This window comes from Panthera tigris, chromosome E3 (genome assembly GCF_018350195.1).
Source record: "Panthera tigris isolate Pti1 chromosome E3, P.tigris_Pti1_mat1.1, whole genome shotgun sequence".
In the NCBI taxonomy this organism is placed as follows: domain Eukaryota; kingdom Metazoa; phylum Chordata; class Mammalia; order Carnivora; family Felidae; genus Panthera; species Panthera tigris.
In genome coordinates, this window is record NC_056675.1 from 37164637 (window position 1) to 37406311 (window position 241675).

General features: G+C 49.9%; 9 protein-coding genes and 1 non-coding gene across 28 annotated transcripts in view; 7 read left to right on the forward strand and 3 right to left on the reverse strand.

Moving 5' to 3' along the window:
- The window catches only part of CE3H16orf89 (chromosome E3 C16orf89 homolog), a 14484-nt gene extending 9141 nt beyond the window's left edge, over window positions 1-5343 (forward strand). For 2 of the 3 annotated variants that reach the window (XM_042971645.1, XM_042971646.1), the window contains exons 5-8: window positions 98-350; window positions 866-970; window positions 2289-2375; window positions 4973-5343. In XM_042971645.1, coding sequence (XP_042827579.1) covers window positions 98-350; window positions 866-970; window positions 2289-2375; window positions 4973-5136 — 609 coding nt within the window. In that variant the 3' untranslated portion in view covers window positions 5137-5343. The remainder of the gene's footprint in view (window positions 1-97; window positions 351-865; window positions 971-2288; window positions 2376-4972) is intronic. The other variant, XM_007073380.3, reaches the window with a different exon arrangement.
- Window positions 5344-14316: 8973 nt separating this feature from the next.
- Window positions 14317-22524, forward strand: NAGPA (N-acetylglucosamine-1-phosphodiester alpha-N-acetylglucosaminidase). Of its 2 annotated transcripts, none has more exons than XM_042971826.1 (11): window positions 14317-14414; window positions 14501-14956; window positions 15358-15497; window positions 16449-16557; window positions 17634-17762; window positions 18261-18466; window positions 18571-18618; window positions 19633-19761; window positions 19934-20065; window positions 20162-20225; window positions 21731-22524. In XM_042971826.1, the coding sequence occupies exons 1-11, from the start codon at window positions 14329-14331 to the stop codon at window positions 21939-21941; spliced, it is 1710 nt and encodes a 569-aa protein (XP_042827760.1). In that variant the 5' UTR covers window positions 14317-14328; the 3' UTR covers window positions 21942-22524. The 2 variants fall into 2 exon arrangements, with proteins under 2 accessions (XP_042827760.1, XP_042827761.1); XM_042971827.1 differs by having other exon boundaries at window positions 20162-20237; window positions 21731-21807.
- A 6005-nt stretch (window positions 22525-28529) lies between these two features.
- On the reverse strand, window positions 28530-73219 carry SEC14L5 (SEC14 like lipid binding 5). Its single transcript, XM_007073378.3, has 16 exons — window positions 73117-73219; window positions 72244-72357; window positions 56948-57097; window positions 56415-56546; window positions 53658-53786; window positions 52809-53001; window positions 48726-48838; window positions 46719-46908; window positions 44078-44166; window positions 43916-43986; window positions 42281-42452; window positions 37658-37792; window positions 36450-36584; window positions 35861-36088; window positions 34778-34956; window positions 28530-32235 (listed from the first exon to the last, which is right to left on the reverse strand). The coding sequence occupies exons 2-16, from the start codon at window positions 72304-72306 to the stop codon at window positions 32127-32129; spliced, it is 2088 nt and encodes a 695-aa protein (XP_007073440.2). The 5' UTR covers window positions 72307-72357; window positions 73117-73219; the 3' UTR covers window positions 28530-32126.
- Window positions 73220-89290: 16071 nt separating this feature from the next.
- Window positions 89291-136048, forward strand: PPL (periplakin). Its single transcript, XM_042971570.1, has 22 exons — window positions 89291-89396; window positions 110834-110933; window positions 116458-116612; window positions 117345-117465; window positions 118008-118133; window positions 118228-118266; window positions 119774-119935; window positions 120043-120150; window positions 121672-121767; window positions 123654-123776; window positions 123877-124023; window positions 124565-124716; window positions 125621-125718; window positions 125911-126068; window positions 126759-126937; window positions 127021-127159; window positions 127965-128158; window positions 129344-129494; window positions 130250-130333; window positions 130994-131110; window positions 131595-131687; window positions 132555-136048. The coding sequence occupies exons 1-22, from the start codon at window positions 89335-89337 to the stop codon at window positions 135216-135218; spliced, it is 5268 nt and encodes a 1755-aa protein (XP_042827504.1). The 5' UTR covers window positions 89291-89334; the 3' UTR covers window positions 135219-136048.
- A 150-nt stretch (window positions 136049-136198) lies between these two features.
- Window positions 136199-175026, reverse strand: UBN1 (ubinuclein 1). 7 transcript variants are annotated; one of them, XM_007073377.2, is made up of 18 exons: window positions 174385-175026; window positions 169801-170088; window positions 166017-166103; window positions 165363-165458; window positions 164870-165004; window positions 164053-164156; window positions 162901-163339; window positions 156482-156552; window positions 154882-155011; window positions 154596-154714; window positions 154198-154326; window positions 153866-154012; window positions 145383-145433; window positions 145246-145288; window positions 142863-144086; window positions 141100-141343; window positions 140728-140817; window positions 136199-138431 (listed from the first exon to the last, which is right to left on the reverse strand). In XM_007073377.2, exons 2-18 carry the CDS (start codon window positions 170047-170049, stop codon window positions 138382-138384), a joined length of 3408 nt encoding a protein of 1135 aa, XP_007073439.1. In that variant the 5' UTR covers window positions 170050-170088; window positions 174385-175026; the 3' UTR covers window positions 136199-138381. The 7 variants fall into 7 exon arrangements, with proteins under 7 accessions (XP_007073439.1, XP_007073438.1, XP_042827505.1 ...); XM_007073376.2 differs by having other exon boundaries at window positions 142764-144086; XM_042971571.1 differs by lacking the exon at window positions 174385-175026 and adding an exon at window positions 174143-174362 and having other exon boundaries at window positions 142764-144086.
- A 152-nt stretch (window positions 175027-175178) lies between these two features.
- Window positions 175179-209088, forward strand: GLYR1 (glyoxylate reductase 1 homolog). 4 transcript variants are annotated; one of them, XM_042971576.1, is made up of 16 exons: window positions 175179-175318; window positions 176358-176394; window positions 177628-177707; window positions 186239-186377; window positions 186912-187154; window positions 191869-191955; window positions 192857-192913; window positions 193668-193718; window positions 193811-193884; window positions 196422-196521; window positions 200222-200332; window positions 200970-201071; window positions 201698-201860; window positions 202178-202357; window positions 202673-202797; window positions 206917-209088. In XM_042971576.1, exons 1-16 carry the CDS (start codon window positions 175281-175283, stop codon window positions 206989-206991), a joined length of 1662 nt encoding a protein of 553 aa, XP_042827510.1. In that variant the 5' UTR covers window positions 175179-175280; the 3' UTR covers window positions 206992-209088. The 4 variants fall into 4 exon arrangements, with proteins under 4 accessions (XP_042827510.1, XP_042827511.1, XP_042827512.1 ...); XM_042971577.1 differs by having other exon boundaries at window positions 200973-201071; XM_042971578.1 differs by having other exon boundaries at window positions 200240-200332.
- Window positions 195326-195432, forward strand: LOC122234784. Its single transcript, XR_006212736.1, has one exon. It is a non-coding gene; the product is annotated as a U6 spliceosomal RNA (small nuclear RNA).
- A 380-nt stretch (window positions 209089-209468) lies between the features above and the next one.
- Window positions 209469-216100, forward strand: ROGDI (rogdi atypical leucine zipper). Its single transcript, XM_042971582.1, has 11 exons — window positions 209469-209753; window positions 209830-209901; window positions 210961-211049; window positions 211241-211295; window positions 211991-212071; window positions 212912-213007; window positions 214263-214361; window positions 214714-214827; window positions 214922-214971; window positions 215087-215213; window positions 215535-216100. The coding sequence occupies exons 1-11, from the start codon at window positions 209709-209711 to the stop codon at window positions 215574-215576; spliced, it is 870 nt and encodes a 289-aa protein (XP_042827516.1). The 5' UTR covers window positions 209469-209708; the 3' UTR covers window positions 215577-216100.
- Window positions 216083-222751, reverse strand: SMIM22 (small integral membrane protein 22). Of its 5 annotated transcripts, none has more exons than XM_042971585.1 (5): window positions 221236-221467; window positions 221052-221105; window positions 216930-217077; window positions 216730-216815; window positions 216083-216565 (listed from the first exon to the last, which is right to left on the reverse strand). In XM_042971585.1, exons 1-5 carry the CDS (start codon window positions 221281-221283, stop codon window positions 216524-216526), a joined length of 378 nt encoding a protein of 125 aa, XP_042827519.1. In that variant the 5' UTR covers window positions 221284-221467; the 3' UTR covers window positions 216083-216523. The 5 variants fall into 5 exon arrangements, with proteins under 5 accessions (XP_042827519.1, XP_042827517.1, XP_042827518.1 ...); XM_042971583.1 differs by having other exon boundaries at window positions 216715-216815; window positions 221236-221466; XM_042971584.1 differs by lacking the exons at window positions 221052-221105; window positions 221236-221467 and adding an exon at window positions 221491-222751 and having other exon boundaries at window positions 216715-216815.
- An 86-nt stretch (window positions 222752-222837) lies between these two features.
- On the forward strand, window positions 222838-232997 carry SEPTIN12 (septin 12). 3 transcript variants are annotated; one of them, XM_042971581.1, is made up of 11 exons: window positions 222839-222943; window positions 223310-223501; window positions 226216-226341; window positions 226427-226508; window positions 228177-228314; window positions 228456-228573; window positions 228662-228757; window positions 231580-231676; window positions 231771-231850; window positions 232582-232633; window positions 232708-232800. In XM_042971581.1, the coding sequence occupies exons 2-10, from the start codon at window positions 223339-223341 to the stop codon at window positions 232615-232617; spliced, it is 936 nt and encodes a 311-aa protein (XP_042827515.1). In that variant the 5' UTR covers window positions 222839-222943; window positions 223310-223338; the 3' UTR covers window positions 232618-232633; window positions 232708-232800. The 3 variants fall into 3 exon arrangements, with proteins under 3 accessions (XP_042827514.1, XP_042827515.1, XP_007073435.2); XM_042971580.1 differs by lacking the exon at window positions 232582-232633 and having other exon boundaries at window positions 222838-222943; window positions 232708-232997; XM_007073373.2 differs by lacking the exon at window positions 231771-231850 and having other exon boundaries at window positions 222840-222943; window positions 232708-232980.
- Window positions 232998-241675: the final 8678 nt, after the last annotated feature.

Here is a 241675-nt window from a genome sequence, read left to right on the forward strand (position 1 = left end):
CCTGCCAGACCATCTCAGAATTGCAAGTCTTCTGTAACAGTGCCAGTCTGTCACCCATGCCACTGACTTCCTTATTTCCGGGTGTTTGTCTCCCCAGAAGGGATGCACGGAGGGGCTGTTCCGCCACAGCCAGCACTACATGAACCTCTTTTGTGCCAACATGATGGACCTGAACCAGAGAGCTGAGGCTATCGGATATGCGTACCCCACCCGGGACATCTTCATGGAGAACAGTGAGCCTTGGCGTTGCACTCTAGGGACAAAGCAGTTGGGTGTCCCTGATTCACAGGGCGCACACACACACACACACGAGCTGCCAGATAGAGCAAATAAAAATACAGGGTGCCCAGGTAAATTCAAACTTCAGATAAACTAAATACATTTTTAGTATGAGTATATCCCAAACGTTTCATGGGCTATACATATACTTTAAAATTTGTAATTGTATTTATTGGACACTCAAATTTAACTTGTCATCCCATATTTTATCTGTCACTATGTGACTGCTTCCTGCCCCCAAAGGCTGACTCAGTGATGGAGCTCTGGACTGAGTAGCTGATGGGCAAACAGACGTTGAAGCCTCAGAGATGAGGCAGAAAAGGGGTCTCTGGGTAGCTGCTCCTTAGCTTGGGTGTCTAGATCCCTCTACTGACCCCAACTCTTGAGTGACTGTAATGAAGGGTCTAAATGGGAGGCAGGACCTAGCCTGGGAGCTGCCTTCTTCCAGCCACTGCATTGAGCGCCCACTTCCTGGCGCTGCTTCACCTTGGCGGGAGGAGGCAGGTGGTGCTGTGCAGCTTTGAGCAGTGGAAGCAGGTGGGCTTGGGGGACAGGCCTGTAGGAGGTCCTCTGTCTTTGCTTCCAGTCATGTTCTGTGGAATCAGTGGCTTCTCAGACTTCTACAAGCTCTGGTGGCTGGAGGCCATTCTCAACTGGCAGAAGCCAGAGGAAGGATGCTTCGGGAGGCCTGGTGAGCTGCACTTGTACCCTGGCTGGGAGCAGGCGGGTGGTTGGGGGCTGGATTTCTAGGCCAAATGAGGAGAGGTGATGCGGTGGTGTTAAGGGCTCAGAGAGAGATTTGCAACATGTATGTGCGTGCAAACACACACATGAACACTCACACATACACGGAAATGGGGTCAGACCTTTTAAAAAGCCAAAACTCTGCAGGAGGGGAGACAGTCTTATTGGAAGATGTTGGCCCCGTGACCTACATTAACAAATCCATTCCTTCAATGAGTATTCCCTGAGCACCTGCTCTGTGCCAGACACTGTTCTAGGCTCCAGGGGAAACTAGGGTCCGAAGAAAAGAGGCAGAAACTACCTAAATTAACCAATAAGTGAAATAATGGTGAGTTCTGATAAGGGCTGTGAAGGAGACAACAGGCTGAGAAAGAAAAGACTATGGAAGACAGTTCTTTGGGCAGGAGTGGTCAGGGGAGATGTCTGGGAGAGGGTGACACAGAAGCAGAGATAGGGAGACAAGAGATGCAGCCCCTTTCCAGCCGTGTGACCCTGGGCAGCTGATCCTCTTGGGAGTAAGTCCCTTCACCTCTCTGAGCCTTGATTTCTTCATCTGTAAATAAATGACTATAATAATCTCCTTCCTGAGCTGTGAGGAGTAGACTTAAAACATAGGAAACCTCCTGTCCTGTGCATGGTACAGAGGAGGTTCCGAATAAATACAGAAGCCTGGGATGTTTTGCAAGGAGGCAAAGGGTTGGTTGGTTGGTTGGTTTTTTAATGTTTATTTATTTATTTTTGAGAGAGAGAGAGAAAGAAAGAAAACACGCACACATGAGTGGGGGCGGGGCAGAGAGCGAGGGAGAGTGAATGCCAAGCAGGATCCACACCTCATCAGCACAGAGCCTGATTCAGGGCTCAATCTCATGAACCCAACCGTAAGGTCATGACCTGAGCCGAAATCAAGAGTGGGAAGCTCAACCGGCTGAGCCACCCAGCCGCCCCAAGGCAAAGCTTCTGAAATAAAGATAGTCTGCTTTTAAAACAGCAGGTACAAGGTAGGCCTGTGGAACGTGCATTTTTAACAAGATCCTCCAGCCATTCTGATGTAGATGGTTGGGGGACCACGACTGGAGAAACATCAGTAGATGACAAATTTAGACAGTGGGTAAGGATCTGCAGATGGGTGCTCAAGGAACCTTCTGGAAGAACCTCCAGATTCAGGAGAAGATCTGAGTTGTTTGAGGTGTTGTGAGGGGGAGGAGGTTTGGTGAGTAATGTGTGAAAATCTATCATGAGAAGGTCACGTTTCACCCTTCTCCCAGCTGCTGAAGATGAAGAATTATTGACAGCCATTCAACACCAACAGCACGTTTTAAGAAGAGTGAAGAGGCGAGAAAAACAATTTACAGGTAATGAAAATACCCAGGGACCTTCTGGGCGTGAAACCAGGACACCCTGGAAAGAGTGCACACAGGTTGACCTCAGTGGAAAAGTCCCCTGGCATCCCTGAAGGGCCAGGTCTGGGAGGTAGAGGGCAGGGTAGGAAGTGGAAATCCAGAGGTCTTGTCTCCAGTGAAAGGAGCATGAAGGAATTTTCAGTGTGTTACTGAAAATCACAGAGATAACCCTTCTCAGACAAGGTCACGTTGGGAAAACAGAACCTGCACCAGGAACTTGAGGCAGAGGGAATTTAATATAGGGAACTCTTCTCAGAGGTGTTGCAAGAGTTGAACACAGAAAAGTGAGAAAACCCAGAGATAAATCATTGCAGTAAGCCACTACCCTCCCTCGAGGCAGAGCTGGAGAGACTGTGGAGCAAAGTGGGGTTAGCAGAGCCTGCAGGGGCTGGACACAGAGGAGGCAGAGATGGGGAGGAAATACCCCGGCTTCTCCACTCTTTCAGCCTGTGGATGTTGTTGCTCAAACCTGACCAGATGATGAGCGAAGTATCCTGGGAAATGTAGTTTGGAAGGGTCAGTGCACTGTGGTTTGAAGCAAGAAAGGACAGGAGGGAATCCTCAAGCCAGCAGGCAAGTGACCAGTATAATCCCGGTGACCACATGTCCAGATGTCCCCAGCTTCCATCTCTTCCTGGAGCCATTATAAATAGTGCCCCCTTTCCTCCCCAAAGTGTCCTGATTGAGATAATAAATTATTTGGTCCGTCCACCAGTGTAGAGAAAATGAGAATAAGATATAATTGTATTGAGAAGGGAAAAAAAGAAAAGGTTTAATATGGGAGGGAGGGAGGGGGAAAGAGAAGGAGGGAGAGAGAAAGAAGGAAGAGAAAACTTGATTTCATGTTTTAAACTATTTATTTATTTTGAGACAGTGTGTGTGCACAAGCTGGGGAGGGGCAGAGAGAGAGATGGAGAGAGAGAATCCGAAGCAGGCTCCACACTGTCAGTGCAGAGCCTGACGCAGGGCTCGAACTCAAGAACTGTGAGATCATGACCTGAGCCGACACCAAGAGTCAGACGTTTAACCAACTGAGCCACTCAGGCACGCCCATTTTTTTATTCAGAAAAAATAAATAACTGCAAGACAGACGCAGAAGGAGGTGGAACAGCCAGCTCACAGAGTAGATGCCCAACATATGTTGGTGAATGATCCCAATAACTAAATGCCTCCCCATGAGCTCCCCTGCAGCCGCATCATCTGCCTGCAGGTAAACAAGAGAGGGAAGCATAACTCCAATGGGTTGTTTTGTAGCTGTCACCAAAGGCTGGGCTGGGGAAAGGAGAGAAGTTCTCTGGAGATTCCAGAGGCCCCTGCCCAGACTAGGCCTGCCTGACACAGGGGGCTGGGGCTACCTATGACCAGGTGGTAGGGGGTATGCTGTGCACACCCTGGAGAGCTGGCTGCTCCCTAGAGGCACACAGCTGAACCCCAGGACCGTCCTGAGGGCTGGAGAGGAAGCTGCAGAATTTCTGAAGGCCGAGGTCCTTCCTAGGCCCCTGCAGATTGACAGCAGTCTAGGAAGCTGCCCAGGTGGGAGTGGTGTTTTCTCCTTCCTTCTGCTCCACACCTGTGGAGCAAGGGGGCAGCTGGCATGGAGATTTAGAGTACAGGGTTTGAAATGACGCTGTCAGGGTTTGAATCTGCTTCTGCTCCTTCCTCACTGTGGCAGTCACTCAACCTCTCTGAGCCCCAGTTTCTTAATCTGTAAAATAGGGACCTAGCAGTGCCTCCTTCATAGAGCTGTTGGGGGTTAATATCAGTTCACTGTGCAAATCACTCCCCACGGAACTTGGCACATGTTAATGTGGACTGCTAGAGTTGGTAATTAGGCTCCTTGAAACCTACATTCTCCCTCCCCCGCCAAAGGACCTGGCTGGGGTCTGTCCCTTCTCCAAGACTGAGGGGAGAGGAAAGTCCTGGCTCCTGCTCAGGAGTGAAAGGTGGGCATCCCACTTTGAGTTCAGAGAACTAAGTAACATCTAAGGAGTTTTTGTCTCAGGCAGGTGCTCAGGGTCACCTGGGAATGGGCAAGACTGAAGCAGCAATGCAGGAGGCTGTCAGGGTCAAGAAATGAGCTGTGGAGTCGCCAGAGCTGGGGAGCTCGGCTGTGCTACCTGAGCCTCAGTTTCCCTATATGCAAAACAGGCATGGGGGGCTGTCCTAGAAGGTCTCATGCAGGGCCTGAGAGCAAGGGAAGGTAGGAAGGAGCTGGACAACGATGTGGCTCTTGGTCAGATCCCAGGGGAAGGAGGCTCTGGAGTGGGAATCAGACCTGAGTCACCCCCCTGAGATGGAGGGCTAGGCTTTTGTGTCCTGTATAAGTGAGTCATTGGAAGGAGGCATGACGTCCCCAGTGAGGAGGCTCCAACTGGCTGAAGTCATTTCTCTGGAGAAGGGAGCCATTAGTGAACAGCACTCATAGCAGCTGGGGGATGGGTGGCCAGCCAGCAAAGGGGATCTGGCTGGCTGAGAAAGTATCTGAAAAGCACTCATAACGGAACTGTGGCCACCACACAGTACTCACAAAGAGGACTCTCTCTCCCCAGATGGCTGCTCCTCCCACAACACAGCCATGGCTGTCGCAGCCCTGGGTGGCTTCCTCTACATCCTGGCAGAATACCCCCAGCAAATGGAGAGCTGTGGCAGTCCACACTGGCACGACCCAGCGGCCACTGAGACAAATGGTTCCACTCCTGCCACTGGAAGATAAGACAGATGCCTTTAGTCCTTCCTCCCTTAAATCCTGGGTGCCTGGGTCATACCTTGACCAGGAGGTAGCTGAAGACGCAGACTAGCCAAGCAACCCAGCTTCTCCGCACAGAGCAGAGCCATGGAAGGTGAGGCTGGGATGGATCCAGGCGTAGAAGCAGAGAAATAAATTCAGAGTGCAGTCGAGTGGGGAGTCGAGTGTTGTTTCTCAGTCGTGTGGACAGCTTCTCTTTCAACACAAATTCCAAGGAGACCCATAAACTTGAGTCTTAAAGGCAATTTATTCAGATGTCAACTGTTGTGTCTTTCCCAGTGGGAGAAATGAGGGTCTCCGAACCTGACAGTTGGAGTCATGACCGAACTTGAGATCTAACCACGAAAAGCAACACATAACTCTTTGTACCCATGCAAGGAACTCTACGCTATCATGTCACAGCCTGTCACAGCCTTGTCATTTTACAGAAGGCAGTGTGACATAATGGTTAAAGATGAGGTTCTGTGTCCGGGCTGCCTTGAGTCCACATCCCAGCTGCCCCCCCCCCCAAGTAGCTCTGTGTCCTTGGGCGAAGTCATTTAGCAGCTCTGTGACTCTGTTTCCTCATCAGGACAGTTGGGATCATTACAGCACCTACCTCCGGATTACTTGCAGTGCTGTGAGAATCATGTTCGTAAGTGTCCTAAGAACAATTCCTGTAACATAATAAGTGCCAGGGGAGTGTTCCCTGCTTGTACTTCTTCCCTCGTGTTCTGCTTCATTGTGAGTATATCTAAACATGTCAGCTAGAATTCCTTTTTGTTTTCAATTAATTTATTTATTTTGTTGAAGTACAGCTGCCATACAATCTGCTGAAGCTCTGACACTAATCTAGTATTCAAGGAAAGGCCTTTGGAACGTTACCACAGGTCCAGGTGGTGCTGTCTATGCTGCAGATTTCAGGCTACGTGCAGACGCATGTCAAAATCAGACTCTGGGGTAGAAAAATCAGCTAAAAACCCTGTCCTTGGGCTGGAAGTGTCTTTAAGTCCATCATCTTGTTTTGCCTCAAAGTGAAAAGTAGCTACTGATTGTCCTGATGTGATTATTTAGTTGTATTTGAGAACCTGAATTAAAACACCCAGGCTCCTTCTGTGCTCAGCTGAATAACCTGGTGGGGGCAGTGGTTCTTCTAAATCTTTTTCTTGGGAGTTAGTCTCCTCTGTCTAATCCTCTTTGCTTGTGCCCCTGGATGCTTTCCTGAAAGTGCTCTTAAATTGTCAGGCACGCCGAAACGGTCCTGGATTTCGCTGACAAGTTTGACTTGCTTTCGAGTTGCTAGCTTTCTTGGGGAACCAAGGGGCAGAATTTAATACCCACCTGGCGCTCCATATGCTTCAAGGATTTCTCCCACACTATCCCACAAACCAAAGTTTACCAAGACAGGCACACGGCCTAGAGAGAGGTGGGGGGCACACAACCAGATTAGGGGGGATTATGCCCCAGCCCCATCCTTCCTGAATTGGGGCTGGATTAGTCACTGGGGCCTGACGCTGATACACGTTTAGAAGATTTAAATTACCAAACTAGGGCGGGGGGGGGCGGGGGGGGGCGGAAAGGAGGAGAACTCTAGCAGACATCTGGGTCTGTAAGTCACTTTCAGGAAAAGAGAATCCTAATGCAGAATGGAGACATGGGAAGAAAAATTTGCAAGATGAACCCCCTCTGAATTGTGACTTCCTTGCATCACGGTTGCTGCAGGGCACCAAGAAGAGGTAAAAACACCAAAGGATGAATCTCTTTATCACTCCCGCACCCCAGACCTCAGCTTCTTATTGAAGATAAATTACATGAGCACGTAACATGATGTGGAGGTGGGCCTTCATTTCCCATTCTTTGTTTTTTTCATGTTTATTTATTTTGAGAGAGAGCACGCAAGAAGGGAAGGGGCAGAGGTGGGGGGAGAGGGAGAATCCCAAGCAGGCTCCGCACTGCCAGCTCAGAGCCCAACGCAGGGCTCGAACCCACAAATCGTCAGATTATGACATGAGCCGAAACCAAGAGTCAGACAGTCAAGCGACTGAGTCACCCAGGTGCCCCTCCCATATTCTGAACACTGTTGTTCTATCCAGTACCAGGGCACTGCCTTGCCAGAGGAGTTTCTCAATGTGTGGCCTGTGCAGCTGGCATCAGAACCTGCTGGGGAGCCTTGTTAAACATGCAGATTCCCCACCCTGCCTCTAGAGATTCTCATTCAGCCACCGGGAGGGGGCCTGGGAACGTGCCTCTCTGACAAGCTCCTAAGGGACACTGATGCTCGCCAAGGCTGAGAACAGTGGGGTCTCCAAGGCCTGGACCTGTATGACATCAAGGGATATCTACAGTTAGATAAGGGGCACATCTAGGGTGGTGGCCTTGACCGTGTACATCCAGAGGCATAAGTAATGTCTCTTCCATCACATGCTCCTCTACCCTGCAAGATTCTTTCGGCTGGTCTAGAAATTAAGTTGACATTAATAGAAGAAAAAAAAGTTCAATAACATGCATACTGCCTGTATACGTGAGAGAGACCCACTCCCTACAATGATCTAAGGTATCACTTTAAATACCATCTCCAGCTAAAGACAAAAGAAGGTGTTGGGGATGAGCCTCTCATTTATGAGAGGCTCCTGGGGAAAGCACAGGAAGCAAGAGTAGATTTAAGTCCATGCTGTCTCTATTGATAACAGTTTCTGGAGATTTATTTATCCATCCCCCTCTTTCTGCTTTTGACAGAGAGAGACATCCCTACAAAAGGGTGTTTCCCTTATATGTATGAATATCTCTTACAAAAGGGTAAATTCTCAGTTTTCAGAGCATCTCTCATGTCTGCAGCTTCTTAAAAATAACCAGCTGAAAATAATCAGTGCGCCAAAGAGGCATATCTTGGGGTGGCAAGATTTGCTCCCCTATACCTTCCTCAGTGTTCACACTCATCCACTGTGATTTTAGGTGCTCCAGCAATATTCCTGTCAAAAGTGTGTTCCATATAGGCCCCCTGTTCAAGATAAACAATTTCACTATAAAAGACTAATTCTGGTTAAATAAATCATTGTGTTTTTTAAGCTTTTCCCTTTAATATGTAAATATGTACAGGAAAAGTTGTGAACTCAAGCTTCAGAACCATCTTCCCCCTCTGCTTACAGCTGTGTGACCGTGGGTCACTAGCTTGCCCTTTCTGTGCCTCCATTTCCTTTTCCGTAAAATGGGTATCATAATAACACCCACCTTTAGGACTCAGGAGGAGATCTGATAAAATGGTGCAGGTTGGCCCCTCACACGCTGCCTGAGACTTAAATGAGCTCAGTGACTATTAGCAGTGAGTGAGTTTTCTCAGAAAACCCAGGATCCACACCACCTCCACCTCTGGGGTTTACTGGCAAATGATGTCATTCCCAGTGAAATACCACATCCATTCATTCAATAAATAGTAGCTGAGAACCTACTGTGTGCTAAGCTGTCCTCTGGACAAGGGAGATGCAGCTGAGAACAAACAAGGACCCTGTTCCCATCATTTGTTTAAGAAATATCCATGGAGGGGCGCCTGGGTGGCGCAGTCGGTTAAGCGTCCGACTTCAGCCAGGTCACGATCTCGCGGTCCGTGAGTTCGAGCCCCGCGTCAGGCTCTGGGCTGATGGCTCGGAGCCTGGAGCCTGTTTCCGATTCTGTGTCTCCCTCTCTCTCTGCCCCTCCCCCGTTCATGCTCTGTCTCTCTCTGTCCCAAAAATAAATAAAAAACGTTGAAAAAAAAAATTTAAAAAAAGAAATATCCATGGAGTACCTACTTTGCTCCAAGGACTGTGCCAAGTGCCAGGGGAAAGCAGTGAAAAGCAGACATAGTCTCTGTCCTGAGAGATGAAAGTCAAGGTAGGAGAGACATTAAGAAATCGGGGGCGCCTGTTTGGCTCAGTAGGAACATGCAACTTTTTTTTTTTTTAATTTACATTCAAATTAGTTTGCATATAGTGCAGCAACGATTTCAGGAGTAGATTCCTTAATGCCCCTTACCCATTTAGCCCATCCCCCCTCCCACAGCCCCTCCAGTAACCCTCTGTTTGTTCTCTATATTTATGAGTCTCTAGTGTATTGTCCCCCTCCCTGTTTTGATATTATTTTTGTTTCCCTTTCCTTATGTTCATTTGTTTTGACTTTTAAAGTCCTCATATGAGTGAAGTCATGTATTTGTCTTTCTCTGACTAATTTCACTTAGCATAATAGCCTCCAGTTCCATCCACATGGTTGCAAATGGCAAGATTTCATTCTTTTTGATTGCTGAGTAATACTCCATTGTATATATATACCACATCTTCTTTATCCATTTATCCATCAGTGGGCATTTGGGCTCTTTCCGTACTTTGGCTATTGTTGATAGTGCTGCTGTAAACATTGGGGTGCATGTGTCCCTTCGATACAGCACACCTGTATCCCTTGGATAACTACCTAATAGTGCAATTGCTGGGTCGTAGGGTAGTTCTATTTTTAGTTTTTTGAGGAACCTCCACACTGTTTTCCAGAGTGGCTGCACCAGCTTGCATTCCTACCAGCAGTGCAAAAGAGATCCTCTTTCTGTGCATCCTCGCCAACATCTGTTGTTGCCTGAGTTGTTAATGTGAGCCATTCTGACAGGTGTGAGGTGGTATCTCATTGTGGTTTTGATTTGTATTTCCCTGATGATGAGTGATGTGGAGCATTTTTTCATGTGTCGGTTGGCCATCTGGATGTCTTTGGAGAAGTGTCTATTCATGTCTTATGCACATTTCTTCACTGGATTATTTGTTTTTGGGTGTTGCTTTTGATAAGTTCTTTATAGATTTTGGATACTAACCCTTTATGTGATATGTCATTTGCAAATATCTTCTCCCATTCTGTCGGTTGCCTTTTAGTTTTGCTGATTGTTTCCTTTGCGGAGCATGCAACTCTTGATCTCAGGGTTTTGAGTTTGAGCTCCATGTTAGTTGCAGAGATTACTTAAAAATAAAACTTGGAAAAAAAGAAAGAAAAGAAACAGTTATAATCAATCAGATTGCACTTGTGGTAGGAAAGACAGGGTGCACTGCTTAGACATGGTATTCTTTCCTTCAATCGATAAGCTGACAGTAATGCATAAGCATTGTTCATGCTCTGGATGAAAGAAACACAAGATACTTGCTATATTCCATGTCCTGCCAGAGCTTAGAGCTCTCAGTCAGAGACTGCTGAATGCATGAAAAAAATAAGCAGCAACAGAAGAGGCATCTTCGGGAAATGTGTGCTCAAAAGCTGAAAGAAGTGGATAAACTCACAGGCAGCATGTGGACGGAGGACAGAGGAAGAGGTCCAATCCCCAACCCCCATTCATTCAGCGTCTAGCTTCAAACCCTCTCATGCTATTTGCAGTCACTCCCTGCTCCCAGCCACAACTACAGGCAACCACTAATCTGCTTTCTGTCCTTCCAGATTCGCCTTTTCCAGACACTGAAAACAAGTGGAACCACACAACAGAACTTTTGGGGGTGATGAAAACGTCCTAAAATTGGACTAAGATATGCTATCTCTGCAACATCTACTGAAAATCATTGACACGTACACTTTAAAACAGTTAAATTTTATGGTATGTAAATTATACCTCAATAAAACCATTATATAAAAAAAACAAAAAACAAAAACACACAAAAAACCCCCTAGATCTTCCAGTAGCTTCCTGTTTCCACTTAGGCTGAAATCCAAATGAATTTCCCTGGAGCCCTGCAGGATCTGGCGTTGGCCTGACCCTTCCTCCTCTACCCTCCCCGACCAAGCTCCAGCCCATCTCCGGGCTCTATAGTGCCCTCTGCCTGTGAGGCTCTGGCCCTGCATCTCCCACAGTTGTCCCTTTTTTCTGGTCCCTTATTACTCAGTCTACAATGGGTTTTGAGAGGCCTTCCCTGCCACCTCCCCCTAAGACATGGTTCTTTCTCCATCCTGCTTCTTCCCACCACACTTGGGTTGTTTACTGTGTGTCTCCACGAGGGCAGGGCCAAGCTGTCTGTTTCATCAGCCTCTAGCACAGAGGAGGCCCTCAATCTGTTGAATACACAAGTGACTATACAGCCAGATGAGGATGTTGAGAAGAGACGAAGGTATTCCTAAGGAAGGATAAATATGAGCAGAGGAGACAGCCCTGAGTTAGTTAGCTGGTGTGGCTGGAACTGTGGGTTCGGGCTTGTTGAAAGATAAACTGAGGTATATTAAAAATGTTAAGGGTTTATTTGAGCAAAAATCAATTCAAATCCAGCAGTACCAAATTGAAGTGGAGAGGAGCCAGGGGAAAGACCTCAACAAAGAAGGCGAGAAAATAAAGACAGGAAATTGGTTGCCTATAGTTTAATGCCTAGTTGACTGTTAGTTAAAGCTGTTTGTAAATGGCCATTCTTAGCATTTTGGTTTCATAACCTTGAGGCATTTACAGTCTTGGGTTCTCGTTTGCTTCTGTAAGCAGTGTTAAAGAAAAAGAGGTGCACCTGGCTGGCTCAGTCGTGTAGCACGCAACTCTTGATCTCAGAATCCTCAGTTCGAGGCTCACGGGCCCCAAATAGAGTCACATATGCCAAGCCCCACATCAGCAAACCAAGACTTAATACGTAACTTAACTGCAGTTTCAGCCTCTTCCAGGAATGAAAGTTTTAACTCCAGTCTGGAGTAACCTGGTCAGCACTAGTGAAATCATCTACAAGATAGGCCCCTGCCCTTCCCCCAAAGGAAGGTGAAGTTGCCAGAAACAATCTTTCTTTGTCTCACTCCCTGTCTGCTTATAAACCCCTTTCATTTTGTACGGCTCTTTGGAGCTCCTTTCTATTTGCTAGATGGAATGCTGCTTAGTTCATGAGTCGTTGAATAAAGTCAATTTGATCTTTAAATTTACTCAGTTGAATTTTGTTTTTTAACAGCAGCCTTTGCATAAAGCCACATCAATCCGATGGCCTCCTTGTTTAATTAATGTCATAGGCTTCTCAGCAAATGGAGAATTTCAATAGCACATATGTCCTTAGATATTATGTGCATATTATGTGTTTGTTAAAGGAGTGACAAAGCTGGGAGGAGACCAAAGGTCAGAACTCACTAGAGACTGCCTGCACCCACATCGCCCAGTTGACCTAGAGAAAAGAAGACTTCCTGGGGCAAGGAAGCTGGTGGCAGGTCTGGGTTTGTTTGCTAATGATTTTTGACTCCTGCATGTAAAGATAAGAAAGACATAATCCCTTCCCATCAATATATTTGCATCAAGCTGGATCGTTTAACCCCAGAAAGGAAATCATTTTGAATGTGGTTAACTGACTTGAACTAACTTGTTCCCCCACAAGCCTCAGAGCCACTCTTGGGGGTTCATGTAAGGGCTTTGACTGTATCAGTTCCAAAATTAAAGTGTCAGCAGGGCTATTCTCCCTCTGACTTCTTGACGGAAGAATCTGTTTCTCCCTCCTAGCTTCTGGTAGTTACCAGAAATCTTTGGTGCTCTTTGGCTTGTCGTTATACTGGCAGTCTCTGCCTCTTTCTTCACATGGCTTTCTTTCCTCTGTGCATGCCTCTCTCTGTGTGTCTTCTCACAAGGACACCAGTCAGGCTGGATCTAGGACCCACCCAATTCCACTATGACTTCATCTTCATGAATTACATCTGCAAAGATCCTATTTCCAAAGGTCACATTCTGAAGTTCTGGGAAAGATGTCAATTTGGGGGAACACTATCGAATCCAGTACACTGACCCTAACTGGCCTTAGGGGGCAGTGGTTCAAAGAGGGGTCTGAGTTCAGGCACTAACAACGCTGACTGAACCAAAACAGGCTGGTGGCTGGTGGCTGGTATGGGCCTGAATACCTGTGCACCAAAGGCTAACTCAACTCGTACTGTCTCCAAGGTGGCCTATACGTTGCACTGGCACCAAAAGGCAACCTACCTCTGGCCACTGCCCTGGACCAGAAGCCCAAACAGAAGTATTCCCTCAAAGGAAGTTTGAAGTAAAGTAACTGGCCAGCTTCGTGGACTTCTGACCTGTGCAGGTACAGAGGGCCTGCACAAGGATGGGTCCCATGCTTGCGTTCACACTCTGCTGTCTCCATCTTAAAGTTCTTAATTTTTAGGGGCACCTGGATGGCTCAGTCGGTTGAATGTCTGCCTCTTGGTTTCGGTTCAGGTCATGATCTCACAGTCGTGAGGCTGAACCCCTCATCAGGCTCAGCTCAGAGCCTGCTTGGGATTCTCTCTCTCTCTCCCTCTCTGCCCTTCCCCTGCTCGTGCTCGCTCTCTCTTTTTAAGTAAATAAATAAAAAAAAGAAATTCCTTAAAAAAATTTTTTTTAATGTTTGTTTATTCTTGAGAGGGGGGAGGGACAGAGAGAGGGACACAGAATCTGAAGTACACTCCAGGCTCTGAGCTGTCAGCACAGAGCTCTAAGCTGGCAGAACTCACCAGCTGAGCTCTGAGATCATCACCTGAAGTCGGAGGCTTAACCGACTCAGCCACCAGGCGCCCCCGAAAAAAAAAAAAATTCTTAATTTTTAAATAAAGATCCCTGCTGATTACGTTCTCAATGCAACTTGTCTGTCCTCTTCCAAAATGTGAAGGTCATAGAACACCAAGGCTGAGAAACTGTTCCAGAATCAGGGAGACTAAACAGACATGACAACTAAATGCAACTCCTGTATTAGACCCTGGATGTGGGGGAAATAAGGACATCATACAGAAAATTGGAAAAACTTGAATGTGAACTGTGGATTGGTTCACAAACTATCAGTATGTAATGTCTTAATTTTACTCGGCCTGTGATTACGTGAGATGTCCTTGTTAGTAAAAGATGTCTGCAACTTGGTTGCAAATGTTCGGGGGCGGGGGCGGTAAGTATACGAATAAAGTTGAAATGATAAACCAAATGAGACGAAAGTTAACAATTGGTAAAGATAAGTAGAAGGCATATGGGAGTTCCTTACATTACTCTTACAACCTCCGGTATCTTTGAAATTACATAAACACGAATTTTCCCACCACCACGAGTGCCACGCCTCTTCTGAAAAAAACCAAACCAAAACAAAAAAACACAGTAAGTGATAGGACCGGATCTCGCGATATCCAAAGGACCCTAAATTATTCTGTCCCGCCTGAAAGCTGCCACCAAAAGTCTTGAGTCACGTGGGGTGGTCCCACGTGATTGGAGGCCCCGGGTCCAACATGGCGGCCTCCATGGGTCGCTGGCTTGTCTTCCTCTTTGCGCTGCTCGGCTTCCTCCGGGAGGCCACCAGCAGCCTCGACTCGGGGTGAGTACAGCTCCCGAGGGTTGAGCCTGGTTCGGGAGTACTCCGCCCCTGAGCCCTCCGAGCTCACGGCCGCCGTGTCCCCACAGGGCCTCCCGCGACGATGACTTGCTGCTGCCCTACTCCCACGCGCGCGCGCGCTTCGCCCGGGACTGCACGAGGGTGCGCGCCGGCAGCCGCGAGCACGAGAGCTGGCCACCTACCCCGGCGACCCCCAGCCCCCGCGGTCCGGCGGTGCGCACCTTCGTTTCACACTTCTCGGACCGCGCGGTGGCTGGCCATCTGACGCGGGCAGCGGAGCCCCTGCGTACCTTCTCGGTGCTGGAGCCCGGTGGGTCTGGCGGCTGCGCTTCGAGGCGCCGCGCCACCGTGGAGGAGACGGCGAGGGCGGCTGGCTGCAGCGTCGCCCAGAACGGCGGTTTCTTCCGCATGGACACGGGCGAGTGCCTGGGGAACGTGGTGAGCGACGGGCGCCCGGTGAGCAGCGCCGGGGGGCTGCAGAACGCGCAGTTCGGGATCCGGCGCGACGGGACCCTGGTCACCGGGTGAGAAACCAGGGGACCTGAGATTTGGGTTGTGGCCACGGTAGTGTGTTCAGGTCATTTACCAAAGTTGAGCCTCCATGTCCATTCTGCAGAATGGGAATAGGCACTTTAATTGCAGGGTTCGTCAGTAGGCATCGGGTGGTATTTTGGCCAGAGTGATGGCCTAGGAAATTAAGGACTATAGGATGAACTTGAGATCTGCTGAGAATGGTTGTTTATATTAGATGAAGTGTTAACTGGGATGGGTAGACTATTTACAAGGGGTGCACTAAGGACCAGGATGGTTCCTGGGAAACCAGGAAGAATCAACCAGCCAAGCCGAGGAGGGAAGGGTAGTGGGACCCCTACTAACCGTAGCTGTCCCTGCTGGTGAGTGAATCTCTTGCCTTCTCTGTGTCCAGGTACCTGTCTGAAGAGGAGGTGCTGGACACTAAGAACCCATTTGTGCAACTGCTGAGTGGGGTCGTGTGGCTGATCCGCAATGGAAGTGTCTACATCAACGAGAGCCAGGCGGCCGAGTGTGATGAGACACAGGAGACAGGTTTGGGGTCAGACAGGTTGTGGCACAGCCCTGTTGAGAACCAGGACCACTGAGCTGGAGCAGGAGTCTGTTCTTAAGTCTTTGAGCAAGTACTATTCTAGGTACAGGGAATCCGTGGTGATTATGACAAAATAAGGTCTCTGCTCTTGGGCATACTTAAGAAAGGAAATAGATACTTTTCTATTGAAAGGAAGTGGTAAGTGCTTCTCTTTTACAGAAATTAAGATGAAAGGAAGTGGTAAGTGCTTTCTTTCTATTGAAAGGAAGATGAAAGGAAGTGGTAAGTGCTGAGGAAGAAAAGTAAAGTTGGGGGAAAGGGGACAGGTAGAGGAAAGGAGCTCTGAATCAGAATCCTGATTTCCTGCGCATGAGGCCCAAATGTGTGTTTTAACAAGCCCCCTGGGTGATTCTGATGGGGTCTCCAATTTGAGAAGCACCAAGGTGTGGAATAATGGGGTGTGAAAGGATGCTATGGCCCTGATGTGGAGATGAGCTGTTTTAGACTGAGCAGTCAGGGCAGGCTTCACTGAGGAGATGCCCTAGATTGGAAATAGCAAACCATGGGAAGAGCTGAGGGGAAGCACAGTCCAGCCAGAGGGAACAGAAGGTGCAGAAGCCCTAAAGTAGAAAGTGGCTGCAGGGTGGTGAGAAGGGAGCCCCCAGAGATGAGGTGGAACAAGTAGGCCAGGGCCTTGGATTTTTGTGCTGGGGACAGTGGAAACCATTAGAGGGTTTTCCACTGGAAGCTGGAAGCTGATGTCACTTAATTTTCACCTGAGAAGAGCCCTCTGGCTACTATGTGGAGACTGAGTGGGATGGGGCAGATGGGAGGCAGGAAGCTGCGATCTAAGTGAAATGTTGGAGAGTGGCATTAGACTGGCAGAAACTACAGGCAGAGTCCCGGAGGCTTCCCACAGGGTGAGGTCATCAGCCAGGCTTCTTCTCTTGTAGGTTCTTTTAGCAAATTTGTGAATGTGATGTCAGCCAGAACGGCAGTGGGACATGACCGGAAGGGGCAGTTGGTGTTCTTCCACGCAGATGGGCAGACGGAACAGCGGGGGTGAGTGCCGGAAACTGGGAATGCCAGGCCTGGGCTGAGTCCGGCTTTGAGGGACTTCAGCCCACCAACAACTCCCCTTCTGACTCCCAGCTGTTCCCTGGGGATGTTCACATCCATCTGTCCCCTGCCTTCCCACACGAAAAGAGTCCCTACGTCTGCCCCAGTTCTGAGAACTCCTCATCCTCCACACTCTTCCTCTCCATCCCCCCAACTTAGGCCTCCTCTCTCCTGCGCTCCAGATGGGGTAATAGGAAGTAATTACAAAGTTAGCAGAGAGAAGACATCTGTTCCAGTCTCAGCTCTGCTGTCCACTAGCTCTGTGGCCACAGACAAGTCGCTCAGCCTCTCTGAGCCACAGTTTCTTTCTCTGTGAAGAGAGTGTATTAGTTTGTTATTTGCTGAGTAACACACAAACACAAACAGCCCCCATTTGTTAGATCACAGTTCTGTAGGTCAGAAGTCTGGAGGGCTCACCTGGGTTCTGTGTTTGAGGTATCCCATGGACAAAATCAAGCTGTTTTCCAGGCAGGGCTCTCATCTGGAGCTTCAGGGAAAGAATCCTCTTCCCAGCTCATTTGGGGGTTGGAAGAATGCACTTCCTTGTGGTTGTAGGACAGAAGTCTGTATTTCTTCACTGGTTGTTGGCCAGGGGACCTTCAGCTCCTTCAGGCTGCCCACATTCCTTCCCATGCAGGTACCCTCCCCGTCTTCACGCCAGCAAAGATGTGTCCCGTCCCTTTGCCCCCTTTGTATTTCCAAAACCTCTCACTTCACCTTCTGCCACCAGCCGGGGAAAGGTGTGCTTTTAAGACTCTTGTGATCCCATTGGGCCCACCCATAATCCAGGGCAGTGTCCCTGCTTGCAGACAGCTGAGCCGTATAAGATAACACAGTCATGGCAGTGATTTCCCATTATATTCACAGCTCCCAGGGATTAAGACAGGCCATTATTGGGGGGAGCCCACTTAGAAATTTGTCTGCCATAGCAAGTGTGATAGTGTTCACCATGGAAAGTAAGACCAGTTAAACTGGAAACGCTGGTGTACATGGTCAGCATTAATGCTCTTATGCTGCAGCATTAACCTGTGGGAGATGGCAGAGTTTTTGCTGAAACAGGATGTGGTCAACGCCATCAACCTCGATGGAGGGGGCTCCGCTACCTTCGTGCTCAATGGGACCTTGGCCAGTTACCCATCAGATCACTGGTAAGCATGCCAGGGCCCCCTTCTTGAGGTTTTAAGTCCAAGCCTGTCCCCAGCTGTCTCATTCAGCAAATATTGAGCACCTACTATGTGCCAGGCCCTGAGAATTCAGCAGTGAGCAGGAAGAGCCAAGATCCCCGCTTCTCGCTGCTTACAAGAAGAGTGTTGAATCATACATAGTGTATGAGTACTATCCACACCAGTGAAAGGGGGTTGATAGATCAGGAAAGATCTCTCTGAGCCTAATGGAACTTGCGTTGAGATCTGAAGGTTGGGGAGGTGGCAAGGCTGGGCTGGGAGATCCTTCTGGACAGAGAGAACAGCATGTGTAAAGGCCCTGGGGTTGGAAGAGATTGTCAGGGTGGGATGAACCTATAAGCAGCTGGAGAAGGAGCAGTGGAGAGAGAGAGGCATCCCCCAGGGGCTACAGTAGGGGGTAGAGGGGTTAGCTGGGGCTCACCAGCACCATGGCCTCTCTTCACACACGATGTCCCCCTGCAGCCAGGACAACATGTGGCGCTGTCCGCGCCGTGTGTCTACTGTGGTGTGTTTGCACGAGCCCCGCTGCCAGCCGCCTGACTGCAGCGGCCATGGGACCTGTGTGGAGGGGCGCTGCCAGTGCACGGGGCACTTCTGGCAGGGCGCTGCCTGCAACAAGCTGGACTGTGGCCCCTCCAACTGCAGCCAGCACGGGCTTTGCACAGAGAGTGAGTGGGGTCTCTGGGGAGGCAGCTGTGACCGGGGCTCCCAGCTCTCACTGCCTTGGCCCTGCCTGATCCCTCACCTGGCCTTCTTGGTCTTGTCTTGGCAGCTGGCTGCCGCTGTGAAGCTGGATGGACGGGGTCCAACTGCAGTGAAGGTAAAAGCCAGCAGGCCAGCTGCCTCCCCGGCCCTGGACACATGGGGAGAGGGCAAGCGTGGCAGCTGCTTTTATCCCGCTCCCTATGTCTTCCTCTCACCTGACTAAATCATTGCGTTGATGTTCTGCAGCAGCCACAACAAATTCCACAAACTGCATGGCCGAGAACAACAGAAATTCATTCTCTCACAGTTCAGGAGGCCACAACTGCAAAACTCATGGTGTCTGCAGGGCCGGCACTCCCTCCAAAAGGTCTAGGGGAGGCTCCTTCCTGCCCCTTCCAGCTCCTGGTGGCTCCAGGCGTTCTTTGGCTTGAGGCCACGTTACTCCAGTCTCTGCCTCTTCACACGGCCTTCTCCCTGTGTCTGTCCATTTCCTTACGTGGATCCCAGGTCATTGGATTTAGGGCCCGCCCTAAATCCAGGATGCTGTCATCTCTTAAAGATTATAACTTAATTACATCTGCAAACACTCTGGTTCCAAATAAGGTCATATTCACAGGTTCTGAGAATTAGGACATATCTTTTGGGGGACACAGTTCAACCCACTGCAACCATCCACAGTTTGAAATCTTTCAGGGCTTCCTTTTGAGTAAGTGGAAGAAATGAGCTCCTCAGCCTGACCTGCCAGGGTGCTCCAGAGCCTCTTCTACTCACTGACCCAGCTCTGCTCTGCGAACCCCCAGCTTAAGTGCCCTGCCCTCGGGGGCTTGCCCATCCCACCCCCTCCCAGGGTCTGCTGCTGCGCTTGGTCCCGTCCCTCCTGCACTTGTCCTCACTTGTACTTCCATATCTGCTTTGCGGCTCACTGGCCACCTGCGCATCTAGACGAGAGTCTCCATGAGTGCATAGCCTCAGGGCCTGCCTGGAAGTAGAACTGTCCGTAACTTTCTGTTGGAAGAATACGTGAGCCTACGGGGCCCTGGGTGTGACGGAGATCTGTCTACGGTCTTGGCCCCCAGCCTAGCAAAGGCAGGGCTGGACTTTGAAAAGACTCCCCCCTTCCCCCCTCCAGCCTGCAGCAATGGCTCCTTCGGGGAGGACTGCGCCATGAGGTGCCAGTGTCAGAATGGAGCTGCCTGTGACCCAGTTGGGGGGACATGCACCTGCCCTCCTGGCTTCACTGGACATACCTGTGAGCAGGGTAAGCTAGATGGGCCCCATGCCACCCAGGGGTACCTCCAGGGCCTAGCCTGGGGGGGCCTGGGGAGCACTTGTGCTTCAGCCCAGTTCTGCGCACACCTGGGGCCCATCCTGTCAGTGCAGAGAGAGGCCTTGCCACCGAGGCGTCCTCCACTTGTACCTCCTCTCCGCAGAGTGTCCCCTCGGCTGGCACGGGCCAGGCTGCCAGAGGCGTTGCGAATGTGAGCACCAGTGTCCGTGTGACCCCCAGACCGGCAGCTGTAGCCTGGCCCAGGCGCCAGCCCTTAACAGCATCCTCTCCCAAGGTGCGGCTCCTCCCAGATCCCCGGGGGTGGGGGGGGAGCAGGAGGGGGCATACCCCTCCCCTTCCAGCCTCTCAGCCTCTCCCTGGTGTCTTACAGTGAAGCAGTGTTTCCGGGCATCCGAGGCCACCCTGAGGACAGGAGAACTCTCCCTTCTCACCGGGTAGGAGATTAGGTGGGACTTGGGGCAGGGATGGAAGAAATCCCCCCTCCCTCCACCTGTGAGGTATGGCCTTTGCTCAGGGACGAGGCAGGGCTAGGAGGTGGCCGCTGGGCACCCAGATGACATTTCTCCACTGTGAGCACAGAGGGCGTCACAGCTGATGCTCACAGCCACTGAAGTGGTCCTCAGAAATGGTGAGAAGGACCCCAGTCATCATCCCAGTTGGAGTTGAGTGGGGCAGGGCATGGGGTTCCTTTCCCTGGCGGTGAGACTCATGACCTATTTTCTCAGCTCCTGGTACACAAGTGCCAAGCCTGAAGAATTCACATACTTCCTCAGGCACTTCCGGGTGCTCCTTGTGGCGGGCTTTATGTCTGTTTTCTAGTGAGGTGGGTCTCAAACTTGACCTCTGGGAGGGTGCGTTAAAAGAGATTGCTGGATTCTATCTCTGGAGTTTCTGCTTCAGTAAGCCTAGGGAGCCTGAGAATCTGCATTCCCGGTGCTATCCCAGGTGATGCTATGCTGCTGGTATGGGGACCCTGCTTTGAGAACTTCCCAAAGGTAGTTCTCACCTCATGGTCCAACCCTGGGTGCCGGCCCAGCCCCACCCGCGTTGGAGGTGGGAATCAAGTGTGGGTATGAATGAAAATCTCCTGGCATTGTCCTTTGGGTCAGTCTCATCAATAATGCAGGTCCCAGGTCCCTCCTGGAGGTTCTGACCTGGTGAGTCTGGGGTGAGGCTCTGAAAGGCCAGAGCCACACCTGAAAAAAAACAAAAAACAAAAAACATAGAAATGTGCTTTGAAAATGCACCCAGAGCAGGGACAGGGGCCCCGGGAGCACCCTGGCCTCAGTCTTAAGTTCGGGCTCCTCAGTTGTGAGACTGAGCTCTTCCTCCCCAGTGCAGACATAGAACTCATTGGCAGCTGTCGGGGAAGGAAAGGGAGCCATGGGGGGCTAACGACCATGCCCCCCAGCAATCTGCGTGTGTCTCTTTTTGTGTTGAGGGCTTTGGCCACAGATTCACGTGAAGGGATGCAAGGATCATTGGAAGCCCTCGCCAGCTCCACAGGAGGGAGGCAGGGGTGCTGTTCTCCACACTCTGTCTGCTTTGAGGTGTCTGGAACGGAGACCCGCCTTTGTGGTCCACATCATCATTAGATCCCCAACTGTATTTTATTTGGCCTGCATAATTTTAAAAAATTTAAGATTTATTACAATATCTGAAAATCAGTAACATTGATATTAAAAAATTATTTTCATGGTTTCTCTTGAAATACCAGGGGATGTGGCAGTGCTGGCCTGCATCCCACATGGTGACTGTCACTGCTGTTCCTGGAGCATGGGTTTGGAATGTGCCCCTGGCCCTACCAGGCCCATTTTGCTCCTGGACAGTCCCCTGGAGGTCCCTGACTTTGTTCCTCCCTTCTGGTGGAGGAGAGGGAGGGAAACCCCTGCAGCACTCCTCAACAACTGCCTGTTCTGGCTTTCTCTTCTGCACCCAGGACCACCTGGCTGGCCCTCACCTTGGTCCTAGTTTTCCTTCTGCTGATCAGCACGGTGGTGAACGTGTCCTTGCTCCTTGGTTCAAGAGCAGAGCGGAGCCGGCATCTGGATGGGGCCTATGTTTACCACCCACTGCAGGAGATGAATGGGGAGCTCCTGGCCGGGGAGAAGGAACAGCAGGGTGATGCCCACAACCCCTTCAAGGACTGAAGCCTCCAGCTTCCCGTCACAGCCTGCTCTGAAGGCTCATTTTGTTACAGTCTGACTTCCACAAGGGACGTTTCAGGACCGCTGACCATCTGGGTGATCTCAGCCCTGGTGCCAAGCCAAGCTTCTGATAGCACCTGTGCCTCAGCCCCTCATCTGGCCCTGGGCTCTCACCTGGTCACCTGCTGTGACCCATGCAACCCTAGAAATACAGTGCTCCCTGGAGAGAGACTGCTCCTTCCCTGCCTGCCTGTGTCTGCTGCCTGTGAGGGCTGCTCTGCTGCCCAAGAGCCTCCGGCCTCCTGAAGCAGGAGCTGTTAGCGATGGAACTCGCCGTGACCACACCATGTCTGAGTGGCAGGGTCCAGCCAGCCCCCCTGGGCAGGGGTGGATTAAAGAGACGATGGCTACGTCACGGGATCTTTTTCCACAGACCTCATCATGGAATTTGCCAATTAGAATTCTGTTTCCTATCATAGGAAGCTCCTTGGAGGGGACAGGGGATGAAATCATGTTTACAAGCTTTCTATTTTGGCGTCCAGCTGCCAAGACAGTTTTTCTACCACTTGAATAAATTGATGTAATTAAAGGATCCCCGGGGTGGCGTCTGAATCCTGAATTGTAGACTTCTGGTTGTTCCTAGGTCTTAACATGTAGGGTTACCTCACTTGATTCATGGGTCATAAAAAGGCAGCCCAAGGTACTTCGAGCTCCCTGATCTATTTGTTTAATTCAGGGCTTCTCACTTTATGGTGCACACAAGTCACCTGGAGATACTGTTCAAGTGCCAATTCTGTCCCAGGGTGGGATATGGGAGTCTAAATCTCTAACGAGCTCCCAGGTGAAGACGAGGTCTTGGGTGTCTGGACTACACTTTGAAAGGAAAAGGTTTAGTCCACTGTGATTTAATAGTTACCAGCATTTAAAAATCAAGAGATTAACAACTTAAGATTTCTGATTTCTTTTTATTTTTAATATGTTTATTTAGTTTTGAGAGAGAGAGCATGCAAGCAAGTGAGGGGCAGACAGAGGAAGACACAGAATCCGAAACAGCCTCCAGGCTGTCAGCACATAGCCCAACACAGGGCTGGAACCCACGAACCTCAAGCTCATGACCTGAGTCAAAGTTGGGTGCTTAACCGACTGACCCACCCAGGTGTTCCTGGATTCTTTTTAAAAGAGGGCAAGGCAGCAGCCCCTGCTGAAGCCTTTCCAGGGCAACATCTTGCCAGAGCTGAGAATCCACAGTCCCCATCTGGGCCTGCCTTCTCCGGCTCACCACCACCTTAGCGGCCTGTGACCTGCCAGCACTGTGAGTATCTGAGTTTGTAACCTGTGGCCCCAGAGGGTTTCCAGGAAGTGCCTGGCACCCCCCCCGACCCCCTCCCCCCAGATATACATTACACTGTGTTTAGTAGATATTTTGGGGGTGGGGGATGTGCTCTCTCAGCAGATCCTCAAGTAGACTCATGCACATTAGGAACTGAATATGTCTCCCCAAGAATCCTGTATTGAAGCCCTAACATGCCCCCGCCCCCGCCACCCATGTGATGGTATTAGGAGGTGGCCTTTGGTTTAATTAGGTTTCGATGAGGTCGTGCGCATGGTCCCCTCGTGACGGGATTAGCGCCCTTACAAGGGAAAGAGAAGAGCACCCTCTCCACACACGCACACGAAGAGGAGGCTGTGTAGACACACAGAAAGCTGGCAGCTGTCTACAAGCCAAGAAGTGGGACCTCACCGAGAATTGAATTTGCCGGCACCCTGCTCTTGGACTTCCAGCCTCCAGAGCTGTGAGAAATAGATGTCTGTTGTGTTCAAGCCGCACAGTGTATGGTATTCGTTATAGCAACTTGAGCAGACTGAGACATGGTATAACTTACTAGTTACTTCTTGCTGCATCACCAGTCCAAAATTTGGCAGCTTAAAACAACAACCAGTTATTGTTTCTTGTGGAAGAATAATTATTTTTCATGATTCTAGGGCCAGCTAGGGGATTCTCTTGATCAGTGGTTTCAGCTGGGCTCATTGGTTCGTCTGCAGTCAGCTAATGGGCCTACTGGGGGCTGGTCTGGGGTGGCCACAGCTGATGACATAGTGCCCCCCGGTGCCTCATCCTCCAGGAAGCTGGCTCAGCCTTGGGATCCAGGTGGGGACTGGGATCCTGGAAGAGGATCCTGCAAGGCCTTTTGAAGCTTCAGCTCGGAACTGGTGTGACCTCACTTTCACCACATTCTGTCAGTCCCCAGATTCAAGGTGAAAGGAGACAGACTCCACCCCTTAGAGGAGATACCAAGGGACATGAGTCCAGGAGGCTAATCGAGCCCATCCTGCAGTCCATCTACTGTACTGCTGGTTTAGTTTCACTTTAGAAAGGAAGAATTTGGTTCAGAGAAGTGAAGTATCACAGGCCAGTTCCCAGACTCCCAAGTTCCTGCAGGGATGTGTCTGTGGGTCTGTGTGTTTCTGTCTCTCCCCCAAAGATGGAGGGATGGACGAGTTGAGAGCCACTGTGCCAGCCTGTGATACTCCTTCCAAGATGCTACATTTGGGTTCTATGGTGGGAGCCACAGACCAAGTTGTTGGTATTCTTGGGCATAGCTGAACCCACACCTAGTGAACCATCACCCAAAGGCCATGGTACCCCTGACCAGGCTGCTGTAATTTCTCCCTCTTAGCTCAGCCCCTCTTCTGGGTTTGTGACCCAGGTTGGAGGGAAGGGAGGGGTGGCATTCACAGCATGTGCAGGAATTCGAGGGTAGCTGCTTATCCAGGGAAGCAGGCAAATTGAAGGAAGCTTCAAGTTTTAACTCCTCCTTCCAGAAATGTAAACAACCAACTTGACATGTTCCTCCAGGGACCGTGTTTCAACTCCACCTGGAAGTCTCATTGTGTATTTTACCTTCTTTCAGTGAACAGCTGGCCCCTGGGCCACTTGGATGTTTGGCTCCCAGTGTTCGAGGGTAGGAAGTAGTGACAGGATGGAGGACTTCCCAGACACCTTTGCATCACAGTGGCATATTCCTAAGACCGTTCCCAAGCGTGGATGCAGGTCAGAGGGTAGTCCCCAGGAATGTTCTAGGATTGCAGATCCTGTCCCAGACCCACCGAATCAAAATCTTGGGGGCAGAGGGTCTGGGAATCTATTGGGAGCACCTCCAGGGGTTCTGAGGCAACAGGCTATAGAAACCCTAGTCCGGAAAGCTCTGGCCTCTTCAGAGGGCATCTCCATCTGTCCTTGGCTTTGCTGGCAGCTGAGTTGGGAAGGTACAGTACTGTGCATGGGCTTGGTGGATTTCAGGCCAGAGGGAGCTGAAGAGGGTCCGTCGTGGTGAGCCAGAGGGGTCCCTGGCTCAGTGACTAGGATACATTCACCCTCCCTGTTTGTATAGGGGTATCTATCATGCCTGTCCAACATCTAGGCCTGTCCTTTTAGTAAATGCCCTGTCTTGGGCTGGATCCCTCCCAGCAACAGAACCTGAGACAAAGATGTGAGGGGAAGTAGTCTATTTGGGAGGTGACTCCAAGAAGCCCTGATAGGGGACAGGGAAGTGAGGTGGGGAAGGAAAGGCAGTCAGCGCATTAATGAGCAGTGCCCCACTGTGGACAGGCTTGATTCCCAGAGACTCGGGGAGCATGCAGGGGCATCTTGGAGTTGGGCTTCCTGTGGGGTGTTTGTCAGCCGACACTCATCTTGGGTCCGGGGCTCCTTCTGGGGGGTAACTCTCTGGCACTTCCAGCCTGCCCGACACAGGGGCTGAGTATGCTTCAACCAGAGGTAGCCATCAGAAACTTGCAGCTTCTTGCATCCAGATGCCTCCCAGTGGTAATGAGAATGCCCTGGGAAGGTGGGCAGGACACAGAAAGCCATGGCTGTGAGCCTCCCTCTCATTGCCTGTAGAGTACTACCTCTCCCCCATTCTCTATCCTTGTGGTTTGGCAAGTACCATCCCCTCTCTTCAAGTCCCAGATGGCATCAGTGGGTCAGAGATAGACATCTATCCCAGTCAACTCATGACAGCCCACCCTGGAACTAATGCTAGAATTTGGGGAAAGACACTTCTGCTGAGATTGCCCACCTGCCATGGTGTGGGCCACATGGAGAAAGAGAGTGAAGCCAACATGGACAAGAACCGAACCGAGTCGAGAGAGAGGACATCATTTAAGCCCCTGGATCCAGCTATACCTGATGCCAGTATCCTTTTGGGGCCAATTACATGGACCAGTAAGGCACTGTTGTGTTTTTTGTTTTTGTTTTTTGTTTTGTTTTGCTTGAAGCAATTTGTGTTAGATTTGGGGGGTCTCTGGCAACCCATAATGTACTGTTCCAGGAGAGGCACATTTTGGACTCTGGCATTTGTGGAGCTTAGATGGGACATGGACCAGAGGCAGAAAAGTGTTTGAGGTTCTGATGCCTTCCTCTGGCAGTGGGTAGGGACATGTGTTGACACAAATATACAAGAGCTCTAGTCATCTAGCTTCGGGATTGCTGGTTGGGGATTAACATGGACTAGTTATGGCAGTGCAAGGATCTCCTCCCCATATGCCTCCATGGTAGTGATGGAAGGCCCCTGGGCACAGAATGTGGACCAGATATCTTGGTGGCCTGACTTGGAACCCCCAGAGTCCTGTGTGCTGGGCAAGTTGCCATGGTGACATGTGGCTGCTGGGATGCTCTGTATAAAACTTTAGCATCGGGAAAGACTCCAGAAAAAGGTTCCAATCCTGGGTTCAGTGGGTAGGCTTTCAAGGGCTCTTAGGAGCCCTGAAATGGAAACCATTCAAGTGTGCCCACAGCTTTAATTGTGTTTGCAAATGGGATTTGTGTCCCAGAAAACTTTGGGCTCCAGGGAATTCTTAAGTCAGAGGTTTCAAGTTATGCTTTTTGGTTACCCACGTTCCTCAGGAATGCCTTGGGGGTGAGCACTGAGAGGAGGAGGGGAAAATGGGCTGGAGAGAAGTTTAAAAGCCTCAGCCACCTCTGGTGTCCCTGAGAGTAACCTGGTGCTTTTCCTCCAGCTCTTTCCAGGCCCTGCCCAAACTCCCAACTCTGGTGCCCTGAGACCTGCCTCTATGGAGACCCCAGAGGTCTGCTTTGGACCTGGCCCCTGGCCTCAGAGAAAGAATGGGTCCCAGAGGCAGCTTCTGAGCCACAAGGAAGCCCTGGTGTGTTTTGCCCTCTCTGGGTGTCACCCAAACCCCAGGGGGCTTCCTGGGAGGCGATTCAGCCCAGGACCGACGTCAGCAGTGATTCAGGGCTCAGATCTGATCCCAGTTGGCTTGCCCCAGGGACCTCTGTCTTTCTCAACACCCAATGCATGCAGGAGTCAGCTGGCTGGTCCTCTGAGAGCTCTCGCCCATGGAAAGAGAAATCATGGAAAAGTCCCAGAGAATGAATGCATTCACTGTACCAAAGCAGGCAAAGGCTGCTTCCTCTCCCTCAACTGGATGTGTTGGCAGGGCTGGGTAACTGAAGCCGGTGTAGACAGGTGGGCCCTGTTCAGTCACACAAAAGAGCCACACCTCCTCTACTCTCCCAAGTGAGTCTTTGGTCTCCTGCTCCAAAACAAGAGAGCCTTTTCAGAATCCCATGATGTATGTGGGAGCCAGCACCCCAGCTCTGTGTCTCAAGGAAGCTCACAGGAAAGACAGGTGGTGCCCTGGTCAGGGCTCCAAACCCATGCCCAACTTCAGGACTGTGGATGTTTTTGGAAATAACGCTAGTACTTGGTTCTCTGCCCAGAGAACAGGGCAGAGTGGCCCAGAAAGATGGACAGCAGGGCCTTCAACTTCACCTGGATAGCTGGCAGGTAGAATCCAGCAACCCATCCTAGAGATTGCAAGTTGGCAGTGATTAGTGGGCCCAGGGATCTGCATTTCATACCACTGATGAACCGCACATTTATCTGTTTATATATCCTATGCATATGCATTGGTTTGGATAGTGTCCCCCCAGCATTAATATCCACGCAGAACCTTAGAAGGTGACTTTGACAGTAGTCTTTGCGAATATAATCAGTTAAGGATCTCAAGGTGAAATCATACTGGATTTAGAGTGAACCCTAAATCCAGTGACTGGTGTCCTTATAAGAAAGGAGACACAGGGAAGAAGCCATGTGAAGACAGAGGCAGGGATGGGAACAATACAGCCACAAGCCATTGGGTTCTGGGAGCCCCCAGAGGCTCAAAGAGACAGGAAGGATCCTCCCTTAGTGTCAGGAGGGAACACCTGTCAACATCTTGATATCAGACTTCTGGCCTCCAGAGCTGTGAGGGAATTAATTTCCGCTGTTTTAAGCTACCAAGTTTGTGGCAATTTCTTACAGCAGCCTTAGAAAACTACTGTATATCTGTGCTTTATATATAAAAATGTGATATTATGTGTGCACCCTCCCCCACCGCCAAGAACCGACTTGCAACACTTTGAAGGTGATATCACCCGTGTTGAAAATGCTTTTGTGTCTTACAAACAACAGCGGAGTAATTCTTGAACAAGCCCAGGGAGACCTCTAGGGTTTCAGGAAGTAGACGATTGAGGTATACCCAAATCTAAAACGTTTAATGCTTTTGGTTAGAGCAAATGATCAGGCGAACAAGGAACATCAGGTTTTACTGACTAAAATAGAGTGTGTAGAACAGAATTAAAAATATTCTCATCAAACAATTCGTTTTACAGGAGAAGCAATTCCAGAGTGCAGGGTAGGGGGGGAGAAAATGTCTCAGAATCCCCTTCTTTCAGCCTGTAGAGAGAACGTTCTCCAGCTAGTTGGGGGAAATAGCCAAATGACACTCTTCCATTTTAGTGGATTTGCCCCGAAAACGCAAGCAGTTTCTAAATGGGAAATAAGAGGGAAATAATATCCTGACACCCGCTTTCCTCCGGATGCACATGGTGCTGAGCCTTCTGTCCCGTGAAAAACAGTGACAGGCGGGCATCCTCAGGAAGGAGTCTGGAGTGTTTGGGCGAGAAGCCTGAAGTCATCAGGATAACCTCTGACACTTACCGTGTGCTTTCTGTGTGCTGGGCACTGGGTTGTGGACTCCACAGCTGGTATTTTTTGTTCCACTACAGCCCAGTGAATGAGGTAGGCATGCCCCCATTTTACAGATGAGGAAACTGAGGCACAGGGGAGTTAAGTCACCTGCTGGAGGTTACACAGCTACTGAAAAGAAGGCTGGGGCTTGAACCTCACCATGTCTAAATTTTAAGACCCAGGCTTCTAAACACAGTGCATGGGCAGGGTCCTATTGCTAGTGGGTTGTTTCTGTCCTGCTCACCCCAGGTTAATGAACAAGATAAAGAAGCCAAGCCAAGGAGCTTCTAGCCCTGGGGTCTAGGGAAATACAGAAGTCAGGAATTCAGCAGCCCTTCCTTAGACTTTTAATTTCAAGCCTCCCAAAGGTAGGAGAAACCTGTTGATTAATGATGCTCCAGCATGGACCCCAGAGACCTCCAGCAAGTGAGGGGCACTGCAGAAGATGCCACCATGGCCGTCTGCTGCTTCTTTGGCCCAGCTCCCCTTGTCCTGGGGTGACCTGTATCCCACTGTTGCTTCTGGAGGAAATGTCAATCACAGGACCCCTAGCCCCGTGGCTGGTACATCCGTAGGAGCAAGCACTCGACTGGAACAGGGCCAGTCAGAGCCTTCTGTGGGATGAGATGGAAAGAGAATGTCTCTCTCAGCCTTAGAGATTATGAGCCCTGTAGTTGTAGGCTGGGGCTTCTGGCAGCCACCTTTCCCACCAGGTGGAAGAGAGGATGAGGCCAGTGTGAGAAGAGATACAGAGCCAGGTGGCCTGGGTGAGGTTGAGAGGATGAACACGTGGGCCTGGGGACACTGGGCTCCTGGAGCCAGCAATACCTTCAGCAAGCACACCCTTAGCCATCCCAGTTACAGGACCCAGGGAAAATTCCCTTTGTTGCTTAAGAAGTTTGAGCTGCAGCTTTCCCAAGGGAGAAAGAAGGAGCTCTCAAGGGGAGAAGTGAGAGGGTCTGAGTCCCATCCCTTTTGTCAAGGCTGGACTGCTCACAGCAGATCCAGGTAACAGCTGTCAAGCCACATATAACCCCACGTCGAGGAAAGGCTTCTCCATCCTTCCCCGGTGCCATTCCTAGACAATTAATGTGTGGGGAATGCCAGGGAAGCCTACTCAAAAATGCTTCTAGGGCACACCTGGGTTTTAGAGGCAAGCTAGAAATTCATCTCAAGACAGGTGAAGATATCACAGATGCTCAGTGATAAATGTCTGATGACATGGGAGCTATGAGACTGTCTCCAATCTCCCCCTACCTCTCTCCCTCATGTGCACACACACCTGGATACAGGATGCAGTTTTGGGTGTTGTTCCTACACCTGAGGAGCAAACAGAAGTGGATGAGCCTCCCTCCCTGCAGGGAGAAGGATGTCTCTAGAAAGTGACTCCTTCCCTCTGCTCCAGGTTTGGGGTTGAGGGTGGTATGCAAGGAAGTCCTTGCTCTTTGCCCTGTCACGCTGAGACTGCATGGAGGCGTGGACCCCCTGGTTGTACACCCACTCCTTAGGCAAGGCCCAGTGACTGCAGGTGTTGGCCAGAGATGACCCCCCCCCCAGCTATAAGCAAGGCTATGAGATAAGAGTAACACTGAGTCATTCAGCCCCACATTGGCCCCCCAGGAGCCCTATCAGTGAGGTCCCTCCTAGGCTGATGTGAGTGAGTGATGTGGACTAGGTTGATAGACGGGTGAGGACTGGGGTGGCCCCATCCAGGAGATACAGTTGTCTTGCCTTTACATGGCAACAGTGGCCCCATTTTGCCAATAGTCCCAAATGCCTGAGGGAAGCTAGACATCCTGATCTCTGTGTGAAATGCTCTAATTTTTCAATCTCTCTATAGGCAAAAACAAAAGCCAGATCAGACTGCAGTCGGCCAGTTGGTAACCTGTGACTTGTTACCTTTTTGGGAGCCCAGGAAAGGAAAGGAGAAATGTCCTCAAGCCCCAAGCATACCCAAAACTCTCCCACGCAGAACTCAGGGAACGTCTATCAGTAGCAGGTTCCAGGGGTCGGGTTTGCCATAGGGCAGACACAACAAAGTCACAGCCTCCTCCTCCCCATAAGGGGAGTCCTGATGCCATGTTGAGGTCCTGGATCCAGCCTTACCTGAAGCAAGGGATCCTGGACTGGCCAATTACATGTGCTCATGACTGGTTACCCTTTTGTATGGGTCTCTGTGACTCACAACCAAAAAACTCATAATTAAACTGCTCCAAAGAAGGAAAAGAACCTCCAGAGGAGTTTAAAGACAGCTAGAGCCACTTCATCACTGCCTGGGCCTCTCCACCCTCCTCAAGTCAATGGTGGTCAGGTTTCCTTCCTAGCCAAGCTCTGGGAAAATGGATTTCAGATCCAGGGTGGGCTGCTCCCCACAGACAGTGGAGCCTGTAACTCATATAACTGTTCACCACGCACGTCTGGGACACAGGGCATTGCTAGGGAATCAGATGTGAACGCCAATCATTTCTTCCTACCCAGCATTCTTTCCCTCTTCTTCCTGTCGGGTACCCCAGTATTCCTAGAGGCAACCCCCTCATAATATTCAAACCAGGTGGTTGGCTTCGGGAATAGGCATGTGGTCCAGGTAGGCCAATCACTGAAACCCCATCCCTGTATGGTGATTGGTCCAGATCGTAGACAGAAACCTACTGGCCAGTCTGTGTTCTTTGTTCCCCTGGCAACTGTGATTGGTTCAAGGACTAGTGTGGGACCCAGACGGACTGATTAGACTCAGTTCTGGGAGGTTGGATCGAACTTTGGGGGAGAGAGGTTCTCTTCCACAGCTGAGCTGGGAGGAGAGAGGGAGCCTAATGGTGATGGGGCCCTCTGCGTGGGGAAGGCACCTGAGAAGGAGGCTGCCCCAGGGAAAGAGCCAGAGGTGGAGAGGGGGTGCTGAGCCTGATGACATCCCTGAGCTCCCAGACCAGGCAGGCCCAAAGGTGGCCCAACCATTCCTTGGCTTTTCCTCACATGAAGCCCAAAGGAGATGGTTCTGTCTTGCATCCTGAAGAGTGCATGAGCTGGATCATTGCCATCGGCTCCAGATGCCCCCACTTAGTGTCCAGACCCAGGGCTGAAGCCCACGTGGTCCCAGACCTCATGGACACTTGAAACGTGGGAGGTGAGCGGGCTTCCCCACAGGGCTCAGTCCCAGCTATCTGGAGACCAGGGGGCTGCTGTGGGATTGGCCAGAAGAGGAGGAAGTGGTGGCACTGAGCTGGGAGAAGCCGCTGGTGCAGGATTCCAGGCTGGACATGGAGCCCCTGGGGAGGAAGGGCATTGTGTTCACATTACCTTCTGGGGTGACACGGCCCTGGGGCCCACGCACAGCAGTGGAAAAGCTGGTGATGCTGCAAATGAGGCCCCAGGGTTCTTTCTACCAGGCTGGTAACCACCCCAGGCGCACAGGGCAAGTGTAGAGCAAAACGCAAGCAGAGTTATGGTGAGAAACGAGGCTCCACCCGTTTTCCAGTCCCACCCCCAACCAACCCCCACACACAGAGCCCAGCCTGCTACACACCATTCAGGGGCTTCCCTGACCTGGGGATCTAGCATAGCCTGGGCAGTTTCTGACCCTATCTCTAGCCTCACCTCACCCCACCCCACCCCTGCAGCCTCCTTTCAGCATCTCTGACACTCGCCTCCCCTGTCTGGGAACCTGTGAAGGTCTCCACCTGCTGCCAGAAGCACTTTCTCTGCCCCCTGCTTCCTCTAGTTAACTTCTACTCCAGACTTCAGAGCAGCGCTCTCCAGGAGAACCTTGTGTGATGACAGTTGTGTCCTACAGCTGTGCTGTCCACTGCAGCAGCCATCAGCCTCATGGGGCTACTGGGCACTCAGAATGTGGCTCGTGCAGCTGAGGAACTGATTTTTTTATTTTTGTTGAACTGTAACAGCTACATTTAAATTGCTACCTGTGGCTGGTAGCTACGTGGTTGGCCAGTGAAGCCTTAGGATCTGGCTATTCCAAGTGTGGTGTGGGGACCAGCACCACCAGCCCCTCCTGGAGCCTGTTAGAGCTGCAGACTCTCTGCGCCCCAGAGCTGCAGAATCTGCATTGTGACAACCCCCCCCCCCCACTCCCCAGATGATGTATGTGCACGCCACCTAGGTCTCAACTCCAGTGTCTCTTCCCAGGTACCTCCCCCACATCCCATGCCCACCCTGTGCCAGGCCCCTTGTCCAGGCTCTGTGCCAGGCCTGTGCCAGGCTCTGACAACACCCTGTGTTGAGGCTTCTGACACCTCCTAGCTATCTGACCTTGGGCAAGGACCCCAGGCTGGAATGCCTTCATGGCATCCACCGCTGCTCCTGTTAGGCACAGGTGTGATCATGTGGTCTCCTGCTCCACGATGGCAGGCCCTGTCTGGTCCCTCGGGGCCCAGCCCAATGCCTGCCTACTGAGGACACCCAGGAAATAGCCCTTGAACTGGTTTTCTTGCGAGGCTGTTGAAGGGCAGGGCAGCAAGGCTACCCCAAGCTGACCAGACAGGCTGGCAAGCAGCATCTGCTCTGCCCCCCTCTAGGCCTCCACCTGCCCTCCTGGAGGCCAGCAGCCCCCAATGCTTGTGTCTGCATGTCTCTCCCCTGCACTGGTGCCCAGCGGCCAAAGCAGGCCACTTCCCAAAGAGGAAATCACCAGCCCTCCCAGGCTGTGGGGCTCTCTTGGAGTAAAGACAGTAGCCCAGTATTTCTCACAGGGGGCTGTATGTGCCCCTACAATACTTGGAGCTCCACCCAGGATATGGATACAGATGTGACACCCTCCTGGAGCCTCAATTTGACTCCATGGTATAGAATATAAAGCATTATTTTTAGAAGGACACAAGCAGAGATAGGTCATGAAGCAGGATGCAAAATCACATTCGTTTTTAAAAGATAAAATGTAAGGCCTTGAAGAAACTCTCCATGTCCTCACCCTCAGTTTCATTTTTGCTATCAAGGGCTTACTGTATGCCTCGGTGAAGGGCAGGCTTCCCCCAGCTATTTCATCTTCATGACAACCCCATGACCTAGGATTTCAGTAGTCCCCATGTAACAGATGGGAAGCCTGAGGCTCAGACAGCTTGAGTTGCCTGAGGTCACAGAGCAATCAGGAAGTGTTGGAGGCCTTAACCACTACACTTCCTGCCTCTCTGAAAGCAACACTTGGAGAGAGATGTCTGTGCGACACTATTCTAGAATGTTCTAGAACATTCCAAATCCTTTTTTTATGGGTTTCTAGGAATACAGGGAGGTCCAAATAGGAAGGCCTTGGGCTCCCCTTCCCCCACCAATCAATCTGGTATGTTTGGCTTCTGTCCAGGATTTCATTTAAAAGGGAGATCCATGGGGCGCCTGGGTGGCTCAGTCGGTTGAGCGTCCGACTTCGGCTCAGGTCATGATCTCATAGTCCATGAGTTCGAGCTCCGCATCGGGCTCTATGCTGATGGCTCAGAGCCTGAAGCCTGCTTCGGATTCTGTGTCTCCCTTTCTCTGCCCCTCCCCTGCTCGTGTTCTGTCTCTTTCTGTCTCAAAAATAAATAAAAACATTAAAAAAAATTTTTTTTTAAGGGAGATCCTGCAGCTGAGGCAGAGTTTGGACACAGTGTTCAATCTGGTTGCTCACACACGTGCTGAACCACTGGAGAATTTTAACAATACCAATGCTGGGGACCTGCCCCTGGATAAGCTCAAAGACAAGTGAGGGAGGTGAATCTAGTGCCCCCAGCCCAGAAGGAAGGGGCCTCAGGAGTGCTGTGGGCCTCGCCTAGAGGGGAGTCAGGACCCTTCCTGCCCAGGCTCCCCCTCCCCAGCCCCTCCTACCTGAAGTCCTCAGACGCCAGCACCTCGTAGTAGTAGAGGAGTTTGCACTTGGGGCCAGGGCTGTGCAGGGCCGTCAGGACATCCTCCACACCCGGGATGCTGCAGGCCACATTGCCAGGGGGGCTGTGCATTTGCCACTGGAGCAAGTAGGTGCCAGGCCACCGGGTCACGTGGGAGCCCTGAAACACAGCAGCCGGGCCTGAGGCTCTGGTCCTCCTGGGGACAGGAGCCCCTTACTAAACGGATCCACCAGCCAGTCTTCCTCTCAGGGCCTCCCGAAGTCATCCTTGGCCCCTCTGCTGTTACCCCCATATCCCTGGGGGCTGAGAGCCTCCCTCTAAATCTGGTGGGAGTGGAGGCCTGGAGAGGAGGGCTGTAGTGGTGCGGTTTAATTAAATGCCTGGACTTTGTTGGGCTTTTGTTCTGCTGAGCGTGATTTGCAGATGAGGTCCAGGCAGGGATTCAGGCAGGGAGCTGGCAGGTTGGTTAGAGCTAGTTGAGGGCCTGGACGCTGAGAATGAGGGCTAGGGGTGTTGGTGTGTGAGGTGCAAGACAGTGTGCTGCTCAGGGAACCTTCAGAGAGATCTGCAGTGCTCATCAGAGCTTGTGTGTCCAGTACGGGTGAGAGAGCAAGGGAGGCCAGCGATGTGAGACTTACAAGCACTGGAGAGTGGAGAAAGCAGGGGGCCTCGTGTTCATGTTCCACAACGCATCTGAGTTCCGTTCCCAGACTTAGTATGTCTCTGCTGCATAGCTTCTGAAGCTCACACGTCAGAAATCACTGGGAGAGGGTGAGGGATGCAGGGTCCAGGCCTCACACCCAGAGGGTCTGAGTTACCTCTCCCTGGCATGGGCCCTGGCAATCTGCATCTCTGACAAGAGTCCCAGGGATTCTGAGGCTGGGGTCCTGGGAGGTCCCCAGAGTCCTGGATCTGTCTGATTCTGTCTTTCTCCCCACCCATCCCACAGGGGCTCCAAGGCCAAAGTCCATATGCAGTTCATCTACTTGGGTGCTCCCACAACCCTGGCACACAGTGGACACTCAATCCTGAGTGACGAATGAATGAACAAAGGAATTCGAACCTGGATGCTCTCCCCTTCCCGGCAGACAAGGGGGGCTTCCACACGGCTGTAATCCACACCTAGGACCCAGCCCTTGTCTGTCAGCTGCCCGCCGGCTCTGGCCCCAGGCTCCTGGGGTCCAGGCTTGGGCACCTGCTTGCTGTGGTACAGGCTGAACACCACGTCCCCTCTCAGGATGTCAAAGTCCCAGGTGATGACTGACTCGCCCTCCAGAATTTCCACGGCAACCTGCATGGGGAGGGCACGGTCTGAGGGTCCGACCTGGAATCCCACCAGGAGTGGGGAGCCGGGATGGGGAGGTCAGCTGCAGTAGGTGCTGTGGGTGCCCACCTGGGTCTTCATCTGCCCATCTGCCATGCTCTGCACAGCCCAGTGCTCCCCTGGGATCAGGGGACTTGGCTGCACCACCCCTTTGCTTGCATCCTTCCCCGTACCCATCCTGTCCCACCTCTCCTTACAGGTTTCTCCTCAGAGCTCACCCTCAACAAATCGCTAGCACAAGAACTCTTGTCTCAGGGTCTGCTTCGGGGGACCCTGACCTAAGACCCCACCCCAACCCGGCGGGCCCTCCGGGGCCAGGTCCCAGCACCTCATGGGGGGCCCCTCGGAGCACGCTGGCCGACTGGTAAGTCTCTCTCCACTGCCGCAGCTGGTCTGTGTGCTCCTGCTCCTCTTCTGTCAGATAGAGGGACTTGGGGACCAGCCCTCCTTCGGGGACATTACACTGGGGGATAAAGACGAAAGTAGCAGGTCAGGACCCAGCCGGCCTGGCTGACCCACAGAAGGGTACTTTGTGACCCCTGAAACTGCACTTACAACAGCAACCCCAAAGTGAGAACAGTACAGGGGCTCTCCCATGACCTCATCTCCAAAACCACAATGCAGTAGGAACTCTTACTATTTCCATTTCACAGAGGAGGAAAATGGAAGCCCAGAGAGGTCAAGCCACTTGCCTGAGATCACACAGCAGAAAGTGTCTGAGCCTGGGCACAAACCCATGTTTATCAGGGCCCCCAGGCTCAAGTCTCTTATTACCATGCTGGTTCTTACAGGCCCATTTGTTAAACATAAATCACATGTATGTACCTCAACAAGTGGAGAGATTCAAATTGGCAGAATTCCTAGGAAATGCCTTTTTTTACTCAGAAATCATGTATGCTTGGAGTTTGGTATTCTATTAGACAAGGAAGAGGGGCCTGCCCTCATCCCATGGCCAGATGAGATAAGACAGTTGTGACCCAGGGTCACCCCTGCCTGTGTCATCTCAGCCCCAAGGGGAGGCAGTAAAAGGGGTCTGTGGCTGCCTCTCCTTGAAGTAGTTGGCCCATCTAACCATTCCGTAAGGTTGTGGGTTGGGAATAAATCCCTTTGGATACACAGGCTCCGGGGTTCAGGCCACTGGGATGTTTGAGTCACCTCTCTCAGCAGCAGAGGGCGCAAAGTCAGCAGGTAAACTCTGACTGCTGCCTAGCGACGAAGTGCATAGGGAATACCGGGGTAAACTTTTGACTGGCCTGGTCTCTGGTCTTCTAGCAACTTCCATCTGGATCACTATGTTTGAAAAACCAAGCTAAGGCCCCTCCTTTGGACAGGACTCACTTCTCTTTGGGGAAGCGTCTAAAACAAGCCTTGCCCCCCAAAAGAGAAAGCATGGCCTCTCCAGGTACCAGCACCCACACACATGACAGAGTGCCCCACTCCAGCCTCCGTGGCCCTCTGCAGCCCTGCCCCAGCAATCCCTGGCTCCCCCACCCCCACCCCCAGGCCACAGCCCAGGGCCTGCAGCCACACACTCACCACACACTCTCCCCCAAGGAAGTCGGGGATCACTTCTTTATCTAGGTAGTCCACGAGGCCTCCGGGGCCCTGGTAATTGCTGCCACTGTAGATGAGGAACTTCTGCCTGGTGTTTTCATTGATGAAGGGGCTGATCTGAAGTGGGGGAGATGAGACAAGATGGAAAGGTATTTTTGGTTTTTTGTTTGTTATTGAGATGTAATTCACACGACAAGGAACTAACCATTTTTTCTTTTCTTTTCTTTTCTTTTCAAGTTTTTATTTAACTAATCCCTACACCCAGCATGGATGGGGCTCGAACTCACAACCCCGAGATCAAACGTCGCATGCTCTTCCAACCGAGAATTAGCCCTTTTAAAGTGAATTAACCCTTTTAAAGTGAACAATTCAGTGGCTTTAGTTCATTCACTATGTTATATAACTACCACTTTCCTGTAATTCCAAGACTTTTCTTCACCCCAAAAGGAAACCCCATTCCTTTTACACATTAATACACATTAGCAGTCACGCCCCACTCCCCTCCCCCCAGCTCCTGGAACCACCAGTCAGCTTTCTGTCTCTGTGGATTTGCTTGTCTGGACATTTCATAGAAATGGAATCCTCCAGTATGTGGCCTTTTGTGCCTGGCTTCTCTCCCTCAGCATGATGTTTTTTCTAGGTTCATCCACCTGGCAGCACAGATCATTACTCCATCCCTTTTTATGGCTGAATAATATTCTACTCTTTGGATGATCCTATTTTGTTTGCCCCAGATGGAAAATACTTTAACACCGAACTCGAAACTGCATGTCAATCCTTTTTTTTTTTTTTTCATGGCAACCCCTACCCCCCCACCCACGATGCTGGTGTGGTGTCTGACTCAACACACACGTTGGGGAAGGAAGGAAGGACTTAGCATTGGCAAAAGGTACAAGCCAATTGAGCAAGGAATGCTACAGGAACTGGGAATCCCACCTGTGTGGTCACTCTCCTTCAGCCTCCACCCGGGGAAGCAGTCACCTGCCGTCCTCGGCAACCTGGCTCCGTGCCACTGGCTTCCATCTGGTGTGGCCACTGGGCAGAGGAGGGGGTACAGCAGCAGGAGGTGGGAACAAAGAGAGAGGCCAGGGTACTTCTTCCCCCACTCCCTGCCGCCTCACTGCCCCTGGGCCCCCCCACCCCCTGCCACATTCCGGCTCTCATGAAGCTTGGTAACAATGCCATCTCCTCCCGTGGCACCACCAACCCCCCACCCCCACCCCCGGGTGTCAGGGATCACTGCAGGGTCTAGTCCCTGGGGCCTCTCCATCCTGCCCATACCTCTGCAAGGAGTTCTTTTATGTTATGTCCCCATTAAGCCATTGGGGTGAATCCCACTTCTGGCCAGCACCCTGAATGACTGGCTCCCACCCCTACCCAATACACATCTTCTTAGAAGTCTCCCAACAGCAAGAATTTAATTTTCACAAAGTTCAGGATATTTCAAGATAAAAAGCTTCAGTGGCAGGTCCTGCCTGTCCCTCCTGCAGCTCCTGCTCTCCAGCCCAGCCCCAGCAAGGCCCTGACGTAGCCACAGTGGCCAAAGAACGTTCTGTCCCAGAAGTCTGCTCACATCTTCTCCTGCTGACAACCCTCCATGGCTCCCTACTGCCCCAGGATGAAGTCCCACCTTTGCCACAGCCTGGATTCAGCAGCCACTGGTCCCTGAGCACTTTCCCAGCTTCTGCCAGGGCCACCGGCCTTTTTGCTCCTTTTTGTTCCAGCCACCCTGCACTGGTTTTTCAGTTTCTCAAAAGCATCACGTACAGTCCTGCCTCCAGGCCTTTGTGCTTACTGTGTGGGTTGCCTGACCCACCTGTCCTCCCCACCCTTCCCTGAAGGACTCCTGCTCCTTCCTTTGGTCTCAGCCACTTGTTACCTCCTCCGAGGGACCTTCCTCAGTTTCCCAGTCTAAATTACCCACCTGCATTACCCCCTGCCTGATTCAGCCTCTCCACGAACCCTGTAGGCCTCACGCCCTAGTCACAGGGAACCATGAAGCATTTCCTTGTGTGACGTTATCTGCTTTCTCTCTCCCCGCCCCGTCACAGTTGGGGAGGGATACAGTGTCTGGCACACAGTAGGTGCTTAGTGAAACACTGAATCCACTTAACTCTCAAATCTCGATCCTGATTGAACCTCAACTTATAGCAGCTCTTTCCAGGCTTTCTTGGGCACTGAATCCTCGGGGCACCGGGTATGTTCAGGGTGTGCAGGACTAGGGGTGGGGGGCTGGCACTCTGCACTGGCCTGTGGACCAGTAGCAAAGCCCCCAGGCAGTGGTTTTCAACTGTCAGTGACAACCCGATAGTGGCTGTGAGATCAATTTAGCACATGTGGCTAGCCAATTTTTTTAAATCTGAGAAAAAAAAATTTAATAGAGAGTATGTGCAAGCAGCAGAAAGGGGTGGTGGGGGGGAGAGAGAGAATCTTAAGCAAGCACAACATTCATTGCAAAGCCTGATGTAGGGCTTGATCCCACAACACTGGGATCATGACCTGAGCCAAAATCAAGAGTTGGACACTCAACCAACTGAGCCACCCAAGCACCTCCATGATTAGCTTATTTTTAATGGAATGGAATAAAAGAGCAAAAAGAGAGGAGCCTGGGTGGCTCAGTGGGTTAAGCATCAGACTTCAGCTCAGGTCATGATCTCACAGTCCATGAGTTCGAGCCCCGCGTCGGGCTCTGTGCTGACAGCTCAGAGCCTGGAGCCTGCTTTGGACTCTGTGTCTCCCTCTCTCTCTGCCCCTCCCCGCCTCATGCTCTGTCTGTCTCTCTCTCAAAAATAAAACGTTAAAAAAGAGAGAGAGAGAGAAAAGAGGATATTGCACATAGTTAATGTAACCATCGCTTGCGGATCTATTTCAGGTGTGTGTGTGTTTGCGTTGGGTGGTAATATAACATGTATTTCTTACTGTGGGTCTTGGGCAAAAAGGTTTCAAATCCCTGCAGCACAGGATCCCAACACTCCTCAGAGTCAGCTCACAGGAGCCCCAGGAACACTATACAATTCTGAGTGTGACCCAGCGTCCACAAAGCAGGACAAGAGATACATAAATCATGGTCTGTCCATATGGTGGAATAGTATTCGGCCATAAAAAGGAATGAAGTACTGATATGCTACACCACGATGCACCTGAAATCATTATGCTCAGTGAGAGAAATCAGATGCAAAATGCCTCGTATGATTCCGCTTCTGTGAAATATTTATAACAGGCCAATCCATAGAGACAGGAAGCAGACTGATGGCTGCCAGGAGCTGGGAAGCCGGGAGAGGAAGGAATGCTGATGGTACAGGGTTTCCCTTGGGGGTGCTGAGAATGTTCTGGAATTAGAAGGTGGGATGGTTGCACAGCTCTGGGAATATACTAAAAACCACTGAATTCTATACTTGGAAAGAGTGAACCTGATGAGTTACATCTCAGCAAAGCTATTATTTAGAAGATATGCCACCAGGAGCGCCTGGGTGGCTCAGTCGGTGGGGCGGCTGACTTCGGCTTGGGTCATGATCTCACGGTTCATGGGTTTGAGCCCCGTGCCGGACTCTGTGCTGACAGCACAGAGCCTGGAGCCTGCTTTGGATTCTGTCTCCCTCTCTCTCTGCCCCTCCCTGCCTTGTGCTCTGTCTCTCTCTGTCTCTGAGAAATAAATAAATGTTGAAGAAAAGAAGAAGAAGGAAGAAGAAGGAGGAGGAGGGAGGAGGAGGAGGGAGGAGGAGGAGGGAGGAGGAGAGAGGAGGAGGGAGGAGAGGAGGAGGAAGAAGAAGAAGGAGGAAGAAAAGGAGGAAGAAGGAGGGAGAAGGAGGGAGGAGAGGAGGAGGAGGAAGGAGGAGGAGGGAGGCAGGGGAAGGAAGGAGGAGGAGGGAAGAGGGGGGAGGAAAGGGGAGGAGAGGGGAGGAGGGGGGAGGAGGGGGGAGGAGAGGGGAGGAGGGGGGAGGAGGGGGAGGAGGGGGGAGCAAGGAGGAGGAAGGAGGAGGAAGAAGGAGGAGGGAGGAGGAGGGAGGAGGAGGGAGGAGGAGGAAGAAGAAGGAGGAGGGGGGAGGAAGGAGGAGGAGGAAGGAGGAGGAAGGAGGAGGGAGGAGGAGGAGGGAGGAGGAGGGAGGAGAGGAGGAGAAAGGAGGAGGAAGGATGGGGGAGAAAAAAGGAGGGGGAGAAGGGGGGAGGAGGAAGGAGGGGGGAGGAGGGGGGAGGAAGGAGGAAGAAGAAGGAAAGAGGAAGAAGAAGAAAGAAGGAGGAGGAGGGAGGAGGGAGGAGGAGGTGGGAGAAGAAGGAGGGGGGATGAGGAAGGAGGGGAGAAGAGAAAGGAGGAGGAAGGATGGGGGAGAAAGGAGGAGGGGGAGAAGGGGGGAGGGGGATGAGGAAGGAGGGGGGAGGAGGGAGGAGAAGGAAGGAGGAAGATGGGGGGAGGAGGGAGGGGGAGGGAGAAGGGAGGAGTGGGGGAGGTAGGAGGAGGGGGAGGGAGGAGGGAGGGGAGGGAGGAGGAAGGAGGAGGGAGGAGGAAGGAGGAAGGAGAAATGACACTGAACCAGCAGGCAGAGGGAACTCCCCCACCCCATCTCAGCCTGCACGGGGGAGGGGTCTGGCCCAGGCCCCTGCTCTCACCAGTGTCCAGAGCACCGGGAAGACGCGGGGGGCTCTCACGATGAGCAGCCGGCCCAGGGTCTCAGGGTAGTTGTCCTCGACCACCTCAATCATCCGCAGCAGGGCCTTCACCCCCGGCCGCCACAGATGCCGCATGTTGAGACCCTCCAGGTCCACCAGGCAGGTCCAGGAGCTGCGGCAGAGATGACCCCCTCACTGCAGCTTGCTCTGCCACATCCCAGGGCCCCCCGACAGCCTTGGTTGGTGGGGGGCCTCGGGAGCTGGCAGACAGGACAGAGAGGCTCAGGAAGCCAGGGCTGGGAGTAGAGGGGCGGAGGCCGTAGGACACTCTTGTGGATCCTACTCCCCACCCCAACCCTAGGCTGGGGAGGCCATGTGGTGAGGAGGCTCAGTGCATGGCCTCTAAGGCTAGTCACCCAAATTCAAGTGTCACCTCCATCCCCCGAGAGCTGTGTGACACAGGCAGCTTCCTCATCAGGACAGTGGCAGTGGCAGTAACATCTCGAGCAATTGTTAGGATTAAATGAGATAGTATATGTGAAGTTCTCTGCAAGGACAGGCCATAGAGTGCACTCCTTCAAAGCAAGTCATTGCTATCAATCGTTGAAAAGGCTCCGACTGCTAAATAGAGTGTAAGCGCCAAGAGCACTCACTCGCTCCAGAGCCAGACGGCCTGGATTCAAATCTCAGCGCTGCCGCTTGCTGTGTGGCCTTGGCCAAGTTACTTAACTTCTCTGTGCCTCCATTTCCTCAGGACTAATTCATTAGGAAAATGAGTGTTCTACTGCAGCAGCTAATCCCTGGGAGCCCCTCCATCCTGCCTTTGATCCTTCCATCCACACCGCTGCAAGGAGTCCCTCCTGACACCCTGTCATCTGAGCCATCTCAGGTGAATTCCACTTTGGATCAGGACCCTGATTTATTGATCGATTTCCCAGCCCAGCCAATGTACATCCCCTTAGGAAAGGCTCCAAACAGCAAAGGGACTCGATTTTCACAAAGATCAGGCCATGTGGGGATAAAAAGTGGCAGGTCCCACTGGCCCCTCCCTCCCAGACTGTAATAAGGAGGATGTGAGGCAGGTACTTCAACGAGCACTTGCTGCACAGCAAGTGTTACACACACATTTGTGTTCTCTCTCAACAGACGTGGCTTTTGATAATCCATGAAGACGCCTTGGGACTCATGATGTTATTCCCACATTACAGACGAGCAAGCTATAGTTCAGAAGGTTCGTGCCACCCTAAGTACTCATGCGGGAAACTGAGGAGTCTGGGGCAGTCGGACGAGGGTTACCGGATTGCCATGACACCTGTTGAGTCCGCCTGCCTGGGAGGCAGAGTCAAGGGACCTGGGATGGCAGAGTTGGCCTCAAAAAGCAAGGCCCAGGGCGTAACATCCTTGAGACCGAGGCAGACAGTAACTTACCCACTTAGCAACAACCTGGGATGAGCACAGCCACTCTGAGCCTCAGTTTCCCCCTCCATAAAGAACAGGGACAATAACAGGTCCTGCCTCACAGGATCACTGAACAAATTAAATGAGGACATTCCTGTAAAGTGCTGAGTCCATGCCCAGTGAAGCTTGGCTGTTTTTACTCTTTCAGGGGCATTTGCTCCTGGCGGGGGTTCTTACCTGATGGGACGGCCAAACTGCTTTGTGTTCCCTTCACATCTCTTCTGTCCTTCCTCGTTGACGGAAAGAACCTGGAAAGTAGAGAATGTGCTGGCAAACATTCACTTGGCTGCTCCCCCCACAGGCAGCCCTGGGGTCCGGGGAGAGAGGACCCCTACTCACATGCTTCAGCAGTGCCTCCTCCCCCACGGCCTTCATCAAGCCTTTGGTGTCCATGTGGCCCAGGCGCAGAATATAGAGGGGGCGGCCGTCTTTGCAGGGGAGGCCCCATAAAGAGAAGGGACATTATTTCAGGAGTGCTGGTGAGAGGGCAGGTCCAAACTTCCCTTCGGAGAAGGAGGTGCCAGGCTGTGGCTCAGCCTGCCCCTCCTGTCCATTTATTTGCGAATGCTCTACCCACTCCCAAGAGGGATTGATGCCAGTTACGGTGACAGAAGCAACGTGTTCAAGAGTCAAGGAGACAGACTGACATCACAGGGGAAACTGGGTGAGGGGCATGTGGGAACTCTGTATGGCCTTAGCAACATCTCTGAAAACCTGTCCTAACATTACACGTTTATCTGGAAGCTTTTTATTTTTTTTTTATTCTTTTTAATGTTTATTTATTTGAGAGAGAGGGACAGAGACGTGCTCACGTGCAAGTTGGGGAGGGGCAGGGAGACAGACAGGGTGAGAGAGAATCCCAAGCAGGCTCCACATTGTCGGCACAGAGCTCAACGCTGGGCTCGATCCCATGAACCGTGAGATCATGACCTGAGCTGAAATTAAGAGTCAGATGCTTAGGGTGCCTAGATGGCTCAGTTGGTTAAGTAACCGACTCTTGGTTTCAGCTCAGGCCATGATCTCACAGTTCATGGGATTGAGCCCCACATCAGGCTGTGCGCCGACAGTGCAAAGCCTGCTTGGAATTCTCTCTTTCCCTCTCTCTCTGCCCCTTCTTCACTTAGGCTCTCTTGCTCTCAAAATAAATAAATGAACATTAAAAAAAAAAGAATCAGACACTGGATGAACTGAGCCACCGAGGCACCCCTAAAGCTTTTTAAAAAAGAAAATATGAACCATGTTATGAAGGAGTATGGAGAGAGTGGATGACGTTGGTTCTTAGCTTTCTATCAGCCAAAGCAAATAGGAAAAATAAGGAATTACATACTAATACAATCGATTCTTGTTATTCATGGTAGTGATGTTTTCCAGAGTCACCTTGAACACTGAATCAGGAAGTACTAAAGCATCGCTTCCAGGAAAAATATGGGGTAAGGTCCTTGCGAGCCTCTAGACACAACATTTTTGTCAACTGATCAATACATAACCTTGTTCTCTGTGTGTTTCTATTTAAGGACACCTTATTGAGTATATATTGTTGATTCATTAACATTGAACTCATTGCCAGCAGCATCACACTAAGCCTGAAGGAAGCTTATCTAACATTTTCTCCATGAGTCACAGCCTTCTTGTGCTTTGAAACACTAGCCAGCACTCCTGTATTATGCCTGGGGGCCATTTTAAGCACCAAAATCACCCCCAAAATGCAAAAAAAAAAAATGTAGCACTAAGTAGACTTTAAAAAGGACTCTTGTTAACAGTGTAAGAACTGAAAAAAAGAAGGACATCTCGTTCAACCTCAGCAGGGGACACACAGGCCAGATGACTCTGACTTTTCGCCACTCTACACGTGTTCATAATTGACCACAAAAGCACCCTGAGTATTGACTTGGGGGTTACAAATACATTGTGGTGAGGAGGCAAATTCACAATATGGAATCCATGAGTAATGAGAATTGACTATATATTGAAGTGTCCCAACCGGTCCTTTAGGTGAGTCAAACACTCACCCTAATCAATATATACAAATTTTTACATCAAGGGCAGTTTAATAAAAAACTAAGAGGGGCGCCTGGGTGGCTCAGTCGGTTGAGCATCCGACTTCAGCTCAGGTCATGATCTCACGGTTCGTGAGTTCGAGCCCTGCGTCAGGCTCTGTGCTGACAGCTCAGGGCCTGGAGCCTGCTTCAGATTCTATGTCTCCCTCTCTCTCTGCTCCTCCCCTGCTCACACTCTGTCTCTCTCTCAAAAATAAATAAAGATTAAAAAAAAAAAAAACTACAGAGAAGACCTATCTTTAAAAAAAAAAAAAAAACTGAGAGAGAACTTATTTGTAGCAGGTTGAATAGTGTCCTCCAAAAATTCACGTCCACCCAGAACCTCTGTATGTGATCTTATTTGGAAACAGTCTGCAGATCAGATTGTTTAGGACCTCAAGATGAAATCCTACTGGATCAGTGTGGGTCCTAAATTCAGTGACCTGAGGTCTTTATAAGAAGAGAGGACACACAGGCACCCAGAAGGAATCCACGTGAAGACAGGCAGAGTGTGGGTATACAGCCACAAGCCAAGGAACGCCTGGGGCCACGAGGAGCTGGAGGAGGCAGAGAGAGATTCACCGCAGGGAGCACAGCCCTGCCCACACCTTGATTTGGGGTTTCTGCCTCCGGAACTGTTGGCAGATACCTCTCTAAGGCACCCGGCTTGTTGTAATTTGCTACGGCATCCCCAGGGCGCTGATGCATGCCCATGCAGCCATTATGTGTGGGGGTCCCCATGATCAGAAGTAAGGGTGGGCTAACGCTGCCTCTGCATGGAGAAATGTTGCCTCAAGCCCACATGTCTCTTCCAGCCCTACTTTCCTCATGGCTGGGTGAACCCCAAGGGCATCTCCAGATGCCCAGAAGAGTCAAAAGGAAAAATAATAAGATCCCAATGTGAAAAGTGGCCCCCTATGCGTTCTGTAGGTAAAGGGACGCACCTATGTCCTGGTAGTGCCAGCCCCCCGCATAGAATTCCTCCAGGAGAGCAGGGGGTCGCCAGGTCTGAAGGAGGAAATCCACCTGGTGCTGCTTTCGCCAGCTCAGGGACAGGCGCAGCATCTCCCGGGCCTTGTCCAGGTGGAAGTCACGAGCCCGCAGGAACCGAAGGATGTGTTCATCTTTGGGAATCTGAGACAAGAAGGGTAAAGCCTGTAGAACGGTAGTCCCTCACCCAGTAGAGAAGACTGTGGAAAATTAGTTCTCCTGTCTTCTCTGCAAAATATATAGCTCGGAAAAGGACCGCACACTCCACCGCGAACGACACAGCCAAGGGGCGGGCTGTAGTGAAAATCTGTGAGTTTGGGCTGCCAGACATTTCTCCCTCTTCAGGCATCTCTTTGCTTCTGGGGAGCTACGTGTCCTCCCCACGCCCCAGCACCAGTGCCGGTTTTAGCTGGTGTTGCCAGTCAGCATTCCACTCCCATGGCCTCAGCGGTGGCACAATCCAATCAGAGCATTTAGACAATTTAAATCAGAAGAACGGGACGTGAAGCCCTTTCTCTGCGGTGGTAAAGGTGAGCCTGCAGGTTATGGGGAGCCCCAGCTCCAAGCTCAACGAGGAAGGAAGTCTGGCGGGGATGAAGCAGAAGTAAACAGATACAAGAGCTCAGCGGCCCCGACCGCATGGGAGTCCTGATTCGGGATATCCCTGAGACAGGCTACATGGCCCCCTGGGCTGAATGATGTCCCTTCCAAATTCATGTCTACCCAGAACCTCAGAATGGGACCTTATATGGAAATGAGTCTATCCGGATATAATTAGATAAAGTGAGGTCATATTGGAGTAGGTGGGCCTTCCTGTGTTTGGACACAGACACAGGACACATGGAGGAAAAAAGACCACGTGATGGTGAAGGCAGACACTGGAATGACGTATCTACAAGCCAAGGACTGTGGCAGCCACCAGAAGCCAGGAAGGGGGAGGCATGATACAGACTGTCTCTCAGAGCCTCCAGAAGGCTGGAGAAAAGGCAGGCTCCAGAACCCTGACCACACCTTGATTTCAGGCTTCGGGCCTCCAGCACTGTGAGGATAAGTTTCTGTTGTTTGTAGCATTTTCTTTCAGCAGCCTTAAGAAATTAATACATCCCTCTCAACAGTTTGTTATATGAGCCAATAAATAGCCCCCTCCTCCTTTTTTTTTTTTTTTTTTTTGCCTTGACTCAAGCTGTGTTCCTACCACATATAACCCAGAGTCTAATTCATAGGCCGAGGTGACAAGTTAAGTCCCTGCCAGCTCGCCTTCCTTCCCTCGGGCAAATATTGACAGGCAAGAGAAATCCAGCCCCAGTAAAGGCTCCCCTGCCCTGAGTGCTCATCCGAGCCAGACATGACTGTAGGCATTTTATGTGGATCGTCCCTTGTAATTCAGTCTAGGTGATGTATGCTAGCATTATCCCCCTTTCACAGATGAGAAAACGAGCAGACAGGTTAAATCACAGCCCAACATGAAAGCAACATCCTTGTCTGCACCCCACACACACGCAGCATGGGGAGGGGATAGGGAGGAAGGGCAAGCTCAAATTTCTCATTCAACAGAGCTGAAGGTCAAGTCCATGCTTGGGACCTACATGCATGGTGGACATTCCTGTTATGGGGCTTAGAGTCTGGAGCCATTTTGGGTTGTCACAACTGGGGAAGAAGAGCTCCCGGCATCTAGTGGTGGAGGCCAGGATGCTGCGACACCCAACAGGGCACACCCCACCCCATAAAGAACTGTCGGGCCTCAAATGTCAACAGTGCAAAGGATGAGAAACCCTGCAGTCAACGGTATGCACAACATGCATTACAGATACATGAGACGATACAGGATAAAAAGAAGGCAAAATACAAGTTTTCAGAACTGCTGATTACATCAGCCTATTTACCTGGCCCTTCCTCCCCCAGTGCCTGGGGTGAGTGGCTGTCATTGAACATGGTCTGGTAGGCCCCAGCTCTGCACCCACCTTGCCTTTGTGGGTCTCCTGCAGCCAGTGTCGCAGCTGGATGAGGCAGCTCTCCTGCATGGGTGTGAGATGACCCAGGCAGCGCTCAATGTAGTCTGCATCTAGCTTGTCCCCTGCAGGAGAAGGTGGAGGCATTCAGGACCAGAGGGCGATGCCACTGTCTTTACCACATGGTCTACCCTTTCTGGAACCCTCGCCTCATTGGCCGCCTCAGATCTGAAATGCAGTTCCAAGCCGTACGGTGGCCCTTTCACCCAAGAACAGCCACATGGGCTCCACATCTTCTGGTCTTGCTGGCCCTTTCCAAGGGGTTTCTGAAAACTCATGGTGGGGCCAGCTTGGATCTCACAGTGGCAAGTGATTTGTCTCCTCTGACTTCGGACATCAAGCTAATTCCCACCCCCTGGAGCTACCCAATCTCTGAAGATAATTAACAATACGCACTCATATTTCTAGACATGCACCATCTCAGTGAGTTGTCTCGACGCCCCAGTGAGGCAGGCACACTACTGTCCCCACTTCACAGAAGACAAAACTGAGGCCAAGACAGGTTAAGTAGCGAGTGGATGCATGTGGTGCACCGAGCATACAAGAGATGGTCAGTAAATACAGTTCCTTTTGCCTTCCCACCTCCCAGCCCCTCTGTGGGCTAGAGGCCTTTTGTAGACGGAGCCCTGACCCCAAAATACAGCCCGGGAGCTGCACGGATCATTCCAAACACTGTTCAGTCCTGTCCTGCACAATGGGACTGTTTGGGGGTCAGCATGTGCGGGCATTTAGAGGCTGGGCTCAACCTGAGGTCCCACTGCCCACTCTTTAAAATTTGTTTTTCAACATTTATTACTTTTGAGAGACAGACAGAGTGTGAGCAGGGGAGGGGCAGAGAGAGAGGGAGACAAAGAATCTGAAGCAGGCTCTAGGCTGCAGCTGTCAGCACAGAACCGGACACAGGGCTCGAACTCACAAACCATGAGATCGTGACCTGAGTCGAAATCAGACGCTTAACCGACTGAGCCATCCAGGCGCCCCACCCATTGCCCACTCTTAACTGTTGAGGTGGCAGATGCTGGCATGGTGAGGCACACCAGCATGTTAGCATCTCCGCAGTGGGTAGACGGTCCACAAAGAGCAGCCCCCATGAGTGTAGCCTGTTCTTTGTGTTCAGGTGGCACAATACGAAAACAAATGGAATGTGTGTACCTCCAGCAGCAGGACCCAATGGTTCCCTCTAAAACAAGAAAAGTCCAGGGCTGGAGGTCAGCAGGCATCTGGGTAAACAGAAGCAGGAGGGATGCTGGTGGTGTATGGGGACAGGTGGCGTCCAGACCCCCCAAACAGAGTGGTCAGAAGGGGAGATGCTGGAGACGGTAAGGAGGGGTGGACAGGATGAGAGAGAGAACACAAGGGAGACAGGAGATACCAGCATCCTTCCGGCCTCTATGCGGCTGTGAAGGCCCCTTTCTCCTGAGCACAAAGGCTCAGTGATTCAGAGCAGGGTGGAAGGGGGGTGACTCTGCCTCTCGCCAGCCATCCTGAGCACAGTGCAGAGGGCGAAGGAAGGAAAAGCCTGGCGTAAAATTAGGGTAAAAGTCATGACCACCAGACAATGTGTGCAAGAAGAGGCAGAAGATTTAATTTTTCTAATATTTAAAAAAATTTTTAACGTTTATTCACTTTTGAGAGACAGAGACAGAGCACAAGCAGGGGAGGGGCAGAGAGAGAGGGAGACACAGAATCCAAAGCAGGCTCCAGGCTCCGAGCTGTCGGCACAGAGCCCCATGTGGAGCTCAAACCCACGAACTGTGACATCATGATCTGAGCCGAAGTCAGTCGCTTAACGGACTGAGCCACCCAAGCGCCCCTAATTTTTTAAATATTTTAAAAGTTCACATACAACAGCAGCCAGCTAGCACAGAGTTGGTACAGAATAAATATTTGTGAATGAATGAATTTTGTTCTCCCTACATAATGCCCCAGATGTAATTTACTGGTTATGTGGCATATCTCTAAGAAAGCCAAGCCTGACATTTCAGTGACCCCAAAAGAATGAATCGTCATGAGCACAAATGCACAGAGCTAAAACTGAACTCAGGGAGTATGTGTAGTTTTGTGTCCTAGGGTTTTTTTTTTAATTTATTTAAAATTATATTGTAAATATTTCCCATTATCAATAAAAGTCGAAAATATGACAAAAGGCTAATTGCCTTACATATGAAGAGTTCTTACAAAGCAATGAGAAATCAATGGTCAGGGATGCCTGTGTGGCCCAGTTGGTTAAGCCTCCAACTTTGGCTCAGGTCATGATCTCACGGTTTGTGAGTTTGAGCTCCACATTGGGCTGTGTGCTGACGGCTTGGAGCCTGCTTCAGATTTTGTGTCTCCCTCTCTCTCTGCCCCTCCCCCACTCGTGCTCTGTCTCGTTCTCTCTCAAAAATAAATAAATAAAAATTTTTTTTAATTAAAAAAAGAAAGAAATCCATGGGCAAACAGGAAAATAGACAAAGTACAAGAACAGAGAGATTCACAAAAAAGCCATATGGAGTCACTAAGCATGAGAAAATAATATTTGGCCTCATTCATGAGGAAAGACCTAATCACTAATTTACTAGAGGTCACTTTTTGCTTTCAGAAGTTTAAAACATTTAATAATAGTCTCGTGGGGAGCCAGAGTGAAGTCAGGAATAGACATAGCTACACACTTTTGGGGGAACATTGATTAGTACAACCAATCTTTGAAGGTCTAACTGGTAAATCTGCCAAAATTTTACCTGCATATAACCTTTGACCCAGCAATTCAACTGTAAAAATTTTATGCTATAGGGGTGCTTGGCTGACTCTGTGGGTGGAACATGTGACTCTTAATCTCAGGGTTGTGAGGTCAAGCCCCACGTTGGGGGTAGAGATTATTTAAAAATAAAATCTTAATGGGGCACCTGGGTGGTTCAGTCAGTTAAGTGTCTGACTTCAGTTCAGGTCATGATCTCATGGTTCATGAGTTCAAGCCCCACATCAGGCTCTACACTCACGTGCAGAGCCTATTTGGGATTCTCTGTTTCCCTCTCTCTCTGTGCCTCCCCAGCTGGGGCTTTCCCTCTCTCAAAACAAGTAAGTAAACTTAAGTACAAAGATACACTACATTATTTCTATGTTTTAAAAACTGGAAACCTCACGTCCATAAAGAGAAGACTAGATAAATAAACTAACAAAAATAATAATAAATGTTTATTTTTTAAGTTTATTTATTTATTTTGAGAGAGAAATAGAGAGAGAGAGCAAGCAGGGGAGGGGCAGAGAGAGAATCCTAAGCAGGCTCCATGCTGTCAGTGCAGAGCCCAACATGGGTCTTGAACCTGCAAACCATGAGATCATGACCTGAGCCGAAATCAAGAGTCAGATGTTTAATTGACTGAGCCATCCAGGTGCCCCAATAATAAATGTTTATTAATAAATGAGTTATGGTGCAGCCACACCATGAAATACCGCAAAGTGCTGAAAAAGATGCACTGACATAGAAAGCTGTTCAAGCAACATTAGTAAATGAAAAAAAGCAAAACATCAAGCAGAATGTGTAATGTTGGCTCAGCATAAATTATACAGGTATGCATGCCTGTATATACACATGTGTGTATACGTATGTACATATATATGGCTAGGTAGTTTCACGAAATACGACCACAAAATTAGTATTGCCTCCAGAGAGAAGAAAAGAGTCTTACTTCCTCATTTACATCTTCCAAGAAGTTTGAATATTTCTTTCTACCATCTCCATACATTACTCATATAATTAAAAATAGTAATAAAACCAGAGAAAAGGGCAGCCCTGAGGCACCAGATCAGGTCAATTCCTGATTTAGAAATAAACCAGTTCTGGCTCTTGGGCCGGAAGGAAGGAAGAGAGGGTAAAGCAGCGGGAAAGGGCGGAAGCTGAGTCTTTCCAGTTCGTAGACCCATTCCCAAGGGGACCCGCAGCAACTCTTCCCGCGCGGAGTGAGCAAACACAAAGCAGGTTTCCAGGGACTGGGGCAGTTGTGGGGGGCACAAGGGTACAGGCCTGGCCCGCTGGCTTCAGCCACAGGGACCTACCGTCTGTAACCACCACCTCAGGCGCAGGGCCTGGAGCACCAATGGGCCCGTCAACCTCCAGGGAGCCCGGATCCCTCGGCCCAGCCTGGGAGCGGGCGTCCTCCTCTCGGACGGGGGCAGGCGTCCATCGGGGAATGTGAGAGGTGCCCTGGGAGATAAGCTCGTTCAGGTAATGTTCAATCACCTCCTTCCCCTGGAAGCCAGAGAGACCAGAGGCATATGAGCCGCAGGGCAGGAGAGCAGGGATAACCTCATCAGCCTGGGAGTCACCCCCACCTGGCTGCAGCCCCACCCCTGACACGTAGCTATGGAGAACTTGAAATGTGGCTGGTCCAAATGGAGATGTGCTGTGAGCGTCAGATATGAACCGGATTTCCAAGACTTAGGACGGAAAAAAGAATGTAAAATAGCTCATTGGTAGGTTTTCTATAGGTAACATGTGGGTTAAAATACATCGTTGAAATGAATTTCACCCGTTTCATTATGCGAAAAGGCCTCTCAGGGACAGGTCTGAGAGCCTTACACAGCAACCAGTTTTAACCAGGAAAAAGCACCACAGAATGCCCCTTCTCTGTCCAGAGTTCACTACACAAGCCCCAAACATCAGGGAGCATCTGGATAATGATTATGGTGCCCCCATTTCAGGCCAGGTGGTTTCCACTCATTATCTTGTGTGTTATGGTCATTGTTAGGATACTCACTCTATGGATGAAAAGACTGAGGCCAAGGAAGGTTAAGGATCGATCTTGCCCGATGTCACTTGGGTTGTCAGGTGTCAGAGCAGGTTTTGAACCAGGCTCTGAGGTCTGTGTACCTTCCTCCCTGTGACTGATGGAGCCCACCCCTTACCCTCTTGACGTTAGCTGTGTACTGCTTCATGGCGATCTTCTCCAAGGCACTTTCGAAGCCAAAGAAGGACCGGATGTCGAGCGAGGCGGATTGCTCAAAGCAAGTCCACTCTTCATTCTCGGGGTGGACCTGAAAGCCAGGCAGCCACAGTGACAAGTCTCATTGTGGGGGATGCAGTGCCCCCCCTCAGGGCTCTCTTGGTGATCTGGGCCCAACCAGAGCAGCTGTGGACAGCATGGCAATACCGGAGTGGGGGGGCAGCAACCCCACCCGGAGAACAATGCCAAGTGTTAGAGAACAAAGAGCCTTCTCATGAGGGGCTGGAAGGAAGTGGGTCTGGCATCTGCAAGCCTGTCCCTTAAAAACTGTTCTATAATGATATATTTAAATGAGTAATATATTTAGGGGCACCTGGGTGGCACAGTCGGTTGGGTGACTGGCTCCTGGTTTCGGCTCAGGCCATGATCTGATGGTTTGTGAGTTTGAGCCTCACGTCAGTCTCTGCGCTGACAGTGTGGAGCCTGCTTGGGAATCTCTCTCTCCCTCTGTCTGCCCCTCCCCAACTATCTCTCACTCTATCTCTCTCCCTCAAAATAAACTTTATAAATGAGTTAATGTACTTAATATATAATTATATGTAAGTTATATATAACTATTACATATTTTAAATATATATTTTAAAGTATTTATTATGTTACATATTTATTGTAAACAAATACACACACACACACACACACACACGGACAAACTTTGTTGACAGAGCTTCTATGCAGACCCAGACTTAGTCCCTCTCAAACTTTCCTGGGCAGAAGTATTACCAGGGAGTCTGTGAAACATGCAGATGCTGGGCACCTGGATGGCTCAGTCGGTTAAACATCCGACTTCAACTCAGATCATGATTTCACAGTTTGTGAGTTCAAGCCCCGTATTGGGCTCTGTGCTGACAGCTCAGAGCCTGGAACCTGCTTCAGATTCTGTGTCTCCCTCTCTCTGCCCCTCCACGGCTCATTCTTTCTCTCTCTCTCAAAAATAAATACACATTTAAAAAAAATTTAAATATGCAGATGCCTGGGCCAAATAGGTCCAGGGCAGGGCCTGAAAACCTGCATTTCCCAAGCAGCCTCAGTGACGCTAATTCAGCGGTTGGTAGAACTCATGCTGAGAAATATGCACTAAATACATATTATAAATGCACTAAAAGTGATTTATAAAAAGCTGCCACCCACACAACTCCCTAGAGGTAAGCATTGGAATATTCTGGGTCCAATTCCCAGAGGAGCTGGAGGTGTGGAAAGAAAAAGCAATGGGCATTTACTGGACACCTGCTGTATACTAGGCACCATGCCAAATGCTAGAGATGGGACAGATACACAAGGCAATGCCCCCCCCCATAGGGAAGGCTCTAATGAACCATAGTTACAACACTGGAGTTATCATCATGAAAACTAGCATTCGGGATCTAGCACAGGCTAAAGGAGCTTTACCTACATTGTCTTATAGGCTCTAGCCAGCACCGGATGAGGCGGGCTCTGCTGACAGGTATGCAAGGGGTGGCCTGGGGAGGGGAAGCAACTTGCCCAACATCATTCAGCAAGGAGGTGGCAGAGCTGGGCTCCATCCCAGCAAACGCCTCCAGGCTCCTCCCTCACTCCAACCCGGGGGCAGCAGGACCCTGCCCCTGCAGCCCCCATTCTCAGACTTCACTCATCCACCTATGGGTCTTCACACATGCTGTTCCCACCCCAGAACTCTCTTCCCAGCCCTCTCATCCACCAGCTCTCAGCTTGGTGGCTTCAGTGGGACACTGTTACCTAACAGAGTGCCTCTCCTCTTATTTTCCCTAATCCTGTCTTCTGGATCCCTTCTTAGTATTTGTGAAGTTGTAAGATTACGTTGACCTTTTTTCTTGTCTGTATCTGCCACTGGAATGGAGGTCCTTGTGAGAACAAAGGTCAGGGGGACTAGTCCGTGCTCTGGCCGGATGCCCAGCACATAGTAGGTGCTCAGTCAGTGTGTACTGGAGAATAATAATAATTACTATTAATGATCTGAAAAGGTAACACACATACAGGGCTTGGTACGTGCCAGGCCCTCTTCTAAGGGGTTTCGGATACTTTTCTTCCCCTACTTCTCACCACAACCCATGTGGGAGGTGTCATCATTAACCCCATTTTACAGATGAAGAAACTATAGGGGCCGCTGGATGGCTCAGTCGTTTAAGGGTCTGACTTTGGCCTAGGTCATGATCTCATGGTTCGTGGGTTCGAGCCCCGCGTTGGGCTCTGTACTGACAGCTCAGAGCCTGGAGCCTGCTTCGGACACAGAGCCTGTGTCTCCCTCTCTCTCTGCCTGTCCCCTACTCATGATCTGTCTCTCTGTCTGTCAAAAATAAATAAACATTAAAAATTTAAAAAAAAAACGTAAATGAGCCTCCCTTTCAAGGAGGAAGAAAAGGACAGAGAGAAGAGGGAGGTGGAGGCAGGTTGCCAGCTTTCCCCAATAAAATACAGGATGCCATATTTGAATTTCAGATAAACAACGAATAATATTTTGGTAAGTATGTCCCAAGCGGTATTTGAGGCTATTTAAACAAACAGAAAAGTATCAGCTGTGTATCTAAATTGCAGATGTAAGTGAGTGTCCTGCAATTTATCCGACAAGGCCCTGGGAGCAGGGGAGAGGCAGCCAGGCTGATGCGTGGACTGCAGGACACAGGAAGAGGGCGGGACGCAGGAAGGGGGCGGGACGCAGGCTTACAGTGTAGCTGCAGTTCTCGTTGACCACCACGCGGTTGGCGAAGGTCTCATTGTGGGCTTCAATGAGGAGGGTCCTCTCCCTCCAGTTCAACACGTTTCTCTGCACAAAGACCACGTGCTCTACGCCGGCAATCTGCAAGGGAAGGAGCAGCGAAGGGGGTGGGGGCTGCTGGATACCAAGACTCACCAAGACCCCAAGACCCCGCGCCTGCCCACCAGCCGGCAGTATCCCGTACCCAGCCCAACACCCGCAAACCCCAAGACCCCCTGTGCCCCACCCGGAGCCTGCCCATAAGCCCCAGCCCCAGTCCCTAGCTCCTAGGGCTTTGTCCTTCCCAGACCGGCCCTCCGACCTAGAACGACCGCCCCCTTTCCGCAGGCCCCAACCCCAACCCCAGGACGTGTACCACCAGCACCTACACTCATATGCATACTCACTGGCTTCACCACCTGAGCCCGCCCCCAGATCCCCCCCTTTCCAGTCCCCTCCTCCGTGGGGCCCCCCGGCACTTCTGGGAACCCCTCCCCACCCACCTTGCGCAGCAGCCGCGGGGCCTCCACGCGCAACCTGCAGCTCCGCTCCACCACGTGCACCGCCCCGTCTGCGCTGCGGGACTCGCGCAGGACCTCGCTGCCCAGGAAGACGGGGATCTGCGGGCAGGTGGGGAAGCGCTTCTCATAGGCCTACGGGCAGAGGGGGAGTGAGTGTCAAGGGGGCTGGGGGCCCTAGCCTCCTCCCTCCTGCTGGGCTGGGGGCTCTAGCCTCCTCCCTCCTGCTGGGCTGTGGTCTCCTTTACAAGAGCAGACACCTGTTTAAGAGCTGTGACACACCAGTGCCTGAGCAATGATTTGCAACTCACTCTTTGGATTTGCATTTGAGACTTCACCCTCAGAAGAAAAAGTGAGCTTGCCTGGAACATTTTAAAAGAAGGCATCTTTCAGAAAAACACTCTGGACGTAATCTAACACCTCTTCATGATAAAAACACTCCACAAATGAAGAATAGAAAGGAACATCTTCAACCTGATAAATCACAGTTTAACATCATACTCCATGCCAAAAGATGGAATGCTTTCCCCGTAAGATCAGGAACAAGGCAAGGATGTCCACTCTGGCCACGTCTGTTCAACATTGTCCTGGAGGTTCCAGCCCTGGCAGTTAGGAAAGCAAAAGAAATACAAGGCATCCAGTTTGGAGGGCGAGAGTCTGTGCCCCGTTCCAGAAGTGCCAGGGTAGGAGCCTCCGGGGTAAGCCGGCATCCATAGCTGACTGTATGCAAATGGGGTCTGCTCCAAGAGCCTGTCACAGTCCACGTGCCCCGGAATCAGGATCAAAGCAGCTCCAAAAATAGTGCAGGCATCTGAGGACACGCACCTCCTCCCCCATCCCTCCCGGCTCCTCCCAGCTCAGAAGGGCAGAGGCGAGGGAGGGGCAAGGAAGAGATGGAACTGTGCCTGGTGCCCTTAGTGTCACCCCAGGCCCCACAAGGCCAGCCCAGTGCATCTTCCTGCCATATGTTGAAGCTGCTTGCCTTGTACAGACACAGCAGACACACCAGGGTTAGAATAAGGAGCCCCTGTTCCCCAGGGGAGAGTGCGCAGTAGGCAGGCACTTATCAGAAGCCTGCATAGCCTGCGGACAAAGCCAAGTGGGCAAATTCTGTGCTGGTGGCCACAGTTCTACTTCCTCCCGACAGAGGCACATCCTTTCTTTCTCTAAGCCTCTTTTACCACCTGGAAAATGGGTATATCCCAAGCTTGCCTCCCAGAGTATGAAACCCAAGTTCAAGCTCGCCGGGCGGTTCACTGAAGGCAACCAGAATTTTCATTCCCCAGGCAACAAGACTCAAATGCAGCAGAACACAGGTCTGCAAAAACTGCTCCTGACCAGCCCTATCTGAGTACTTCCTTGGGATCCAATGCAGGAGGGAGCCAGAGGCGCTGGCCTGGGCCCACCTCTGTGACAGGCAGAGGGATGTTGACATTTTTTGAAAGCATGTGGAAGGAAAGGGGTGCGTGTTTTGGAACTGGACAGGCTCAGTTCATGTCTCTTCTACTTTCTCACTGAGGGACCTTGGGCAAGTCACTTGCCCTCTCTGAGCCTCTATTTCCTCATCTGTAAAATGGGATGGTGAGGAGGTCACCAGATGTTGTCTCAGAGGAGTTGGCACTCGAGGAGCCTTCACTGTGCTCCTCCAGCTGTGTATTTTCTTCCATTTCGTCCTCTGAATGGCATCCTCATTTGACAAATGAAAAAACTGGAACCCAGAGAGGCCAAGTAACTAACCCAAGGTCACACAATGAAAACTGGTGAATGTGGATTTGAATCCCATTGTGGCCCAGTACCCCACTCCTTCAGGAACACCTTGCTCAGCAGCTCGCTTGTTCTCCTGGGCAGCTGGGAAACAGCCAGGCATTGTCCCTGGGGCCCTGTGGTCACAATTTCCCCCTTCTCCACACTTAGTACTTCAACTCCTACTGGCGGCGGCCACACTGCCCTTGAGTTTCTGCACTTCCTCTGACTATTCTACAGTCTCTCCTTCTCCCCGGATGAAATGACGTAGTCAGAACAGCCTAGATGCTCAGAATGTGTCCCACACTCCTTGCTGTGGCCAGCCAGGCTCCAGGCAATCTCTCCCACTAGCCACCTTCACTCCGCTCCAGCCACGCCAGCCTTGCTATTTTTCTTTTCTTCTGCTTTTTTTAATGTTTATTTATTTTTGAGAGACACACAGAGTGTGAGCAGGGGAGGGGCACACACACACACACACACACACACACACACACAATCTGAAGCAGGCTCCAGGCTCTGAGCTGTCAGCACAGAGCCTAACGCGGGGCTTAAACTCACAAACTGTGAGATCATGACCTAAGCCGAAGTCAGACACTTAACTGGCTAAGCCACTCAGGTGCCCCCGACCTTGTTCTTTCTAAAACACATTTTTATGGGTTCACTTGTGCCCCCTTCCCGCCACCAACAAAATTCATGTGTCCTACCCAGTACCTCTGAATGTGACCTTATCTGGAAATAGGTCGTCGCAAATGTAATTAGTTAAGATGAGGTCATACTAGAGTGGGGGTGGGGGGAGAGACTGCTAATCCAATATGACTGAGGGACATTTGGTCACAGACACTCATATAGTGTCTTCACCATGTCAAGATGAAAGCACAGGTTTGGGTGATTCCTCTACCGGCCAAGGACTCCAAAGATTACCAGCAACACCAGAAGGTAGGAGAAAGACATGGAACCGATTCTCCTTCAAGCCTGCAGAGGGAACCTACTCTACCAACACCTTGATCTCTGGCGTTTAGCCTTCAGACTGTGGAGTAAAAAAGTTTCTGCTGTTTAAGCCACCCAGTTTGTTGTACTTTTTATTATTTACTTATTTATTTTTGTGGTACTTTTTAATGTCAGCTCCGGGACACTCATGTGCCCACCACCTGTTCCTACCATAGAGCCTTTGCACTGGCCATTCCGTCTGCTGGGACCACTAATCAATTTACTTGATAGTGAAGGAAGAAGAAGGCTTGAGTAACTGGGGTTTCCAGAGAGGTAGGACAGCTGGACCGGGGGGCTGAAGAGATGCTCTGGCTTCAGGGACTCGTCTGTGCTGGTCCTTCTTTGTGGGACATCTTCCCCCACCTTCTCCCCTGCAAGACTGTCTTCTTCCCTATTCTGTCCTTTTAGCCCATTCATTTCCTCAATACCATTTTTCACATCCTTTAGCCATGTACTCACTTGTGTGTTGTGTGCCAGAGGCCTGGGCTACATGTTTTTCCACAGCACTGACCTCACACATGCCTGTCTCAGTTCTTGGGACACACTAGGGCTAATAAATGCTCACAAGCAAAGAAAAAAATAACTTAAACTTGCTGGTGATCCAAAAAGCCCCAGAAAGGTGTCCTGGGAGGGGAATGACAGGCCATGGATTCAACGCATGCATCCAAGGAAGGCTGACTTCCTGTTGTAACAAACCTCTTGTCAGAAGAGCTCCATCTGGAGCCCCCAGATAACAGCAGAGGGCAGAGGGCTGGGCGGCAGCAGATGGGTGCGTGGGCACAACTGTCCCTGACCCTGAAAGGGAAGGTGCTACCTTCCTCAAGTAAGTAATGGCTGCTGCATCGATGGAGACATGCCAGGCACTGGAGAGGGGAACGGCCAGAACTCAGGCTCCATCCAGAAGGTGGGGGCCCCAAAATACAGGGTCCATCCAGTGGCATATCTCCAGCCAGAGAGTCCCTGGGGTTGTGAGGTCCAGTGTCAGACATTGTTGCTATGATATTTTTAGGGCGCTAACTGCATTTCTTTGCAGTGGCCCGAGATGGGAATTAGAATTTCCCCATTTTACAGATAAGCAAGTGGAGGTTTGGGAAGGCATCACACAGTCAGTAAGTGGTGGGGTTGGAGCACAACCGGTCTGACCCAGACCTCAGCCCTGAACCACTCTGCCCTGCCCCTCAGGGGACTTTAGCTACATCACAAGCGTCCAGAGTCTGGAAATGCTGAGTCCTGCTGGCCTAAAACCTGTGAGTCAGGGGCACCTTTGGTTTTGGCCCATCATAGGGTCTTAGAGGATCAAACAGTCCACAGGATCCTCTCTGCGGACTCCTGTTCCCACAAATCAGGCCTGAGTTTCTCTGTGCCGAATACACACATGGTTTGGCCCCCTCAGGGACACAAAGTGGCAGAAGGGATTCAGTTACAGCTCTTTTGCCAGGTGGCTGGAGAAGGACACCCAAGCCTCCTGGCTCAGAAAGGAAGCTGGTCCAAGGCCCAGAACCCGCCCATGCAGGGCCACAGCTGGGGTAGGCAGAGACCAGTGGAAACTTCCGTTGACTGCCTCCCCTGGGCCTCCATCCTGCAAAACTCCACAGTGACACACTTAGCAAGTGGAGATGGGCGGCTGGCCTCCTAGCCAGACTTGCCTACACCCAGGAACCTACCTCCTTGAGCACAGCATGTCCTCTCTCTCCCTTCAGCCTCATCTGTCAATTGGAGTCACCCACTCCCAATGAGCCCTCTGTTGTACCCGTTTCTGACATCAGAAGTCATCGGCCCCTGGCAGTGAGTTTTTTCCCCTCCCACCACCCCCCCCAACTTGTCAAAGTGACATAGTCAACACTCAGTAGACATTTACATGATGAATGAGTGAATGAATGACAGCATTGCATACCCATTAAGAACATGGACTCTGGGGCTTGGGTCCAAATCTCTGCCTCTTACCAGCTGTGTGGCCTTGAAGGAGTCCTCAAGCTCTAAGCTCCTTAATGCATTCATTTGTTAAGAGGAGAATAAGAAAAGTAGCTACCTTGCTGTGTTGTGGGATGTGTGGGGGGCGAATAAAGGAGTCCGTTTTTGTAAAGTGCTGAGAACAGTGCCTGGCACATGGTTCGTTCTACATAAGCATTTGTTAAATAAATTTAAATTTTAAAAAAGAGTGAGATTCTATAAAGTACAGAAAAGCTATTTCTGCTAATCACTTGACAGCTGCTGCCTCCTCTCCTCCCCCCCCCCTTCCTTCCTGCTCTTCCTCATGCAAATTCAAAAAAAGCTGGAAGCTGCTTATCCCAAACCTTCCACTAAGAGAGTGGAAAGAAGATCCGGACCACATTAACTTTGTCTTCCCTTTCCACGCTGCAGGCTGCATTCGGGGCACTGACCACTGCGTGACCTCAGGCAAGGCATCTGCCTCCCCTGTCACACTCCTCAGGAGCCTTCCTTGAAGACCCCACCTGCCCCCTTGAAGCCTGGGAGACCCCACGACAGACAAGAATCTATCCTCTCAGCTGCCCCAACTTTTTTTTAAAAACTGAGATATAATTCTCATACCGTAAAATGCACCCTTTTAAAGTGTTCGGTTCAGTGAGTTTTAGCACATTCACAGAGTTGCGCAACCATCACCACTCTCTCGTTCCAGAACATTGTCATCACCCCAAAAAGAAATTCGCTACCAATTACAGTCTGTCCCCTCTGCCCCCACCCCAGCCCTAGGCAATCACTAATCCACTTTCAATCTCTGTAGATTTGCTTTTTCTGGACATCTCATGTACGTGGAATCATACAGTGTGTGACCTTTGGTATCTGGCTTCCTTTGCTCGGCGTGATGTACACGAGATTCACCGCACTGTAGCATGCGTCAGTGTTTCCTTCCTTTTTCACAGTTGAATAACGTTCCACCGTATCGGTTCCCTCAACTTTGGCCAAGTTGCTGAGCTATCTTGGTGAATGAGTTATCCTACGGCAGTGGTGTCGTCCCAGCTGATAAGGGGTAGCGGGCATGGGAGAACCCGGGCAACGTGACTCTGGAGCCTTTTGAAATGAGGGCTGTATACAATCTATAAAAACAGGTACACCTGGATGGTCCTGTAGCTGAACAAGCTGCTGCTATTCTAATTAAAGCTAGCTCTGGAGACACAAAAGATGGAGACAAAGGGTCACAAGGACCCTGCAGCCAAAACATGTGGACATAGCAAAGGGGCAAGCCCCAGTGTGGTGGGACAGCAGAGTCAAAGCACAGGGTTTACTGTGCCAGCTGGGCAAACTCTCCATGTGCCAGCTGGGCAACCTCGACTTAACTCCTCTGAGACTCAGTTCCCTCAAAGAAGAAGAAGAAGAAGAAGAAGAAGAAGAAGAAGGAGAAGAAGGAGAAGAAGAAGAAGGAAAGAAAGAAAGAAAGAAAAGAGAGAGAGAAGATAATGAGAAAGATCATGATATCTACTTTGTAAGGACTACAGTGAAGATTAAAGGGAGGTAATATGTTTAAGGCACTTAGCACAGTGCCAGACATCACATCGTAGTTGGTTTTTTTTAAGTTTATTTTATTTATTTATTTAGAGGGGTGGGGGAGGGCAGAAACAGAAAGGGAGAGAGAGACTCCCAAGCAGGCTCCATGCTGTCAGCTCAGGGCCCAGCATGGGGCTCGAACCCACGAATGTGAGATCATGACCTGACCCAAAATCAAGAGTCAGATGCTTAACCAACTGAAGCATCCAGGCGCCCCACGTCATAGATTTTTTTAAATGGACAAAAGTAAAGCAACAGGCATTTGAACAGATACTTTTACAGAATCATTCATAATAGCCAAACAGTAGAAACATCCCAAATGTCCATTGACAGATGTATAGACAAACAAAATGTGGTCCGTCCATACAGTGGAATATTATTCAGCCATAAAAAGGAAGGAAGCACCGATTCATGCTACAACATGGATGAACTTCAAAAACATCACGCTTAGTGAAAGAAGTCAGACACAAAAGGACAAATACTATATGGCTCCACCTGTATGTGTTCTTGAAGTAGTCAGACTCATTGACAGAGAGTAGAAGGCTGGGTACTAGGGGCTGGCGGGGCAGGAGGGGTGGGGAGTTAGTGTTTAATGGGGGCACAGTATCAGTTTGAGAAGCTGAAAGAGTTCTCGGGATGGGTGGTGGTGAGCGCTTGTGCAACAGTGTATATGCACTTAATGCTGAACAGAACAGTACACTTAAAAAAGGTTAAGCTTTTTTTAAAAAATGGATAAATGAGAAATTTTGCATTATATATATTTTACCACAAATTAAAAAAAAAAAGGGGCACCTGGGGGGCTCAGTCGGTTAAGTATCCAACTTTGGCTCTGGTCATGACCTCACGGTTTATGAGTTCGAGCCCCACCTCAGGCTCTGTGCTAACAGCTCAAAGCCTAGAGCCTGCTTCAGATTCTGTGTCTCCCTTTCTCTCTGCCTCTCCTCCGCTCATTCTCTGTCTCTCAAATATGAATACATTTTTAAAAGATTTAAAAAAAGAGTAAGCCATCTCCTGGATGGTTTATCAGCCCTACCGGGAGAATTGATTGTGATTTGAAATAGGATATTATGTGTGCATGTTGTGTTTGTTTATAGTCAACACCTCTCTCTGTGTGTCTGTTTTCTTCATCCCTGGATTCCCCAGTGCCTCGTACAACACCTGGGATGCTGTCGACACCCAGCCAATATTTGCCGAAGGAAGGAAGGAAGGAAAGGAGGCTGAGGAGGAGGGAGGAGCTGGTGTTGGAGAATGAAAGCAAGAAGTTGGAAGCACTGACATGTATCTACCCGGAAGAGTAGGGGGAACAGTGCAGGGCCCCCCGCTACTGTCTACACTTGCCAGGACACTGCCGCAGGCCCAGACGGTAACCTGTGCCTGTGGATTGCTGTCTATGCTCCACCGGCAGAAAGCTGAGTCCTGGAAGGTGCCTCTCACACAGATGAATAAGCCCCTGAGTAGTTCCCCTCTGCAGTCATGGAGAGGGGTACAGCCACGGCTGTTGGCCGAAGAATCAGCCCTCAACGAGGTTCCAGGGAACACTTCTCCCTGTATTTCAGTTTCCTGGTCCTAAGGCTGCAGCATGGGTGCAGTTAGTAGGGCCCAGGTGTTATTTGCTCCAATTCTATCCCTTCTTCTCACGGATTGGATTTGGATGTCACTTTGTCCAGGACTGTGTCCCTCTGTCATGAGCTCACACCATCGGAACGCCCAGTCTCTTGCAGCACCGAGGGGCACGCACAGCCTGGCTGCCCCGCCCGGCAACTGCACAAAAACCTGCTGTGGATTCTCACCCACGCATGGGGAGCAGGGTGGAGGAAACTCTCCTCCTCCGAACACACTCTGTGCCCACAAATTTCTAGGATCAGCTGGTGCCCTTGGTGGTTCAGGGAGGGACAAAGAGGCAGACACCCGCCTAGAGCATCCTGACATTTAGCGGTATGTCAGGATCTTGATGGGAGGGAAACGCTATTTTAGATTTTCAAGTGTCTCAGGAATGTGCCCAGCCTCTGTCACCTCTGCTTCTCCATGTTCTCCTGGCCTCTGGGATGGAAAACCCCCTCCGATCTACTTAAACCCGAAATCTGACCATGTCACGCATGCTTAAACCTTCCAAAGCTCCCGAGGTCCTTGAACAGACTTGAATTGACCCTGCCAATCACTTTCTAACTCACACTGGAGCTCATATGAGCCACATCTCTTTCTTCAGAGAGAAGGTCTACTCCTTCTCTGCACACAGTGGGCCCTCCACCCCTTGGCAAGGCTCAGCCTGAATGACTTAAAAGACCCTTAACTGGCCCCTTCCCTTGTTCCTACAATACTCTGTTCATTCCCTATTATGAATTAGCATACGTAGCTACATACATAGCTACACAGCATTTGCCTGGTTCCTCTGTCTCTCTCTCTCTCTCTCTGTCTCTCTCTCTCTGGGAAACACACACACACACACACACACACACACACACACACACACACACCACACCACACCACTGCAAGCTCTCTGAGGGCAGGAAGGGATTATGTCGGGAGAACCAGAACAAGATAGACATAGTCTCCACCTTCCTGAAACTTACTTTTATGAGAAAGGCCCATATAAATAAACAAGGAAGGAAACCAACAGAATCATGATGCATTTCAACAAGTGCTAGGAATCAACTATGTTGTAGCCCCTACACTCAGCATGCTGCTTGGGATACAATGAAACTCAATAAATATTTATAGGATGCAGGGGCACCTGGGTGGCTGAGTCCATTAAGCACCTGACTTTGGAGCAGATCATGATCTGGTGGTTCGTAGGTTCAAGCCCTGCATCGGACTCTGTGCTGACAGCCTGGAGCCTGTTTCAGATTCTGTATCTCCCTCTCTCTCTATCCCTCCCCTTCTTGCACCTTGTCTCTTCATTTCAAAAATAAATAAACATTAAAAAATATTTGTAGGGGGGCGCCTGGCTGGCTCAGTCGGTTAGGTGTCTGGCTTCGCTCAGGTCATGATCTCATGGTTGGTGCGTTCAAGCCCCGTGTTGGGCTCTGTGCTGACAGCTCAGAGCTGGAGGCTGCTTCCGGTTCTGTGTCTCCCTCTCTCTCTGACCCTCCCCTGCTCACGTTCTGTTTCTCTCAAAAATACATAAACATAAAAAAAAATATTTGTAGGATGCATACACGAACATGTGCGTGAATTAATATTTGCATTAACTAATGAGTAAGGACCTAAAATATACTTCTGAAATCAGAAGATCACTTTGCTGGGTGATGGATCACTTCTGTTCTCCCAGGTCCTGTAAGCAATCCAGAGTGGAAAATGTCGCTTCCCTTAATCTGTTAGCAACAGGATCATATGATGGGCTCCAGGGAACTAATTTAAACTCATTTAAATGAGGCCCCTGCTGCTTTATTAAAACTAAGTCCATAACAACCAGTCCAACTGTAACTACCCTTGGCCTGAGCTGCAAGGATTTACCTCCAGAGGCTGCTCCTTATTAATAACCCATTTGCTAAATTACAAGCTGTTTATCAATACAAAAGGCCAGGTCTTTAAATATTTTAACACTTAATTGCTGATGACAGCCCTCACCTCCATAACCCTTCCTCTGTGTGAAAAGCCTATTGCTGAAGAAATTCTACCCCGAGCCATGTTCCTTCTTTAGATTTGCAGAATTTGAGATGAGCTCAAGTCACGGGGCTTTGGAGCCCCACTGGGATCCCAGGGCAGTGCCCGGACAAGAGGCAGCCAGGTCATTCCTGAAGCTGCCTCGGCCACTGGTGCACAGGTGTTTACTGAACGTCAGAGCCAGAATCTGGAGTGTCTGGCTGTGAGTGCAAGCTATGGGGTCAGATTTCCCTAAATTAAAATCTCTGCCATTTACTGATGATGTCATTTACTGAGCTAGTGAGCATAAATGGGCTGAATTGCGTCCCCCTAAAAAAGGTATGGTTGGAGTTCTAGGCCCCAGGAACCTCAGGATGTAACCCTATTTGGAAAGAAGGTCTTTACAGAGGTCAATCAAGTTAAAATTGAGGTCAGTAGAGGGTACTTATAAATCTGGTACGACTAGTGTCCTTATAGAAACAGAAGTTTGGACCCAGAGGCACACACACAGGAAATATTCCAGGTGAAGTTTGTAGTTATGCTCCCACAAACCAAAGAACTGCCAGAAGCCAGGAGAGAATCCCAGAACAGATCCCTCCCAAGCACCTTCAGAGGAAGCACAGTCCTGCTGACACCTTGACCTTGGATGTCTGGCCTCTAGATTTCTGTTGTTCTAAACCAACCTCCATTGTGGTGCTTTGTTACGCAGCTCTAGCATATGAATACACTGACCAGGGGACAGTTGCCTTACGCTCTGAAAGCCTTTGTTTTTCCTTCCTCTGCAGTTAAGGCTGCTATGAAACTACCTGACTCTGAGTAAGTCTCAGGGCTGGACACACAGAGCATTGGGTTGGTAACTGCTTCCAGGCTCTGTCAGCATCTGCTGCCCCCCAGGAGGCCAGGGTCTGTGGGTTCTGGCTGTGCTCCCCTTTGTGGTGTCCTGATGGAATACAGGCATTTGGGGCACAGCTTTGGTGGTAACCATCCCCACGAGACTGCTCCCTGGGCCCAGATCTACCTCAAAAAGTTGAGATCCTCAGCTCTGACAAATGGCAGAGCTCATGATTGGGAATGTGGATTCTGGAGCTAAACTGCCTGCAGTGAAGTCCCCAGCCATCTCATGTTTGCTTTGTGGCCTTGGGTAATCCATTCATCCTTCCCATGCCTCGGTTTCTTCCTCTGTAGAATGGTGCCACCCACAGAACCTGTCTCATGGGATGCTTAGGAGAGGTACTTGACTTAATATTTGGATGGGCTCAAAACAGTGTCTGGGATGTGAACATGCTTGTTAAATCAAATTTTAAAAATAAAATTTGCCTAAACCTGCCAAATAATCACTACAATTCATGGCAGGGATTTCTTTGGAAAGAATATAGCCACACAAAAACTTGTGCATCTGTGTTCATAGCGGTGTTATTCATAACAGACCAACACAGGAAACAATGATGAATGAATAAACAAATATGGTCGATCCAGGCAATGGAATAGTATTTAGCCATAAAAAGGGATGAAGTGCTGATATGATACAACATGGATGAGCCTTGAAAACATGATGCTCAATGAGAGAAACCTGTCACCAAGGGCCATATGTTGTATGGTTCCACCTATAGGAAATGTCCCAAACAGGCAAATCCACAGAGACAGAAAGTAGACTAGTGGTCGTCAGGTGCTGGGGTGTGGGGATCGGAGAGGACTGCTGATGGGTACAGGGTTTCTTTTTGGGTCGATGAAAATGTTTTAAAACTGACAGTAGTCATAGTTACACAACTCTATGAATCCTAAAAACCCCTGACCCATACGTTTCAAATGGGTATATGAGTTATAGCTCAATAAAGCTATGAAGACAATACATAATAACAATAAGCCTAAACAATATTTCACCAGCATTAACAATGTGCCAGGCCCTGCCCGGGCATCCCTGTCCCTTCAGTCAATCCTCACTTCAACTCTATGAGGAACGGGAGCCTTTATGACCTCCATTTTCCAGGTGTGAAACTAGAGCAGGGACCCAGATGATGGATCTGCCTCTTAGCAACCATCGGTCTGGGAGAAGAGGCCAGAACCCAGAAACCATTCACGACAGGCTGTAGGCTGACCAGAGAGTGGCCTTCGATGCTCAAGTGACCACAGTCTGAAGTGCAAGACACGGCCTTTGTGTTCTATGTACAAAGACCCCATCACCACCTTCAGGGACCCCACATACAAAGGGACCAAAGACCCTCTCCAATCTTATACCAGCTGCCTCCATTGTCTTAATTGTTTCCCTCTGTTTACCAAGATAATACAAGCTGACTGTTTTGAACCAAATTAATACAGAACACAGTCAAGAAAGAAGAAAACAAAGGTCCCTGGAATCCCACCCTTCAGAAACAGAATTCCTGCCAGGGGATTTGGCCCAAGGAGAGAGACGCCCATTCACTGGATTAGTTACATTTTTGAGATGAAAGAGAAAAAAAAAATTTTTTTTAATTGTTTAATCTGGGTCTGGAAATGTTGCCTCGGTGCTATTTTATAACCAATTCCTTGAGCCCAGTTTTAGTCATTTTGTGTTTGTTGCTGGTGGACTTCTGAAACAAGCAATGTTTTAATTCTCAAGTCAGTTTTGTTAAACAGAAAAACCAAAGGCCAGCCCATCTAGTCACTCGGATGCAGTGAAAATAGCTGAGTTCATCTGAAACTTCCCTGGCATCTGACCCAAACTGAGAGCAAGTGTTTAGCTGAGAAACAAAGACGGACATTAAGTGCAGAAAAACCCTTTTGTGCCCACACAGCATGCAAGTTATGTTGAGTTATGCAGCTATTTTGGGGACAATGATGTTTTGTAAACAGTCGGTAAAGTGGCTTTGTCGCTAACATTGCAGAGCCTTGGGGCCCTTTCACCAATAAGGATTGTATGGAAGATAAGGAAACATGGGCATGGTTGTCCCAAATAACTTAAATTAATGCAGATACAGAAAATGAATATCTGAAAACCTTGTTTCCTGCTGTGCCCACAAGCCTCTATGCAACAACATCTAGGGACTGTTAACAGGTAGAGGAGTAAGCAGAGTCCTGCATCCATTTATGGAACAGGAAGCTTACAAAATATGCTTAACATACTCCACTAAACTCAATGTGAATACTTTACCAGCCTTATTAATACAGCTTTCAGTGCTCCTTTAGCGGGCATGTTTTAAAGTGTAATGATTGTAAATATTTTGGAGAATCCCAAATATGCTAAATTAAATTTACATTTATTAAGCTCATGCAATTATAAAAAAAGGATTAGTCTTCCATTTTACAGTTATTTGTCTCAGCTTCATGGTAGAGAACCATAGGTCCCTGGACTGTGGGTTGTCCCAAAAGGGTTGGGATAGTATCTCTCTTTTTTTAAATGAATGAGTGAATGAATGAATGAATGAATGAACCCTAGGGTCTTAAACTAAGTAGGGTGCTTGGAACCTTACAGGACAAATATTTATATTTAGCTGCCATTTATTGTCTATTTGGTATGGACCAAGACCTGCATGGGGCACCTGCCCCTCACCCCCCTATTCCTTCCACATTATAATGTATATATAAATGTATTTATCATCTATATATATATAAAATCTTTAATCCTCATGACAACCCTATGAAGTGCATATAACCATCCCCATTTCATGAATGAAGATATCAAGGCTCAGATACATTCAGTGGCTTTTAAATAGCACACAGCCAGAGCACAGTAGAGCAGTAGCAAGGACCCAGCATTTCTAACTCTTCGCCATCCCCTGGTGTCTGACCCTCATTACAAATACGGGAAAGTCACACAGCCACCGGCAGCAGCAACAATAACAGTAACAGCATTTGGTCTGTACCAGACCTTGCATTGGGAGCTTTATGTATATTGACTCGTTTAATCCATGCACAGTGCCAGGATTTGGAAACCAGGACTGGTACTCCTCATTTTACAGATGGGAAATGGAGGCTCAGAGAGGTTAAATAATTTGCCCAAGGTCACCCAGCTAGTCAATACTAGCCCCTGCCTCTTGCCCTGGAACCATCTGCACATAACAGCACAACATGTATGAATGATTCCAGTGATGTTTTAAAACCCATTAAGGGGGCGCTTGGGTGGCTCAGTTGGTTAGGCGACTGACTTCGGTTCAGGTCATGATCTCACGTTCGTGAGTTTGAGCCCCACGTCGGGCTCTGTGCTGACAGCTCAGAGCCTGGAGCCTGCTTCAGATTCCTTGTCTCCCTCTCTCTACCCCTCCCCTGCTCATGCTCTGCGTCTGTCTCTCAATAATAAATAAACGTTAAAAAAATTTTTTAACCCATTATGTGACTATAAACACATATATAAGTAGATTTGTAGAATAAGACCAGTCGGGACACATATCCATGGAGGCACCAATTGATATGAAAGTTCTTGGATCAAAGGCTGAAATTAAGTAATAGGTTAGGATAGGGAGGATGTGGGGGGATTCCAATGTTTCTTACACTTTCAACACAATCATTTATAACACCATGTGGTGTGATAACAGGGACAACCACATTTAGTGAGTGCCTACTGTGTGTCAGGCACTGGGCGAGAGGCACTGCACATTATCTCATTCACTCCTAACACAACCCCAGAGCATTGCCCCTTTTTTCCCAAGGAAGGGGACCTCTGAGAGGCAGAAGGATGGCCCCAAGAAGGAAAGCTACATCTGCTTGTTTCCAGCATCTGCCCCATGGTGCAAAGATTATTGATCCAGGAGGCTAAGAGCTTGGGAGCCAATTGTAGTCCCTCGACCGAGTGGCTACTTGATTTACATACAGTCAGTCTGAAGCTACCCTGAAAATGGCTGTTCCTGGACCCCTGCTGCCCACTCGCCTCCTGTCAGCTTCTTTGAAGGAAAGGAGAGGGGATGTGCAAACTGAAGGAAGACCCTGGGCAGGAGGGAGGGGGATATGGCAAAAAAAAAAAAAAAATCATGGCTCCAGAGTACCCCCCTGCATGGGTCTGCGCCCTGGCTCCACCTCTTATCAGCCGCAGAACTTGGGGCCACTTTTACCTGTCCAAGCTACAGTTTAGCGGAAGTAAAATGAGAATAATGAAATAATATATGTAAAGACTTGGCACTGGAAACCCTCAGTGAATGGCTGCCACTCTCATCATCATTAGTACAGTTACTATTACTATTATTAGCATTACACAAAGTGACAGCAGTGGTTTGGCCCATGATATCCTTGTTTTCTGTCAGAGGAGGTTGAGATGAGAGAACAAGTCTGCTTCAGCAAGGAGAAAGAAAGATCTTGTGATGTGGTCAGTGGACAAGGATTCCAGAAGATGTGGAGAAGGCTGGGGTGGCTGGGTGGAGGGTCACTAGGGAGAAACTGGACTCACCAGTTACCTTCTCATCTGGGAGTCTGAGGGGCTCCCTCTCATTTTTGCACAGCTGACCTCCTGTGTCCCTCTAACCATCACACAAGGGGCTGGAGAACCAGGGGTCACTCACCGCCATGACCAGCTCAAATGGGTACTTGTAGATGCGGACAGGAGACTGGTACTTCTGCACCATGTTCTCGCAGGAGCGCCAACAGAAGCACCCAGGCAGGAGTGAGCACAAAACCTGGGTGACAGGTGACTGGTAAGGTAGCAGCTCCCTCCACCTGAAGCATAACCCTGCCCACTGCTTCCCCAAACAAGGGACAAGCCCGCCCTCTCATGCTCTGCCCACACATCTCCCCAGCCCTCAAAGCAAGAGGGCTGATGTGATCACCAAATTTCTCTGGGCCATGCCCCAAACACCTGCCCTGACCATTACCCACTGCTCCAGGCCACACTCATCCCTCCAAGAGCAATCAGTACTCCCAAACTTTCCTTGGTCTCCACTCCTTCACACTGAGGCCCCCAGAAGCACCCCTCACCGCTACTCACATGGAAACCCACGTTTGCAACTCTTACACTCTCACAGTTCACCATCCACCCACACACCCCACAGCTTGCCACAGACGTCCTCTATAGACCCCCCCCCCCAAGTATCATTGCACCTGCCCTTCCATTTTCCTCCAAGATACCCTGACATACACAGTCTTCACTAAATTTCACATGCAATGTCTCTATCACACACACACACACACACACACACACACACACACGCACACACATGCATGACCCACCTCCCACACAGGATCACCCTTGCACACACATGCAACTTTGCCCACACACTCAGCTCCCTGGACCTCACACCACCCAATTCCACACACGCACACACTTCCCCTGGTGAGCACAAACGTCCACACACTTGTACATACACTGGTATGCATATGCACACACACACAAGCATGCACACACGTATGAACTCGCAGGCCCCCGCAACCCTGCTCACCCTCGCCCTCGCCCTCGGAACCTCCCGGGAGGCAGCCCCGGGGTCAGTATGGCGCTGAGTCCGCCGGGCCCCCCGCGGACGCCTGGCCCGGAGCGCAGCTTCTGGGGCGAGGCCCGACCGCGGCCGCCCAGCCTGGGGCGTCCGGCCGTGCTCACCCTGGGGCCGGGCCAGCCAGGGAGGGGCCTGCAGGGCAGGAGCCAGACCTGCCCGGCGGGAGTGCTCCAGGACCTGGGACAGCGGAGAATCCGGCCTGGCCCCGCCCCTGATCTGGCCCCGCCCCTGCCTCCCTGCTACGGCCCCGCCCAGATTTACTCTGCCCCTGATTGGTCCCTCCCTAGCCACGCCCCGGCATTAGCCCGCCCTTCATATATATATATATATATATATATATATATATATATATATATATATATTCCCTGTTTGACTACGCCCCTGCCCGGCCCTTCTCCAGTTTGGCCACGCTTCAGGTAGGCCGAGCCCCTATACTGGTCCCGCCCCTAAGGCACCCCTCCTTGGAAACGGCCCAGCCCTGGAAAGACCCCGCCCCAAGGTCCCACCCCGAGCCTTGCTCTGCCCGCGAAAGGTCCGCGAACCTTTGCCCCTCCCAGCCCCTCCCTTCTCCGTAAGATTTACCTCCAACCCCATCCAGACCTGGTTGCCTAGTCTCAGAGCCCCGCGCCTCCCATGGGCCACACCTAGAGACCTTCTGGTTCTGCCCCAAGCCCCGCCCATGCATCATTCATTCACTCTGTGTGCGTTTACAAAGCACCTGCTAAGTGTCAGGTTCTTACAAGTGCTGGAGAGTCATAAGTGAACAAAACACAAAAATCCTTGCCCTCCCGGAGTTTACATTCCTGGGGGCCGGACGTGAGGTAAATAAGGCAAATATACAGTATGTGAGATGGTGAAAAACACCAAGGACAAAAAAAAAAAAATAAGCAGGGAAGGGGTCCAAGAAGTGAACGGAGCGAGTGTACAATTTAAGACAGGGTGGATTGGCGCCTCCCAGGGAGGGTGACATTTGGCTCACACCCAAACCGTCTAGCCCTCCCAAGATCCCTAGAGAACCCAGCCTCCCTTCCAAAGCCCTCCCTTCCCGCTCCCCATCTGTTCGGCCTGGAAGAGCCAACAAGCTGGCTCTGGACAGCCTTATAACCCATGTATTCATTCACTGGACACTTACTGAGCACCTACTATGTGTCAGCACTGGGTGACTTCACCCATCACAAGGGGGAATCAACAGATTCGCCTGCCCTCGCGTGGCCCACAGTCCTGGGCAGGGAAAAAGTGTGCAGGGAGACAGACAGTGCTCTGTTTAGCAAATACATAGGTCTTTGCATCCTATGATAACCAGCCCTTGTTTGTTTCCTTTCTAGCCACACTCTGTAATCATTTATTCACGCATTTTATTTATTTGTGCGTTATTAAATATCCCGGGAGCTGTGAGCTCCGTGACACAGGGACTGTGTCTGTCTTATTCATCTGCCCCCCTGGTCCCCATGATCTTACTAGGTACCGGGCACACAATAGTTAGTGTGCAGTGCATTTTCTCAATTAAGATGAACAAGAATGGACGTGGAGCACAAAGTTGCTATCTCTGCCACAAGGTGGCAGCAAACGACAATCCACGGCTCCAGGGTCTGCACACCGAGGGGAATTTTCGGGGGAGATGGGGTCCAGAAATGTTTCGCTGTACCTCGCACTCAGCAAGGAAACCAGCATGCTTGTCCTGGGCTTCAGTGCCGGGCGCGTAGTGAGCCTTAGCACGTAGTTGTTACAGCACGGAAAGCGTTAAGTTGGCATTAAGTATTCATAGAGTGGGATGCTTGCACCTGGAAGGATGGGGCCGAGCAGTCTGTCCCAAACTTTCCAGCTCCTAAGACTCCTTACAGCAGAGTGCACGTTAAAAGGCAGATTCCCGGGCATCGCTCAGAGGAGTCTAGGAATGTACCTGCTTAACAAGTTCCCCAAGCGATTGTTCAAAGTCGACAGGTCTGGCAGTGCTGACTGGCAGATCTTGGAGTTGGGCGGGGGCGGGGGGGGTGTCCTTCCAAGTGCTTAGGTATACCAGAGTGCTCGGACTAAAATGTCAACCCTGAGGGGGAGGTGGTGCGCTCAAAAGCGGGGGCGGTCCGCTCGCCAGAGCTCCTCCCAGACGTGGGCGTGTTTCCACTCCAATTCACTCCCTTCCGTTCTGCCAGAATCTTCCCGGCTACCCACCCACACACGTGTCTCCTTTGCCACAGAAGGTGACAGCTTGGTGGAGCAGGAGCGGGCGTGGGAGATGCAGGGAGCGGGCCAGGAAGAGCCACAGGAGCAGAGGGAAGGCCCTGAGACTGCGGGGGAGACCCCAAGTTTCCTTGCTACCATGAGCGCCTCCCCTGCCTCCAATCGGTGAGCGAGCATGGGACTTTGAGCCCGGGGTGGGGGACAACCGACAGCCCAGCCGGCTGGGTACGGAGAGCTCAAAGTGGAAAATGCTGCCCAAAGTGGAGTGAGAACCTAACTCCCAACTCCTCCAGCTCAAGGGAAGAGAATTAATTAATAATAGCACCTCCCAGCACGTGTTACCTGTTGTGAGCACTGTTTACTAATTATTCCTACCATCTATCGAGCACTTATTTGGCACGGGCTGTTCCAGGCACCGTTCTAAGGCTTTACAAACATTAGATCTTCAAAAACAACCTCTGTAGTGATGAAAATGCTTTGGAACTCCACAGAGGTGGTGGTTGCACTAAATGCCACTGAATTGTTTGCATCAAAATGGTTAATGTTAAGTTAAAATGGTTAATGGTTATGTTATATGACTATCACCTAATTTTTTAATCTTTTTTTTAAGTTTTATTTATGTAAGTAATCTCTATACCCAAGGCGGGGCTTGAACTCAGGACCACAAGATCAAGAGTCACATGGTCTGAGCCAGCCAGCCACCTCACCTAAATTTTTTTTGAAAGAACCTTTAAGGGGCACCTGGGTGGCTCAGTCGGTTGAGCGTCAGACTTCCACTCAGGTCATGATCTTACGGTTTGTGAGTTCAAGCCCCACATCAGGCCCTGTGCTGACAACTCAGAGCCTGGAGCCTGCTTCAGACTCTGTGTCTCCCTCTCACTCTCTGCCCCTCCCACACTCACTCTCTGTCTTGGGGATAAATAAACATTAAATTTTTTTAATTTATTTTTTATTTTAAATTTTTAAATTTTATATTTTTTAATGTTTTTATTTAGTTTTGAGACAAAGAGACACAGAGCATGAGCAGGGGAGGGGCAGAGAGAGAGGGAGACACAGAATCTGAAGCAGGTTCCAGGCTCCGAGCTGTCAGCACAGAGCCCGACGCGGGGCTTGAACTCACAGACTGTGAGATCATGCCTTGAGCTGAAGTCGGATGCTCAACCGACTGAGCCACCCGGGCACCCCGATAAATAAACGTTAATTTAAAAATTAAAAAAAAAAACTTTTAAGATCAAAACTATTTTAATCTTCCTTTTAAAGACAAGGAAATTTTGGCACAGAGAGACTGAGTAACTTGCCTGAGGTCACACAGCTACTAAGGACTTCAGACCCAGGATTCTGGTTCTCCCATGCCTTCTTCTGCCGGGGACTATATCTGAATTACCCAGAAGATATGGTTTTCCAGCCTGAATTTCAAAGATATCCAGGCATCTGGCTCTGGACTAAGGGGGTACCAGAAGGCTGGACTGATTCCATGGAAGCTCTGAGAAGTTAGTCTCAGGGACAGGAGCTTCAGCCTCTATCAGCTGCTTCCTACCAAAGCTGCCTTTTGTGAGATAATTTTTGAAGATGTCAGAAACCGCCTCACAACTCTGAATATCTCCCCCACAGATAGGCCACTGCCACAGGAAATTCAACCATTAGTAATGCATTTATTTGAGTAGAAAAAACACTGGGCTCAATTGCAGATGTCCTCAGAATGCATCCTATAGGGAAATGTCCTCAGTTGAATAGCTCATTAAGACACCAAGAACAGGTGGGGTGAGAAGGGGATTGGGAGTGAGAGGGTCCAAGGTCCAGACCCTTGTGGGGACACATGTGGCCCTTGATCTGGGCCCTGGAATACATAAGGGCCCCAGGACAATGCTGAAGCTGGAGACGGTGGGGCATTTTGGTTTTTTTTATTGTGGTAAATACACATAACATAAAAGTTACCATCCTAACCATTTTTAAGTGTACAATTCAGTGGTTTTTAGTACATTCACAAGTTTGTGCAACTATCCACCACTATCTAGTTCCAGAACATTTTCATCATCCCCTCAAGTTGTCACTCCTCCTTTCTGCCTCCCTCAGCCCCTGGCCACCCCCAATCTGCTTTCTGCACCACATCTCTTTTGTCCCGGGGCTGCCTCTAAGTTCCTTCTCCCTCCTCAGAGTGGAGCTCAGGAACCTCCTGGATTTGGTAATCTTGAGGGCCATAGGGGCCCTTGGCAGGGCGGCCATGTACAGGTGTGCAGGTTGTAACCTGCACAACTCTTTGCAGCGGTCTCTGTCTGTGGGCAATTTTGATGGAACAAGAGGCTGAGTCTGGAGGGGCCTGATCCTGGAGGCTACACAGCCAGACCCTGCCCCCCTAGACCCTCCAACCCTGCCCCCAGGTCTAGTCACTTCCACACAAGCTTTGGGACTCCACCATGCCCTAAAGGTGGGGCCAAGGTCCAAAGGTGAGTAAAAGGATATCTGAGCCCCAGGAGCTTTCAGTGAGGGGCCGGGAGAGGGAGCAAAGGTAGGGTGCGCTGGGAGTCAGTGCGGTGCTTGGAAGGGGGCTGGGTGGCAGAGTGGTGAGCAGTGGGTGCTGGGGTCAGGTCAGCCTGGGTGTGAGTTCTGGCCCTGCTACCTTGTAGTGTCCCTGCAGTGTATATAACGACAGTGTCCCTTCCTCTAAAGTGGGGATCACATGGGGGCGCCTGGGTGGCTCAGTCGGTTAAGCAACCGACTCTCGATTTCAGCTCAGCTCATGATCTCACAGTTCATGGGATCCATCCCTGCACGGGGCTCTGTGCTGACAGCTCGGAGCCTGCTTGGGATTCTCTCTCCACTCCCCCTCTCTTCTCAAAATACATAACTCAACTTAAAATAATAAAGTGGGGATAATGCGGGCATTGTTAGGCCTTAAAAAGAAAGTCTGCCACATGCTACAATGTAGATAAACCTTGAAGATGTGATGCTCAGTGAAAGAAACCAGTCACAAAAGGACAAATACTGTTTGAGTCCAGTTATACGAAGTGCCCAGAGTCCTCAAATTCATAGAGCCAGAAAGTGGGCGGGTGGAGGTGGGGGTGGGGGTGGGGGTGGAGGAGGGGGTATGGGGAGTTAATGTTTAATGGGGACAGAGTTTCAGTTTTGCAAGATGAGAAAGAAGGTTGTGGGGACAGATGGTGGTGAGGGCAGCACAACATCGTGAATGTACTTAATGGCACTGAAATGTACACTTAAAAATGGTTAAAATGGTACATTTTTTTCAAGTTTTTATTTTAATTCCAGTTAGTAAAATGTAAGGTGTTTTTTTTGTGTGTGTTTTTTTTTTAAGGTTATTTATTTTGAGAGAGAGGCTTGAACCCACGAACTGTGAGATCATGATTTGAGCCACGATCAAGAGTCAGATGCTTAACCGACTGAGCCACCCAGATGCCACTGTAAGTTTTTATTATGTATATCTGACCTTAATAATTAAAGAAATCAAATTGGAGGGGTGCCTGGGAGACTCAGTCAGTTAAGCGTCTGACTCTTGATTTTGGCTGAGATCATGATCTCACAGTTTGTGGGTTCGAGACCCACATCAGACACTGTGCTGATAGTGTGGAGCCTGCTTGGGATTCTCTGCTTGCACACACATGCTCTCTCTCTCTCTCTCTCAACATAAATATGTAAACATTTAAAACAAAATCACATTGGAAAAGTTAAAAAAAAAAAAAGGGGGGGTGGGTAAATCATGTCAGAAGAGAAGGACCATTTTCCATGGAACGTTTTTGAGAGGGGTGGCATTTGAGAGAGTGCAATGTAGGAAAATGATAACTCTGCTTTATTAAAACATAATTCTCACACCATATAGTACACCCACTTACAGCATACAAGTCAGTGGCTTTTAATATATTCACAGAATGGTGCAACAACCACCACCAATTTTTAGAACATTTCCTCACCCCAAAAGAAATCCCATAACTTTTAGCAGTCACTCCCCATTCCCCACCCCCACTAACTTACCCTGGCGACCACTGATTGGCTTTATGTCTCTATGGATTCACTTATTCTGGACATTGCATATAAATGGAATCATACGCAACATGGCCTTTTGTGCCTAGCTTGCTTCACGGAGCATGATGTCGTCAAGATTCCTCTGCGTTGTGGCAGGCGTTGGTATGGCTGAACTGTTTTTAGTCACGACGCTTCTGACACCAAATGTGGGGGGCCGGGGGGGTTTCTGCTCAACAACCAGTTCTCCGAATCTCTGGACACCAATTGGGTGTCCTATAATTCAACTCGATTCTGATAGTAACTGCCTGGACACACCACAAGTCAGGAAGTATCGTGCAAGAAATTCTCCCTGGGGCTGCGTCGCCTTGTTGGCCTGTGGGAGGCCACCAGCAGGCTGCCCTATGCTATGGGTCACTAAGATGGGAGAGTGTCCAGGGTGGACGTGCCTGGGAGAGGAGGGGGCGGAGTGGGCACTCCCCAGCCCCTACTCTCCTGCCTTCACCCATGACCTTCCATAGGCCCCAACTTACCTTGCTGGCAGCACAAAGTCCCCCTGTGGGGCTGGGAAGAAGGAAACTTCTGTATTGATTTCCCACTACTGCTCTACAAATTACCACACACTTAGTGGCTTTTAAAAACCCACAAGTTGGGGCACCTGGGTGACTCGGTCAGTTAAGCAACCGACTCTTGGTTTCAGCTCAAGTCACGATCTCACAGTTTTGTGAGTTTGAGCCCCACGTCGGGCTCTGTGCTGGTAGCACTGCCTTTCTTTTATAAGGACATCTGTCATTGGATGCAGGGCCCACCCTAAATCCAGGAAATCTCATCTTGAGATCTTAACTTAATTACGTCTATAAAGAACTTTTTCCAAATAAGATCACATTCCTAGGTTGCAGGGGGTTAGGACTCGCACTTCTCTTTTTTGAGGGGCCACCATTGAACCCACGGTAGGGCCCACCTTGTGACTGCACCTTTGGTTGGTTTGCCTCTTCCTTGTGCATTTTCCTTCTTGTCCCTGTTTCCGTGGCCTGAGGTCACTGCAAAAGTAAAGTCCCTGCACCCAGGGTCTGTGCACCCAAACTCTGGTTGGGGGGTCAGGACCAAGACAGCTATGGTCTCTGACTCCTCTCTTTTGGAAGGAGGATGCATTCCCATTGCCTTTCAGCAATTTAAGTGTAACACCATCCCTTCATCCTAGGTTCCTCTGGAACAGTGCAGGGGGAGGGCAGGGATGGGGAGAGAGAGAGGTGGGGCTGTGATGTGGTCAGCCAGATCTGAGAGAGGTTGGACCATGGCGCTGGAGCTGGGCACCCCAATATTAAGGGGTTGGCTCAGGTCATGATTCTGCCTGCCAGGCTGGGGTCAGACCAAAGAGCTAGACGGGTGGAAGGGTAGTCACAGGCACCAAAACCTAGTTTGGCTCTATCAACAGAGCAGACCCCAAGGGACTCCCCTCCATGCCCAGTTCAGTCTCTGAGGCCCCAGTTGACCCACCAGTGCCTCCCCAAGCTCGCCCTGCCTGGGGGAGAAAGCCAGCGTCCTGAGCTGCCCACTCATCCTCTGTACCTGGGCCCAATCTGACTCTCTGGAGCCACTCAAAGCAATAGCCACCAACCACATGCAGCTGTTTAAATTAATCGCGTGGATATTAACATATCATATTTATATAAATATGAGCGATAAAATTAAAAACTCACTCACACTAGCCTCATTTTAACTGCTCAGTAGCCACATGTGGCTTGTGCCTGCCATATATATGGAATATTTCCATCATCTCAGGAAGTTCCATTGGACATGGCTTCTCCAGAGTCGGCCCTGGACCAGCAGAGGCTGGGCCCTTTCCGGAGAACAGGATGGACTGAAGGGGGGATAAAAAGGGGGGGAGTGTTTGTCCAGAGCCAACTGGTGTTGACTCATCAGTCTCCGAGGCCTGGGCCCGGGCAAGGGATTAAGCCTGAGCCAGTGACCAGAGAATGGCCTGGGAGGGCAGCGCATGGGGGCTTGGCCACCCAGCTCCCTGGCAGGAATGTTAGGCCTCAGCAGAGAGAGTGGACAAAGAGCCCAGGCGAACTCAGACTAGGCAGGCAGGCAGGAGGGATACAGGGGGTCAGCTCTATTTTACATCACAAATGGCAAAAATGGAACAGTGGTGGGTCAGTGTCTTTTTTCACTTAATGCACCCTCCGTTTCCCTCCCTGTGAGGCTACGGGACCCCCCTCCCCCCGCCCATGTGTGTGTCCTCTTCCACCCAAATGTCCTGTCCATCTCAGCATTGATCAGCCATACCCTCTATCTTTTTCCTTTCTCAGGCTGGGAATGTGTGGATTGTGTCTTGTTAGCTGCTGTATTCCCAGGGCTAGGCATACAATAGGGGCTGAATAAATGGATGGGTGAATGTGTAGGAGGCACTGTGGAGGCAAGAAGTCAAGATCCTCCCCTGAGGGGTTAGGGGGAGCTTGATATTTCTGGAAATGTCAGTGATGCTTGGGAGGCAGTATGATGAAGGAACCAGGGTCCCTGCAAGCAAGGATCTCCCTCCCCTTCCTTTCCAGGGCTCCAACCACCCTCATCCTTGGGTCTGACTGCTTTCCTCACAGTGTCTCCAGGCCCCTCCTCCACAACTTTGTCTGTCTGGGGTACCCCATCACTGGGGACACAGGACAGGTGTCATCATCCACACACAGGTGGCATTAAACTTACACCATCCCCCATCCCCACCCCTCTGCAGTGAGCTCCCTGACGACAGGAACCTGAATATGTTGTACTTGACCTTGTATCCTGAGTGCTTAAAACAGGCCTTGTCACATAGTAGGTGCTTAATAAATATTTGATGAACGAACGCTTTCTGTTCATCTGAACACCTTTTGTATACCATAGTTCTCACTCAGGACCTACTCACCTTTGGTTGGACCCCCCTCTGTGGACCTTCCCTGCGAACACTATCATGCATTGACCCTCTCATTCATTCATTTGTTCATTCAATAATGACATTGAGCGCCTACACTGTCCCAGGCACGCTGCTGAATGGTGGCAGAGGTGGGGGACAAGGGCCCTGGCTCAGATTGCAGGGTTTATTTTTTTTAATGTTTATTTTATTTAAAAAATTTTTTTAACCTTTATTTATTATTGAGACACCGAGAGAGACAGAGCATGAGCATGGGAAGGGCAAAGAGAGGGGAGACACAGAATCTGAAGCAGGCTCCAGGCTCTGAGCTGTCAGGACAGAGTCCAACATGGGGCTCGAACTCACAGACCACAAGATCATGACCTGAGCCGGAGTCGGATGCTTAACCGACAGCTACCCAGCCTCCCCATTAATGTTTATTTTTGAGAGAGAGTGAGAGAAAGAGAGAGAGAGAGAGAGAGAGAGAGAGAGAGAGAGAGAGAGAGAGAGAGACCAAGTGAGAGTGGTGGAGGGGCAGAGAGAGGAGGAGACTTAGAATCCGAAGCAGGCTCCCAGCTGTCAGGAGACACAGAATCTGAAGCAGGCTCCAGGCTCCAAGCTGTCAGCAGAGTCCGATGTGAGGCTCGAACTCACAAACATCGAGATCACGACCTGAGCCGAAGTCAGACACTTAAACGACTGAGCCATGCATGCGCCCCTCACTTTGCAGGGTTTAAATCCTGAGTTCCTTCCTGACCACCTTGAGTAGGCACTTAACATCTTGGAGCCTTGGTTTCCACATGTGAAAAATGGGGAGAGGAAGGAGGGCCAGTTCATCATCTTTGTTGTGGCCATAATTTTACCATTGGTTGCTGACGTCAAAATCCACTGGATGGTATACTTTAAATATATACACTTTATTATATGGCTGTCACACGTCAATTAAGCTGGAATACATAGGCCAACTCCCTAACCCAAGCACTTAGCACAGGGCCTAGCACATAGTGCAGCAAAAGTTGTGATTGTTAATATTACATGTCTTACTTCACTGAATCTTTTCAAGACCCTATGGAGCAGATGCCAGAATATTCCCACTTTTCAGGTGGAGAAACTGAGGCTCAGAGAGGTGAAGACATTTCCCCAGGGTCACATAGCTGGGTACCTGGCAGAGTCAGGATTCAAACCCAGCTTGGCTTCAAGCTAAAACCTGATTGGATTTTGTGTTCTGCCCCTCGTGGCCTAGCTTATCCATCACTCAGGCCCCCAGACTCTGGAGGAAATGGGGTTCTGACCTTCTGACCTGGCCATTCCCAGGGGCTGTCACACCCTGGACACTGGCCCCAGAAATGCAGCCCTACCGGTCTGGGCAGCATGAGCCCTGGCAGGGCCCCGCAAGGCGGGGTAGAAGGAAGAAAGGCTGGGTGTTTAGGGGAGGATAGCAGTTTTGGGGTAGGGTTGGGCAGCCTGTCCTGCGGGGATCTCAGGCCTGGCAGAGCCTGTCTGGTCCCACCCAGCTCCGCTCTCTGCCCTGATGGCGTGACCTCCTCACTGGGAGGCCCTTACAGCCTGGCTGAGAGGCCCAGGGATGGGCTGGAAATGAAGTGTCTGGAGAGAGGGAGCAGGTTGTACTGGAAAGCAATCCAGGGTTCGGTATGAGGCCTGGATCTGCAAGAGGGACTGAGGGGATAGTAATGCTGGGTCAGAGTGGGTCCCAGCCTGTGGGTGGGGCAGGGGCTGAGAGGTCCCCTGCAGAGCCAAGGGTTAACCCCTCAGTGACTGGGCCCTGAGGGGGAAGGGCCAGGGCTGACAAGGGACACCAGGGCCTCAGAGTGGCCACTACTCAACCACTGTCAGGAGCTGTTTCAATAGTTGGACAATAGACACGGCTGTTATAGGTATACACCTGCATCCAGAGAGGGCTGGCAGGATGGTCATCTGAGCAATGGCTCTCTGGGAGGGCAGTAGGGTGGGGCTGCCTGGCAGGCAGTGGGGAGGTGGCCAGGATGGGGCAGTCTGCCAGGAGCCCCCAGCGGGTAGGGGCCGGAGGCACATTCTTGGGGGATGACTCAAGGGGCAGGCAGAGTGGGTGACTCACCATGGACCCTCTCCTGCCTCTGCTGCCAGGGTCCAACCTCCCATCTGGCCCCAAGGGCTTTGTGGGGAGCTCACCAGGCCCCCAGCCCAGGACTGAGTGTGAGTCAGCCCATCTGGGCTGGAGAGCCAGCGTGATTTTTCCATCCCTTGCATTGTTCTGCAAGAAAAGTAAATACATGTTACAAAACACAGGGTGAAGCCGGGCCATTCCCCTCTTGTCCCCTTGAAGAGTGGGGAGAAGAGGGGATCCCATGCCAGGTGCTTGGCACGCATCATGGCACCCTGGCTCTTCCCCATTTTACAGATGGGGAAACCAAGATTCCAGAAGGGTAAGCCACCTCTGAAAGGACACACAGGTGGATGTGGCAGAGTCAGGATTCAAACCCAGTTTGGCTTCAAGCTACAGCCTGTGGGCTCTTCCCAGGTGGGTGTAGACCAGGGCCTGAGCATGTACCGCATCTTTGAATTCACAGCTGTTTCTCAGGGTGGCCCAGAAACCACCCGCTTCAGTAACCTGGGGGTAGTTGTTTGTTAACATGCAGATTCCGTGGCCCTTCCAGACCCGCCCAACAAGGGGACTCTAGAATCTGCATTTTTAAATGCTCCTCAGGTGGAGGTGAGGTCATACAGTTGGAGACAGGAGATGGCTGTCCACGGGAGGATGGGAGGAGAAGGGGCTGTGGTAAGGAACAGGCTGCTGGGCCATCACACCCCTCTTTCCGGGGCTGGGGGAATGTTGCCCTTCTTGTTTCAGACTGGTTCGCAGGAACACCCCAAACCAGTGAGTGAGTGAGTGAACACCTCTCCAGCTGCTGGGGAAACAATGACCGAAAACAAGGAGGGGGTGGGTGACCCTTCAGAAGGTAGTGGCCTCCGGGGGTCAGCAGCCTAGCCCAGCTGCAGAGAGGGGACAGGCTTCAGGGGCCGAGGGTGGCCTGGTTGCCAGAGAACTGGATGGCCGCGCAGGTGCCCTCTCCGTGGGTTTAACCATCAAGCAAACCCGAGGAAAGCAAACACCCTCCCCCGAGCCCCCACCCCCGGTCGGCAGAGGGATGAGTCACTTGGCATACGAGGGCTCTGCGGAACCAAACAAATCCCATCTGCCCAGAGGAGGATGCACGGGGCCAGAACACAGCTCCCACCCCATCCGGCCTGCCCACAAGCCAGTGTCGTGCACACGTGTGTACGCGTGTGCACGCACACAGAGCTGCACCAGCTTGGAGCCCAGCTTGGAGAGAATGGAGGGGGAGGATGGTGAAGCACAGCCCAAATTCCTCCCTGAATCTGCTAATTCTCCCCGAAGCTCCTGGGCCTGACCCAGCTGAGTCAGCGGGAGGCTGGGAGGGTGGAGGTGGGTGGGGGTCCGAGCTCAGGGCTGGAGCAGGCTCACCCAGGAACCAGCCCCGCTGTGCACTGGGCCTCGCAGGGTCTCGATGCTCTTTCCTGGAACAGGAGATAAGAGAGCTTTGCCCCAGGTGGGGAGGACTGGTCTCCCCCCCCCCACCCCCAGCTTCACCCCGTGGGGGTCCGTGGGGGAGAAGGAATCAGCTGAGGCATTTTGGGCACATGCCATGTTGCCTGGCACAGAGTCCATCCTCAATAAATGAGACACGGCATTAATATAATCAGTGTCATGACTGTTACTCAGCAGCTGAGCTACAAGCAGGCTAACCAGGAAGCACCCCCAGCCCAGTTTCCTCCCCAAAGCCGACCTTCACCTTTCTAAGAAGTATGGGGAAAGGAGATTCAGAAATTGGGAGAAGTCTAGAGTTTTGACACCGCTTGGAGTTCCTGTAACTGCTTGTACCCCTCAGTGCCACAAGCATCCAGCCTCCAGCTATGGATGTAACGTCCTCCCATTTGTTGAGCCATCACTAGAGACAGAGGGTGTGCTAAGTGGGTGACAACCCATGGGGTCTCGCTCTCTGAGGTTGATGCTATCATTGTGTGGCCATTTCACAGATGAGGACAACTGAGGCAGAGAAAGGCAAGATGACTTGCCCACGTCCACACAGCTGACAGAGACCAAGCGAGGACCCCAACCCAGGTCTCCCAGGCTGCTCCTCCCCATCTTTGGAGCTCTGATAAGGCTCTTCTTCCTCCCAGACTCATCCAGGTGAACTTGGCAGGTGTATCTTTGTCTCAGCTCTTAGACTATCAGCAACTTGAGGGGAGAGCAGCTTCCTGCTTCAGCACAGGGTCTTTTTTCCCCCAAGTTTCCTATCTTTCATGATCTTTACTCCTCAGTATCTCCTGGTCCAGTAACAACGTCTGAAAAGGAAAGAGGTTACTTCACTAGAGCGTGGTGGTGGGTGAAGCAGAAGAGGGTCATCAGGGAAGGCTCTGGGAGGAGGGAATGCCAGACTTCAGTCGTTTTTAAACAAGTTTTTAAAAAGTAACTGAAAAGGCAATTCAAACACATATAAAAAAAATAAAATCAAGAGACATTTAAAAATAAAAATAGATAAAAAATAAAATCCAAATACTGTAAAAGGGGATACAATGAACATTCAGATTTCTTTGTCATCCCCCCCTAAGGGGACTCACAGCTTGTGGATCCTTCCAGAAGCTTTCTGTGCATATACATATGTATATTCTCTTCCTCGCACCGTACTTCTGGTGCCTGGCTAAGTGTGTCCACATCAGGCCCTCATTCTTTTCCAGCTGCATAGTTTCGTAGTGTGGATACACCGTGGATTATTTAACCACTTTCTCCCCATGACCATCAGGTTGTCTCCGGAGCTTTCTCCATAGCAACAGTGCTTCCATGAACATCCCTTAAGGCATGCTGAGCTCCCATGTGAGAGCCACCCTGTGGGGATAGGCAAGAGAGAGAAGTAAGGAAAGAGTTTACAGGCAGAGTTGCCACATGGGCAAAAGCAGAGGGATCAACAAGGTTTCCTCTTGAGGCCCCGGCTAAGGCCCACTTGGGCCCTGGCGAAGGGGTTGTGGGCGGGTAAACTCTGAGTTAGTGTTCAGGCCCCAAGTCCACCCGCCTCCACCCACACCTGTAATCTGAAACCTTGGCTTCTCCCTGACACCTGTTCCCAATGTTAGCTGGCTGGACCTGAGTTCTTTGGTGCCCCGCAGGCCCCATCCCTTAAGAGAAAGGCCCTTTGCTGTGTTTTGTCTTTTCCCTTTTCTTATCTTGTAGTGGAACCAGGCAGCCACAGCTGGAAGAGTGTTACTGAGTATCGGCTGGATGAGTGAAGGAAGGAACTCACTGAAAGCAGTAGGCCCTCCCCAAGAAAAATGCACAAATGGGCACATTTTGAAAGAAGCTATAAGGATGCACAAACCCTCTTAAGCTCACCCACAGATGCCTCATTAAGAATAAGGTTTTCCAGGGTGCCTGGTGGCTCAATCGGTTGAGCGTCCAACTTTGGCTCAGGTCATGATCTCACGACTAGTGAGTTGGAGCCCGGCGTCAGGCTCTCTGCTGTCCGTGCAGAGCCTGCTTCAGACCCTCTGTCCTCTCTCTCTCTCTGCCCCTCCCCCCTCTCAAAAATAAATAAACATTAACAAACAAAAAAGAGTTAGTTTTTCCTAGCGTCTCTGTAACACTTCAAAACTGAAGTCTTTAAATGGTAGGGACAAGAGATGGCCTAAAGGAACCTGTGTTTCTCAGATGCTCTGAGGTCTGGGGCAGTAAAAGCCCTTGGGGATCAACATCCCCACCAACGTCCTTATTTTATAAAGAAAAACATCTGGGGCAGGGACTAGCCTGAGGACTCTGGATCCCCAGTGGGGGATCCTGCCTCCCTGCCCTGCAGACCTCATTGCTTCTCCTTACCAGCTGGGCTCAGGCCCCACCCCCAGCACCCTCTAAAGTGGCGCTGAACCTTCCTTCCCAGCTGTCTGGGCCCCATGTGAGCTCACTGCCAGACTGTTTACTGCCCAACTGCAGGCTTCTCGAGTAGCACATGCCTAACCTGGGTGCACAGACGCCCACTGTCTAACCCAGGCACACGGTGGCACACAATTTAACCTGGGTACATGCTGGCAGAATTGTGTAACATGGCTATTTTGAACCAGAACCCAGCTGCTTTTATGACCAGCCACGAAGTGGTTCCATCATGCCAGGGCCTGGAGTTATTCAAGTTTCAAAGGACTTTTTGTCCATCAAGATGGCTTGATAATGACGGCCACACTTCCTGCACATTTGGGCCAGGCACCGTGTTACATACTCTGTGTGAAATCTCAGCAGGACTCTCCTACTAACCTTTTTTGGGCTGGGGGCAGTTGTTATCACTGTTTGGCAAATAAGGAAACTGAGGCTGGGAGCGGTCAGCAGCCTTGCCAGGTGTCAGCTGACCGTTTGTGGCGGAAGTCTTGGGGGATTTGATGCGCGACAGGTGCGTGCTTTTCTCAATCGTCATCGACACTATTACCACCTGAGTGTCATTCACGAGCTATCCAAGGCACAGAGACCCGTCAGGTCTTTGCCACACCTGGCTGGGCGGGGGTGGGGGTGGGGGGAACACCTGGGTGTGAGCCAAGGAGAGGGGAGCGTTGCGCGCCAGGGGCAGCCGGGAGCCAGGTGAAGGCCCTCAGCCAGGGGGCGCGCCGGGGCCCCTGGGGAAGGGGTGTGAGGGTGGGGCTGGGTGTGCGCGGGAAAGCTGGCCGAGCGCCCCTGCCCACCTGCCAGCCACAAGCGTGCGGGGGCCGGGGAGGGTGGGAGGTGTCCGGATAGGACCGCGTGTCCCAGCCCTGGCCTGGCACCCCACTCGCTCGCACCAGGCCTAGGGCGCGCGCCCGAGGGGGCTGGAAGCCCCGCCCGCCCGGTGGCCCCTCCTCCGGGAAGGTAAGCGCCACCTTCTCGGGGAGCGGCCGGGACAGCCGGAGGCCAGCGGGCGCCCCGCCCCCCGTGAGTAGTGACCGGTCGCCCGCGCCGCGCCGCACTAGGGGCTCCCGCGCCGCCGCTCGCTCACCTGTGTCCGCTGCCTGCCCCTCGGTGCGCGCCGGGCCCGCCCGCCGCCCACTGCCAGCCCGGCGCCGCGACCCGCCGCCCCCGCCCGCGCACCCCGAGCGCCACCATGAACTCGCTCTTCAGGAAGAGAAACAAAGGCAAATACAGCCCCACCGTGCAGACCCGGAGGTGAGGAGGCGCCGCATGGCGCTCCCGGGACGCCCTCGGGAAACCCGCGCGCCGTGGGGAGCCCTGGGCGGGGAAACACTTCCCGGAGCGCGGGGGGGAACGGCCGGGCCTGGACAGCTGCCGGGGGCCCAGAAAGCACGGCCCAGGGGGCGGGGAGCTGAGCGGGGAGTGCGCGATGTGCGGGAACGCGGCTCCCGAGGGACCCCCTCCTTGAGCTGGGAAGCACTGCCAGGGTGGGGATGGCTATCGGTTGGGGGCGACCGAAGAAAGACGCGATACTTGGCCCCGGGGAGTTGCAGGAGCCCCGAGGAGCACTCAGTTGGACACCTAGAGGGCGGGGAACTGAGCTGGAAGTAGAGGGGACCTCCGTGTCCCAGGGTCGCCCTTGCGCTGGGGGTTCTCCTGCGACGGGGAAGCACCGCGGGGGTGGGTAATGGTGTGTCCGAGAGCCCTACACCCAAGGTAGGGGTGCCACAGGGACTCAGGAAGCTTCGTCTAGGGGCTCACGGGGGAAGGGAAATTGAGTTGGACGGGGGCTGGCGGGCGTCACTAGCGCTTCTTGGAGAACGGGCAGGTGCTTCTGGCTTGGGGGTGGCGGGACAGTGGGGGGGGGGGTGGGGTGGTGGTCTGTGTGCTACCTCCCGCAGCAGTTGCCGGTGTCTGCCACCCGGCCCTCCCGAGATTCAGCACGAAAAACCGGTGTGTGTGGGGTCAGTGGATGGGGGGCACAGGCTGAGGCACCCCTTTTTCCTCCCCGCTCTCTGGCAGCCGTGCTGCGGTCTGCGCGGTGGCTGGGTGGCGTCGGGGCCTCCTTCGCAGATGCATGACTTCTCAGGGGTGTGCCCCACCCCCACCCCCCCAGCCCAGAAACTGGCGGCGTCTCTGAGCCGCTGGTTCCCAGGGCGGCCTGGGAAGGGAATGACCTGTCTTGATGTGTTTGCGTTGAGCCTGCAGCCCACGTCCGTTTTGATAAGCCTGATGTATTCACTTAATAACCGGTTTAGGGAAGCCTCTTGGAGATGCTGAGATTGAGAGAAGGGGCGGGACTTTGACCCCTGCCTCTTCCCTTCTCTAGCAAGTATGAGGTGGGGGCTCCTGGCTTGGAAGGTACACTTCACCAAGCTTCTCCTGACAAAGGGCTTCATTCAGGTGGGAGACTCCAAACTGCACAGCCCCCCTGCCTGGGACTATCCACCCCAAGGTATCCTCACCCCCTTCCAGGACCGGCTAAAGGTGAGAAGACTCTGGTCAGGGCTGTCACAGTACCCCTGTGGTCCAGCCCAGGCAGACCCTTAAGACAGGTGCAGGCAGGCCTGGGCACTGGCAGGGGAGTGTGGGCAGTCCGTTGTTTTGAGTTCCAGCCTTTTCAGAAACTGCACCGCCCTGTGATCTCAGGGTCCCCATCTCTCCTATGTTCTGCTTCAAGCTCAGAGACATTTATTTTCTCCCCTTCCAAAGTCCCCCACTCCCCAGCCTCCCCAGACTTTCACAACCCCAGAGATTGGGCAGGGCCCTGCATGCTGTTTCTCTATGTCTAGGTCCAGCTGGCTCTCAAACCTCGCCGGGGTCCCGTCCAGTCCCCGAGCTGTTCTCTGGGGCATTGCACAATCGCATACTCTGTGCCAGCCACGGAGGACTGTTCTGTTCTCCCCCCACTAAGACTTGGGCCCCTCCAATCCTTCACACATGCACACACCCACACACCAGGAGACGGGCCAGGCCTCACCCTGCCCTCTGCCTCTTCCATCTCTCCGGACCCCAATCCCTCCAGCCCTCTGTCTGGTGCCCCTAATAGAAGGTTGGGCCTAACAAGGTTAGGATGAATTCATACACACTGGGAAGGGCTTGGCTTTCCCAACAGAGAATAGGAAGGAAGGAATTCCCATCCTTTAGAGCTGCGTGGACTCTGAGGGCCTGGGGTGGCAAGGATTCAGTCCTACCTCTCTATCCCCCACCCTGTCCCCCTCCCCGCATGCTTCTGGCCCAAAGCAGCCACCCTCTGCCCTTGGCTGACAGCCATTGATCCCAGATGTCAGCTTTGAGGTTTCTTTCTCCAGGAAGCCCTCCTGATTCTCTCCCCAGGATGGGATGGAGAGACTCTGCCTTTGGGTTCCATGGCCTGGAAGAGACACAGTCCTGAGTAGGGGCCAGGTGCTTCCGTACATGGTCTCACCAGACCAGTGCATCCCCTCTGCCCCTTCCCATTCATGGGGACAAGTTCATGGACTGAGTTGTGGGCTGGGAGACAGTCTCTTGCCCCGTTGTCTCAGCAAGAATCTTTGAGTGTTACCTGGTACCTGGCACTCTCCTTGTAGCTCTCAGATGTGGTCACTGGTCATGGGGCACTGACCCTCAAGTTACTCTTTCACCCTGAGTTTTTTGGGGGCCTCCTTTGAGGGAAGGTGGGGCTGCCAGCAAAATTCAGCATGGAAAAGTGTGTGGCAGCTCTCGCCCTGAGAGCAGAATGCCTCCCTTGTGATCCCAGCTCAGCTACAGCTGCCGTGGCAAATCAGGGAACCTCTGAGCCTCAGTTTCCTCATCTGCAAAGCAGGGATGGTGCAACTAAGTGTCTGTTGCATGGGGCCCTAGGGGGAGCAAATGTGACAATAGACAGAATGCCTTTGGCACGTAGGAAGTACCCAGACAGGGCTCAGCATCACCGCTGCCAGCTGAGGGGACCCAGGACCAAGAAGCCAGGAGTTGTGACCTTCACACCCAGGCAGTCACAGAAGAGCCCTCCTGGAGAAAACCCGCCCCTCCCTGTTTGTCAGCCTTTTAGCGTCTGAAACTGGGGAGGGCCAGGACGGGGGAACCCCGCTGCTCCTGTCACCCTGGTTCCTAATAACAGGTGTGGGAGCTGATGTTCACACCTGAGCTAATGACAGGGTCAGACCTGATGGTGCAGGTCGCTGAGGATGGGTATCCAGCCCAATAGGGAAGGTGTGAGGGGACCTGCTCCCACTGTCCTGAACCCTGGTTGAGAGTGCAGCCCCTACCAGCTGCCCCTTCCTGGTTATGCAATCTGGGGTGAGCTGCTTGGCCTCAGAGTCAGTGTTTGCTCACCTGTAGAATGGGCATAAGCATAGGTCCTGCCTGATGATATCATTAGCATGAAGATTAAGTGAAATGACACAGGGAAAGAGTTGAAAGGTGTAGGAGGCCTCAATGTACCATAGCTGTGGTGATTTTAACTATGGAGCAAGTGCAGATAAGGCACCTACCGTGTGCTTGGGATTGAACTGGATGCTGATGGACAGGCTGTGCACTTCACAACTCTAGGTCTGCCATTCCTGGCGGGGGTGGGGTGGGGTGGGGCGGGGCCGTGGAGGAGATGTTGACATTCTTCCTGTACCTGATGGAGTTAAGCTTAATTACAAGTGTGCCTTACCGGACCATGTCTTCGTGGTGGGACAGAAAGCTGGATGTACGAGGTCTGTAGCCTATCGGCTCTGGTGCCCCTGATGGGTCTGAAGTAAGAGCTGTCACCATTAGGGTGGAGACCTGGGAGATCTGGCAGGACTTCCTGGGGAGGTGTCTGACCTGTCATGGGGAGGAGTGGAATAGTTAAGATTCAGCTCTGGAGTTAAACTGAATTCTGCCTCTGTTTGATTTTGGCAAAGAAATTTACCTTCACTGAGCCTCACCTTCTTCATCTGTAAAATGGGACTAATTTTGCCCCTCCACCCAGACCTGTGTCCCAGTAAGCACCCAGCAGCCTGGCCTTGCTTCTCAACCTCACCGGGGCTGCATCTGGTTTTAAAGGGGAGGTCCCTGTGTGGGAGGCAGGGCCCCAGGCTTTAAAGGCTGCTGAAAGGGGTGCATGCCCTCCTGGAAACTGGCTACGGTGCCCTGAGTCTCTTTGTGGTTAAGAGCACGGAGTCTGTTGTCAGCCAGATGTGACTTCAAACCTTAGTTTTGCCCCTTGTGTCTCTGTGACCTTGGACAGGTCACTTAACATCTCTGTCTTAGTTTCTTCATCTGTGAAATGGGATTGATGATAGCAACCCCCAGCTGGTGAAGTTCCTGGGTGCCCTGCCCCAGACCTGACTCACAGTGAGCACTCAATAATACAATACACACTTTTAAGGGTAAGGACAGTGTTGAGCCCATACAACTAACTGGTCTCCTCTCCCTGGGTGGGGCAGGCGCTCAGCTGACTGTCATCCAGTCCCCTTAACATTCACGTGGCCCCCACTTCAAGCAGACGCCTGGAGACACACATGCACACCTTGATCAGTGACAGCTGGAGAGCCTGGAGCCATTTGGAGAGGGTTCTGTCAGAAAAGCTCACCTCCAACCATATGGGAGACTTGTACTGGAGTGATCTGCCCAGCCATTTCTCAAGCACCTACTGTGTGCCCCACACGGCCATGGGTATTATAGCCTCTCATCCTGACACCGTGACAGCCAGGCTGGTGTTTGTGGCTTCTTTCACAAAGGATGACACTGAGGCCAAGAGTAAAGACGCTCATCTTGGGCTCATAGTTCACAGGTGGCTGATGCTGGGGGCCCAGGGGCCCCTGGGAAGGGAAACTGGGTCTTCCCACCCACACCTGGGTCTGGTGGCAGCTGTCTCCAGGGACTGCCCCAGGCCAGATGGTGGAGTCACTGGCTTTTGTATTCCCTGACTCCGCCCCAGCAACCCTGTCACACCTCTCCTTTCTCTGGCTTTGCCCTCACTTGCCCAGTCCTTTTTCTTGGCAGAGGGAAGGAGACCTGATAAATTAGATTCAGAACAGAACAGCAGTGAACCTTTAGAATGGCTGCTGTGGCGTTTCAAGCATTGTCAGGGGCAACCATCTAGGGACAGGAAGTTTTGGGGGAGAGGCTTAGCTCAATTCATACCATTTAGGCAACACCCTAAGGAGGGGTGAGGGGCACCCAGAAGGCCCCCGGGAGAAGAAGCTGCATTTCAAAGCAAGGACCTGGGATTCCCAGCTCCTTTTACTCCAGGCAAGGCTACCTGCCAGTCTCCCAGCCTGCCTGCCCCAGCCTGTCTCTGGAGGGGGAAGAAGGAAGTGGCCTCTGGTCTTTGTTCTCTCTGCTTTTGGTGGTCCTGCGTTTAGCCTCCTGAGCCTGGGAAGGGAGTCCCCTGGGCCCCAGGCAGGAGGCTGCTGGGCCAGCCCTGCACTTTCATCCACTTGGCCTGCCAGCGTAGCTGGAAGCCCAGGCCCTCTTGCCTGGCGTACTTGGAGTGGTAGCCTCTTCGTAGTTTGTGCTTCCACTCTGACACCTCAGTCCCTTCTCCCCATGGCTGCCAGGGAGCTCTTGGCGATATGCAAATCTGATCTTGTCCCCTGTAGCTTAATCCTTGCCCCAGGCTTCCCTTTGCTCCCAGGCCCTGGTTGCTGCAGCCCTGCATAGCACAAATGTGTGCCCTTCACCCTGTCCTTTCCACACTGCATCCAGCCACATGGCCTTTGCCCACACTCTTCCTCCTGCCTGGAATGCCCTTCCCACCCCTTTTGGCTCATTTCTCTTCCTCTCTCTTGGTTGGTCTCTGTTCCTTAGGGAAGCCCTCCCTAACTTTTTGTCTTGCCCATCTCCTGGGTCTTATCTCAGTAGCCATTTGACCCTGCGCCTTTGGGCAGATGGGAATGAAGCTCTGTCTCCTTCCCCTCCTCGTGTCCCCCTCCCCGAGACTGGCTGGTGCAGCACATGTCCTGAATGCATGATTGAGGGTGAGCCATGGGGGACTGCTAAGATTCTCTCCCTCCTTAAACCTGTCACAGAGCACACAGTGGCGTGTGCATGCACACACTCACTGACCAAGAAAGTCAGGGGGGGGACAGAATGAGGGCCTGGATAGAGCACAGCTCTGACTGTGGTCCCTGTCCAGACACCTTCTGTGTGCTCCATAAACAGGCAGCAGCAACAATGCACGGTGGTAAGTGCTAAGATAGTGAAGGCAGAGGGGCCCTGGACCAGCCAATGGGTTTCTGGAAGACCCCCCAGGAGGTAGGTAGAACAGGAGACACCGGGGAGAGGGGTGAGGATGTGGCAGAGGAGGTATGCATCCACTCCCACTCGGGTCAGCATGAAAAGTCATCAGTGGATAAAGTTAATGAAGGGTACAAAGAGTATGTTTGTGTACATTTTAAAAAACATTCATGCAAAGCAATGTAATGTTTCTGGATGCAGACACAGATATGTAGTGAAAGCCTAAAACAGGCTTAGGAGGAAACCAGCAGCTTTAAAATGACCCTACCCCAGAGGAGGGGGCTGGAGGGATAAGAGGTGATCACATCATATTTCTTTGTATACAAAACCCAGAGCAAATAGGGTAGTGTGGGAACATCAGCTAAGACTTGGCGGTAGGATTCTCTTCTGTACTTCTCTGTGTGTTTGAGCTAGACCATGAGTGTTCAGGTCTTTTATTTTTTTATTTATTTATATTTTTTAATGTTTATTTATTTTTGAGACAGAGAGAGACAGAGCATGAATGGGGGAGGGGCAGAGAGAGAGGGAGACACAGAATCTGAAGCAGGCTCCAGGCTCTGAGCCGTCAGCACAGAGCCCGACGCGGGGCTCGAACTCACGGACCGCGAGGTCATGACCTGAGTCGAAGTCAGACGCTCAACCGACTGAGCCACCCAGGCGCCCCAGTTCAGGTCTTTTAAAGTGAGGTGTGAGAGCGTCTCAGAGTCCAGTCAATAGTGGGAGAAGGGGTCTCAGGGAAAAGGAGGAGGTACCTCAGGAGGGACAGGTGCTGAGGCCAGAGGAGCAAGAATGGAGAGCAAGCAGGATGGTTCTGGATGGGGAGACACAAATGGAAAGTCTCAGGAAGTGGGGAGGGTACTTTGTTCACTGGTGACCTTTCAGGCTTATGTACGTGATGCCTCACCCTTCCCCACCGCCCCCCCCACCGTCCCCCACCTTCCCCCCACAGGTGGGAACATACAAGAGGCTCTGGGGTTGAGCTGCTCTAAATTATGATCATGTTGTGTTTCTGAGGTAATAGTACCCAGATCTCTGTCTTCCAGGTGAGGCTCAGAGTTTCAGTAGCTGCCTGAAGATCTGAGCTGCTCTAACATGGGCATTCTGAGCTGGGAGCAGTGCTGGAGTGTGCCAGCTGGCCGCCTGGCCCACCCTTTGCTGGGCGAGGGGTGTGTCAGGTCTAACTTCGCGCCCGGCTGCTCACTGGCTAGCAGCCCCACCTGCTGTCTGCTGACCCTGAAAGGCTGCGTGGCTGCAGGGAAGCAGTCCTGTGCAGAATTCCTTGCTGCCCCAGCAGCCCGGGCTCAGATTTCAGACTCATAACTTTTATGGTTTCCACCCTCCATCCTGGGCACAGGGACATTGTGGTTCCAACTGAAAGTTGAGGAAGCATTCAGAGTTTGTGCCAAGAACTGAGAGGGCTGCCCCAGATAAGCAGCTTGACTCTTCCCAAGTATAAAATGGGCAACCAATGTCCCCTTGTTCCTGAGGGGGAAGCTGAGGCCCATGGGCAGGGACAGAAGGCATGGTGAATAGAGTAGAAAGAACCTGAGTTTGGGAGCCGCAGACCTGCCCTTTAGGCCTGGGTGTGCTGCTTGTCAGCTGTGCCGCTGGCCACATTCCCGCCCCTCTCTGGGCTTGATGAAGGCAGTCACTTCATGCTGTACAGTCACTCCATACCCCCCAAGAACGGTGTCAACCACATAGTAGGTATTCAGTAAACGGTGGTGGAAGGTCTGTTTTGAGTCTGAATTGTAGGAGTGTAACACTGTGGAGAGGATTGGCATGTAGTCGGTGCTTAATAAATGGAGACTGGTACTCCTTGACCACTGGTCTTGAACCCAGAATGATGTCCTGACACCTGGGTGGAATCTGACACCAGATTCCCTGGAGCCCTGTTTAAACCTTGCAAAAATCTTCAAGACTTGCCTTGGTATTACCTGCGGCAGCTTGAACTTCTGCACATGTGGGGTTATGAGAGCCTGAAAGCACATACCTGACATGGGCCTGGAGGTAGGGTGGCCTTCACTGGGTGGAAACAGATTGGGTCATCAAGAAAGGGAACCACAGTTACTATACCAGCAATCTTCTCAGCTTAGGATATACTTCCCCAGGATTAATAGATGGGTGTATAGGATTTTACTGTCTAATTACCACGGCAGTTTCTAGTAAGGAGAGTATCAGTCAATTGACCAATCAATCTGGTATTTACTGGATGTTTCCTGTGTACTGCTTTCTTACAAGGCTTCCTTCCTATAGAGATCTGGGGATTCTAACTCAATCTGCACCCCTTAACACTGTGACACAATGCTGTGGTTTGTTTCCTGGTTCCCAGCCCTGGCTGCACATTAGAATCATCACAGGAGGGGCGCCTGGGTGGCGCGGTCGGTTAAGCGTCCGACTTCAGCCAGGTCACGATCTCGCGGTCTGTGAGTTCGAGCCCCGCGTCGGGCTCTGGGCTGATGGCTCAGAGCCTGGAGCCTGTTTCCGATTCTGTGTCTCCCTCTCTCTGCCCCTCCCCCGTTCATGCTCTGTCTGTCTCTCTCTGTCCCAAAAAAAAAAAACAAAAAAAAAAAAAAAACACGTTGAAAAAAAGAATCATCACAGGAGCTTTTAAAAGTGATGTCCAGGCCGTGTCGCAAACTGATGAAGTCAGAATCTCTGGGGTGGAGCTCGCACTTCAGTCTTCTGTTGGGTAGCCAGGGGCACAAACCACACATTTACACTGATTACTTCCACCCCTCTTGTCCTTGAGGTATGCACACCTTGCTTTCCTTTGCCTTTTCAGTAGCAGCTGCCTGGTCTGTTGTGCTGTATTCTTTTACTCTCAAACTTCCTGCATCTTTCCGTTTCAGGTGTGTGTTTTGTAAAATGGCACAGAACTGCTTTTGTTTTGTTTTGTTTTTTGTTGTTGTTTTTCGTATTCTCACCCAAGAGTCTTCTATTTTAATAGGAGAGTTTAACTCATTCATGTTTATTGTAATGACTGATGTGTTTGGAACTATCCCTGCCATGTTAGTTTGTATTTCCTATTTATCATGCTTTCTCTTTGTTTCTTTTTGGCCCTTCTCTGCATTTTATTGGATCAAGCTATATTTTCACAATTAAGATAGGATAGAAGACCTGAATGGGACAGAGTGGATGAAAATACCCTGGCCCAGACAATTATAGTCATCAGTGTGTTTTTTCTAATCATGCCTATTAAGTTATAAAACTTTGAGCTTACATATCTTTTTGGGGGTGGGATGGCTTAATTCAAGGCCTTGCATAGGTTTGGGGTTCAATAAATAAGTATTGAATTGAGCAGATGTTTGATAGCATGCTAATAATTCCTGTCTCAGGGGCTGGTAATGGAGAAGGGCCTATTTGGGGGTGGAGAGATGACAAGGAGTTGGGAGGGGGTGGTGAAAGTTTATTCAGCAATGACTGATTCCCTGGAAAACTGACTGGGGTCACAGTAGTCACCAGTTTGGATGCTTACTAGCCCAATGGCCCCAGGCAAATTGCCCCTCCTCCCTAGGCTCAGTCTATACACTGGGAGCAATTGCACTTAGTACCAATCTTGAGGGGTTGTTAGGAGAATCAGAGTGGAAACGTGTGTCAGGCACTGGGGTAGGGTGTGGCCCAGGGAGGTGTTCCTTCTGCGCCAATTCCTTCCTCCCAAAAGGCCTGCTCAGAGAGACAGACTGGGATCCCCTCGTGATGGCATCTTGGGAGAAGTTCTCAGACTCATTTGCCACCACTGTTACTCAACCAGCAGGATTCATTGTATCAAGGAAGACACCAACGAGATGTAAATCACTAGGCCTCCCCTGAGTGGTGAACTCCTTGTTGATTCATCCTAGATCCCCAGTGTCTCCCTGTCATTTTGTGGTTTGGTATTGATGTCCCCCTTGTTCTGAGAAGGTCGCTCTGGAGTCTGTTCAGATCTAGGCACTGCTACTTCCCAGCTGTGTGATGTCGGGTGGGTTTCTCATCCTCTCCAAGCCTCCATCATCTTCGTCTGGAAAATGGGGGTGTAGGAATTGCGGCCATGCAATAACACATCTGCTCAATTCAATACCTATTTATTGAGCCCACGCCTATGCAAGGCTTGGAATTAAGGGCAACAAAGGGCCCCCCAAAAGGTGACTACATTCTTTCTGTCCAAAAGTTTATAGCCTAATGGGCAGGATTTTTTTTTTTTAATGTTTATTTTTGAGAGAGTGCATGCACAGAGGAGGTGGGGGAGGACAGAGGATCTGAAGCGGGCTCAGGGCTGACAGCACAGAGCCTGATGTGGGGCTCAAACCCACAAACTGACATCGTGATCTGAACTGAAGTTGGTGGCTTAGCCGACTGAGCCACCCAGGTGCCCCAATCAGCCAGGCAGTGTTTAAAGAAAACGGGAGCTGAAGGACACCCAGTACCGGAAATAAGCCTTCCACCAGGACTGGATGTTCCTAGGGAGCTGCTTATGCCCTGGCTGGCCCTAGAGGCAGGCAGGACCCAGGCGAGGATGACCCTGGCCAACAGGCAGCCAGGTAACTTCTCTGGGCTCTGGGATGGGTGAGGCTGGTTCTGGGGAGAGGTGTGCACTCCTATGCATTCCAGACATTCCAAAGCTGATGCCTCCTGCCTACCCTTCCCGTACTCCTGTGCACACCCACTGAGACAGAATTAACCCCAAAAGGGAGGGACAGTAGATGTGATCAAGGGGAACATGGGGGGCTGACTTCGGGCTGGGAGACAAGGTGGTCCTGGCCAAGAAAGGAGGGCAGTTCCCACTAGATGTGACCTGTGCCTACCACATCCCATCTCTACACACAGAAAGAGAAAGTTGGGTTGTGACCAGTGGGGGACAGAGCAGTTATAGGCAGGCAGGGACAGCTGGGGCAGGGGCTTATGGCAGGGCTGTGGCACTTATTGTCTCTGGGGATGTGATCTATTCCCAGAGTGGCAGGTCATGAAAGAGGCCAGGACAGGAAAGAGGCCTGCCTGAAGGGAGGGATGGCTAGGAAGCTAGCCAAATGCCCCTGACTCTGACTTGTGGCCTATGGCCAAGGATGCTGCAGCTCTGGGGGCCTGGAAGGGGCATTGGGCTGTGGTTTATGTGCCCTGGCACTCTACACCCAGGTGCCATGCTCTGCTGGGTACAGCTGGGAGCCCTGGATTGTTTTGAAGTCAGACAGCCAGGAACCTGGAGATAAGGCCTGGCCTTGGGACAGGTGCCTGGGCAGCCTGAGTTGGTCTGGTGGGATAGTGGCAGAGAGCAAAGGGAATGATAATTTACTAAGTGTCCCGAGGTACCAGGCTCTGAGCAGGACCACTAGATGTCCTGAGCTTTATTATGGAAGAACTGACGGGCTTAGAGCCAAGTGGTCCGGAAGGCACAAAATCACCTAAAATTGCACCGTCCTCCTTGGGAACCACTGCCCACATGAAGTGTGCTTAGAACTAGCTCAGATGTGCTGCAGGTTAAGACTACATGCTGGGCTTTGGAAGACATGATATGAAAAAGGCTTGTAAAATATCACATTAATAATGTTCTGGGGTGCTTGGGTGGCTCAGTTGGTTAAGCCTCTGACTCTTAATTTCGGCTCAGGTCGTGATCTCACGGTCGTGAGATCAAGCCCCATGTCAGACTCTGCTTGGTGTTCTCTCTCTCTCTCTCTCTCCCTCTCTCTCTCTCTCTCCCTCTCCCTCTCCCTCTCCCTCTCCCTCTCCCTCTCCCTCTCCCTCTCCCTCTCCCTCTCCCTCTCCCTCTCCCTCTCCCTCTCTCTCCCTGCCTCTACCCTGCTCGCACGCTCTGTCTCTCTCTCTCTCAAAATAAATGAACATTAAAAAAAAAATTATGTTCTGTCGACTACCTATCAAAATAATTTTTTAGATATATTAGGTTAAATAAAATATTGTGTAAACATTAAGTTCACCTATTTCTTTTGACTTTTTTCATGTGGCTGTGAGAAAAATTTACAAACATGGCTCGCAGCCTATTTCTGTTACACAGCAGTGCCCTTGAACGCAAAGGGACATAGTACCAAACCCTCTCTTGGGGGCGTTTCCTACCTATTAAGTGTGTCTTTCCGTTTGCCACTCTGGTAGTAGATACCATAACCCTGTTTATGGATGAGGAAATTGAAGTGGGCAGAGGAAACGGCACGTTGAGTTTCACCAGACGCTGGCACAGCTCATGGACGCGTTGCTGGGACCAGCATTGTGTTGAGACCTGTACACATGGCAATGGACAAAACAGACCGAAGCCCAGAAATTCTGAGCCATTCCCATGGTGCTTTACAGGGATTGTCTCCTTGAAGTGTCTCAACCCTCTGGGGTGGGACCGAGTCTTAGCTCCATTTCACAGAAAACAGGTACAGGGAGGCTAAGGAGCCCCCCCAGGTCAGACCAACACCAGAGTCCATGTTTGTTTCCCTGCATCAAGATGACTCAGTTTTCCTCCCTGCAGGCAGGATAGAGAGGAAAATGGGCCCGCTGGTTCAGCGTGACTTGGGCACAGAGGGCTGAAGGCGGCAAGGGTGGCTGTCACTGCTAGCTGGAGGGTTGGTCATTCGCAGTGTCCTTGGAAGGCCTGGGTCTCTCGTGGAGGGCGGAGGCTGGGAAGCAGGCTCGGGAAGGAGATAGAGAGGCTGAGCCTGTAGCCAGTAAACCAATGGGCCTGTAGCCAGTAAACCAAGTCTTAGCCAGGATGGTCCCGGAGGAGATCTAGGGACAGAGACCCGTAGAAGGCACAGCCGCTGCAAAAGCCCTGAGGAAGAAAAAGCTGGGCACAGGTTGAGGGCTGAGGGTCCTGTAGGCTGTGGGCAGGAGCATGAGCTCTGGTCTCAGAGCGTTTGGGCGCCCTGGCAAGTTGGAGGCCGGACAGTGGTGAGATCTGGTTGCATTGTTGAAATGCACTGACGCTGGCTCGGGAGACAGTTGGGCGTGGACAGTGGTCCAGGTGAGCGACAGCAGCCTTGATCAGGTTGAAACCGTGGAGCACAGGGAGGGTGGAGGCACAGGAGATTGGTTCCCAGGAGGAACCAGGGGAGGGGAAGGCGGGCATCAGGGGTTCTGCTTGAACAACCAGGTAGACAGGCCCATCTTGCCGCTTGTGTGGTTTCCCTCCTGCAGACAGGGGAAAGTCTTGAGAACAACAGAAACCCTGTGGTGGAAACACCCACGGCCTTCAAATCCCACATCTGATTCTAAGCCCAATCCTAAGATAGTTCGGCCCCACCAGGCCTGGGACCCACACCCTCCCAGCAGCCTCACTGCCCGTATATGCACACCAGCCTCTCCCTGCATGGACTGGGGAACACATGTCCAAATGTTGAAGTTACCTGAGAAGCTCCCGTGCCTGGGCGAGGCGACATCCTCAAGGAAGAGCCAGAGCATGTCTTGGCTTGTACAAGGATCAGTGTGAATGGCACGGTAGCTTTCTTTAGCTTCCCGGTGCCAGCGGGTTCTGACATTGGGACTGGGCTGCTGGCTTTTATCAGCTCCTTAAAAGGAGCCCAGGTCTCTGGACAGTGACCCCAAGTGGAAGCAGAGAGCCCGGGCTGTCCCATGCAGCAGCATTTTCTCATTTAACCCCTGGCCCAGCTCGGTGGCATGCGTTTTGTGATGACCCCCACTGACAGATGGGGAAACTGAGGCTCAGAGAGGCTGAGTAATTCACAGTGTAGTAAGGACTGAGACAGGATTCAAATCCAGGCCAGCTGCCTTCTTTCTGGGTGCTTTAATCATTAGGCCATACTACCCCTTGAGCTGTGGAAAAGGGTGAGGGACACCTGCACAGAATTAAAGTGGGAAGAGGGGCCTAGCGGTGGGGGGGGGAGTGGGGGGTGGATGAGTGTCTCCTGAGATGCCTGTGTTCTCTTTTCCTGCCCATGTACTCCATCTATGGTGTCTAGATGATCTGGGTGCCACCTCTGTCCCCATTTCTCTGGACAGCACCTCTGCTGGCCAGCTGACCAGCTCCCCACATTGCTGCTGACCTACTGGGCTGTGAGTGGCCACCTCTAAAGCAGGTTGGACTGTGGTTATTGAGTTTCTAACTCCTGGTGAGAGAATGGAGTACCTGATGCCATTTAAGGCTCTCACACTCTCTCCCTGCAGTTCTAATTCTCTGAGTACATCCTGGACACAAAGAGGTACCTGTTCCAGGCTGGCGCCTGCGGCTCAGACCCAAAAAGCCCTTGTTTGTCCCTCAACGTGTCCTCAAACCTGGCCCAGGGCTCTGAGGACATGTCAGGTAGCCCCCTGACCAGCCTGCCCCCCATTTTTCCTTCCTTGTGCCAGGAGTCTCATTCGCAGGCGAGGCCATATAAATGGGGCACCTTGGACAGGACCCTCGCCCTCCTGGGCCCTTGCCAGACTCTGGCTTCCTCAGCCCAGGTGAAGAAAATGAGGGCCCATTCTCTGGAGAAATGGGCCCCAATCTGCCAGTGACCCCCACCTGCTTGTTCAGCCCTCACAGCAGCACCTGGGCTGGGCTGAGGGGGCTGTTGTGGAGACAGCTGTATCCTGAGTCCCACCAGCCTTTACCAGGTGGGGTCTTGGGCCACGGCACCCCACCTCCTCTCTGCCTATCCATAGGGGATTGTCCCGGATGCCATTCCTGTCACCAAGAAGCATCCGCTCCTGTAGGGGTTTGCCGGAAAACCCAGAAATCTGGAAGGAAACTTTTCTTTAAAAACTAAACTATAGACTAGGGGTGCCTGGGTGGCTCAGTCGGGTCAGGCCCGTGGGTTTGGGCCCCATGTCAGGCTCTGTGCTGATGGTGCAGAGCCTGCTTGGGATCCTCTCTCTCCTTCTCTCTCTGCCCCTCCCCTGCTCACACTACACTGTCTCTGTCTCTCTCAAAAATGAATAAATAAACTTAAAAAAAAAAAAAAGCTGAACTATAGACTCATTTCTGACTCCCCAGTTTTCCCCTAATGTCCTTTTTCTGTTCCAGGACCTCACATTGCATTTAGCAGAATCACATCTCCTTGACTCCTCCGGGCTAACACTTCCTCAGTCTTGTCTTTCGTTACCTTGATTCTTTTGAAGAGGGCTGGTCAGGTGTTTCGTAGACCGTCCCGCAGTCTGGGCTTGTCTGCTGGCTCCCAGCCATGAGGTGGAGGTCATATATTGGAAAGGGTTCCTTGGAAGCAATCTTGTGTCCTCCTTGGTACCCAGTGTCGGGAGTTCTACCCTGTCGACATGGCTTCTGTCCTTTCCACTGTGGACTTACTGATTTTTCAGAAGGAACCTGTTTTACAGAACCAAGTGCCACTGGCAGCAGGAGTCTGTGTGCACAGCTCGGGGAGTGGTGTGAGGGCTCAGGAGCATTGTGACTGGCACCCCCACCGTGGGGAGTACAAGTGCAATGAACACGTGTTGTGTGAATGAATGGTCATCCTCACCATTCGTGAGGCCCCTGCGATGTGCTGGATAATTTGAGTTCCTTCACTGAACGAGTACTGTTTAAATGTCTCCTAGGCACCAGATACTGATTAGGCGCTGGTGAAACCAGGGACACCCCACTCGTGCACCTAAATGATCTCTGATCTGCTTTGGGGACTCCAGAGGCTTCCCTGAACCTCTAGCTCGGTCCATGAACCCCAAAATGGTCTTTGAAACTCAATTCAGGTGTTTCTAGAAATGTTCCTGACCCTCCCCCACCCACCTCACTCAGCTAGGGAGGATGGACTATTCCCATTTTACAGATGGTGAAACAGAGGTTCGGGAACATCAAGCAGTTTCTCCAAGGTTATACCAGTGGTTGGCACAGTCAGGATTTGAACCCTACCTGGCTCCAGATACCGGCCACCTCCTCTATGAGTTTGGGTAGGGGCCTTTGCTTCCGAGGGCCATGGTTTGCTCGTCTGTGTAATGAGCATGTGGGGCTGGATGGCTTCCCAGACACCTTCTAGTGCCAAAGGCCACTGCCCTGAGAACCTGTGTCCATGTTAAACTTCTGAGTAAGTAGAAGGAGGCTGGGTGTGTCCCTCTCTAAGCCTGTCACTCAGACCTGCCTGCCTTTTCCGGGGTGGGGGCACCTCAGCTTTCCTGGCTCAGCTGGTGATTGTCATCTCTGTGGGTGCAACAGGACTGGATGGGGGTGGTGGGGAAGGGCTGTATCTTGGTCTCCATCAGTCAGGCTGATGCCCCATCTGGCTGCCCCAGTGGGGCTTATTAGTGAGATGAAAAGCTGGACCTGCCAGGCCAGTTCCCAGCCCTTTGGGGATCTGTGCCCCCTCCCTGCAAGTTCCTGACCTGCCCACATTCCTGCACTCCTGGCAGGAGGCTTTGAGCTCTCAGAAGAACAGTGCCCTGGGCTCTCCTGGCCAAAATGCAGGATCTTATGGGGCTTCTCATTCAGGATCCAAACCCACAAGGCAAAAGTGCTAGGACTGTGTTCCAGAGGCCTGGCTTAGAACCCCAGCTCTCCTTGTTTTCTGGCAATCAGACTGTGGCCAAGTTATTGAATCACTTTGTGCCTCAGTTTCCCCATCTGTAAAATTGGAGAACATTGCTACTGCAGGCTCTGGTAGGATTAAAGAAACGAATCTGTATGTGACTTGCTTAGCACTGATGGGCAAGTGGTGGACTCTGTGTGTTAACTAGCATCTTCCAGACAGCTGAGCATAGCCTGGAACTGGTCTAGCTTTCATGGAAAACAGGATAAAAGGCAGGAGGGCTCAGAGGTTGGCAGAAGAAGAAACACGTCCCTATCACTTAAAAATGGCACTTGACAATATTTTTGTTTTCAGCTTTATTTATTTATTTGCTTATTTATTTTTCAATGTTTATTTTTGAGAGCATGCAAGAGTGGGGGAGGGGCAGAGAGAGAAGAAGGGAGGGACAGAGAGAAAGGGGGACAGAGGATCCAAAGCGGGCTCTGTGCTGACAGCAGAGAGCCCGATGCGGGGCTCAAACTCATGAGCCGTGTGATCATGACCTGAGCCAAAGTTGGACCCTCAACCAGCTAAGCCACCCAGTGCCCTGTTATCAGCTTTATTGAGAGATAACCCACATACTGTACCATTTACTCGTTTAAGGTGTACAATTAAGTGGTTTTTAATTACACAACTATCACCACAACCAGCTTTAGAATATTTTCATCACCCCAAAAAGATACCCCATAACCCTTCAGAGCTTATTTGACGGCCCTCCTGCCCACCCCCTCGCCCCCACTCAGCCTGGGCAGCCACTAATACGCTTTCTGCTTCTATGGATTGGCCTATTCTAGATACTTCATATAGATGGAGTCATACTGTATGTGACATTTTGTGTCTATCTCCTGTCAGTGTGATGGTTTTGCAGTTCATCCACGCTCTAGCAGGTGTCAGTTTGTGCCTCCTTTTTATGCTAAGTACTATTCCATTGTATGAATCTTCCACATTTTGTGTATCCATTCATCAGTTGATGAACATTTGTGTTGTTTCCATTTGGGGGCTCTTGTCAATAGTGCTATTATGAACATTTGTGTTTGATTCAAGTTTTCATGTGGACCTATGTTTTAATTTCTTTTGGGAAGATACTTAGGAATGGAATTGCTGGGTCATGTGGCAACTTTATGTTTAACTTTTGTTTTCGTTTTTGTTTTTTAAATTTTTTTAACAATTACTTATTTTTTGAGAGACAGAGCATGACCGGGGGAGGGGAAGATAAAGAGAGGGAGACAGAGAATCGGAAGTAGGCTCCAGGCTCAAAGCAGTCAGCACAGAGCCTGACACGGGGATCGAACTCACAAACCGTGAGATCATGATCTCATCCAAAGTCGGATGCTCAACTGACTGAGCCACCCAGGCGCCCATAGGTTTAACTTTTTGAGGGAGCAACTTCCAGAATTTCCAAAGCAGCCCCACCATTTTACAGTTCCCACGAGCTGTGAGCAAGGGTTCTGATTTCTCTGTATCCTTGTCACCAAATCGTTATGGTCTTTTTGATTATTACCTTTTTAGTGGGTGAGAAGTGATATCCCATTGTGGCCTAGGGCACTTGGCATTGTAAGTTCATCTGTTACATGCCTAGGATGTGCTGGCAGTCCTGTAGAATTGTCACATGGGGTCATTAAAGGCATCGACTTGGGGGCCTGCCTGGGTTGGAATCCTGGCTCTAACACTTAATTACTCTGTGACTTTAGGAAAGTTACTGAAACTCGTTGGTCCTCAGATTCCACATCTGCAAAGTGGGGATAATAAGATGATTACCCACTGGGCCAACACCTACCTCCCAGAGTTGTCATGAAAATTAAGTAAGAAATGAGTGGAGAGCCTGGCGCGTGGAAAGTAAATCTGAGCTCGTAGTATTTTGGGGACAGCAGTTGTTGCTGGAGGTTGGCTTGTGACTTTTTTTCCAGTGCCCCTGTGAGGAACTGTGAGCCCAGTGTTTGACAAAGTGGCCTGTGGAGCAAGACTGCCTGAGAAGAGAGTCTGGGAGCCTCATTCATAAGCTGTGTAACGCTGGGCAAGCACCTTGACATCTCTGAACCTTGGTTTCCTATAACCTATCCATAAAGTGTCACACAAACCTTCCCAGGGGCTTAGGGTGAGGGTGTTGTCGAGGCGGTGCCTGTGAACATGCCTGATGTCTGGTGAAGCATGTGCATCGTCACATTACCGTGATGCCTTGGTGGTCATCTCCTGTTAACAGATGGGTAAACTGAGGCACCTCGAGGGAAAGGCGCTTGCCTGAGATGGTCCAAGCAGAAAATGCCCTCTCTGGACTTGGAACTCATGCCTGTCTGGCCAGAAGCTCCCACTGAACCCTCCTCTCTTCTCTGCCAGGAACACCAGGTTCCCGGGACTGGCTGTTCGACCCCCTCCTTTGTCCCCTTGTGGTGCTGGGCTTTGGCTGGGTCCAGGCAGGGCCCAAGGCAGGGTCCAGGAGGCGCTTTCCTCACACTGCCCAGTCAATGAAGGGCCTGGTTTGGGAGCTGGCCGCATGTCCTGAGGTGGGGCTGGGCCAGGCCGAAGGCTCCCACCTACTCCACATTGCACCTTCCCCATGCTGGCTCGAGCAGTCATGGGTTAACTCTTTGGGTTCAGATTCACTCCATCTGAGTGCAGCAGGCCAGGCTGAGGATCAGTGGTTCTGTGTGGGGAGGGGCCTGGAAATGCTCATGTTCCCCACGTGGTCTGACAAGCCAGGCCGTGGGGGTTCTGGGCTCAGCCCATGACCTGGTAGCCCTTCCTTACTGGGATCCTCTACACATACTCCTTTCTTCTCAGCCTTCCTTGCCTTCTCCGCTGAATACCACCTTTCTGTGCTGCAGGACTGCTCAGAGCCTTTACTGGCTCATGGACTTCTACAGGGGCCAGGTTTTCCTAACTGCCTTGACTGACAAAGGCTTTGTTCTAGGAGTGATTTACAGGACTGAGGTTTCTGGGACCCTACTTTAGGAAAGGCTGCCTCCTTGATTGACTTAGCAGAGGGTGCAGCCTGGGTCTTGTTTCTTTCCCCTGGTTCCTATGTGTCCAGGCCTGGCACAGAGCAGGCTCTCAGGCAGGGTTTGAGGCATGGATGGACAGGCTCACAGGTTTTGTTTGCTGTGCCAGTCTCTGACCCCCTCCTCGGCTCTCCCCCCACCCGTACCAGTAATACCTGCAGTGGTGGACCCTGAAATCCGGGGGTATCAGTGTCCCTTGGAGAACCTGTATAAGCAAAAGCAATAATAATACACCTTCCTGGGCTCAGCTCTGGAGATGCAGATTCAGAGGGTCTGGGTTAGGGCTTGGGAATCTGAATGTTTCATGCCACAGTAGGTGGGTCCCAGGCCTTGATTTGGAAATTCCACTCTGAAGAGGGGGTGGCCTGACCTGCCCTGGGCTGACCCACCTCGAGGGACATGCCTAGACCCCAAACTCTTCCTCATTCTTCAGAACCTAGCCCCCATACCTCTTTCAGGAAGCCTTCAGTGACCAGTCCCATCCCCACCCACCAGCCAGGAGGCTCCTCTGAGCATCCCTAGCCCTCTATCTCAATCTTGTGACTATTTTTGTAAATGCTGATTTCCTCCCCATCTAGCGGGGTGACCTCTCAGAGGGTGAGGCTTTGTCTGTGTGCAGTGCTGGGCCTGGCATACAGTAGGCGCTTAATGTGTGCAGGTGGAATGAAACTTCTGGGTTCTGGGCTGCCTGGGCTCCTCTGTGGAGTCATTACAAAAGGGTTTTCAATGGAGATTGGGGAATTAAGTGCTAATCTTGACCATTACTGACTGGCTGGGTGACATTGGCCAAGTTGCATTCCCTCTCTGTTTTTTGTTTCTTCCTTTGTTTTTTTCTTAAAAATTTTTTTTAACGTTTATTTATTTTTGAGACAGAGAGAGACAGAGCATGAACGGGGGAGGGGCATAGACAGAGGGAGACACAGAATCGGAAACAGGCTCCAGGCTCTGAGCCATCTGCCCAGAGCCTGACGCGGGGCTCGAACCCACGGACCGCGAGATCGTGACCTGAGCCGAAGTTGGACGCTTAACCGACTGAGCCACCCAGGCGCCCCTGTTTCTTCCTTTGTTGAAGGAAAACAACAATAGAGGCGGGGCTGCGTACACATCAGTAACGCTCCTTAACAACTATAACCACAAACCTTTGGGACCGAATAGGTGCCCAGCTCTTTGCCTGCACAACCTCCCTCCCGTTCTCACACCCCACCCGGAAAGCTACGTTGAATCAGAAAACTCTTCTGATTTCAAGTCTCAGTTTGGTGCTAACCCAGCTCTGACTTGATCATGATACATGCCAAGGCCCGCTTTTCAGCAAGAGAGGGCAGGGTTAGGCTTTGATGTGTGCAGGCGACCAAGTGTCCAGGTAGAACGTAATGTCATTGTGTTTCCGTAGAGTTTATTCTGAGTGCATAGATTGAAAGTGCCAGATATTTAATCCTCAATAGCTTGCATGAAAACTTGGGTCGGAATGTTCACAGCAGCATGATTCCTAATGGCCAAAAGGTGGAAACAACTCAAATGTCCATCAACTGAGGACTAGATAAACAAAATGTGATCTATTCATGCAGTGGAACCTTATTCAGCCATAAAAAGGAATGTCATGTGCTATAACCTGAATGAACCTCAGAAATACCATGCTAAGTAAAAGAAGCCAGATACATTATACGATCGCATTTGTGTGAGATGTCTAGAAGAGGCAAATCTATAGGGATAGAAAGTAGAGTAGTGGGGGCTGGGGGGAGAGACAATGGGGAGTGGCTGCTAATGGGGTTTCTTTTGGGGTGACAAAAATGTTCTGGAACTAGATAGCAATGATAGCTGTGTAACCTTGTGAGTACGCTAAAACCCACTGAATTAGAGGTTTTGAAAGGTTGAATTTTATGGTATGTGAATTCTATCTCAGTAAAAAACGGGGAAAAAAGAACACAGTGAGGGTGTTCTGCCAAAATGGAAAAATAGAAGCCCTTGCCCCATGCTGCCTCATCTCTGTGGCTTTAGTGATGTCACCCCAGGGCGGGGGTGGGGGGGGGCTCCCTCTGAGGCTGGTGGGGACCCTGGCCCACCTCCTGTCTTGTGCCCACAGCATCTCTAACAAGGAGCTGTCCGATCTGATCGAGCAGTTGCAGAAGAATGCCGACCAGGTGGAGAAGAACATCGTGGACACGGAGGCCAAGATGCAGAGTGTGAGTGCCCCCCTGTGCCCCCCTGTGTCCCCCTGTGCCGCCAGTCTCGTCTGATCCAGTGGTTCTCACCAGGGGGTGGGGGTGGGGTGGATTCTGTCCCCCCCCCCCCCCCCGGAGAACACGTGGACATATCTGGAGACATTTTTAGCCGTCACAACTTGGGGAGTGTGGTGGTTGGGCATCTAGTGGGTGGGGGCCAGGGATGCCGATAAACACCCTACAGGGCACAGGACGGCCCCCCACACAGAGTGATCAAGCCCCAAATGTCAGTAGTGCTGAGATGGAGAAACGTCATTATTGCTGTTGATAATGGGCACACATCAGTGCCCCCCACCCTGGGGGCCAAGTTCCTGCAGTTTATGAACCCTATCTGGAGGAGAATCGTGGTCCCAGGAGCCAGGCCCTGCTTGGGATCCCAGCTTTGCCACTTACTGTGTGACCTTGGGCAAGTCACGTTACCTCTCTGTGCATGTGATTCCCTCTGAGAGGGTAAGAGGGATCATCCCCACCTCCGGGCTGCTGTAAAGATTCGATGAGATTAAACAGGTGTACTTCAGGGCTCAATATTATCATCATATCCTTATTCTTCTTATACTACACCTGCCACTCCTTAGTTGCATGCTATCCTCCTCTTGCAGAGGAGAGAAAGCTGGGAAAATCATGTTCCCTGTCTGTGTCTCAGTTTCCTCTTCTGTGACATGGGCTAACAACTGCTCTGAGCCATACTCTTCTGAGGAGTCTGTACTGTGTGGGACATTGGAGCTGCCCCCACACCTGTGAGCTGCCAAGATGATCATCTTCTCTCTTTTTTTTTTTTTTAATTTTTTAATGTTTATTTATTTTTGAGACAGAGAGACACACAGCATGAATGGGGGAGGGTCAGAGAGAGAGGGAGACACAGAATCTAAAGCAGGCTCCAAGCTCTGAGCTGTCAGCACAGAGCCCAACGCGGGGCTCGAACTCACGGACCGTGAGATCATGGCCTGAGCCGAAGTCAGACGCTTAACCGACTGAGCCACCCAGGCGCCCCTCTCTCTCTCTTTTTTAAGTTTATTTATTTTGAGAGGGAGAGAGAGGGAATCCCAAGCAGGTTCCATGCTGTCAACACAGAAACCGATATGGGGTTTGATCCCCAAAACCCTGGGATCATGAACTGAACCGAAATCAAGAGTTGGACGCTCAGCCGACTTAGCCACCCAGGCGCCCCCAATCATCTTCTCTTTGAGCCCCCCACCAGCCCAGTGTGGTTGAGCCTATACCCATTTTGTAGCTGGAGAAACTGAGGTTCAGAGAGGGCGAGGGTGACTAGTCAGTGACAGAGCTAGCCCCAGAAGCATCCCAGAGGTCTGGTTGCCAGATTTAGAAAACAAAAATACTCAACATCCAGTTAAAGTTGACTTTGAGAACACTATGGGATATACTTATAATACAAAGTTATCCATCATTTATCTGGAATTTGAACTTAACTGGATGGTCTGTATTTCATCTGCATTCCTACCCAGGAGCGTGACCAAGAGGCGGTTCCCGCGGAGTTGGGGATGGAAGGTGGACAGGTCACGGGGGAGCTGTCCCTCCTTGTGACCATGCAGGTGTCCACCCACCCAAGGGCTGATCCACAGGCAGCCCAGACACCTGAGGGATGGGGTGGGCTAGGGATGGTGCAGCTGGGAGTGAGAGATGGAGGTGTGGGGACAGAAGGCAGGAAAGGCAAGTGGAGCTTTCTGCTCCCTGCCAGGGGCCTCCCCTGGCTCCTCTCCTGTGCTCACCTGCCTGTCCACCGCCTTTACCTGCCATAGTGCCTCCCCTCCCCTGCTGCTAGCTGCTAGCTTTTTGTTCAGGCCGCAGCTCTGTCCCAGCTCCTCTGTAGTTTGTTTGTTTGTTTTTTTAATTTTTTTCCCCTTTTGTTTTATTTTTGAGAGAGAGAGAGAGAGAGAGAGAGCGAGAGAGAGAGAGCATTAGCAGGGTTGGGGCAGAGAGAGGGAGCCACAGCTAGAACTCTTCGGACACTTAATAGTTTGAGCCACCCAGATGCCCCTTAATCTTTTTTTTTTTTTAAGCTTATCTATTTATTTTGACAGAGCAGGGGAGGGACAGAGGGGGAGAGGGGAGAGAGAGAATCCCAAGCAGGCTCCACACTGTCAACACCAGAGCCCGATATGGGGCTTGAACTCAGGACCCTGAGATTATGACCTGAGCCAAAGTCAGACACTTAACCAATGAGCCACCCAGGCATCCCAGGAATCTTTACTCCTCTCTTCATATGGTGTCGTGCTATTTTATTTCCTAAATGAAAACAGCTTTTTGGGTGTGTCCTAATTTTGTCCTAATAAAAGGAATATGGGTTTGTTACAAATATTTCAGAACCAACAAACAAGTATAACAAAGCAAATTAAAATCATGTATAATTCCACCACCAGAGAAATTGATCAGCTATTAACATTTTGGTGTATCTTTTGACCTTTTCCCATGCGTGCACGCAGGCGTGCGTGTGTGAATAGGAGGGTCTAGTGCTCTGATTTTATTTGCTTAATGACTCATGGTAACAAGGATGTGCCTGGGGAATAATTTTGAACTGTTTTTTAACTTCAAATGAACACACCTGATAAAAGAAACTGTGTTCTGATGACCATAGGAACTAATCTTTTTCTTTCTTCTTTCCTTCCTTCCTATCATTTCTCAGAAGAAAACATCACTGTTTAATTACCCAAAAGTTCTCTTGAATTTTCCTGTTTTCTTAAATTGAAGTGAGAGTCACATAACATAAAATTAACCATTTAAAGGATATAAGTCAGTGGTATTTGGACCCCTACCACGTCTGTCTGTTTCTAAGACATTTCTGTTCCCCCAAAGGGAATCCCCTACCCAAAGGCAGTCGCTCCCTGTTGCCCTTCCCCGCAGCCCCCAGAAGCCCTAATCTGCTTTCTGTGTCTATGGATTTACTTCTGTATATTTCATATAAACAGAATCGTACAACGTGACCACATGTGACCTTTTATGCCAAACTTTTAAAAGTGGAGGAAGTTGAAAGAGTTTCACAGAGAGCATCCATATCTCTCCTCCCCAGAGTCCACCAGTAACATCTGCTAGATTTGCTTTATCACTCATCTGACCATCAGCACGTGTATAATTTTTTTTAATAAAAAATTTTTTTTTTAACATTTATTTATTTTCGACAGAGGCAGAGCATGAGCAGGGGAGGGGCAGAGAGGGAGAGACAGACAGAATCTCAAGCAGGCTCTGCACTTGTCAGCACAGAGCCCCACATGGGGCTTGAACTCAGGAACACTGAGATCGCGACCTGAGCCGAATCAAGAGTTAGATGCTTAACCGACTGAGACACCCAGGCGCCCTGTGTAATTTATTAGATACATCAGTCCATATAATTTGTTTTTACTTGTAAAAACCTTTTACTTGAGCTATACATTCTGTAAGGTATATAGAAAGTAACCGTGTGACTACTGCTCAGGTGAAGATAGAGAACATGTCCGGAGAGCTGGCTTGTGACCTTCCCAATCCACATCCCCCAGAGGTAGCCACCAGGCTGACCCCTATCACCATCGATCTGTTTTGCCCGACTGTGAACTCTTGAACTCCTACATGGCATCTCTCAGCTAGATGTTCTCTTTCTCATCCCAGCTGCCATGTTTCAAGCAGGCCTGCATTCCCACACAGCACTTGCATGAATGAGGTAATGATTAATTTACTTCCCCCTTTTGCAAAATTAATCTTTGACACTGTAAGTGCCCAGGAGAGCTGCAGGTCTGCTGCAAATGATAGAGTGGATAAAATTCCATCCAAGCCAAGAACCGTGATGTTTTGTTGTATTTTTTTTTTTTTTTAACTGGCCAGACTCAAGCCCCTCCGGGCGCCTGGCCCCACTCGCCCCTCCGTCTTCCTGGAGTTGGGCGGGGACACATGGGCTGAACACCTTTTCTTCCTTCCTCCGAGGGCTCTCTGGACCAGGCACCACATCACCTCCACTCACTTTTGCTTCTGTAACAGGCTGATCTGAGGCGGAGTTTACATGTCAAAATGCTCTCGCTCCAGGTTTACGATGCATCGATTTTTAGTAACTTCACTGAGTGGTGCGGCCGTTTCCATAAACGGGTTTTAGAACATTTTCACCCCCAAATAAGATCCCTTGTGCTCATTTACTGTTAGTTCCTGTTTCCACCTGAGCCACTGGCAACCGCTCATCTACTCTGTCTCTATGGATTAGCCGATCCAGGACAGTTCACACAAGCACAGCCCCACGCCATGTGGCCTTTGGCTTCTCTTGCTTTGCAATCCCCAAGGCTCATCCCTGACAGAGCCTGTCGGTGGATCCATCTTTTTAGAGGTGAGAAATTCCTCAGTTCACTTGGACGCCTCTTCCTTATCCCCGTGGCAGCAACGGGGGCCCTGAGGCCCAGCTGGGGAGGGCACTGGCTCCTCTGGGGGCCCCCCCGTGTTACTTCCGGTCTGTCTTCAGCGCAGGCGTTCCCGCTGGCCTGGGGTCCCTGGAGCCCCACACAGCATGTGGCTGGGCTTCAGGAATGTTGACTAAGTGAATTCATAGGCTATGTTTAGACACCTGCTGTCCTGACTGCCAGTTCGTTATTCTTCCCTAAACAAGCAGAGACCCTGGGCTCATCGGCGACACTGATTGTACCTTCCAAATATCCACCCTTTGTTTACTCTCACCATTTCTGCAGATGCCACCCCAGCATCGGCCACCCTCAGCTCCCACCTGGCCCTGTCACAACTCCTGACTTCACTGCCCTCTTAGGCTCCGCTCCTACCCTGTAGAGCCCTAAGGCTTTGCCTTTAAGGACACAGAGGGGCCTTTTTGCTTGGTGCCCTTCCCACTTCCTCCTCCGGCCTGCCTTCCAGCCATGTGCTTGCCCTTTCCTGCCTCAGGGCCTTTGCACAGGCTGTTCCCTCTGCCTAGAACACTCTTTTCTTTCATCCTTAGTTCTTAGCTGGTGTCATAACCTCCCAGGAGGCTCACTGACCATTGGATCTTAAAGTAGGTCCCCAGGGCACCTGGTGGCTCAGTCAGTTAAGTTTCTGATTCTTGATTTCAGCTCAGGTCATGATATCACGGTCATGAGATGGAGCCCCACATGGGGCTCTGAGCTGAATGTAGATTGCTCTGCCCTTCCCCCGTGTGCACATGTGTGGTCTCTTTCTCTGTCTCGCAAAAATAAAACTAAAAAACAAATAAAAGCAGGTCCCCGCTATTCAACCTCTGGTGTGTTTCCTTGGGAAACACTGACATGTTCGAACTTGTAGTCACCTTTGTGAGGTTTATCTCTTTACCTGGTGGTCTCCCTGACGGGGCTGAGCAAGGCTGTGCCTCTTCATTCGCAGCTATGTCTCAGAGCCCCCAAAAGTGGGCACTTGGGCTGTTTGTTGAGAGGCAGAGGAGGGGCGAGGCAGGACCAGGGGGCCCCGTGCTGGCTGTCTCCGCCTTATCCTCCCACCCCCACCACACCCACTGAATCCCCATCTGCTGTCTGCCTCTCTGTCTTGACTGTCACAGGACCTGGCCCGGCTGCAGGAGGGCAGACAGCCTGAGCACCGGGACACGACCATGCAGAAGGTGTCGGATTCCGAGAAGCTACTGTACGTGCTGGAGGCGGACGCGGCCATCGCCAAGCACATGAAGCATCCCCAAGGAGACATGATTGCCGAAGAGTAGGTCCCCTCCGCTTTGCATTCCTGACACAGGGCAGGAGGACTGCAGGCTTGCTCAGCATCCCAGAGCCCAAGTCAGGGTTTACTGAGGGCTAAGTGGATGCCACACACATGCCAAACACTTCGTGTTATCCTCATGACAACCCATTTTGTAGTCAGAGAAACTGAGGCCCAGGCTGTTCTGGTCATAGTGTGACCACAGCTCCCTGACCACCATGCTGTCTAACCTCCAAGCTCTTGAGCACTCTGTCACACTGCCTGACGCCCCAGCCAGCTTCCCGTGCTCATGGCTCTCCCCTCAGCTCAGATGTGGATACGTCGGCACCCACGGTGCCTCCCACCTTGTTCTGCACTCCCCACCCTGGCAGGGGCAAGGGTCTCTTGATGCCCCCACGACCCCCTGTGCTGTTCCTGTCACGGTCCACACCAACCCTGTGGTTCCCGCTCGCTGGGGGGCTCCAGAGAGCAGCGAACTTGATCATTTCTTCCAGAACCTTCTATGGTTCTGGGCACACTGTAGGCCCTGGGGAAATGCTGATAGGGGAAGGAAGGATGAGGGAGGGTATTAGTGACTGGAACCCAAGGCTGCCGGGTCATCCTGTGCCTCCAGGCCACTAAGCAGAAAGCCCCAGGCCGGGGTCTGAGGTATGAGGCCCCTGTTGGGGGAAGGGACATGGGCAGAGGGCCTGCCAACCGGCCCCAGTGACTAGCATGGCCATTCTTCCCACTCAGCATCCGTCAGCTGAAGGAGCGTGTGACCAACCTCCGCGGGAAACACAAGCAGATATACAACCTGGTGGTGAAGGAAGTAGACCCCCAGGTCAACTGGGCGGCGCTGGTGGATGAAAAGCTGGTACGGCCCAGGCTTCAGCTGTGTGCGGGGTGGACCCCGCCATGTAATGGGTACCACGGTCCTGCCTCTGAGGGTGGTGTTCCTGATGTTTCCCGACGTCTGTATCGGGGAAAAGGGCAAGGCTCAGAGAGGTGTAGCGTCTCGCCCAGGGTCACCCAGCAGAAGTGGTGGAGATGGGGACCGTCCTGCAATTGTTCTCCAGCTCTGGTCGTTGGGGTCCTGGCTGGTTAGGAGGAGCGGCCGGCTGCTGTCCTTCCTATGCCCTCTGCCACGGAGAAGCGTGGCTGCTGGAGCCAGTGGTCTTCTCTCAGTGGCCTGACCTGGGCCAGGCCTCTGTTTCCCCACGTGTGCAATGGAAACAACCGTGTGGGCCTCGGAGGTGACAGTGAGATTCAGTGAGAGGACACTGTGGTAAAGGGACAGTGTCTCCCTGCATCTCTCCCAGGGACCCTTGGCTCCCTCCTTGGTTCTTGGGGGGGGAGGGGGGGCTGTGAGTCCCCCGGCCCTCGCCCACCCTCTGCCGGTCCTCTCCACCCTCCCAGGACAAACTGAGCAGCCAGAACTTTGGGACAGACCTGCCGCTGGTTGATCAGCAGGTGGAGCACCACAATATCTTCCACAATGAGGTCAAGGCCATCGGGCCCCACCTGGCCAAGGACGGGGGCAAGGTGTGCACAGTGGTGGAGCGGGCCTGGACCCGGGGAGGGAGGGGCTCACGCCTGCGGCCCCCACCTCAACCCATTCGCTCGACTCTGTCCGCAGGAGAACAGCGACCTCCAGGCCAAGTACCAGAAACTGCTGGTGAGCGAGGCCCCCAGGGAATGGGGAGGGAGGAGGGCTGGGCAGTCAGGGCTGTGGACACAGGAGGCGTGGGCAGTAAAAACAGAACAAGAGGGGTAAGTGGGAAGGAGGTGGTACCCTGAGTCCCTACCTGAGAAGCATCCCACCTTGCTCTGTGCTCACGGAAAACCCTGATGGAGCCCACGGATATGGCCTGTCCTACAATCTGCTGCTTTATCTCTTTATTAAGCACCTTCTCTGTCCACCAAGTATGATGCCATGTGCTTGAGAAAGTTTTCTGTTTCCCACTTCAAAATCCTTAAGGAATGTGCTTTTTATTTTTTAATGTTTATTTTGAGAGAGAGCGAGCATGCATGTGAGCAAGCGGGAGAGGGGCAGAGAGAGGAGAGAGAACCCCAAGCAGCCTCTGCACTGTTAGCACAGAGCCTGATGCGGGTCTCGAACCCGAACTGTGGGATCATGACCTGAGCTGAAATCAAGAGTCAGACATTCAACTGACTGATCCACCCAGGCTTCCCAAGAATGTGTTCTTTTTAAAACTGCACAAGTTAGGGCACCTGGGTGGTTCAGTCGGTTAAGTGTCTGACTTCAGTCCAGGTCATGATCTTGAAGTTTGTGAGTTATAGCCCCACATCGGGCTCTGCCATCAGCGTGGAGCCTACTTTGCACCTTTTGTCTCCCTCTCTCTGCCCCTCCCCTGCTCGTGCCCATTCTCTCTGTCTCAAAAAAAAAAAAAAAAAAAAAAATTAAAAAAATTGAAATAAAACTGCACAAGTGATGCATAAATCCTTCCTTGCTGCAAGGGTTCAGACACCTCAGATGTGAGGATGCCGGGGCTCTGGGGCAGACGCTTCCATCCCGTGTTGGTGGGGACGCTTGGAGAGAGCTACTTAGCCTCTTGGAGCCTCGGTTTCCTCACGTGTACAAAAACGGAGTTCCTTCGAGCCCTTGTCTCCTAGGAGGGCCTCAGCTGGGGAGAAGGCCCTACCACAGTCCTGCCACAGGGCGGGCCCCATGGACATGTTAGCTACTGTCCCTGTTTGCTGAGCAAACATCCCTCCCCCTTACCTCTCCTCCTGGCCCCACACCCACCCCTTCTCACGTGGAAAGTGGTGGCAGTTTGCTACTGTCCTCCCAGCCTTCTGTACGGGGATCGTGACAGACAAAAGTGGAAGCTGCTAATGCTCACATTTATTGAGCACCAACTGTTTGACAGTCTTTGTGTCCTACGAGATCAGTGCAGCCGTTATCCCCATTTTGTAGGTGAGGAAATTGAGGCTCCCGGAAAAATGTCAGCTTCGTTCACTACTGTGAACGGCATGTAGCAGGTGCCCCACAGACGTTTGCTGAGTGCATGAATGCATTCTGGAGGGTCAAGTGACCGGTCCGAGGGGGTCCGGCCAGGAAGCGTCGAGCCAGGCTTCTCTGCTCACTGGCCAGAGCTGGGCCCTGGGGGAGGTGCAGAGGGAGGCTCAGCCCCGTCCTTGTCCCCCACCCCCTGCCGCAGGCGGCGTCGCAGGCACGGCAGCAGCACCTGAGCACGCTGCGAGACTACATGCAGCGCTGCACCAACGAGCTGTACTGGCTGGACCAGCAGGCCAAGGGCCGCATGCAGTATGACTGGAGTGACCGAAACCTCGACTACCCCAGCCGCAGGCGCCAGTACGAGGTGGGCCCAGCGGCCTGGGGCATCTCGGGAGGGGCTGGGAGGGGGCGCAGGGCTGCCGGCCGGGCCCTGAGTGCCGCCCACCCTCCCCCCACCACCCCCCCATGCAGAATTTCATCAACCGTAACCTGGAGGCCAAAGAGGAGAGAATTAACAAGCTGCACAGCGAGGGGGACCAGCTGCTGGCCGCCGAGCACCCTGGGAGGAACTCCATTGAGGTGCGTGTGCCCTGGGAGGGGGTGCTTCCTCCAGGGTGGCCTCAGGCAGCCCCCAAGATGAGGGTCCTGAATCCTGTGTCTCTGTTGCTCCGTTGTGCTGTCTTTACTTGCTCGGTCTGACCATGTTTGGTCTCATTGTCTTCCCCTTTACCACATCCTGCCCTTGGCCCCTGGACTTCTCAAGCCCATGCAGTGTGCCTTGTACTAGCTTCCTGGGGCTGCCCTAACAAATGACCACAAACTGGGTGGCTTTAAATGACAGAAACTGGGGCTCCCGGCTGGCTCAGTCAGAAGAGCGTGCAACGCTTCATCTCAGGGTTATGAGTTCAAGCCCCACGTTGGGTGTACAGATTAATGAAAAAAAAAAAAAACTTTAAAAAGAATAGACAACAGAAACCTATGGTCTCACAGTCTGAAGGCCAGAAGTTTGAAGTCAAGGTGTTGGCAAGCAGCTTGTCCCTTCTGGAAGCTCAAGGACAGACTCCTCTTGTGTCTCTCCTTGCTTCCAGTGCTTGCTGGAAGTCCTTGGGGTTCCTTGGCCTGGGGCTGTTTCACTCATATCTCTGCTTCTGTAGTCACATAACTGTTTGCCTTGTGTGTCTGTATATCCTTTTCTTTCTTTTTTTTTTTTTTAATATTTTTTGAACATTTATTCATTTTTGAGAGACAGAGTGTAAGTGGGGGAGGGACAGAAAGAATGGGACACAAATCAAAGCAGGTTCCAGGCTCTGAGCTGTCAGCACAGAGCCCCACGCAGGGCTTGAACTCACGGACCACGAGATCGTGACCAGAGCTGACGTCAGACGCTTAACCCACGGAGCCACCCAGGCTCCCCTCATCTCCTTTCCTTTACTTTTTTTTTTTTTTTAATTTTTTTATGTTTATTTTTGAGAGAGAGAGAAACAGACAGACAGAACACAAGTGGGGAAGGGGCAGAGAGAGAGGGAGACAACAGTATCTGAAGCAGCCAACAGCACAGAGCCCGCCTTGGGGCTTGAACTCACAAACCGTGATATCATGACCTGAGGCGAGGTTGGACGCTTAACTGCTGAGCCACTCAGGAGCCCCTCATCTCCTTTTCTTACAAGGACACCAGTCATTGAACTTGGGGCCCACCCTAAGTCTAGCATGATTTCATCTTGAGATCCTTCATTAGTTACACCTGCAAAGACCCTATTTCCAAATAAAGTCACATTCTGAGTTCTGGGTGGACATGAATTTGGGGAGGGGAGGGACACCATTCAATTTTCTACAGTGCCTTTGTGAGAATTTTTAAGAGCACCACTTTGGGAAGATGCACGCCCTACTTATTCCTTGTGCAGTAAACAGCCCAAGTACCCGAACACTGCAACCGTGCTTGGCTCCTCACCATGTCCCCTCTCCTCCCATGCCCAAGAAGAAGCTAGGTGCCTCTGTGGGAGCCACATCCAGGGAGATGCCCCCTTCCCCACCCTTCTCTGGTCCAGAACCCTGCCAAGCAGTGACCTGTCCCCTCCCCACCCCCCCGCCTTGTCTTGGCAGGCGCACATGGAGGCTGTGCACGCAGATTGGAAGGAGTACCTGAACCTGCTCATCTGTGAGGAGAGTCACCTGAAATACATGGAAGACTACCACCAGGTACCCCGCCAGCCCTGAAGCACCATTGCTGGGAGCACTCAGTGCCTACCTGGCTTACTTGTGGCCTCGGCTCTGATTCCTCCGGGAGCCTCCCAGGGCCCTTGCTTTTGATGGCATACGTGGGTGTGCCCCCGAGCTTGCTGGGCCCTGGTCTGTCTTCCCTGGCGGACAGGGATGGAGAATCTGATTGACCAGCTCAGGAATGAGTGTGGGGTTTTCATTTTGATGAAATATATATAATGTGAAATTTGCCATCTTAGCCGCTTTTAAGCACACAGTCCAGTGGCTTAACATTCAGAGTGTTGTGCAGCCTTCACCTTGGAAAGATTTCCAGAACCCCCAGACAAGAAGTCTGCACCCATGAAACAACCCCTCCGTTCTCCCTCCTCCAGCCCCCTTGCTCTTTCTCTCTGAATTTTCCTAGTCTACATTTTGTGAAACTAGACTCACATGTTATGTGGACTTTGGTGTCTTTGGCTTCTTTCGCTTGAACCTCATGTTTTCGAGGGTCATCGATGTCATGGCATGAATCATAACTTCATTCCCTTTTATGGCTGAATTGTATTCCATTGTATAGGCAGACCACACTGTGTTTGCCTCATTCCTCGTTGGTGGATACTGTCTGATTTCCATAGGAATGTGTTTTTTTTATTACATTTTATTATTGAGAGACAGAGAGACACAGAGTGTGAGCAGGGGAGGGGTAGACAGAGGGGGAGACACAGAATCCAAAGCAGGCTCGACGTGGGGCTCGAACTCAAACTGTGAGATCATGACCTGAGCTGAAATCGGTCTCCTAACCAACTGAGCCACCCAGGTGTCCTAGGAATGTGTATTTTTAACAAGAGCTGGTCACCTGATTCTGAGGACTGGGGACTCTGGAACTCAGGTGGCATTCCTGTAACTCCTGGTTCAGTGTCTAGACTCCCACTGGGCTGTGAGCTTCACAGGGATCCCTAAGTCCGGTTCGTGGTCACATCCCAGAGGACAGCTGACCAGGAGCGGTTTCAGAGTGGATGGACTGGAAAATGGACAGGAGAAATTTCTAGAGCAAAGTGGCAAGGCTTGTCTTCTGTGTATCGGGACTTTAAAAAGTGTAGCAATATAGGGGCACTTGTACCCCAATGTTTATAGCAGCACTCTCAACAATAGCCAAATTACGGAAAGAGCCTAAATGTCCATCAACTGATGAAAGGATAAAGAAATTGTGGTTTATATACACAATGGAATACTACGTGGCAATGAGAAAGAATGAAATATGGCCTTTTGTAGCAATGTGGATGGAACTGGAGAGTGTGATGCTAAGTGAAAGAAGCCATACAGAGAAAGACAGATACCATATGGTTTCACTCTTATGTGGATCCTGAGAAACTTAACAGAAACCCATGGGGGAGGGGAAGGAAAAAAAAAAAAAAAAAGAGGTTAGAGTGGGAGAGAGCCAAAGCATAAGAGACTGTTAAAAACTGAGAACAAACTGAGGGTTGATGGGGGGTGGAAGGGAGGGGTGGGTGGGTGATGGGTATTGAGGAGGGCACCTTTTGGGATGAGCACTGGGTGTTGTATGGAAACCAATTTGACAAATTTCATATATTAAAAAAAAAAAAAAGTGTAGCATTTAAATCAGGGTGTCCCTAGCCCAAAGAGAGGAATGGAACAGAAAAGAACCGAAAGCTTAACGGTATGTATATATGAAAACTTAGTACGTCCTGGAGGTGGCCTCATGGGGGTTGGTGGGAGGGGCCCTGGTCCAAGAGGCCACCCGGAAGCCGACTGGGGGAGGGGGGTCTCTGAGCTGTGGAGAGTGGGGCAGGGACGGCCCTGCCTGGGGGTGAGCTTGCAGCCATAGACGGATTGTGTCCGTAAGAGGGCCATCTGGTGTCCCCTAGTTCCACAGGGACGTGAAGGCTGCTCAGGAGCTGCTGTGCAAGGTGGACTCAGACCTGAACCAGAAATACAGCCCCGACTTCAAGGACCAGTACCAGATTGAGCTGCTGCTGCGGGAGCTGGACGTGAGTGACGGGCCCAGCGAGGGCCTCCCCACACCCCTCCCTGCACCTCCGGCCTGGGGAAGGCCGTGTCTCACCCCGGCCCTCCCCCTGCTGCATTCAGGACCAGGAGAAGGCTCTGGACAAGTACGAGCATGTGGTGCGGGGCCTGCAGAAGCGAGGGCAGCAGGTGGTGCCGCTCAAGTACCGCCGGGAGACGCCGCTCAAGCCCATCCCCGTGGAGGCGCTCTGTGACTTTGAGGGCGACCAGGTGAGCTGCTGCACAGGTGCCCCTGGAGCCCTGGGCGGGCTGGGCCCAGAGCTGCCCCTTTCGTGTCACTGAAAGGTCTTAGGAGTTGTAAGGCTGGATTCAGGGCCTCACACCAGTGTTTTCTAGGAACCTGTGTCCATCTCTGTGGTTGGGGTCACTCTACCAGTCCCCCGCAGAACCCCACCAGTTGCCCTGGTCTTCTGTTCTACCAGCTTTAAGTCCTGCGTCCTGCCTAAACCAATCACTGTGGCTGGCAGGTGCCATTCTCTCATTGGCCAGGCCTGAGCCACATGTCCAGCCTGAGTAGTCGGGGACTATGGGAAGGGGGGTTCCCCAAAGGGAAACCCAGGCAGATGTTGAGACAGCAAATTTAACACATCCCCGTGCAGCTGCAACCTCCCTAGTCTCTATGCTGAAATGTCTTGGGGAGGGCCACAGAGATGGGCTAAGACCCGGGTGGTGGGGCAAGATGGCAACTGGGCCCCTGGTCACTGGCCAGGGCAGGTCTCTCCATGCCTTCTGACTGGCCTGCCCCTGCCAGGGCCTCATCTCACGGGGCTACAGCTACACCCTGCAGAACAACAACGGGGAGAGCTGGGACCTCACGGACAGCACAGGCAACAAGCTGACCGCCCCTGCCGTCTGCTTCGTGATCCCCCCGACTGACCCCGAGGCCCTGGCTCTGGCGGAGAGGTAACAAGGCCAAGCGGGGAACGAGCGTGGACTGGCCCCACCCTCTGGGCCCCTCAGGCCCCGTTCACAGCCCTGGCATCCTGACTCAGCCTCAGGAGGCAACTACCACCCCCCACCTGCACCTCCTTGGGGGCTCAAGTGGGACAGGAGCAGACCCCTTTGGCCAGGCTGACCTGCCACATGTGAACGTCAGGCTGTAGGCGGCATAGCCAGTGAGCAGTTTCTCTGCAGGTGCCTCTGGGCCTTTGCATATGCTGTTCTCTCTGCCCAGACACCTGCTCGAGGTCTGGTTGGCTCAGGCCTCTTGAATTAAGACACCTCCTTGGTTACCTCTTCTGTGAAGAGCTTACTCCCCTCCACCCTGGCTCCAGGAAAAGCGTTGCCAACTCTTGGGTCCAGCACCTTCTCCCACTGCACATTCTGCCCCTTATCATCACCCTGTCAGTCTCATGTGGGGAGGGGCTCCTGGGGACTTAACTGTCTCTAGGGCCTCATTCAGTACATGGTGCATGCCAAGTATGTACCCAAGAACCCTTTGTTAAATGAGTGATTCAGGAATGCCTTCATCTATCCATTCAGCACGTATTTACTGAGCACCTACCATGTACTGCTACCTCAGGAGTAATGTCTTGGTGGGGAAGACAAAGGAACAAATGATGACTTTAGGTAGTAAAACCTGGTATGAAGAAAAGAAAAGAGGCTGAGTCACGATGCCAGGCCTCCAGAAGCAAAGAGCCGCATTATAGCAAATTTTCCATGTCTGCCGGGTTTTAGCTTTTCAAACCACTTCCACGAGCCTCGTGACTCCTCTGGGCCACACCCAGCCACAACCTGGAGTCCCGGGTCTGTAAGCACAGGGGGCAGTGGGCTACCCCAGGCCCCCAGCCCATGTTTGCACCCACAGCTTGGGCAGCCAGTACCGGAGCGTGCGGCAGAAGGCGGCCAGGAGCAGGAACGCACTCCAACAGCGGCATGAGGTGCTGAAGGCAGAGAGCCCTGGAGGTGGGTGCCAGGGCCACTGTCCCAGGCTCTGGGCGGTCTGTGCTGCAGTTGCAAGGGCAGGGGACAGGCAAGGCAGGGGTGAGGGAGGCTGGGGCAGCCCCAGAAGGCCCCACTTGGTCTCCTAGGCCCTGTCCCTGCACCTTGCTCCCCCCAACCCCCCGCTGCCACCTGACCGCGATTTCCTTCCGGCAGATGCCTCTGACCAGCAGGGGCGGCATCTGTTGGCTGGCTTGGACAAGGTGGCCAGAGATCTGGACCGGCAGGAGAAGGCTATCACGGGGATCCTCCGGCCGCCGCTGGAGCAGGGCCGGGCTGTGCAGGACAGCGCTGAACGGGCCAAGGACCTGAAGGTACTGCCAGACTGGTCTCATCCCCACGGGGGCCTTGGTGCTCCACGGGGACCATCTGCCACATGTCACCAGAAGTCCTGAGTGATGGCGGTGAGGGGAGCTGTGCTAGGCTGATGACCGAGGAGGTGCCAGAGCCCTGGTGCCCCAGACACCACCCCAGGAGAAAGGGCAGGCGAGGTTCACGCTGCCCCCACACAGCTTGCCGCTCGTGGGCTTGTGGCAGTGTTGATGACACTAGTGACCGGCCCCAGCTGCACGGGGCCACACGCCACTTCGGAGTTCCGGAGCCGCGTGCTGGTTGCTTGACCGCAGACCTGCTATTCAAGCCCAGGGCTCAGTTTCCTCAGAGACAGTCAAGGCCAGAGGACGATGGGCACGGGGAAGGGGCGTGGCCACGTCATGCCGCATCCCTGCCTAAGCGGTCATAGGGTCACCTGTGAATGGGGAGAGAAAAAGCACCCCACCTCATGGGGTCGCCCCCAAAGATGGATGAAATCATCCCCGTGACGTGCATGGAACAGGAGGTCTGTTGTCACACACCCTGCGTCACAATTCCCCGGGGTGCTCATTACGGGCTGGCTCCCCAGAGAGGGCTCAGGCTTCCTCAGCTGCTTCCTTTGTCCCACAAGGCCCCTGGAGGGAAGGGGGCTGCTGGGCTGTGGCCAACTTCAGGGGCTCTGGTCCCCACAGAACATCACCAATGAGCTGCTGCGGATCGAGCCCGAGAAGGCACGCAGCACGGCTGAGTGCCAGGACTTCATGCAGGCCCTCCCGGGCAGCGGAAGCGTACCTCTGCTGAGGACCCGGGTCGACGACACCAACCGCAAATACGAGCGCCTGGTGCAGCTGCTGGACTTGGCCCAGGAGAAGTGTGTGGTGGGCGGGTGGCGGGCAGGTCGGGTGGGACCGTGGAGCCAGATGGGCACCCCTCACTCCTGACCCGTGTTGTCAGGGTGGACGTGGCCAACCGCCTGGAGATGAGCCTGCGGCAGGGCTGGGAGGCGCTGGCCGAGTACGAGACCCGGCTGACCCAAGACGACACGGTGCCCGAGGGCAGCCGGGCCCTAGACAGCAAGAGGCAGGAGCTGGTGGTGAGTATGGGGACAGGGGCCTCGGGAGCCTTTCTCTCCAGGTGGCCCCGGCCTGCCAGCTCTGAACAGATGGGGACGGAGGCCCCGAGTCTCAGGGCAGTGAGTCCCCAGGTTTTGAAAGGCTGCGGTGTGCCAAGTCAGAAGTTGCGGCTGGAGAGCTGTGGCATAAATCCCAGCTACTCCTGGGACCTGCGTGGCTTGTGGAAATCAGGGGCCAGTATCTGCATAATCCGCCCAGATTTCCAGGATCTGTGGGAGAGCAGATCCAGCCTGCGGGGCCCGCATGCTCTGGGAGCGCCTGGCTCCCCCCACCCCCAGCGTCTACTTTACCTGCACAGTTGCCACGGGGCCACTTCACATGTCTGCCTGACTCCTGAGGGCACACAGGTCCGTGGGCCCTTAGGAGGCTGCTTATTCACACACCAGTCCACAGAATCCTCGCTCTGTGCTGAGATTCTCACCTCAGGGCCAAGGAAACTGGCTCAGACAGAAAGCCTCTGCCCAGGCCTTAAAGCTGGAAAGCAGCTGGCCACTCTCGTCCTGGGCACATGCTGCTTCCTGCAGGGTTTTTACACGTTAGTTTTTCCGGCTTGTGTTCCCGGCGACGGAACAGAACGTTGCAGAGATGACCACCACGTTTAATGAGAAACACAGAGGCAAAACCCCCGTCCTTCTCCTCCCCACCCCCCACCCAGGCTTCCCACCCCCAAAGCCAGAGGCCTCAGGCAGTTTGGGTGGTGCTGCCCTGACCCCCACCCCGGGGCTCTGACCACAGCGCCCACCTTCTGCCTCTCCGCCCCGACAGGCCCTGGCCTCCGCGCTGCAGGCCCAGGAGTCCCTGCTCGGTGATGTGGAGCAGAACCTGCAGGCAGCCAAGCGCTGCTCCAGCTCCCTGGCCAGCCGCTTCCAGGAGCACTGCCCGGACCTGGAGCGCCAGGAGGCCGAGGCGCACAGGCTGGCCCAGCGCTCCGACAACCTCCGCCAGCAGGTGGAGCTCAGGTGAGCAGCCGTGGCCGGGCAGCAGCCTCCGCTGAGCTCGTGTGCTGTGAGGCTGCTGCAAGTGGTTTGCTTTCTCGATTTTCTCATTTTGGAAAAAGCAATCCATCTGCACAGTAAAAACCTCAAGGTGATTACAACGACCAGCCCCGACCCCAAGGCAGGCATGGCTACCATTTTGTGTACACTTCCAGAAATGTTCTTGAGGAGCTGGCGGGGGGGGGGGGGGGGGGGGGCGGGGGCGGTGACATCAGTGACAACACAGCACATACACCGCGTCTTGCTTGTTCCTGTCCTACGTCCTGTTGGTCTCAGGAGTCCCTAAGTGTGACCTCCTCTTGTGTCTTCCGGAAGAGCTCCTGTAGAACAGATCCTGCTCCCGCTTCTTTCGGTGCTGGGTACAGTTCACCAGGGGAGCAGCCATGCAGGCCTGCAAGCGGCTTTTGTGTGTCGCATGTTAACTACAAATTCAGCCTCTTTAATTGGTATTGGACTTTTCTGGGCCATCTGCCCTGGGAGGCAGGTCCAGTAGCTTGTGTCTTTTTCGAGGAACTTGTCCATCTCATCACATAGTTGAATTTAGTGGCATAAAATTGTCCTTAATATTGTCTGATTTTTTGAGGGGATGTCCCCCGCCCCCATTCCTGATGTTGTACCTTTCCTCATTCTATTTGTATATACATCCTCTCTTTCCTTCCTAATTCTTCTGAGGTCTATCAATTCACTGCTCTCTGTTGCTCTTCTCTTTCATGGGCATCTGTTCGTTATTTCCTACTGCTGCTTAGGTTTGCTCTTCTCTTTTTTTAAAAAAATATTTTTTTAATGTTATTTTTGAGAGAGAGAGAGAGAGAGAGAGACAGACAGACAGAATGAGAGTGGGTTGGGGCAGAGAGAGAGGGAGGCACAGAATCTGAAGCAGGCTCCAGGCTCTGAGCTGTCAGCACAGAGCCCGACGTGAGGCTGGAACTCAGGAATGGTGAGATCATGACCTGAGCCAAAGTGGGACGCCCAACCGGCTGAGCCACCTAGGTGCCTCAACTGCTCTCTTTTCGAGCAATGTTTAGGTTATTTTATTAGGTTATATTTGATCCCTCCTGCTTTTAAAACATGAGCAAAGAGAACTTCTTTAAAAAGAGACAGGAGGCATCTTCTGACTGTGGCAGAGGCCTGACAGGCTTTCCTCCGCAGGGCCCAGAGCCTGCAGAATGCCAGGGCCGCGTATGACGACTACCGCAGCAGCTACGACCACGTGCTCCAGTTCTTGTCCCACATCCCCAGCTATGAGCCCCAGGAGACAGACACCCTCAGCCAGATGGAGACCAAGCTGAAGAATCAGAAGGTAAGGCGGTTGCCTCCGTGTTCACAGGTCTACAGTGGCATGGGGGCTGCTGGAGGTCAGCAAGGTCCCTTAAGACCTTGGCCCTGCTTGGCTGCCAGCACCTAACTCTGAGAACAAGAATGGCCTCACTCCTGCCTCAGTGCCCAGCACAGGGCCTGGCCCAGAGTGGACAGTCCACATAGGCTGGCTGAATGAGCAAATGGCTACAGCAACACATGAGGAGCCCTTGTGGTTAAAAAAAAAAAAAAAAAAAAAAAAAAAAAATCCCGTTTCCAAAGTTCAGAGTCCTGGTTGGCTGGAAGGCAGCAGTGTCTTGGGAGTGAGGGACACAGGACCCCAACAGCCTAGATTCAAACTCAGGTTCCAACCCTAATGGCCATGTCCTTGTGGGCAAGTCACTGAAGGTGACTATGCCTCAATTTCATTACTCGTAGACTGGAGATAATGATAGCACTTACCTCACAGGACAACTTCAAGATAAAATGAGATCGAAGATATTAGAAGAGTGCCTGACATTTTGAAGCACTCCGTAAATACTGGTTTCCTGGCAAAGACAATGATCTTCCTGGCCCTTCTTCACAGGGTCAGAGAATTGCCTTTTGTGACAAACAACTGTATACAAGGAAGCCGTTCATGAAACTTTGTACTACAGAAGTTGAATTTCAGATTCTGAGGAATCCAGCTACTCTGTCAAGGGTTGTTTTTGTTGGTTTGTTTCTTAATTTTTTATTTTAAAAGTCTCTGTTGTTTTACAGAACCTGCTAGATGAGATAGCAAGAAGGGAAGAGGAAGTCCAGAAAGTCTGCACCTCCTCCCAGCAGTACCAGCAAGCTGTCAAGGTGAGCCGGGAAGCTCCTGCTGAGTGCAAGACAGCAGGGCCTCGTCCTGTCAGGAGGGCTGGACAGAGAAGGGCTAGGCCTGGGGGGGGTGGGGGGGGTCGTCCTCGGGCACTGCAGGCAGCCCTGGGAGCGGGCACAGCCCTTTAGGAAAACAGTGTGTCCCAGACGCTGAACACCAGAGAAGGGATTGCTACTGCTTGAAGCAGTAAACAGGGAGAATTTATCCCAGAAGGAAAACAAAACAACAATGGAGGATAAATAAAAATCTTCGTAGCAGCAGCTATTATTCACAATAGCAAAAGAAAAAAACTAGAAATACTCTACACGGCCGATGGATTACGGAGTCAGCAAAGGAATAAAGGGGATCCGAGGCAGCAGGAGAACCGGCTCAAGTGCTGTGGGGAGAGAGCAGAGCGCCACACTCGGGGCCCGGAGGGGGCTCCGTCTGGGGCGGGAGGGCACTGCGCGCCTTTCTGTCATGTCCTGGGTTGTTGAGGGACACAGCTCTGGACAGCCGGCATGTAGATGGTTGTCAGCACCTCCTGGCCGTTACTACAGTACGCAGCCGTGCAGACCTCCACAGTCCACTACGAGGGGCAGAAGAACACTTCTGTCTCTACTGAGGTTGTCTGCCCTCCACCATGTCTCTCTCTCACCCAGGACTATGAGTTAGAAGCAGAGAAACTAAGGTCCCTTCTTGACTTGGAGAATGGAAGGAGTAGCCATGTCACCAAGAGAGCCAGGCTCCAGTCCCCCGCTGCCAAAGTGAGGGAAGAGGTGAGCGGTGCAGGCGGGCCCTGGGGGAGGCAAGGCACACAGGCCTCTGAGATGCACCCCAACAGGGAAACGGGGCCGAGAGCCCTCCTGGGTGCTCGGTAAGGTTAAGACAGGTTTGCTAAGAACAGATGGTAGACTTGTTCTCGGGCAAGTGATGAGGATATACCTGGAAAGACAGCCTGCTGCAGGGATCTGGGAGGCTCCCACAGGACTCCTCCTAAGTAAGTACACGTGGAGAGCTGGGGTTACTTCCTTCCGCGTATGAGTAAGTGAAGGCTCCGAGAGGAAGAGCTGCTCAGGGTCATGCAGACTTTCGCCTTCATGCTCTAAATCCAGTTCCTCCACCAGCTGAGGCTATAGTTCAACTCCAGGTAGCAAGAGACCAGAAGCTACCCTCTATCCCCAAATGCCAGACTTTTCAAACACGGTCCAGCTCGCTCCCGCTCAGCCTGTTGACTCCTGTTTGCCGACTGCTCTCCCGTAGGAAGCGGCTCTCGCTGCCAAGTTCACTGAAGTTAACGCCATCAACAGACAGAGGCTTCACAATCTGGAGTTTGCCCTGAGTCTCCTGAGACAGGTAATGGATCTCCTACAGGTCAGACATTCTACTTCCAACTATTCCAGCAGGTAAGAAATGAGGCTCATTCTGCTCCCACAAAACAGTCCGTGAACTGGTGGCAGTGTCCCCGGCTATCGGACGACACCAGCGCAGGTAGTGGCCCAGCCAGCGCTTCTGTGAGCACGAGAGCAGCATGTATTCCATCCAGCAAATATTTGCTGGGTCCCCAGGGCAGGTAGCTTGTTTTCAGAAGCCCACGTCTGTCTGTCCATACAGTGGAAAATGAAGCAGGGCCACCGTGGAAGCCTCTGTCTGTACTGAGTGCACCAAGCAGGGTGCAGAACAGGGGACGACCGCTTGTGTAGAAAAAGAAACATGTGGGGGCGCCTGGGTGGCGCAGTCGGTTAAGCGTCCCACTTCAGCCAGGTCACGATCTCGCGGTCCGTGAGTTCGAGCCCCGCGTCAGGCTCTGGGCTGATGGCTCGGAGCCTGGAGCCTGTTTCCGATTCTGTGTCTCCCTCTCTCTCTGCCCCTCCCCCGTTCATGCTCTGTCTCTCTCTGTCCCAAAAATAAATAAAAAACGTTGAAAAAAAAAAATTAAAAAAAAAAAAAAGAAAAAGAAAAACATGTGGCACGCACTCAAAAGGTACGTCTCAAAGACGACAGCCTCTGGGAACAGGACCAGAGGTGGATGCTCTGCCGTGGTCGTCAACTACTTTACTGTTCAAAAAAACCTAAAGTAACCCAGGAACTCAGTGAACTCGACACCAAGGGAGCCTCGGGCGTCACAGGGTCTGACCTTTCCATGGGGGACTGAGGTGCGCCCCGACCAGGTGGGAACAGGCCAGGCCGCGCGTTAACCATGCACTGTCTTCTCCTTCTCAGCAACCGGAGGTGGGAGCGAGCCACGAGACCCCGCAAGGTAGCGGCCCGGGCTCCGCGGTGGAGGAGACGTGGAAGGTACAGAAGGAGCTGGAGGAGGAGACTGAGCGGAGGCAGCAGCTGGAGAAGGAGGTCAAGAGCGCCCAGGAGGAGATCCAGACCCTGCAGAATCGGAGCCCGCGGGAAGCGGTGGTACAGAAGGAAGTGCTGAAGAAGGTGCCGGACCCCGCACTCGAGGAGAGCTTCCAGCAGATGCAGCGGACCCTGGTGGAGGAGCGGCACAAGAACCAGCTGCTGCAGGAGGAGCTGGAGGGGCTGCGGCTGCGGCTGCGTGCCCTGGAGCAGGAGACCAGGGATGGGGGGCAGGAGTACGTGGTCAAGGAGGTCCTGCGCATCGAGCCAGACCGAGCCCGGGCGGACGAGGTCCTGAAGCTGAGGGAGGAGCTGGAGGAGCTGAGGCGGCAGAAGGGCACCCGGGAAGCAGAGGCAGCCCTCCTGCAGCAGCGCATCGCGGCCCTGGCCGCGGAGAAGGAGCGGGCCCAGGAGAGGGTCACCGAGAAGGAGGTGGTGAAACTGCAGAACGACCCCCAGCTGGAGGCAGAGTACCGGCAGCTGCAGGAGGCCCGGCAGCAGGAGGGCAAGCGCAGGGAGGAGCACGAAGAGGAGCTGAGCTTCCTCCAGGACAAGCTGAAGAGGCTGGAGAAGGAGCGGGCCATGGCAGAGGGGAAGATCACAGTGAAGGAGGTGCTCAAGGTGGAAAGGGATGTGGCGACCGAGAGGGAGGTCGGTGACCTCAAGCGCCAGTGCGAGGACGAGGCTGCCAAGGCTCGCACCAACCAGAGGGAGAAGACTGAGCTGCTTCGCAAGATTTGGGCCCTGGAGGAGGAAAATGCCCGAGTGCTGGTACAGGAGAAAGTGCGGGAGATTGTCCGGCCGGACCCCGAGGCAGAGAGGGAAGTGGCCAACCTCCGCCTGGAGCTCGTGGAGCAGGAACGCAAGTACCGGGGGGCCGAGGAGCAGCTGAAGAGCTACCAGAGTGAGCTGGAGGCGCTCAGGAGGAGGGGCCCCCAGGTAGAGGTCAAAGAGGTGACCAAGGAAGTCATCAAGTATAAGACCGACCCCGAGATGGAGCAAGAGCTCCGGAGGCTCAGGGAGGAGATCGTGGACAAGACGAGACTTATTGAAAGGTGCGACTTAGAAATCTACCAGTTAAAGCAAGAGATCCAGTCCCTGAAAGACACCAAACCCCAGGTGCAGACCAAGGAGGTGGTCCAGGAGATCCTCCAGTTCCAGGAAGACCCCCAAACCAAGGAGGAAGTGGAGTCTCTGCGGGCCAGGCTCTCAGAGGAACAGAAGAAGCAAGTGGATCTGCAAAGAGAGCGAGCCTCCCAGGAGGAGAAGATCAGGCAGAAAGAGGAGGAGCTGTCCCAGGTGAAGGAAAAGGTGGTCCAGCAGGAGGTGGTCAGGTACGAGGAGGAGCCCAGCCTGCGCGCCGAGGTGAACGCCTTCACCGAGAGCATCGAGGTGGAGCTGCGGCAGATCGACAGCCTCCGTGGGGAGCTGCGGCGGCTGCAGCGCCGGCGCGCAGAGCTGGAGCGCCAGCTCGAGGAGCTGGACCGCGAGCGGCAGGCGCGCAGGGAGGCCGAGCTGGAGGTGCAGCGCCTGAAGCAGCGGCTGGCCAACCTGGAGAAGGAGGAGGCGGAGGCCCGGGAGAAGGTGACCCTCAAGCAGAAGGTGGTGCTGCAGCAGGACCCGCAGCAGGCCCGGGAGCACTCTCTGCTCAAAGTCCAGCTGGAGGAAGAAAGGCACCGGCGGCAGGTCCTGGAGAGTGAGCTCGAGACCCTGAAGCAGCAGCTCGTCAACCTGGAGAAGATGGAGGTCAAGGAGAAGGTGGTCTTCTCTGAAAGCGTCCAGGTGGAGAAGGGCGACACTGAACAAGAGATCCAGAAGCTCAGGAGCAGCCTGGAGGAGGAGAGCCGGAGCAAGAGGGAACTGGATGCAGAAGTGAGTCGGCTGGAAGCCAAGCTGTCGGAGCTGGAGTTCTGTAACTCCAAGTCGTCCAAGGAGCTGGACTTCCTCAGGGAGGAAAACCACAGGCTGCAGCTGGAGCGGCAGAGCCTGCAGCTCGAGACCCGGAGGCTCCAGTCAGAAATGGAAATGGCAGCAACAGAAACCCGAGACCTGAGAACCACCAGCACGGCGGACTCGGGGACCAACCTGGACTCCAGGCTGTGGTCCCTGGAGAGAGAGCTGGACGACCTCAAGAGGCTCTCCAAAGACAAAGACCTGGAGATCGACGAGCTGCAGAAGCGCCTGGGCTCCGTGGCTGTCAAGAGGGAGCAGAGAGAGAACCACCTGCGGCGCTCCATCGTGGTCATCGACCCCGACACGGGCCGGGAGCTGTCCCCAGAGGAAGCCCGTCGGGCCGGCCTCATCGACTGGAACATGTTCGTGAAACTCAGGAGCCAGGAGTGTGACTGGGAGGAAATCTCGGTGAAGGGTCCCAGCGGGGAGTCCTCCGTGATCCACGACAGGAAGTCTGGCAGGAAGTTCTCCATTGAAGAGGCGCTGCAGAAAGGACGGCTGACCCAGGCTCAGTACGAGCGCTACGTCAACAAGGATATGTCCATCCAGGAGCTGGCCGTCCTGGTGTCCGGGCAGAAGTAGGCCCAGCCCGGCCCTCCACCTTCTTGGAAGCAGCCAGCTGGCCAGCTGGCTCCCACCCAGAACCACTGGGTCTTCTCCTCCGTGGCCCTGTGCGGGCTCTGAACCTGTGCAGAGCTGAGCCCGTCACCCAAGCCCGTCACCCAAGCCCTTCTCGTGGTCATGCACCCTGGGTGAGGGACCCGCTTCATCCTCTGATGATCGGACAACCACAATGCCCCTCTTCTGTCCCTTTTCCCACACATTTCCATCAGTAGACTCTTCGTGTGACACCTGGAAACGACCCAAAAAACTAAAGCCATGACGACCGAGGCGGACGAGCCACTCCACGCTCCGGCCTTCACACCCCACGTGGAGGCGCCCCAGGGCAGAAAGGCCTCCCTTCCACACATGTGTAGGTATACCAACGGACTGGGCCCCTCAGGGCTGCCAACCTGCACTCATGGCCCCCCCCAGGATTCTGGCTGAGAGCTCACTTTCTGTCAGAAGCCTCCTGGTGACAGAGATCTGGGCTCTGTGCCAGAAGAGGCGCAAAGAAACCAGAACAGTGTATGGCCTTCGGTGCTAGAGTGAAGGTTAACTGTCAGCCAGACTGTCCACCATCAGAAAATGTATTGTGGTTCTCAAAATATTTTCATGATGGACTGTGTTGCTGTTAGCCTTAGTTTCAGTGCCTTACAAGTCTTGTGTGTTAGCTCACTGGTATTTGGGTATGCTACACATTTGATTCTTCACCAGATGAATTTTATGTTCTGTGTTATCTCACGTATTATGGAAGAAAATGGGATTAGGGATTCTATTTCTAGTGCAAAATAAACACCTGGGTGGCTTGATTCTATCTTCATGGCGTTTCTTCTTTTGCATGCGAAGCTTAATTATTTCCCCTGCTCCTCTTGGCTTTTGGCCAAAAGGGATATTCCACATACACCAGCTCTTAGGGGAGGAAAAATTGGCTCAAATATGGTAAAAAGAAGGAGAAATGATGTTTTGGAAACCTTGAAACAATTTATTGAGTTGCTTTATACAAGATTAACAATTTTCACACCACCCCCCAACACCAACATCGTCGCGCCGCACAAAAGCCACAGCCCCTCTCACACCTAAGGAACGGCTGCTCCAAGGAAAGCCCCGCAGCGCCGCAGCCCCAGACCCCGGGGAGCCCGCTCTGCCAGCCCGTCTGCCCAGCCATGGCTGTTTAGGTCATTCACTCTTTCATTACCACAAATAAAGCATAAAGAAGAAAAAGAAATCTCGTAAACTCCCCATCAAAGAAACGTTTCCCTGAGGCAAGAGGCATCACTAGATTCCTAAAAATGAGGGTTTTCAGCTCCAGCTGCACACTCAATGGTACGTGGGGAGGAGGGTGCGAGCGCTGCAGGGAAGGGACCCTGGGTGTTCTTGGGTGGAGAAGCCTGGAGAGTTCCCACTGCTCAGTGTTCACGGAAGGCCTCTGCACGGCTCTGAGCTCAGCGATACAAATCTCTTCTTTGGCTCTTTTGCTACTACCTAAGACTACTCTGTAAACAAACTGGAAACCCAAGTTGCAAAAAAAAAAAAAAAAAAAAAAAAAAAAAAAATGAAGGGATAAGGAATCCACTTATCCACTTTAGCCAGATGTGAAACACGTTGGTTCTTACAAAAAAAAAAAAAAAAAAAAAAAAAAAAAAAAAAGCAGAGGCCTAGCCGGATAACTGAGTGAGGTCTTGCCCCGCTGGAAACGGGGCAAACCTCTGCATAACTGTGAGTTACTGAGCACTGTACCCTGGAAGGCAGGAACCAAGAGAGCTGCCTGTGTCTCCACACAGGTATACATTCTGAGGAGGCTGTTGACTCTTAACATATTTGCAATCACTTAGCTGAAGCAGTCAGTTCAGATAGGCCTTGTGGGACACACTTCACAGGACAGGCAAGTGCCCTAGACATCCGTGTGAAGCAGCCGCTGGCTGAATGCGCTCCAGGGCCGCTGTCCTGGCCTGTCTCCGGCGCGCTCTCCCAGCTCATCAGCGCACCGCCCTCAAGTCCACGCACAGCCCTGCTGCCCGGAGAGCCCCAGGACGTCAAGGCCTGTTTCTACATGGCAGATGCTTCACAGGGGCCTGTTCCTGCAGCTCTGCCTGAGAATGGTTTCTAAATAAAACAAACTGGAATGTCTTTGACTTGGAGCCCCTCATATCCTTGGCCCTCAGAGATGAAGGGCTTTGGGGCTCTTCAGTCCACCTGAATGAACTCTGAAAAAACAAAACGGGGGCCCTGGCTATACTGGGACCTGGGGTCTGGGGGCCCAGATGACCTTCAAGTCAGGATGGCAGATTAGGATGTGCAACTGTAAAAAACTCAAACTGGCTATGTCTTAAATACAGACATATCTTTTAAAAAAGTCTTCATCTGAAATCCACTCAGAAGGCCGAATGGACGTGTGTCTAATTCTGCTCCACCATAAAGGCACTGGAATTATGTCTTACTAGAATATGACATGCATTCTATCCAATGCATTAATGGTAATGATGAAATCTGGACCAAAATAAGTGTCTTTAAAAATCCTGTCACAACTGTTGAATCTACAAAAGTCTTTTCTCTGAAAGAGCTTCATTGTCATGTTCAGCAGAGAAGCTGGCCCCCAACACAATGAGCACACGTTAGGTGTTCTGAGTATTTTTCAAAAAGACAAGGTAAGTCTCCCAGCTGTGTGTCAGCCTGGGTTTTTGTCCTGTTGAGCACACAGCCTGAGGATGGGACGGACACCATGACCATCGGGGATCCCACTGTGGCCAGGGTTCCCTGATCAGTAGGGCACCAGGAGGTACTCTGACCAAATGCCAGGGGGTCAGGCAGGTTTCAAACAGGTGCGCCCTGCTCTGCCCTGACACCACAGCTTCATACAAGACCCACCACGCGCCCCAGCCCAGAGCTGCCCCTCCAACGATTGTCCATGACAGAGCCACGGGGCCCGGGGCACCAGGCCAGTCAGTGCCTCCACAGAGAAGCCCAGGGTTGCTCCCCTCACTGAAGGCACATCACAGTGCCAAGAGACGCTCCACTCAGCACTCACACCTTCGCCAGAAGGAAACCAATTGGCAGAAAGAGCATAGTGATTATCCAGTTTCTGAGACCTACTTGGTCAGCTTCCACCCAGACCTAAGTGAGTCGGGCCTTTCCTCTGCAGAGGTCACAATTTCCGTGGTACACCAGGCCCTTTTCCATGAAGCTGAGAAGCATCTGGAAAAAAATAAGCAAAAACAACACAAGTCTTTCAGCATCTTGGATTCCCTTAAGGCGCCAACAACAAAAATTCAAGGGGCTCACTTAACTAGCAAAAGCCCCTGAAAGCTGAGTGTTCCAAGGCTCAGACGAACCCAAAAACCCTTGATGGAGGCTGAGTGCACTGCTGCTTGCAGTAGCCTGCAGTGTGCACGGCACTCGGAGCACCAGAAGGCAGGGGCCCGACGCATGCCTGCCACGGGAGTGCGTGTGTTCTCGGCCGCCACCAAAGTCCCCTGGCGGGCTAGGCTCTGTGTGAGGTCCCAAGACTGTGCTGCACTCAAACAGCTATGAGACTCTCTCACCATCAGAATCCTCAGGTCCTACGAAACCAGCTCAAGGGGCTAAGAAGCTAGCGTTCCGAGTCTGCACGGGAAAGAGAGCAAAAAGCAGACGCAGTCACACAGCTTTCCATTTACAACCACTCAATGGAATCCTCCAACCTGAAGAAGGTGTAAAGGAGACAGAAATGGAGAAATGGTACAAAAAAGCACTTTCCCTTTTTTTTTTTTTTTTGGCACTGAAAATACCACAGGCCAACAGTCATGTTTCCAATGGCTCTTAAATTATTTTCTTTGTTTCAAAGTGTGACTTTCCTGAAAGCAAGCAGAGGCAGGACTATCTTTCAAACCTAGGTCTTGGCTAGGTGGTTCTGTGACCCCGCATTACCCTGTTAGCTACAGTAGCAGCCACCAGTTTGTGAGGTGAGTCCCCTGCAGCTACCGCTTCCCTAGAGGAAAACAGAGCCCTTGTTCACACAGGCTTAGCCTCAGTTCTTTTCTCTAAAGAAGCAAAATTTCCACCTTACAAATCTTCAATCCATTCTTACAGGCAAAAGCCTCCAGCATTCACTAGGAATATGTCAGCCTCGGGCCAGGGGGTCAGGGACCCACAGCAAACGTGGAGGAGCTTACACTCAGAAACATCAGGCCACAGGCATGCCCAGCCAGGCAGCTCCCTAACTCCCACCCTGGTACCCGCACACCAGGGCTACCCCAGCCTCAGCATCCTGCAGAATGGCTCTCGCCTGACCGGTGCAGCCTCCCTGGTCCCCTCTGGAGCAGGTCTAGCATAATAAGAGCAGGAAGCCAAAACCAAGACCTGGTGAGCCTGCGCACCAGGGTCCCATGAGGTGTACTCAAGAATCAGGTTCCAGCTGCCTTCTCACAGCAATACCACACCCTTTTCTGAAAACCACTGCTCTATGGAGATGAAAAGCAGGAAAAGAAAAGGAACACTGCCCAGCTGTGTTCCTGAATGTCTGTTTTCACCCCTGAACTCAACCGAAGGCTGCTCCCTTGGGCACACTTTGTGGCAGCACAGGTAAGGGTCCCTCCTAAAACCTCACCATTGGGCTCTCCCTTTCACATAAAGCTTTAAGCACTTTTTACGGTGCCTGGGTGGCTCAGTCAGTTAAGAGTCCAACTCTTTTTAATTTTTTTTAATTTATTTTTGAGAGCGAGTGAGAGAGCGAGCCCACGTTGGGGAGGCGCAGAAGTGGACAGAGAGAATCTGAAGCAGGTTCCACACCATCATCACAAAGCCTGATGCGGGGCTCAAACTCACTAACCATGAGATCATGACCTGGGCCAAAACCAAAAAGGGAGATGTGTAACTGACTGAGCCACCTAGGCACCCCATTAAGCCTCTGATGCCTGATTTCAGCTCAGGTCATGATCTCAGGGTTCATGGGATCAAGCCCCGCATCTGGTTCCATGCTGACAGCAAAGAGCCTGCTTGGGATTCTCTCTGTCCCTCTCTCTCTGCCCTTCCCCCAGATGACTTTCTCACCCTCACACTCTCCCTCCCTCCCTCTCTCTCTCTCTAAACAAACAAGCAAATAAAGCCTTGAGAGCTTTCTGTTAGCTGCAGCACCTGGAAGGTAGAGCAACTTAACTGAACACTTTTCAGTTCCCCAATTAACCCTTGGAAATGAGCACCAACGTAAGCACCAAGTTTCGCTAAGGGAATTCCCCTGCTTTGAATACAGGCCATCACTGCCTCCCCTGTGAGCACACAGGGTAAGGCCGACCCAGTGGCAATCCAAGTGGAGAATGAGGGGAAATTCCAAAGTGGAAGCCTATGTTGATCTCTTGGAGTCCCCAAAGAGCCAGAGCCTTCAAGGACAAACCAGGACAACACAGTGACAACAAGTAGAAGACACTGAACTCCCTGGCAGCAGACAAGGCATCTGAACGAGTGGAGAGCAGAATGCCGCGTGGTGCATGTGGCACTCTGACCACCTGGCAATTACCTGGCAGACTCTGCGGGACGTGAGTGGACACGGCAGCGTGTGGGAGAGGCGCTGCACGGGGCGGGCTGGAGTGCAAGCCAGCCAGGAGACCTGAGAGAAAACAGGAGGGGAGAAAAGAACAAAACACACACATTGAAGACAGGAACAGAAAAGATGCTTCAGTGGTCAAGAGCCCAGACAACCTACTGGACTGGTTCTGGGTCAGAACCCCAAGGGGAGGGGGCTCAGCACGGTTCCCAGGAACGCTGCCCAGGGTCACACACCAGACAAACACAGGAACCCAGCACACAACAACAGAACTCATCAATCAGCACAGGCAGTGGGGAACCTTCTGTCCATCCAGCACAAGGAGACAAGGAGAGAAGCACTTACTATGGTTGAGGCCGTGATGGAACGTCCCAGGGGCAGGACCCGTGACGATGGCATCCTTGGAAACCCCTGCTTTGGCAGAGGACTCGGCGCTGAAGGATACCACATGGAGAGGAAACTGGGAGATGATCCCTAGGGAGTTGGAGTTCATGGCCCCAGGCAGCTTCGGGCTGCCAGACTTGTAGGACGCAGACAGCAGATTTAAGGGCGAGGAGCTGGCCAGCAGCACAGCCCCACTCGTTCCTTTCTGGGGAGGAAACACAGCACGGTCAGAGCACCAGCACTGTTCAAAGCTCACTCACAAACCAAAGCTGGGGATGGACGTGCAGGGCAGGGACCCGCTTGTACACCACCCCTTGTGAATGCAGCCCCTGCACTGCTGCCCTCAAAGGAAGGAAGAGGATGGACTCTAAACTGGCACGGAGAGGAGCACCTGGGTGGCTCAGTCGGTTAAGGGTCCGACTTCGGCTCAGGTCATGATCTCACGATTTGTGGGTTCGAGCCCCACATGAGGCTCAGTGCTGACAGCTCAGAGCCTGGAGCCTGCTTCAGGTTGTGTCCCCCCCTCTCCCTGCCCCTCCCCCACTCGTACTCAGTCTCTCTCAAAAATAAATTAAAAAAAAAACTGGCATGGAATGGCTCCCAGGACCATGTTCATTTAAAAAACCAAGTATAGGGGCGCCTGGGTGGCTCAGTTGGTTAAGCGTCCAACTTCAGCTCAGGTCATGATCTCACAGTCTGTGAGTTCGAGCCCCGCATTGGGCTCTGTGGTGACAGTGCAGAGCCTGGAGCCTGTTTCGGATTCTGTGTCTCCCTCTCTCTCTCTGACCCTCCCCCACTCATGCTCTGTCTCTGTCTCAAAAATAAATAAACGTTAAAAAAAAAAAATTTAAAAAACCAAGTATAAATTACTCCTTTGTGTAAGAAAGGAAGACCATCTTACGCAAACATCCACAGATGTAGGTACACACAAACACCAGTGTGTTCGTATGTATGTACATTAAACATACTCACATACATATTTGTATGTTTTGACCTTTGTCTTTATAAAGAGATGGGAAAACCCTGGAAACTAAGGAACACAGCTAAGCAACACAGCTTGCAGGGGTGGTGCCAGGGTAGAGGTAGGTGAGATCCTGCTGTACATACCTTTCTATAGTTTTGTCTTTGTAACAACAGAGTCATTTTCTATGTTGGAAACATGAAAACAATTGCTCTCTCATTTCCCCAGCCTGCATCCAAACTTCCTGTAATTACCTACCGGCAAGCCTCATCAACCATTGGACTCTGTCAAACTGCCTTTATCTGACCTGCAGAGTCCTTTAAAATCCAACCAAAAGGGAATCACTCTTACAAGTTACTGATTTCAAGTTACTGATTTCCTGGGACATGAACATCTCCACAAAACTGATGAGTTGAGAGATGATGCCATTTTCATTTACTTGTTTTGAGAGATAGACAAATAGGAGGCTATGAAATGTGAAAAGAGATTTGTGGCTCATTCTGTGCCACCCAGGATCATAGCACCTCTGGCAAACCAGTCCTTTCCCTCTGCTCATCCTCAGGAGAAGTTTCCAGCTCTCCCGGGATTCCTACCACTAGAAAAGCAAAAACCTACAAACAGGAAGCCCAGGCCTCCTTCCAGTTTCCGGGCTCACTATTCCTACCTGACCTTCAGTGTCGGATCTCTCTCTCCGACCAGGGCAAGGCAAGCGGCCCTGTCCACAAGACCCACGAGGGGCGGACTGCTGTGCCAGGACACTCACTGGCAAGGAGGTAGACGATGTCATGCTGCTAACTGCGCTGGACTTCAGGGAGGAGGTCAGTAGCTTTGCCACTCCCTGGGTCCCACCACTGGAGTCTCCATTTGGACCACCCGGAGGGGCCACCAGGGTCAGCTTTTGGGAAACGGGTGGTTTTTTCACTGCAGAGGCTGGGACGGGTCTGCTGGCAGACTGTCCTGCGGAGGGAGGCTGTACGCCAGGGAGCAGGTTCCCGGAAGTAGAGGTCTGGACTGGTGTTCCTCCAGAGGAAGAGCTGCTGCCAGAAGAAACCCCATGTTTAGAGACAGAGCTGGCAAAGGGACTATTCTTGTAAGACGGCCCTGAAGAGCCAGCGGAGTGCTGTTTTGCTGGATGGCTTGGGGCAGTGGAGGATGAGGCTGGGGTCTTATGAGAGGTGCTGCTGGAGAGCGGGGGGCCTCCTGAAGAGGCCGGCGTGGAGGGATGGAAGCTCTGGCCTTTGGTTGCTGTCTTCACAAGCTGGAGGAGGGAACGATGGCACTGTGGGGAGGAAGGCTTTGGGCCCTGGAGCTTATTGACAAAAGGAGCTGGGGGGGTGAAGCTCTTCTGCTGTTGAGCACCCGCGTGAAACACTTTCACCTGGGGGCCGGGCACAGGAGCTGCCGCCTGGGGTGTGTGAGACGTCCGTGGCAAGCCGTGGTGCTTTGCTTTGGACTGGTGCGCTTCCGGCAGGCCCTTGCTGAGCGCAGCCTGACAGGACAGCTCTTTGTAGCCAGAACTCTCCGGTTTTTTCTCCTGAGAGGACTGCCCCAGTGCCAAAGCCTGTTCAGCTAGAAAATTGAGGGGAGACTGCAGAGAACTAGAAGGCGATGGGGCGGAAGGGTTGGGCTTCGGAAAGTTCCTCTTCTCGTCTGTACATACGACGCCTACGATCTTCTCTGCGGGTGCTTTCGAGGGTGCAGGCAATGTGAACTCAGAGCTCCCAGCTGCTCTGCTATTCAGCACAGCCAGTTCCTTGGACACAACCTCCAATGAGGAGGCTGAATTACGGATCAAGTCTCCGTCCAACGAGTCCTCAAGGTTGATAGGAGCAGGATTAGCAAGGCTGCCAGATGCCTGGGATGAGAGCTCCCTGTTTGTGGTCCCAATGCTCAGGCCTCCTCCCGCGTGTTCTGAAGGCAAAGCCAGGGGGCCACCAATCTGACCTGATGGGACGGAAACCTTTTTGTCAGGCTTAGAAGAGGATTCCTAAAGGAAAGTAGAAATTTCCAATGGTTAGAAATGTCCAAAGATGCCAATGCTGGCCCTGTGGTGAGGATGCAAATGTAAGAGCACCACAGGCCCCCAAAACCCAGGCTTTCCTGCACGGTCACAAAACAGGGGAGGAGCAGAGTAGCTGCCATGCCTGCTTGCACTTGAAAATGCTGCTACCCCTTCGCCCTCTCTGGCTCATGTCTGGCTGGCTGGGTCTGGCTTACCAAGCATGCTTTCTTGTTAAGTACACATCCATCCACAAAGAAACTCTTATTCTGTTTCTGAAAAAGTGTAACACTTGAGCAAGAGATGCTCTCTCCCTGTTGGCCTCACATGGTCTCAGAGTGCTCCCAGCTGCACTCAGAAAATGAGGCATGGCATGAGAATTGCCTTGAATTAGCTTTCTCTTGCTCCCTGATCTTCTCTAGCACCTGTCTCTTCAGCTGGGCGCAAAGGAAAAGTCCTGTCACGGGAGCAGGAACAGTGTCTACCTCATTAATGCCACATCCTGAGTGCTTATTGCCATGTGTCTGAGACACCGAAGGAGCTCAACAGATACTTGGGAATACAGAATCTGCACAGCTTACTCCCGTGGACTAGGTGTGTTAAGGGCACAGGAACTGATAAAAATTTTGGCACAATAGCAATTTTTACTACACTGAGAGGTTTCTGCAATGCCTGAGATGGTTCTCGGTCTCTGCCCTCTACCCACTGTACTTCCCTCCATCTCTGCCAGGCAAATGCAACAAAGCCAGCTTCCTCCAGGCTCACCACTTAGCTGGCAGTGTTCTTCCATGAAAAATCTACCACCATGCTGCAAGACCTGAGCATCTGCAGGGGCTTTTCACTCTTCAGAGGGCGGTCGGGAGACCTCACTAAATCTCACCACCACCCCCAGGAACTGGCCAGGTGGGTACGATCTCTTAGAACTAAGGCAGGAAGATATTATGTGGCCCAGCTCAGGTCTCTAGCCTGCCAACCTCCGGCACCTGTAGTGGGGCAGGCTGCCTCTTGGTATAACCTCAAGAATGCCATCCTGGAGAGTTGCCTCCCAGTCCAGCAAAGCTCGACAAGTTGCTATGGTCAACTGACAGGTTTCACGTGCATGGCTGGAGGATGGAGAATGGTACATGACCAGAGCAGGCTGACTCACCTTCATCTTGATTTTGGATGAGGCTATTACTTTCTTTTTGGCCCTAGTAAAAGGAATGAACACAGAAAAGGTTTAGAGGAGATCCACAAAGGAGATGAAAATAATAGTAGTCCTGGGAAGAGAAAACACGGACTCACAGGATTGATGTCAGGTGCCCATGGCCTCGTCTGCTCTCCTTAAACAGAGTCCTGAAATAGAGAACACTGGATGGTTTGCTCAAGCTCCCTGAAAGCAGGCACTCTTCTTCTAGAGCTTTCCTACCACCCCTGGTACTCAGTGGCTATTATGCCTTAAATATCAGTGGACCGGGGAGCTTGATTCCTAGTGAGAGAATCTAAAGTAGCCGCACTGGCCATTCAAAAGCGAAGAGTCTAGGAGTGACCCAAAAAAGCTATGGCTCTGCCCCAATATTTCTCATAGGATTTTTCCCCTAGACACAGCAGTGCTTTCCTTATTGCTGAGTCTTACCCCTTCCAAAGGTCAAATGTGGAGTGACCCACAGCATGTCTTTTCCCAGGAAAACACAACAAAATTTTCTTTGTGACCCTCCCTATGCGCTTTCACAGGGATGCCTAGGTGGCTCAGTAGGTTAAGCATCAGACTTTATGGATCATGAGTGACCTTGGCTTGTAAGTTCAAGGCCCACATCAGGCTCTCTGCTGTCAGCGCACAAACCCCACTTAGGATCCTTTGTCTTCCTCTCTCTGCCCCTTCCCTGCATATGCACACGCTCTCTCAAAAATAAACATTAAAAAAAAAAAAAAAAAGAAAGAAAAGAAAGAAATTCAATCTGTAAAGAGAGAAGAGCAATTCCACCTAAAGAAGGTACAGAGACAAGGAGAGGAAGTTCCATGACTTGAACTCTGGGAAGGTGGTGGAGTAGGAAGCGCCAGAAACTGTCCACCCTCCTGGACAGCAACTGCACTAATAATACAGTCTGTCTAAAGGAACTATTTGGGAACGCTAGAGTGTGTTGAAGGCTTACCATGGGGGGCTAGGAGTGGGGGGGGGGAGGGGACGGGAAAGGCCTGGAGGGTAAACTGCTGTCAATTTCAGCCCTTAGCACAGATGCAGCCTCCTGACCCCTACCCCACGGCAGGGAGGTATACACATGTTCCTGCAGCAGCTTGCACGCAGCTTGTGGGAAGTAGGGCAGGCAAAAAGGACCCTGTCCTTCAACTAATGGCGAAATCTCTGCTTCGGCTGCTAATTGCTGCTTTTCATCACAGAGGTGCAAAGAGGTGGGCAGCCACTGCTGTCCCCTTCTACCAACCATTGTTGCACGCCCCTGCCCCTCTGGCCGAGGTGACTTCCAGGGGATTTGAAAAACCAGTGCCCTTTGTCCCCGCTTCACTTATTCACTTTCCCACTTTTAGGAGACAGACATTAAAAACCAGAACATTCAAAACAACTGCATATATGGGGAAAAATGAGAAAGTGACTATACAAGTCCAAGGAAGGATTTGGCCAAGACCTGGGAAGAAAGTTCACACCGCAGGCTGCTCCCTGGCACCGAGACCACCCACAACATTCACAAAAATAAAATCAATAAACAGAAAAGTGACCACAGTTACCAATACTGAATTGTAAATTTGAAAGTTGCCGAGTTGATCTTATAAGAGTTCTCGTCCAAGAAAAGAAAAGAAGAATTGTTACTATGTGAGGTGATGCATGTTCCCAAGAAATTAAAAAAAGGATGTGTGAACAAAATGGAAATAAAGAGATGGAAAACCTAAAAAGAAATCAAAAAGAGATTTTGGAGCTTTAAAGTGTAATAACTGAAACAAAAAATTCCCTGGAGATGTTCAAACACAGATGTGAGCAGGCAGAAGAAAAAATTCACAAATTTGAATAGAGGACAATGGAAATCGCCAAGGCTGAGGAACAGAGAGAAAAAAGACTGAAGAAAAGTGAACAGGGCGTAGGAGACGTGTGGGACACCATCACTTGGAGAAGAATGCACACCACACACTGTACAAGTCCCAGAAGAAGAGGGAGCAAAGGGCAGAGAGAATAGTGGACAAAAACTGGCTAAAAACTCCCAAAATCTCATGAAAGAGATGAACATAAAAATCCAAGAAGCTCGAAGAACTCCAAGATGAACCCCACACAAAGCAATATAATCAAACTTTTTTTTCTAAAGTTTTATTTATTTTGAAAGAGAGAGAGAGAGCGCCTGCGCATGAGCAGGGGAGGGGCAGAGAGAGAGAGGGAAAGAGAGAAGCCCAAGCAAGAGCCATGATGTCAGTGCAGAGCCCTATGAGGGGGCTCAATGTCCTGAACCATGAGATCATGACGTGAGCCAAAATCAAGAGTTGACACTTAACTGACTAAGCCACCCAGGCGCCCCTATAATTCAACTTTTAAAACACAAAGACAGAATCTTCAAAACCCATAGAGAGAAGTAAATCATCATTTAAATTATCAACAGATTTCTCAGCATAAACTTGGGAGTCCAGAAGATAGTGAGCTACTATATTCAAAGTGCTAAAAGAGGGGGCGCCTGAGTGGCTCAGTTGGTTAAGCGTCGACTTCAGCTCAGGTCATGATCTCGCGGTTTGTGAGTTCGAGCCCCGCGTCAGACTCTGGGCTGACAGCTCAAAGCCTGGAGCCCCTTCAGATTCTGTGTCTCCCTCTGTCTGCCCCTCCGCTGCTTGCACTCTGTCTCTCGAATTGTCCTAAAAATAAAAATAAACATCAAAGTGCTAAAAGAGAAGATCAGACCAGAATCCAAATCCAGTAAAGCTGTCCTTCAAAAGTGGGAGAAATACTAAGATACTCCCAGATGGGGATGCCTGCGTGGCTCAGTTGGTTAAGCATCCAACTCTTGATTTCAGCTCAGGTCACAATCTCACAGTCATGAGATTGAGCCCTGCATCAGGCTCCATGGAGCCTGCTGGAGATTCTCTGTCTCCTGTTCTCTCTCTGCCCCTCCCCCTGCTTATGCGCACGCTCTCGCTCTCTCTCTCTCTCAAAATAAATAAAGATTTAAAAATATATATATATACGTATACATATGTATACGTATATATATATATATATTAAAAAAAAAAAAGGTACTCCCAGATGAATAAGAGCTGAAGAAAATCCTGAGCACTAGACTGCCCTGAAGGAAATGCTCCAGGGCACCCTGTGAGGTCAAATAAAAGAACAACCGACAGTAGTTCAAAGCCATGCAAAGAAATAAGGATCTCAGAAATGGAAATACAAGGGCAATTATAACAGCTAGTATTCCCATGAAAATGGTTTGTCACTGTGCTTTTTATTTTCTACATGACTTAAGAGACTAAAACTTTAAGGAAAAAAAGTAATTATTAGCATAAAAGCTAGCATTACTATCAGTTTGGTTTGTAACTCCAAATCTTGTTTTCTACCTAATTTAACACACTAATGTATCTCTAAGAATTATCAGCTTATGTTTTAGAGCACATAATGTATAAAAATGTAATTTTGTGACATCAACAACCAAAAGAGGTGAGGACAGAACTGTAGGGGAGCAGAGTTCACAGGTCAATGAATTTATAGAAGCAAGCCCTTCCTTCCATTAATTACTTTAAATACGAATGGATCAAACTTTCCAATCAAAACACTGAGATTAGCAGAATGGATAAACAACTCAACGCTGTCTACAAGAAACTCACTTAAGATCCAAAGGCAAAAACAAGTTGAAGGTGAAAAGGTGGAAGAATATATTCCACACCAAGAGTAACCAGAGAGAGCAAGGAGGGCTGTGCTGACATCAGGTAAGAGAGACTTTAAATCAAGAAACATTACAAGACAAAAAAGGTCATTATGTACTAATAAACACCTCAATACAGCAGGAAGATATAATACTCATAAACATTCCTGCAACTGAGGCAAAAACTGACAGAACTAGAGGGAAAAGCAGACAATTTTACATTAAGAGTTGGAGACTTCAGCACCCCACTCACACTAATGGATAGAACAACTAGAAACAAGACAAATAAGACAACAGAAGACTTAACACATAAACCAGCTAGATATAGCAGACATACACAGAACACTCTACCCCACAACAGAATACATATTCTTCTCAAGTGTACATGACACACTTCCCAGGACAGAGGCCACAAATTAAGTCTCAAGACATTTAAAAAGATAGACATTATACAGAGTATCTTCTCTGACCACAAGAGGCTACAGCTACGAATCAATGACAGAAGGAAAACTGACAAATTCACAAAATTGTGGAAATCAGAAAACATACTTTTTAAACAGGCAATGGAGCAAAGAAAAAAATCACAAAGGAAATTAGAAAATACTTGAAGGACAGATGAAAAGGAAAATACAACATACCAAAACTTACAGACACACCCAAAAGGATGTTAAGAGAGTACTTACAGCTATAAACATTTAAAAACAAGAAAAATCCCAAATCAACAACCTAACTTTACAACTTAAGGAACTGGTAAAAGAACAAATTAAACCTAAAGCCAACAGGAAGGAAGCAAACACTGGAGATCAGAGCATAAATAAATAAAACAGAGAATAGAGAAAAATCAGATCAACACAACGGACAAATCTTTAGCTTGATGGGCTAAGAAACGAGAGGAGACTCAAATTACCAAAATCAGGAATGAAAGTGGGGACATTACTACTGATTCTACCAATAAAAAGGACTGTAAGAGAGGCTATGAATAACTGCACACCAACAACCTGGATTACCTACTTAAAATGGACAAATTCCTAGAAACCCAAAACCTACCAAGTAATTCCCAAAGAAATAAAAATTCTGACTAGAGCTAAACTAGCAAGGGGACTGAGTCTGTGATCAAAAATCTCCCAACAAAAGAAAGGCCCAGACCTGATGGCTTCATGGGTGGATTCTACCAAGTATTTTAAGCACTACCAACCCTTCTCAAACTTTTCCAAAACTGAAGAAGAGGGAATACATACAAATTCATTCTATGAAGCCAGCGTTACCCTGATACCAAAGCCAGGCAAAGACACTGTAAGAAAACTACAGACAAATATCCCCTATTAATACCGATGCAAAACTCCCCAACAAAATACTAGTAAAGAGAATTCAGAAGCAGATTAAGAAGATTATACATCATGACCAAGTGAGATTTGTGCCTGGAATGCAAGGGTGGTTCCATATACAAAAACTGACCAGTGTGACAAGCCCCATCAACAGAATGAAGGAATAAAGCCCCACGTGAACATCTCAATGGATGGAGAAAAGACGCAGGACAAAATTCAACACCCTTTCATGATAAAAACACTCTACTAGGAATAGAAGAAAACTACCTCCACATAATAAAAGCCATGTATGAAATCCCACCCAACCCCGCTGCCACCCCCAGTGAACACAATAGTCAATGGTGAAAGGCTAAAAGCGTTTCCTCTGAGATCACGAACAAGGTAAGAATGCCTGCTTTCACCACTCCTATTCAACGTAGTACTAGGAGTTCTAGCCAGAGCAGTTAGTCAAGAAAGAGAAACAAAAGGCATCCAAATTGGAAAGGAAGAAGTAAGCTTATCTCTGCAGATGATATGATCTTTTATGTAGAGAACTCTAAAGATTCCAAAAAATTTTCAGAATTTTGCAAAGTAGCAGGATATAAAATCAACATAACACAAAAATCAGCTCCATTTCTGTACACAAAAAATGAACAATCTAAAAAAGAAATTACAAAAATAATTCCATTCACAACAGCATCTGAAAACAAAACAAAAACCAGGAATTAACCTCACTAGGCACGTAAGAGACTTGCACAATGAAAATGACAAAATATTGCTAAAAGAAATTAAAGACAGAAATAAATGGAAACACATCCCTCCCACCATGGATTGGACTTAATATTACTAAAATATCAATACTACCCAAAGCAATCTACAGATTCAATGCAATCCCTAGCAAAATCCCAACGACTGTTTTTTGCAGAAGTAGAAAAACCCATCCTAAAATTTATAGGGAATTTCAAAGGACCCTGCACAGTCAAAATTATCTTGAAAAAGAATAAAGCTGGAGAATCACACTTCTTGATTTCAAAACTTACTACAAAGCTACAGTAATCCAAACAGTGTGCAACTGGCATAAAGGCAGACACATGAACCAATGGAAGAGAACAGAGAGCCCAGAAATAAGCCCTCACATATATGGTCAAATGATTTTTCAACAAAGGTGCAAAGACCAATGAGGGAAGCACAACCTTTTCAACAGATGGTGCTGAAAAAGTTGGACATCCACATGCAAAAAAAAATGAAGTTGGACCCTTAACACCATATACAAAAATTAACTCAGCTTCATGACCCTGGATCTGACAATGGTATCTTACATATGATATCAAAGACACAAGCAACAAAAAGTAGACAAATTGGACTTCATTAAATTTAAAAAATTTGCATACTGAGGAGCATCTGGGTGGCTCAGTCAGTTGAACATCTGACTCTTGACTTCCACTCAGGTCATGATATCACGGTTCTGAGACCGAGCCCCACATTGGGCTCCACAATGAGTGTGACTCCTGCTTGGGATTCATTCATATTCTCATTCTCATTCTCTCTCTCTCTCTCTCTCTCTCTCTCTCTCTCTCTCCCCCCCCCCCCCCCCGCCCTCTCTCCCCCTTCTGCTCCTCTCCCCCACTCACTCTCTCTCTCTCAAAATAAGCAAATAAACATTAAAAAAAAATTTTGTGTGCATCAAAAGATACTATCCACAGAGTAAAACGGCAACTCACAAAATAAGAGAAAATATTTGGAAATCACATCTGTTAAGGGATTAATATTCAGAATACAAGAAGTACTCCTAAAACAATAAAAGAACCTGATTAAAAAATGGGCAAAAGATTTAAACATTTCTCTTAAAAAAAGATATATAAATGGCCCAATATTATATATTAAATGATGCTCAACATCACCAATCACCAGGAAAACTCAAATCAAATATATAGGGAGATACCACATCACATCCATTACAATGGCTACTATCAAAAACCCAGAAAACGTCAAGTATTGGGAAGGATGTAGACAAATTGGAACATCTGTGAACTATTGGTGGAAATACAAAATGATAAAACCACTATGGAAAACATTGATGGTTCCTCAAAAATTAAACATACAAGGGCACCTGGGCGGCTCAGTTGGTTAAGAGTCCAACTCTTGATTTCAGCTCAGGTCATGATCTCGCGGTTAGTCGGTTCGAGCCCCATGTCGGGTTCTCCACCAGCAGCGCAGAGCATGCTTGAGACTTTCTCTCTCTTCCTCTCTCTCTGCCCCTTCCCTACTCACACTCTCTCAAATAAATTAACATTAATGACAAAATTAAACACACAATTACCATGTGATCCAGCAACTCCACTTCTTGGCATATACACAGAAGAACTGAGAGCAGGGTGTTGAAGAGATATTTGTACACTCTAGTTCATAATAGCATAGCTCACAATAGCTAAAACATGGAAGCAACCTAAGTATCAGCTTAGGATGAATGGATAAGTAAAATGTGATCTATACATACAATGGAATTTTATTCTGCCTTAAAGAGGAAAGAAATTCTGTAATGTGTAATACAAACAAAATCTTGGAAATATTATACTAAGTGAAATAAGCCAGTTACAGAAAGACAAATTTTGTATGACTGCACTTATAGGACGTACTCGTAGCAGTCAAAATCATAGACAGAAAGTTGGGGCACCTGGGTGGCTCAGTCAGTTAAGCATCCAACTTCAGCTCAGGTCATGATCTCACAGTCCGTGAGTTCGAGCCCCACGTCAGGCTCTGTGCTGACCGCTCAGAGCCTGAAGCCTGCTTCAGATTCTGTGTCTCCCTCTCTCTCTGCCCCTCCCCTGCTCATGCACTGTCTCTGTCTCAAAAATAAATAAAAACATTAAAAAAAAATTTTTTTTTAAATCATAGAGAGTAGAATGATGGTCACAGAATCTGGGCGGGGGGGGGGGAATGCAGAGTTATTGTTCAATGGGTACAGAGTTTTCAGTTTTATAAGATGAAAAGAGTTATGGAGATGGATAGTGATGGCTGCAAAAACAATGTGAACGTATTTAAAACCACTGCACTGTGCACCTAAAAATGGTTAAGATGGTGAATTTTATGTAAAGTGTATTTTCTCCCATTAAAAAAAAAAGAACAGAGCACTAGCTCCAGCTAACTTTCCTGTCCAAGTATTGCAGAGTCCATTTTCATGAAAGGGAAGCTATAGAACACAGAAGTTCAGCACTTAACTCCAATAATCAGCCAGCCCTGTTCCTTGCAAATGAGACTTCTGTTCAGAACGGGAACATGTTTCCAAGATGAATCTACTTCTCTGCTTCTACCAAGAGCCAATACCTCAAAACAGGTAAGAGCACAGTGACGTGGGAAGAACATGCAGCCAACTCCAAACTGAAGTGTGACAAAGAATAACAAAGCCAAAACCCCATAGGTAACTTCGCTCTCCAAGGGAACGGTAAGAGCCATTCACAGCAACCAGTATGGCCCCCAATTCCTCTAGTGGGAACAGAGCTGAGTCGGCTAGACAGTGACTCCCTGAGGGAAGGGACCGCGTTGGCCTGGCACAACAGAAGCACTCATATAGGTCTTTAAGGCAAAAACACTCCACCTCATCACCACGCTGACCATACTGGCTGCTCACGGCCCTCACCTGGCCTGCATCCAGCCTTTGGGCCAGAGAGGTTTGACCTCGGCATCCAGAAAGGCCTTCACATAGTCCTCCCAAGACTGGGTCTTATTGTTCCTCTCCAGATCGTAGGTCTCCAGTTTTATCTTCACCACGTGGCAGAGCAGCTCCCTGAGGAGGAAGCAGAAGTCAGAAACTTCAAACTACCCCAAATCCTTCTTTCAAGGTTTCAATTATGTGCTTTCAGCAGCCCTGATTAAAGTAAATGATTCTAACCTTCATTAGAAACACGGGAACATGCTCAGACACTGGCCCCACAAACCCTCCAATGAGGCAAGGTCCCAGTTTGGGCACACCTGATTTCATCATTCCATTGGAATTTCTTCCGGGGTCCCATTATCCTCCTGCCCCCCTTTTCTTCATCTTCTTCCTCATCAGAGCAAATCCGCTCCCTCTGCTCCTTGTCCTTCTCCTCTTCCAGCATCCTATAGCATGGAAAGAAATCAGTGGGACCCTAAGGGTCACGGCCACAAAAGAACTACTTTCTCTCACCCACCACCCACCTCCCCGACTTGCCCATCCCGACCCCGGGCTTCTAAGAAAAGGTCCAAATGCTGCAGAAGAACCAAGAGTCTCATTCACAAATGTAATAATGAAAACACACACACACACACACACACACACACACACACACACACACAAAAGAGAAAAGTCAAGAGGATGATGTCCCGTGAGAGCGATGGAACACACTTACTTGGCGACCTTGGCTTGTGTGTGTGCCTGGCACTCATCCTGGTACTTGGCCATCTGCTCTGGCATTGCCCTTCCAATGGCCTCCTTAAGCTTCTGGAGAGGCTCCTTTAGACGCCCCCCCTGCAGAAAACAGAACGTAGTGTAAGATTGGTTTTTGTATCACTTCTTATACTGAGGACATACTATTGCACAAGGGCACTACAACAGCAGAGGTGGCATCTGTGAAGACTCAGTTACCCTCTCTGCTGGGCCCTAAAGCCAAGGGGCTCCACTCCAAAGTCACTCACCTGTTCATAGAGGTGAAGTTTCCGAGCACGTTTAACCAGGGTGTCCTTGCTGCAGGGCAGGAATGAGGCAAGATAGGCATATACCCCAGAACGGATTTGGCTACTCAGCTCCCGAGTTTGTACCTCTATGCTGAAGAACAGAACAGAGTCATCAAGGGTCCATAGCTCACTGGAGCTTCTCTTATCATTAGGTCACCCTACCACAGAGAGGAAAACTAAGAGCCAAGAACAGGTCAAACCTTATGTCATCAGTCACACAATGTAACTAAGTGACCAGTGCAACAGATCTCCAGTAGTCACCAAATCAGAACTTCCACACCTGATGAACTCAGTTAGGTAAAGAGGGACAAAACCTTGAGGTCAAAGACAAGACCAAGTCAAAGGTAGTCAGGAAAACAGAACCCGAGAGAACAAGCTCGGAAGTACTAAATATCACAAACAACAAGAACTTAAGAGCTTTCAAAATGGAAAGTGATTGAGTTACTTGGTATGGCCAGGAAATACTTTCCAACAGCATTTCCTTTTTTCCCAGTTCTATCCCTGATTAGGAAGTCAGGGAAGTCCTCACCCCTCCCACTGTCCCCATCTAGATCAGCAGAAAAAATATTTGTCTTCAATCCCTCAAGCTCTCTTTATGTGGCATGCTCCAGCAGGCTACCGTTCACACAAATTTCTCATGTATGCTGACCCTCAGGTGCTCTCTACAGTCCAGGCTTTCTGACCCAAGAAGCCAATCCCAATCCTGCTCATTTGCTAGAATATTCCCAAGTCTTGACAACTATTCTTGCATGTGTAAAATCCTCAGTTGTTGAGGAACAAGCTTCCTCTCCTACATAATGCAACAGAGAGAGAAGCTGGCAAGGCTGGAGGACCTGATACCAAGAACCTGGTTTGGACTTATATGTGTGGTTTTTCTGCTTTTTTAATCCAATTCATACAGTGCAATATTTCAGAGGATCAGGCATGCGGGAGAAGTGTCATGGGATGATATGTACATACCCTGGCCTTGGGAGAGGAGAATGACCCCAGGAGAGCAGGCTCCTGAGACTATACCAAGTTACCTCTTACTTTTCTGCACAAGCAAGCAACACTTTCTCTCTCATCTTATACTTGCCAAGAAATCCTCTTCCAACTGCCCATGATCATTTTATACAGTGTTCTATTAATACCTGCTGCTTAAGGTTAGTAAGACCTACCGTTTCCTGGAAACAGATATTTGGTGTAAACAACCCCCTTTAAAAAAAAAAAAAAAAGAATATGGGCCCCTGGATAGCTCAGCCGGGTGAGCGTCTGACTCTCGATTTCGGCTCAGGTCACAACCTCACAGCTCATGGGTTCAAGCCCCACATCGGGCTCTGCGCCGACAATGCGGAGTCTGCTTGGGATTCTCTCCCTCTCTGCCCCTTCCTGGCTTGTGCTCTCCCTCTCTCAAAATACATATAAGTAAACTTAAAGATAAATAAATAAACTAAAGGAAAATAATCACCGTTTTTTTCTCTCAGAAGCAGTCATCTTTAGGCAGTTCCATCCACACCCATTTCCCTGGCCTGCACAACCCAGGCATGGTAGCAGCAGACACATGGAAACAAAAGATACTCACTCTAGGAGGGTGCCATTAACATCCTGGGTGAAGAACTTCTGTCTGCTCTCTCCTTCAGCAGCTCTGGCAGCCTGGTTCACAGCAGACAGTAACATTTGTTAGTGCACTTTCCTCAAACAACCACACGCTCACCCACAGGCACAAGGCCAGTCCTTCCCTACAGAACACCTGCCGATTCGAGAAAATCCTCACTCAGCCCTAATCCCAGATTAAGTTCACCTACGATCACCCTATGCTCCCAAATTGGTATATCCAGCTTTTTTCAAATGCTGCTAAAGCATCTATGGACTGTCCATTCTTCCAGGACTCGAAACAGCAGTCACATAAAAGTCAATCATACAGAGTCAAAGTAATCATCACACATTTGATTCAACCAGCTGGTTACCTCCTGTGACCAGCACCCTATCACCTCAACTGTGAGATGGAATTTCCATACTTCCACAGTACAAAAACAATCATAACTGCAACAAACCCTCAAGATTAGAAAACCTTTATCCCCCTCACCCCTAAATAATAACAATGTGCTACTTTAGCACTTAAGGACATTGCAATTCTTGAGAAACTCACAATCCACTTAACAGTTTATCACAAACTCTATTACCAGACCATCTTAACCACTAACATACCTTCCTACCTGTTGACACAAGCCATAGCAGGCTCCTATACAGTCTTTTGCTTCCCACGAGAACACAGTACGCACCCTGCGTGTCAGCCACGGCAGGCCGCCAGGGCACTAAGTGCACAAGTCAGGAAAGCAATCACAGCAAAAGTCTGAACCATCGATTCTCACATTTGGCTGCATATTGGAATTACCTGGCAGTTTTCCCCACCCTAGACCTTTGGTCCAGATCGCATCACAATCTCTGGGGACGAGGCCCAGGAATGTGCACTCTTTAAAAGTAACCCTGGTAACTCTAATGTGCAGAGGGGACTGAAAACCACTGACCTAAACCCAAGAGTTGCTGGTCCAAAGGCTTTAGGTAAAATAAAATATCTAAAATCAGGCTTGATCTAGAATAATGATGGCAAACAAAGGCAGTGAGATTCTCGTCTTACAACAAACGATCAACCCTGATCAACCCCTCTGAGACTACAGGCACTGAGAACTACCCTCCACCTTCCTGTCCCCTCACGTGCCTTCCTCTCATTGTATCCTCTGCGACCCATTCCTACCTCTGGCTGCTCCCTCTCTGTCATTAGCTCTCCTTAATAATAGATGGAGTCCAAGATTCTATCTAAAACTATCTTCTCCCAATACCTTCTACACCTTCATAGCTTCAAAATAACACATAACCCATGGAGATCTCTCAAATCTAACAGTCTAGCTCTAAACCCTTTTTTCTAAGCTCTGGATTAGAATTTCCAATTACTTCTGTCAATGGATGATCTGTTGGTATGGACACACAACTTATCCAAAACCAAACCCACCAGTTTCTGCTCCTCCTCCTGTGTTCCCCACTTCTAATAACTACACTCCATCCTCCTGAAATCCTTCCACTCCTTTAAAACCCTTAGGTAGTTCTCTCCAAGCCCAGAATCAAACCCAAACTCTTTTATGTGGCATTTACGGTCCCCATTCTCCACTACATTCCAGGGGGTCCCCACCATCCAACAATTCAACAACCCCTTGTCCCACCTCAGTCCTATGCCTGGGCTTCCTGTAAGGCCATCTCTCCACTGCGCCAGGCCAAACCTGTTGTTTCCAGTCTGATTCCTACATACCCAAGGAGCTTATTTCTTACCTCAAGTCTGGCTGTCCACCTGACCATCTGCTTGGCCACACAAATATCACAGAGCTTACCTCATTCTGCTCTGTCCTACAGCCACCTGTTTACATGTCTACTGGTCCACTTACAGAGAACAAGCTCATGGAGGACAAGAACTGAATCTTATTTGTCAATATATTTCCCACAGCTGCCTATTACGTAAAGAGCTTAGTAAATGTCACCTAAGTGCACAGATGAAGGAACAAACAGGTATTACTGAAAGAATGCAACCAGAGGAAAAAAGTTTGGTACCAACAAACAGAACCTGCAGAGAATACACAAAACTCAAGCCTCTGCAAACCCCTGGAGGGAGGGAAGTGCAAAGGCCCAGGATGAAAGGGGGTGAAATGGATGGATGGAAATCAAAGAAAGAAAGGTTGCAACTTTTAATCCATTCACCTGAGGATTTCTTACGTTTTCTTAAGTATTCAGAAGTCTTGGCACTTCTAATATACTGAGAGGATTTTAGTTTGAGAGAAAATAAACAGGAGTCATTGTTTTGTTTAAGCTTACAAACTGCTACTTCTAAGATCCAGAAGCACTTTCGTATTCATTCAATCTAATCACTGTAACATGTATTTCAAATGCCCCACCATTTGGCAGACCTATCAACTGCTTCGGTTTACATTCAAATTTTACTTTTAGATTATCAGCCCGTTCTTCAGTATGTCGGAGGTTTCCAATGCCTTTTCAATTGTGTAGATAATATCTCTGAGGGTCTGGTTTTATAATGAAGGTAATTAGTCAAGGGCTGTATTTTTAAATAAATCCAACTAAAAGAACAACTGGATTTATATCTGATACTCTTCCGGAAATAAGTGAGGTTCCTCAACCCTAAGAAGAGATACCGTTGCTTAAGGAGTTGTTTCAATTCATCAATCCTAGATTAACTAAGAAATGAAATTAAATGGAAACAGTCCAGTCACGCTATTTTACAATAGTTCCAAAAGCCCTTTAATGAGCTGTTTTAATTATAAGAAAAGTCACTTACAGCCTCTCAGCACCTAGGTCAGAGCCTTATATACTGTACCTGTTTTTGCTGGCATGATTTTCTTTTTAAAAAAGACAAAACAGGTTAGGTTTTTTCCTACCCTTTTCTCCTTGGATCCAGGTCTGCCTTGATTTGTGAGGCAGGGGTTCTAAGTCTATAACAGGGTAAGCTGTGAGCAGGTGGAGTAGAAGGGTGACGGACATGAGGTCTCTGTTTTTCTTTTCTCAGTATTGTTCCCAGTTTATGCTTTAGTCAATAGAGCTGCTCATCTGTCTGGACCAGGCTGAGTAGCTGCCAGACTACATCAAGACAGTAACCTGAGGGGGCAACACACTCGAACTTTCCAACAACCAAGACAAAAGGCACAATCAAGGCCTATTCAGTGAAGACAAGGTAAAGCCATGAGATCAAATCACTGGATTCTTTGGGGCCATAAGAGCGTATAGTACAAAGAAACAGGAAATGAAAAACAGGCTAAATAGTGAACACAGTGAACATTGCTTGGGCATCCACCAGGGCAGCCTTCTTGGGGTACCTCTTTAACATAGTTTAATATAGTTAACTATATATAGTTAACTATATATAGTTAACTATATATATATATATTTCAAATATATTTTTTCCAAGTTTCAAGCATCACATCTAGTTAGAAAGTTAATCTACCCTCTCTCAAAAATAAATAAACTTTAAAAAAGGGGGGCGGGGAGCATGGGTGGCTCAGTCAATTAAGCATCCGACTCTTGATTTCAGCTCAGGTCATGCTCTCACAGTTAGTGAGTCTGAGGCCCCACAGCATGGAGCCCACTAGGGATTCTGTCTCTCTCCACCCTCCACCACTCAGGTGTGCACTGCGCCCATGCGTGCTCTCTCTCAAAAATAAACTTAGAAGTCTAATTTTTCCTTCTCAGAGTAAAGATTATTCCCTAAGGGATGGATACATACCAGATTAGGATCTGCTTATAGGACCGTGGTAGGTGACAAACAGGATCCCAGACCCCTTCTCTCCCAGGATATGCATTCTGCCACAAGAAGATGGCCTCTAACTTCCCAACCCTCCAACCTAGTTTGTTGACTTGCGTAACCAATAGAGGAGAGAAGTGATGTGAACACAGAATTTCTATGGCTAGATCTCACGGGCCTTGCAGCTTCCACTTTCATTCTCTTGAAATGTCACCCTGAAACTGCCATGCTCTGAAGAAACCCAGGATGAAAGACTAGAAGGAGGGACAGGCCGGATGTCCTGGCCACCTCGGCCACCCCAGCCATCCCAGCACCCGGCCAACTTGTCAGCTGAATGGAGCCACAAGAGTGAGCCAGGTAGGACCAGAAGAGAAACCACCCAGGCAACCAGAGTCAGGAGAAATGAAATGCTCTTTGAAGCCCTAAATTTTGGGGCAGTTTTTTTAGTTAACAGTAGAAACTGATACATGTTGCATCTAAGGCCAAAATTTTAAAACTAAATAATCTTATAAAAATAAAGAAGAGGAAAAAAGATAACAAGGGGAGTGAAAAATAAAGCGAGAACACGTAACACTACTAATGTTACAGTTATGTACATCAAGTTCAATGTAAATTTAAAAACGCAATGTCCAGTTCAAGATTGAGGACAGGGCTCCTTATTAAGGATCCAAATATCCATGGATGGCTTTTGAAATTATATGCAACTTTTGTGTACATAGGCATTTTCTCCCTGGGAGGAATAGCTTTCCCAGCAGAGTCTCAGTGAGGTCTGGGTTTAGAGCACTCAGCACACATGTAGGAGGCTCCAAGTGCCCGAGTACAGGACCCTGGTGAGAATGGACCACCTGGGGGTCCTCTGGAATGGCATTAAGTAACTTTCTAAAAATAAGCCTTCTTTTTCATGCAACCATCAAAAGTAATGAGGGCTTTACAATAATATTTATTAAGTGAAGAAAGCAGGAAACAATTATTCACAACTATAATTACAACTGCATAAAAACATATACACAGAGGCTAGAAAGGAATATGCAAATTGAGAATAATTTTCAGATTGGCAGAATGATGGGTAATCCCCATTTTCTATCCCATTTCCCAAAGGTTCTTAACGCTCTTATAGTAGAAGAGCTAGGTGATGACTTAAGTATCAATCTCACATATGAATGCTCATTTTCAGTATGTCAATTTGTCCTGGTCACCACCTCCCCACCAAAACCCAACCAAGCCTACCGTATCTATAGGGTCCAGAACCCTGTCTCCACTGTCCCAAGAGAGAACTTAGCAGTCACTGAGGAAGGACAGCTTGCTCAGGGTCCATCCAATGGACTCCAGAAAGTAAGGCTTTCTTGAATCACAACCCAATGCTGCTTCATATTAAGCCATTTTGTTTCCATGGAGTTTGTCCATCTTTTTCCAAGAAAGCAATATAATCAGTCTAAGTTATCAGACTAGAACACTACCTATGGTGGGTGGAGGGGCACATCCAAGAATGTTTTTGACTTTTCTCTAAAAACACGACTGGCTACTGCCGCTTATACCTCACTCACCTTACTTAACAAGACTTTCAGAAGCTACAAAAGAATTAGATTACAAACCGGAGGACTGAGAACGACCAAGAGTAATTTGTTTAAACATAAATTCTGAGAGCAAACACAGAACAGTATGCTCAAACATGCCAAGTTCAGATTCGACTACTTCCACCTACACGTCCTATTCAGATATTCTCAGAAACGCTGACATGACACAATTCATTTAAATCATCACAGAGAGAACACTGCACACAGGTGAATGAGGAAGAACTAGGGATCTGAGTAAGACATTTGACTTACTTCATCTGTTGTGCTCAAAAACTTTTTCAAAACAAGAAATCACTTGTACCAGTGGTTAACATTTTACCCTACCATAAAACACAAGGGATATTACACAGAACAGTAATTCTGAAATGCTATGAGAACCACTAGTTTAATACTTAAGCTAGAGTCTGATGCCACCAGTTGCATTATAAGTCAGGATGCCCGAAGTAAAATGTTCCTTAACTACAAGTCATCATAACTAATGATCTATGTTTGGTTCATAGTCAGTAATACACAACTGAACTGACAATTCTTAACACTCTAGAAAGCAATTCCCAATTGCCAAGGGCTGCTATAGCCCAAAGACCGTTGTTGTTCTTAACGGTTCATAGACAGTATGAATGTTCAGCTCCTTCTCGTTCATTAGGTAGTCCTATGATCGCTACCTAACAGTGATGATGGGCAAGTCCAGGCAGCAACCGAAACCCAGGGGCAATTAAGCATATACCCTAGGTTTAACATACACTTGCAAACTTTTGTGACTTTTCAAAACCTAATTACTAAAATGACAGATCTGTGCCTCAGCTGCCTGCTGCCAACATTAGCGTCTACTGCACCAAAGGAAAGACATTTGTGAGGAAGGAACGGACAGGCAGGAAATGGAAAGAAATTCCTCTAGGAGAAAGATTTTTTTTTCGGGAGTGAAAGAACCATGAAAGCCCTAAAAATGATGCCTGATGGTCAGAGCTTACACAGTTTCCTCACTCGGGAGAAGAGAGCTTGGAAAAGCTTACACCGAAACTGCCAACTCACTAAGGGTTGCTCTGGGCAGCGAGCTTCATGTGGTGCAGAACCATTGTCAATCTGCCCAAACTGCTTCCAGGAAAGCCCGGCCATTCTGTGTCACCATACCTGAGCCAGCTCCTTAACGCGCTTCTCCAGGGGCGCGGGCAGGCCTTCGGGGAGGGAAGAGGGCTGCCTGAATTCCTGGTCCAGTCCCACCCCAAGGGAATCGCTCTCATCATCCATATCACGGAAAGGGCTTCCTTCTGGAGACTCACTGAGCAGCTGCTCCAAGTCCAAATCAGTCAGCGAGTCCATGGCAGTGGCCGCCTGGAGCAAGTCGTTGTCAGAAGTGGAGCCGAAGAGCGAGAGCAAGGGGTCAGAGGTGCCCTCCAATTCCCGCAGGCCCTGAGCTTCCGCCGACGAGACCGCTACGGGCTTATGGTCTTCGTCCCTCTTTCTCTGAGCTTCTTTCTCCTTCTGAAATTTCTTTAACATCTCTTTAACGCTCAAAGCCCCAGAATATTTCTTTTTCTTCTTCTCCTTACTGGCATTGAGGGCTGTGAAGCTGCAAGCAAGGAAGAAGTTGGTTACGAAAGCTGCAGCACACCTCAACAGGGAAATTCACGAGAGACTGCCCCTGCTCCCAGCGCAACTGTCTCCAGGAACCTCAGTCACAGGGCCACCCTGTTACTCCTCCTCCCTCCTCTTGGCATATGGAGCTCCTTCTTGCTGGGACCAAAGCTTGAGATTTAATACAGGTTAGCAGAACAATGTCACAGAATGCTAAATATCCGATGTGTTTTTAAAAACCACTGCCAGGCTGAAACAAAAGGTTGCAAAAAAGTGGTGGGGGGCAAGAAAAATATTTAAAGGGAAAAAGCAGGAGCAGCAGAGAACAGCAGCAACTTGAAGGGCAGCTGGGGTGAGACCGAGTGAGGTGAAGAAAGCAGGACCAAAGAAGACAAGGGAAGTGGCAGAGACAGAAGGAGAACTGGGGCAGAGGAGGGGTGCCCAAGAGAACAAGAAACATCAGCAGTCACACAGTGACAGAAATAGCTGCCAACACCGACAAAGGGACAGAGCGAACTCCGATGTCTGACACACAGAGATGTGAGAGCACTGACTGCCCACGGTGGCACTGTGGGAGGCATGATGGGGAACGGAAGGCCAAGCCCTGCTGCCTCTTCTGAAGCTGTGAGGAGGAGGGCACGTCAGCTCCCAGGTGTCCTGCCCTAACAGTTCAGATTTCGTCCTAGCAAAGAAGCTGCTGCCTCTCACCCGGCTTTGGAAAACTTGGACTTTTTCGATTTCTTCTCCTTGTCATAAGTGTCATCTTTTTTCTTCTTCTTTATCTTCTCACCACCTTCCTTCAACTTCCGCTTCTGAGAATTAAAGACAAGGCACAGTTACACGGCTCCCTAACTCAGGGAGCAAGTGCACTACACAGCACTGGCCTTGCTCCGCCCGGGGTTCATCCCGAGAGCTGCCTCACCTCCTTCAAGAGCAACAGCTTTCAGACCAGTCCCTGGACCACAGACCTGCAGCAGGTCAACACAGCAATCCCACTGACAGTGTCTCCTGGAAGCACCCAGGGCTGAGGCAAGAGGCCATTCTGTAGCCTGAAACTTTTCTACTTCAAGTAAGCTGTATGCAGGCCCTACATCTTGTTGTAAACACGCAAGCAGTGGTAGGTAGATTTCAAAATAAACTTATCTTAAGGCTCACTTGTTTTGTCGGGGTGACAGCCCTGGGAACTGAAGTCCTCTACATGTCCACAGAAGAGACACAGCAAGGCTGGTACAAATTCCCCTCACTCCACACTCTTCACTGCCCTAGTCCCTGTCCTAAAACCACCTTGAGAAATGAATCGCTGCCCAGCCTGCTGGGACACAGGCACAGACAGCTCCAGGTTCACAGCACCTTGCCCAACTACAGGTATGAGAAGTGACCTGTCGGCCTTGGCATGGCTCAAGCCTTTCCACCAATCTCCTGAGCCAACCTAAACCAGCACATGTTCTGGTAAGTCACCTACTGATCTTATAAAGTCATGTAGAAGAAAGCAATTCCGAAATCCAAAATCATGTATTGTTCTAACCTTTGGAGATTTTTTCTTCTTTTCTTTAATGAAGTCGTCTTCAGATTCTGATGCCTGTCTAAATTGCAGGGTTCCCGAGTTAATGTAAAATCCTCCATACTTTGTAGTCAAAGAAGCAGGAACAAGCTCATCATACTGAAGGGGGAGAAAACAAATGGTCAGCTACACGTTCTGGTACTCAAATCCAAAGGTGCAGAGTGGGTCTTGACAGAGCAGGTACGACTGTGGTGTTCTGTCACGTTTCAGACAGTCAGTATGCTAAGACCTGCTTCTCGTCAACCACAAATGTCCAAACTAAAGGGTGTTTGGATCGATCTGGCCATTTTCAGTGAGGGAATCAAGGCCAGATCAAGGATGTCACTTTCCCTCTCTCACCAGGCCAGCTCTTTCTTCTTCACACTGAAGGCATGCCCACACTGACCCCATTCCCACCTCCAGGCGGTTTTCAGTAGGAGCTAAGATGGTTCCAATGACATTTTCAGTAAGGACTTACCGCCTCAGAATTATCGATGAAGGAGTCCGATTCATCATAACCGTACCCCATGTCAATCAGGTCCTGTATCCGATCTTTTCTACGTTTCTTTCCACCCTAAAATTTAAAATAGGTCATGTGCTTTTTCCATGTGTAACTGTGCTAAGAACATATAACATGAGGCCTACCCTCTTAATAAATGTTTAATTCTGAGGTCACATGCTTTTTTTGATACATAGAATTAATTGCTGCCTTGAACTCCATCAACTAGTGACTCAAGGTTGTAAAGCGTGGAACAGTGACACACACACCTACACCCACCCCACACCCCGTTCCCTGAAGACCTTTTAAAATAGAATAGATTTCTATCTGCACAAAATGGCCTAAGACAGAAGAAGGAACTAAGTGGCTTTGTATGCTTTGTATCATAATATTTATTCTAAGCATAAATTCTAGGAGTAAAAGGCCCTTCTTGCTCATTCATCCATTTAGCTTCATACACTAGTGCCTGCCACATGCATTTTCTGTACCTTAATGCATTTATCTAATAATCGCATTTTGTTCTCTCCAACCTCTGCACTTGTTTAGGTGATAATCCACTAAAGGAACATAAAAATGTCTGGAAACCTCTCCCACTCAGTGAGGTTGTTTTGTTGCCCAAGAGAGAAATCTTACATATTTTTCTTCAAATTTCCGGGCAAGGGCCTCCACTTTATGCCTTTCCTTTTCTTCATCATTGAAAGGATCTGAGAGATCTTTCTTCTGTAAAGAGATCATTTCACAAAAGTAAGAGTCACAAAAAAATTCCCACAACCCTATCTGTAATACCTGACTGTAGTACTGACTACTCAATACCTATAAACTGAATAAAAACAACTCTTTTTCAGAAAAGGGAAAAAAACATGCTACTGTCCCATCACTGTTTAATTAGTTGTTAAAGTCAAGTTTCCATTCATGTGATTCAATGAAACTTAACTGAATGACTACAATGGCCCACCATAGCACTAGGTCCCAGAGGGCTCCAAAAATGGCAAAGGGCCTATATTCAGGGATATTCAACCTACACAGAACTGTGTTTCAATATAGCTAGTTTCCTCGGTACTCCTAAAAATTATTTTATGCATTTAAAAACATTGTTCTAAGAAGGTCCATAGGCTTCATTGGACTTCCAAAGCAATTAATGGCTCAAAAAGGTTAAGAACCCACTGAAAATAGTGCAAGCTCTTGAGAGCTATTCTGCCTTACTGGTTGGAAGAGTGGTATGAACTTGCACTTCCCTCAGTGGTACCAGAAGTCAAACCCAGGTTCACAGCATTCCCGTTCCTTAGAAGCTTATTTTGATGGCTCAGTACAATATCAATACACATTCCAAATATTTTCACATGAATTTCCAAAGTTTAATTCTACTCTGCAAACTGTTGCATTTTTCTCATTAAGTACGTTTTCCAGAGTTGGGACCTTAGGTTTCTTTGGCAAGGAACCTTCATTTTAATAAAAGTCTCTCGTATCAAATACATTTAAGCCTTCAGAGTAGACCAAAATCACTAAAGATTGGATGCCTGTCTGAAGACAAAACTCAATTGCCTCAGTCTCCCATTTCTGCCTCCTGAAATCCAACCCACCCATAAAAGATCAGTTAAATGATAGAGGGTATATGTGCATAATGAGATAATAGGGAACATACATATGATGCAGGCATCACAAATGAGTGGTCTTTAGAACATGCACTCATTTGTATCTTCTAAATTTTCTATAATGATCACATATAACTTAAGTGGTTAAAATAATCTTAAGAAATTCTACCAATATAGAGCAGTCCTGGATTCAATGTGTACTCTTTCATGTCTTGCAAACAGTAGTTGTCCAAAAGCACTACTTCCCGAACATATGAAAGTCCAGCTCTGTCCAAACACATCACCTGGGATGTAAGCTCTCCTCTGTCCAAGCCTTCCAGTGCTTTATTTGTACCAGACTTAAACAATTACCACATTGTAACACCTGTTACCTGTGTTGGCATAATTCTAAAATACCTACAAGACTGAAAGTTCCCTTGAGGCTGGGATAGTGGCTTCTCCACCTTTATATACTCCTCAGAATCTAACACAATAGTTTTACATTACAAGAAACATATGGTAAATGAATTAATACATGAATCTGTCAGGTTACGTAATATTTTGAACACCACAGAGTAGACACAATGATTCAGGAGTTCTGTATCTGAAGGCCAGGAGAGTGAATCCCCTGAAAATGAATCCAAAGTTCTCTGTGTATGCTCCATAAATTTTTCTCCAATAGAGAAGGGCACTTGGACCCCCAAGAAAGGTGAAATCACAGTACTGGTATTCTAATTTCAGTTGACCTACTAATTTGGTTTGAGCCCATAAATAAAGATTTTAATCAATCTCTGCTACTGTCTCTTCCTCTCAAGGAAGATCATCCAATTCCTACTTTGGAAAAGGAAGCTTGCGTAGATTTGAAATTATTTTTCCTCATCTTGCCCACTAGCCCAAATATGAAAGGTTGACCTTTGGCACAAACTTACTGGCTTCATTCAGCTAATGGAAGATGATCTTAATCAAGGAAACACATTTTTATCTGAGCAAAGAAAGTAGACAATGCTCCTAACCAAAGGCATCCAACCCAAACAACAGTGAATCAGACTGAAGGAGCACTGGCCACTAAGTTCTGCTGCTAGAAATTTTGCCTACATGATCTCATTCTAACCTCAAACACCCTGTGAGCCAGGTACTAGGCTAATCCTTATTTTACTAAGAGTCACTCTAGAGATCAAAATACTCCAAGTGCGGGACCCCACTAACCCTTGCCTCAGAGCCTAGCACAGTGCACCAGGGTAGGTGCTTGTGATCTTCACCTACTTCCTACTCACACTGTAGGATTCCATCTACATAAAATACAAAACGTGCACACCCAGGGGCACCTGCACGGCTGAGTCAGTTAAGCAACTGACTCTTGGTTTCAGCTGTCATAATCTCACAGTTTGTGAGTGTGATCCCTGCATCAGGCTCTGTGCTGACAGTACAGAGCCTCTTGGGATCCTGTCTCCCCCCTCTCTGCCTCTTCCCTGCTCACACTCCCTCTCCCTCAAAAATAAATAAACTTGGGATGTCTGGATGGCTCAGTCGGTTGGGCGTCTGACTTCAGCTCAGGTCATGGTCTCACCATTTCCGCGTTCGATCCCCGCATCAAACTCAGAGCCTGGAGCCTATTTCGGATTCTCATTCTCTCTCTCTCTCTCTCTCTCTCTCTCTCTCCCCCCCTCCCCTCTCTCTCTCCCCCTCCCCCACTCACGTCCTGTCTCTCTCTCAAAAATAAACATTAAAATAAGTTAAAGTTAATTAATTTTTTTTTTAAATGCAAAACTGATCTAAGCTGTCAGAAATCATGGCAGTGGGCCATGTATTTTAGCTAGGATTTTGGAAGGGCAGGAGGATGGTTTCTGGTATCCTGGAAAATGGTACATTTTATAATCCAGGTACTGGTTACTTAGGTGTGTTGAGTTTGTGAAAATGCACCAAGCTGTGAATTTATCATATATGCATTTTTCTTATATACATAATTCAGTAAAAACTTTTTAAAAATTTTTACAATGTTAATGAATTATCAAAACTTTAGTAATAGCTAAAGCTGGTGATGGGTACATGGGCCTTATTACATTATTATCCTATTCTGTATTTATTTGAGAAGCTTCATACTAAAAAGTAAAACAAATATGCCAGGAAAATAAACAGGTCTTTTAAAAAACATTTAAGAGGGGCACCTGGGTGGCTCAGTCAGTTAAGTTTCCAACGCTTTTATTTCGGCTCAGGTCATGATCTCATGGTTTGCGAGTTCGAGCCTCACATTAGATTTTGTGGCGAGTGTGGAGCCTGCCTGGGATCCTCTGTCTCCCTCTTTCTCTGTACCTCTACTTCTCACTCTCTAGCTCTCTCAAAATAAACATTTATGAATAAATATAAATAAATAAATAACATTTAAGAAACCGCACTGATTCTCACAAGACCTGAAGGCTACAACCCAATTCTGGCAAATAAAACAAAACGACAACAAAAAAAACTCCCACAAAAATAGGTTTCCATTCATCCAGGTAAATAAACTATCTAGAATATCACTGTTCAGAAGAGATGAGCTATCAGTGTCTTTTCTTGTCTGTCCTTATGCTAACTAGGCAGAGTGAGATTTCATTGAAAAGAAAAATGTCCAGCACAAAATTCCAGTCAATGAACAGTCGATGAATGAACAGTCATGGTTCTACAAAGAATTCTAGCCTTTCTTACCCAGAGGCACAACGAGCACACCTGTGACTGCTTGGGGCTGAATGCCGTCATCTAGGGGCAGCAAAAGCCTTTCAAGCCTTGTTTCCACCCTCCAGAAGACCCATTTGCACAGGATGTCCCATGCATTCTATCTGCAGATGGAGTCTGAGGCTGCTGGGGTGTACCTTGTCTGTGGGTTGAAGGCCTTTCACCTTCCCTCGTATGTTCTTCACCAGCTCTGGGTAGAAGAACTCTGGGCAGCGCTTGTGATCTGGCTCAAAGAGGGTGAGTGTAATCCGAACAGCTGCTGCAGCCGGCTCAGAGTCCTGATGCTGTTCTGTTCCCCCAACCTCCTCTTTCCGGGATTTCTTCAAAAATGCAGGATTCAGAGAACCTGGGAGAGAGGTGAACTGGACCCTGTGGGGCTCCGACATGGCTACCAACAAGTCTTAGCGGGTGTCACTGCATGGCTTCTGTTAACATTAAAAGAAGAGCCAGGTCAAACCAAGATGATAAAAATGATTTTTCCTGTTCAAGTATACAGATTTAAGCTTAAAAGAATTTCATTGTCAAGAAGAATCCATTGTTAAATTGACCTTAATTACCACTTAGTACTTTTTCCTGCTTCAATTACTATTCATCTTAAATTTAACATTTTTATATGTATATGTAAATCACCCCAAATCCTATCATTCAGAGATAATCAGTGTTCAGCAAACTTCCTTCCACTCTTTTTTTCTGTACCTAGTCAAAGGATCCTTGCTGTTAGAGAATCCATGCTGACAGAGCCTTAAAGAATCCTTAAAACTGCAAAGACCACCATAAAATATTTTTCATTTAATTTATCCAATACTTTTTTTTTTCTGGCTGAGAATAATCTCTTTCTTAAGATCTCTATACTTTCATCACCAGCAGTATACTTTCATTAAAAGCCAATCTTCACAATGACAAAGTTTTCAACAGCTCACAGAAGGTACTGCCTCCTCTGGGATAAGCAAAAAACAAGTGTCTCAGGAGAAATCTGGCTCAGCTCATTTCCTAATACACCAGCCTCTTCCACCCAAAACTGGGCCTTGGCAAAGTGAAAAATTATCACATGCCGAAGACTTTCAAAGCTGCCTGGGAACGGTCAAAACAGACTGTAAAGCCCAGAATTGTAAGGGTTTACAGAATATAATCATATACCATATAAATATATATAAAAGTATACATACGTGCATGTATGTACGTAAACACATGTATATGTAGAGATTTCTGTGTGTACTTTGTTGTATAACCTTATGTCTTCCTTTTTCACACTCATACTTTAGTATGAACTTTTTTTTTTCTGTGAACTTTCTACCATGATAATAAGTAAGGATATTCATTGCAGACTAGGAAAAATGATAAAAATCACCTCAATATCCAGCATTAAGGGAATGGCTGTCAAAACTGTGATTTTTAAAAACTGATTTGTAAGCGTTTCGGTATCTCATAGATATATAATGCCTGCCATACTTTTTCCTGATGTTATTTACTGTTTTTTATTTGAGTGAGGTATGATAAAAAAAAAAAACTTATTTTACATGTTGAATTCTAACTTGGCTTCTTCCCAGCATCTATCACTAACCTTTCTTTCCAATGCTGATTTGGCATGTAGTGTGTAGAAATGTATTTGACATCCTAAGATCTATTACTGAAATCCAACCTGTTAGATTAGTACTGTAAAACCGGACATTGTTTAACCAGTACTACACTGTTGTGAAAAATTTTATGGTGTATTTTAATATCTTCAATCCAAAGTTCATCTTTATTATTATTCTTTTAAAAGTAATACTTAGATACCATATGTTTTCACTCTTATGTGGATCCTGAGAAACTTAACAAAAGACCATGGGGGAGGGGAAGAAAAAAAAAAAAAAAGAGGTTAGAGAGGAAGGAAGCCAAAACATAAGAGACTCTTAGAAACTGAGACCAAACTGAGGGTTGATGGGGGGTGGGAGGGAGAGGAGGGTGGGTGATGGGTATTGAGGAGGGCACCTGTTGGGATGAGCACTGGGTGTTGTATGGAAACCAATTTGACAATAATTTCGTATTAAAAAAAAATAATACTTAGCTATTCCAGCCTGTTTATTATTTCAGATCAATTTTAGAATCATTTTGACAAGTTCCCAAGAAAAGCTCACTATATTTTGACAGTAACGAGTAAGTAGTGACTAATTCAGGAAGATTTACACATATCATACACATCCACACATAGGAATGTATACTAGTCCATAGGCAGCATTTGTTCTTTCTACTATGACCAAAAATTGTGATCTCTAAGACCAGGGAGTAAAATATCCAAAAATGAAGAGTTAAGGGGCACCTGGGTAGCTCAGCTGGTTAAGTGTCCAACTGGGTCTCGGCTCAGGTTATCGTCTCACAGTTCATGAGTTCCAGCCCTACATCAGGTTCTGTGCTGAGGGTGCAGAGTCTGCTTGCGATTATGTCTCTCCCTCTTTCTGCCCCTCCCCCACTTGTGCTCATGTTTTCTCTCTCAACATAAACTTAAAAAAAAAAAAGTTAAAATAATTCTAAGTAGACAGCCAAGTGATTAGCAGCAAAACAGGTTTGCAGTGCAAAAAAACACTGTGCACTAAAATACTGAAAAGAAATCCCCTAAAAGAAACTTTCAAGGCTCCCAAGACATTCATCATGGACTGGGTTGTAAAAATAAATCACAGCTGAAAGCTGAGGCTTAAAGATCCCCCACTGACACAAGCAGTTGGAGTCTCACTATAGGGAGGCAATCTATCAAGTAGCACATGGGATATAGGAAGTTAACTCTGGAAAGGGCAACCAGGTCCCTGTCCAGGCAATAATTTTAAAAAAAATTTTTTAATGTTAGAGAGAGAGGGAAAGAGAGAGACAGACACATCATGAGTAGGATAAGGGCAGAGAGAGAGGGAGACACAGAATCCAAAGCAGGCTCGATGCTGTCAGCACAGAGCCCGATGTGGGGCTCGAACTTATGCACAGTGAGATCATGACCTGAGGTGAAGTCTGACACTTAACCGACTGAGCCACCCAGGTGCCCCCAGGCAGTAATTTTTAAATGTAACTTTATCATGATCCACATTTTACATACTGTAACTTCATTCACTTAGATGGTAAAACTGCTTCTCTCACTTGTGTGACTTTGCAGGCCTAAGAAGTTACAGAAATAAGACTAAAGTAAATCAAACCTATAGCATATTAACACTTTGAAGTTAGAGTTTGGATTATATCTTATAATCATGACAACTGCTTGCTAGCTGTTACTAAATTATGTGAAATATTTAAGAGAATCAGACATAATAAGGACTGAAATGTTAGACTTACAATTTTAATTTGAAATGCTTAAACAAAAGTTTAAAAGTGTTCGTTTAAAACTGATTTATACAGCTATCAGACATACCAGAGTTGGGTCTTTGGGAAGATTTTACTATTAAGTTTATAAGTTCACCATTTTAGAAGTTTGAAGTACATGAGAGAACATATGGACTTTAAGTGTAGTTTAAAACACTGTAAAAAGTTCAGTGTTTAGGGGAATATAATCTGTTAAACTAGTACCTTAACTGAAACTCTGTCAAGGATCAAATACTCTTTACATCTCTATTCTTAAATTTGTAAATAGAATAATTTAGGGGAGTAAAACTTAAAAGGCTTAAGAAAAACTAAGTATTTAAATAGTCAACTTTAACAAGTTGAACATCAATCTAAATAAAAGCACAATATTGTACACACGCAAACATCCTTCTTAAAAAACTTCAACTGGCAATTATCCAAGAAATGCTAACTGTTGCATCTCGGTTCTCAGAAAATATGTATTTTTTAATATGCATCCTTATAACTATTGTACTTTCAAACTGATTATCAGTGAAGAAAAACTTAATTTTTTTTTGCTAGTTTTTTAGTCTCTTTACTAAACTCATTTACTTTAATGGCTTTCCCTTTTTTTTTTTTTTCCACAAAAGGCTGTCCTATCATCCCCAGAAATAAGAATTTTGTCTACTTTCTGAAGTGTTTACTTTTGTTTCATGTCTTATTGCATTGGCTAAAACTTCCAGAATAATATTAAACGTATATTCTTCACCATGTTCTGACTCTCATGGGAATACTTCTAGGTCCAATGTGATGTTGACTTAAAATTCGGATATTTTATCAAATCATTAAGATCTCCTTCAATTCCTCAAAATTAAAAGATTTTTTAAATTAAGAACATATGTTGAATTTTATGAAATCATTTCCTGGAATCTTAAATGTGCTTCCAATTATCGGTTTGTCCTTAGGACAAAACAGTAAATGACAGCTCCTGAAACTAACTGTCGGCACTTTAGGGAAACCGAAGTCTAAAAAAATACCAGGCTGTGGACAAGCCAACTCAATAAAAAACAAAAAAACAAAACACTCTTGAAACCAAAGTCTGTAGGACAAAAACGCCTACAGGAGGTGCGTGTGGATCCGCCACCTTTTCAAGCAGAGGACGACTCAAGAAAAACTCTTAAATAGACACTTAAGACTTACTCGGAGTCTGCAACTGCGATTGGGACCTTTCCAAACATTTTTATTTTTTCCCCGGGATGTGTGTGTGGGCCCTGTGCTGAACTGATGTGAACAAGTTCCCCATTCAATGACTTGGTTTTCACGTACTGAAACTACGCGAGCATTTGCCTTCCTGTTGTCACAACAGCCACTCCCAACTTCTCTAAAAGTGTCAAACTACAACAAGGCTTACGTGAGAGCCCGGTCCCGACAAAGACACGCACCTTTGTCCCCGGCGCGACGCAGGCTACGGCCCCACGGGCCGCACTCGTCCCCCCGCGGCCGTCCTCATGCCGGCCCGGGCGCCCGGGCTGCGGCGCTGCTAGCGGCCGGCCCCCGAGCCATGCCTCCCGGCGGGCGGCCGGCCCGCTCCGCGGCCCATGGTTGGGTCCTCGCGCGCCCGGGGGAGCCTCGCCGGCCGTGTCGCCGCGCCGGCCCCGGAGGAAGCGGAGAGACGCCGGCTCCACGTCGGTCGGGCAACTCGGGACCTCGGCGGGCTGCTCGGGCGCCCCGGGAGAACTTGAGAGGCGGACGCGGGCTCCGGTCCGCTCCTCGGACGCCGGCCGTTAGAAAGCGCGCACGGAAGGACCCGTCCGCCCTCCCGGGCGAGGCCACGCAGAGCCCGCCGGGTGCGGGCCCCGGGCTCGGGCGGAGGCTGGCTTCCAGGCCGCGCCGAGGTCCGTCAGGGCAGCTCCCGGAGTGGAGACACGGCCGGCCCCCGCGCCGGACTAACGGCCGTAACGGAAGCGCGGACGGGAGGGGGCTGGAGGCCGGAGCCCAGGGGCAGGGCGGGCCGCAGGGCCGGCTCCCTCGCGCACTCGGCCGGCAGCACCTTCACCGCCGCCTCCGCCGCTTCAGACCGCGGGCGCTTCGTTGTCACGAGCCGGAGGGAGGGGGAAGGAGCCGGGAGTCTCCGGGCTCCGGCGCGCCGAGACCGCGGCGCCCGGGTCACGTGCCGTTCGGCCGGCCAATGAACCCCCACGGGCGCGGTGGCGTCAGAGCAGCGGCGTGGCCGGTGACAGCCGGTCCCCGTCACGTGGCCGGGCGCACTCCAATGGGCGGCGCCGGGGCGACCTGATGTTCCCGGCGGCCCGTGCGTCGGCTGTGGTTGGGTGGTAAGATGGCGGCTGTGAGTCTGCGGCTCGGCGATTTGGTGTGGTGAGTCCGGGCGGCCAGGGTAAAGCGAGGTGCGCCGGGGAGCTCCCTCACTGGGCGCGGGGTTCGCGGCCAGCCCCGGAGCTGCCTTTCTATGCACTCCAGGCTGCGGAGAGAGGGCGAGACGAGGTGCCGGCGCTGGGAGCGACGCCGGGCGGAAGGGGCAGCCCGGCCCCGGGGGACTGAGGCCGAGAGTGGCCACGGCGGGCCGGGCTCTGAGCTCCAAGGCCGCCCGGGGGAGGGCTTCGCTCCGCACCTGCACGCCGGCGGACACCGTGAAGGGAGGCACCGGCGCCGCACAGCTCCCGCGGACACCGGGTTCTTGGGGTCTTGCGGAGGCTTCCCGGAAAGCGGGAGAACCGGGGAGCCACCGGGGCCATCTCGCCTGGGCAAGCCCGTCAAAACTCCCGTTGCGATGGAATCGACCTGTGCGGGCGGCTTGGCCACGGGTGTCGAAACCGGACTGCTGGCGCTGCCCCGTGAAGAAATGAAGGGAGACTTCTCCTTTACGACCGAAGGCTTGGCAGTGACCAGTGCCTTCTTGGGTGCCTCTCGTGGTGTGCTTCTGTGTCTCAGACTACCGCTCGAACCAAGACTGATCGTCGCCGCTTCCCTCGAGCGACGTAGCTCTCTTCTCGACCCAGAGGAAGGTTTCCATTAGCATTTGTCAAAGTCGGGCTGGTCTCGCGGTGAATTAAACCAGACTTTGTAAGGGGAAGTCTGTGTTTACAGAGCAAACTGCCCCCCGACCCCCGTCATGGGGAGGCTCTTAGACAAGTGACTCTTGATTCGTTTTGTTGTTCTGTGTTCCTTGTCACCAAAAGAATGCACAAATCTTAAGCACTTTTGCATTCTATTTCTGAAGAGTTTGGGCTTCTTGGGCCCAGCTGTGGAAGCCAAATTAAGAACTCCTGTTTGCCAGCTTTTGTTTTGGCACTTGAGGGTGCAGGTGGAGAGTTAGGAAAATAAATTTCATGCTGAGTGGGTTGAAGGAGATGGACTGGCTTTTCCAGGGCAAATGCTGACTCTGTGTTTTCTCTAGGGGGAAACTCGGCCGGTATCCTCCTTGGCCAGGAAAGGTGAGTGTCTTGCTATTAATGGAAGACATCTGAAGTTGGGTGTGAGGAGGTGAGAATGTAAGATGTGTTCCCCTCAAATTTTGGCATTTAGTTAAACTGGACCTACTTGGGGGGAAAAAAAAATATTTATTTACTTATTTACTTGTTGACGTAATGTCTGCACCCAATCTGAGGCTGGAACTCACCACCCAGAGATCAAGAGTCCCATGCTCTTCTGACTGAGTCACCCAGGCATCCCTGAACTGGACTTATTTAAATTAACACTCAGAGTTTTTCTCTTCCTACTCTCAGATTGTTTAGAAAAGGCAATATAATATAAACCAGGTTATTTAATCTGCAGTAAATGCTTATCTCTTGAATCAGAGATGGTTTTGGTGAAGTTTTTTAATCCTGGAAATCAGTTTTAATTGGAATTTAGCTTTACACTTAAATGTAACAAAAGGAGAAGAAAATAAATTCTCCAGGAAGAGAGAAATCTAAATGTAGGTTAGCGAAAAGTCAAAGTATTTTTGTCCCAACTAAGTTTAAATCTTCTTTCCATGTTACCATATGTGCTGCTCCAGTGCCTCTTTGCAGAAGTTGGCATTCCAGATTTTGCATGAGGCGATCCGTCATAGCTTTCCAAATGTTCTGTTTTTATATTCTTGCTAGGAGCCCAGGAAATGTCTTTAGACTATCTCTGTGCAATATGGCATATTCATTGCCTCAGTTGTCCTTCATTGTCATTATTACCTGTCTCAACTCTTCGTACACAGGTTTTTTTATTTTTATTTTTTGAAGCATAATTGATATACAACGCTACAATAGTTTCAGGTGTACGAGGTATTGATTCAACAATTCTATACCCGATGCTTACCATGAGAAGTGTAATCCTCACTTGACGTTATTACTTCACAGAAGTGTTTTTAAGAACGTTCTCTGCATTTCTTCAGTGATTTAAGGGTCACATGGTTGGGGGAGTTGACATTGATGTTAGTTTTAACTGCTTTTAAAACAGGGCCATTGCAGTGAAAGGGATTTTCTGTCTACCAAACCCTACTACATGGTAGATGTATTCTAGAAGTTCCTAGAATATTTGCACATTTCCATACATCTCAGTATATAAGTGCCAGATTTGGACATGCACTAGGCCCTGGGTTCTTTTCAAGCATATTCCTTTTCTTTTATTTCATTTTTCTTCTTACCAACTTAGAGGTACGGAAAAACCTTTTTTTCCTCCCTTTTACTCCCCAGATTGTTAATCCACCCAAAGACTTGAAGAAACCGCGTGGAAAGAAATGCTTCTTTGTGAAGTTTTTTGGAACAGAAGATCAGTGAGTAGTGCTTATCAAGAGTTTCACTTTCCCTTTGGGCATTATCCTGGATCTGAGCTACTTGCAGGAATATTCTAGGGACCCTAGTTCATTTTTACCGTAGTCTGTCAGAATGGCATATCGTTCTGGCTTCATACCTAAATACCTAAATAAAAGATGCTATTCTTAGCTCATAGAAATTATTCTGGGGCCAATAACAATGTCAGTCAAGTGAGAAATAGGATTCATCATCTTCTTAATATGGTAATCACAATAAGATATTTTTTCACATCTTTTTATCCAACTCCATAGGCAGTTCCTTTTATAAGGGCCACGTTTAGTTCTCTTTTAATGGCTGTTTATCATTGTGGTTCATGTATGAGGTATACACTGGAAACTAAAATCTTGTTTATTCTAAGAGGAGTAATTGTTTAATTCTGTTCTCATTTGTAAAACTAGATGACTTTCTAATATTGTAGCAGTAGAGCTTTTCTAACCAGATCTGTCCTAGAGTTGAAATCAGGACCATTCTTTTGAGATTCTTTGATAGGCAGTAGAAGTCACAGTGAGGGGGAAAATGGAACTTGAGTTTCCAGTGATTTAGCTTTCTCATTATTACATGGGTCTGATTACCTGGATTTAGCTAGATGGATTGATTTAAGTAGCTGTATTTCCACTTAAGATTCTTAGAGAAAAGTTTAGCTTTGGCTTTGGAAAATGTGTGTGTGTGTGTATGACCTAAGGAATCTAATACCAGTGGTTAAAATATACATTCCTACAAAGCGATATATGATATTCTATAGCAAAATCTCTTATAAACAGTGTTATTCTTTCTGGAGTTTATATGCTGGGTGCTTATCCCAGTTGAGAGTTTAAATGGTATGTGTACCTTCACCATGCAGATCTACCCATATATTCAGCCCCTGTTTTCTGTCACAAAACAACTTAACGACCTTTTGATGACAATATTTTAAGGGAGTCACTGGCCCAGAGCTGTGAGAGCCAGAGACACTCTGCAAGCAGGAATGTTCTGGTAATGCTATTGAGTTGATGAGAAAGATTGTCCTGATGCATAAAACAAGTGCTAATTGTTCTCTTAGCAAATTTGAGTTTCTGACACCGAAGGGAACTACTGGAGAAAAGTGAATGTTGTGGCGCTTGCTTTTCAGGAACTTAAGTAACAAGACATAAACATTTCAGACGGGAATACGTGCAGAATGAGTGATATGGGTGATTGATTATTAAAGCGTTCTAGAACAAGGAAAGAGTAGTGGAGAACAGGCAGGTCAATGAAGGCTGATGGAAGAGATGGGATTAGAATCCACCTCTGGAGGATGGATAGAATTGAAATAGGCAAGAAGTCAGGCATTGTAGGCAGTGAGAAGACCATGAACAACTGGGTATTAAATCGGATGTGTGGGCAGAGGGAGGCCCCCACCTGGAGTGAAGAACGGTACTTGAGAATAACCGAGGCAGTATGGTTGGTCCAATTGGTTAGCTAAACGAAGATGCACACAAGTCTAGAACAAAAGTGGAAACTCATGGAAAGTGGGGGCTTGATGAAATTACAAGAGGCCTGAAAGCCTTTGTGTTCTTATAATTTTTAAAATGTTGGAAGGTCAGAAGAATAACCTGATATTTCTGTATAACAAATACTACAGATAAGACAGAAAATTGAAGTTGAGTGTATGTCAGCACTTAACCAGGTATACAAGTGAAGCCAGTGAGAAGGATACACTTACCAAACACAAAAATAATCTAACGGTGTTAGTAGTGGTGGAGATGATATGATTTCTAACTAAAGTGTTTTGAGGGGATTCATGAGCAAGTGGATTTGGGGCAACTGTTAGCTATAATATCTTTAAGCTTTTCAGACTCCCTTGTTAGAATTCGCGTAAAAGGGGCACCTGGGTGGCTCAGGCAGTTAAGCCTCTGACTCTTGGTTTCAGCTCAGGTCATGATGTCACAGTTTGTGAGTTCAAGCCCTGTGTTGGGCTCTGTGCTGACAGCGTGGAGCCTGCTTGGGGTTGTCTCCCTCTCTTTCTGTGCACCTCTGTCTCAAAATAATTTTTTTTTGTTGTTATTTTTTAAAATGTTATTTAAAAACTATGTTACCACAGGCTAACATGTTACCTTTTTGTGGCCAGGCAGTTGACAATGAAAGGAAACAAAGGGTAAGGATCTCCAAGCACTTTTGAAGGGAGAAGGGTTCTTAGTGACCAGTGATCAGCAAATGTTATTTAGTGTCTTTATGTTATCTGAAGGTGAAGTATCCAGACCATTGGGTACCAGGGAATTACTTTGGGGAAAGTATTTGGAGTTTGGATTTGATGCTGGCCTACTCTGCCTTCACATGCCAGTTGTACCTGCCCTACAATTTGGGCAAGCTGTTTTCACCTTTCCAAGCCTTTGTGTCCTTGCCCACACGTGGGGGTGATGCTACCTACCTTGCAGTCACGAAGGAGAAGGGGCGGCACTTGCTCATAGTGTGGTTTGGCATATAGCAAGTGTTTAGTAAACTTCAGGTCAGGGTAGAGATGTGTTACAAGAGACAAGCTGGTAAAAAGTGTGTGGCTTTAAGTAAGGGAAACTTAGAGAGAATCTATTTGAAAAGAAAGGCATCCAAGAGTTGGAAATTCCTAAGGACTTCAGCCAGGTCTCCTCTTTTGGTCAAAAGGCTTCGAGCACAAAACAGTAAGTTTGCCTTGCCAGGAGTACTGTGTGCAGTGCAGTCCATGCTCCCAAAGGGATCTGATGGATCTCATCAAGATCAGAAAAGGGGACCAAATCAGATCAAAGAGTAGGATTCTTTAATTCGAAAAAGCAAAGTCTGAAAAAGAGCACAATCAGAATTGATCAAATGATGAATGGCCTTAAGGAGGTAAACCCTGTTGTGTTCATCAATCATCACACATTTCAACAAAGGGCAGTGTGAGTAGAACAAGTGTTGTGGTGACTGTGTTTAGGGCATGCATAAGGAGCGCTGTTGGAAACAGACATTTGAGAAGTGGTTTAGACAGGAAGTACGAGTGGATTTTTAGAGGTGAGAACTGCTTTGTACAGGGCAGGGCCATAAGTGGCTCCAGAAGAAATTGGGCTCTATCTACCTCACCTTTAATGCTTGATGTCAGGGAGAGGTCCATATTCTCCTGGCACAACCTGGGCTAGAGACTCTGTTGGTTCCTGGGCCTGACTTTGGTGGATAGGGTCTGACCCCATGGTGCTGTTCCTAAATTCCTAAAGAGGATTAGGATTCAGTCAGCGATATTCAGTTTCAAAACTGACATACTACATATGGGAAAAAATATTCGTGGATAAGGTTGTTTGTTTTTTATAGTAGCAAGGATTTTTATTAAAGAGTAAGAAGGGTAGCCCCTTAAACCAAGATTTCAATCTTTTAGAAAACTAATTTCTCTCTCTCCCTACTTCTGTCAAAACATCTAACAAATTGTGTTGACATGCCATTAGAAAGAGAGGACCAGACCTTCCTGAGCAGCCTCCCCTGTAAGGGGAAGGACTGAGTAACATGGTAGATGGAGCTCTCTGAGCCTGGATGGTCACTATGGGAATTACCTGTGGTTCCTTTCTGTTTCACGGAAATACGGAAGGAAGAATACCTTCAGCATTAACTTTGACAACTCCGCCAGGTGACCACTCCCAAAGATGAAGTCTCAGGCCTACGAGGCCCACCCTGGACAGATGGTTGCCCCTCAAAATAGAAACCGAGCTCAGGGTTTAAAAATTTCATCAGCCGCTGTGGATGGCAGAATGGAGGGAGCTCATTTAGTTTGTGGGTACTCAAAAACCCCCAGAAACAAACAGTTCAGGAGAATACTGCCAGCAAAAGTGGGTAGATCCCAAATGACCACCTGTGAGTTTCTGTGGCAGTTTTCATATCTGAACCTACAACAGCCCTTTCAAGAAACGAATAGGATATTTGTTCTGGTTCTCTCTCTTTAACAGACATAGATAATGAGAGGCAGGACATTTGTGGAGTTAAGTGATAAGATGTCCAGGATCCCAACCTGAGGTACTTTTTACATCAAGCCAGATATAAGGTATGAAGTGTGTGAGTATGAAAGTAAGTTTTGGAGAAAAACCCGTAGCTGGTCATTAAAAGCATAGCATATTGGAACTATCTGAGCATCCCTTTTTCTTTTCGCCTGGCACCTGATTGGCCCACTTTCCCTACATCCAACACTGTGTCATAGTTGGAGAACGGAGCCAAGAGGATAGTGAGTGCTCTGCTCCGGGTATTACTTGGACTGAGCCGGCACTGTCCCTCTGCCAGGGCTGGACAGTCCCTATCCTAGAGAGCATTGAGTAGATTTTCCTCTCCCAGCACCAGCATCCATCCTGCAGGTGACTCCCTTCGTGGCTGAGACAGTCGACTCCAGGAGCAGGTGTCATGCACCAGAATTAAAGAGTCTGGCACAAAAGAAGCATCTGGCCATACTGGCATGGGCAACGCAGCTTGAAAGCCTCATCTAGCATTTGGGAATGTTGTCAAGGTTTGAAAACAGAATCTTCTGAATCTGTCTTATCTGCGAGTCTTTGTTGATGTTTGTATGATAAGCGTTACTTGAAATTAACTGAGGAGCTCTAACTTTCTTTGTGGGGTTTTTTTGTTTGTTTGCTTTCTTTGTGATTTCGGAGCAACTTAGGCTTGGACCTGTAACAGCTACCCGTCACCCTCAGCCTCTTTCATTGGTGTAAGGTGTTTGGGGGGAAAGCACAGAACTGGTTTGTCAGTACTACACACCCAACCAGACGGAGAAGCAGACCCACGTCTTCTGACCCCATCTTTGTTCTCACCTTGGACTGTGCTCACCATGTACCTGTTCTCTCTCTCCACCCCTACTCCCACCCAAGTCATCGTGTCTTGCAAAGTCTGAGACACATATGTGAGAGTTTTGGAGATTGGTCCTAGAGCAACATATTTAATGTGATATCTACATGATGTGATTTTAACTTAAGAGTAAAGCAGGTCAGAATTACAGAAGTTTTTGAAAACGTGAGGTGTTTAAATTCATGTTCAATGGAGCGTGTAATCTGAGGGTGGCTTGTAGTGGAAGGTTTATATTTGCAAATGAAGAGAATTTATAGGAGGCGTATCAGAATACCAGGGTAAGTTTGCTGCTCCTGGCCGTGGTACAGGTACAGTGACAGTTACACCTGCAACCAGGCAGTAGCTACCTACCTGAGCAAACCTACAAACAAGGAAATCGTGGGGGAAACCCCCTGAGTAGAGTAGCCAATATTTTATAGTAGTGACCTTTATTATTGATTTGTTTTTTTAAGGTGATACATGTTTAGGGAGACTGGGTGGCTAAGTCTGTTATGCGTCTGACTTTTGGTTTCGGCTCAGGTCATGCTGTCACAGTTCCTGAGTTCAAGCCCCGTGTCGGGCTCTGTGCTGCTGGTGCAGAGCCTGCTTGGGGTTCTCTCTCTCCATCTCTCTCTCTCTCTCACAATAAATAAACTTAAAAAAAAAAAAAAGATAATACATGTTTATGGTTCCCCCGCAAAATCGAGCTATGAACTGTGAAAGGGTTCCATTCATCTCCATCCCTCAGCCACTCAGTTATCAGCCGGTGAGCATCCAGTTATACTAGTTTCTTATGGCATGTCCCTCCAGAAGTACCGTGTGCAGAATCAAGAGGTTACAGATTCCTTTTTCCTTATTTTTACATAAGTGATAGCATACTACACACAGTGCTGTGCCCCTTGGTTTTTCCACTTAGCTGCATATCTTAAGAGACTTTCTGTTTTGTTCTTAGTAATGACCTCACTGATTGCCGCTACAAACAACGTAATTAACTTCTTTGTATATAAAAAGCAAAGGCCTGTACTTGACACACCACTTGACTAAGCTTGATTTTTCTGATTTCCAGCCTATAAGCAAATTAGGAAGAAAAGGTCCTGCTCCATCTAGGCATTGGGAGGATGATGGGAAAGAAATCACAAGTCATAGCTTATGTCACAGAAACAGAAGTCTCTTAAAAATAAACAGGGGCACCTGGGTGGCTCAGTCAGTTAAGCCTCTGACTCTTGATTTTGGCTCAGGTCATGATCTTGCGGTTCATGAGTTTGAGGCCCACATCAGGCTTGATGCTGAAAGCACAGAACCTACTTGGGATTCTCTCTCCCCTCTCTCTGCCCTTCCCCTCCCTCTCTCAAAAATAAATAAACATGAAAAATAATAATAAACAAATACGTACAGACAACAGCAACAACCACAAAGGGCCACCAAAGTCTGACGACATTTAACCAAGAGGCCAGCGTTTCAGCCCCTCTGAATGTGCCAGGAAGGCATCATTTCCTCAGTGATTATTTCTTGAGCACCAGTTGCATGCCAAGCCCAGCTGATGGGCCTCAGTGTATTGGAGAATGGCACATTATTGAAGTTCCAGCTGAAAAGCATACTCTTTAAGGAGAGAGGGTTTTGCAATACAGGCTTTAGAGAAAAAACTCTATTCAGATGACTAAAGTGATTTCAATTTGGCTTGCTTTCAAGAGGTAATCCTCGTAGGGCTCGGGTGAGCTGGGGTTTTATTTACGGTTTCTCTGATGGGACACAATGCTTCAACAACAGACTAATTTCTTAGCCAGATTAATATTTCTTGCATTTATTTTCTTGAAGTCATGTTTATACTCTCCATTCATTTAGCAAACCATTTTCACTTTCAAAAATGGTCAGAGAGGAAATTTTCATTTTAGTGTTCAAATGCCAGTCTTCAGGATGAATGGAATTTTCACCACACCATTCTGGCAGAAATCAGTAATCCACTTAAAATGCTTCAATGAAAAAAATAGGCATAGGTTGTTGGTGCTTCCTCCAGATGTCCTTACCTCTCCATTTCTGTGAATTGGAGGTTCGTGTGGGGTAGAGGGAGGCAGGGATTAGGATGCCTGGAGCATACTGTCTTATCTCAGGGGGCTCCATAAAAACCACCCCATTGGTCTAACATCGGAACTTGTGTAGGTCTCAGCTTCTAACCTGAGGCTTGGAGAAGGAAGAGGCATGTCCAGAGCACAGAGGCTCTTTAAGCTTATCACTGACACTTGTGTCATCTCAGTATGACAGTTTAACCTGCTTTTCAGGGCTTGTCTGGCTTTGCATCTGCTCTATCCTTAGAAACCCTAAAAGGGGGGAGAAGCAGGAGGGTCTATTCAGTGGTTTACTTGCCAGGTAAAGTAAGGGCAAAATTTAATTCCATTTTTCCTCCCCATAGTTTAGACCAATTGACTCTATCATGTCAACTTTCAGACTTTAAGTTGAGTTGGTCACTGGAAGGTATCTGCTTATCTCACCTGGTTGGAGCTCTATACAGCAAGACCGTGTCTGAGTCCTTGTTTATCGTTCCATTCTCTGTGGGTTTGGCCATAGATATCCTGCTTAGTCCTGATTTGCTGCCATATTTGCAGGCTGATGGCCCGACAGCTATTGTGTTTGTACAGGTCTATTGTCACAGTTATTAACATGACCCTCAAAGCATAGGTGGCTGTTGGTGTGTTGGTCACACTATTTTTATGTACAGAGGTACCCCTTTTACTGTTGCTAGTGAATATTCTCTAGCTTTCGGTAAAGGAGAGGCCCCTAAGTCAGAGTGATGGCTCAGTTTCTCCTTTAACCCAACCTACTTTTTCAGAAGGTTATACCATGAAACCTATGAGCATTACACAGAAGAAACATTTAAGTTACTGTTACCTTGCCAAGCCCATAAAAATCATTTCCTTTGTGCTTGGAAGCTGAATGTCATCTAGGGAAACCACAGGAAAGCCAGCTGGGACAGATTTGTTCAGGTTAGTGTGGCAGGCTGGATATTCCAAAAGTGACGATAGATGGCTTTTTTACTTTCATGTGCTTTATGTTGATGGTGGGAATTAAAAATTAAATATCATAAGGGTATGTTCTGCCTTTAATCACGAGCACAATCTGGTCTCTAAAGACCTCTTGTTACGAATGCTGCCCTCATTCCAAATCACATGTCACACATTTTGTGTGGTTTAGCAGCCACGGACACTGTCGTTTATGAACAGGTGCCTATAAGGACAGCAAATTCCAGATGCTGCATTTCTTTAGCCTTGGGAGCATCGCTGATTCTCAGCTGATTGTCAGGTTGTCGTTCTGGTGTGAGTGTCGACTGGGTGGTGATGTCGCTGTGGTTGATAATGCTTCCTGATGTTCTGTGATGAGAATGGAAGAACATCTCCGGGCCACCTCTGCCCTCCACCAGTGGCAGGCAGTGTGTGGTTCAGTGTGGTAGGCTGCTGAACAAGAGTGCACATAAATAACCTGCAGTTTTGTGTGGAGGATGTTCTGGTTTTGCTTGTGGTGGTGGTTGTGCTTGACTTGTTTCAGGAAACTTGCTTTTATAACACCCCAAGAGTTTGGGGTGGTTGATAACTTGTTTTTAAAAAAAATGGCAAGCCTGTTTCAAAGTCCAGTTAAACCAAACCGATATCTGCATTCTGTTGAGATGAGGTATTTGATACTTTCTGGCATAGGCATTGTGGATCATATGCTTTCTGTGTGTGTTTTCTGCTAGTGCCTGGATCAAAGTGGAACAGCTAAAGCCATACCATGCGCACAAGGAGGAAATGATAAAGATTAACAAGGGAAAACGGTTCCAGCAAGCTGTGGATGCCGTTGAAGAGTTCCTCCGGAGAGCCAAAGGGAAAGACCAGGTGAGAGACTGATTCTCGCTTTATGCCAACCTCAGACTGGTTGTTTTGGCATAGTAACTGACAGATTAACTGTTGCCCAAACCCAAAGCTCTATTCTTACCAAACGTCAGTGGAGAGAACACCACTTTGTTTCTAAGGTATCCTTGTTTTGCCAGTCACCTTGAAACTCCATGCATGCGGCTGAGTTTTCTGAATTAGATTGCTGCTTTTAGGAAAGTCACTTGGACTCAGGAGAAAAATCTCAGCTTTTAAGTATTTTAAGCCATTTCTCTCTTCTTTTATATCCTAAAGATTAGGGCTTAGCTTCTAGGATATATCCACTGCCTGGGTGTAAATCCCACTTAGCTTTGGGACTATAGGCAAGTGATACGATTTTTTTATCTGCTTCTCCAAATATCAATGGGAGCAATAGCAGAATCTATTTCGTAGGATAGTTGTGCGGATAGCCCATGTAAAGTGCTTCTCATAAGGTGTGGCTGGTGTAAATGGCAGTGGCTGCTTGGGTGGCTATCATGATTATTATTAAACTTTCAGACATCGTCCCACAATTCTGCTGATGACAAGAATCGGCGTAATTCCAGTGAGGAGAGAAGTAGGCCAAACTCAGGTGATGAGAAGCGGAAGCTTAGCCTGTCTGAAGGGAAGGTGAAGAAGAACATGGGAGAAGGAAAGAAGAGGGTGTCTTCAGGCTCTTCAGAGAGAGGCTCCAAGTCCCCTCTGAAAAGAGCCCAAGAGCAGAGTCCCCGGAAACGGGGTCGGCCCCCAAAGGATGAGAAGGTTTGTTTTATTTCTGCAGCTTCTGGGATTAGTGACTTCCTTCTGTCTGTGGCAGAGTTGAGCTCCACAGTGTGCCTCAGCTCACTGAGTGGACACAGAGAACCATGCTAAGCGCTGCCCTGAAGAATCCTGCAGACCAGGGGAGGGACACAGCCTGGATGCACAGGCGTGAAATACGGGCAAAAGTCAGCGAAAGGTGTCGCATTCAACTAGGCAGTCAAGGCAGGAGAACAGTCCACCTCAGCCAGCCTGCAAGGGCTGGCACTGGACGGGGCTTAGGAAGAAAGAGGGGAAGTCATTCCAGAGACAAAGGGCATAGCCCACATGGGGCTTGATGTTGGTGTGGATATTCTCATAGGTAGGGGACAGGGGAGAGAGCAGAGAGATAAAAGTGGGTTGTCCCTGGATTGTGGAGGGCCTTGAGGTCTACTAAAGCAGTAGTTACTGTCATGGAATCAGGGGGCCATGAACATGTCTGAGCTGGGTGTCAGTGTGGCAGCGTGCTCCAGGCTGTGTGTTAGTGGTGGAGGCCAGAGAAGAAAGGCTAAAGCCGGTTGGAAAGTTAAACCCAGGTGTGCATTTATCGAGCGCTATCTTGATAGCAAATACTGGAAAGAACCGCCTGAAAGGCACTTAAGAGGAAGGGCTCATAAGATTTAGCAACCGGATACATAGGGTTGAGTGAGGAAAGGGAATGGGAAAGGATTTCAGGTGTTTGCCTGGGAAATGGTGATGCCATTCTCAAGAGCAGAAGAGTCAGGAGTAGGGCTGGCTCTTGGAGCAAGAGGACTTGGTTCTGTTTTGAGTGTGATGAATCAGAGATGATGCTGAGACCGTCGAGGAACCCTGGAGTAATGTCAGGATGGAACACAGATGTGGAAGGTGAATATGTAGGTGTGTATTGGTGAGGCCTGGCGGGATCTGTCTTCAAGGAAAGTAAGGAGAGAAGGACAGAAGTCTGCTTTGCAGTGAGATTGTCCATAGGTCAGAGTTGCGAGGGGTCGGAGGATCGTCATACTGAAGTGAAACAGAAATGATGTGCCTTCCACCTTCCTGAAAAGATTTGGGTCAAGTCTCGAAAGCCAAGGGAAGAGAATTCAAGATGGAGGAGGTAGTCTGTCAAAACACAGGGGAGGATTGTTAGAGCACAGTCGAGGGGACAAGAGCCAGACGTCTGGCAGAAACAGTTGAGTGATAAGGCCATGATGAAACACCAGACATCATCAGATCAAGGCATGCAAATTCAGACACCAGCGAGACCAGACAGGTAATAGAAGGAAGCAAAGGGAGCTGGCAGAGGGTCCACATCCCCGATCTGCCTCCGTGCTGAGAGCATGAGGTGTGGCAGCTGGCGCTCTGGGGAGGTCATGCTCCATCCATGGGGTTCCAGCCAACTTTTGCCAAATTGTCTGCTTTTTCTCAAGAGAAGCTGAAAATACAGATTTTTATGTGAAACGTTCCAGTTTTACATGTTACAAACCAGTTTAAAATTTTAAAATACATTTAGGTCCAAAGGAACATCTCGGGGCTAGACTGAGCCTGTGGGCTGCTACTCAGTGACCTCTGCATCACAGAGGGTGCTTCTTGCTGTCAAATAACCTGCGATTGAGAGTAGAGAGAGTGACTGGTGGTTGTGCCAGCCCTGGCTGACCGTGAGCACAGGGAACCACCAGCCAAAGGTGGAGAAGGTTTAGGAAGCTAGCTGTGGTGCATGAAGAACTTTTTAGGGGGTGTGATCTAATTTGGTCCAATTAGATTGATTTCCTGGGGATCCAGAGGAATCTGAACTGTCGGGTTTTATACTGTTCTCCGAATTCCTGTTTTCTGCTTTCTAAAGCTATGGAGCCTGCCAATTCCTGTGCTAGCCCCGGACAGAAACAACTTCTCTTTGGATCAAGGGAAGTGTACAGGAGAGGTTAGGAGGAGGTCTCAGGCTGGCCTGGAGTCAGAGCTGTGACTCTAACTGGTGCCGCTGTGTGACCTTGGCCAGCTACCTTTGCTTTGCTTTCCTGGTCTGATCATGATACCCTTCCCCCCGCTTTGTTATAAGAAGGAAATGAGCAAAAAAGAGCAGAGTACCTAGAGGAGTGTGTGCAGTGCACTCACATTTGGTCACCGGCTTTACCTTTGTCAGTGGCCCGTTGTACAGTGAGAGCATAGTGGTTTTAGCTGAACCAGAGGCCACCGCTGGCTTACTGCAGAGACTCTTCTCACAGGTTCCCAGGGAAGAGCAGTTTGCCCTTGAGTCTGAATTATTAATCAGGGGTAGTAACACTGCTGCTGGCTGTTCTCCGAGCCAGGTCCTCAGCCAAGGGCTCTGCCTACTATTTACCTTTAGCAGAGTCCTTTCTGCAGCTTCCTTGCTTGGCCCAGCCTCTAGTAAAGGATTTGTCAGCTGGAGAGGAAGGAGCCATGGCTAGTGGTGCAGGGCAGACTCAGCTGTTTTAGTTGGGACTTTTGGTCTTAATCAAGCACCTTCAGGGATGTAGAGAAAATGGGCTTGGAATTTTGGTACATCTTCTGATCTAATAGGTCTTATAGTTTAAAAAAGAGTGTGTGTTGCTGCACAATTGTCATTTGGCTGTCAGACTTCTTTCTGAAACAGCAGTAGCCTAGGCTGATAACTGGGCAAAGCCCTGGATGTTGGCTGTTCTGAGCCGTAATCCCCTGCCCCATGAGGATTAGTGGAAAAGGCTGACCTTGACGGTGGAGGTGTCAGTTACTTGCACACAGGGGAAGGCTGGGTTCATGCCTAGACTCTGGCATGAGAGGTGTGCTCTCTCCTCTCTCAGGGGCTCTTATTTCTGAGTCCTGAGCCGAGAAGTAAAACTGCAGCTCTAGGCACACACGAGCCTGACAGAACCGTCAGTCCTGTGGCTCCTAAAATCCCTGAGTGGTGCAGAGAGTGATGATTTGGGAGTCGGGGCCTCTGGTTGGTGCCAGGTAGAGAGTCAGTGCACTCCACCTCACCGTCCTTCTGGGGCCTGAGGCAGGTCACTGGAGCTGTGTTGCCCCTACCCACAGGGGACAGACGTGGAACGTGTCCATCACGGCGGCACTTTCTTTGGACAGTATTGCACTAGGCCTCATTTTGCCCCAGAGCTCTTCATTCAGCAGATGTTGTGCAGCTCCAACACAGGCCAGGTATCTAGAGATAAAGCAGCATGATAGTTAGACAAGGTCTCTCTCATGTTCACTTCTTCCACAGTGAACATCTTCTCTGCCAGACATGGCTCCCAGCGAGGGGTACAAGGTAAACAAAATTGGAAAAGGTCTTGCTTTCATAGAATTTACTCATAATCACATCAGCATCATATTCTACTGGGGGAAGACAGAGAGGTCAGGGAAAGCATCCCGATAAGGTGACACTTCAGCAGAAATCTAAAGTGAGCATGTGAGCCAAGCACATAACTGTTGGAAGGGCATTCCCAGTATTGCAAAGGCACTAGGGCAGGCATATGCTTGGTGTGTTCGAGAATGGGTAGCAGGCCAAGGAGGTGCCAGTGAGTTGGAAAGTGGTGAGGGGGTAGAAAATAATAGGACACGAGGTCAGGGATTAGTGTGGAGTGGGGTTGTAAAACTTGTAGCGCCCCATGGTAATAAAGCTTTTAGCCTGACTGTGCGAGACCAGACGTCAGTTTTCGGCAGAGGAGTGACATGCTTCATTCTGGCTGCTATGTACAGTCTACAGTGCAGGGTTTCAGACCAGCAGCAGAGAGATCCATTTTGCTGTTGTCCAAGTGACAGGTGATGGCGGCCTGAGCATGGGTGTAAGCAGTGGGGCAGTAAGGAGGGGTTGCAGATCCCCAATTGTAAAGCCATAATCGTTGCCAAGAGATAAGAGGAAAGAGGAGGCAGGATCAAGAAGGAGTACAAAGATCTCAGCCTGATAGAACGGAGCTGCTTTTCTAAGATTGCGAAGACATTGTAAGGAGCTGCTTGGGCAGGAGATCCAGAGTTCAGCAGGCCAAGAATCCCATTAGATACCAAGTAGAAATGTCAGGGGGCCACTGTGGCCGGAAGATCACACATGTGGAAAGTGAGCGTGAGGTAAACTCAGTGGTGGAAAGGATGAGAGCACAGCAGGTGTGAAGCTGAAGCAGCACCTCTGCCCAGGATGAGTGTGGGCCAGACTGTTGGTTGAGGGGGCGCACCCCATTCCACTGGGTCCTGCCCTTGCATCAGCCTGGGGAAGGAGTGGAACTCTTGGCCCCCAGTTGCCCTGGGTTTGAAGTCTGGCTTTGTCATTTAGTAGCTAAAACGTTGGGCACATTTCCTCATCAGCACCGTGTGGTTTTCTCAGTCTTTTCGAGATGCAGTGGATTCCCTCTAAAGCTGGTACTGTTTTCTGAATGTTCGTTACTGGCCGTAAGGAAATCTTCCCTGTGACTTGCTGATAACACTGCACACCATAGTTGAGTTTTCCAGTGATATCTGTCCTCGTGAAACTTGGGCACAAGAAGATATTTTGTTATCTCAACAGAGAAGAAAGGCTCACTCCCTGTCGATGGGAACTTGCCTGGTTCCCTGCAATGGACAGTCAGAACCGTGCCTGGGGACTGACGCTGAGACCATGGAGCTGGGTAGGGGTTTAGTTTAAGGTGGCATGTGACTAAAGGAAGCAGATCAGTGAAGAAGTGCTTCCTGATTTGGGGCAGGAAGACATCTACTGAGGTCGCCACAGTGTCTTGACCATCTGCCTTTCCCTCCGTAGGATCTCACCATCCCTGAGTCTAGTACCGTGAAGGGGGTGATGGCTGGACCGATGGCCGCGTTTAAATGGCAGCCAACTGTGAGCGAGGTAACACCCCCCCACACCCCCCCCGCCCACAGGCCAAGATAAGCCTGGCCTCCAAGCTAGTTTCCCGACCTGTGTGAGGCACTTGTCCTTTCCCCCTTTTTTAAATGGCCAGACGGTTCCGAGGTGTATGATGGGGAAATTGCAAGTCTCCACCCTCAGGGGTGCTCACTGTCAGGTTTGATGCAACTTCTTCCAGACCCTTTAGTACACTCCCCCAACTCAGCCATCATTTATAGAATTACAGACCCACAGGGGGTTTTTATTGTTGGAAATAGGGTTGGTTTTCACAAATGTGAGATTGGCCCACAAATTTTTTTCACTTGATGCTTTATAGACAATCTTTCACTGCAACTCTACTATTCAGTAGCTGCACATTGTTTCATCCTTGGAAAGGATGCCCTCATCTCCTGTTGAGCCTAATTGTGAAAAAGCCCTTGAAAGGCCTGCACTCATTGCCACTGTGTTTCTGTTTATATTGATCCTCCGTGAGACGAGACACTCGAGGGGCTGGCACCAGACACAAGTAGGCTGAAACCCTAAAATTGGAAGAGTCCTGAGAATTGATTTGGCCCTGTCTGCTGGGTTATCCAAAGGGACTGGTGAATGCTGTTTTAAAAATAGCATTGTGCCTCTTAAATATTTTCCTACAGTGTTACTGGAATAATTTGTATACCATCCTGACAGAATTGTTTCTCCTTTTCCACTTGTAGTCAGTTTCCCTCTAGCTGAAACAGGGGTCCTTTGACCAACAGTGGGAAGGTGCTTCCAGGCCATCGTATAGTCGAGACCAGTTCCCGAAGGGGTTTCAACCAGAGAAGAGTCAAGTTACCAGGCAGTTAACCATGCAAGGTGATCTCTGGTGGGAAATAACTTGTTTTATTTCATCATTTTCTGGTTTTAGCCTGTGAAAGATGCAGACCCTCATTTCCATCATTTCCTGCTCAGCCAAACTGAGAAGGTAAGTTGACCTTTGACATTCTTGATCCTTGGTCAGGGGCTGGCCTGAGGGGACAATGTGGCTCCACGGCTCCCTACTAATCTGAAAAGTCAAGCTCTGCCTGTACCACTGCCCAGAGCAACGAGTTAAAAAGTCACATAGAGACTCACTCATGAATTAGGTGTTATTAAAATTAAAAGTAAACCAAAAAATAAAAAAAAGCATTTAAGACTCAGCAGCTGTGTGGTTGAGACATTTGTGGTTACCTTCAGAGTCTAGGGCAGAAGCCAGACCTCATGAGCTGTCAGCACCCGTCAGGTAGCCCACACTGTTGGGTGGGCACATTCTCAGGTTTAACTGGGGAGACCATCTCTCTGGACCATTGGGTTGTGGAGGGAAAGCTTCCCAGAGTATCTGCAAGGCCATGAGTTAGGCTGAGTCTTGATGGGACCTGATAGGCTACGGCTTTGGAGATGGACAGATGTGGGTTCCAAGCCTAGTTACACTGGCTAGCTTTGTAATTCTGGGCACATGACTTAATACATCTGATCCTTAATGTCATCAGCAGCAAAAGCACCTTGCAGAGTTGTGTAGATAATTGAGTGAGGTAGTGTGTGTTCACTTTCTAATGTGTTACTTGGAAATCAGTAAAGTCGAACAGCAAATAAGTTTTCAGTGTTAATGCCACATTTTAGGCCAAACTTCTTAAGCAATTTATAACGAAGACCAGTTAAGCATTCGGTTTAATAAATGGTTTTTTTCCCTCGTTTATTAGCCAGCTGTCTGTTACCAAGCAATCACAAAGAAGTTGAAAATATGTGAAGAGGTACGTAGGTTCCATATTACCCTATTTTTTTCTTCCACTGGGGCCCTTGCCGTGGGCAGACTGACCTGATGATTTGTGCTTCCTTTCCCTAGGAAACCGGGTCCACCTCCATCCAGGCAGCAGACAGCACAGCCGTGAATGGCAGCATCACACCCACAGACAAAAAGTAAGACCTTTGATGAAAACGCTTCTTATGATTCTAGTTCTGTTAGGGAGTTGGGGATGACTCTTTAAGGGGGCTCTTTAAGGGTTGTATCCCAGCCATTGCTGGGACTGAGTGGAAAGAGGGAGAAGGTTGTAACTTTTAATGACATTGTTTTGCCTGAGGGTAATTTTACCTGCGGTAGACCCTGGTCCTATAAATATACAATGGGGTTGGCTTCATAGCTCACTGGTGGCTCTTCGAGTAGGAATAACACTCAGTTTGGTGGTTCTCAGACTTTCTTGTGCCTCAGAATCACCTGGAAGGCTGCGTGTAAAGCGCCAGTTGCTAGGGCCCCTCGCCCCTGGGTTTCTCAGTCACTATGTCTGGAGTAGAGCTCGAGAATTTGTGTCTTGGACGCCTTCCTGGGTATGCTGCCGCTGCCAGTCAAGAGGCCACACTTTGAGAACCACTGGCTCAGTAGAACAGTGATGAAAACCCAGAAATTGGCTGTGGTGGAGGCAAGTGGGGGGTGAGAGGTGAAGATGTTTGGAGTAAAGCCCATTGTCCTGCCTTTCCCAGCTCTCCCTGCCGTCGCCACCTGGTCCTTCTCGTGCACCTGTCAGCACCTCTCTGCCCTGCCTGGGCAGGTACGAGAGCCTTGACTGTGGTCCCCAAAGCTTAGCTTGTGCCCACACACACCCCTGCCCTTACTCTGATGGTGTTTGTGGTCATGGTGATGAAAGTGCCAAGACGGACCACTCCCTTGAGCAAGATGGCCCAGTCTGAAGCTGCCGTCTGTATCTCCCATGCGGTTCTTTCTCAGACAAAAACAGTACATCTTTTACTTGATTTATGAGTTTTCATGCTGACAACATGCTTGATCCTACTGTTTATTTTGGGTGAACGTCCCTGGGTGGGTGGAGTGGAGAAGACACAGGCATGTTATGTGCTAATGAAAGGGGAGGTGGGTATCACCCACTGATTTCAGGAGGACTGTGTTGATTTTTTTACGAAAAGACAAGGACAGGGCTGAGGACAGAGTCCAGTGCTTCCACCTAACGCCTTTGTTGCCCTGTTAGCCAGACCCTTTTTTGACACGAAGATAAGCCAGCTACAAGGTGAAGCAGCTATGTGGTCTGCTGGGTGTCCTCAAATGCCAAGAAAAGGAAAGAGAATTAGTCTGCCATGGTTTAGAATCCTAGGGGAAACTGGCGCTACTCAGACAACTGTGAATGACAAAAGATCTCCTGGTTTTGAGCTTTGGCTGAAGCTTAGTGGGCGAGGGTGCCATTCGGTGAGGAAGGTGGTAGATTCTGTTTTCATCATTGGATTCAGGCTGGGGGAGCATGTGAGAATCTGTATCCCAGCAAGGATGAGGGGACCCTTTCAGTACAAGAGCCAGTTTGCAGAGGTGGCTATGGATGTGACCCCAGGAGACCGAGAATACTAAAAGGCTAATAGGGTTCTCGCTGCGGCAGCACATGGACTAGCATTGGAACGATACAGAGAAGGTTAACACGGCCCTTGCGCAAGGATGACAGGCAAATCCGTGAAGCTTCCATATTTTTAAAAAAATAAAATTAAAAAAAAAGTAAAAGGGTAACTCAGGTCAAGTGAAGTGGAGAAGCTGTGGAGAGAAACCCAAGCCAAAACCAGCACACCAAGGAATAAGAAATGAAGAAAGAGGCATTGGTTAGCCATATCACATACAAGGAGTGAAGTGCAAGAATCAGAAAGAGACCTTGGGGTAAGATAAAATCACCTGTAAAAGCAGTAGAAATGGCAGTAGTAGCCAACAGCCCCCGAGTTCTCGGGGTTGCACAAAGGAGCAGGCTACCGGGCGTGAAAGTGAACAGGCATGCTGTCCACCTGAACTTTACTCCCCAAAGATGAGGATGGGCTTACAATTAGAAGGGTGTGGTGGAGAACTGTGGACGGGCCAGTGGAAAGCCGTGACGGGGTCAGGAGAAGGCAGGTGTAGGAAGAATTCGTGCTCTGGAAAAGATTGGCTCCAAAGGAAGCTTTGAAGAGAGTCAAGACCCGTCTCTGCTGGTAGCGGGAAGAACACAAGTGTAGTGTCAGAAGTAGAGCTGGACAGGGAGATGAAGACCGATCCTGATTCCTACAGTTGAAGAAGTTTGCTGATCCTGAGCACATCACTCCAGTCACTTGTCATGGATGCTGATGTGTTTTAAAGTGGCATCTGAAAGCCAGGCATTTGAAGGGGTCGATCAGGAAGCTGTTGCAAGAGCCGAAGACAGAAGCCTGCTTTCTTGCTCTAACGGAATTAAAAGCTCAGACTGTCTATCACAGCAGTAAGGAAACAATTTGGGAGACTTGCCCTAAACCATATGAGAGGCACACCTCTTTCTGTGGCAGGCAAAGGTCTAGAAAAGCCCATTTCAATTGAGGGACACTTTTAAACAATGGCAGGGTAAGAAAAGGCACAACATACACACACTGCTTCCGGCTCTGTTGTGGTGCTGCCAGCCGCTGAGTGGTTTCTGGTGACCACGGTCCCACTCCACCCTGAACCGATCAGTGTCTCTCTTTTTCAGGATAGGATTTTTGGGCCTTGGGCTCATGGGAAGTGGCATCGTCTCCAACTTGCTAAAAATGGGTCACACAGTAACCGTCTGGAACCGGACTGCAGAGAAAGTAAGCATTCGTGGTGGTGCTTGTCAGGCGGGGTGGGACAAACCCTTGACCCTTGGAGTTGGAGTAACTAGTAACTGAGGATAGGAATCTTCCTATTGTCTCCGCTCAGCATTTTGCATGTGTAGAGTAGCCAAGTATAGAACCAAGCTCTATAGTTCAGGCAAGTAAAGATGGAGGTACAGAAGCTTAGGATGTTATTTATAAAAGGATATAAGCTTAGGATGCTGTTTATAAAAAGTAAACACTTAAAAACATACAGGCCTATAAAAAGAAGTGAAATTCTCCCTTCCTTGCCATTAGCTGAGGTAGCTCACGTCAGGTGTTTGTATCCTTTTGTTCATGCACGTGCAAATACATGTGAGTGTGTTAGTAATTCATTGATACCGAATGTGTGGAGATAGATTTATTTCTTCCTTTTGCATGGCTGCACTGTATTCTGTCATTGGGATTGTATTAACAGCACCTTGCAGTAGAGCATTCTGCAGTGATGGAGATGTCCAGGATTTGTCCAGTGTGACACCCACTAGTCGCATGTGGCTCTTCAGCACTCGAATCAATGGCTAGTACGACTTAAGAGTTGAAATTTTAATTTTACATCACTTAAATGTAATAGTCTCCCATGGCTAACGGCAACCAAAGTGGGCAGGACAGGTTTAGAAGTTCTTAACCTAGGGTGGTGGTCCATCACTTCAAGGGTCTGTGCATCCCCTGAAATGGAACTCCAGGTCTGAATGTGCACCTCTGCACTGGAGAGAAGCCATGGCTTCTCCCATCAAGTTCTTATCCAAGAAAAGGTGAAGAACAGTAGTCTGAGTACAAGAAACTAAAGCCCTGTACTCACCAGGAACACAGGAAGAGACTGAGTAAGGACCAGCCTGTTGGGAGCCTGTGTGGCTGAACATGTGCTTACAAAGTGACTGGATGAGCACCCCATGTGCAGCTAGGTGCAGCTGTGGTAGGAGAGTGGTTGCTGAAGGAGGTGGCAGGCCTAATGGATTAGAATTAACAGAAATGTTCTTGGCAAGGTAAAAAAAAAAAAAAAAAAAAAAAAAATCACTCTAATGAAACAAATGCCTTTTCAAGGATAAAAGGAACTGGTTGGAGAGTCAAAGGGTCTGTGGGGGAAAGGGCACTGAAGGCCCTGAAAGCCTTACTGAAGGATTTGGGCTTCAGCTGCTGGGCATTGGGTAGGGGCTGTGGGGACCTAAGTCAGGAGGGTGATCAGGTCCCATCGGCAGTATTGGTTGTGATTCGAGGCAAGGGTAACCAGGAAATGTAGATGCACAGTTGTAGAAGTTGGGAGAGTCAGGGTTTTCCTTATAAGTGCCTTCCCCTTTGATAGAAGTGCCTCTTGCCATCCTGTATTTTGATTGGAAAACCTAAATGTTATGTAAACATGGCCATTCTTTCCAGATTAATTTATGGGAAAGCAGTAAAGCATAGCAGTTAGGAATCTGGTGTGGAATCAGACAGACCTAAATCCAAGTTACAGCCATCCTGCTCACCTTCTTTAGCAACGCTGTTTATCTCCCTAAGTCTCAGAGTTGTCATCTGTGCAAAAGATTAAATGAGATGATGTAAAGTACTCAGCACCATGCTTGGCACAACTTAAGTAGTAAATGTCATCTTTAAAAACTTGTCTAATTCTTTGGGGTGACTGAGTCGGTTAAGCATCTGGCTCTCTTGGCTCAGGTCATAATCTCATGGTTTGTGAGTTTGGCTCCCACATTGGGCTCTGCACTGATAGCGCAGAGCCTACTTGGGAGTCTCTCTCTCCTTCTCTCCCTGCCCCTCCCCAGCTCACATGGGCGGTCTCCGTCTCTCAAATAAATAAACAAACATTTTTAGAAAGCCATCTAATTTTTGACCATCCCTGTAGAATTGTTTTAAACTATCTTGGCAAAAAAAAAAAAAAAAAAAAAATTACTCTCTGGTTCTTCTGGAATAGCTAATGGAAAACATATTTTCAGAAAAGAAAGTAATGAGATCTCTCTCAAGCAAAGTTTAAAACATAAAGCGATATACTAAAAGGCTGAGTTGTTGTGTACCATGATAAAGAAGCACACCCATCAGGTAGGCTGGACATGGACAGCTGGGGCTTCATCTGATAGAGGTGGCTCTGTACGAATCAGTGAGATAGGAGAAAGGTCAGTCAGTAAGTTCTGTTCAGGACAACTGATTGCAAGTTTGGGGAAATGCTACTCTCACCTCCTACCACGTACTAAAATAAATTGAAAATAGACTAAAGTGTACATCAACCAAACGTGCTTATAGCAAATATGATACACACAATAGCTTACAAAAGAAACAATAAACGAAGATATTAAATTTAAAAGGTTCAGTAATTGGAGCACCTGCCTGGCTCAGTTGGTGGAGCCTATGACTCTTGATCTCATCTTCATGAGTTCAAGCCCCACATTGGGCATGGAGCCTATGTAAAAAATTTTTTATGAAATTAAAAAATATGTAAAAGGTTCAATAATCAAGAATAATCAAAATATATATCAAACAAAAAGTTACTGGGTTTGGCTGGTTAAATCATCAAGTAGGGCAGAGTTTTTATGTATTTACGGATGCTTGTTTGTTGTTTTTAAATGATGTACTCAGTGCTGGTGATGTGATACCTTGCCAGTGATCATTATAAATTAACATGGCTCCACTGGAAAGCCATTTGTCTACGTGTATTAAGAACTTGAACACCATTTGGAACCTGTTTATTCTACTTTCGGGGACCTAGATTCAAAACATAAAGGAAAAGAATTGTACATAAAGATATTAGTTGGAGTCACTTTTTTTTTTTTAAGTTCGTTTATTTTGAAAGAGAACGAGCAGGGGAGAGAGGGAAAGAGAATCCCAGGCAGGCTCCATACTTCCCACTGAGCCCAATCCAGGGCTCAGTCTCACAATGGTGAAATCATGACCTGAGCTAAAATCAAAAATCGAATGCTTGATCAGTGGAGCCGCACAGGCGCCCCTGGAGTCATTTATAATTAAAAGCAGGTTTGATAGTGAACTTCGGGAGAGCCATTAGGTAAATTCAGGTGTGTCTCAACGGGATATTCTGCAGCCATCCATTATAAACAATAATTAAGAGTAATGTGGATAAATGTAAATCACACATGATATTAAAAGTTGGTTACAAAATAGGTTCATGTTATTCTAATTACTTCTTTAAATGATTTTGGAAAAGGAAAAAACTGAAATATTGATAATGTTTTGTTATGAGGTGGGTAATTTTAATTCTCAAGGAAGAAAAGTTAAAGCTTTTAGGCACCCAGGAACATCTCGGTAAGGAATGGCAGCCTCCCAGCCCCAGACCTGCTTCCCCAGCACAGTGTGGGTAGCCCAGGACACTGGGCAGGTTTTGCCACAGCCAAGACAGCCACAGAGGGTTGCGGACAGGTGCTATTTACATCCTGTTCTTCAAACAGGAAACCTTTAGCAGACACTTGTTTTGTGCCTACTATGAAGTAGAACTTCGTTCTAGGCACCAGTTATGCAAAAATATGAGACGGTCCTTAAGGGGCCCAATCTACTTCCTTCAAAAAGCTGGACCACCAACTCTGGTGTCCCCAGCTCCTAGCCTCAGCCTCTTCCCTTGAGAGGCCAGCCAGGAGGACTGGGCAGGGTGTCTCTGGCCTGGTTGTTGTATTGGTTGTGCACTGCCTGTAGCTCACATTAGGATCTGTGACTTTTGCAGTGTGATTTGTTCATCCAGGAGGGGGCCCGCCTAGGAAGAACCCCCGCTGAAGTCGTTTCAACTTGTGACATCACCTTCGCCTGCGTGTCAGATCCCAAGGCAGCCAAGGACGTAAGGATCCCCTCTTCTCCCATCATGTTGTGGCCAGGAAAACTGTCTGGCCTCCCTCTCCCCCACCCTATCTCCCCTGCCCATGAGTGAGTATCTATAGCATGTGGGGGAGTTGAATTTCCCATCTGGGGCCATCCCCCATTGTGAAAAATATTTTTGTAAATTGAATACAGACTTCCTTTGATTCAGAACAAAGAATAAAAATGAGGGTCCCTGAGATCTGTGCTGACGAGCCCTGTGTATTCGTATTGCGTCCATGTGCCCAGATCCTCTGTTTAGCTGTGGCTCTATTTGTATGTTTTCACATTTCAAGTACAGTAGTCATCTTGTTAAACTGGTGACTAGTTTAATCCGGGTAAATCCAATGAAACCCAAGAAAATACTGAGGTTATCATTTAAATGGGAGGTTTTTAATAAAAAGGAACACATAAACCCTTTTACAAGATTGTTAGGAACGTACTAGAGGTATTTTTCATTCCTACGCTTTTCACTTGCTTTCCCCCTTTTCAGCCTCAATATTTAGTTCCTAATCAGTAAGTGAGCCAAAAAAGCAACAGAATTCTAACCTGAGGTCTAAGGGGCTCCTGGGCATCTAGCCAAGAGCCTGGGCTATTGCTTCTCCCTTGTGTCTCCACAGCTGGTGCTGGGCCCCAGTGGTGTACTGCAAGGGATCCGCCCTGGGAAGTGCTATGTGGACATGTCAACAGTGGATGCTGACACAGTCACTGAGCTGGCCCAGGTAGCAGCCTCGTTTGTGGTGGCCTTCCAACATCCTTGTGGTTGGAGCCCAAGACTCTAACTGATCACTCCTGTGTGGGCAACTTGGTTACTCTAAAGACAAAAGCAGGGAGAGAAAGAAAGGCCTGTAGCCTTGGGACTAGGTTGTCTTCGCTCTTTACTTTCAAAGCCACAGCTAGTCTGAATAGCCATGAGAGGAGAGGTGTTGCCCAGCTGGGATGGGCATTAGGTCCCAGAGCTGTGAGACCCACAGTGAGAAGCATTCCAGGCAGCTGACAGGACCTTTTTGGTTTAAGCAGCTATCCACATTTGATCCTAGCAGTATTCTTTCCACTAAGCTGCTGGGCCAAGTGGTGACTTCTGGCCCCTCTGTGCCCTGAGGGTGGCTGAAGTCAGAGAAGGGAAGTGTCTGGAGGAGGTATGGTCGGCCACGCCATGAGCATGGTCATGTTTGGTCTTTGTAAGAAATTGCAAGTAAATGGGGGGCAGGTGGGGAGACCTCAGCTTAGCTGCATGCTTCGTATGATTCAGGCATCTGTCTAGGGCCTCAGTGTGGAGGGCCAGGTGTTCCCACTTGAAACCCCAGTGAGGTGCAAGGCCTTCAGAAGCTATGACTTTCCTTTCCAGGTGATTGTGTCCAGGGGGGGCCGCTTTCTGGAAGCCCCGGTCTCAGGGAATCAGCAGCTGTCTAATGACGGGATGTTGGTGATCTTAGCAGCAGGAGACAGGGGCTTGTATGAGGACTGCAGCAGCTGCTTCCAGGCAATGGGGAAGACCTCCTTCTTTCTAGGTAACATGCCTACCCACCCGTCGGGCCACTGCAGGCCCGGAGGCTGGGTGGGCCACATCCCCTCTAGACTGCACTGATGACAGCGTCACTCCCGCACGGCCTCTCTGCCTGGGGCCCCCGTGGGAAGGTTTCCTTTGACTTGCACAGTCAGTGCCTGGAAGGAGGAAGAGCCCGAAGGGTCAGAGCCAGTTCTGTCAGGGGCAGGTGAATGGGGCCTCCCCTGGGTGTAGAGGTGGGTCCGAGCAGGGATGAGGGTGGGCAGAAAGTCCCTGCCCTCAGATTCTTGAGAAGTGACCGTCATTCTCTACCCTGGCCAGGTGAGGTTGGCAACGCAGCCAAGATGATGCTGATCGTGAACATGGTCCAGGGAAGCTTCATGGCCACCATCGCTGAGGGCTTGACCCTGGCCCAAGTGACAGGCCAGTCCCAGCAGACACTCTTGGACATCCTCAATCAGGGACAGTTGGCCAGCATCTTCCTGGACCAGAAGTGCCAAAGTGAGTTGCCTTTGGCCTCTCTTGCATTTTAGTTCTGATAGGAGCTGAGAAACTGAGTCAGGCAGCTCTCACAGAGGAGTCTCTTCTTCAAGGGCTCATTGGGTGTGAAAGACGCACTCTCTTCATTCATTCCATGCCCTTGGTCAGAGGGGGTCCAGAGACCTGGCAGGTGGGATTTGGGGGTACTGGTTGGGAACTTGTCTCTTCAGTGTCCAAGAGGGAGGAAATGCCAGGTGTTGAGGCCTGACAGTACTACGGATAGTTTCTTAGTTAGAGTTTATTCAATTTGCCTGATAAGTGGCTTTCCTTCCTCAGATATCCTGCAAGGAAACTTTAAGCCTGATTTCTACCTGAAGTACATCCAGAAGGATCTCCGCTTAGCCATTGCCCTGGGTGATGCGGTCAACCATCCTACTCCTATGGCAGCTGCAGCCAACGAGGTACCTGCCAGAGGCGAAGCACAACCCTGGCCATCTTCCTTTTGTCTTTACTATTCGCTACCCACCCCACCCCACCCCCCCGCCCATCTTTATTTTGCTTTGTGTCTCATCTCTTGGGGTGGAATCTCAGGTCATTGTTTCTAGACAGGAGCATGTAAAACTGTACACTTCCTTCTTAGCCATGCCTACTTCCCATGTGATTTCTTCGACCTGTGGATTATTCAAAAGTGTATCATATAATTGGAGTTGTCCTACATATCTAATGATTATTGATTACTAATATGTCTCTGTTGTGGTTAAAAAACACATCCTGTATGATTTTTGGTTCTTTAAATTTATTCAGACTTGTTTTGTGGCCCAGCAGATGGTCTGTCTTTGGGTGTGCTGTGTGCACTTAAGAGGACTATGTCCTGCAGATACCAGTTAGGTTGAGGTTGGTAGTTTTTTCGGATCACATTTACTGGCCTTTTTCTCTGGTTCTTTCAGTTGCTGAAAGATCTTAAAATCTCTAACTGTGATTGTGGGATTGTCTGTTTTTCCCTTTGATTTTGTCTATTATCTTTGAAACTCCTGTAATTTTGAAACTCTTAGCATTTATGATGGCCACATCTTCCTTATGAGTTTGCCCTTCTGTTTTTATAAAATGTCGCTTTCTGGTCTTTGTCTTGAAGCCTATTGCCCAGTTTTACTATAGGTGCTATTGTTTTTATATTTTTTTTAATATTTATTTATTTTTGAGAGAGAGAGAGAGAGAGAGAGCGAGTCAGGGGAGGGGCAGAGAGAGAGGGAGACAGAGAATCCCAAGCAGGCTCCACTCTGTCAGCGCAGAGCCCAATGTGAGCCTTAAACTCACGAATCATTAAATATGACCTGAGCTGAAATCAAGAGTCAAACGCTTAACCAAACTGAGCCACCCAGGTGCCCCATTGTATATTTTTTTCCATTCATTTGCTTTCAGTTTGTGTTTTTATACTGTATCTTTTGTATACAGTCTGTCATTGGAGCTTGGATTTTTACCCATTCTGAAAGATTCTGCCTATTAATTGGGGTGTTTGGTCATTTACATTTTTTTGAATGACAACTTTATTAAGCACCTACACATGCACTTTTTGAAAAGCTGTTTGGAAGTGTAGCCTTAAAAAAGCTGAGCACTATTTCTTTACTGTAGAGCTACAATAAAAACTACATTTGTAGCGCGCCAGGTAGTTCAGTTGGTTAAGCATCTGACTTGGCTCAGGTCATGATCTCCCACTTTGTGAGTTCAAGCCCCACGTTGGTCTCTCTGCTGACAGCTCAGATCCTGCTCCGGATTCTCTGTCTCCCTCTCTCTCTGCCCCTTCCCCAAGCACATGTGCTCTCTCAAAAATAAACAAACATTTAAAAAAACAAAAAACAAAACTCTACATTTTGTGTAAAACACATAAATTCATTTATTTTAGAAGCTGTATCTTCCAAGTGCTAAAAAAAGGATATGCATCACTCAAGTTAATTAGAAGTCTCCAGTGGCTTGTTCCAGTGAAGAAGTAAAGAAACACGGTTCTGGGGCGCCTGGGTGGCTCAGTCGGTTGAGCGTCTGACTTCAGCTTAGGTCATGATCTCACGGTCTGTGAGTTCAAGCCCCGTGTCAGGCTCTGTGCTGACAGCTCGGAGCCTGGAGCCTGCTTTGGATTCTGTGTCTCCCTCTCTCTCTGCCCCTCCCCCACTCATGCTCTGTTTCTCTCTCTCTCTCTCTCTGTCTCTCTGTCAAAAATAAATAAACATTAAAAAAAAGGAAAAAAGAAACACAGTTCTGCTCTTTTCAGACCTACCTTTTCATAATCTGTAATCTTCTGTCCCTGAATTCTGTGTTTTCTGTCCCTTCCTTGTCTGCCTGAACATGCCAGAGTACTTACTTCACTTTTTCAGGTTGCAGTACAATTTCGGGTTACTCATGTTTGTTTTATCTTGGATTCTCTCTTAGCAGCGGACTTATTTTTGTATTTTGTATGATTTTTTTTGTCAACAAGCTTGTCTTTAACTGAAGTCAGTTCTAAAGGGTTCTATGTGTGGTTTGTGTTGGCAGGTTTCTCTGTGAGGTGATTTCTGACTTGCCTCTGCCCTGAGTCTACAGGATTTGTTGGCTTGAAAACAAATATTTTAGTTAATTTCTCAATGGAACGTGGTGCTATCTGGCCATTTGGATGGTGTGAATTTAGGCTCCTCACTGGTGCTTACTGTTCAGGATCTTAAGGTTAACTAGTCCAGTAACATTTAGTCCTTTTCTTAAAGTCTGTTAATGTATGGTCAGATTTGGAGCCACCGTTTTATCATTTGATTGCTGCTTATCTCTTCTGGCTTTTGACTGTCCTTCCTATTTTACTGCCTTTTGGATTATTTGAATCTTTTTTAGAATTCCATTTTACCTACTGTCTTCTTAATGACGCATTGTTTCTGTTTTATCTTTGCTCTAGGGATATCAATATGCAAGAATATGCAATATCCTTAAACTTCACGGTCTACTTAGAGTTAATCTTGTACCTCTTCACATACAACATAGATACATTTCCATTTCCCTCCCCCTCCACCTCCTCCTTTAAGGCAGGGTTTCTCAACCTGGGCACAATGACATTTTGCTGTGGGAGCCATCCTGTGCTTACAGGATGTTTAGCAGCATCCCTGTCCTATACCCACTGGAGGCCAGCAACACCCCCTCAGTTGACACAATGTCTGTAGACGTTGCCAAATGTCCAGTGGGGGCAAAACAATCCCTGGTTGAGAACCCCTGCTTTAGGGTACAGATGTCCTCTGGGTTACATCTGCCTTTGTTTTAAACATACGGTCAACGTTGGAATGTTTTAAGTAGTCTTACGTATTTTATTTTAACGAAGAGAGAAAATAATTGTGTATTTCTCTTATTTACCATTTCCAGGGCTCTTCATTCTTTTCTAAAGAATTGAATTTCTCTCTGGGATTGTTTCCTTTCAGCTGGAAGAACTTGCTTTAGCATTCCCTGTAGTGCAGGTTTGCTGGCAATGATTGGTTTTCTTGTATCTGAAAAGGTCTTATGGAGCCTTCGTGTTGAGTTGACAGCTACACCTGAGCTGTAATGGACACTTAACTATGGTGGCTTCAGCTGGACTGTTTGAAAAAAGACAAAAATGCAGCTTGTATGGGGGAACCTTGTGTTCAACTGCATTTCCTCAGTGTGCCTGGATGCCATACTGCCTTTGTCGAATGGCTTTTTCATTCTCTTCACACTCATTCATAAAATTCACCTAGTGTCTCTGGAGTGGCTGTTGATTGCCAGGCACTATTCTAGGCTCTGGGGACGTGTTCAGGAGCAGCCCGTTCCCTCCCTTGTGGCGCTTACATGTTAATGGAAAGAGGCACAAGACAGGCAGATAAGTATTTGAACAAGAGTCTGTAAAGGTCAGAAGTACGAGTAAAATACAGCAGAGTGAGTGAAGCGGTGCGGCCACTGTCTCAGGCTGCTCGGGAGAGGCCTCGGAGCTGACTGGGAAGGGGCCAGCTGTGCTGAGGGAAAAGCATCCCACGCAGAGGGAAGGACGAGGATAGCGGCCCAGAGCATAACACAGGAAGACCCTGGAGGTAGGAAGGGACGTGATTATAATTGCTAACAATGCTCTAAGCACTTTACCTCCTCAGTCCCTTTAAACCTCATGATAAAACCTTGTCACCTTCTCCATGACATCAAGTAGTAGTGGTGACGGCAAAGAAACACTGAGGCACCTGGCTCAAGATCAGTGGGGGGCCTGGGTGGCTCAGTCGTTTAAGCGCCCAGCTTTAGCGCAGGTCCTGATCTCACAGCTCGTGAACTCTAGCCCCGCGTAGGGCTCTCTGCTGTCCGCACAGAGCACCCTTCAGATCCTCTGTCCCCCTCTCTCTGCCCCTCCCCTGCTTACACTGTCTCTCAAAAATAGATAAACATTTTTTTATTTAAAAAAAAAAAAAAATCAGTGTGGGGGTTGGCCAGGAGTTGTACCTAGATAGCCTGGACTCCAAAGGCTGCCTGCCGCCTGCCTGCCTGACCACATCTAGAGCTGCCTCCAGGAAGCAGATTGTGTTTTTAAGTCAGCTCTGTGGACAGAGTGTGAACCTATCTCCTTTTTTTTTTTCCAGGTGTACAAAAGAGCCAAGGCACTGGACCAGTCTGACAACGACATGTCTGCCGTGTACCGAGCCTATATACACTAAGCCCTCGATACCCCATCCCTGCCCCCCAAGTCTTCCCTCTGGCCCCTCCTCCTCACATGGGGTTGGGGTCCTGGGACTTAGCTCTGGACCAGTCCACCTGTCTCCATCTCCTTTTCTACAGACTTTGAGACTTGCCATCAGCACAGCACACAGCGTCACCCCTCCCCTGGAGGTCCTGGGGAGGGGAGGGGTGTCAGCAGGATTGGCCTTTGGGAAAGCTCTTGAGCTGGGCACTGGCCCCGGACTAGGTGGCTGTGTGTTCACACACACACACACACACACACACACACCCTACACACCACACACTGGCTCTCACCCCAGGATAGAAGCTGCCCAGAAACTGCTGCCTGGCTTTTTTTTCCTCCTGAGCTTGTCTTATCTCAGACCCTTTCCAGTAGAGGAACTAGAATCAGCAGTGAGAACTGGAAGCCTTCCCACTGCTGCCGTCCCTCAGAGCAAAGAGGCTGTGGTTACGTCCACGTCCCCCCACTGGATCCCCCATGTGAGAGAGAGGCTCTGGGTCAAGATGAGCCAGCACCGACTCCAAACAGAGGGTCCCCATGGGCCCTCCAACCTCAGGTGACCAGCTGATGAGGATTGTCATATTTAAGCTACCAATGTGCAACCAACTCTCCGTAAATGCCTTTGTGAACTGAAAAGAGATTGGCAAAGTTGAGCGAACACAGAGCTCTGGCTCTCCAGGGAGAGCAGCAAATCGCCAGCACGTTAGGTGAGCCTCACAGAAGCCTGCTCTCCTCGCCGCTCTTGAGCACCTGTCCCAGAAGTCGCCATCACTGCAGAGCCCTGGGCTGGGATCAGACTTCCTCACTTTGGTGTAGGGGGAGCTCACTCCTCACCAGGCTCTTAGTATTTGGATTTGCATTCCAGCCCTTGGGAAGGGGATCCTGAGGGCCACCAGGGAGGAGCAAAGAGGGAGGAGAGTGGGGTTCCTTCCTGTTTCCGTTATGCTGCAGACTCCACCTGGAGCCACTCTGACTGGGTCCCCTCACAGCAGTCCCATCCTCTCCAACCTGCTCCTGCACATGTTCCCCACCTGCCTACCTTTTCATTCTCCCTTCCTCCTCTTCTTCCCATGGAGACAGTGTTTCTGTCCCTTCTTTGGCCCAAACCCAGCCTGACCAACGATGGCCATTTCTTAGGCTCAGCTCTTGAAACAGGATCGAGTGTCTTCACTTCAGCCAGAAGCATAGCCTTCAATGCTTCCAGGGCCCCAGGGTCTTTTGGGAGGGAAGAGAACTGAACCTGACCCAACCTGAACTAACTGACCTGAAGAGGTAGATCTAAGACATCTTTGAGACCCTAACATTTCTCCTTGGATAGGGGACCAGAGGGACTTGCGATGTGGTATAAAAACAAGGAGAAGTCACCCAAAGGATGTCCATGTTCTCTCCCTCTATATGGGTTGAATTTTCCAAAGTTATACTTTGCAGGTCAGCATTTCTAGTGAATATATATAATGAGGAGACCACACTGGTGTGGGCCCCTCCCCCTCACAAATTTGGCCCTTTTCCACTGATAGAACCCAGGCTAGGGGATCTCAGAAGACATAGGGGGGAGGGCAGGGAAGATGCCTGCGGGTTTTTGGCATAATTTCACTGGGATTTGGAATTCTTTTCTGTCTGAACACAAAGCCTGTTCTAGTCCTAGCCGGACACTCGGGGTTGGGGGTGGGAGGGTGGGGGTGGGGGAAGATGCTGTAATGAAACTGGTTAGTCAATGTTGTCTTAATATTGTTGACAATTCTGTAAAGTTTCTTTTTATGACTATTTCTGTTTAAGCTATTTCACCTTTGTTTTGAAATCCTTCCCTTTTAGAAGAAAATGTGACACTTGTGAAAAAGCTTGTAAGAAAGCCCCTCTTCCACCATCCCTTTTTTTTCCCCTTTAAACCTACTTTAAATGACAAATCTTCTAGGTAATTAAGGTTGTGAATTTTTATTTTTGCTTTGTTTTTAATGAGCATTTGTCTTTCAGAATAGGATTGTGTGATGTTTAAATGGCAAAAACAAAACATGATTTTGTGCAATTAACAAAAAAAGCTACTGCAAGCAAAATAAAACGTTTCTTGGTAACACAACTGTGACTGATTACCTCGGCAGTGGCCTGTGCCCAGACCCAGAGCGCTGTGTGGTGGAGGGAGGAGGGCCGGGAGCACCAGAGCGGCCCCGCAGCCCTCGCGCCGGGACTGCGCCGTGACTGCCTGGTTATCCGGCTCGTTCCTCCTGGACCAACGGAACTCGCGAGCTCCGCGGGAGGAGGGCGAGGCCGAGCAGGAACAGGCTGCCACGCCGGCCAACCGCCGGGCGCGGCGAGAGCAAACCATCCCTCTGGCCAATCAGTGTGCGCAAGCGGAGCAGGGCGCCCTATCAGGGCCGGGGAGGGGCGGGACAAGTGGCCGAAGGGCTCCAGCGGCAGAGCGGCGGTGGACGCGGCGCCCGAGCGCAGAGCGCTCGCGGTGGGTGCCAGCGGCAGCCTGGGAGAGCCGGAGCAGGCGGGTTCGCGCAGCCGCCAGCCTCGATTCGGAGCGCAGCTCGGCCGGTCGGCGGCGGGAGAGGCGGCCCGGGGGCGGGGCGGACGCGCGTGCGGCCAATCGGCAGCGGGGGTGGGCCCGGGTGCTGCTAGCGCACTGACGGCCGGTGCACCGAGCCTCGAGCTGACGGCGGGTGCCTGACGGTCGCTGGGCGGCGAGCGGCGGCGATGGCGACCGCGATGGCAGCGACGGCGGCGGAGCGAGCGGTGTTGGTGAGGCGCGCGGCCAGGGCAGGGTGGAGCCGGGGGCGGTGGGCCCGGGAGGCTGACAGTCGGCCTGTGCCCGCAGGAGGAGGAGTTCCGCTGGCTGCTGCACGACGAGGTGCACGCCGTCCTCAGGCAGCTGCAAGACATCCTCAAGGTAAGGCGCCTGGCAGGCCGGCCCAGCAGCGGCTCTTTCCCGGGCCGATGCCCCTGCCTTCCGAGCGCCTCCTGTGGGCGCGATGCGCGGTGTGCAGACCAGCCCCTGCCTCGGGGGACTGGGAGTCCAGTCGGGGTACCAACACATGATTGTCCACTTAATCACAGGCAGCTGTGTGAGCGCAGTGCGTCGGGCGTGGAATGAGCTCCCGGGCGGGGAGTCGGGGTCAAGGAAGGCTTCCATTGAAGCTGTTATCTCAAGGTCTCCAGCATCATACTCAACATCTGGGGGGCTCCCTTTCGCAAAAAGATTGCAGTACCAGCCTCACAGGGCTATTGTGAAATAAGTCAACTCACAGAAATGTCCAGACATTGCCTGGTAGGGCAGAAATTGCGAGTTGTCATGACTACTAACATTTTCTGACTCTGTCCCCACACCCAAGCGTCTTTTTTTTCCCTTTTTTTTTTTTTTTAATTTACATCCAAGTTAGCATATAGTGCAACAATAATTTCAGGAGTAGATTCCTTAATGCCCCTTACCCATTTAGCCCATCCCCCCTCCCACAACCCCTCCAGTAACCCTCTGTTTATTCTACATATTTATGAGTCTCTTATGCTTTGTCCCCCTCCCTGTTTTTATATTAGTTTTGTTTCTCTTCCCTTATGTTCATCTGTTTTGTCTCTTAAAGTCCTCATATGAGTGAAGTCATATGATATTTGTCTTTCTCTGACTAATTTCACTTAGCATAATATCCTCCAAACCAAGCATCTTAACCAAGCCAGGAGGCCATCTCTCTGTTCTATATCCTGGAGTTGGGCTTGAGGCAAGTTTCTGGGGAATGTGGAAGGAACAGCTATCCATCCACTCTGGTAGGACCTGAAACCCAGGTGAGGGCGGAAAGGCCTGAGAAATGGGAAGGTGCCCTGGAGGCTTGGATAAGGTGCTCCGGTGAGACCAACCCACTTGACCCTCCCCTGGCCAACCTAGGAAATGGGGCTTCTGGAAAGACCGTTGAACTGGATTGGATGAACTTTACCCTAATCCCCTCTGCCCTTCCAGGAGGCCTCTCTCCGCTTCACTCTGCCCTGCTCTGGCACCGGCACGGAGGGTCCTGCCAAGCAGGAGAACTTCATCCTTGGCAGCTGTAGGTGAGCAGGGGCTGAGCAGAAATGAGGGTGATGAAGCTGCTTGTGAGGGGGACACCTGGGATCCCTCCAGGAGAGGCTGCATAGCCAAGGCCCAGCGGGCCATCCTGGGACAGCCAGGGGCAAGCTGCCGGGAGGGCCAGGTGGTGGGAGAGGGCAGCCACAGGCACTGCTCTGACCCCCACGTGTTGCAGCACAGACCAGGTGAAAGGCGTGCTGACTCTGCAAGGGGACGCGCTGAGCCAGGCGGTGAGTCCCCCAGCCCCTCTCCCCTTTCTCTGTTGCTGGAGGATCCAGCAGGAAAGAGTATGGGAGCCTCCTGCTGGCTCTGCCACCAGTTGGCTGTGTGACCCTGGGCAGGATCCTTGACCTCTCTGGGCCTCAGTTTTCTCCCTTGTAAAATACTCCCCCCACCCCTCAGCAGCCTCCTCATGGAATTGGCATGTGGCTTCTGTGTGAGGTGCCGAAGGGGGATGTTTGCACACGGCCCAGCCCTGAGTCTGGGCCCAGTGAAGCGTGGGCAGCAGCGGGATTAAGCTGGCCCCAATTCAAAGTGAAATCGGCCAGCATCTGAGCTCCGTTGGTGCCAGGCACCAAGATGTGGGGGAAGGTGCCTCTCCTCCAGTAGTGGGTGGGTGCTCAGTCCATTGGCCTGTACCCATGTTCCCTTTTGCCCACAGTCACAGCTACTCCTGGCTGAGGCCACCTTCCCCTTTCTGTTTTCCCTTTCATTTCTTTGTGGTTCCTCTTGGGCCCGAGTTCCTGTTTCCTGACCTCCCTGTTCACACTCCAAATGGCCACTGTGCTGGGAGACCTTCTGCCCTGTGGAATGACGGGGGCCCGAACCACCCCACACACCCCATTTCTGGCCCCCTGCTCAAGGGCTCAGGGTGGCCAAAAGCAGGAGGGTGTCATCCTTCTGCTTATCCACTCTTGCCCGTCAGGATGTGAACCTGAAGATACCCCGGAACAACCAGCTGCTGCACTTCGCCTTCCGAGAAGACAAGCAGTGGAAGCTGCAGCAGGTAGTTGGGCCCTTCCCCTACTGGGGCTCAGGCCACAAGGGCAGGCCGGGGCAGGCCTGAGAGGCACTGAGGGCTCCAGGCTGGCCATGGGGATTTGAAGCCGGAGCAAGCCTGGAAGGGTGTTTCCTAGTAGCAGAGCTGGGGCAGGCAGTGCCTGGGGCTCCAGAGCCTAGCCTTGAAGGAGGTGGAAAACCTGTCTGTAGGCCCCAGGGCCCCAGCAGGAACCACTGGGGTCCTCTGGAGCCAGGAACTCCCCTTCCCAGAGCCTCCAGGGGGCTTCTGATGGCTCCTGGAGACAGAGTCCATGTTCCCTACAAGCTCCTGTGTGATTGGATTGATCCAAGCCCCTTCCCCTCTCACTGGACACCAGCTGGTCTCCACCTCAGGGCCTTTGCCCATGCTCGGCTCTCTGCTTTTCTTGTCACTTGGGTGATCCTCAAGAATCACTTCCCTGGGGCCTCCCTTGACCTCCATCCATCAAAAGAGGCTCCCCCCTCCCCCATCCAGCAGAGTCACCCTCTTTCCTTGTGCAAGTCAGTCTTTTTATCTTAGGCCTTTACTCTGCGATCACCTGCCCTCCTTTAGAAGGTGAGCTGTGTGACAGCAGGCCTGCCACAGTCTTGCCATGTGCCCAACACCCAGCCAGGACCTGGCATTCAGAGGACACGGAGCTGGCAGCTGGTGGGGAGAGGGCAGGCAGGCGGTTCCCACCCCACCCCTCCAAGGAGAATGGCTCCTCATCGTGATGACTGAGGCAGGAACTGCCCACCGAGAGATGAAGTTGGCATCTCTTCCTCTTGAGGCCCAGCCCGCTGACCTCTCGATGGGCACTGTTTTCAGATCCAGGATGCCAGGAACCATGTAAGCCAAGCCATTTACCTCCTTGCCAACCGGGATGAAAGCTACCAGTTCAGGACGGGAGCAGAGGTCCTCAAGGTGAGCTGCCAGAAGGGACAGGAGAACTAGGTTCCCTCCCCCTGGCCCTGACCAGGCCCCTGGAGAATTCTGCCCCCACATCCTCAGGCGCAGCTGATGGCCCACCCATCACCTCTCAACGCACCCGTGTCCATCCAGCTACAGTCAAATGATTCATATCCCAGGTTCCAGACTCAGATTGAGATTCTGATTCCAGGGCCTCCGCTGTAAGCTGTGCAACCTCAGGTTACTTTCTTAGTCATTCGATGCCTCAATAGCCTCACCTATAGAGGGGGGACTCACTGCAGTGACGACCAGTTGTGATGATGCAGGTAAAGTAGCCTCTAGCAAATGCTCAGGAAGTGCTCAGCTACTACTAGTAGATGCTAGTAGTCACATGACTAGCACTAGAGGAACTCCTATAATTAGCAAAGGGAATCCACATGGTTTGCAGGGACCAGCTGCGCTCATATGCCCCAAACTCATGCTTTAAACTCTGTCCCTGATTTGCTATGTGTCTTCAGGTGATTCACTTTCCTTCTTTGGACCTCTGTGTTCTCATATGAAAACTTACAACTAATGGCCTAAGGTCCCTCCCAGAACTGTGACCACCCTGGGGACAGGGGGTGTAGTCCCCATGCCTCCACCCAGATTTGCCTTTCCTGGAAGCAAGGTCACCCCCATGCCCATGGCAATAGCTGGAAGCAGTGGAAGTTGGGGCTCTGAGGAGTCCAAGCAAGAGTTTTAGTCATGGCAAAGGAAAAGGATGAGTTCCAGATGGTTCCACTGTTCACTAGCCATGTGACCTTAGCACTTGGGACCTTCTCTTTCCTCAACTGTGAAAATGGGGCTGGTACCCCAGGCTAAGACCTGAACCTAGCCGTGCCATCACTGTCCCTGGCTCCTTGCACCCAAGCTGGATTCAGGCCCCTTCTTCTAAGCTCCTTCATTGCCTGTACCCCCATCCACAAAGCCCTCATGCCCCTGAGACTGACGCTCAGGATCTCCCATGTTCCATTCCCCACTGAACCAGCACCCAAGATCCCATGCAGTAGAACCTGCTGGATAGGTGGTCACCACTGCAGACGTCCTACCCCCACCCTCAGCTGGAACCCCAGTACCTGCACCTTAAACAAGCCCCACACAGCAGGGGTTCAGGCCTTGAGACCGTGAGCACCCAGGGCAGGAGCTGGGAGCTTCCATGACTTTGTCACGCTCTGATGTGGGAGGGGAGGGGCTGCCCTCGAAGCAGCTCTGACCAGCCCCCTGCCCACAGCTGATGGACGCTGTGATGCTGCAGCTGACCAGAGCCCGCAACCGGCTCACCACCCCGGCTACCCTTACTCTGCCTGAGATCGCTGCCAGTGGCCTCACGGTCAGTGCCTTAGTCCAGCCCCTGCTCCAGGAGAGGGAATCCCCACTGAGGAGCCCAGCTTGCCCCTGGGAGGGACACGGGTGTGAAGGGGCCCTGGAAACCCCGAACTGCTGTCTGAGTCCTCTGTCTATGCAGTTTTCTGGGACAAGGTCCTTGGCTTCCACCCTGCGTCCCCCAAATGCTCCTAGTCTGCATCAGTGCTTCTCAAGCCTGGTGCAGAAAGCCACCCAGGACACCTCGGAAAAGTCTAGAAGCCCCAGTGCCTGGGTTGGGGAATGGGGTTGCCCAGGTGGTTCTGGGAGGCCAGCGCCTGCGCGACCCTCGTCCGACCTTGCCCGGTGCTCGTCCCCAGCGGATGTTCGCCCCTGCCCTGCCCTCTGACCTACTAGTCAATGTGTACATCAACCTCAACAAGCTCTGCCTCACCGTGTACCAGCTGCACGCCCTGCAGCCCAACTCCACCAAGGTGAGGGAACCCCACCCGCCCCCACGTGCCTGGCAGCCTCCAGGGCCTGACCAGCCTCCAGGGCCTGACCGGGTCTGGTCCCCTTCTTTCCTAGAACTTCCGCCCAGCTGGAGGCGCCGTGCTCCACAGCCCTGGGGCCATGTTGTAAGTATGCTGCCGGGGAGCACCCTGCCCTCCCCAACCCTTTGCACCTTGGGGCCTGGGGGGCCAGGCTGGTCAGCACCCCCCGCCCAGGGGAGACCCTCCCCTCTCCCCACAGCGAGTGGGGCTCCCAGCGTCTGGAGGTGAGCCATGTGCACAAGGTGGAGTGTGTGATCCCGTGGCTCAACGATGCCCTAGTCTTCTTCACGGTCTCCCTGCAGCTCTGCCAGCAGCTCAAGGATAAGGTGGGCCACGGGGGACTGTGGGGTCGGGGGGTGGGCCTCCCTCTCAGACACATTGGGCCAGCCAGGTGGCAGGCTGCTAAGCCTTTTCATTTTGGGGGGATCCTAAGGGCTCTGGTCATACCTCCAAAGCACCCCCAAATCTCCACCGTACCCTCCACACACACCCAGCAGATGGGCCACAACGTTGCCGAGCAACAGTACCCTCTCCCTAACAAATTGCCCTTGGATGACCTTGAAATCTCACCCGGGTCACAGGGTACAGCAAGGGAGGCTCCCTAGCACCAGCACTCACCATGTCCCCCCACCTCTCTCCCTCTCCAGATCTCCGTTTTCTCCAGCTACTGGAGCTACAGGCCTTTCTGAACAGAACCCCCAAGAGTCTGTCCACCTGGGAAATGGCCCTTGTCCCTCTCATCTATCCCCTCTTGGAGTGTTGGCCAGAGCCGGGCAGCATGGGCTATTTATTTTCGTCTTTACCCCATCCTGCCCATCATATTTGCACAGATGGAAATGAACACTGGAATCACTGAAAAGAAGGGACGAAGGCTTGCTTTTCATTTTGCGGAGGGGGGTGGTCAGGAAGGCGGAGCAGAGATGTGGCCCACATTCCAAACCCTCCCTCCCTGCAGGCAGAAACCTTTGGACTCTGGGTGGGGCCAACCCCAGGGCTCTCCTTCCGCCTCCTTTTTCTGCTTTCTGAGCTGCCCTTGGATGGTGAAGGGTAGCCACGCACACCCCCTCCATGGAGGGTGAGGAGTGGGTGGCGACCCTAAACTGTGAGTTAGGAGAGCAGACAGAAGCCACCCACCGTGAGCTGTGGTGTCCTAGAATGCGTTTGCTCAGCATCCCTGACAAGGCCTCTAGGAAATAAAGATCACCCGACTTTACCTGGAGCGTCTGTCTGTCTGAGTGAGGACCAGGCTGGGGATCCCTGATACTCAGGACCTGAGTGGGGTACCCAGTGACTGAGCCCTTGGCCTCCCCACACCACCTTTGAGGGGGTCCTCCGGGCTGCCAAGGGGCTGAGTGGGATGGGAACAAGGGTTCTGCCTGGGGGTCCCGGCCCCTGAGTTGGGCCCCAGCTTCCCCTCCCATGGGCAGTCGCTGGTGACTCAGGGTCTGGTGGCCGTCGTGTAGGCTGAAAGCTGTGAGGGAGCAGGTGGGCATCTGGATAAAGCAGTGAGTTCCCAACTGCCCACCCCTTGACGGGAGGCTCAGAACACACTCCAGACTCAGGTTCTGGACAAACAAGGCATTGTTCCTGTTGCCCAGCAGGACACATGGGCAGAGGGGCTGGGGGGCTCGGTGTGTTAAGGTTCCAGGGCCAAGTTATCCACACCCCTGCGGTGTTCCTACAAGAGAGGCACAGGAATCAGCTGGGCTTCACTCATGTGTCCTCTGCCTGCCCCCTGTCCACAGGAGGCCCAGCACCCTCGTCTCCCCAGTGCACTTCCAGGCTGCCCCTCGCACCTGCCCAGCCCAGGAGGCCAGTGGGGCTCACCTGATCGGGGCTCACCTTCTGGGATCTGGAGGTGCGGCGGCTGCAGCAGCTATAGCAGCAGCAGTGGATGCAAACAAGCAGCAGCAGCAGCAACACAGTGCCTGGAGTGGGGGCGGGGGGGGGGGGCAGTGACAGGTGTCCAGAGAGGGTCCTGGCCACGTCTGGGTCAGGAGGTGCGGGGGGGAGGGCGGGGCAAAGGCCAAGGCCACACTCACCAAGGAAGATGAGAAAGATGATGAAGGCAGCAGTGTCCCACCTGGACTGGAACAGCTGACCGCTCCTCAGTTTCCCCAGCACTTCCTGGGCCGTGGTCTCCAGCTCCTTCTCCAGGTCTTCTGCCAAGGCCATCTCAGCTCCAGCCTTCTGGGTACCACCAGCCCCCAAGGGGCTGCCTCAGAACTCAGCCAGACCTCTCACAGCCCAGCCCCTGCCCTGCCCCTGCCCCTGCCCCCTCCCACACCAACACCCCCAAACCCCTGCCTGGTCCCCTCCCACCACCCCCCGCCCCGCGCCCCCAGCAACTCCGCGCCCAGACTCCTACCAGCCTCCAGGCTCCCCCAGTCAGCCAGTTGCCAGGTCCTGAGAACACAGGCTACTTCCTGCTTCCGGATCCGCAACCCAAGATAGCTGCTACCTGAGGCCTTGGCACCTTGGCAACCAGCCCCACCCTTCCTAGGGGCGGCTAGCCTCCAGGGGGGTGGAGCCTGTGCCCTAACAGGTGTGCTTACAGCTTCCCAACAGGAGCAGGTGCTGCGGGACCCAGGAAGGTCCCCACGGGCCTGTAAGCCTCTTCACTCGGGGATTTTTCACTGTTTTCTCAACAGGCCAGACAGGCAGCCTGGAACACAGTATGGCCTGGGCCTCTGTTGACTTGAGTGAAGAGAGACAGACAGGAGGGAGGGACAGGGAGGGAAAAGTGGTTTCCATTTCCCCTCCACTGGGCAGATGGCATGTGCCTGGCACCATACTAGGAGTCTTTGTGGTCCTTGTCTCCTCTGTTCTAATCCTCAGCGTGGTCGTTACAAAAAGATGATTATCCTCTCTCAAATGACCTCTTCCCCTGGAACTTGGGGCCTGGGGCCCCGACCCTGTCCAGAAAGGCAGCTCTCACTCTCCCTTCTTTCAGTGCAGACGTGTCCAGGCCCACCAAGGGCCAGACACTGCTCAGCACTTGAGGTTGGCCGTAAACCAAGTGGACACAATATCTTAATTCTTGTGGTGCTTGTGGTCTAGCAGGGGAGAACGTGTCAGCTGATGTCAGGCTCCGCACCTAACACCATCCATTCATTTCCTGATTTGTCCTCAGGGCAAGCCTCAACTGGCATCACTGTCCTTTCCACTCACAGATATGAAAGGTGTGGCCTTGAGAAGCTCAGCGACCCGCTCAAGTCGCACACCTAAGGTGCTCCTTCTCTGTCACTGCTGTGACATACGACCACGCACTTCATGGCTTCAAACCATACAAATTTATTGTCGTAGGGTTCTGGAGATCAGAATCTATAACAGGTCGGCAGGGCTGTGTTTCTTCTGAAGGCTCGAGGGGACAGTCCGTTCCTTGCCTTTTCTGGCTTTCTGGTGGCCACGCCCACTGGTCATGCCAGTCTCTGCCTCCATGATCATATATCCTCTGGCCCTGACCCGCCTGACCTCTCTGCTACAAAGACCGACCCCTGTGATTACATTGGCCCACAGGATAATCCCACCCTCTGAATCCTTAGTCACATTCTGCAAAGTCCCTTTTGCTGAGTAAGTTACCATACTCTCTCAAGGGTCCGGGGATTAGGATGGAAACATCTCTGGGGGCCATGATTCTGTCAGCCATCCCCACAGTGAGCAGAGAAGCCAGAACTGGGGCCCAGGCATTTAGACCCCAGAGCCCTTCCCCACCACATTCTGGGGCTCCTGTCCTGGGTCCCCTTCTTCCACCCTACCACCCCTCCGTCCTATTCCAGATCTCAGACGGCTGTTGCAGGAGCAGGGGAGTTTTGAAACAACTAGAGTGTTACTGCAGAAGGAAAGGAGGAGGGTGCAGTTTGAGGTAGTTCCTCAAACACTCACGCATGGTGGGGGGGGTGGGGGCGGTGCCTGGATGGCTCAGTCGGTTGAGGATCTGACTCTTGATTTCAGCTCAGGTCACGATCTCACGGTTCTTGAGTTCGAGCCCCGCATCAGGCTCTGTGCTGACGGCGTGGGGCCTCCTTGGGATTTTCTGTCTCCCTCTCTCTCTGCCCCTCCCCCTATTGTGAGTTTGCTCTCTCTCTGTCTCTCTAAAAACTAAATAAATACTAAAAAAAAAAAAGTTAAGGGGCATTAAGGAATCTACTTTCGAAATCTTTATTGCACTATATGCTAACTAGCTTGGATGTAAGTTAAAAAAGTAAAATTAAAAAAATTTTTTTAATTTTTTTAAACATTTATTTGTTATTGAGAGACAGGCAGAGCATGAGCATGGGAGGGGAAGAGAGAGGGTGAGACACAGAATCCGAAGCAGGCTCCAGGCTCTGAGCTGTCAGCACAGAGCCGGACGCGGGGCTCAAACTCACGAACTGTGAGATCATGACCTGAGCTGAAGTCGGTCACCCAACCAACTGAGCCACCCAGGCACCCCAAAATTTAAAAATAAATAAATAAATAAATAAATAAAAATAAAAAAATTAAAAGTTACACATGGTGATTGCATATGGCCTAGCAATTCAGCTCCTAGGTATAGATAGACCCATGAAAATTGAAAACAAGTTCTCAAAGACTTGTACACAAGTGTTCACAGCAGCACCGATCACAAGAGCCAAAAGGTGGAAACCGCCCCAGCGCCTGTCAGCCGATGATGAATAGATGACCACCACCAGGTAATTTGTCCATACAGTGGGATGTCATCCAGCCTCACAAAAGGAAACAGTGACACCCGCTACAACACGGATGAACCTCCAAAACGTGACGCTCAATGAAGGAGACCACACACAAAAGACCACATGGTGTGTAGGTCTGTTTCTGTGAAATGTCCAGAACAGGCAAATCCATAGAGACAGGAAGTAGTTAGTGGTGGCCAGGGGCTGGGAGAGGGGGGAAGAAGGGGAGTGACTGCTTAGTAGTGATGGGATTTCCTTTGGGGTGATGAACATGTCTTGGAACAGGATGAGGTGGTGTTTAGCCACATTGTAGGTGTACTAAATAGTGATCTGCCACTTACCTACCTGTTCTCTTTAGAGTGGATAATGGTTAATTTTATGCAAATTAATTGTATGCAAATTTTGCCTAAATTATGTATCTATACACACACACACATATATATATATATATATATTTTTTTTTTTTTTTTAAATAGGCTCTATGCCCAAAGTGGGGCTTGACTCACAACCCCAAGACCAAGAGTCACATGTTCTACTGACTGAGCCAGCCGGGTGCCCCTTTACCGCAATTTTATTACTTTGTTAAGAATTTTTTTAAGTTTATTTATTTATTTTGAGAGACAGAACGCAAGAAGGGGTGGGGCAGAGAGAGAGAGAGAGACAATCCCAATCAAGCTCTGCAGTCAGCAAGGAGCCCAACATGGGGCTCAAACTGACAAAACTGTGAGGTCATGACATGAACTGAAATCAAGAGTTGGACGCTTAACTAACTGAGCCACCCAGGAGCTCCTTTCTACCTCATTTAAAAAAAAAAAAAAGAGGATGGGGGTCCACAACTGTGGCCCCTGTCCCCCCACCACTTGGCCTGGCTGGGTGGGCAAGAGGCCCTCTGTCACCTCTGCTCCCCACTGACCCTCAACCTTCCTGTCCAGACCCCTGGGTGCCTTGTTACTTGTTTTTCATTATGAAAGTAAGACCTTCTAGGGGTGCCTGGGTGTCTCAATCAGCTAAGCATCCAACTCTTGGTTTCAGTTCAGGTCATGATCTCACAGTTTATGAGTTTGAGCCCTGCATCAGGCTCCGCACTGACAGTGCAGAGCCTGCTTGAGATTCTGTCTCTCTCCCTCTCTGTCTCTACCCCTCTCCTGCTCATGCTCTCTAAATAAATAAGTAAACTTAAAATAATAATAATAATAATAATAATAATAAAGTAAGACTTTCTGATGGGGGGGTGGTTGCTCTTTATTAGGGAAAATCTGGGAAATTCCAACTTGTTAAAAGACAAAACCCAGAGCACCTGGGTGGCTCAGTTGGTTAAGCATCCAACACTTATTAAAATCTGAGAAATTACCACGTTACTAAAAGACAGAAACCACCTGTAGAGTTCTAAGACGGGAGCAGAGCAGTGATGGGGAGGCCATGTCAAGGCATATTTCAGGTGGGTCAGACCCCCCTCAGACTCAGATCCTGCTCCCAGCCCTTAACACCTACCCGTGTGTGGCCTTGGGGCACAATCCTTGACCTTCTCTGCCTCAGTTTCTTCTTCTGTAAAATGGATGTATAAATATCATTCCCCTTATTCTTGGGTTAGATTGAATGGAATGATCCATAAAACACTTCCTTAGCGCAAGGAGGTCTTCTAGAAACATGCACTGAATGGCTATGTATTACTCACCCAACTTATGGGTGTGATTCCCTTCAGTCTTCTGTTCTTTGTATACATTTGGACTCATCTGCTGTCCTCACACTGCTCAGATCACTTCACCCTGGGCTTTTCCCAATCAACACAGCCAAGAGCGCCATGCAAGTGACCACTGCTTTCTGCAAGCACGGTCATGACGCTTGCGATCCTAGTGGCTACCCACTGAGGCTTGCTTTTCTTTTTTTTTTTTTTCCTCTCCCAGTTGCTCAGAATCCTACTGTCACTCACATGGGATGGTTTTCCTAGGAAGCCGAATCTCCCGCTCAAGTTCAGTCCACAGGCCACCAGTACTGTTTGGTCATCCATGTACAACATGCCCATTCGCTTTGATGAGGAGGCCAGCCTCCCATCAGCCTTGAGAGCTGTGGACTTGTAGCTTGAGAGATTTCTCTATTGGGAAAGGAACCATGTTCCAGGGCAGGCTTTGCCCAGCCCCACCCAAAGCCTCAAGCCTCAAAGATGAAGTTTAAGCTCTGTCGTGAGATAGGTAGAAGGTAGGGAAGCACAAGGGCACAGGCAGAGAGGGACAGAAGGCTAGTTGGGGCTCAGGACAGTTGAGGTGAATGGACTGGGGCAGACTTGGTGAGTTTCAGCAAGCAAAGCAGGGTTGGCAAACCACTTCCTGCTTTTGTAAAGAGTTTTACCTACACACAGCCACCCCCTTCACCTGTGTGTGGCTGCTCTCACACTACAACAGCAGGCCTGAAGAGTAGGTGTAATAGAGATATTATGACCCACAAAGCTCAAAATAACTCTTTATCTGGCTTTCAGAGAAAATGCTCAGCATCATGAGACAGAGGACTCCTCATGTGCCAGGAAACAGGTGAGAAAGTAGTGAGTGAGATGGATCTGTATAAGAAACGTCGTGTCAGGGACACATCGGGGAGGGGTGAGGACTGTGGCACACTGGAGAACTCATGGCCCAGCCAAAGAGGGCAGCTCATCAGCCACCAGAATTGCCAGGGCTTACAATCTCTAAGACACACTGGAAATCTAGATGTTCCCGTGAACAAGAAAAGCATTAGAGGGTAAGCACGTGGACGCAGATCCCAACCCGCCACTTCCTTACTAGGTGACTTTGCGCAACTGGTTCAGACTCTCTGTAACCTGGAGGGAGTAACAGCACTAGCTTGATAGCACTGGGTTGATTGTGAAACAAGCTGCCATCCTACAGCCCCAGAACAATGTTATGCACGGACTAAGTGTGGGGTAAATATTTCCTAAATCAATCTGGCCATTGAAAACACTGTGGCCCCAGCGGTGGACAGAGCAAAGAAAACATGGACGTTCTGCTTTCTGGCTGCGGGTCATGGGTTTGCTTTTGCTAGCAGAGTCATGAATTTGGAAGTCAGAAGGACTGATTGAAGCCCACTTAGCCCAGACCTTGGGCAGGGGAGCTGCCCAGAGGCCCTGGGTTCCTGTCTATAGCACTAGGCCAGGGTCATTGTAAGGATTTAGGGTAAGTGTTCCAAAAGGACCCTGGAAGAGCTTACCCGCCCCTTCCCTCAGCTCCCCACTGTAGAGGAGGCCCACCCCTTGCCCCTCCCCCTGAAGTCATGGGGAAGGGGATGGAGTTCAGATTCTTCAGTTAACTGTCACCTTGTCTCCTCCCCCCTCACCACACACACCAGCTAAGACAGGGAAGCTCCTTGAAGCTCCGTCAGAGACCCAAGGCCATCAGGTGCTAACAAAGCTGCTTCTCTCTGTCGCCATGGGTCCAGACCCTGGGCTTCGCCAGTCTGGCCTCATTCTTCTGGGGGGAGTGTCTGAGCAAGGATACTGCCTGGGCCAGGGGTGGGGGTAGGGAGGAAACTGGGGTGGGGGAGGAACAGATTACTGGGCTGGTGTATCTCTGGGAAGGGATTCAGCCTCCTCTGAGAGGCAGCTCCTCCCTGCACTTCTCTCCAAAGCCCTTAGGCCCCGGGGCCTTGGGGGATAATGTGTGGGAGTGCCTGGTGGCAGAGCTCAGGAGCCAGGGTCCAGAAATGAGAACTCAAGAGGGTCCCCCTCCAGAGCCCCAGTAACGCCCTTCTCCCCACCCACCCAGATGACAGACATTACTGTGCCCTTGACCCCATGGACCCGCTGAGGCAGTCCCCCTCCCCCTGCTCATCAAGACCCTCCAGCCCCAAGACCCCACCCTGCGAGATGCATGGTTACGTGGGTATTGAGGACGTGCTGGACCAACTGAAGATCAAGGCCATGAAGATGGGGTTTGAGTTCAACATCATGGTGGTGGGTGAGTGAGGGGCAGGGGCTCACGGGAGGACAGACCAAAGGATGCAGACTTGTGGGTGTGGGCGCATTACTTCACCTCTCTGAGCCTCAGTCTCAACAGTGGGTCTGTTAATAGTCCCTCACCAGGTGTCATAGTTTAAAATCTGGAAATACTGAGGCGTTAAAAGACAAAAATCATCCATGAAGCCCCAGCCAAACCCAAAGAGAGCAATAAAAGGGGAGGCCATGGTAGAAAGTGGTGAACACCCAGACCCAGATCCTGATCCGGGCCCTTAACACCGGCCAACGTGTGACCTTGAGCACAGTCCCTGACCCCTCTCTGCCTCAGTTTCCTCACTGGGTTTAGCACTGTCCTGGCGTTCAGGAGGTTCTCTGGAATTGCATTTATATGGGTGCAAAATTGATTCTGTAGGTCAAAACTACACCTTTAACAAAATAAACTAGATAATAGCAGACTATAAAATGTCAGAGTGGGCAACACCAATTAAGGGCATTGTTCCAAGGCAGTGCTGTCCAATAGAAGTATAATGTGAGCCACATGATGTCATTTTAAAAATTCCCAGTAGCCACCTTTAAAAAAGGGAAGAGAAACCGGAGAAATTAATTTTAACCATTTATGTTACTTAACTCAGTATATACTATCTTGAATGACATGTAATCCACACCCAAAAAAAATTGTCCATGAGAACTTTTACATTCCTGGGGCATCTGGGTGGCACAGTCGGTTAAGTGTCTGACTCTTGATCTTGGCTCAGGTCACGGTCTTACAGTTTGTGAGTTCGAGTCCCAAATCGGGTTCTGCGCTGAGGGCGCAGAGCCTGCTTAGGATTCTGTCTCTCCTTCTCTCTGCCCCTCCCCCACTTGTGTGTGCTCTCTTTCTCTCTCAAGGTAAATAAACTTTTCTTGAAAGTTTAAAAAAAGAACTTTTGCATTCTTTTTGGCACACACCAAGTCTGGAAAATCTGGGTTGTATTTTCCATTGATGGCATACCTCAATTCAGATTTTCCATATCAACCATGCAGGAGCCAAGTGGGACTCCCATATTGGACAGCACGACCCTTCGGACAATTTTTGTTAAATACAAAAATACGTGTGCACCCTGCATTGTGATGTAGGGTGTTCCCTTCTGCAGATGTGGTCCACCAAGTTTGAGAAGCTCCCACGGCAGGGAAAATGGACCATCTACAACCACAGACGGTTTGGGTCAATCTCACCAAGTAGTGTCAAGCCAAAGAAGCCAGACACGAGAGACCACATGCTGTGTACTTCCCTAAATCAAGGGTGGGCAGAGCTGCTCCCTGCTGATAGAAGCCCGGAGAGTGGCTGTCCCTGGAGTGTTGGGTTAATAGTTACTGAGATGGGCATTATTGGGCTTGTGGGGAACTATATGCTCCATCTCTGGATCTGGTTCTGTATACATGGGCCATTTAATTTGTAAGATGCATTGAACTGCCCATCAGGATGAATGGATAAACACAATGTGATCTCTCCATGCAATGGCACATTATTCAGCCATGAAAATGAATGAAGTATTGACACCTGGTAGGACTTGGATGAACCTTGAAAACATTACGCTTAGTGGAAGCAGCCAGACATGAAAGGACAAATATTGCGTGATTCCATTTCTTAAAAAAAATTTTTAATGCATATTCATTTTTGAGAGGGAGAGAGAGAGAGAGAGAGCATGAGCTGGGGAAGGGCAGAGAGAGAAAGAGACACAGAATCTGGAGCAGGCTCCAGGCTCTGTGCTGTCAGCACAGAACCCAACAAGGGGCTCGAACTCACACACCGCAAGATCATGACCTGGACCAAAGTCGGACACTTAACCAACTGAGCCACCCAGGTGCCCCATGCATGATTCCATTTCTTTGAAATGTCCAGAGTAGGCAAATCCACAGAGACACAAAAAATGGATTAACAGTTGCCAGAGTTGATGATGGAGGGAGAATGGGGAGGGGTTGCTAATGAGTTTGAGGTTTCTTTTGGGGCAACGAGCATGTTTCTTGACGGTTAAAAAAACAACGTTCAGCCAAGTACATTTGAAGATCTAATTGTGACAGGATTCATGAATCGGGCAGCACCTGGTCAGCAGGTAAGAAGTGAGCTCCAAGGAGTTGTGCAGAATGCAAGGTTTCTAGATAGAAAGGAGGATGTGAGCAAGGAAGTTATTAGCAAAAGGAAAGGATTATTCCAGGCAGGGTTGCTTTCCCTTAGAGGACAGGCAGAGGGTCTTAGGTGGATGACTTCATCTTCCTTTGGGGGACAGTGAGGGCCCATGTGACATGACTCACTGGTGCTGACCAGAAAATCCCTGACGGACCAGTTTAGGCTACGTTTCCGGGGGAGTTTGGAACTGCAGTTAAGTTAGATATTAGGCACCCATTTGGAGACTTGGCCTAAGTTCCGCCATTTGCGGCCTGTGGATTTCTTTCTAATAGGAACTACACAGAATTGGTGGGCGCACAACACTGTGAAAGTACTAAATGCCACTGAATTGTTCACTTTAAATGGCTAATGGTTAATTTTTTTATTGTATGAATTTTGCCTCAATAAAAATGGGTGGGATAAAGATTGAGGGGGACACTGACGATAGCACCCGCTTTTCAGTATTTATGTTATGCTTAGAAAAGAGTTCACTTTCTAAAGCTGTTTGACAGCCTGAGAAGCACTGCCTAAAATGTCCACCTCTGTTGCTGTCGTCTGGTTACCCCCAGGGCAGAGCGGGCTGGGCAAGTCCACAATGGTGAGCACCCTTTTCAAGTCCAAGGTGTGGAAGTGCACCCTGCCGGGCCTGGGGATGCCCATACCCCAGACGCTGCAGCTGAAGTCAGTGACCCATGGTGAGTGGTCCCCCACCCCCACCCCACCCACCCCATCCCCACCCCACCCAGGCCAATCTCTCCCTACTCCACTCTCCACGCACAGTCATCGAGGAGAAAGGTGTGAAGCTCAAGCTGACAGTGACTGACACGCCTGGCTTTGGAGACCAGATCAACAATGACAAATGGTGGGTCCTTGACAGTGGGGGCCGAACCCTGGTTGCCCCCCTGCCCCTGCCCCTCCAGCCCCTGGGAAACATCCCAGCCCTGAAACACCTGACTGTGGCATCTTGGAGCCTCAGTTTATTCATCTGTATAATGGGTGCATGCAACCAGCCCTCCCAAGATTGAAGGGAGTCAAGTACATAAAGGTCAAGGCTTCCTGCCTGGCACACAGTAGGTATTCAGTCAAGGTTATGATATAGCAGAAGTTAGAAGCCCACACTACAGAGTCAGGACCACAGAGTTAGACCACTTTCCAGTTATGTAAGCTGGGACTGGTCATGGGAGTTCTCTGAGCCTCAGTTTCCTTCTTTGTAACTTGAGGGTGATGACACCCACCTTGCAGAGTTGTTCTAGGCTCTCAGTGACAAAACCCACGACAGTAGTTGGTCACACACACACACACACACACGCGCGCGCGCGCACACACAATCAGGACTGGATGCATAATTTGTGGGACCCAGTGACATGAAAATGTGGGACCCATTGTTCAAAAAGTATTACGAATTGTAAAACCTTGACCACAGGACATTGAATGAACTGCAAGCCCTTCAAAGTACGGAGCTCTGTGGAAATGGTCTGTTTGTGCTTGTATGAAGACAGCCCTGCATACAATGCTTCATTGAGCACTTGCTTTGTGCCAGCCCTGTTCTAGACATGGGGATACAGCAATGAACAAAACAGATGAACATCTCTGGCTACGTGAAATTTACATTGTCGTGGGAAGGGGGGCTGAGCAATGAACACAACAAATCAGTTATGCATAAGGTGGGCCTAAACTCTATCATTCAAGGAGGACATTTCTGAGAAGGGAAAGCATAGGGAGCTGTAGAGGGATTGCAACTTTAAGCAGAGTGATCATGAAAGACCTCCCGGATAAGGTGACACTTGGGCGGATTTCCAGGATACAAGAAAATGAACATTGTGGACATGCAGGGGAAGAGTGTTCAAAGTGGATAGTGGCATGTGCCAAGGCCCTGCGGTGGGCAGAATGGTATGTTCATGGAAAGCTGGTGTGGCTGGAGGTGTGTGCCTGGTAGGGAGAAACGAGGAGGGGAGGGCAGGCAGAAGCAACAGTGATATGCTGTAGGGCCTGGTAGGGCAGTGTAAGGACTTAGGCTTTTCTGTGGCCACTGTGGGCAGGCTGGGCAGAAAAGGGATGTACTCTGACTCCTGTTTTTAAAAGGATCTTTAAAAAAAAAAAAAAAAGGTGGAGGAGTCCTTTTGGCTGCTTGGTTGACAATAGCCTGGCAGGGGAAGGGACCCAGGGAGAGGACTCAGGAGATCCTTGCAGCAATGGGGTGAGTGCCCATGGTGGTTGGAACCCGGCTGTGGCGATTCATCTCTTTTAAGACCACACCCCAGCAAAGTTGGTGCTCTTATTCTCTCCATTTTATGAACAAGGAAGCCAAGGCCTCAGCTTGAGAACGGCAGGGGTCTCTCCGATAATTCAGGGGAGCGGGGGGAGGGTGATCAGGTAACCACAGGTCTCAGCTCATACGGGAACGGAGGTCCTGTGTCCTCGGCCAACTGGGGCAATTGGTCTTCCGAAGGGGAGACCACGCAGAGGACCTGGGGAGACGGGGTGGGGCTCCCAGGGGCGGCTCTGAGGTCGGGTCCGTCTGCCACCCCAGCTGGGACCCCATCCTAGGCTACATCAATGAACAGTACGAGCGGTACCTGCAGGAGGAGATCCTCATCACCCGCCAGCGCCACATCCCCGACACGCGGGTGCACTGCTGTGTGTACTTCGTGCCGCCCACTGGGCACTGGTAAACGGCTGAGCCAGCTGGGGGAGGGACCCTGGCCTGGGGCAGAGAGGAGGAGGAGGAGTCCCTGGCCTGGGCTGCAGGCCGGCACCCCCTCACTCATCCACTGCCACTGCCTCCACTGTTGCTGCCCTGCCTGAGCAGCCTGCGGCCTCTGGACATTGAGTTACTACAGCGGTTGTGCCGGACCGTGAACGTGGTGCCTGTGATTGCCCGGGCCGACAGCCTGACCCTTGAGGAGCGAGAGGCCTTCAGGCGCAGGGTGATCTGGGCACCCGGGGTGATGGGGCTGGTGGGGGCACGGAGGAGGCCAAGTGCACAGGATGAGATGAGGTCACCTGCGTCCCCAGATCCAGCACAACCTGAGGACTCACTGCATCGAGGTGTACCCACAGAAATGCTTTGACGAGGATATCAATGACAGGATCCTCAACAGCAAGATTCGGGTAGGAGGCCATGGGGTGGGGGTGGGGGGCAGGCTGGTGTGACCACGGCTGGGCGATTTGCTTTCCACCTGCTCTTTCTGTCTAAAGATTCATCTCCCTCTACAGCCTGGGGAAAGTTCACATACTTCTGGCAGGTATGAATCTCCATACATACGTAAACTCAAACATCAACAACCTACAGAAATGGGAGGGGAAAAAAGGCTTGCAAATGGTTTATCTGATATGGGACTTGTATCCTGAACATAATAAAGAACGCTTACAAATTTAGAAATGGGCAAAGGTTTTGAACGACATTCCCTGAAAGAATTTGGACAAGAGGCCGATGAGCCCACGAAAAGATGTTGGTCCGACATCACCAGTCATCAGGGAAACGCAAAGCAAAACCGCGAGGTACTGCTTCATACCCACTAGGGTGGCTGTTTGCAAAATGACAGACAATCCCAAGTGTTGGTGAGGATGTGGAGAAGTTGAACTTGCAGGCGGACGCTGCTGACGGGAATGTCAAACGGTGCTCCCACTTTGGAAAATAGTCTAGCAGTTCCTCAAAAGGTTAAACGCTGAGTTACCATGGTACCCAGCAGCAAGCCCACTCCCAAGAGAAATGAAAACCTATGTTCACATAAAAACGTGTACACAGATATTCATGGCAGAAATACGTGTAATAGCCAAGGAGTGGAAATAAGCCAAATGTCTATTCACTTATGAATGAGTAAATAAATACACGTGGTCTGTCTACACAATGGAGTGTCCTCCAGGTATAAAAACGGATGGATGTAGCACTGACACCTGCTGCAACACGGATGAACCTTGAAAACATGAAGCGCCTGGGTGGCTCAGTCGGTTGAGCGTCCGACTTTGGCTCAGGTCATGATCTTAAGTTTGTGAGTTCGAGCCCTGCACTGGGCTCTGTGCTGACGGCTCGGAGCCTGGAGCCTGCTCTGAATTCTGTGTCTTCCCCTGTCTCTGTTCCTCCCTACTCACGCTCTGTCTCTCTCTCTCCCTCCCTCCCTCCCTCCCTCTCTCTCTCTCTCTCTCTCTCTCCTTCCCCCTCCCTCTCTCTCAAAAATAAACAAACAAACAAAAAAAAAGACAAAAGAAAAGAAAACATGAAGCTCAGTGAGAAGCCAAACACAAGAGGACAAATATTACATGATTCCATTATATGAAACGTCGGAATAGGTAAATCGTATAGAGACAGAAAGTAGATTAGTTGTTGCCAGGAGCTGGGGGTCAGGAGCAGTGGAGAGTGACTGCTGATGGGTGTGGGGTGTCATTCTGGGGCAGCGAAAATGCCCTGGAGTTAGACTGTGGTGATGGCTGCACAGTCTTGTGAGCTGCACCTTTCAAAGGGTGAATTTCATGGTACGTGAATTACATCTCAGTAAAGCTGTTTCAAAAGAGAAGGAAAGAGGGAAATAGCTAACCTCTTCTTTTTCTCCTAATCAACTGAATTCCACCTCCAAGCCTCTATCTTGTCGTCCTGGTGGTTTGTCCAATGTCAGTCTGTCTGGATCCTGCAAAGGACTCAGGTGAGGGCTGAGATTCATCATGCATTGACCCCAGGCCTTGAATCACTCCCTCAGGGACCGTGTTAACCTGCACAGCGGTGCTGTTGCCTGGATTAGAAGCAAACAACTCTGCCTTCACAGACATGGCCCGCATGTGATTTCAGCCCCACACAGATTCATGGCCAGTTCCCTTTGTGCAGTAAACAAACCACATCCGGACATGGCCCTGTTTCCCATCTCAGACCCAATGTCTCCACCATTCCCTCTTTCCCCTCCCCACTGGCACAATAAACAGGATCTCCTGTGAAACGTCCAAGGAGCCTTGACCTTGACCAGTTTCTTTCTGTCCTGAGGCCTGAGAAGGCAGCAGCGTGGCCGCAACTGAAACAGACCTGAACATACTGACTCAACATCTCAGTAAATCGTCCAGACATCTAACATTTATTGAGGGTTTGCTCCAGGCTGGCGCAGGATAAGCGCAGAACAGATAATTATGATTGCCACCATCAATTACTATTCCTCATCACAAATTAACTCCTAGAAATAAAAGCAAACCCCTAAATAGCAGTTTGGAGTTCAGGAATTTGAGTCTCCACTTCCGGCCATGAGCAAGTGAACCACCAGAATTTTCAGCAGGGCTCAGCAAGCTTTTTAGTGAAGGGCCACATGATGGTAAGTATGTTAGGCCTTGTGGGCCAACGGGTCTCAGTGCAATTACTCAACTCTGCTGTTGCAGCACGAAAGCAACCTAGACGTGAGTAAATGAATGCATGGGGCTGTATGCCAACGGACTTTATATGGGAAAACAGGCAGGAGCCTGATCTGGCCCATGTACCATAGGTTGCCAACCCCTGGGTTGCAAAGTCATGTCATTTAACCCTGTTGATAACCGATGAAGCTGATTGCAGGTCATCTCTTACCCAGGTAAGAGATGGGACATCCCCAAGATTATATCATTAATGTGTCTCTGAGTAACCTTCCCAAACATTCACAAAGCCCTGTGTATGTACTCTACTGACTCCCATTTTACAGATGAGAACACTGAGGCATTGATCAGACTTTTTTTTTGAAAGATTTTATTTTTAAGTAATCTCTACACCCAACGTGGGGCTCGAACCCACAACCCTGAGATCAAGAGACGCAGGCTCCAGCAACTGAGCTGGCCAGGTGCCCTGTGTCTTTTGACTTCAGATCTCTGTGCTCCTTCTACCACTGTCTCCCACAAAGGACATTGTGCCTCCCCCACCCCACCTCCGTGATTTCTCTACCCATCTCCTAGGCAGGGCCAACCCTTTGTCTCCTCTCCTCCCGCAGGACCGGATCCCCTTTGCTGTGGTCGGGTCCGACCAAGAGTACCTGGTGAACGGGAGGTGTGTCCTGGGCCGGAAGACCAAGTGGGGCATCATTGAAGGTCAGTGCAGGGACTCTGCAGAGAGCGCAGGTGAGGGTGGGCTGAAAATCCAGGCGCATCCTGCTGCCTCCGGCACCCTCAACACTCATCACAGGGCCCAGAGTGGGCAAGCCCACAACCAGGAAGCAGACAGACCTGGAAATCAAGTCCCTCCTTGCAGCGGGGAGGACTCAGGCAAGTTACCTGACTCTTTGGGCCTCAGTTTCCTCACAGTACAATGGGCATCAACCTCATGCATGGCCATTTGCGTCTGTGCAACCAACAAACTGCGCATCTGTACATGGAAGGTGGTTGGACAGGGCAGGCCACTGCTTTGCATGATGCCCACCACCCAGAGGACACCCTATGCATTTGCCAGAATTTGTTGTGGGCCTTCTATGTGCCAGGCATACTCTATGCGCTTCCTCAGGGGATACACTGAAAGCAGGACAGACAAGGCTCCTGTCCCCAGAGAGCTGATGAGACAATGACAGGTGGGAGAAGGCAGGGCAGGAGGAGAGGCTACCTGAGGGGGTGGAGGGAGGCCTCTCGCTGAGGGGGGGTGGTGGTGGGGGGGGATGGGAAGTGAAGGAGGAGCAACCAGGGCCTGCGCCCCCCATTTATCAACATAATCACTAAAATAATATAATATATATGGTATCATACACATAATGTACTGTAGTAATTATTAAGTGGACAATAATTGATTAGTGGATTCATTGGCTCAAGTATTGGTAGCAGCCTTCTGTACCAGGTGCGGGGGGCACAGCAATGAATAAATGGGACATGAGAAAAGACAGTGAGAAATGTGGGCGGAAAGATTGCGGTGGATATCAGGGGTACACAGCATACAGTGGGCGCTTACTCGGTGCTCATCGAGGGCAAGGCAGGGGGACAGGGCCAGCAGTCCGTGTCGTGTCTTGCAGTGGAGAACATGGCGCACTGTGAGTTTCTTCTGCTGAGAGACCTGCTCATCCGGTGAGGGTGCAGGGACCCCAGGGGGGCGGGGGACGCTGTGGCCAGCCTGGGCTCAACTGCCTCCCATCTCCCAGCTCCCACCTCCAAGACCTGAAGGACATCACCCACAACGTCCACTACGAGAACTATCGAGTTTGCAGACTCAACGAGAGCCACGTGCTGCCTCGTGGGCCCTGCTGGGTGAACCTGGCCCCTACCCCACCAGGGCCCCCTGTCGCCCCCGGGCCCTCCAAGGTGTGCAGGCAGGCACGGGAGGACTCTGACGACGACGAAGATGACTACTGAGCACGGGGCGGGGGCGGGGGCGGGGCACCCGGCAGCCCCCAACTTGGGACTGTGTACGAGAGGGTGTATTAAAGGCAGACGTTGCTTTTAATGAAAAGCTGTGCTTTGAAAACAAAAGGCGTTTTGTAAATGAGTTCTTTGAGCTATCCTCAAAATAAAAGCACGGTTCTTTTAAAAATAACCGTGTGAGGGGCGCCTGGGTGACTCAGTCGGTTAAGTGGCCGACTTCGGCCCGGGGTCATGATCTCGCGGTCCGTGAGTTCAAGCCCCGCGTCAGGCTCTGTGCTGACAGCTCGGAGCCTGAAGCCTGTTTCGGATTCTGTCTCCCTCTCTCTGCCCCTCACCTGCTCATGCTCTGTCTCTCCCTGTCTCAAAAATAAACAAAACATTAAAAAAAATAAAAAATAAAATAAAATAACCATGTGAGACCCAAGGCCCTCGGGGATCCTGAGGACCCGGGAGCTCGTGCCTTGGACAACCGGCCCCTCCTGCCCCATTCCAAATGAGGCTCTGCTGTCACTGCCGACCCTCCTTCCTGGCACAGGGTCAGGCCCTGTGTCGTAAACACTTACCAATTCCCCGTCTTCAGCTCTCGTCCCCAAGCTCTGTGCTCCCTGCTCCTGTCTGCCTCTCCGCCCCACCCTGGCCAACCAGCTGCGGGGAGAAGATTGTCCTCTCAGCTCACGCAGGGAGAGGAAATCCATTCTTCCTCTGCCCTTTAGCTCTTTTAGAGTCCTCAGCAGATTGGGTGATGCCCACCCAGTACTGGGGAGGGAGATCCTCTTTACTCAGTCTACTGAATCAATGCTAATCTCTTCCGGAGACATTCTCACATGCACCCAGAAATCATGTTTTGCCAGCAATCTGGCCATCCCTCGGCCCAGTCAGGTCGACACTTAAAAACATTTTTTTAATGTTTGTTTTCATTTTTGAGAGAGACAGAACATGAGCAGGGGAGGGCCAGAGAGAGAGGGAGACACAGAATCTGAAGCAGGCCCCAGGGTCTGAGCTGTCGGCACAGAGCCCAATGTGGGGCTCCAACTCACCAACTGTGAGATCATGACCTGAGCCGAACCTGGACGCTTGACCGACTGAGCCACCCAGGCGCCCCTCAGTCAAGTTGACACTTTAACCATCACATGAGCTAAAAGTTGCCTCCTGCATGATGCCCTCCTTGACTTCCCAAGTCTGACGTATTCACTGCCCGACGTACTCTGTATGTATCTCATGGTTTCTTTTCAGCTCAGTGTCCCTATCGGGCTGGGACCTCCATGAGGATGGAGATCTATCAGACAAGTGCTCAGGACCCAGCTGTTAAATGAATGACCCTTGGAGCCCCTGCCTCAGCTATTAACCCCTCAAATTCACAAACCTACCTACCAGGCTTGAGGATCTCCCAGGGCCTGTGGGGACCCACACCTAGCACGCCAACATCTCAGAGGCAGTGTGCTGCTACATAGGGGCCGAGCACATTCCTAGGGTTAATATTAGCCCTGGGCAATAGGGCAATGTCTACAGCACACACCCTTTGGCTCAGCAGTTGTATTTAGACATTGTAATTAGAAATTCTATCTCTAGGAACAGATCTTAGGGATAGACCAGAGTTTCTCAACCTTAGCACTGCGGACGTTTGAGGCTGGGTCATTCTTTGTTGTGGGGCTGTCCCATGCAATATAGGATGTTTAGCCCTGGGCCTCCACCACTGGATGCCAGTAGCACTGTCCCTCCTGCCGTGACATCAAAAATGTCTCCTGGGGCACCTGGGTGGCTCATTTAGTGGAGTGGAGTGTCTGGCTGTTGATTTTGGCTCAGATCATGATCCCAGGGTCATGAGATCAAGTCCTGCATCAGGCTCTGTGCTGAACTTAGAGCCTGCTTAAGATTCTCTCTCTCCCTCTGCCCCTCATCCCTGCTCATGCTTGCTCACTCTCTCTCTCTTAAATAATAATAATAATAATGATAATAATGATAATGTCTCTAAACATTATTCACTGACCCCCCGGAGACACAGTCTTCCCTTTTGAGAACCACGGCTCCTGGCACCCAGTATAGTAAAGACAGAAAGCAGCCTACCCGTCTGCCAGGAGTGGGCCAGGAAGTAAATCATGGGGCATTCACACCACATGCACTCGTTTGTTATGGCTGCTGTAACAAATTACCACCAACTGGAAAGGCTTAATTTTTTTCAGTGTTTTTTTTAAATTTTTTTTTAACGTTTATTTATTTTTGAGACAGAGAGAGACAGAGCATGAACGGGGGAGGGCCAGAGAGAGGGAGACACAGAATCTGAAACAGGCTCCAGGCTCTGAGCTGTCAGCACAGTGCCCGACGCGGGGCTTGAACTCACTGACCGCGAGATCATGACCCGAGCTGAAGTCGGTCCGATTTAGCTTAACCGACTGAGCCACCCAGGCGCCCCTCAGTGTTTATTTTTGAGAGAGAGAGAGAGACAGAGTATGAACTGGGGATGGGCAGAGAGAGAAGGAGACAGAGAATCCGAAGCAGGCTCCAGGCTCCAAGCTGTCAGCACAGAGTCGCACACGGGGCTCGAACCCACGAACCATGAGATCGTGACGTGAGCCGAAGTTGGATGCTCAACCGACTGAGCCCCTCAGGCGCCCCTGGAAGGCTTAAGCAACACACGTTTACTTTCTCCCGGTTCAGGAGGACAGAAGTCTGAAATCAATACGGAGGTGGCAGCAGGGTGGTGCTGGGGGGAAATCCATTTCCCTGCCTTTCCCCAGCTTCTAGAGACTGCATTCCTGGGCTTACGGCCCCTCCCCTTTCTTGATGCAGGTGCCATGTGCCTTCTGGAGTCAAATTTCCCTCTACAGGTGTCTTGTGAAGACACCTGGAACTACAGTGGGCCTGCTGGGATAATCTGGGATAATCTCCCCTCCTCAACATTCTTTTTTTTTTTTAATATTTGTTTTGCTTTGTTTTTGAGAGACAGAGAGTGCAAGCATGGGAGGGGCAGAGAGAGAGAGGGAGACACAGAATCTGAACCAGGTTTCAGGCTCTGAGCTGTCAGCACAGAGCCTGACGTGGAGCTGGAACTCACGAACAGTGAGATCGTGACCTGAGCAGAAGTCGGACGCTCAACTGACTGAGCCACCCAGGTGTCCCAGCATTCTTTTTTGTTGTTGTTGTTAACTTGTAAGTATTTTGAGAAAGAGCGTGCGTGTGAGTGGGAGAGGGGCAGAGAGAGGCAGAGAGAGGAAGAATCCCAAGCAGGCTCTGCACCATCAGCTCAGAGCCCAGCACAGGGCTCAACCCCATGAACCCTGACATTATGACCTGAACACCTAAACCGAAATCAAGAGTCAGGCACCCAACTGACTGAGCCACCCAGGCCAGGCCGAATACCGGTCAACATTCTTAATTTAATCATATATGCAAAGTCCTTTTTGTCATAGAAGGTAACATACTTAACATATTTATAAATTCTGGAGGAGGGACTGGATATTTTGGGGCATGGGGGGGCGGGTATTCTTCAGCCATCACAGCATAGAATATAATATGGTCCTTGAAGAGAATGGAGTAAGACAAACACTGTATGGTCTCACTTATACGGGGAACCTAAGAGAGCTGGATTCATAGAAACGCGGTAGAATGGTGGATGCCCAGGGCTGGGGTGTGGGGGAAATGAGATGCAAGTCAAAGGCTACAAAGTTTCAGTTATTTGATGAATAGCTCCAGAAGACCTAACACACAGCTTGGTGATTATAGTTAACAACACTGTAGCTTATACTTGAAAGTCACTAAGAGAGCAGATTTTTTTTTTAAGTTTATTTATTTTGAGAGAGAGAGTGGGAGAGAGGCAGAGAGAGAGATTCCCAAGCAGACTCCACTGTCAGCGCACAGCAGGATACAGGGCTCGATCACAAGAACCGTGACCTGAGCCGAAATCAAGAGTTGGATGCCTAACCGGCTGAGCCACCCAGGCGCCCCTAAAAGAACAGATCTTAAATGTTCTAACCACATTCAAAAAAAGATAACTATGGGAGGGACAGATGTGCTATCAGGGGGGAAGTGAGGACAGAGAAGTGGCGAAGGGCGGACCCACAGTCTGTCGAATTTGAGCTGCCCATCATGACTATGTACGGATACAGACTGATTGCCTAAGGATGCTGATGAGAGGAAAACAAGGAGCAATAGAGGGTATAGCGGAAGGCAGCTCATGGGGCATGAGTATCTCCATAAAGTACTGAAGACTGGAACAGATGGTTGCTTCTGGGGAGGTCACTTGCCCTAGAGGTCAAGAATGGGAAGGAGATTTAATTTTTACTCTGTGTCCTTTTGTACTGGCTTGTTAACAGGGGCGTATATCACCTACTCGGAAAACATCAATACATTTATAATATTAGCTCTTGTCCCTTCCCTGAAAGTTAGGATCTACTGCAACCAGGGTCACCAGTGGGCGGGCGCTGGTGGAACGCTATTAGCCTGGCTCTGCTGACCCCCACCCAGAGGCTCTCCTGCAGGGTCCCTCAGGCTCCAACCACCTGCTCTCACGCATTGTCACGCATCCTGTCCTTGCGTGTTCACTGGGGCAATCTTCTTCTTTGGCCGGGGAGGGGTGTTCCAGTGTTGATATTTTGCAGAGTGTTGGTTCCTGCTCCCGGTGGATGACTTTATCTCCACTTGTGGAAGCCTTCGCCATGCTCTGGCCCTTTAATTTTTTTTTAATTATTTTTTAAACCTTTTTAATGTTTATTATTTTTGAGAGAAAGAGACAGAGAGCAAGCAGGGGAGGGGCAGAGAGAGAGGGAGACACAGAATTCGAATGAGGCTCCAGGCTCCGAGCTGTCAGCACAGAGCCTGACGTGGGGCTTGAACTCACAGAGTGCAAGATCATGACCTGAGCTGAAGTCAGCCACTTAACTGACTGAGCCACCCAGGCGCCCCAAGCTTTGGCTCTTTTCAACTGCAGGACCTAGGACAAGTCACCTGACATCCAGGAATAAATTTCCTCCTGTGAGAAATGGTAATAGCAACACCAACCTCCTACCCCAGGGTTGTGTGGGGATAAATTGCTTTGTTTTGTAGGTGTCTGGGGGCATGGGGAGAGGGGGTTTGCATTGTGCAGTACACCAAGCAGGTTCATGTCATAATGATACAGTCACAATATTAAATAACAATAGTGAGCATTTTTTTAATGTTCACTTTTGACAGAGAGACAGAGCGCACAAGTGGGGCAGGGGCAGAGAAAGGAGGGGACAGAGGATCTGAGGTGGGCCCTGTGCTGAGAGCAGTGAGCACGGTGTGGGTGGGGCTCGAACTCATGAATTGTGAGATCATGACCTGAGCTGAGGTGGGCCGCTTAACCAACTGAGCCACGCAGGCGCCCAGTAGGGATCATTTTTTACAAGGGGAATCACAAAATCAGTGACACGGTACCTGGTTCAATAAAACATCTACCAGATTACATGAAACTTATTCATATTTATTGAAGAATGTATTCACAGTAGCCCCAAATTGGAAACTGTAAATGTTCAGTGACAGGACAGTGGATAAACTATGGGATAGTCATACAATGAAATGCTCCTTGGCAATAAATATGAGACAATTACTTGTGCATGCAACAGCGTGAAGGAATCTCACAGACATAATGATGCGTGAAAGAAGCCAGACAGCAAATAGAAAGTACTATGTGGATGCCCTTTATGGAGTTTAAGAACAGGGGAAAAAAATCAACCTAAGGTGATAGAAATCAGATTTGTGGTCGGGGTTGGGAGTATTGACTGGGGAGGGGCATGAGGGAAACTTCTAGGGTATTGAAAATGACCTATACCTTGATCTGGGTGGAAGTTACACAAATACATAGATTGTAAAATTCTTTGAGTCATGCACTTAAGATATGTGCACTTTACCGTGAGATATTTGTGCACCCTACTTGGTATATGTCATGCCTCAAGTAAAAATCTTGGAAGGTAAGAAGAAATGTAAAACAATTAAAATAGAAACAGCGTACAACCGGGGTGCCTGGGTGGCTCAGTCGGTTAAGCGTCCGACTTCAGCTCAGGTCATGATCTCGCGGTCGGTGAGTTCAAGCTCCGCGTCGGGCTCTGTGCTGACAGCTCAGAGCCTGGAGCCTGTTTCGGATTCTGTGTCTCCCTCTCTCTGACCCTCCCCCGTTCATGCTCTGTCTCTGTCTCAAGGATGAATAAACATTAAAAAAATTAAAAAAAAAAAAAAGAAAAGAAACAGCGTACGACCAAAAATGCCTGCTTAAAAGTTAGCACTGCATTTATTTAAAATTACTTATGAAAACTTTTGCTGGGTTTCAATATTTCAAGAATGCAAATTCCCAATAATAACTATTTTGATGCTGTTTAAAAAAGCATATTAAGGGGGAAAAAAAACATTAGGGGCGCCTGCGTGGCTCAGTTGGTTGAGCATCCAACTCTTGATTTCAGCTCGGGTTGTGATCCCAGGATTGTGGAAATGAGCCTCCACACTCAGTGCAGAGCTTGCTTAAGATTCTCTCTCTCTCTCTCTCTGCCCCTCTCCCCTGTTTGTGTGCTCTCTCTCTCTCAAAAAAAAAAATTTTAATAAAAAATTTAAAAAAACATTAAAATTTGCAGTTTATTGCCTGCTGCAAGCCTTATCCATCACATCTCTCTCCAACTCCTGCCCCCACTGCCATGAGCAATCAACAGGCTGAATTTGGTGTGTATCCAATTCCTAAGCATTTCTTCACACTTTTGCTACATAGGCATATATCCCTAAGTTGCATGTAGTATGTTCTGCATGTTTTCACAATTTATGGAAATGTTGTATTACTGTTCTCTCTCTCTCTCTCTACAGAAATGAATAAACATTAACAACTTTTTAAAATGTATTTATTTGAGAGAGAGCATGCGCACGCAAGCAGGGGGAGGGGCAGAGAGTGAGGAGAGAATCCCAAGCAGGATCTGCGCTGTTAGCATGGAACCTGACGCAGGACTCAATCCCATGAACCCTGAGATCATAATCTGAATTGAAATCGAGAATTGGATGCTTAACTGACTGAGCCACCCAGGCACCCGTTTTGCCTCTTTTAATCAAAATGGTACCTATAGTGGTAGATGTTATGGTCCCTGTTTTACTGATCAGTTTTTCTTGCCCTCTCTTTCCTTCAGCCCAGCCCAATTAACTGCTGTTTCTGCTTCAGGAATCTCAGTTAGCTCCACACCTTGTGACTACTACCTTCGCTAGTATTACCTCATCTCTGAAACATTCCAGGAGCTTCCAGCTGGTCTCATTGCTCCTTCTGTTCTCTCCGAGATCTCTACTCCACAAAGCTTCCTACCGTATTGCAACACTATCCTACTTAAAACCCCAAACTCTACTGATTTCGCATTGCTTTTAGGATAAAACCTCAATCCTCACCAGAATTTCCAAGGCCCTCCTGCATGATCTCACCTCTCCAGCCTCTCTTCCAAGCTTCATCTCCTGATCCTGGGCCATACTTGTCTCCTTTCTGTCCTTTTTTTTTTTTTTTAAGTTTATTTATTTATTTTGAGAGAGAGAGGGAGAGAAAATCCCAAGTAGGCTCCACACTGTCACTGTAGAGCCCAAAGTGGGGCTCAAACTCACAAACCATGAGATCATGACCTGAGCCGAAATCAAGGGTCAGTCATTTAACTGACTGAGCCACCCAGGGGTCCCTCCTTTCTGTCCTTTTTTTTTTTTTTTTCCAGTGTTTATTTTTGAGAGAGAAACACAGAGTGTGAATGGGGGAGGGGCAGAGAGAGAGGGAATCTCTGAATCTGAAGCAGGCTCCAGGTTCCCAGCTGTCAGCACAGAGCCCATCGTGGGGCTCCAACTGGTGAACTGCAAGATCGTGACCTGAGCTGAAGTTGGACGCTTAACCAACTGAGCCACCCAGGCGCCCCATCCTTTCTGTCCTTTACTTTTTTTTTTAATTTTTGTTTATTTTTGAGAGACAGAGAGAGATAGAGCACAAGCAGACAAGGGGCAGAGAGAGAGGGAGACAGAGAATCTGACGCAGGTTCCAAGCTCTGAGCTGTGAGCACAGAGCCCAACGTGGGGCTCAAACTCATGATCCGCAAGATCATGACCTGAGCTGAAGTCAGACGCTTAACTGAGCCACCCAGGCGCCCCCCTTTCTGTCCTTTAAATTCACCCCAATCTCTCAGGCCTAGCGACCTTCACACTTGAGGTTCCTTCTGTGTAGAGCTCTCCCCCCGCAACTCCCTAGGTTAACTCCATCCTGCTTTAACACCTCTGCTCAACTATCACTTGAACCCAAAGGCAGGATGTATACCCTTGTATGCTTGTACACTTGTATACCCTATGGCAGGATGTACCAAAGATATAACTAACTTACTTGTGCAGTGATTTCATCACCGTATGCCTCTTGTTACCAGATCCCAACTTCAGCTGCCCTCCCCTCCAAAGGCCAACACTCAAGAGAGGAGTATTGACTGGAAAGGAATATGAGCTTTATTCAGGAGGCCAGCCATCTGCGGGAGAAGGTGGCTCTTGTCCAAAAGCCAGTTCCCTGGTTTCTGCCTAGCCAAGAGGGTTTTAAAGGGACCGGGGGCTGTTCATCACTGAGGGGCTGCAGTGGTCTGTAACATTTCCGGCTTCTGTGCAGATTTAGTGGTGTCTATTTACAGCCTTCGGTGCTTGAGAGTTGGGCAAGAGGTCTAACTCCCATTCTGTGACCTGCGAGGGCTTTTCTCTTCTCCTTCTAGAAAGGAATGTAAGATTTCTAGATACCCAAGGAGGATTAGTAAGTCAATCATA

Coding starts and splice junctions, on each gene's coding strand:
- SEC14L5 (XM_007073378.3), bottom strand. CDS start 72,306: ATGGTGCAGAAGTACCAGTCTCCTGTCCGCATCTACAAGTACCCATTT. Junction 44,167..46,718: donor CTGGCACTACCAGGACATAG/GTGCGTCCCTTT, acceptor TCCCCTGCAAAG/ACGGCCGCCCCCTCTATATT. Junction 36,585..37,657: donor TCCTTGGGGGAGAGTGTGTG/GTGAGTGTGTGG, acceptor TTTATCCCCCAG/TGTAATGTCCCCGAAGGAGG.
- PPL (XM_042971570.1), top strand. CDS start 89,335: ATGAACTCGCTCTTCAGGAAGAGAAACAAAGGCAAATACAGCCCCACC. Junction 110,934..116,457: donor CGGAGGCCAAGATGCAGAGT/GTGAGTGCCCCC, acceptor TGACTGTCACAG/GACCTGGCCCGGCTGCAGGA. Junction 130,334..130,993: donor AGTACCAGCAAGCTGTCAAG/GTGAGCCGGGAA, acceptor TCTCTCACCCAG/GACTATGAGTTAGAAGCAGA.
- ROGDI (XM_042971582.1), top strand. CDS start 209,709: ATGGCGACCGCGATGGCAGCGACGGCGGCGGAGCGAGCGGTGTTG. Junction 214,828..214,921: donor TGCAGCCCAACTCCACCAAG/GTGAGGGAACCC, acceptor CTTCTTTCCTAG/AACTTCCGCCCAGCTGGAGG. Junction 215,214..215,534: donor GCCAGCAGCTCAAGGATAAG/GTGGGCCACGGG, acceptor CTCCCTCTCCAG/ATCTCCGTTTTCTCCAGCTA.
- GLYR1 (XM_042971576.1), top strand. CDS start 175,281: ATGGCGGCTGTGAGTCTGCGGCTCGGCGATTTGGTGTG. Junction 191,956..192,856: donor GGCAGCCAACTGTGAGCGAG/GTAACACCCCCC, acceptor TTCTGGTTTTAG/CCTGTGAAAGATGCAGACCC. Junction 193,885..196,421: donor ATCACACCCACAGACAAAAA/GTAAGACCTTTG, acceptor TCTCTTTTTCAG/GATAGGATTTTTGGGCCTTG.
- SMIM22 (XM_042971583.1), bottom strand. CDS start 221,283: ATGTATACAAAGAACAGAAGACTGAAGGGAATCACACCCATAAGTTGG. Junction 217,078..221,051: donor TGCCCCAAGGCCACACACGG/GTAGGTGTTAAG, acceptor GGTGGTACCCAG/AAGGCTGGAGCTGAGATGGC. Junction 216,816..216,929: donor CATCTTTCTCATCTTCCTTG/GTGAGTGTGGCC, acceptor CCCCCACTCCAG/GCACTGTGTTGCTGCTGCTG.
- UBN1 (XM_007073376.2), bottom strand. CDS start 170,049: ATGTCGGAGCCCCACAGGGTCCAGTTCACCTCTCTCCCAGGTTCTCTG. Junction 145,289..145,382: donor GGGCACCTGACATCAATCCT/GTGAGTCCGTGT, acceptor TCCTTTTACTAG/GGCCAAAAAGAAAGTAATAG. Junction 138,432..140,727: donor CGTCCCGCAGAGTCTGCCAG/GTAATTGCCAGG, acceptor ATTTTTTTCCAG/ATGCTTCTCAGCTTCATGGA.
- SEPTIN12 (XM_042971580.1), top strand. CDS start 223,339: ATGGACCCGCTGAGGCAGTCCCCCTCCCCCTGCTCATCAAGACCCTCC. Junction 223,502..226,215: donor GTTCAACATCATGGTGGTGG/GTGAGTGAGGGG, acceptor GGTTACCCCCAG/GGCAGAGCGGGCTGGGCAAG. Junction 228,758..231,579: donor TCCTCAACAGCAAGATTCGG/GTAGGAGGCCAT, acceptor CTCCTCCCGCAG/GACCGGATCCCCTTTGCTGT.
- NAGPA (XM_042971826.1), top strand. CDS start 14,329: ATGGCGGCCTCCATGGGTCGCTGGCTTGTCTTCCTCTTTGCGCTGCTC. Junction 15,498..16,448: donor TGATGAGACACAGGAGACAG/GTTTGGGGTCAG, acceptor CTTCTCTTGTAG/GTTCTTTTAGCAAATTTGTG. Junction 19,762..19,933: donor TGGACATACCTGTGAGCAGG/GTAAGCTAGATG, acceptor TCCTCTCCGCAG/AGTGTCCCCTCGGCTGGCAC.